The sequence below is a fragment of the Phyllopteryx taeniolatus genome, chromosome 6 (genome assembly GCF_024500385.1).
Source record: "Phyllopteryx taeniolatus isolate TA_2022b chromosome 6, UOR_Ptae_1.2, whole genome shotgun sequence".
Taxonomy (NCBI): Eukaryota; Metazoa; Chordata; class Actinopteri; order Syngnathiformes; family Syngnathidae; genus Phyllopteryx; species Phyllopteryx taeniolatus.
This window is the reverse complement of record NC_084507.1, coordinates 11979123-12251622: the sequence shown is the minus strand read 5'-3', so window position 1 is coordinate 12251622 and position 272500 is coordinate 11979123. Positions and strand designations below refer to the sequence as shown.

Below are 272500 nucleotides of genomic sequence, written 5' to 3'. Positions count from 1 at the left end.
GGAGCATACCCTAGCTATGTTCGGGCGATAGGCGAGTACACCCTGAACTGGTCGCCAGCCAATCGCAACATAGAAACAATCATTTGTACTCACATTCACACCTACAGGCAATTTAGAGTCTTCAATCAACCTACCAGGCATGTTTTTGGGATGTGGGAGGAAACCGGAGGACCTGGCGAAAACCCACGCAGGCACGGGGAGAACATGCAAACTCCACACAGGTGGGGCCGGGATTTGAATCCCAGTCCTCAGAACTGCGAGGCAGATGTGCTAACCAGTCGGTCACGGTGCCGCAAAGCAGAATACAATGCTTTTCAACCTATATTCCACTGAATACACTACAAAGACAAGATACTGTATTTAATGTTCAAAACGATAAACCTTGTTTTTTGTTTGTTTTGTTTTTTTGCAAATATTCACTCATTTTGAATTTGATGCCTGCAACACGTTCCAAAAAAGCTGGGACAGTGGCATGTTTACCATCTTTCCTTTAAACAACATTCAATAAGCGTTTGGGGACTGAGGATACTATTCGTTGAAGCTTTGTAGGTGGAATTCTTTCCCATTCTTGCTTGATGTACAACTTCAGTTGCTCAAGAGTCTCTGTTGTTGTATTTTGTGCTTTATATTGTGCCACACATTTTCAATGGGAGGCAGGTCTGGACTGCTGGCAGTCTAGTACTTGCACTTTTTTACGACAAAACCACACTTTTGTAACGCTGTTGCAGATGTGGCTTGACATTGTCTTCATGAAATAAGCAGGGACGTCCCTGAAAAATATGTTATTTGGATGGCAGCATATTCTATGTTGCTTCAAAATGCACCTTTTAGCATTAATGGGGATTTCACAGATGTGCATGTTACCCATGCCATGAGCACTAACACACCCCCATACCATCACAGATGCTGGCTTTTGAACATTGCACTGATAACAATCCAGATGGTCCTTTTCCTCTTTGGCCCTGAAGAAACGATGCCCATGATTTCCAAGAACAATTTGAAATGTGTCAGACCACAGCACACTTTTCCACTTTGTGTCAGCCCATCTCAGATGAGCTCAGGCCCAGAGAAGCCTGTGGCATTTCTGGGTGTTGTTGCTGATGTATGGCTTTTGCTTTGCATGGTAATTTAATTTGCATTTGTAGATGTAGCGACGAATTGTGTTAACGGGCCATGGTTTTCTGAAGTTCCACGTGGCAATATCCTTTACACAGCGATACTGGTTTTTGGCCTCTCTGCTTTTATGCAGGGATTTCTTTAGATTCTCTGAATCTTTTGATGATATTATAGACCAGGGGTGGGCAAACTTTTGGGCTCAGGGGCCACATTGACTTTTAAAATTTGACAGGCGGGCCAAGCCAGGACCAGATGCTTACATATAAAAAATAAACCCAAAAAAAGGCATTGTATTGTTAATACTTAGATTTACTTTTAATGGGAACAGTGTTGTTCTTTTATTTTTTGCCAGTGCATCAAAGTCTGATGTTAGTTTTGTTGTGGCAGTTCTCAGAACACATCTGAGGTGTTCATCACTCAGCTGGGATTTTTAGGATATTTTGCTGGTGTTCATCACACTAAAAGTCTGTTCAAACACATATGTAGAGCCAAACACCAACAGCATCCTCTGTGCCATCTTCCGGATTTTTGGAAATTTGTCTGCGCTTAATGAAGCATAAAACCCATCCACTTTAAGGGCCGTTGAACTTCTCTTTTAAGACAGTATCACATTGGAGATCAATCATTTCCAACTGCAGCTCCCGTGGCGCTGTTTCAGGGTCTTGTGTGAGGGGACGTGACACCAGCTGAAGTGACTGATCAATTTTTCCAAAATCAGAGCACCGATGGCAGAATTCTCCATGCAGGTCGTCTAGTGATTTCCAGTTTTTTTTTTTTCCATAAGTTGAGGAGCCTCTTTAAGTGTCGCCAGTGTGGGGAAAATGGAACAAATGACTTGTTTGACATTTGCTTTGAGAATAAAGCTAGCTTGGTTTTGAAGGCTCTGATGTTTGTATATATTTCATGCACAAACTGGTCTTTCCCTTGTAGCTTCACGTTCAGCTTATTTGTGTCCAATCTGTCAAAACCAATCTGTCACTCAGCTCAGGAAAATCGTCAATTTTCTCCAGTAATGCCCAAAAAAGAGATCCTGTTTAAGCTCCCACACTCGATGGCACACTTTCCCCGAACTTAACCAGCGGACATTTGAGTGGTAATGCCCTTGCACGAATAAAGTTAAGGACTTTTATAACTTTACTCCATGGTCAAGCTGCAGTAAATATTTACAAAGTGCTTCCTGGTGGATTATGCAGTGTAGGAAAATTACCTCCTGCTCAGGGTTGTCCTCTTTTTAGCAGCCCGATGTTCTTTCCAGTCAGATTTCGCGATCTATCTGTCCATCCATTCTCAACACCTCTTATCCAGTTCAGGATCGCTGGGTGCTGGAGCTTATCCCAGCTGACTTCGGCGAAAGCCGGACTACACCCTGAACTAGTCACCAGTCAGTCGCAGGGCACATATAGACACAGCCAACCATTTGCACTCACATTCAAATCGTCACTGAGTGGGAACTGAACCCACGCTGCCCGCACCAAAGTTAGGCAAGTGCACCACTACACCATCAGTGACTGATTTGGCGATCCATCTGTAGTAATGTTGGCAATCGTACTCCAAGGTAGCTAGTGCCTCGTAATGACACCCGACACGCTGTCAGACAAATCCTCTCCCTGCACCTTTTTGAGCTAATACAACCATGAGTCTTTTTGGGAATGATGAAACACGTTTTTCACACCTGGATTTGGGGATCATCTGCCATTCCTCCTTGCAGATCCTCTACAGTTCTGTCAGGTTGGATGGTGAACGTTGGTGGGCAGCTATTTTGAGGTCTTTCCAGAGATGCTCAATTGGATTTAAATCAGGGCTCTGGCTAGGCCATTCAAAAACAGTCACAGAGTTGTTCTGAAGCCATTCCTTCGGTATTTTAGCTGTGGGCTTAGGGTCATTGTCTTTTTTTAGGGTGAACCTTCTGCCCAGTCTGAGGTTCTGAGTACTATGGAGAAGGTTTTCGTCCAGGATATCCCTGTACTTGGCCGCATTCATCTTTTCTTCGATTGCAACCAGTCTCCCTCTCCCTGCAGCTGAGAAACACACCCACAGCATGATTCTGCCACCACCATGCTTCACTGTTGGGACTGTATTGGACAGGTGATGAGCAGTGCCTGGTTTTCTCCACACAAGCCACTTAGAATTAAGGCCAACAATTTTTGTCTTGGTCTCATCAGACCAGAGAATCTTATTTCTCACCATCTTGGAGTCCTTCAGGTGTTTTTTTAGCAAACTCCATGCGGGCTTTCATGTGTCTTGCACTGTGGAGAGGCTTCCGTCGGGCCACTCTGCCATAAAGCCTCGACTGGTGGAGGGCTGCAGTGATGGTTGACTTTCTAGAACGTTCGCCCATCTCCCGACTGCATCTCTGGAGCTCAGCCACAGTGATCTTTGTCTTCTTCTTTACCTCTCTCACCAAGGCTCAGGCAATTGCTCAGTTTGGCCGGACGGCCAGCTCGAGGAAGGGTTCTGATCGTCCCAAACGTCGTGTATTTCAGGATTATGGAGGCCACTGTGCTCTGAGGAACCTTAAGTGTAGCAGAATTTTTTTTGTAACCTTGGCCAGATCTGTGTCTTGCCACAATTCTGTCTCTGAGCTCTTCAGGCATTTCCTTTGACCTCATGATTCTCATTTTCTCTGACATGCACTGTCAGCTGTAAGGTCTTATATAGACAGGAGTGGTGCCTTCCTAATCAAGTCCAATCAGTAGAATTAAAGGGGGTCTGAAAACTTTCCGTACCCACTGTACTTGCCGTCTCTACCATGCATTCTTTCAGAAACTCTCCTTGGGAAAGACGCTTGCTGGTTTTTGCTAGTTTGAATGCCAGCAGCCGGTATGGTGGTCGACTGGTTAGCACATCTGCCTCACTGTTCTGGGGACAGGGGTTCAAATCCCAGCCCGGCCTGCGTGGAGTTTGCATGTTCATCCCGTGCCTGGGTGGGTTTTTTTACGGGCACTCCGGTTTCTTCCCACATCCCAAAAATATGCATGGTAGGTTGATTGAAGACTCTAAATTGCCCGTAGGTGTAAATGTGAGCGCGAATGGTTGTTTGTTTCTATGTGCCCTGCGATTGGCTGGCGACCTGTTCAGGGAGTACCCCCCCTCCCACCCAAAGATAGCTGGGATAGGCTCCAGTAGCCCGCGACCCTAGTGAGGATAAGCGGTGAGGAAAATGGATGGATGGATGGACGAATGCCAGCAAAAAAATAGTCTTGGTGACTGAATCTTGGATGGCAATTTGTCTGATAAAGGTGTTTTGCTGAGCCTGCGTGCTTGATTTTAACCGCTGAGCCATAGTCGTCAGTTCCTGTGTTGATTGGCTGTTAGCATAATCAGTATGCTTGGTAGAAAAGTGACGGCTGATGTTATATTCCTCTAGAACCGCAGTGGTTTCTTAACAAATTAGACATACAGCCTTTGACCGGACTTCAGTGAAAAAGTATTTTTAGTCGTCCATTCTATATTAAATACTCGGCACTCACTGTCGACTTTTCTTTTCTTTTCTTTGGCCCACTCATGTTTGAAGAAGGGTTCAGAGCAGTCGCAGAGTAAAAACAGAACAGCCAAAATCAAGTCAATGTATCATTGTACCTACTGTGCTACCTGGTGGAACCACTGGGCATTACAGCACAACCAGGTGGAACCACTGGGCATTACAGGACGAGGTCAAATGAATGTAGTCATGATTTTGATATGATTTCGGCGATTCTGTACCAATCTTAGCGGGGCGGATTGAAATGATCAACAGGCGGATGTGGCCCGCGGGCCATAGTTTGCCCACCCCTGTTATAGACCGTGGATGATGAAGTCCCTTCCTTGCAACTGTATGTTAAGAAACGTTCTTACACTGTTGGACTATTTGCTCATGCAGTTGTTCACAAAGTGGTGAACCTCACCCCATCCTTACTTGTGAACTGAGCCTTTCGGGAATGCTCATTTTATACACAATCATGACACTCACCTGTTTCCTATTAACCTGTTCACCTGTGAAATGTTGCAAACAGGTGTTTTTTGTTTATTTCTCAACTTTCCCAGTCTTTTGTTGCCCCTGTCATGTGTTGCAGGCATCAAATTTAAAATGAGAGAATATTTGCAAATAAACCCATCCATCCATCCATCCATTTTCTGAGCCGCTTATCCTCACAAGGGTCGCGGGAGTGCTGGAGCCTATACCAGCTATCTTCGGGCAGGAGGCGAGGTACACCCTGAACTGGTTGCCCAGGGCACATACAAACAAACAACCATCCGCACTCACATTCACACCTACGGGCAATTTTAGAGTCTTCAATTAACCTACCATGCATGTTTTTGGGATGTGGTAGGAAACCGGAGTGCCCGGAGAAAACCTACGCAGGCATGGGGAGAACATGCAAACTCCACACAGGCGGGGCCGGGGATTGAACCCCAGTCCTCAGAACTGTGAGGCAGACACGCTAACCAGTCGGTCACCGTGCCACTTTTCAAATAAACAATTAAGTTTATCAGTTTGAACATTAAATATCTTTGTCATGTATTCAGCTGTATATAGGCTGAAAAGGATTTACAAATCATTGTATTCTATTTTTATTCTCATTTTACACAACATCCCAACTTCATTGGAATTGGGTTTTGTAATATAAATAGACAGTCAAATCTTTTATAAGCATTAAATTAGAATCGGGCATGTGGACCTGCAGTGTTAATTCAGCCCAAGTATGCGCGCGTGCCCAATATGATGACATGAGGGCGAAATCCCGCAGTCATGTTCGTGCATATTGCCTATCCTCCTCATCTCTAGGCATACCCAGAGGTGTCGGACTTCATCCTCTACCGTACCGCCGGAGGTGATGTCTCCGGGTTTGATGCATGATGAACTCCTGAAGGATGGCCCGGAGTCAGTCAGTCAGTCAGCAGACAGAAAATAGCTTGCAGCTCACATGACGAATAGGCACCCCCCCCCCCCCCCCCCCCCCGCATCCGCTTTGACCCAGGGGTGGATGGAGGGCTCGTTGTGTCCCTCTATCCCTTTTAAACAAAACGCTCAGCTGTCACTAATGCTCACAATTACCATGTCCGCCCACCAGATGAGTACATTTGCAGGGGACATATTTAAATCCTTTAACATAAGGCTGAATTGATTGATACTTTCAGAATCATTAATTAAAGCACGGGACATTTCCTGGCAAGCTGCGCATTGATGGAGAGCAGATCATTAGAGGGCCTCTGGGTCCTTTTAATATACTCTGTCGACAATGTGCAATTGAGCAGTGACTTGAGTAGGAGGATCCGGACCGCAAATCAACACTGCTGACCTGTAACTTGTAATCAGCTCCACTAAAAAATAAGGAAACAGTCTCTGGTGACTTACAGCTATGGTTTGGTAGTAGCTTTTAAGACCATGGTGTCTCTAAGTCAAGGGTTCTTGTAATTTTTGTGTCCATGGACCCCTCAGAGGGGTGATTTTTTTTTTTTTCTTCAATAATATCTTACATATTGGAATGCAGCACCCCACCTTGATCCAGATACTGTGCATGTCAGCCTTTTAACCAAAGTCAATGGATAAAGTTTTGTACGCCCCCAGACCGGAAATACGACCTGAAATCAGACAGCAGAGACAGAACGGATCCTAATGCCAAATTAAACATGTGCCTCTAATTGCCATTCAAAATTAAAAGGTTGTTTTTTTTTTTTTTTGGAGAAAACAAAAAAAAGTTAAAATGTTACAATAATGATCATGAAAAAGCTGCTGTCAAAGTCGCATGTTGTCTGGATAAAGTCGAGATTAAAGTCAAAACTTTCATAAAAATAACTCAAAAATAAATTTGTCTTATGATGTTACAGTAAAAAGAACATTAATCTCATATTATTACACCTTTAATTCTAGAAAATACACCTTTGTTCTCTGAAAAATAGGACTATTTTTAAAAAAAATATTATTTTCGTTCTTGAAAAATAAATGGACTTTATTCCTGTAACAATATGCCTTTCGTTCTAAAATAAGTCACTCATGAGCACTGAAAGCCAGCACCCTGTTGCAGCATGTCCCACTCACGTTTGTTTCTCCTTTATTGTATTTATTTACTTTTTTGGGGGGGGGGAGAGATTTATTGCCGATTTGCTTAGAAAATCCATCCATCCATCCATTTTCTAAGCCGCTTCTCCCCACTAGGGTCGCGGGCGTGCTGGAGCCTATCTCAGCTGTCATCGGGCAGGAAGCAGGTAACACCCTGAACTGGTTGCCAGCCAATCGCAGGGCACATACAAACAAACAACCATTCGCACTCACAGTCACACCTACGGGCAATTTAGAGTCTCCAATTAATGCATGTTTTTGGGATGTGGGAGGAAACCGGAGTGCCCGGAGAAAACCCACGCAGGCACGGGGAGAACATGCAAACTCCACACAGGCTGGGCCGGGGATTGAACCCGGGTCCTCAGAACTGTGAGGCTGACGCTCTAACCAGTCGTCCACCGTGCCGTCTGCTTGGAAAATATTGATGCTATTTGACTTGTAAGGAACTACTGCCTTTTTCTTTAAGATGGAGCCAGCTGGTGTCCCCTCTGCGAAGAAGGCACCCCAGAGTTTGAGAAGTAAAATGAGAGAGAGTATTAAATAGGACAGGAACTTTGACCCATGTCTTCCGTCGATTATGCAGAGTGTGCGGTTACTTGCCAACGGACGAAAAATAGTGGAACTTCGATTTACAAACTTAATTGCTTCTTGGAAGGGAATTGAGAAGTTTGTAAATTGAACATAATTTTCCCATAAGAAATAATGTAAATATGAATTGCTTCCAGGCTCGACAAAAGTCTCTATTATAGTAAAGATTTGTACAGTTTGAACACAATATAAAGCTATAGATACAATACTGTATGTCAAACATGACATGGAGGGACTGACCAAAAATGTCTTTATTCACCAAATTAACAACAAAAAGCAGAACTGTCCTCCTCATTCATAAGCGGATGCCCTGCTGACACGCACCCAAACAGTGTCATGAGCCTCTCTGGTGCATTCACAGCCAGTCGGAAATCACAAAACCCCTTACCTTTAACAACGAGGTTGCTGCAATTACAGGAAGTCCTCGATTTACGAACGAGTTCCGTTCCTACGCTGGCGACGTAACACGAAATTCCGCGTAAAACGGATTTCCCCGTTAAAGTCGAAATTTACGTCGAAATACTTCTGTTACAGAAAACTCTGTGTGTGTGAGCGTCGATGTGTGAGTGAGACGGGACTGCGAAGGAGTGCGCGGACGTGCGACTGTGTACAGTGGCAAGTGTAGTGACGGCGACCGTGGAAGAGTAGCGATTAGCGGAGGACCCGTTGACGTTGAATGTGCAGAGGAGCTAATAAAGCCATTAAAGCAGCACATCGGTGCTTCGTGCCTTTATTGTTGCCGCCACCCAGCTCAGCCGTGCAACGAGTGAAGGGAGTTAACCCCTGCGTCTCCCGACCACGGTCAGGTGACCGTAGCAGGAAAGGTTAACACTTCGTATAAAGAAACTAAAATACATTAAAATAAAAAATAAGATGCTGTACTTACCATTACTGCTGAGAGTGTGAAAAATGAGGGCGAAAAAGGCAAAGATACTCCCGCCGCACAAACACAGACCAGCACTATGCACTAGCTAAGCAGAAACACTATGATGCTGGGACAAAATGGCGGACGAGGCACTGGCGTCGTAAAGTCGAAACGCCGTAGGTCGAGTGCGTCGTAACTCAAGGACTTCCTGTATTGGAAATAGATCAACATTGCGTCTGTATGAGGCACCCGTAAAATGTCTATATTTTCCTTGTGCACGGTAACTTGCATAACAGTCTAAAATTGTATTCAATTAAATATAATAATATAGGTTAAAATAGATATAACAAGCCAAAAGAATTAGCACATGGATTTATTAAGAATAGTTGATTATGTCCCACAATGAAGTCAGTTTTTCAGTAAGAGATATTGACAGAATCATATTACATCCATGTGAAGCACCCGCAAAATATCTGCTGTAAAGTTTTTACTGATTTTGTTCAAAGATAAATGGCAATGATGATGCATTTTATATAAATATATTTAAAAGTCATGAGTGTTTATATTGATTATTATATTTCAAAATATTATAAATTTAAAAAAAAAACAATAGAAAGTACAATGAAACCTAAACTGGCATTCAGTATAATAATGATAAAAGAGATGAGTAAATTTTTTTGTTTGGTCGTTTTTCAAAATTAAACGTGGTATGATAATTATTGCAGGCGGCACGGTGGCCGACTGGTTAGAGAGTCAGCCTCACAGTTCTGAGGACCAGGGTTCAATCCCGGGCCCCGCCTGTGTGTTGTTTGCATGTTCTCCCCGTGCCTGCGTGGGTTTTCTCCGGGCACTCCGGTTTCCTCCCACATCCCAAAAACATGCATTAATTGGAGACTCTAAATTGCCCGTAGGCATGACTGTGAGTGTGAATGGTTGTTTGTTTGTATGTGCCCTGCGATTGGCTGGCAACCAGTTCAGGGTGTGGCCCGCCTCCTGCCCGATGACAGCTGGGATAGGCTCCAGCACGCCCGCGACCCTAGTGAGGAGAAGCGACTCAGAAAATGGATGGATGGATAATTATTGCTTGGTATGAGGCATAAAATCAATTAATCGTCTATAAAAAGCTCTAGTGTTTGTAGGTGATGCCCCTTCTCTGTATTCAATCTTAAGTACAAAACATAGAGCTGTACGTGTTTGGAACATTAATATTACCGATAAATTCAGTGAATTTCATTTCAATATGATACTTTTTATCACGATAGACATGCCATAATTGTTCCTGTTGACTATGTTACAGTGTAGAAAACAATAGGTTTATGGTTGTTTAATTTTACAGGAAAGTTCAACATTTGTGCAAAATGGCCCGGGTCTGCTCACAACAGTTTTTTCGCTAAACTGGAAGTCAACAAAATGAAGAATTGTGAGATATATTGGTGCTGACCAGTGATTTCAACCACACGGTTAACTTTGACGGTGCCGTTAACTAACGACGTGACTAACCATGTTTTGAACAAAGCATATTTAGCGGCCGGTTAGCTAACGGCGGGTTAAGAATTTAATCGGTGGTAAGGGGTTAAGTGGGCAAGCTTTTTGGCTCAGGGGCCACGTTGACTTTAAAAATTTGACAGGCGGGCCAAGCCAGGACCAGATGCTTACAAATAAAATATAAACAAACAAACAAAAAAAGGCATTGTCGTGTTAATACTTAGATTTGCTTTTAATGGGAACAGTGTTGTTTGGTTGATCACCTTTTTTTTGCCAGTCTATCAAAGTCTGATGTTAGTTTTGTTGTGACAATTCTCAGAACACATCTGAGGTCTTCATCACTCAGCTGGGATCTGTAGGATGTTTTGTTGGTGTTCATCACACTAAAAGTCTGTTCACACACATATGTAGAGCCAAACACCAACAGCATCTTCTGTGCCATCGCCTGGATTTTGGGAAATTTGTCTGCACTTAATGAAGCATAAAACATTTGAGAGTTGAACTTCTCTTTTAAGACTCACATTGGAGATCTTGTGTGAGGGGACATGACACCATCTGAAGTGACTTGTCAATTTTTCCAAAATCAGAGAACCGATGGCAGAATTTGCCATGCAGGTCGTCTAGTGATTTCCTGTATTTCTTTCACGTTGAGGAGCCTCTTTAAGTGTCGCTAGTGGGGAAATGAACAAATGACTTGTTGGACATTTGCTTTGAGAGTAAAGCTAGCTTGGTTTTAAAGGCTCTGATGTTTGTATACATTTCATGTACAAACTGGTCTTTCCCTTGTAGCGTCACGTTCAACTCATTCATATGTAGGGTTGGGCATCGAGACTCGAGAACCGGGACTAATGTTCCGGTCCTCCCGGAACCCATTCATCCATCCATTTTCTGAGCCGCTTCTCCTCACTAGGGTCGCGGGCGTGCTGGAGCCTATCCCAGCTATCATCGGGCAGGAGGCGAGGTACACCCCGAACTGGTTGCCAGCCAATCGTAGGGCACATACAAACAAACAACCATTCGCAATCACATTCACACCTACGGGCAATTTAGAGTTGTCAATCAACCTACCATGCATGTTTTTGGGATGTGGGAGGAGTGCCCGGAGAAAACCCACGCAAGCACTGGGAGAACATGCAAACTCCACACAGGCGGGGCCGGGGATTGAACCTCGGTCCTCAGAACCATGAGGCAGACGCTCTAACCATTCGTCCACAGTGCCTCTCTCTCTCAGAACCGTTAAAATTTTAAAATTCAGTTCCCAGTTTTGATGCATAGTCCTCCAGCCGCGAAGAAGTGGCGAAAACCAACGACGAAGAACGGGCACGATGACGTGTTTGTGCCCAACGGCAGCAGGCGGCAAACAAAATTGTGTCTTAACTTTGTTAAAATGAATGACCAGTTGCCTCACTGCAACACTTGGAATAAGGTTATATTGTGAAAAGGAGTTGTTCCCGATGTGTAGCATCTGACACGCTCCGAGCCTACACCGCGCGGAGCTTCAGTGAAGTCAACTCTCAGTCAATTGGGTGAGTGAAACAATAAAATACGTCTATGCCAACATTGAGACAGCTAACAAGGTAAACGGTTGCTTGCACTTTTGCACTGATGGTATTTAGCATTTATTTTTGTCTTCAAGCCAACTTAAGCACCGATGACAAAAAAAAAAAAGAAAAGCTTAACATTGGGCTAAAACTTCACCATCACAACTTTACATCACAATGAATTGGGACAAAATTCACATAAACGTTGTCTCACAGTATCACAAACCCTAACCTTGTGCCTCATCGGTGGGTAAGGAAAGGAATCAGTGTTTTAGCATTTTCCACCCATTAAAAAAAAATAATAATAATCACCGGTGCTGTGTGAAGTTACTTTTCGTGCCAAAATGCTGAGTTCCGCTGCATAACCTTCAAAATAAAAGGCCACAAGCTTAAAACAAGAAGTCAAGTTAAAACTTGAACATAAACATTTGACATGAGGAAACAGAATACAGGGGGAGCTATATAGCTATATTGTTAAAATAACTATTTTAACAATGCTGTCAGTGTCAAGTCAACTCTCTGTCAACTGGGTGATTGGAACAATAAAATAAAATAGTTAAAACAAATAACTTTTAACAATGCTATATTTCACTTTTATCTGAAACATCCATCCATCCATTTTCTGAGCCGCTTCTCCTCACGAGGGTCGCGGGCGTGCTGGAGCCTATCCCAGCTGTCATCGGGCAGGAGGCGGGGTACACCCTGAACTGGTTGCCAGCCAATCGCAGGGCACATAGAAACAAACAACCATTCGCACTCACATTCACACCTACGGGCAATTTAGAGTCTCCAATGAATGAATGCATGTTTTTGGGATGTGGGAGGAAACCAGAGTGCCCGGAGAAAACCCACGCAGGCACGGGGAGAACATGCAAACTCCACACAGGCGGGGCCGGGGATTGAACCCGGGTCCTCAGAACTGTGAGGCTGACGCTCTAACCAGTCGGCCACCGTGCCACTATCTGAAACATTAATTAATGAATATTAAGTCAATTGGGTAGTTCCACACACATTGCCTTTTAGTTCATAGGTTTGATATTGATACTGGTTATCAAGAACCTTGAGTCAAATGTTCATTTTAGTCCATGCTCCAGGCTGCTAAGAAAATTGTTGTTCAAAATTTGGACATCCTTTATATAACCCATGCAAACTTTTTTGACCCCCTAAAAGAATCGGAATCGAGAATCGTTTGGAACCGGAATCACTCAAATTCAAACGATGCCCAACCCTATTCATATGTGTTAGCTAAAAGCTAAATCACAAAGCCAATCTGTGTCACTCAGCTCAGGAAAATTGTCAGTTTTCTCCAGTAACGCCAAAAAAGAGATCGTGTTTGAGCTCCCACACTCGATGGCACACTTTCCCCAAAGTTAACCAGCGGACGTTTGAGTGGTAGAGCAAGTCCTGGTGATCAGCATCAGTTTCTTCGGGAAACTTAATAAACTGACGATGCCGAAATGCCCTTGCACAAATAAAGTTTTATAACTGGCTTTACTACATGGTCAATCTGCATTATAAATTTACAAAGTGCTTTCTGGTGGATAATGCAGTGTAGAAAAATTATCTCCTGCTCAGGATTGTCCTCTTTTTAGTAGCCCAATGTTCTTTCCATTCAGATTTGGCGATCCATCTGTCCATCCATTGTCAACACCTCTTATCCAGTTCAGGATCGCGGTGCGCTGGAGCTTATCCCAGCTGACTTCTGGCGAAAGGCGGACTACACCCTGAACTTGTCGCAAGTCAGTCACAGGGCACATATAGACACGGACAACCATTCATACTACGGACACCGTCACTGAGTGGGAACTGAACCCACGCTGTCCGCACCAAAGTTAGACAAGTGCACCAATACACCATCAGTGACTGATTTAGCCATCCATCTGTGGTAATGTTGGCCCTCCAAGGTAGCTCGTGTCTCGACACCCGATGATCGTGGACTTCAGGAGGCATCCTTTGCCACAGCTGCCCCTCACGCTGTCCAGCTGCCTCGTGTCAACCGTCGAGATATTCAAGTTCCTGGGAATTACAGTCTCTCAGGACATGAAGTGGGCGATCAACATCAACTCCGTCCTCAAAAAGGCCCAGCAGAGGATATACTTCCTGCGGCTTCTGAGAAAGCACAGCCTGCCACGGGAGCTGCTGAGGCAGTTCTACACAGCGGTCATCGAATCAGTCTGGTTTGGTGCTGCTACAAAAAAGGACAAACTCCGACTGCAACGGACAATCAAAACTGCTGAAAGGATTGTCGGTACCCCCCTACCCACGCTTGAGGACTTGCACGCTGCCAGAACTAAGACAAGAGCGTGCAAAATCCTCTCGGACCCTCCACATACCGGTCACCGGCGCTCCGGCTCCTTCCCTCAGGTAGGCGCTACCGATCAATGCAAACTAGAACAAGCAGACATTCCAACAGCTTCTTCCCTCTTGCAATCAATTTCTTAAACAGCTAACTTACAATTCCATTGCAATATGCTACCAATTTATTTTGTCTGAGTTTGTTGTCACATTTCTGTCGGGCCAATTATATACTACTCGTGCACTCACTGTACTAGTCTCGCCACGCTGCACTATTTGCATATCTGTTGTTGACCAATACTGGCCACTCATGCCAGAGTAGCATCTGCCCCATTTGCACACTGACTGAGGAGTATCTGCAACGTTTGCACAATCAACATTGTCCCAGATTATCGCACTACTCGTCACTTTAAACTGCATACACTCCTTGAAGTCTCGGCGCCCTTTGCACAATGGTCATTGCACCGGATTATTGCGAGATTAGTCATTCGAACTGCTCTAAGTGCTAAGTCATCTTTTTGCTCAATTGTCAAAAAAAAAAACATAATAATTGTACCGGCATTACCAGATAACTAGCAACCCTTTATTGCCCAGTGACTGTTTTTATCAATGTCTCAAAAGTGTTCTCTGTCAATTGACTGTCTGTTGTCATACTAGAGCGGCTCCTACTACCGGAGACAAATTCCTTGTGTGTTTTTTGGACATACTTGGCAAATAAAGATGATTCTGATTCTGATAGCAAAAAACTCCTCCGTTATCTCAAAATTGTCATTAAAAATTAAAAGCTGAGCAGTATCCTTTATGTCATTACTTTTGCCCAGTACCAAGGAATAAATTGTAAATGACTCTGCTTTTTTGTTTAGCTTTTAAGTTCAGTCTTCATTAATTAGCTCAACACGGCGAGTCGCTGTCCTCCGTGATAAGCTGATCTCAAATTTGTTCTTGCTCTCAGGACACAAGATACTTGCGGTCTCTACCATGCATTCTTTCAGAAACACTCCTTGGGAAAGAGGCTTGCTGGTCTTTGCTAGTTTGAATGAGAGCAAAAAACTCGGCTTGGTGACTGAGTCTTGGATGGCAGTTTGTCTGATAAAGGTGTTTTGCTGAGCCTGCAAGCTTGATTTTAACCGCTGAGCCGTAGCCGTCAGTTCCTGCGTTGATTGGCTGTCAGCATAATCAGCATGCTTGGTAGAAAAGTGACAGCTGATGTTATATTCCTCTAGAACTGCAATGGTTTCTTAACAAATTAGACATACAGCCTTTGACCGGACTTCAGTTAAAAAGTATTTCGTAGTCCATTCTATATTAAACACATGGCACTCACTGTCGACTTTTCTTTTCTTTGGCCCACTCATGGTTGAAGAAGGGTTCAGAGCAGTAGCAGAGTAAAAACAGAACAGCCAAAGTTTATGTACGTACAGTGGGTACAGAAAGTATTCAGACCCCTTTAAATTTTTCACTCTTTTTTATATTGCAGCCATTTGCTAAAATCATTTAACCACTGGGCATTACAGGACCAGGTCAAATGAATGCAGTCATGATTATGATATGATTTGGGCGATTCTGTACCAATCTTTGGCGGGCTGGATTGAAATGATCAATGGGCCGGATGTGGCCCGCGGACCGTAGTTTGCACACCACTGGGTTATCCCAGTAGTTAAACTAACCGAGTTTTGAACAACCGGGCCCAGTTCTTAGCTGTGCGGTGATTTACTCAAACAATGCAAGTTATAATCTAAAGACTTCTTAAATCATGTCGATTTTAAGTTATAAAACACAACTGAATTAAAAATAAATAAAATAAATAAAAATGATACAGATATACTCAGTTTATATCTCTTTATCTGCTTGCTCATCTTCCGTAAGGTGCGTCGAGCTGTTATGCCTGCCGAGTCGCTCCCAGAGCCGTGTTAGCTCGGTAGCAATTATTACCCTTCTCCGAATCAATTGGGTCCCTATTTTCCCCCCACTTCTAAGTATTGACAGTTTGATAGATTGCATAACTTCAAGGTAGCGCTTGTAATTAAACAGAGTGAAAAGGAGCTCGGCCACATTACAAATGGCTTCATTTGCAGAGTTCACGTTGTTGAACAAACAGAAGATGACTTTACCTTTAAAACGCATGAATAAAAGGCAGCTCCTCATTGTAAATGTGAAAATAAGGCAGGCCGGTCTGAGTACAAACAAAAGAGGAAAGGATCAATAGATTTCATGGAATCCCTGAGGGGGAAACAGTTCCCTGAAAAAAACATTGAGATTTGCGATCGCAAATTGATCCCAGCTCAAACTGCATCTTCGACCAGCATTGATTTCCTGGGTAACTGGATGACCACGGTACAATGTCTGCACTCTGATTAAGCATCAGTAGCAGAGGTACTGCTTCCACAGAGAATCCACTGCTACTAGTTAAATTAACTACTTTCTCAGATCTTCTGATTTAATTATAACTGATTAACTCTGAATCAAGTACAAGTGTTATCAAGAAATCAACACTTTTACAAGGGAAAGAGCAATATAAGCAATGAACTGGTCCTCGCATCCTTTTTTTTCATGGCGAATCCTCAAAATCATCATAAAATGTTTCTGTCATGATAAACCCACCAAAATATGTGTTGATTGGCGAAACTGGTGTTGGGGGTTAATTTATTGTAACATTAGAGGACCCTTGTTCCTGGTGAATCTTTAAAATGATCATCCAACTTCGACACTATGCTCAGCTCACATTAGCTGGCAATCGCCCCTCTGTCTAGGATACTTGCTTCTGCTTGGGGGTCAATTGGGTGAAATCCTTTCCCCAAAATGGCTACTTTAAACCAAAAGGACCAACTTGCTGTTAAATTTTGGGTGACTTTTTTGTGCATCACTTAGGTGTGACCTATGAGTGGTTGTTTATCTGTATGTGTTTTGCGATTGGCTGATGACCAATGCAATGTTTACCTCACATGTCCACCAAATTTTGTGTTGATTTTACCGAATAAATGTTTGGTTTGGGATGTACATGTATTCAATTTGAGACATTTGGGGTGATAGCTCTGTGGTCCTCAATAGGGAGACTTCGTTCCAGATTGCGATCCAGATGTCTTCGTTTACATTATCTTTATTTCTATTTTTGATTATTTTGACAAATTTTTATATTTTAACTTGCATGGCCTCCTGGTGACCAGAAAACATTTCATCTAACTACAGTAAATTTCAGCAAGGGAAATACACAGAACAATCCTGTGCATTATAACGCCAACCAGCCAAGCGAAATGTTTTTTTTTTCAGGATTCACAGTAAGCAGTTAATGATGTGTTTAAAAAAAAAAAAAAATACAAGGAAAACAGAAAACTCTTTGGTTTAGCTGAACGGAAAAATATGATCAGAAAAAATTGACAATCAAACAATGGTTTGTACAGGGTCCACAAACAAATGAATAATCAAACAATTGGGTGGGAGGAAAGAGGAGAAACAGCAGTAAAACAGATGTTTGATTTTTGTATCAGGGGGTAAGGCAGGGCAAGAGTTTGCTTCACAGCTTTCACTGTTATGCCGACGATACCTATACATGGCATTAAACTAACTAACCCTTATGATTGGTGTAATATGGAAGCGTGACTCGACAATGGCTGTCCTGGAACCTTTTGCTTCTTAACCCTAAGAAAACTGAGCTGTTGATTATTGGCCCTGCGGGACACAGGCACTTGTTTATGGACACCATTCTGAGTTTTGACAAAAGTAACATCACCCAAAGTGACTCCATCTATCCATCCATTTTTCATAATGCTTATCCTCACTAGGGTCGCGTGCCAAAGTGACTCAACAAAAAAAAAATCTCCAAATTATATTTGACTGAACTCTCTCCTTTCAAATGCACATTAAGAATATGGCCAAAACTGTTTTTTGTTTTTTTTAATCTCTGCAATATTGCTAAGATACAGCCCATCCTATCCATTTGTGATCTAGAAATCATTGTCCATTTCCGTCTAGCCTCAACTATTGTAACCTGCTGGTTTCTGGTCTTCCCAAGTCTAGTATTAAAAGCCTGCAGTTAGTACAAAATGTTGCAGTAAGACTTCTGACAAGGACAAGAAAGTGTGATCATATTACTCTGATACTGGCCAACTTGCATTGGCTCCTGCTCTACTTGAGATGCGATTTTAAGGTTTTGTTACTTATAAAATATTACATGGCTTAGCACCCTCTTATCTCGCTGACTTATTGGTACTGTATGTTCCGTCCTGAAAATTGCATTCACAACATGCTGGTGTCTTGGTGACTTCAAGAGCCAGAAAGAAGTCCGCAGGCTCAACAGCATTAATTTCTATTCGGGCTCCAGTACTCTGAAATGTCATACCCACCAATATTGGAGCTGCTACATTAGAAATGTTTAAATCTCAATTTAAGATTTATTTTTACACTTTGGAATTTAGTTAAAGTACACATAGGCCTGTTTTACCTCAGTTTCTCCTATCTCCTTCCCACTTCTCTCCTGCTTGGAGAAGGGGATAGGTGGCGATGACGAAATCTGAGGCTGTTGCTTTATGGATTTTGCAGCGACCAACTGGAACAAGATCAGTTGGACCACTTCCCTGGAGGCATTGCTGTGGAGGATTCTGCTCTGACCAACCGGGCCAGGTCCTGAGGCAGAACCAATTTCCTCAAAGGATCTAGATGTGACGCTTCAGGTCTTTAAATTGACTCACTTGCCATTTTTAATTAACATTGTACAGCACCATATGTGATAAATATTGCCCACTCAACCGACATCCATTGCAGCCTGGTCCTCTTGAAAGGGGGATCTCCCCATCTGCGGTCCCTTCTCAAGGTTTCTTCTTTTCTTCCCAAATTGGATTTTAAGTTTTTCCTTGCTCGATTGCGGGTTTTGGATCAGGGGATCATGCCATGAATCTTTGTCAATTGTGGGCCTGTGATGCCTTTTGAGACTATTGTGATTAAGGGCTATACAAATAAACTACACATTTGACAACAGACTATTTGTATAGTAGGTGTGGTTTAACCAAATGTGAGAGTGTGAACATTTATTTTGTCGTGATTGAAACATTTCTACAGAGGTAGCTGCTGTAATTTCCGTGGGTAGGGCATTTCACAGCCCGAATACAGCTTACTATCTACTGCCATCCTATTTTGTGTCTGCACATTTGCTTCCGGTTTGCCTCCAAATATCTGTGAGGTCAATGCAACAGGCTCTAAAAAGATACCAAACACATTCTCCCCTTTTAAAGGACCCCATAGCACCAGAGCTATTATCTCTCAAGGGATCCTTCGATAGCAGAAAAAACGAGGTTTGCACCAGGCATTCATTTCCAGCTCAGGTCCTGTTCAGCATTATCTGGCAACTTGCTGAACACTCTGATAAAAAAAATAAAATAAAAAAAAAAACTGCAATAAGGAGGTGTTCACTTCCAGGAGGGTGTAAAAGCATAGTGGTGGTGGTGTCTGTGTGTGTGTGGGGTGGGGGGCAGGAGTGGATTTGGGGGGGGTCAAGGCAGCTGACTAATCAGACTCGGGAGAGTATTAAGACAGACGTGTTGAGGGGAAATGTGACACCTGGAAATTACACAATGTAATGGAATCAGCCAAGTGGTAAATGTAGCTTTTAAATAGGTTTTGTGTTCTCCATTAACTTTCCAGACACTGATTGGTCGTGACAGCGAGAGATGGTCAGCACGTTGCCCCCGCCGCCTTCTCAACAGTCGTGCCTCGACTGCAATTACACACGCACGTCCGCATTTCCACAACTTTAGAGGACTTTTACTGAACTTCCTTAACATTTGTCATCATTTCTTACCTTGCACCAAACGGCAGTTTTACCTTAAAATTATTTTACATGGGGGCACGGTGTATGACTGGTTAGCACGTCCGCCTTACAGTTCTGAGGACGTGGGTTCAAATCCGGCCTCGCCTGTGTGGAGTTTGCATGTGCTCCCCGTTCCTGCGTGGGTTTTCTCCGGGTACTCCGGTTTCCTCCCACATCCCAAAAATATGCACGGTAGGTTGATTGGAGACTCTAAATTGTCCATAGGTATGAATGTGAGAACGAATGTTTTTTTTTTTTTGGTGCCCTGTGATTGGCTGGCGACCAGTTCAGGGTGTGCTCCGCCTCCCGCCCGCAGTTAGCTGGGATAGGCTCCAGCATACCCGCGACCCTTGTGAGGATAAGCGGTACAGAAAATGGATGGACGGAATTATTTTACATTATAGTGATACATAGTGTTTGAATTTCTTATACGAGTGTCATTGTATACGACGATGAGATAACTGTAATGGCACTCTGGTATAGTAATGATTAGGGGTGTAACTGTACGTAAAATAATAATAATAATAATTTTAAAAAATCTTGGTAATGTTAAAGTAATGTTTGAGTTCCCACTGGTTATGTAAAGAACAAAAACGTATTTCCCTTCGTGTAAGCAGGAACACATTTAAAATTAAACTAGCTAGTCGTAAAATTCTAAATGGAAATCTGTCTGGAACTTGTTACAGGTAATCATTATCCTCCGCTCAATTTCAACTTTTTGTTAGTTCTACATACACAGTATAGCAAAATCAGTTTCACATCTCTCCATTGGATTAATTAGAGTCAGAAGTAGGCTGACAGGTAATGCAAAAGGTTATCTTATTGTTGTTTGTTTTGTTTGTAAAAACTACAAACAATTTTCAACAAAAAATTGAATTCATATCTATCATCCATCTTTCATAATGCAGGGCCTCATTAGGGTCACAAGTAAGCTGGAGCCTATTCCATCTGATTTAGGTTGAGAGGCAGGGTACACTGTGGACTGGTTCGCAGCCAATCGCAAGGCATAAATGGACAACCGACCATTCACACATCTCGGGCTGCAACTAACGATTAAAAATCCTTTTTTGATTTCCATCCCTTTATTCAAAATATTTGCTAAATGATAATTAAACATATATCCAGAACATAATACAAGTACGCTTAAACACAGAGACACTTACACTACAAACACACGCACACACACACACACACACACACACACACTCACACACACAAAATCACTCACACTTAATGCTCCCCTAAGCCTAGCCTCCCACTCACCGGCCAATGTTTCACAATGTACATGTACTTATAGATTATAGTAATACATACTATACATTGTGTACACAACATCAAGGCACAAGATAAAGCACAGTAAATACATCTAGATGTAAGGTATACAACTGCGAGCAGATGGAAAGTAAGTCCAGTTTCACCGAGTTCAGCAGAAAATAGAACTCAAAAACAAGAGAGGAATTTTTGACTATGAATAAGAAGAGATTATTTACAAATATGAAAAGAGGTGATAGATCTGAGTGAATGAGGTAGGTTATTCCAAACGAATGTGAAATCATAAATTGATTATGATTCAGTTACTGGTTTGGTCCGTTACATGTAATAGGCAAAAATGTCTTAATTTGCTCAAACACAGCAGATAATCAGTATGCTTTCATGGAGGAATCAGGAAATCTGAGAATATTTACTGATGAGAGGATTTGGACTATTAAAATTAAACAAGGTCTTTAAACGATGAATCGATTAACAAAAAAGTTGTTGATTAATTTGAGAATTCCACACTCCTTGATGGTACAACTGTTGAATGAATGAAGGCTATTGCACTCAGTGAGTCATTCAAGCAACATTATGCTGAACCCGAGCATGCATTTTCAAAAAACAAAACTCACTGTTGACATGAGTAGTCAATGTGCTGCTGAGAGACGACATCGGTTCACATTAACGATCATCGTGAGGCAGTGGACGTCGCCACCGCCACGGTTAAAGCAGCTTTGCTGAAGCAAGAGAGATGTCAGTCCACTTGGACCTCAAGTGGACGGAGCCAAATGGCTCTGACGTGACCATGTCAACTCGGGTTTGAAGAGGGCCGCGAACGGCTGAACTAAAATGGCGTCATAGTCAGTTCAGCAGGTGAGTGTGGAATAAAAAGATCTAATCCCAGCACCATATTGTCACTCACAGTAACCTTTTTTGATCACTTATTACCACTACTTACCTCTACTGTGTGGCAGTCGAATAGCGAATCGGAGAAGCAAAAAAATAATATGGTACACTAAAAGTAATGGCCTTGTTTGTTTTTGTTTTCTTCCAGCTCAACCATCAACGGTTCACATTTTATGTATTTTATTATAATATGGAGCAATGGGGCAGCACCATGGTCACAGCCCATCACCGCTCCCAATGCAGATGGCTCGCTCCAAAGAAAAACATGAACCAGTAATATTATCCTTAAAAAAAAAAAAAAAAAAAAAAAATCAAATCTGTGAAAACTACTATGATTGAAACATAAGTAATGGACCTAAAACTATAAAAACAGCTATAAAGACAAAATACAGGTATAATAAATACAAATAAAGCAATGGAAATAAAATTAAAGTTAAGTAACTGCAATGATTAAATATTACTTCAAAGCTAAATTAAAAAGCTGGGTCTTGAGCCTGTTCCTAAAAACATGAACACTGTCTACAGCTCTGAGGTTGACTGTTTCACACACAGGGGCCGGGCCGTAAAACTGGAAGGATGCCGTGCTGTGACTGTGTGTCCTGACTTTAGGAATGACTAAAAGGCCACATCTGGATATCTCTCGGGACACTTCTACATTATTTGTGCGCTCACTGTTTTATCACGCTGCACTATTTGCATACTATTGTTGATTACTACTGGACACTAATGTGTTTGAGAACTTTCTGCACCATTTGCACAATCGTCACTGTACCAGATCACCTCACAGGTCTGAGGTCCCGGGTTGAAATCCGGCCACATCTCTGTGGAGTTTTCCCCGTGCCTGCGTGGGTTTTCTCCGGGTATTCCAGTTTCCTGGAATGATTGAAGATGTTTAACGCTGACTAGGGCATGCTAAAGTTTACTTGAACAAGATGTACAATCCTTTTAAATGTAAATGAACCATGTGTACACACAAATAAAGACTAGATGAGTACCTAAATATAAATGTGTCTTTTTCTGATCATATGGGTTGTGTTGGTTTGAGCGACACACACCATTACAGCTGAAAACATTGGAATAATATAAAAAATAAAAGAGAGGACAATAAGGGTCATTTGATGTTACAATACTTTATTTCTGCCAAGTCATGTACCTGACTTGTTTTTATCTTCCTTGAGATAGTAAAAAATGTTTCATTAACAGGGTTTCGTGTATGTTGAGACACACCTTCAGAGTATAATCACTACTATTTAAAATATGGATTTAACTATTACAAGGAAGACATAACATAGCAAAATCCTACAAAAAAAATGCTGATTTAAAAGTTGTTTTATCTGTTATATTTAATATGTAAGTTGGTCATCAAGAGGGATAGATAAGAGAAAATGTTAGGAGATATTTGGGATTCACTTCTACTATAGCTGTTGTAACATTTTGTCTCACGACTGACAGGATTTACACAACAAGTGCATGTTTCTGTATTCGCATGGGTTATTTTAAATTTCAGAGGTTGGGTGGAAAATGTCCTCTAATTTTGGAATGGCACATGCGTTAACTTCCATCTTTATTTGATTTTCTTGTCTCTCTTTGCTTTGTTGGATGTAACCTTGATAGTTCACAACCTTTCTGCCTGCTTGAGTCTGAAATGTACAAAACAGATAATATTTGTCCAAGGAGTGGAGGCATGATGTTGGTTCTGGTTGGCAACAGTAACTAAGAAGGTGTGGGGTCTTAAGAAAAGGTCAACTGTAAGCCAAGAAAGTCACGAAATTGTTCCCTTGGTGGAGCCAATTATTGATGGGATGGTTGATCTCAGAGGGTGAGTCCCCACTTAGGCAAAAATCTCAATCCCACCATCTCTGTCTGTCAATCTGCGGCATCCCTCTGTGTCTGTGGCCTTTTGTTGCTTTGAAGATGCAGTCTGCCAGGCCTTGTGAAGTGATTGGAGATAAATCCCAAATTCGTTATCATCGTGTTTGTCGGCTATTGAAGCTCGCCATCTGTCTTCGCCGATAAGACTGACCTCGCACTGCAGCTTTGGAAATTGTTTACAGTCAGGCGGAGAATTCCGATAGGTGGGAAATGGGTGCAGGGTGCCATGATTAACCATGTCTCATTAAAGATTAACTGTGTTAAATGGAGAGCCTAATTGAATTTCTACTTCCGCAGTTCACTCAACAGAGCCGTTCATACAAGTGTTTTTGGAGCTAAATGGCAGCGGTCTCTGCTCATAGACCTCGAAACATGAATTCCAACCGAGCCCCCCAATAATCTACAGCAGGCTGCAACTTCCTGTTTTTGTTACATTGCAGTCAGCTTGATACGACTCTCAGTCCAAGCACCTTTTACGAACAAGGGTCTCATTTGGATATTACAACCCCAATTCCAATGAAGTTGGGATGTTGTGTTAAACATAAATAAAAACAGAATACAATGATTTTCAAATCATGTTCAACCTATATTTAATTGAATACACTACAAAGACAAGATATTTAATGTTCAAACTGATAAACTTGATTGTTTTTAGCAAATAATCGTTAACTTAGAATTTTATGGCTGCAACATTTGCCAGAAAAGTATCTGTACTTGTGTGAAAACATAAAAAAAATGAAGTGTAAGGTGGACCAGGTATCCCCCCTCATTCTTTATTTAAAGACTCTTGTATTGCTTTGAATTGATTCATATTGGACTGATTAACTTCTGGTTTTAAAATTATGGCAATTTTTTAATATGTTAAAAATGTGACTTTAAGGAGAAATATGTTTTTCACAATTTAAAACAGTTCCCAGATCTCATAATAAAAGTTACCTGGGATTCTTCCGTCAAAATACACACAGGGTAAAGAATCATAGCAGACTCAATATCTGCGTCAAACTACAAATCACTCAATTTTAGAGGGCAGTTCTCTCTTATTTCATTACCATGATGACCTGTGGCACAACTAGGGCATGGGACGGAGCAACCTCACTCGGTGTTGACAACTTAGTGACTTTATTGTTCCAATAATAAAAGTTAGTTGAAAATCTAGTGACTTTTTGTGGTGTTACAGGAGACTTCTGGAGAGGATGCTGTTCACCCTTCCACGTCCAGACTGCAAATTAATGTCGTGTATGTAAAGCTGCCACTAGCTAAATTAACCATATGCACCCCCCAGGTAAAACTCATAAATCTGTTAATAGGTTTACAGAAAGATTACTTAAATATATCTACCATATTTTCACGACCATAGGGCGCACCGTATTAAAAGGCGCAGTCTCAGTTACGGGGTCTATTTCTGTATTTAACACATACATGTGGCGCACCGCATTATTGGGCACAGGCATGGTAAAACATACGCTAGCTAAAAAACATACGGTAGCATGTATGCACGCTAAAACAATGTTTTTAAAAAGGCAGCGGGAGCAAAACTGAGTTCGGTTGTACTTTATTGAAGTATTTAACAATGTACTCACGTTATTTTTGATCAATCCTCATCCACAAATCCATCAAAGTCCTCATCTTCTATATCCGAAATGAACAGCTGGGCAAGTTCTCCATCAAACATGCGGGTTCCCTCTCCTCATTGTCGGAGTCAGTCTCGTTGCTGTGGGGCTGTTCAGCAATGATGCCGGCTTTCGCGAAAGCTCGGACAACAGTCAAAGCAGATACCTTAGCCCAAGCATCCACAATCCATTCACATATGGTGGCGTAACTCGCCCGGCGTTGCCTCCGAGTCTTAGTAAAGCTGTGTTCGCCATCTGTCATCCATCGCTCCCATGCCATCTTTTCCTTGTAATCCGCCGGAAGTTGCTGGGCCACGGTAGTCCTTGCCCGGATGGATAAATGGCGCCGTTTCATAAAACAAAAGCACCATGACGGACCTCCTTGAAAATGTTCAATTTTCATTTCTTCTGCAATCGTTATTGCCCTCAGTCAAATGGTGACTGAAGAGATGCTTCTCCCGGCTGTTCCTTGCTCATTAATCCATTGCTCGAGTTGGTCTTCCAACTCGGGCCACCTCGCCTTGTTTCCACGGAAACTCAGCTTTGTCTTCTTGGCTTGGCGAAGCTCGTTTTCCTGCTTCCTCCACTTGCGAACCATGGATTCGTTGATCTTGAATTCTCTCGCGGCTGCTCGATTCCCATGTTCCTCCGCGTAACTGACAGCTTGCAGTTTAAACTGTGCTTCGTAAGCGCGTCTCTTCGTAGGTGCCATTTTCAGGGGTTCTTAGCCAAACCGATGTTGTTTTGCACAATGCACACCCCGGCGCTATATACCTACTGGGGGCATGGCCTTAGTGTCCTCCGTCACGCACCCTTCCCCCTTTACGGCCGCATGCTGTCCTCAGCCACGTCCGCTTTTCCTGTATAAGCAGCGTGTCAGCAGGAAATGCTCCCAGTCAGTCAAGCGGTAAAAAAAAAGCGTGCACATCACATATCAACATTTATAGATGTTGGAACTCGGTGCACACATAAGGCGCGCCGCATTATAAGGCGCCCGTCCATTTTGGAGAAAATTTAAGACTTTTATGTGCACCTTATGGTCGTGAAAATACGGGACTTGGATTAACATGAACAAATATGTTCCTGCTACTGATCACTTGTCTGAATTGATAGATGATTTCTGCATTAAAAAAGCAGATAATGAAATGAGGAAAAAGCAGATAATGAAATCCCAAAAGCCTGGAAGCACACAATAAATAATTAATGATTGTCCCAGAATTTGGTGTTTGCAACAACTCTCTGCAGCCAAATTAAATATCTTGTATAGAAAGTCTCGGCACAATGTCCGTTTCTAGAAGTTTACCTTTCTTATTCAGTTTGTTCTTCTACCTTTACTGTATTCATTAGTTATGAAACTGCATTTGCGCAAGGGTACTGTAAAAAAGTACATTTACTCTCAATTCACTTCTTCTAAGTTGTTGAACAATAAACAACACTTGATATTCAGAGCAGGTATAATTTAATGTAAAGTTTTATCTGCATTGTGCAAAATATCACATTAACGACAGAATCTCTTGCAGCGGGGCTTCAGTGCCTACAGTGATTGGTGTTTGATATCGTTCGACTCAATTCCCACCCCCTCACTCCGTCAACAAAGGCTCCGTTTCAGCGCACCCTCCCACCGTCAAGGAATTGGGCGCTCAACTGTTCTCTGCCAGTAATGACCCATTATTTCATTTCAAGGCAGCGAAAAGCACAGAGGTCCAAACATTAGCAGACACATGGCGGAGAATTGCTGAGCTGAACATAGCTTTAACTTTAGGGGTGCAGAGCCTCTGGACACAGTTTTGACTATACAGCAACTTGCAATTAGCTACATTAATATAGCAACAATCCAGTAACATTGAAACAGGTAAAAGGAGTTGGAAACAATTTTAGGAAAAGGATTAGTGGAGTTTGCTGCATGCAAATATATTCAACCCTTTTCCACCTCTCCAAACAACAATTCAATTCGACACTGATGATGACTCATTACTTTTTCAATCAACATACAGTCATATTTGACTATATCAGTTCAGGGTGTACCCTGCCTCTCGCCCAGAGTCAGCTGAGATAGGCGCCAGCATGCCTGCGACCCTAGTGAGGATAAGTCGTACAGAAAATGGATGGATGGAGTGTGGTTTGATGAAAATGTGCATCAAAGACATCTTTCGATTTGCAGAGTTTTGGCAAGTGGATCTATTTCGACTTCATCGAGAGGCTGTGTGATGTCACACAGCAACAACAAATCCACACCCTCTGCCATGATCCGTGCGTTGCTTCTCCTGCTTCCCTGTATTTGAGACCGCCGCTTGTCTGCACTCACCACAACCAAACAGCACAAACCTGTGACACCCTAACCTAAGTTAATTCAGCACCCCTTACTCCTGACTCAGAGCACAATCCTACCCCTGACCCTAACTCTTTACCCCTGCCTTTAGTTTTCTTGCACTTACTGTACCCAGAATATATATCCAGTATACAGTCAATAACACTGTTTTAAAGCGATCACTCATTGAGGCAAACATCCATCCATCCATTTTCTTTAAGGCTTCTCCTCACTAGGGATGTGGGTGGGCTGGAGCCTATCCCAGCTTGCTTCGGGCAAGAGGCGGCATACACCCTGAACTGGTCGCCAGCCAATCGCAGGGTACATATAAACAAACAACCATTCACACTCACATTCATACCTACTGACAATTCAGGGTCTTCAATTAACCTACTGTGCATGTTTTTGGGTTGTGGGAAGAAAGCGGAGTACCCGGACAAAAACCCACGCGGGCATGGGGAGTACATGCAAACTCCACACAGGCGAGGCCGGATTTGAACCCGGGTCCTTAGAACTGTGAGGCGGACATGCTAACCAGTTGTCTACCGTGTAGTTTAGTAATGCTCCAGTCATGCTAACTCTAAACCTTAACACTGTCCCAAAAATGTATCACCAATCCCAAATCCTAACCCTGGCCCATTACTCTATGAATGGCTCCTGTTTTCGGTTGTTACGTTCCACCTGTCACTGTTATCTGAACCGTTGCAGTGGCAGGGATAGTGACAGCTCTGTTAGCGCTGTTGTTTTGACTCTACCTAGAAACAAGGCATACAACAGAACAATACAACCTGCCCCAGAAAATAACAGCCAGCTGGTGACGAGCAGCGGGGAACCTCAGGCTCAGTCCATGCACATCTGTCTGGGAGGTTCGAAGAAAAGCATGCTGCATTAATAATAACATGTCATGCCGGCAAAGAAGCTGGAAGCCAAGACTGTAGATGGCATCTGTCAAAGAGCAGGGAACTCATTTGATGTGCGTCCTGCGTCTAGGACACATATAAAATTAGCGGGGACGCATATAGTACGATCAATCTGCGTTTTAGGACATAGAGTCATGGCTTCCGGTGTATGATTTAAAACATTTTTTTTTTTTTGACAAGGCAGGACTGCTTAGGTGCATATGGTCTCTAATTTCTGAATGGTGCGGCAAAAAAAAAAAAAAAAAAAAAAGAGGGAGCGTATAGGTGCCCACTCATTTGAGGAAGAAAAATCATTTCATTCTGCGACTTGAAAGCACACACGTGAAACCCATTGTGGTCTCTAAACCAATTAGAGATAGTGAAGGGCGGGGAGCCTCTATCCAATTGGCCAGGTGCGTGTTTGTGTGAGTGTTTGCGCATGTCTGTGTGCATTCATGCGTGTGTGTGCTTTTGAAATGCGGGCGCTTGCTTACATGAAACTAACTTTTCTGACGGCGAGAATTAATGTAATTAGTTTCAAAGCCTAACGCCACCATGACTATTTGGGAACCTTTTGGATTGAAGCCAAATGAACACGGTCATCCCACTAACTCCAATGAGCTGGTATGTTGAATTTGTATGAAGTCGCAACAAAGACAACACAACTTAAAACCTCAATCTGACAAAATCCATTTTAAACACAACCATCCCACCCAATTTCTTCAGCTGGGAACAAAAAAGACGGGAGCACATTTCCTGTTCCCTGTCAGCTTCCAATTATGGAACCCTTTGCCCAACAATGCAAATACAAATGTGACAGCTTATATGGTGCACGTAAGCTCACATCATATACTGTATCGCGTTACTCATTATTGTAAGTGATGTAGCCATTCAACATGCGTACAAAACAGTGTTTAAAGAAAGGCGGGAGACTTGTGAAAAGTAGTACAAATCTTGAATTAAAACAGGTCGCTTTGATCTACTTGTGTTGTAATTAATGTTACTACGTGGCACTTTTTCTTAACCAACTGGAAACTTGATTGGCAGTGTATTGCCTGTCAAGGCATTAATCACTGTTTATACCGCTGTGCCAAATGTTTAATATATGCAATATATATATATATTTAAGTGCAATTTTTGTGACCAGAGCATGAGTCTGTTTTATTTATATTTTTTATCAAATATATTTTATTTATTGTTCTACAGTACAATGTCAATGTTCATTATTCATAGAATTAGAATTATAAGTGAATTGTTCTTAAAAAGGCTCTACTTGCATTATTATGCTCTCTCATCATATCAGTGCCATAAAAAACATCAACGATACTATCGTCTGTCGTGATAAATTTGGGGAAAATATATCGTCCTAAAAAAATTGCTATCGTGACAGGCTTAAACGCATATAATATACTGAGAGAGAGCAAGAGCAATGGATAAGACAAAAATATTGTACAAACAGTTAAAAAAAAATAGAGTAACAACTGTAATAAAAATCTGCAATATAGCAGGACTGCGAAGCAAAAACCATGATATAGCGGAGGATTACTGTATCTATATTCCGTGATGATAAATTCCAGGGACTATTTGTGTCAGGGTTAGGACTCATTGTTTCCATGTGCATCCCGGGACTCACATAGTCTCAAGTGTAAAATGAATTCTGAAAGAGCAACATACTGTAATTTCTCGTGTATAATGCATATCCCCCCCCAGAAATTCGTCAGAGGTCAATAGTGCGCATTATACGTGGGTATAGGGTCAAATGGAAAAAACTTTCACATTTTATAAATGTATGCCGCCATTTAGTGGGTATGGAAAAGCTGTACACTTTCATTCCAAAATGCCACCGCCACCTAGTGGTTATAAAATAAGTGTGGCCTCCACTTTCATTCCAATATGACAGCGGTACGTATGACTGCATATATGTAAAGTTGTGCTCATAAGTTTACATACCCTGGCAGAATTTGTGAAATGTTGTTGTTGTTGTTTTTTTTTAAAATATGACTGCTGACTGAACAACAGCCATCATTGATTTCTTTATGGTTATGTTTTGTTTAATGATAATGCTTTTCTGAAATGCTTGACCCTTTAATTTGAATCCCATTAAAATAAAATTAAATGTGTTTCGCCTCGTCCTTCATGTTTTCTTTAAAGAATTGTACCCATCTTACAAATTCTGCCTGGGTAATCAAACATATGAGCACAACTGTGTGTTTTGTAATTTAGTAAATAAAAGTAAGGCTGTGAATTTCAAAATAAGAGCAAGTAAATAAAAAAAAAGAACACGAGAAATTACGGTATATTTCTCATTGTCTGGACATTTCAGCGGAGACTGCAAGGAGGGACAAGGAAGTGTGCGCCTCGTAAACTCCTTCCAGGTTGACCTTCACTTACTTTGACATATATTCCTCGCTCATTTTTCCAGCTAGTCTTTTACTTTTGCACAGTACTGCTGTTTCGCTCGGAGCAGCTCTGTCAAGTAATGCACTTGAGGCTATTTCAGCGCTCATTAGTTTAATTGGCAATAAATTGCTATTATTTTTGCACCCGCAAACTAAACCTCGGAGCGATTCCCACCGCCGTTTCTGGGCGAGCAAATTAAAAGACTGTCAGCACCAGTTTTCCTGGATTTCCACCTCCACGTCCTGCCAAGCCGAATGGGAGGTGTTAATTACAGCTGAAGGGGCAAAGAAGTTCATCTTAAAAAGTTCTTGCACCGAAGGAGTCCGTATTTTCCCCTCTGCTCCTTATAATGAAACATTTGTTGTCTTTTTTTCCATGACTCGATGAAAGAAAATAAATAAATAATGAGCTCAAGTGGTCTTCACCTGCTTGTTTCCAGCTCACATGAATTATTTGTAGCCCTCAAAGGCAGTACTCACAAAACCGTTGAACCCTCAGTTCACTGGGGGAAAAAAACCCAAACCGATTGTCGTAGGAACGAGCCCTCAAAACGCTTCAGTAGGCACAGCGACTCGATCCCGTAGCGTCGAAGCGGCAGCCCGGTGGCGTTGAGCAGGCGGGACCCGTGGCGTTCAGCAGACAGGACCCGTGGCTTTTCAATAGTAAATCCGTTCGCGTCCAAAAACAGTCCAAGCATCCGTTCGTCCATCAAACAGTCCAATCATCCGTTCGTGTCCAAAAACCAGGTGCAGACCCCCGCCCAAAAAAAACTCTCTCCCTCTGGTCCCGCATCTCCCGCTCTTCCTCTCCACGACTCACCTCCTTCCCCCAATCCCATTGGACCACCACCCCTTCAATCAATCATTAAAACAAGAAAAAAAACCTGAAATGTTCACAGACCCCTCGGGACGCAGGACACCCCAGTATCCATCCACACAAAGAACCAAACAAACTTTTAACTAGTTTTCACAACAGCAATTCAAACAAATACAGTTTAACACATTTTAGTCAGTACACTACACTCTCCCCCCACAAAAAAAAAAATTTGTCATGCCCTCATGACATGTATAACAACATAAACTTTTATGAACAGGATAAACACTCCCCTCTCAAACCAATCCACTTATAAAAAATGCTCTTGTACCTCAAAGGTGGTGGAGATAAGCCATATGTCTTATCATCAACCTTAGCTAGAGAGACAGTATGAGTACTAACTGCCACAGAGCTTGGACTCCCTAACAAGTCATAGGTTAGTCGGGTAGGAACCCTTTTCAGTCTTTGAGGCCGTCGTGCCTCGTCTGAACTCTCTGTAACACTGTCTTGTCTCGCAGTCGTTACATCGAATGTCTGTGCTTCAGTGTCCCTTCCAGTATCAACAGTACTTTCAAAAGTCTCATCTTGCACTACGGATCCATCGTCATCTGTTGCCGCAGATGCCTCAACTGTAACCTCATCCATCTCTTGGTTAATTGGAGGGACAACTTGATCCAAATCCATGCTGACAGGTTCTGATTGAACAGTTTCCTGAGCTTCCGGTTGTCTTGACTCACATATGGAGTGATAATCATACCACACACCCATTTCATCCTCTTCTGAGTCAGATGCAGACTCAATCTTTTCAACATGATCAAGCGCTGGTACACCAGAAAGATTACAGTTTTCAGCCCTCTTTGCTTTGAGTCTTTTGCTGGCTCTCCGTTTGCGTTGAAGTGTATCTTCGTTCTTTTCCACATTCAATTTCACTTCCTGTCCAATGGGCAGAATGTGATTTCGGTGCAATACTTTGTTAGAGCCTTGTCCGTTCTCTGGCTTCAACTTGAACACAGGCAAACCAGGGAGTTGACTCTCCACAACGTATGGTGTAGCTTTCCAACGATCAGCTAGCTTGTGTTTTCCTTGCAGTCCAAGATTTCTGATTAACACCCTGTCACCAGAGACTAATGGACAGAAACGAACTCTCTGATCGTAGCGTTGTTTGTTCCCTTCATTTTTTTTTCTAGCCATGCTCTCGGCGAGCTGGTAGGCAGTCTGTAATTCTCGTTTCATGTTTTTGACGTATTTCAGATAGGACTTGGTGGATGTACCATCACTTGAGACTCCAAATGCCACATCTACTGGCAGTCTAGCCTCTCGACCGAACATGAGAAGATATGGCGAGTGGCCTGTTGACTCATTTAGCGTGCAGTTGTATGCATGCACCAGCTGACTGATGTATTTACTCCATTTACTTTTGTCCTGCGCATCAAGAGTACCGAGCATGTTGAGAAGAGTTCTATTGAAACGCTCAGGTTGCGGGTCACCCTGCGGGTGGTAGGGTGTGGTTCTAGACTTCTTTATACCAAGCATACTCAACAGTTCATGAATGAGGCGGCTCTCGAAATCTCTGCCTTGATCCGAGTGTACTCGCTTCGGTAGACCATAGTGGACAAAATATTGTTCCCACAGGACCTTAGCAACTGTTGACGCCTTTTGATCCTTAGTCGCAAAAGCTTGAGCATAACGTGTGTAGTGATCTGTAATTACAAGAACATTACAAATGTTTCTGGAGTCAGGCTCAATTGTCAAGAAATCCATACAGACAAGATCCATCGGCCCCTCACTGGTAAGATGTGACAACCCAGCAGCTCTCTTGGGCAGCGTTTTTCTCTGAATACACCTTGGACAATTTTTACAATACGTCTCAACCTGTGTTTTCATACGAGGCCAGTAAAATCTCTCTCGCACCAACCCATAGGTTTTGTCAAACCCAAGGTGACCTGACTGGTCATGCAAAGACTGAAGAACAGTTTCTCGGAACTTCTGTGGGAGTAAGAGTTGTTGTCGAACTGGTTTGTTGGGAGGCTTACTGATTCGGTACAGTACAGAGTCCTTGACCTTTAACTTTTCCCACTCTTTTAACAACAATGACACATCCGGATGTTTTCGTTTGTTAGCCCGGTCCGCAAAGTTCTGCACAACAGCACACCACACTTCTCCGATGCATGGGTCTTCCTGCTGAGAATGTGAGATGTCAGCTAAAGACATTTGGGGCAGTGGCTGAGTGCTTACAGATAACACACTACAATAAGCTCTAGGTACAGCATGCTTGGATGAGCCCAGGAGATCCACAGCTCTGCAACGGTGAGGATAAGGTGTTCTAATTGACGACATGTGACAGACAGCTTGGACGCTGGTAGGAGACATGGACACTTCCTCTTCACCAGACACATCGCTGTCAGCATGAGGACGCCGTGACAAGGCATCTGCATCAATGTTTTGTTTTCCAGAGCGATATTTCAGGCTGAAATCATACATTGATAGCTCCGCTAACCATCTATGTCCTGTTGCGTCCAACTTAGCAGTGGTTAAGACATATGTTAACGGGTTATTGTCTGTGTGAACCTCAAACTTGACTCCATAGAGATAATCATGCAGCTTGGTAGTGACAGCCCATTTTAAAGCCAGAAATTCAAGTTTATGCGTGGGATAATTTTTTTCTGACGGAGAGAGGCTCCTACTTACAAATGCAACCGGACGCAAACCTTCTCCTTGGTCCTGATAGAGGACACCTCCTAAACCTTCTCTACTTGCATCAACATGCAGAACATAAGCCAGATTTGGGTTTGCGATTGCTAGGACAGGTGATTCTGTAAGACTGACCTTTAATTTCTCAAAAGCTTTCTCACAGTCTTCATTCCACCTAGCCCCAAACGGCTCTGAGGGGTGGTACCACTCTGTTTTTGAGTTCTCTTTCTCTTTGTTGTTCTTTTCCATTTTAGTCTTTCCTCCTGGCCTTCCAGTCACAATGCAGCCCTGCAGTAGCTGATTGAGCGGATGACAGACTCTGGAAAAGTCTTTCACAAACCGTCGGTAGTATCCGCAAAACCCAAGAAATGAACGGAGAGCAGTGATGTTCTCTGGGCGTGGCCACGACTTCACAGCTTCGATCTTTGAAGGATCAGTAGCAATGCCATTGCTAGAAACGACATGCCCAAGATAGGTTACAGAGGGACAGCAGAACTGACATTTATCCAAAGATAATTTAAGTCCCTCTTCCTTTAATCTGTCAAGCACTTTAAGAAGGCGCTGCTCATGTTCCTCCATTGTTCTCCCGAAAACAATGACATCATCAAGGTACACTAACACTTCCAGCAGATTCATATCACCAACCGTCCTTTCCATGATACGCTGAAACGTGGCTGGTGCTCCGCAGATGCCTTGTGGCATTCTCTCAAATTGATAAAATCCTGCCGGACAGGTAAATGCCGTTTTTTCTTTGTCAGCATCACATAAAGGGATCTGATAGTAGCCACTTCGGAGATCAAGCACGCTGAACCATTTGCTACCACTCAGGCATGTCAGGGCATCCTCCACACGTGGGACTGTATACTGGTCAGGAATTGTTCTCCTGTTTAATGTCCTGTAATCCACGCACATACGTATGGTCCCATTTTTCTTTCGGACCACAACGATAGGTGACGCATAGGGGCTTCTAGACTCTGAAATTATTCCAGCTTCTTTCAAATCATTTAAATGTTTTCTCACATCCTCCAAATCCTTTGGAGGTAAGCGTCTAGAGCGTTCTCTGAATGGTTTGTCCTCCGTCACTCGAATGCTGTGTTGTGTGCTCTTTGCACAACCAATGTCAAACTCACTACAGGAGAAAACCTCTTTCCTTTCCATCATTCTTTGACACAGCCTCTCCTTCCACTCAGGAGGCACAGGAGAATCTGCGAAGTTGAAAGACGAGGGGGATAGTTGAGATGTGGACGGCTTAGAGGACTTCTTTTCAGGGACTGCATTTATTACATCCACCCTGTGCAAATGAGCAATTTGCATACCACGTTTCAATGTCACAGAATGATTTGATACATTTCTCAAAGTTACTGTGATACGACGACAATGAACAGCACTTGCTTTATCAACAACGGGCATCACTAACAGTTCTTCAGGGAAGTAACCCTCCTCTGGACGTTCTACAAGAACAGCCTGACCAGAAAACCCCCCCACAAATTTTGGCACGCCAACCACTTTTGCAACGCCCCCAGGAGACAGCACTAAGGGCTTCTCTCGAGTGAACCAGACTGTTCCTCTTTTTAGGTCAGCTGTGTCATCTGGGGTGCTCCGAAACTTCTCATAAGCCTCTTTTATTGAGGGGTGAACAGACATGTTATGTAAGAAATTATCTCCGTTTTGTGTCTTGCAGGAATGAAATAGGCTCCGAACTATGGAAGTGTTTGTGCCAACCACAATAGAAATCTCACCTTTCATGACTGGGTCTGGACACACAAGCACAATTGTTTCTATGGTCTTAGCTACACCCACTACATCTCCAGCAAACTCAAGTTTCAAACACATATAACCATCATATGGATATCGGTCTACACTGAGGCCCCAAATCTCCAAGCACTCAATAGGGGTCAAGGGCAGGTGTTTCAGATACTTGTCATAAAAGGAGCGGTACAGCAGGGTAACTTGGGACCCACTATCAAGCAAAGCTTTGGCGTAAATGCCCTCAACTTGTACAGGAACAACAGAACTAGGTCCAATTAAACCCTCTGGCAAATCAGCCTTGCTTTCTTTTAGCGTATCACACTTTGTGGAACGTGTTCTCTCCAGAGCATCAGGCCGTTCCTTTACTGAGCTCCTGGGAAGTTTCCCATCAGCTGTTTTGCTTTCAGGAGACGCTTATTTACTTTTCGGAGATTCTCTGGGTTTTCACACTCCCGCTGAAAATGACCATCTTCACCACATTTGTAGCAAAAAACATCTGCACCATATTGAAATCTGGGAGTTCTCTCTTTCCCACTTGCATATTTTACAGCAGCTTTTTGAGTGTGGTTCTGGATTGCATGCTGTGGTGGACTTTCTGATGTAGCGACAGAGACAGATAGCAGACGTGCAATATCACTTTTAAGCCCCTGAATTTCCTTCTTCAGACTCTCTATGGCATGGTTGGTCTCCACTCCAACAGCTACTGATGGTGCAGACTCTGGTTGTTTTGACACCACTGACGCCGTAGCACAACCTGCACACTTAACCGCAGATGAAGAAACAACATTCTTCACTCTTTCTCTTTCAAGAACCATCCCCTCTTCTTCTCTTACCTCACGAAGGAGCTCTGTGAAGCTTGGAGCGGGCTTTAGCTTGTAAGTCATCCTTATACGAAGTGCAGCAAAATCATGAGTGAGTGCACCTCTAGCAATTTGCTCGATGCGTGTCCTGTTCATGTCAGTGACGTCGATCCCACCTTTCCGATGAACAGCGTGCAGCAGTTTGTCTAACCTGAGTAAGTATCCTGACAACTTCTCAGTTTCTTGCTGGAGTGTGTTACGGAACTTTACCATGAGATCAGCTGCACTATCTGTGGTCCCAAAAGCTGTTTCTAGGGCCTTAAGATACTCGTTGGCAGTGGCACTGGGGTTAGTGGCTCTTAAACCCCGGACAATATCTGCTGCAGGCCCTTTGAGACTTTCAGCGATTCTCTGTTTCTTGACAACATCAGAACATTGCCACTCATCCAGCAGGTGGGTGGTCTGTTCCGCCCAAGAGTCATACTCCTCTTCTCCAGGTAGCGTTGGCTTTATGCCCGAGAAGAAGCGAAGTTTCCGATAGCATTGTCCGTCCATAGGCGGGGCTTGACATTTTTCCACAAGCAAAGAGATGGCATTGACAAGCTCTGTGTTCAAGTCAGGAACAGTGGGTGGGGCAGGCGTGGTCTTAAGCAAACCTGTCACATCATCTAAAGTCTTTCCTTCACTGGCTAAGAATGATACTAGCTTGGATTGGAAACCTCTTTTGTCACTAGTCACATGGAAAGTCTGAAAATCAGGGACACTTACTACCCACAAGTCTGACGGGTCCCCAGCAACCAACTGTTCAGGTAAGTCAGTTTTAGTCATGTCATCTGTGGTCTCAACTAATACGGACTGATTGTTGTTTGTGCGTGTTAGACACCGTCCTCTGATTTTAGTGCGACCAAAAATTTTAACTTCATCAAGTACCTTATAAATGTTCTCATCAGTAACATCAAGAGAAACCCCGCTAAGCACAATAGATTTCTTAACATCAATACCTTTGTCGTCACACCATTTGATTATTTGTTCGGACTCCATGTTTTGTTTTGAGTTTTTTTTTTTTTTTTCAAAACCAGTCACACAAAACACACTCAGTATTGTGATTACAGTACTATTACAACCCCGGTCAACATTGACCGAATTTCTTCCTTTTTTTTTTTTTTTCCTTTGCTCACCAATACACTAGTGAACAATAACGATCCCGGACGAGCCCCCACATGTAGCCCTCAAAGGCAGTACTCACAAAACCGTTGAACCCTCAGTTCACTGGGGGAAAAAACCCCAAACCGATTGTCGTAGGAACGAGCCCTCAAAACGCTTCAGTAGGCACAGCGACTCGATCCCGTAGCGTCGAAGCGGCAGCCCGGTGGCGTTGAGCAGGCGGGACCCGTGGCGTTCAGCAGACAGGACCCGTGGCTTTTCAATAGTAAATCCGTTCGCGTCCAAAAACAGTCCAAGCATCCGTTCGTCCATCAAACAGTCCAATCATCCGTTCGTGTCCAAAAACCAGGTGCAGACCCCCGCCCAAAAAAAACTCTCTCCCTCTGGTCCCGCATCTCCCGCTCTTCCTCTCCACGACTCACCTCCTTCCCCCAATCCCATTGGACCACCACCCCTTCAATCAATCATTAAAACAAGAAAAAAAACCTGAAATGTTCACAGACCCCTCGGGACGCAGGACACCCCAGTATCCATCCACACAAAGAACCAAACAAACTTTTAACTAGTTTTCACAACAGCAATTCAAACAAATACAGTTTAACACATTTTAGTCAGTACACTACATATTCATACATCTACAGGTTGCAGTACATGTGGCTGAAAAGCAGACTGATGATGAGCAGTGCTACACAAACAAGAACTGCAGTATGATGGACAGTCACCATACAGACACTTTTACGGGGCAATATTTGTGGTCTGTCTTGGGGACTTGAAATTCTGAGAAGCATATATACCTGTTTGTCTGGTGACCCGTTTAGGGTGTACCAAGCTTCTTGTCAAAGTCAGCTAGGATAGGCTCCTGCTTACCTGTGACCCTAAACTGGATGAAGTGGTAAACAATGCCATGGCAAAGCATTTGGCCTTCAATTTGTGTATAGCAGTCATGCTGGAACAGAAAAGGGCCTTCCCCTAACTGTGCCCACAAAGTTGCATGCCTATGTTGGTACAAAATTGGCCAGTTAGTTGGCTATTAGGATTACACAAATCATCCATTTATTTTCGATGACATCCTTAGTAGGGGTCGCTGGTAAGTGGAGCCTATTCCAGCTGACTTTGGGAGAGAGGCTGGGTAACCCCTGGACTCGTTGCCAAACAACCATTCACGATCACGTTCACACGAATGGACAATGTAGAGCCTTCATTCGGAAATTCCTTCATTCCCTCCTCACTAAACCCGATCAAAACTAATTTGAGACCAGATAATGAATGACATGACGGGACAGCAAGGTCTGGTTCAAGACCAACCTGTCAGAGGTTGTACATCAAAGACATCCATGATGTAGCAGGATTGGACTTCTCCACCACAAGCAGATTTCAGTGGCGAGACATAACAAAGTACAAACACAGCATTTAAGTACAGTAATCAAGTACAAATACTTTATTACTGACGTAAATAGAGAAAGGTCAAGTCACCAAGCTCTCTTGCAGATGTAGGAATTGTGATTTCCACCACTGGTGGATGTGGGAGTTGTGCTTGCACCAATATTTTGGATTGAGAACCCCGTCACCAAGCCAGATCAAAACTAATTTGAGACCACGGAATGGCCATGACAGCACCACAAGGTCTGGTTCAAGACAAACGTGTCAGAGGTTGTGCAGTTGGCCTGAATGAATGGGTTGTTTCTACACCACAGTTGGATGCTCGTGGATGTGTGTTTCCAGGCGCCCGAGCATGTGTGAGTGTATCTCAGAGGCAATGAGACCTTGGACAGAGGAGTAATTGATTCAGAGAATCTTCGAATCAATTGGTGGACAGCTGTGGCCGAGGAGATTAGAAGTGAAGCGCGGGCTGCCTGGAGTGTAGTCAGACGGGCCCCAGAGCAAAGAGTAATCTCAGGATTATAGACCTGGGGGAGATGTACCTGTTTTCTCTCATTTTGTTGCCCCCTTGCTCCGCCACCAGTGACAGTCTATCAAACACAAACCACTTTCCTTGCAAATCGCTGCAATCCTTTGTCCATCTTTAGGGGATTGAAAACAAAAAACCCTAAAAGCTCCTGCTGACATCAGGCTAAAATATCGACTCGGGTACAGCGGAAAACATCTGTGGAAAACGTATTTTTAATACATTGATTCGCTGCATTTTCGTTTCAATAACCGCCAATTGGAAAAGGAGCATCATCTGAGGCGTTGTAGCTCAAAAGGAACCACTTAACATAATGAAAAATACGTTGACATGTTCAAAGGTCATTTCTGTAATTGTTTCGCTCGGACTGATTGCAGACAAAAGCTGCCGAGCTCGGTCGACTCGGCTGAACTATATCTCATTGCCTTTTTGCCTTAATATGTTGATGCCTAAATCTGTCATATTAATGGAGCTAAAAGTGCCCCAAGAAGGACGAAAGGAGGAGTTTTCCCTTCATATTTTTTAAAGTGCTATATGGTTTAATAGAGCTAAATCATATGGGACACGGTCAAAAGTGGGGGTTTAAACAAAGTGCGGGGTTGCGATTGGTTTTATTTAGAGCAGGGAATCATTACCGTATAAGTTCAAACTGTGCGTAATGCTACACTGGCATAAACATTTGTTTTAATTCAGCACAGTGCATTTGGTAAGTACAGTTCATTTGGATTTAACGTTAAAGTTCAGTAAGTTTATTCTTCTTTAATAATCTTTCATCTTTAAGAACAGGTTTTTTTTCAGACAATTTACTTAGGTATAATTTGCATTTAACTTGTTTTTTTAGATGTTACTTGGTGTAAAAAGTTTGAGACCTACTGATTTAGAGCTGTTCTTGCTACGCAAAATCGAATTTTCAAAATATGTATTTATAACGCCCTGATGAATTGACGATAATTCAGTTTAAAAACTGAAAAATTCTTTAGTCCACTTTCTGTTCCTGTCAAGGTCCGATTTCTAGAACATCACACTATCTCACATCTCACTCATTTACTGTAAACTCTGCTCTAAAGAGTCCAATGTGAGGATGTACAGAAACAAATCCTAAATTACGTGTATTTGCCTTATCACCATCCATCCATCCATCCATCTTCTACCGCTTATCCGAGGTCGGGTCGCAGTGGCAGTAGCTTTAGCAGGGACGCCCAGACTTCCCTTTCCCCAGCCACTTCATCCATCTCTTCCGGGGGGATCCCGAGGTGTTCCCAGGCCAGCCGAAGGACGTAGTCTCTCCAGCGTGTCCTGGGTCGTCCCCGGGGTCTCCTCCCTCGCCTTATCACATTTAACAGAAAGCTGTGATGTATAATCTTTTGAATAAATAATACTGTATATAAAAAAGCGAGGCGGCACGGTGGACGACTGGTTAGAGCATCTGCCTCACAGTTCTGAGGGCTGGGGTTAAATTCCCGCACCCGGCTGTGTGGAGTTTGCATGTTCTCCCCGTGCGTGTGTGGGTTTTCTCTGGGCACTGCGGTTTCCTCCCACATCCCAAAAATATGCAAGGTAGGTTAATTGAAGACTCTAAATTTCCCGTAGGTGTGAATGTAAGTGTGACTGGTTGTTTGTTTATGTGTGCCCTGCGATTGGCTGGCAACCAGTTCAGGGTGTACACCGCCTCCTGCCCGATGATAGCTGGGATAGGGTCCAGCACTCCTGCGACCCTTGTGAGGATAAGCGGCTCAGAAAATGGATGGATGGATAAAAAAAAGCAATATATACCGTAATTTTCTGATGCTTGGTTTTGGCGCATTTAAGAAATTAAAGGTGAAGAATGTCAAAGTGGTGATTTCATCCTTCCTTCCTCTTCTGAAAATGTTTAGACACCCTTGGATAAATTAACTGATTTCACTCTGTTGAGCGTTCTCGGACAAGGTTTTATTGGATTTATGTCTTCCATGTTTGTGGAGTGTTTCTTACACATCAGCCATGGATGTGAAGTGTGCTGCCACATGACAACATTTACGTTTTTTTTTCTCGTTTAGATGATAATGCTGCTCTTTTGTCTATATGTAGTTGGATTGAAACAACATACAATGATAATCATAATAAAATTTTTATAACATCTACATCATGGGATCAAAAATTGAATTCTAATTAATTGAGTCAGCACTCCAATTCTCACCTGTCCAAAATGAGGCATTTCCAACTTTTTAGAAGATGTAAACAATCTGGCAACAAGTCCATTTTCATTATGAGCACTTTAACAGCTTGCCGAAAACCCGTTTACTTCCGTGAGAGAACAGCAGCTCTGGAATAAAGAGATAATGGCCTACAAAAAATAAGAGCAGGATGCAAAGCAGTACACCATTTAGTCGTGCAGGCGCAATCAAGCACTCATCAACATGTAGTAGGGATTGCAGATTGAAGGGGATTCACTTGTCTTAAAATAAGACAACAGACAGATAATGAAGGGTGAACAAGCCAGGAGTGCAAATTGTTCCCAAACCAGCAACACTAAAGTCACCTGTGTGAACTACTACAATACCAATTATTTCTGTTTTTTTCTGACATTTTTGTTTAGTGGTATGCCATGAGATGTTTCTAATACAAAATATACCTGTATGCCTTAGCACAATAAACGTTGGGGAACATTGGCCTAAAGGATTATTTTATACTTATTCATGTCCCTCAGTGGGAAATTCACCTCCCACTCAGATGTATACTTTGTCACTAGCTGCATTTGTTCCCCCTGTAGTTGGACTCGAACCAGCGTCCGGCTCCAAAGGCCAAGTCGTTACAGACTCAGCTATTACTGTAGTGTGTTTGTCGGGAAAAATTGTCAAAGTCCAACTCTAACAACTGGTGGTCTGAAGCAACGTCAAAGCTCCCTAATTTCTTTTCTAGTGACACGGTTTTCATTTCATGACTGAACATGTTCTGACCATGGAGATTAAAAATGCAACAATCGCTGAGGCAAAGATACAGTATCGCAGTCCCGCATATTACTGCTTTAGGGAAGTTGACAGGATAGTACTTGTATCAACCCTTCGCGGTCACATTGATGAGGGCAGCGGATTTGGCGGCAGCTCATCAAAGAGGCTCGACAGGCTCTAATGGTGATTACTGGCCCATTTGCATTAAGGGAATCACAAGGCGATTCCTTATACGCGAGCGACTGTTGCACCAAAGTTGATGACCTGGGAAAGCAAGCGTCATGCTAACCAGTCAAGTGCAATGAGGGTTGAGTATACCAGAGAAGACGCAGAAGGTTTAATCGGCATGGAAGTGCCGCCATAATGCTTGCTCCTCATTAGAGTCGATTAGACAACCAATCATGACAACTGCTATTACTGCCCATGCCAGCAGTAAGCTGATCTAAAGTATAGCTGTATAAAACATGACAGCCGCTAAGGAATATTACCTTTACAGTTATACTGTAATGCGTTATGGTGGTTACAATCAGGGGCGTAATCAACATTTCAGATGTGGGGGACGGGCGGACACATTTTTCAGGAGTAAACCAACTTTATTGTTATTATCTCGCATTCAACTGCACCTCTTTGTAGTGCCCAAAGAACTGTATAACCAAACTGTAAAAAACATGTTCACTACTATTGTTGTTTTTTTTTTTTACTGTTATTTTCACAATGGCACAGTGGCCGACTGGTTAGCACATCTGCTTCAGTTTTCTCTGGGTACTCTGGTTTATATGTGCCCTGCGATTGGCTGGCAACCAGTTCAGGGTGTACCCCGCCTTTCGCCTGAAACAGGGTCCGGCATTTATGAGTGGGAGAAAAACATACTGGTGGAAATGAGCTTCCTGCCTGGTAAATGTATTTTTTTATTTTGTTATGATTTTATTATTGTGAAAAATAATTCAACTACTGAAATTTTGAAAATAAAATCTAGGGATGCAAGGCAGAGTAAAAGTTGGAAACTGTGGCATCATTATTATTATTATTATTAACTATTAAGGTCACACAAAACATGGATACAAATTTTACAATAATGTTCTAATATTTTAGGAATCAAGTTCAAACATCAGATTGTTTTTTTTCGAGAAAAAAGCTGGTCAAATAGAATTTTTATGCACTCTTATGTTTTGACCTCTGTCTCGAAAAAACAACTTTATTCTCAGAAAATTATAACTTCCTCTGAAAAAATATTATTTTCATACTATTACAACTTTATTCTCATATTTTAATTAGTAAAATAAAGTCTTATGATATTACTCAAGGGTTGGACGTCTCCACGAATTTTATCGAGGCCCCATGGAGGGTTAACCATTGACAAAATGCAACTTGTGTTTACACCTTGACATTTCTGCCATAATCCAAGTGTGACGAGGGTTGATGAAACTGATATTTTCCACTATGGCCTGGAGGTAAAGGTAAGGAACGGTGGTTCAAATGAATATTTTAGATGCGGGAAAAGACAGCCGGGGTTTGTGAGTGGAGGTGTAAATGCACCAGTGTGTATGTACAGCGATCCAAACACGGGATTAGGATGAGACGTTGGAAAAGCTCCTTTTTCCCCGAGCTCGGCTTCCAACTGCAAGCCCCACTGATTCTTACACTTACATGCAAATTGAGGTGGTAACAAATGGAAAAAAAATAGAGCAAAGCAGCCAGTGTGCAAATAAAGAGGCAAGTAAGGTCGAAAGTTAACCCCTAAACATTCCAAAGGCATTTTTTTGCTGCTTCATTTTGGCGCGATGTTAATCTCCAGCTACACTTCTTTGTTTAACATTGCCCATGGGGTTTAAAAATAGATAAGACTGGAATAATATAACAGCACTATTTCTCCAAATCCTCCGCGATTACTTTTATATCACCTCATAACTGCAGCAGACGCAGACCTTCGATAATCCGATACAAAGTCAGAAATTACCTGAACTAGACTCTGTTTCATAGACATGTTGTTTCTCCCTGGATACCGTGCCATCTTGTAGTGGTAGCTTTTAATCAACTTGCTTGTCCAGAACTTTTCATTTGTATTTGTATTTCTAGAAAAAATAAAATATTTTTTATTTTGAGCATTTATTTACTCAACCGCAGAAGAGGGCACACTTTTATTATTTGTACATGGGCCATTCCGCCGGATCGGTGCCATTTGTGTCCTGAGGAAACAAATTGTATAGACGCATAATAAAATGAAGTGTAAAATCCATGTTTTTGGCGGCACGGTTGACAACTGGCGGCACATCTGCCTCACAATTCTGAGGACCGGGGTTCAAATTCCGGCCTCACCTGTGTGGAGTTTGCATGTTCTGCGTGGGGTTTCTCCTCCCACATCCCAAAAACGTGCATGGTAGGTTAATTGAAGACTCTAAATTGCCTGTAGGTGTGAATGTGAGTGCAAATGGTTGTTTGTTTATACTGTGTCCTGTGATTGCCCGGCAACCAGTTCAGGTACACTGTCTCTGCTTCCTAAAATTAGGCTTTACCATGAGATGTAATAATTTACATCCTTTAAAAATGTTATACTTGTTACATATTTGTGTTATTCCTTATCGTAACTACAAATTTCTGTCCTCAAAAATTTTTTTTAAAAATAAAATAAAATAATTTTGTTTTAATTCACACTTTAATCATGCCCGGCCCACTGCGCCTTGTATGGCAGCAGCCGCCCATTGGTGTATGAGTGTGTGTGTGTGTGTGTGTGAATGGGTGAATGTGTGAGCATCTGTAAAGCAGTTTGGCCACTGTGATGGTGTAGTTAAAGCGCTATATAAGTCCACTCCATATACCATTTACCATAACACATTAACCCCCTCGGAAAAAAAATTGTCACATGGTCTACAGGAAGTTGCATTATTCAGTTCTTCTGCAGGCAATGGGAAGGCCAAAAGTAAGTTCACTCATTTATTTTTTTCCATGATGTTTTAACCGTGATATAATAATAATATAATATAACAAATCTGTTTATCATTCGTTCTTTTCATTTTCAACTGGTAGTCGAAAAACAAAAAAGTGCATGGTTATGATTTTTTTTTTGGTTAATTCAACAGAAAAGATGAAAAAAACACAAGATTTTTCACATTTCAAATTTAGGTTTAGATTAAAATACAAAATGGAAGAACAGGCCACGGCTGGATTTTATTTTAATATTTAATTGGTCGGGTTTACATGACCATTAAGTTGAGTAATGAGCATTAGTAAAGATATGTTAGCTTTTTAGCCGCCACAATCAGTCAGGACCACGACCACCATTCATCAAATGATCCATCCAATGATTTGAGGTTAAAATTATAGTTACGAAAAATCATTTCTCCCCCCGCCTTTTTGTGTTTGAAAACAATACAAATAATAAGTCACTCTTTTGTTTTTGTTTTTTTATTTTCGATTGCTGATTGGAAATCGAAATAACAAATGATGTACGGACTGGAACACGGAGGCACAAAACTCATACAGGTATTCGATATGCTATTTGTGTATGTCATCAGGTGCTGCTGTTTTGGTTAGCAACAGAGTTCAAATGGGTTCTGCAGTCAACTATCAATTCTATGTGTGAACAATTGTGACTATAAACTGAAATAATAAGCATTACTATTTTTTTTATGGTTGTGGGTAAAGGGAGGTGTTCATTGGAGGGAGGCAATCATTTGTCTTAAGTGGATGAGTAAACTTACTGAGCTAATAATAGCTTGTCTTGTCCTTAATTCCCTATTTGTGTTAGCTTTATATTCTTGTGTCATATTCAGGATTAACTCCACTGCTGTTGCGATGTTGACTTTGTTTTTAGGGGTTATTGCGCCACGTATTACTATGGAATATATTTTCATACGGTTGTTACATAGAGTTGTCATGCTCGTGACATTTCAGTGACATTTAAATGAGGCGAGGGTATATTATATGTCATGAATTTCAAAGTCCTACTTTCCTCCTATTTTTTTATCTGCCTTGTATTCCAAATGTGTCTGTGGCCCACCTAAGTCAGACATTTTTTCATCCATTCGGACTTTAATTCAATTAACACGGACATCTACATTCGATCATGGGAATTATTCACTCCCCCTCTTCACATTTTTTCCACTTCTGTATAATTTATCAAATTAGGGTCATATTACCAGCTGGCTCCCAATGTTGATTAATGTGATTTGATAAAAAGAAGTAATTCTTATGCTGATTCACTGCTGATCATTGGAGAGACAGCTGACATTAATTATCATCACTGTTGCCAACGCTGCTGGCATGAAATGTTCTCATTACCTCCAATGCCAAATCATTTAACACCAAGATGAAGGAAACTGATGGATATTTGATGGGTAAAATCCAAATAAATGAGAATATTTACAAATGAGCTAGCTCAATCACTTGCTAGCTCACCAATACATCTGTTAGCTGATAAGCGCTAACTCGTAAAATTTCCAAAATATTTACCTCGATATCATCCACAACAGTCTCTGCGGGTTTTAAGTTGTGTATGAAAACTTGATATGAATAATGTAGTTTAGTCTTTTGTCTTCTAATGCGTAGAGACAGTTAAGTGTATTTGCCAGGCATGCTAATGTTAACAATTTATTATGCAGAACCACACTGGGTTTGACTCAAACCCTGATTGAAATGCAATTGTTGGTCTCTGCAGTGAACGTAGCATGCTGTGTCTGCATGTAGAATTGCCCCAGGCACGACAGACCCGCCAATGACACGGTTAAGCTACCTGCAACTGCTAGCTGAATAACGCCGGCTGTACTCAGCAAACTCTCAGTCCATTCAAGGGTTCATTGCTGCAAAGAAAAGTAAACCACGCTCATTTGATATGATGTCTTTACAAGGCTGGAAATAGAAAGGCCCAAGATTAAATTTGTTATCTGATTATTCTGCACGTTTCTAGCGGCCTCCACATTTCCCAGTATCACTGAAATATCCCAACAATGACATGGAACATGTCTTGTTCCATGTGAGGGCGGCAATTCAGCATTTGGTCTGTGCTAAAAGAAAAAAGGTTCCTCTTAGGTGTGGTGACTAATAAAGTAGAGCTTAGACGCCACGCTCTCCTGGAAATGATAGTCCTTCCGCTTTTCTACAGACCTTTCCTAATGTTTGTAAACACTAGGTGCCAGGGTACTTCCTGGTGCCAGAAAAGTGATTGACTACTGTTGACCTGAACTGAAACGATGACACTTGTTGTGTTTGGGGATGCACTGCCAGATGTAGCCCAAAGGTTTTTTTTTCTTTTTTTTTTCTCAATTTCCTTCAAAATAATCAAACTTAGAGATAAGCTTGCAAGACTGCCTAGTGGCCGTGCACTAGTCACTTCTAAAGGGACAAACTGGGAAGAAAACCTCCATCATCTGATTTGTGGAAAGCTTGATCTTTTGTAGTTTGAAGATGCGTCTCACATCCTGTTCATGAATGGTCAGCACAGAAGTCAGAGGTGCCATGGTGGTCAGTGGTATGGCTGGGTGGATGTGGGGTTTGAAAGTGTCCTTTTCAAATCTGCAGTAGAAGGTGTTGAAGTGGTCAGCTCGTCCTCGTTTGTTCGCCGCTTGGGGGGATGGTCGCTTGTAGTTGGTTAGCTATTTTAATCCTTGCCAGACTGACAGTCTTTGGCAGTGAACTGTTTTTCCATCTTTTCTGCATAATTTCTCTTTGCGATGTTAATTACTTTTGTCAGCTTGTGCAGGGCTGTGTCCCCACTACGATAGGTGTCCTCTTTAGTCTGGTGAAGTTGCTTAAGTTTGGCAGTGAACCACAGCTTGTTGTTATTGAATGTGCAAAATATCTTTCTTGGTACATCTTCAGAGAAACTGATATAGTATATAATATACTGTCTGTATATTCATCTAGGCTGCCAGTTGAAGTTTCAAAGACACTCCAGTCTGTGGACTCTAAACAGCTTTGAAGTTCTATCTTTCCTTCATTGGTCCACTTCTTCACTGTTTTCACCATAGGCTTTGCACATTTAAGTTTGTGTCTATATGTTGGTATTAAGTGAACTAAGCAGCGATCAGACGAGCCCGGAGCTGCACAGGTGATAGCACGGTATGTCTGTGACTCTGATCCAGTTGCCAAAACCTCCCCCACAAATTGATAAGCTCCATTCTTCCAAGCGGCCCTGCTGTTCAAGACAACCACTAGCCTACTGGACCTTAACCTAATTAGCAGCTTCACATCAAATCTTGATTCCCGACTCCTTTCCTTCTTTTGAAGATAACGACCAAAAGGTGGGACCCTCTCTCCAAAGGGACCAAGCTGGGACAGATCGACAACTGAACACAAATACAGCAATTAACTATTTGCTTAATATTCAAACATGCACGCAAGGCGCCATCCACTGGCGTTTGAGAGTACTGAAACCCGTGAACTTCCACAACCACAAGTTTTCTTCTCCCGCCTGTTTTTGTTTTAATCTTTTTGCATCCTTTTTCTTGTTCAACCAAACCTGTCTCCGTGCGTCCCAAGACGACTAAGACAGACAGCCCACAGACTAACGAACCTACCGTCGTGAGTACCACAACAAGTGCCTATTAATTTTGGCTATTAAAAATTCCTACCTTCACACAAAATCCCAACTTTGCTCTCGCTTTGACTCAATGCATTAAACACTCACATTCTCAACTTTAGCCCCACAACACACCATGTTATATTTCCCTTTTCGTACGCCTATTTTTCTTTGTTCCACCATTATTCGTGTTTCCTTTTTGTAGTAAAAAAAACTGAATTGTTGAAATTTTTGCAGATTTCTTAAAAAAGAAAAACTGAAATATCACACAGCCATAAGTATTCAGACCAACAATTTCTATCTTGGTCTCATCAGACTTCATCTTATTTCTCACCATCTTGGAGTCCTTCAGCTGTTTTTTTTTTTAGCAAATTCCATGCGGGCTTTCATGTGTCTTGCACTGAGGAGAGGCTTCCGTCGAGCTACTCTGCTACAAAGCCCCAACTGGTGGAGGGCTGCAGTGATGGTTGATTTTCTAGAACTTTTGCACATCTCCCAATTGCATCTCTGGAGCGCAACCACAGCCTCTTTGGGTTCTTCTTTACCTCTCTCACCAAGGCTCTTCTCCCTCAATTGCTCAGTTTGGCTGGACGGCCAGCCCTAGGAAGGGTTCCGGTCGTCCCACATGTCTTCCATTTAAGGATTATGGTGGCCACTGTGCTCTCAGGAACGTAAAGTGCAGCAGAATTTTTTTTGTAACCTTGGCCAGATCTGTGCCTTGCCACAATTCGGTTTCTGAGCTCTTCAGGCAGTTGCTTTGATCTCATGATTCTCATTTGCTCTGACATGCACTGTGAGCTGTAAGGTCTTATATAGACAGGGGTGTGGCTTTCCTAATCAAGTCCAATCAGTATAATCAGACACAGCTGGACTCCAATGAAGGTGTAGAACCATCTTAAGGATGATCAGAAGAAATGGACAGCACCCGAGTTAAATATATGAGTGTCACAGCAAAGGGTCTGAATACTTATGGCTGTGTGATATTTCAGAATTTCAACAATTTTCTGTTTTTTTTCCGTTTTTTAACTTTATCCCGGGGGAAATTAAAATGTGTCTGCTCATCTTTTGACAATGTTCCACAGTAATACATTGTAATGATGTTTAACATTGATATTTGTAAAGTTCTACTAAATTGTGTTACTTCGGACAGTGCTAGTGTTTCGATGCTAAAGCTAAAATGTAAATGCCACCCATCCATCCATTTTCTGTACAGCTTATCCGCATTAGGGTCGCGGAGCGCTGGAGCCTATCCCATCTGACTCTGGGCAAGAGGCGGCGTACATCCTGAACTGGTCGCCAGCCCATCGCAGGGCACATATAAGCAAACAACCATTCGCACTCACATTCACACCTATGGGCAGTTTAGAGTCTTCAATCAACCAACCACGCGTGTTTTTGGGATGGGGGAGGAAACCGGAGTACCCGGAGGAAACCCATGCAGGCACAGGGAGAACATGCAAACGAGCGAGGCCGTATTTGAACCTGGGTCCTCAGAACTGTGAGGCAGATGTGGTAACCAGTCGTCACCGTGCTGTCCTAAAATGTAAATGTTTTAACAATTTGATAGAAATCTTACCCTATCATCAAATCGTTTAAAAAAAACAACTAAAAATGTATACCTTATCTTAACTTAATGATTGCTGCTGTCTCTGTGTAAGGTAATACACCTTTTATGTCACAGGTGGTGAACATCTTGAGGTAGTTTAACAATTTCTGGACAAAGTGGAAAGAGCTTAGGCTAGTGTTTGGCCTCCAAAAATCAGATCTGGGAAGCAGAAGCTTTATCCTCAAAGTGGACTGCTCTTGTCTTCGACTCGCCTGGCTGCAATCCATGCTGAAGGAAAGAAGGACTGCCTTCACCGCTTTCATCTATGGAAGAGTACCAATATGCTGTGGCCTTTGGGAAACACAAAAGGTCCCACAAGTGAAGACAGAGCCTGATTGATGGTTTTCTCAGTAAGTATATTGCTTCTTAGATAGTTAACAATAGTGGAAATTGTGAAAATTAATCAGTTCAAATGTGGGGGACCCTAATATAGGCAAAGTTTATGAAGCTAAATTAGGGTCATAATTTTTTTTTTTTTTTTAATAAATAGAGTTGAAACTCACAGTTCATGTTTTGATATTGAAATTTGAAAAATAAAACAATGTAAGTAAAAAAAAAATAATTATTGTATTTTTAATAAGTTATCTACTTTCATCAAAATCTTAGTTCTTAGCATCTTCAGTTTCAAATCCTAGGGAGAGGGGTGTGGAATAATGATGGACAGCATGAAAGAGGCATCTCCTCTGCTTGCTCAAAGCTGCTGCTCCCTCAGGAGATGCTGCTCCTGTCTTCTGAGGAAGCAGCTAACACACTGTTTCACAGATCTTCTATCCACACCTCCGCCTTCATACCATTCCCCCAATGCAAAATCCCGGTCAAAAGTCAAAAGATTAGAAACTGTATAAATGATTATTGATGAGAATAAATAACATTCATAATAAAATAATTTAATTTTTAAATTTAAAAAAATAATATCAAAATAGAAGAAATCACACTTTTCCATCTATCTTTGCCACGACACTGCCACAGATATTGTGTAACATGAGACATTTAGTTTACTGACCGATTTCATTTATTTCACTATTTCCATACTTATTTTTGTCATAGTGCAACATTCTCTAGAGACTTAATACATTAACAAACGTGTCATGTGACACAATTCATGGGATCAGAAGAAAAAGTAGTCTATCGCTGTAGTGTACTTTGTTGTACCTATAGAGGTGTCACGATTGTCATACAGCGGCTGAAATAAGTATTTAACACGTCACCATTTTTCTCACTAAATATATTTCCAAAGGTGCTATTGACATGAAAATTTCACCAGATGTTGGCAACAACCCAAGTAATCCATACATTACATAAGAAAGAAAGAAATTATAAAAGTCTATATTATGAGAGTGTGTGAGAGGGGATACCCAAGCAATCTGCATATTCATGAGTTATTTGTCGCAATAAGTGAGTGGCCCTACACCCAGCGAAAAAGTCCCAGGGAGGTGTGCCTGCGGACACATACAAGTGAATTTACACCGTTTCGCATGCACAAAAACTGTGCCTGCACCGCGGTGGCTGAGGACCCCACCCAATTAATTGAGAGGCGGGATCGGGCCCATGAGTCCACCCGAGAGGAGCCCGGCGGACGGGACACGTCCCACACTGAGGGACCCAGGGCGGTCCGCTGGTCTCGGATTCGACTCCCAAAGTCTTAGTCTTGACTCGGTCTCGGACCGACCGGACTCGGTATTTTCCAGCACTGATCTGCTATTCGTCAACTTCATTAATGTGATAATAAGGATAAGTGTTTAGTACATTGAATTCATATGTTAATAACTCCCCACCAACCCCGTAATGACCACACAATTAACTGTATTGTGACTGACATGAATAGGAACTGTTTTTTTTTTTTTTTGGTTCTTCACAATAAAACATCACAGCTGGCCAAAATCCACCTAACAGCCACCAACTCAAACAGCAGTGTTACTTGGAAATATATTATAAAGTATATATATATATATATATATATATATATATATATATATATATCCATCCATCCATCCATTTTCTGAGCCGCTTCTCCTCACTAGGGTCGCGGGCGTGCTGGAGCCTATCCCAGCTGTCATCGGGCAGGAGGCGGGGTACACCCTGAACTGGTTGCCAGCCAATCGCAGGGCACATACAAACAAACAACCATTCACACTCACATTCATACCTACGGGCAATTTAGAGTTGTCAATTAACCTACCATGCATGTTTTTGGGATGTGGGAGGAAACTGGAGTGCCCGGAGAAAATCCACGCAGGCACGGGGAGAACATGCAAACTCCACACAGGCGGGGCCGGGGATTAAACCCGGGTCCTCAGAACTGTGAGGCAGACGTTCTAACCAGTCGTGCACCGTGCCGCCTATATATATATATATATATATATATATATATATATACTATATAATATATATTTAATCTATATATGTGTCGTATACTTATTATTGTGTTACAATATCGCTATTCCTCATTAACTTATTATCAATGCATTTTACCTGTAGGTAGTATATGATGTTTTGGTCAGCCAGTAAGAAGCTGCGTAGTGTATGACGCATCGCTAGGCTAGTCGACTTACTACAAAGCTGAACCCGAACATGAATGAATGCGTTATTTTTTCTGATCCAAGTTGCCCAATAAATATGCCTTTTGGGCAAAGCACACATCTTATCTGCGAATCTGACTGATATCTGCGGGGTCTTTTCCAGAATAAGTCAGACCCCTATGGAGATCAGGCATTTTTGATCCCTGTAATTACAAGGGACAGAAAGTTGGTCAAAGAAATATGGCACAAAAAAAAATAGAACTACAAACTTAGTGAGGATAAAATGTTAATCTATCATTGTCTCCAGTTATCTTTGCGAGACTAGCTCTTTTCAATATCAGGTCAGTGGGTAAGAAATCTATGTAATGACATCATTACAACCTATGATCTGGACGTTTTGTTGCTAAATGAAACGTGGTTAACAGAAAGTAGCTGTAATACCATTTTAAATAAGGCAACCCCAGCAAATTTTTATTTTATGAACAAGTGTCGAATAGGGAAAAAAGGCGGTGGTGTTGCTGTTATTTTTAAAATCATATTACATCTGAAGCCACCCAGGTAAAACATTACCATGTAATTACCATTTCAGAATTTGATAGCAGTTGACCATAAAAACTGTAGAGAAAACGGCTCGAACTCATGAAGCGTTCAGAAGATCCAGAAACTTCTAACACTTCATCTGCATGAGGGTGAGTCCATAATAGTTAAGTTTTCATTTTTGGTAAAGTATCCCTTTAAGTATCCCTGTAAGATTGTATTCGTAATAGAATTATAAAGCCTAATGACAGTGTGGACAAAGATCCTCTGTATATCTCAGTCGTACAGTGAAGAGAGAGGAGCCTCCAACACTGTTTCTTGGCTCCATCAAGATGTTATGAAGTGGATGATCAGTGTTGTTTAAAAAATGGTACTGTACATCCAGTCAGGTGAGAGGAAATGGTCACATGACTGAAGTCTTACATTATTTTAATTGCCTCAGAATCTTAAATCAGTCTCCTGGTAATAATTTAATGGAGAATCTCACATGCATCTTATTTGTTCCAACGTGTATGTCTGTGTGTGCGTATTGTTCAATAGGAGCTCCAGTACTGCTAATTTTCTTCTCAAAATGAGAAATAAAGGAGACATTAAAAGCACTTATTTTAGATTAGCAAGGTATCTCCATTAGGTCTCAAGTATGACTCCCTCTACTTACTTGGTCTTACTTATTTTTCCTAGTGAATTTTAGGAGAAACATGAGAAACATTGTTGATGAAAGAGAAAGTAAAATGAGGTTAAGGCGAGAATCTCAAATTTGTCTCCTGAACCATTGAAGAGCAAGCTCGGAGCAGTAAAATTTTCCTTTGGGACTCTAGTGCAGAGATTTGGCGTCAGAACCACATCAGCACTTTTGACTGCTAAAACAGCACATTTGAATTGAGTGAGCCTGGTTTATTAAATTCAATCAGTAAATGTTTCCTACCACATGGTTAGGTGCATACATTCTATATTTCACTTGTATCTACTCGAGGAACACATTTTTATAGAAGGAACACATTTTGACAAAGTTAGCCAATAAATAACAGCAACAAAACAACAACTATCACAAAACACATAACGGAACATTTGTAAAAAAATAAATACAAAAAAAGTCTCAAACAGAATAGTACTTTATTGTCACTGTCACGGCAACAATGAAAATCAGTTATAGGTATCTCACAATTTTCAGCGTAGATGTAAACAAATATAAGCACACCTACACTTATTTACAGAACATACAGTTATTCACGTTTCCATATTGTAAATTTCCATATCAGTATATGATGGTCGTGTGATTATTTACATATAGGTATTGAAGATTATTCTATTTGAAAAAGTTAAAATATGTAGAACAAATGAGAAATGTATCAAACATTCATGTGAAATAGATATAACAATAGAATGTTAAGAACATAAACAACACATTTAAAATACAATACAGATGGATGATGGATGGATGGATGGTATGAATAATGTTCCCTCCGAAACAAAGCTGAATCATTAATGCCAGTTTGTGTTTACATTTTTTTGATTGTCAATTCTACAGTCAAAATAAGGACAACTTACTCCAAAGCTCATTGTCAGAACATTGCATTGGCACAAAATGAAAGTGTAAACACACTGAAAAGCTCCTTACTTATTGCGGATGACTTGAAAGCAGAGCACATTGTATGAAGTCACTCCGTCAGGTAATCCGCTGTTAATTACTGCCTGGGTATCTATGTTTTGATTACCGTCTTCTCTTGACAATTTCAGGGTTCACAGACGTGTCAGCGCCGCACGTCAAAAGGTTCTCGATAATAAGGTCGGTAATTACATGCTCCTCTCAGGGTTGTAAACTCAGATGGAATATAAGCATGCGCGTTAATTAAATGATACGGCGTTTCTGGATTTACAAGGGGGCAGAGTTGAGCCGCCACTTTGTTCCTACATCAACCTCTCCCACGCGAGTAGAGAGCAAATAACATTTATCTCGCGGCTACCATGTCGTGAACTTTGGCGCCGTCAGCTTAGGTTAGCCTTACGGGGAATGAGAACCCTGTAAGTCCAAGTCAAACACATGATTGCGCTTAAACATTTGCTCTCCCGTGCGTGGGGCAAATGAATCAAACAGTTACTCTGTGGGCCACTGTTGTAGCACATCTCAAGGGCTAAGGTTCACACCATGTAGTGCAGGGATGTCAAATTAATTTTTATCACGGGCCACACCGTAGTTATGACTTCCCTCAGAGGGCTGTTATGACTGTGAACCCGTGTAAATGAATTTTCATTTTTTATAATTACAAAACACAACAAATTGATGGATAACTCGTTTTGAAATCAGAAGCTTTTAAAATGTTTTTCCAATTAATATTAGAAACATTTTAAAAGGGGGAGTGGCAACAACAAAAAAACGGTATTACAAGTGAAGACAATTAGCAATTTTGATATTTTCTCAAAAAACAGTCGACGCACATGATTTGCTATCGCAGGACACATAAAATTATGTGGCGGGCCAGATCTGGCCACCGGGACATCAGTTTGATACAGGCGATGTAGTGCAAAAAAAAAAAAAAAAACCTCCTCACAGAAGCAAGGATTGCAGAGTCACTGCTTTTCTTTTGTGGGAGCAAGCGGGTGTCACATACTACCAGTCCATAAACCAGTCAAGTAAAGGCCAAATTTACACTTTCCTGTGTGGGTTTTCATTGGGCAGTCTAGTCAGTTAGTAAAATGCTGCACATAATTTGTATTAATAATCAATCAAACAATTTCAATTTCTTCACTAAGTTCTTATATTTATATTAAAGTATAATACGTTTATGTCCAAGCTCAATACAAGATAGTCAAGGTAGCTGATCAGAACAGGATTCTAGGCAGTACTTGAGTACGTCATTTTTTTGTCAGCGCTCTTGTTCAACCCTTAAATAATAAAGGATAAGACAACACTGTAAAAGCAAAAAAACTTGATTTTGAATGGTAGCAGACACAAGCTAGCCATCGGAGATGACGTGAAAGATCATACAGGATTTTGGTGAGCATTTGAGCCATTTTTTTGTCAGCGCATCACTAGTTTTTATTTAAATTTTATTTTCTACCATTCCTGGACCATGCTTCTGTGTTGAAGTAAGAAAACTGTTAATATTAAATGGCATCTGACTTGGCCTGGACTGGTACCAGATTTTGACGGTATGATAAATGTGAGCAAAAGTATTGCGGTTTCACGGTATCTCAATTACATGTATTTACAAATGTTTGGGTAAATAACTTTTTTCCATTGAATGCACATCAGTAAATTACTAAAATAAATTGAATTTTTCTCAATAAAATGTAGTGCAACAGTAAAAGTACTTATTTATCAGAAATGAGAAGGTACTTCTCTGTTCCGCTTTGTGAAATAATGTCAGAGCAGAAACTGATGTTAGCCATGCTAGTTAGCAGTGTTGCCACAGTTACCTTGAAAAAGTAACATAGTTTCTTTACTAATTATTTTGTATTACAAGTAACTGAGTTACTTTACTGATTACTTGATTTCAAAAGTAACTATGTTAGATTACAAGTAACCATTTACTTTGTGGCAGGAATATCACTGATTCACAGTACAAAAAGAGCATTAGCTTGACCGTACCCATGACTTGGTAATATACGCGCCAAACAGGTTACAGAATGATGTCATCAACATGAACCTATAACTGAAATATTAGTGTAGTTGAAGCCAAATTAAATGAGCAACTTAGTGCAGACTTGACCGGAAAAATATAGTAAGTACCTAACAATGTAAACAAGCACACAATTCTCAAGTACACTTCTCTAAAGAATCTTAACAGATAGATAGATAGATAGATAGATAGATAGATAGATAGATAGATAGATAGATAGATAGATAGATAGATAGATAGATATTGAACTCGCAAAGCTGTGGGTGATTGACAGAGGGAGAAGCACTTACTTACGTGAACGTCAACGATGCAGCGCGTAAAACCAGCTCACTAGCAGTCCCAACTCCAGACGAAGTTTAAGGCTCTCACTTTTCATTGTAAATATTATTTAAGCCGAGTAGTATTGTCAGTCCTTCAGTGAGCCAGTCCTTACCTCCACGCTGCTAAAGTGGCTAGTGCGACTGAGTCTGGTGTGAGTATATTGTGTGTGTGTGTGCATCTATGTCAAACTGGCAAAAGCAAATAAAAATTGCTCATTGTGTTCTGGTGTAATACCATTGAGATATTTGCAAGCATTTTTTTGTTACCAATCCCCCTTTGAAAAGAAATGTAATACATGTTTTTATAGCCTTCTGATTTCAAAACTGGCTATTCATCAATGTGTTGTGTCTACTGTATGTAATTACACTATAGGAGGTAATCTTTCATTTATATGGATTCACAGTTGTAGCGGCCCTCCGAGGGAAGTCATAACTATGATGTGGCTCGTGACAAAAATGAGTTTGACACCCCTGATCTACATGTTTGCGGGGCGTCAGAGTTCAGAGTACAGGTGGGCAGAGGACAAAGAGGTAGAGGGGGCAGAGTGGGGAGAGAGTTCAGATTCCTGACAGTCTGATGAATACAACTGTCTTTGTATCAGCTAGTCCTGGCCCGCAGACTCCACAATCTCCTGCCTGATGGCAGCAGACTGAAGAAGCTGTGTGACGGATGGGTAGCATCCCCTGCTATGCGCAGGGCTTTGCGGATGAGGCGGGTACTTGTGAAATCCATCCATCCATTTTCCATAACATTTATCCTCACTTGGGTCGCGGGCGTGCTGCCGCCTATCTCAGCTAACTCTGGGCGAGAGGCAGAGTACACCCTGAATTGGTCACCTGCCAAATGCAGGGCACACATAGACAAACAATTATTCTCACATTCACACCTACTGGCAATTTAGAGTTTTCAATTAACCTAACATGCATGTTTTTGGAATGTGGGAGAAAACCAGAGTACCTGGAGAAAACCCACGCAGGAACAGGGAGAACATGCAAAGTACACACAGGTGATGCCTGGATTTGAACCCGAGTCCTCAGAACTGTGAGGCAGACGTGCTAACCAGTCGGTCACTGTGCCGCTAGCTTGTAAAATAATAAAAAAAAAAAAACATTCAGCCTGCCTCACAAGGCTTTTTTCAATTTGCGACGGTTTCATTGAGGTGCTGATTGAAATTACAGTAACTCTGCCCCGGCCACTAACCCCCATAATTACGGCATATTGTATTGTCATTATCCACTCGGTGGCTGGTAAATATAAATCCCTTCACCTTTCACATTGCGGCCCCCGTGGATTATTGCTGTATCCACTCCTCAGAAGCTTTCCCGTGGGGACGACAAAGCAGAGCCAGCTCACAGGAAACCAGCACAGTCATGTTTGACAGTTTAATATGGAGCTTCACCGGTGTACTCAAGCTCTTCTAGCCTTGTACACATCAGCTATCAATGACAGGACAGAGTGCCTAATTGGACCTTTGCAACCTCACACCGGTGAAACACTTTCACGTGTGGTCTAGGAGATGGAGCTCTAATCTTGAAGGAAAAAAGAAGCAAAGACAACATTCTGGAAATTAAACCTATAGCATTTTGTCAACAAAAAACAACCTGGTCACTCCGAGAGCGAACCTCAACATCTTCATTTCCGCCACCTCCAGCTCTGCTTCCTGTTGTCCTGATGTTTTGCCGAATGCAGAAGTAGGTTTTGCATGTACCGGATTAGCCACTGCATCAGGAGAGAAGCAGAAACGCTTTCAGTTTCACTTTTGACAATACACGAGGAGCATTCAAGGACCACCACCATCTCAAACGTAAGGTGAAAAAAGCACCGATAATAATTAAATCTAACAATGAAACAAAGATTCCACCAGATGGTGCCAAACTTTTGCGAATGTCAATCTGCGAATATGCGGGGGTTTACGGCATAGTTAAAGCTGCAATAATAAAAGAACGTATTGTGTGTGTTTATTGTATTTAGTATAACTGTGACTCGCCTCAGAGTCACAGACTGTACAGTGTTACATGACATTTGTCTTCAGATTTAATGGTGAATGCATAATACATGGCAGGGGTGGGCAATATGGGCAAAAAAAACCAACAATTTAAAATTTTTATTTTACAAAAACAATAACGATATACTTTAAAAAAAAAGTGTAAATCTCTACTTACTTTCCACGGCATTTATAGATAGACACAGCATTCCAGAACAACAGCACTTGTTTATTTTGTAAAGTGCTTTATACATCAAATGCAAAACATTGCACAAGAATATTGTATGGCAATATTTAACTTCAATTAATAACGTCAAGTTATGTACAGGCTGTATACAGGAGAATATGCCAAATCAGGTTTGCGCAATTGTATTTTAGTTAAGCAAATGTAACAAAACCAAACAAAAACAATTAAGATATGAAAATGTAAATGATGCCCGCCTAGTCTGGTGGGTACCAGGGAGAGGTGTGTTCCGAACCCTGCAGCTCTGCATGTTGGAACAAAGAGGCAGAAAACTTAGCTTGTGCTCAGCTCAACTGCAGGATTTATTCTCTCCTTAACAAAAAGACATATTAGACAATTGACTTCCTGAGGTGTTAAACAAAATACTTTTGATTGCATCAGGTGAACTGCAGTACTTTCAAGTATAGCAGATATTGCAATGTCTTCCGAAAACATACATTTATCCAGAGTATGTTAGTGCATGGCGGACAACTGGTTAGTACATCTGCCTCACACGTCTGAGGACAGGGGTTCAAATACTGGCCCCGCCTGTGTGGAGTTTGCATGTTCTCCCCGTGCCTGCGTGGGCTTTCTCCGGGTACTCCGATTTCCTCCCACATCCCCAAAACACGCAAGTTAGGTTGATTGAAGACTCTAAATTGCCTGTAGGTGTGAATGTGAGTGTTTGTTTATATGTGCCCTGCGATTGGCTGGCGACCAGTTCAGGGTGTACCCCGCCTCTCGCCCGAAGATAGCTGGGATAGGCTCCAGCACTCCCGCGACCCGAGTGAGGAGAAGCGGCTCAGAAAATGGATGGATGGATGTAAACTGTACAGAAAATATATGTATGTTTGTATGTATGTATGTTAGTGCATTCAAAAAAACAGCACCATGAAATAAACAAAATGAATGTCCCTATACACTGAACAATACAAAATCAATTATCTTTCACTTGGTTACCATCATGTTTTTTTCACAGTTTAACTCTTACCAAATTACATAAAACTACAATATTTCTGACGATGAGCAACTTTTCAACCTTTAGCTTTCAGCATTACTCTGGTTACATCATAACAAATTAATGTGCTTCTGTCTCTCTTAAATCACATATTCATGCAACCACTCACATATCTGTTAACTCAGTAACAAACAAAACAGACCCCCTTTACATGTCTCATGGCACTTCAATTGTACTGCATATTGTTAACGAGGGCGGCACGGTGGGCGACTGGTTAGTGCGTCAGCCTCACAGTTCTGAGGACCCGGGTTCAATCCCCGGCCCCGCCTGTGTGGGGTTTGCATGTTCTCCCCGTGCCTGCGTGGGTTTTCTCCGGGCACTCCGGTTTCCTCCCACATCCCACATCCCAAAAACATGCATTAATTGGAGACTCTAAATTGCCCGTAGGCATGACTGTGAGTGTGAATGGTTGTTTGTTTCTATGTGCCCTGCGATTGGCTGGCAACCAGTTCAGGGTGTACCCCTCCTCCTGCCCGATGACAGCTGGGATAGGCTCCAGCATGCCCGCGACCCTAGTGAGGAGAAGCGGCTCAGAAAATGGATGGATGGATTGTTAACGAGCTCATTAGCAAAAGGTCCGCTAGCCGAGCATGGCAGTATAGAGCGAACATTTCTATTTCCACATTTTACTGCACAAAAAGTCAACTCTCAACATTATATGCTCGCACTTAGGATTCACAATGCAGTTGTCCCTGGTACTGGGTGGGGTACATGCTTATAGTTTTGAGGAATATTAACCCACCTGTATTTTGGAACAAAGAGGCAGAAAACTTAGCTTGCGTTCAGCTTAACTGCACGATTTATTCTGCAGAATATGCCTCTAAAGCACAGGTGTCAAACTGGTGGCCCGGGGGCCAGATCCGACCCGCCACATCATTTTATGTGGCCCACGTAAGCAAATCATGTGCGTCAACTTCTTGCGAAAATATCAAAATTGGAAATTGTCTTCACTTGTAATTGCATTGAAATGTTACAAGCATTTTTTTGGTTACCAATCCCCCTTTTTAAAAGAAAATTAATAATAGTTGAAATGTTTTTGACATGTTTTTAGAGGCTTTTGATTTGAAAACAAGTTATCCATCAATTTGTTGTGTATATGTAATTATATGAGATGGTAATTTTTTATGGGTTCACAGTTGTAACGGCCCTCAGAGGGAAGTCATAACTACAATGTGACCCGTGACAAAAATGAGTTTGACACCCCTGCAAGGGTTTCAAGTTCCTCCCGAGCGCTATGCGCCACCTAGTGAGCACAATGAAATGTGCATTTAATTACTATTTGAAACATTAAAGAAAGGTTTCCAGCCGAAGCCATCGTTAAGGCCAATCAAATGGGCTGGATGGACGAGGAGAAAATGAGAAAGTGGCTGAGTGAGGTGTACGTAAAGAGAGTTTTTTTTTTCCACACGTCACCGTCCCTGTTGATCTGTGACTCCATACACGCCCATCTCACAGCCGCTGTGAAAAACCAAGTGCAACTAAGACTGGGAGGCAACCCCAAAAAAATTATTTAACCTTATAGCATAATAGCAAAAGTCATTTCTAACTTACTGTCACAATCACAGATATTTATTGGTAGATACGACACGCCCATTTTGAGCTCCGTGCCGACTGCGACGCTAAGCGAGGGAGGTTGAAGTCATCAGCGCAATCACCCCCGTCCTAAGAAAGCCCCATATACCGGCTCATATACCTCCCCATATACTGCCCCATATACGGCTGGGCAAATGGTGAGTACGTATTTTGTTACCATGACGACCAGGACATTGGACACACAAATACCGCCCACCTCATTGTCAACTTTATCGAGCAATCAAGTATGTGCTTCTTATCAGAAGCTAACGGTATTCGCTATGTTTTATTAGGAATGTCACACGCGTTCCTGGCAGGAAACGCCCTGCTCCAATGATATTGGCGCCAGGATGCGCTGCACTATGATTGGCTGCTGTATCTTGGTAGAACACACCCTACTGCTTCCAGACGGGAAAAGAAGTATGTGACTTAAGTGAGGGGAGAGAAAAACAAGACAAAGCACTAATTGTAAAGACGATGAGAAAAGTGAGTCATTACATTATCTACAACAATGAAACATTAAATATGAGTGTTGCATGGGGCTGTAGTGCTACACCCTGAGGGAAGGACAGGACAAGCTAGAACAGGACAAGGACAGGAGGAGAAGCATGCAGGACAAGGGTTGTGAACCCGGCTGTACAAGTAAAGTCTGGTGGGATTTACTATGTATATTATAAAAGTCTATAGGACAAGAGTATGAGTGAGAGGATACCCAAGCAATTCACATATTCATGAGTTATTTGTCGCAATAAGTGAGTGGCCCCACACCCAGTAAGAGAGTGCCAGGGGTGTGTGCCTGCGGACACATGCAAGTGAATTGACATCATTTTACATGCACAAAGACTGACAGAAGTGTCCTGTAATTGCTGTGCCCGCACCACGGAGACTGAGGACCCTACCCAATCAATCGAAGGGCGGGATCAGGCCCAGGGGTCCACCCGAGAGCAGTCCGATGGACAGGACACGTCCCACACTGAGGGACCCAAGTCGGTCCGCCGGCCCCACCGAGGCGCCCCGACAAGTGGCCACCCAGTGGGGGCCACAGGGACCCAATGCCACCCTCCCAGCCAACACCCCGCCCCCACCCCACCGCCCCACATGCCATGCCACCCCCCCCCCCCCCCCCCGACCCCCAGGAGAGCCAGACACCCCCCCCCCCAACCTGCAGGGCCCGCGATGCAGCCAGTCCCCGCCCAGTCCGAGGGCGGGAGAGTGTCCCTTGTTTGTTGGAAAGGTGGGCGGATAGGGGCACCCGACAAGGGAACGCTAAGGGGTGGGGTGGGGGGTTGGGGTTGATTTTACTCACAGTCACAGTGTGAGAAATAGGCATTTGTATTACAATTTATTGGGTTGTATTCAGTAATTTCACACTTTATGGGTGGGCAGGCATTCCAGACCTAACTATTTTCATGCAAGCTAATAAAAAGCCAACTTAAAATTAAATAGATTCCCTTTAAGGTTTCACTCAATATTATAAAGAAATAATGGAAAATGTAGCAGTCGGAGGAGTTCATCATAATCTTCTATATTGAGTGTTCGAAACAATGTTACCTTCAGGGTACGAGATACAAAATCATTGTTGTGCTTCTGTAAATGATGCATCTAATTAAAATTTACATTCTCGTCGGGTCACTCCTCTACATTGACTACACAAATAAGTAAAGCAGGCATTCTCAGTCACATTGTTTCCCGTAGGACCTTTACAGGATGCCACCAGCAGCATTATAGGTTAATTAATTCCCTGGAGACCGGTGCATACTGAGTATCTTCTGTCATATTTATGTAGCACCGGAGCAGAATGAATCAATTCCAAAGTTATAAAGCATCTGTGGAGGCCCAAAAAATACGAAACGAAATTACTCTCCATCTGTCGCACGGAATTATCCCTGCAATAATAACAAACCAGCATTGTTATAGTCCCGGTCAATAGCCCTACACCCTATACACAACAATTCATTTTCAATGTTGTTTTACTAAAAAGATAAAGTGCTGAATAATTTCTCATCGCAGCCACATTAACGCATGCACTGTTTAGCCAGCTGGTATTGTTTGAATATCCACTCTGATTCGGAAGAGCTACAATCAATGCAAAACACTGACCCCGTTGATGAAAGTGCTCTGAGGTGAGCTAACAGTGAGATAAAATCGCACGCCGTGATCCCCCGGATTGACTCTCGCGAGTCGATATATGCAAATGTCACTTGTAGCTTCCATGCAGGAACAAGATCTCTGATTAGGACAGTAGGAGTGATTAAAAGAGAGGCTGACCCTTGTCTTTCAGGGAGTAGAAACATACAATATTTTACTACTATCACTAGAGTATGCCACAGATTTGTAGTTCATTTGGCATATAGGGAAAATGAAAGAAGAGTTAATACTTATGACAAATGCGACAGAGATGTGGACAAAGGCTACATAGTCAAAACAATGCATTTATCCTCCAATGGGAACTTGTAACATGAAACAAAAACAAAAAAATTCAAGCCACACTAAAAAATCCAGTAAGTTGGGGCACTTGTAAGTCGAGGTACCACTGTATAGACAGTTTGGGTATTACAGACGAGGGGTTAACGACTAAGATTTTTTTGTAGACGACTATAATGTAACAAAAGTCAAGTCAATTAATCGATGATTTCATTGATTTTTTTTTTACAGTACAGTACAGCGGTCCCCAACCTTTTTTGCGCCACAGAGAGGTTTCACGTAAAGACATACAGTATTTCAACAGAACAGCATAGAAACAAATGATTAACAGTACAACTGACCGTTACGCTGAGTAGTTTTTAATATTAATCCTGTGCATGCTTTTCTACTCAACAAGTCGGACGGTCTCATCTTGTGTTCCATAGGATAGTGTATTGTAAGACGTGACATCGTAGCCTGGCTCAAGAGAATTAAGCCTTACTCTGCTTTACTCTTTCTATTTCACCTGTGCTTATATTGTATTTGAGGATGGACTTACATATTTTGCAAGTAATAAGGCTAAAATATTTCCAGTGTCAGTGACACTTTCAGTGACACGACACGAGTGTTGCAATGTTTGTGCATGTTGTATCGTACAACTTCTATTATGAATAAAGTTCTCGTTAGCACACACTTGTTGTCTGTGTATTATTGGACAAAACATTTTGGCGTCAAAGATGGCGCTTTGTAATAGCCAAAGCTAGTAGGGCTAAACATAGATATGAAGAGTAGATACGACAACGCGCTGTAGGCAATGCATGGGCTTTGAAATTAATTGAAGTAACTTGCTCAATTCTCTACTGATTTTCACGAGGTTTACTTTTTTGTCAACGTCAAAGCATGTGGTATTAATGCAGAACATTAAAAGAAAATTACCTGTGAAATATTATTCCCAGTTCCCTTGTTGTGATTGTACAGCGTTGTGTGCACCCGTATGCAACACAATGTACTGGCAACCTTGTTGTTTTGGTTTTCTTGCCATCCACACACATGGAATGCGCTGACAACTTTGACCTCCCTAGCTTAGCGTTGGCGGAGGCATGCAGCTCAAAGGTGCATGTCGTATCTACCTATTCATGTCTGTGGGGCTAACCACTAATCATTTTCACAACCATCTTATTTTCGGACTCTCTGACCTGCACAGATGTAGGAAGACTGTTTCATCTTTTTATCCTGACATTTTGCTGCTCCACAGAGTGTTATAGTCGGGCGATGCCAGCAGACAAATGTCAAAAGTCATCTGTAAAATTGGCCAATAGGAAGACAAGATGCCAAAAACACGATAAGCGATTATTCGACTTCAATTGTTAAACGTCGATACACAGTCGTAAAGTTGACTAGTCAACCTGTAGTACAGACTAGTCGATTTCTCGACTTTAATGCTCCACAATGACTTTTAGAGCTTGTCGTTGACTAGTTGCTCATCACGTCTTTTTTGTTGAAGGAGGAGGCAGAGTCACATGCAGAACCAGATGAGTGAGCTAAATAGAAGTAGCCTCTCACCTTAATTGGTTTAAATTGTCTTCTATTTCTAAATGTTCAGCTTTGATAAGTGAGGGTGAACCAGGAAAGGGGAAAAAAAAGCCAGGCTGGAGCAAGATTTTGAAAAACTTTACGGACCTCACTATCAAAGTGGAATTTTTCTGCTGCACATAAAGAGGTGCTTGATTATTTGCAATTACTGCAAAATACCCACCATGCTAAACCCGCTGTGATGGTGAGCTCAGAATCAGGACATGTTTCCCTGTTAGGCCAAGTTGTGAAAACATTATCTGGGTCTCCCAGCGGCAAGCACACCAAGTTGAGAGGATTTATTTCTCTGGTTTGAAATACCATCACATGACAGCAATCAAGCCATTCATTGTCTAGTGTTCTAACGTGTATGTTCTGCGCAAATTCGGTGTATGAGCTGTCGATTGTCAGTGTATATAGATGATTGCAAAGCATTCCCTCCTCCTATAATTATTTTTTTTAATTGAAAAAATTTCAATGACATTATTGGCGACTAGTCGATATTCCCTCAACTTTCAACAGATTAGGTCCAATTTAAAAAATGTCTGAAGCCATGCAACCCCTAATAGGCAATTACAGTGTTCCCTCGCCACTTCACGCTTCACGTTTTGCGGCTTCAGTGCTTCGCGGGTTTTTCCAAAATATTCATTAAAAAAATATATAAATAAATAAAAAATACAGCCATATCGGTAGCCATATTGCGGAAAGACGCGTTGTTTCATGTTGATGCGCGCGAGAGAAGGTTTCCCTGCATGCCAAACAAAGAGATGAGTTGACTCAGAGGCTTTGTACATGCCTGTACTGTACGGACACTCATACAAGGCGTGTGATTGGTTCCCAGCGCGACATCAACCAATGAGAGCACGAGTGGATTTATCCCGTGAGCTGATTGGCTGCGCATCATCGCAGCCTCACCCAGCATCTTCCCTTGTTGTGTCTCGCCAGTCTCGTCCACGCTGTTGTGTTCGCAATAACTTTTTTTGTTTAAGCGTGAATTTTTTGTATTAGTTAAGCAAGCCCTTACAATCGAAGCGCTGTGCCCCTGCGAAAGCTTCCTCCGGGGCGCCCAAGAGGAAAAAGAAGATGACCTTAAGCGAAAAATTGAAACAAATCTTACTTCGCGGTTTTTCACCTTTCGCGGGGAGTTCTGGTCCCCATTAACCGCGAAAAACGAGGGAACACTGTATTAACATTTTCAGAGGGACTGCATTGTTGCTGAATTTTTGCTATCCGCATTGGGGATTGGTCCCTAACGCTTGTGAAAGTGAGGTTTTCACCGTATTTACGTCTTTTTTCTTTAATATAGTTCACCTCTTCTGAAGATTTTTTTTTTTTGCAGCAAAACTGTGAGGCAAACAAGCCTCTGGATTAGATTTTTTGTTTTTTGACTGAAGGGAGATGCTCAGGGGGATTTTTGCCCCAACACACCTGCCAGAGACTTGCTGCAGGTTGGTTTCCGCTCTGCTTCACACTCATCTGCTTCTATGATGATGGACAGCGCACACACATTTATCTCCACAGGGTGCGCCAATGCGGGGCACAGGGCATACGAGACATAAATGAGCTGAGGTGCCCGAGGAATACGTTAAACCAGGCTTGTTCATTCATGTTTGTCGGCGCGCGAGCTCCGTTCGACTCTTGTCTTCGGAAGCTGCCTGGAACAAAGCCACGGCTTCGACAAACTCAACACTCAAGTTAATCTCGGATTGATAAACATGTTTTGAGCATTTAGAGATGCAGGCCCTCATTGGTCAGGGCTTAAGTGGAGGCATTCATTCTAGACCGCATGGCTACAATGTAATTAAAGGTTTTTTCAGAGGTAAGGACTGCTGAGGAGTGCAATTACTCCACAGTGGCAATATGATAACGCAAATGTCTGCTCAACGCTGCTTAGGGCACCAATTCCTACAAATTTGCAATTAGCGATGCGCTATCAGGGTGGAAAGCACAATATTGCTGTCATATCGGAAGGATTTTAGTCAACACTTGCCATTTTTTGTCAGGGGTCTACCGTTTATGCTTCATATTCAGTCTTCTTCAAATAGTAATGGATAATACATCACTGTCAAATTGAAAGAAACTTATGGTTTTAATAATAATTGTTTGGATTTGAATGGTATCCAACATCAAATGATGTCAAGGCTCAGATCTGTATAGGATTTTTAGTCAGCGCTTTAGACATTTTTAACCAATGCGATACCAGTTGAGCTTCATGTTCAATTTTCTTCAAACAATAATTGATGTCAGAGTCAAGCCTGTTGATTTTCAACATCTACCACAAGAAGCCAATGTAAATCATGTGAAAGGTCAGCTTGTTAAAGGATTTTAGTCAGCACTTTAACCATTTTTCATCAGCACTCTACTAGGTAAAATTTGGATTTGATATTTAAAGTCTCAGGGATGATGCCGCTATGTCAAAGTGACAATGTTGTTTATTTTCAATGGCATCGGACACAAGCTCTATGTTAGCTTACAGTATGTCAAAGATCGTTGTAGGAATTTAGTCAGCACTCTAGCCATTTTTCAACAGAACTCTGCCAATTGTAATTCTGACTCTATATTGTGACAACATAGGTAGTTTATTTTTTAAAAAGTAACACTTTTAGAGTAATTTAGTTAATACGCGAGCCATTTTTCATCAGCATTCTGCCAGTTATGATTTAGATTCAATCGTCAACACTAAGGGATGATACTTAAATATTGAAGCATACTGCTGATTTGGAAGGGTTTCTGACACAAGCCTATTTAGTCTATGTCAAGGGTCATTATAGTATTTTAGTCAGCACCTGAGTAATTTTTTTATATTTTTTAATTTTTTGAACTCTGCCAGTTGTACTTCAGATTCATTCTTCATGAAACATTCAGGGACACATGTCTAAGGAAGAACTGTGGATATTGAAGTGAATGAATCTAAATGTGAAATGCTGAGCACTTTTTGGGGGGCACAAATCCTTCCAGATTTGCCTGACTGCGTCGGGCCAGAACGTACAAGCGCTTTCAACTGCAAGTCAGTGCGACCTGTCTGAAATGCAAGAGTGCCAAACATGAATTATGAAGTTGACACCAAAAGCAGCAAACCTCAAGGTCCCTTCCAACACCCAAAATAAACAACCCAGACTTCATTTTCAGTCCTGTCTGCTAACAGTTTGACAAGAGCATGGAGTGAAATCAATGAGGTAGCCATAAGAAGCTGATCATACACAATAAAGTGTGACAGACAGGGGTAAAAACACCCCACTAACACCTGCGCTTTCATGCTACTCACATAATGTTTCTGGGGATATTTTAATGGGCCATTGATTTGAGCAGAAGCCCATGAAAACATGATGGAAATGCACCACACACTATTTATAACCAGGCTTGTCTGGATATAATTAATTTCGCATTGTTTGTTTTCGACAAGGTCGACGAGGTTAATTGAGTCTTACCACAAGATACTGGCTGGGAGCCATGCATGGGAACTTTACTGTATATTAATTTTAATTAATATAAAAGGAGCAAGCAGCTAGCCTCGCCAAGCTTAATGACAGGCAAATGCTGTGTAAACAACAACAAAAGGCGAACCAGTATCTACTCATACCGCTGCCCCCTTTCCATCACTGACAGATGGACCACTGAGTACGAAAAACAAATATCCTGTCATAAAGGTCCCATATTTTGGCTATTTAGACCTCCATAGTGACTCTGTAACAAGGACTTAGTATAAAAGTGTCAATTTCATTTAAAAAAAACACCTTGGTTTTGTCATACGAGTGTCCAGAAAAGTCCCCTCTGACAGCTACTTCTGTTTGACCTAGTTTTGTATCCGCTTTGTCCATATTTGGCGAAGACAAAAAAAAGATAAATCTGATCTTTTTCAGATGATACCAATCATCTGAAAATTATGTGATGGGCCCCAATTTCCAATCACGTGATTGCATCGGGACAACTCTGGTCGTGTTTGTTTTCAGTATTACTTGAAAGCAGTTACCAATCTTGAATTTAAAAGTTTTTAAGGACATCCAAGAACACTTATCAGCAATCATCAATTTGGTTCTGATCCAGATTAGGATGGGTCAGCCTTGGCGGAGGCCCACCCTCTCGAGTGCCAAGCTCCTTCATCGTATATGATGATAAACTTGGAATTGACAGGTTAGTTTTACTTAAATCTTAGATGCTTTGTCTTCATACTTTTTATTTAATCCCGCCACCACCTACCCCCAGGCATACATCACCATCAAAACAAATGATTGATGTGAATAAATCCTTGATGAATGTATTCATACATAAATACATCAACACACCAAGGGAACCTGGGGATACAACAATAATCAATGGTCAAATAAATAATGAAAATAAATGCTAGTTGAGGCCATGGAGAGGTCCATCGCTCATTTGTTCATCCTGTCATGTTTGTGTCAAGAGCTAATTAGGAATTCCCCTTTCTTTCAAGAGCCTTTAGTTCACCTTTGAATTATTGAATTATCTTCTGGAGTGCACAGGCTTCTATGTTGGAAGAGTTGGCGATCCAACAAGGGGTTCCAGTTGGGCTCAAATCATGGATATTGCATTCACAGCACCAGAGGTCACTTGATAATCGGCATGCACTAGTTAATGTATAATCTTGACGCTCATCGTGAACAAATATTGATTTTAAACAACCAGGACCTGGCTGCTTAGTGGGGAGGTCGTGACCACTGATGCGTGTGTGGTGCACCATGGATAAGGTATAATCGCAAGGGTTTATGAGGAAAATTAGTAGGAGTCTAAAGGAGCAGTCACTTCTGAGCAATTGTAGGTTTTTTTTTTTCAAAAACCAAATCACGTGTAAGCCATTTAGAGCAATGCTGTAAAATGAGTTTTAAATGATTTGAAACTGTTTTGGGATCAGTTTGTGGTATATCTGTAGTTTAAACATTTTTAGGTGGTGTATGAAAATGACCGAGTGGGAGTTGCTGAAACTGTGGCTGTAGGATTATTATTTTTTTGAACATGTATGAAAATAAACAGATACAATACTTAGAAAAGTACAATACAGTCAATTTTAAAGAAAAAAAAACACAATTGAAAAGATCAGCAAATACCAAAAAAATGTAAAATAATAGAAATAACCCACACATGGGTAATAATTTGCCCGTATACACATATCTGATCATTTACATGTTCGAAAAGGAGTAGGAAGAAGTGTACTGTCAACTCATAATTAATATAATCAGTATTTAGGAATATTCATATTTACCATATATACATAAAATAATATATTATACCAGATACTTTATTCCAATTTGTAATACACTTTACCATACTTAAATACCGATATGTAGTTATCCTTAATATTCTATTGACATGCCGCACATCACTGACCTATTAGTGTGATATAGTTTATACACTAGTTATAATAAAAAAATACACTTTATGCCATAATTTCATAACAATAAACTGTTTGTACCGCAATTATAGTTAGCAATAATATAACATCATCATACTACAACAAATATAGAAATATATAGTAGCATTACAATTACCTAAGCAGAAAGCCTGTGTTTAACTAAACCTTGATATTTATTTTTGAGCTGGTTTATCCATCCATCCATTTTCTGAGCCGCTTCTCCTCACTAGGGTCGCAGGCGTGCTGGAGCCTATCCCAGCTGTCATCGGGCAGGAGGCGGGGTACACCCTGAACTGGTTGCCAGCCAATCGCAGGGCACATAGGAACAAACAACCATTCGCACTCACAGTCATGCCTACGGGCAATTTAGAGTCTCCAATTCATGCATGTTTTTGGGATGTGGGAGGAAACCGGAGTACCCGGAGAAAACCCACGCAGGCACGGGGAGAACATGCAAACTCCACACAGGCGGGGCCGGGGATTGAACCCGGGTCCTCAGAACTGTGAGGCTGACGCTCTAACCAGTCGGCCACCGTGCCGCCCTTGAGCTGGTTTATGCTTGGACATAAGATCCACATTTAGTCTTTTGCCCCCCATGTGTACAAAATGCTCACCAATTTTAAGCTGCCTTCCTGTAGTTACCAAAGATATATGACAGGGATGATATGGATGATAGCGCTAATAATTCAATTGATAAATCAGGTCGTGGGGAATCAGCTTTGGTCTCTATCCAGTGGCTGCGGCCTGCTAGCAGTTGTTTCCCATCTCACAGACTGTCTGGATGACTGATCAGCATTGTGATTGTCTCCATCGCCTGTGAACACACCACCGCCAAATACCGGACATCAGCGGCCTCACATACATCTTCAGCAGCATCCCAAGCCTGCGCGGAGCCCCATTAAACGTCGCAATCAGCACCCGATTCGGGCCACTTCCTCATTACTTTGTCTGCATGTGGCACCTCACCTTGAATCATAAGGCCATCCGGGCTGTGGCGATCGGATCAATCTGTCAGCACTAGTGGCGAAATGGCCGCCCAGTGCGACTAAAGAGGTAGAATTGACATTTAATTATGGGCACGCACCCACCAATAAAGCTGCGCGGACATTGTGGAGCCGAGAATGGAGCAGCCACAAAAGCCTGCCGTGTATGGGTGAGCGGCAATTACGCGACACCGCCAGGTGTGAAATTTTTTCATTCCAGGAAAGTGTCGTAGTGAAGGAACAGAGAAAAAAGCACCGACTCGCATGTATTTCATTGAACTCGACAAATACGGAAGATTGGTTTTGAACCATTGTCACCTTCTTGCAGATGAACACGCGTCAAGCTTTTTTGAAAAGTTGACTTCTTGTGCGGTGTCACAGAGACGGACCAATAGAAGGAGCAGTAGTGTCATTTATGAAATGTGTTAGTGTTCCATGCTTTTTTTTGTTTTGTTTTTTTGCTGAATTTGAAATATTTTACTCATTGAGATCTGAGTAACGCAAGCTGTGATGCATGCATCCCTGGGTGGAAAAAAGTGTAATGACAGCAGGGGCGGACTTACCATCAGTAAAACACAGGAAATTGGCTTGGGACCAAATTTCCAGGGTCCAAAATATCTTTAAAAAAATTAATAATAAAGTTTTCTTTGATTTAAAGCAATTATTATTGTTTTAGTTTTAATTCACACACTTAAAAACATCAAAATTCTGAATATATAATGGGTTTTTTTTCGACTGCTCCCCCTTCCCTTCTCATGCAATGACTTGCCTTGAGCCACCAAATGAGAAAATACAGTAGAATGCTGAATTGACACTGTACACTAATAATTACTAAGTGTGTAATGGTACATGTATGCACATGCTCAGATTTTTTTATTTTGTTTTTTTGCAATGAAAACGTACCTACGGTAGGCTGGAAGTGCAAAACAATATAACAAATTGTGAAACACTTTTACATTTCACAAAAAAAATGAACAAAAGCAGAACCACTTTTACAAAAGACGAAACACCCGGAAAGGGAACGTCCCATTTCACAGACATTCTTAGAAATCCCATGCCCCTTCTCGGCAAGACCCGCCCCGCTTCAACATGATTGGCTCCTGCATCGCGGGAAGCGTAGGCTACGCACATGAAACTTGATGCCCATCCCAAATACCGATTGTATATATGGATGCCCTGAACAGCAAGCCTGTATAGGCTGTTTATATAATATATTGTACTTTTACATTTCTTAAACCATAAAAAGATTGATTACGATTTAAGGAAGAAGCAGGTTGTTAAAGAGAGAGGATGCTGGTCATTTTAAAGGTGAAGTGTGGATATTTGAAAGGAAGCTGCCGGCTCCATTCATTTTAACGTACATTCTGGTCACAAACTTTGCTTTTTTTATGTACAGGCACATTATACATTATGAATATAGGTTAGTATTGATTTAAAACAACATTTGATGCTTTACATACTATTTAGATGGCTTGAGCCGAGGCAACACGAAGGCACGGCTCGCAAACCCGGGAACGTATTTTCACTGTAGGGAAAAGCTTTTATGCATTTTGATTGAATGTAAACTGGGACGTTAAAATGCTGTGCAACGGAAATTAGAATTTTGAATCGCGTCAAAACCTGTGGCCGACCCATCGGCCGCTCAAGGAAACCAAACCAAACCACGCACACTTCACCATAGTTCAGTCAGGTTCGGCGGTGGTGCTCGGTGTGCGCCAGCCTTAACCACCTAAATTTAACTCATCCTAAACTGCCTTAACCCCAATCCTAGTCCTAACCTAATTTATTTATTTTTGTAATTATATTTGGGATGGACATCTCGTTATATCTCCATAGCCTACCCTTCCCGCGATGCAGCAGTCAATCATGTTGAAGCTGGGCGGGTCTTGCCGAGAAAGGGTGTGGGATTTCTAAGAATATCTGTGAAATGGGACGTTCCCTTTTCTCTCTCTCTATTGTAATTTGTTTCGTCTTAAATGTGTTTCTGCTTTTCTTAATGTTTTTTCTGATGTGTAAAAGTGTTTCGGTTTTTATTAATGTGTTTTATGAAATGTATAAGTGTTTTGGCTTTTGTTAATTTGTTTTCTGAAATGTAAGTGTTTCACAATTTGTTATATAGTTTTGCACTTCCAGGCCACCGTACGTACCCACACATGCAACATATTAGCTTAGATACAAATAGAGTCTACTCCGTAAACAAATAGAGTGCAGCTCAGTCTCTTGCTAGTGAAATTGTTAACTTGGTCTAAATTTACTCTAAACTCTAAACTTACTCTAAACTCTAAATTTATATCTGCCCTGCAATTGGCTGGTGACCAGTTCAGGTTGTACCCGGCCTCTCGCCCGAAGATAGCTGGGGTAGGCTCCAGCATGCCCGCGACCCTAGTGAGGAGAAGCGGTACAGAAAATGGATGGATGGATGGAGCTGCAGCCCTACTCTCTGTAAATCACAGATTTTTACCTATCGTCTGTGGGTCTGGAATTTAGTCTTTCAGAAGAATTTGCATTGACCCACCAATTTCCGTCTCTTCTATTCAGACTTCTTTGGACTTCTCTTGACAACTGTGGCTAAATCAATGAAGAAAATGCTTTGGGTTTCATCTTTTCATCACCAGACTGAATAGCAGCAATTTTGCCCTTCGAATAATTACAAAACCTGGCGCTGCATCTTCGTGGCGGCCGCCGTACATTCAAGTGAGCTCTGAAAGGCGCCGCGTAGAAATTGATCGACTTCTATTCTCCCCACACAAAAATAAACACAATGTGCCGATTGATCCAGTCGACTAAGTACTCGTCATATCAGCATCTCCAGCTCACACAATCGAGAGGCCATGTTTCTGGGGCCATTAGTGATGACCACCTTGCCAGACGAGGCATCGATCGACGGCTCCCTTTTGTAAATGTGACAGCAATCATTTCAGAGAAAGCAAGGTGGTGATCTATGTTGATTCTGCCTGTGTATGACGAGCGCATCCTACATTCAGTCGAAACTTCAGACAACAGACGTCATCTTGTTTTAGTTGTTGCTTCTGTCCCATCCATCAGAGGTGAGATTGTCCAATTGTTAAACAGATCACAACTCAAAAGAGCCAGATCGATCAGAGGTGTCAAACTCGTCTTAGTTCAGGGGCCACATTCACCCCAATTGGACTCATGTATTTGTGCCCGAATAATGCTACAAATAACGCCAATTCAAAAATGTTTGCATTGTTTTGGTGCAAATAATTACGAGTACTTCTGGAAAATATTCACATTTACTGTGTTGATTATTACCTTGTTGCAAATCATCAAAATCAGAAATGTTGTAACAAAAATAATGTAATTTCAACAATATTATGAACCAGTGTTTTAATTTACACATGTGCCACTTAAAACTCACAGTGGATCTATATATGTACCGTTTATAAAACAACTTAAGATTTAGAAATCATTTTAAATGTACATAAATTTTCGCATCCATCTGTGAACGTTAACAACCTTAACTGACTCATCACATCAGTAGGAACTTTCCCTTTGCCTTGTAAATGTGTACAGTACATAAAAATACAAGTTGTGGCCATCTGTGTGGCCTCACGTGCACATAAATAGCAACAACAGTTACTTTTATTTAAAAAATGCAGATAATGTGTTCTCTATCCCCATTGGCCAGATTGAAAGTGTTTCTGGTTCTGGCCTGCGGGCCATACGTTCAACACCCCTGAGATAGACAGTATGTTTCGTCTCTCCCAATAGTATCTGCTGTAAAGCGGAACGCCCCAAAAGTTGTTTAATTTTGGAATTCAAAAATTAAGTTTAAGTAAATTTAATTCTCAAATTGAGTAGCATAGTAGGTCTAAATCTTCATCTAAAACAAGTACAGGATATTTAATATTATCGTAAGCCACTGTAACATTATGCACCTTTGGAAACCTAACACTGCACATAAAAGCAGGAAAATTAAAAAATGCACTTCATTAATCCTCATTAATCACAAATAAAAGTTAAATAAAATGGAACCTAAATGAATGCTTAAAGACAAACAGTTCTTGAAGAATAAATGTAATGTAATTAAAACTTAAAATACAGCACAACTGTTCTTAGGCAGTGATTCTTTGTCATGTGATTTTTTTTTATTCTTACTTTAAAATTGTAACAAAAGTTGAAAAGCGGTGGAGAATATGGATGGATGGAAGTTGAATGTTACAAGATCAATTTTTATCACAAAAAATAAATAATAAATAAATAAATAAAGTTGAATGAAAATGTGTCACTTTTTAAAAAAATTGTAAATCAATTTGCATGTGACAAGATATCGCACATTTTTTCAATAAAAACTGGTTTAGATATCACACTAGTGCCAATCATCATCATCATCATCATTTAAATTAAACTAAAAACATTTCATGGATCAGTGTATGAATATGGAGCCAAACAAGCACTCGTAGATATTTATTTTTACATACTGCACTTGTTGGTTGTTTAATATAAAATTGTATTTCATATGAATATACACTATATTGTTGATATAGATTGTATGTGGCATGTATGGAATTTTGTGATTTTATTTCATCATCACTGGGAAAATTTCTATTGTTGTAATATTTGTAAAAAAAAAAAAAAAAAAAAAAAAGGGGGGGCTATTATAAGCTATGCTATTTTGATCCTTTTTATTTTAGTATTTTACTTAATTCAAGGTATGTTCTATCACTTTAGTATTTATGGTTGCTCAGTTGATGTAAATAAACATGTTAAATAACATTTTGCTTTTGTCACCAGTCATGTCAAGATGAGATTTATTTATTGACCTACAGACCCCACCTACCCCCATCCCCCTTCCATCTTTCTGTATGTGTCTTGGAAATGTTATCTTACTTTTGCTCCAAACAAAGACAAAATAAATTCCCTTCCCTTCCTCCGTCCGAGTGTGTCTGCCTGCCAGCACAGTCCACAATCCCTCCATAGAGGGCACCCACAGACCCCATCACCACCCCAGAATGTCTGCTCTGCTCCAGCTGTGTACATTTTTGTGTCAGAAAGAGCAGCAAGTCAATGAATCTCGATAATGCGAGAGCGGGGCCACATAACTCACGTTGATAGTCCTTACATTGTGCCAAGAGGCAATAAATCTGCTCCCGGGTTGGGGTGGGGGCTGCTGAGGATTTGGGGGGCGGGTATGACTATGCAATTGCAGTCAGTCTGGCTCGTTCCCGCTTGCATGATTCTCACTTTAGTACCCCCCCGCCCTCCACACACACACACACACACACACACACACACACCTCCGCATTCCAAATAGAGGAGGAAAGGTAATGAGGCGCAACGCTATCTCATCAATGATGTTCTGCTAAGCGCAGAGATTGAATTGTGACATTGTTTTGTCAGACTGTGCGACATAATTGCAAATCATAACCTACAGAAAATATCAATAGCGGCATTAGGTGTCATATGAAGTGAGTTCATCAAGTTTATTCACTCTACTGCTTTATCGATGGGAGAATGGATGGATGGATCGATGGATGGATGGATGGATGGACGGGCGGACGGATGGATAATAGGATAAGTGGATGGATGGATGGATGGATGGATCGATAAGTGGATGGATGGATAATGATATAGATGGTGGGGGGGACAGATCAACGTGCGATGATAACCATAGAGCAGCAAATGGAATTTAGTATTGCAAAGTGTCTGACAGCTGTACAGTACAACTAATGACTTGCGTGAAAATACCTGTTGAAATGTAAATTCCTGCTGGCATTCCGTCTCTCTTGGAAGCGATTTACCTCACATAACATTTTTCTTTTCCACTGACACATCACACATTCAAATGACGGTGATAACCAAATTGGCTAAAATCATCATTGAAGCCATTTACCGTTTTTTACAATCGCTCTGACTTTCTCAAATGATGTGTCATGGTTTGTATAAGAATGCTTGAGCTTTTGCCACCCGTGTGACATCATGTTGAAAAGGGTTAGCAGGAGTTTATTGTAAATCAACTGACATTGTTTTACATTGTTTCCCATTGTTATTATTTTTTTAATCCCAAGGAAATCAACCAGTGTCACTAGATTGACACCAATTATGAGATTTTTTACATACGAGCCATCGCCTGGACAATATTTTGGTTCATGTTGTGAGCAATGAGTTGCGTTACAAGTGCACTTCGGACCATCCACCGCTAGATGGCGGCAGCGAACTACACAACATGAACCAGTAGTTTGGCAGATATGGAACGGTTCTTTAAAAAAGATGCCTAGTGCGCTTGCTTCAAGATTTTCATTTCCGCACAGCTGTAGTTTCCTGTAACACTAAACATAAAACAAAGAGAATTACACATTGTACATTTAACCAAAACACAAAAAGTTGCCTTACAGCAGCCCGCTAGCCTAATGGTAAGACGTAACGCAAAATGCAATAGATGGGCTAGCAGAACTTGCATTGATGTCGCAGTAGTTATAAACCTTTCCTGATATTTGAACACAAAATAGTGCACCAACATATGCAGACAGAGCATATAAAAATATTCACACTCACGTATTATTTATGCCCTGTGAAAAATAGCTAATACTGCCCTCGAGTGGTCAAGGTACACACAAAAGAAGGAGCAGCACAATGTCCAGTGAATTAAAGCATGAAATCATGATGCAAAACCTGTTAAATTCTTTATATTATGTTATTATTATTAGTGTATGTTCTTCGAAACAGTTTAAGGAGATTTCCATTCCCTTCAATGGGGATGATTTGAGATACGTGTGACTTGAGTTACGAGCTTGCTCACAGAACAGATTAAACTCGTAAATCAAGGTGTCGCTGTACAGTGGGCCCCCGTTATTTGTGGGGAATAGGGACCGGGCCGAACCGTGAATAATGAAAATCCCCGGATAATTAAATCCCATTGCAATTGCATTAAAAAAAAAAAAAAAACATTAACCAACAAGAAAATTCTTTAGTAAGCAGGCGTTTTCGGGGTTGGTTCCTCCCTCCTAAATATAAAAAAATACAATTAAAAACAAACACACAAAAAATGAAAATATATTTAAAAAACAAGAAAAAAACATTAGGTTGGTAAATCCACGGGTACCGAACCGTGAGTATACAGGGTATTTACTGTATTAGAAAAACAACACCATCTGGTGGGGCAATGATCAACCAGCCCCTAAGTGCAGAGAAGGCTCAGTAGAGTACATGATTGGAGATGATTTTTAATATGATGTTTCTTGATTTATTTTTGTTGAAAGAAACTACGCAAGGTGCACCATCTGTCACTCCCCACTTCACGCAACCACGGCTGAGCGGACTTGTCGCTCTCTCTCTCTCGCTCTCTGCGCGCGCATTAATCACGCGCGCGTGCACGTTGGCCGGACCACCTGCAGCCTCACGCCCGCGCATCCGTGCGCGCGCAAACCGACCCGAAGAGGAGGCGCTTTTTTTTTTTTTTTTTATGTGTCCTCGTCCACCTGCGTGTCGCGGAACACCACTTAAGACCTTGACGAGCGCTGCACCTGGCTGGATCACTTTCGCTCGTCCGTGTACGGTGCTTCTGTGTGTGCGTGTGCGTGTGCGTGTGTGGTTAAGTTCCACAGGGGGCGCAAAGCAAGCGGTTCACAATTGGCTCGGAAGTGGACGCAGACGCCGTGCACCAGTCGGTGGAGTGAGGCTTTTATTTCGTCCCTCTCCCTGATTTGAATCCAATCGAAGCTGGTTTGACACGAGAAAGAAACAAACCCAAACATATCAGGATGCTGCAACAGCGAGTATGAGAGGAGACTTTTATCGCGATGCCACTTGGGTCCTGATGCGCAATTCCTAAGTGCTCTTTTTTGGGGGTGGATTTTGTTTTTCTGCCCGCACTTAAAAAAGAAAAAGAAAAACAAGAAAGAAAAAGGAAAAAGTGGCTCGGGTGACTTTACAAGCATGCGGCACACTTGGCGGTTTGGGACTACTTTGGAATACTGGACGTGGCTGCAGGTTGCGTGTCTCATGTGGATTCAATACTCGAGCGGGATGCCTCACGTCATCCGAATCGGTGAGTTGGTCTTTTTATTTAAGATCCAGCGCGTGTCTGTACCAGTGTTTCCCAACCTTTACTCAGCCAAGCCATATATATTTTACATTCGAAAAATCACAAAGCACAAAAAGTTCATACAATGGTTAATTGAGTACCTTCTGCCATCTAATAGAAGAGCATATCACTATTGTGCCTGTCACTCGCTGGCATAGACAGATGAATGGTGCGCAATCACCGGTCATATGAAGCAACAGGATGTGCAATGTGACCTCCAAAATGAAGTTTCCCCCATCACAAGAGTTCCGATGGTGGAATTAAATCCGACTAAATCAAGCGCTCATCTGCCCACCTCCCAACATCCAAGCGAGTCAGCTTTGCGCGCCCCTGCAATCACTCACCGACGCACACAATGTGACCATTACTGTGACAGCAGCGATCAATACGTGTTGTTTTCTGGGTCCCTCTGGTGCAAAATCGACGTTGACGTTTTTTTTTTTTTTTTTGGGCCGTGAAGCATTCTTTTGGACAAATGACAATGGAAGCATCGCAATGCTTATTTTGTCCGTAATCCTGTCCCAGAGGGCATTCAGTTTTATTGTGCAAGCAGATACTGCATATAAGCAGTAAGATGCATGCGTGCATTGGTAAACGAGAAAAGGGGTTAAAGATTTTATTGATCTCGCTATCTATCTTTATTTATTTTTAAATATCAAGAAAACATTCTGGATGCGTGATTCGCCCCTTTAAAAACACTACAAAAAAACACAATTATACATTTCGTCATAAATATACAATTGTGAATTACTGTGTGCGCAAAAATGATGTCAGTCACACAGATGCAGTAATACTGATCCTACTTTGATTGGGTTTTGCACATCATTTCAATTAAAAGTTGAGTTTGAACTGTAAATATGTCATAGTAATTGCCATATACAAAAAAAAAAAAAAGCACACTGCACGATGAGCATCATGTCGCCGTCAAGCAGCGACGATAATTGACTGCCAATCTCTGCAGAGAGCCTCGACTTTTCTGACATTGCCTTCAAGCTCAAATTCTTTTTTTGTCTGGGGGGGGGGGGGGGGGGGAGAGACTTAACAGACGAGTTGTTTTTTAGGAAAAAAAAAGAAGAACAATGTCAAGGTGCTGAGACAAATGTCCCTTGAAGTGCCACAGTCACACGATTGCTTTTTATAGACTGCCATCATTGCATCAGTGTAGTCGGAGAGACTGTGTTTGTGTGTGTGTGTGTGTGTGTGTGTGTGCGCGCGCATATGTGTGTGTACTAGAGAAGCGAGAAGGTTGTGGAATGTGCTCAATGTCAAATTTGGGCTTAAAAAAACAAAACACAAAAAAACAGTCCAAAACAGAACAAAATGGATTTATCGTGCCATATTTTGAGAGACTACAGTTTACAGTTAATGGAACACTTGGCGACCTGGTATATTCATGATAAAATACACTAGCAAGGATCCAGCCAAAATATTAGGTACACAGAAATTACCCCCCAATAATCCCAGATAGCGATTATTAGCTATTTTTGCAGTTGAAGTAGTTTAGAACTGCACTGCAGCACACTGGAATTTTTTTTATGTCTCTAAATGTGCCTTGTGATTGACTGGCGACCAGTCCGGGGTCAGTTGGGATTGGCTCTAGTTCCCCATGACCCTGACTTGTGGTATCAAAAATTGAGTTGAATTTATTCCAATAGTTTGATTACCTCACATGAAAGCACCACAATATTAGGAACTGTAATTAATGTCAGTCACAATATACTGTTAAATCAATGGCCAGGCGTGATACAGTTCCCTTATGTTACTAAAAAACAGCAGAGGGCGCTTGTTTTATCCAGTCAAGGTTGCTGCCATGGTGGTGCCCATCCGTACCTCCACCCCCACACCCAAGTGCCATCTGGGTAATGGTGGGCATCCAAGGTGGAGTTGTCGCCTTTGATTCGGCCGCTTTTTACAGTACATTGATTGAAGTCGAGACCAGATGGCGGCTAGCTCTCCTATTGCCGATTCTATTTGCCGGAGAGCAATAGTAATAGCAATAGTATGCAATTAAAAAAGGGCACTCGAACTGTGTTTTTCCTCTTTGCATGCTGAGCTTTTTATTTTTTATTTTTATTTTCATTCGTTCCTCAACAGTCACTCGTACAAGGGGAAAATGGCCCAAAATATGAGGCCTATTAAAGTAGTGGGCGAATCATTTCCATTAATTTACACCTTGTTCGCTGAGCAGCGCTAATGACACATCACGGCGGACTTTTATCTCTATTGATGAAAGCTGTTCATCACTTTGTTGTCTCGTCGGCCCGTCGCGCAGGCCCGGGATTTATTGAAGGATCAATTTACTTTATCAGCGTTGTACTGTAAAGCACTTCATCAGTGTCGCTTGTTCAACATGAAGTTCACTTCATTTCCTCTTTCGGGAACACCTGGCCGGTGAGTATTCTTCATCTGTTTTGTACAGACACCACACGTCGCTTTGTTAGCAGGCATCATTATGGCACAACTCAGGCTGGGTTTACACTGCAGGTCTACATGCTCTATTCCGTTTTAATGCCTACAAATTTGTATTCACATAAAGTTTCAAGTTACAGTGGTACTTTGACTTATGAGTTTTTATAATACTAACATTTTTGATATCGCTTTGTGTTGTGAGCAAAAAATTTACTTATGAGTGAGCTTTGAGATAAAGCGAACAATATCTATTCTGCCCTCCCTGAGCGTGTCATGCGCACTTTGGCAGATAGCGAACAAAATAATAATAATAAAAAAAGAGACCTAACGTGCTTGCTTCAAGCTGTTTATTGCCACTCCCAGTTGAAGTTTACTGTCAAATTAAACAGAAAACAAAGAGAATTACACGTGTATTTAAAGAGACCACATGAGTTTTTTTCGAACAAACGTCTGCTAGCTTGATGCTAACAATGCGAAACAGAACTAACAGGCTAACAGAACATAACATTGATATCGCTGTAATTAGAAAACTTGACATCATTTTAAAAGGGTTAATGGCATTTTCAATCCTTTTAATAGGAGATGTTGATTTGAGATACAAGTGATTTGAGTTCTACGCGTGGTCACGGAAAGATTTAAACTCGTAAGTCAAGGTACCACTGTGTATCCAATACCACTGTGTTTACATTTATTGAACACCTACAACAAAACGACGTAAAGGACGACACAAATGCCAACATTGGGTATCGATGACAATGCAGAAGAATAATAACCCATAATTGCTTTTGTGCACAGCTCCTCCTTGTAGCTCCTCTCACAAGCACAATGAATACATATTTAACACATACCGTCATACTGGAAGAAAGACAACAATGGCTGTAGGTTTTCTGACCAATGATTCAGCCACTTGTTCCCGTTCCAACAAAAGGCTGTAATGATTTCTAGACAGACTACCATGATAACAATTTGAACGGTTCTGAATTATTACACTGGGTTACAAAAATGTTTTCAAGTTGTCCCTGTTTTTTTTTTTTTTTTTTTTTTTTTTTTTTAAACTTATTTAGGACAATTTTGCATCGCTGAATCCGAAAATGACATCCATTTCTCTTGCTCAGATCACGTATATATATATACTTGCTTGTGTGGAGTTTGCATGTTCTCCCCGTGCCTGTGCGGGTTTTCTCCGGGTACTCCGGTTTCGTCCCACATCCCCAAAATATTCGCGGTAGGTTAATTGAAGACTCTAAATTGGCCGTAATTGTGAATGTGAGTGCGAATGGTTGTTTGTTTATATGTGCCCTGCTATTGGCTGGGGACCAGTTTAGGGTGTACCTCGCCTCCCGCCCAAAAGGTAGCTGCGATAGGCTCCAGCATGCCTGCGACCCTAGTGAGGATAAGTGGTACAGAAAATGGATATATATATATATATAATGTATAAATAATTTCCACAACCGTCCAACAGTTAGTGTATTTCATTTCTTACAAGGAAGGACTCACAACCCCGAGGTTGAGAACCCCTGATATAATACGAAAATACCTGTACATGCAAAGAAAACAAACAAACAAAAATATTTAGCCATAGTTAAAAATGTTGACCTCAAAGCAATGAGATATTTGGATTAAGCACATCAAAATGGTCCTAAATCAAGTAAAAAAAAATGTTAAAATAAATTTGCTGTTGACCAGTGTTATGCTATAAAAACACTCATGGCATTTTTTTGCTTGAAGTTGCTTTTACACTCCGCTGTTTGTTTTTTCCATGCTGCACTCTTATTCATGTTCACATGATGTCATTCATTTAAAATGAGTAATCACATTTTTACTTCCACAACCAAAACTGTTAAATGCCATATTTGTATCTTCATGTGTGGGGTCTGGAACAGATAAATAATATTTTAAGATTTGAAAAATCTTTATGTGGATACCAGGCCCAATATGTTCCACGTGGACAAACAGGAGATGTGTATACATGTACTGTTACACTCCTTGTAATTACATTAATTTCACAATGGAATCACTTCTCTGTATTACACTACAGTTTAAGGCTAACACACTCCTCTCATCCACTCAAACATATATGGGAGGGCCGTATAGCCACCCTGCCATCTTTTTAGGAACGTCATAACTCCTCGTCCACGTCGCTCCCTAAAACAAACGAGCAGTCTCGCTGGGGCACTTGCATCCAATCCAATCCCATTTTCTGTCTGTTCCTTAGCCTGAGAAACGACAGATTTACTCTGAAGATGTTGGATTTGCATCTTCTGTAATCATCTGTTCTCCAGGGCAAAATAAGATGCTACAAACAAGCTTTGTCTACCAGAAGAAGCACAGAGGCTTTCCTTTTCTTAAATTAATCTAAACCACGATGCCCAAGTTTCTGATCATTTAATCAAACGAGGCTTAAGTAAAAGTGCAGGTACTTAGCGGCTCGCTCACTCAGACATAATGATGATTAACCAATAAGACGATCCACTGGGGGCTAATCAAGAGGATCTAACCCACCACTAAAATAATCCCGGGACACAGCGGGGCCCTATCCGGGCCCCGGCTAACGTAGCCTAGCCACTAGCTTGAGCACCAGATGGTGTTTTCATATCATAGCGCAAAGTGGCAGGCCAAACGGCTGCTGCGAGCATATGCCTCGTGAAATGCACACCATGCTGATTGCTAACGGTACTACTTTTACTTTTTTTTCATCGTATGAGTTGTTAGACTGAGGTGGTATATTGCCATTCAGAAGAGAAAAAAAGTGAAATGTTTCTAATTATGAAACAGTTAAATCCTCCCTATAAATAGATTTGCATTAGAGCATTTAAATAAGTGGTAAAAGGACAAGAGGCTCATACTCCAAGGTGAAATGGCCGTAAAGTCGCACTATTCCAAATTGTAAAGTCGTATAACAATTTTACACAAGGCCTTAGCCTACCTTAAGCCTGGTACACACAAAATAGTTTTTTCAATCTGAAAAGATTGTTTATCTGTTACAGACCCCACACAAAGAAAACACAAAACCTAACATAAAACATAAACATCAAAAACAAGAAGTTATATAAGCACTCTCGGGCTTCCCACAGCTCCACGAGCTGGTCCTCCATTTCTGAGGTCCACTGGACTTTTTGTTTCGGGTGTGTGAACCGTGTTACTTTACTGGTATTCGGGGTGCGTATCTCTCCAATAAAAGACGGTTCGATATGTATCTCGATAGATGGGGTGCGATACGATTTAAAGACAGTACATTTTAACGTGGAATGATTCCATTCAGTTTGATTTAGTGGGATTATGATTCAATTCAATATAGCACAGCTCAGTTCGAGAGGGTATGTTGCAATGAGTGCTTTGTTGAAAGTAGACAATCATTTTACAATAAGAATGAACATGTCAGTACTATAAATGTGGCATTTCCTTCAAAGAGATTTATCAAAGACTAGAGAAGAAGCGCATTTGTAACTTTAGTCATTTTTATTATTTTTTTTATTTGGATAAAATGTAATTAATTTGGGAACAGATACGAAGGAAGGTAAATGCCTGCGTTCACATCCGGGTTAGTCGATTTACATTTTTACTGTTAAAATCCAACTAATTTTGTCTCGTAAAAATTTTAATTTTATCAGTCTCGTAATCTAAAGGTTGCTACATTCTATGAAATACGAGTTCTAGATTACAGAGGTTTACTTAAATTCAAAACACACGCAAAACACAACCAAGAGTGAAATTTTATAGAATATTTAATGACATCTACAAGGGATCTAGAGGGAAGCACACAAAGGGGTCTAACTATCCATCCATTATCTGAGCCGCTGCTCTTCACTAGGGTCGCGGGCGTGCTGGAGCCTATCCCAGCTGTCATCGAGCAGGAGGCGGGGTACACCCTGAACTGGTTGCCAGCCAATCGCAGGGCACATACAAACAAACAACCATGCGTACTCACATTCACACCTATGGGCAATTTAGAGTCCTCAATCAATCTACCATGCATGTTTTTGGGATGTGGGAAGAAAACGGAGTGCCCGGAGAAAACCCACGCAGGCACGGGGAGAAAATGCAAACTCCACACAGGCGGGGCCGGGGATTGAACCCCAGTCCTCAGAACTGTGAGGCAGACGGTCTAACCAAGAAAATAAAACAAAAAGAAAATAACACTAATAATGGTAAAAAGAAGAAAAATAGGCATGTGAAAAGGGAAATAGGACATCGTGTGCTGCTGGGCTAAAAATGTGAATGAGTGTTTAATGCGTTGAGTGCGCACGAGAGAGAGAGAGAGGACAAAGTTGAGATTTTGTGTGAAGAGAGTAATTTTTAATACATATTCTATACATAGATGTCATATTGTACATATTGTACGAAAAGCAATGACAGCCGCATTTTTACAACTGCATTTTGAGATTCACGGCCCATCAATGTTGGCTATTTTCCCTGAAAACGTTTCGAGATTTTAATGCAATAAATCACATTTTACCCAATATAAGCACGGGAAAAACTTTGAACCCAGAACTTCTCAACTGTGAGGTAGACATGCTAACCACTTGCTCACTGTGCTGCCTATGAGCTTTATATTTCAAATATTTATGTACAGAGCGTGTTTAAGTTTTCTTCAGGTAAATAACTTTCCTGCTTCTCTTATCCTCACTTCCCTGCTACCAGTTGACTTATATTGTCTTCTCTCATAAATATAGACATCTTTTACATACTGCTGCTATGCACTTGCCCTGTTAACACCCAAATGTCCCTACTGTCGTCTCAATAGAGTCTTTCTGTTTGATTGTTTTTCATTAAATTGATTTTCGGGGTGTACAGTTGATATCAAGTCGTGGAGCCGCTCTGCGAGACAGATAATTCATCCCGTGAGGGAAATGAGATTGTCACAGCAATAATATTCACCATTACAACAACAACAAAAATAGGAGCAACCAACAAAGTAAAACGAGAAACAAACAATACAAAAACAGCATTTGTGGGACACCCAATGAATATTACGTGCCCTTGTATGTCAGCCTTCTGACTGGAATGCACAACTTGGCTGCAACAGATGACATTTTAATGGTGAAACATCAATAAACCCTTTCAGTAGTGTGGAAATGATATTCACACATAGCAACTCACAATTTGTGCTCTATTTACTAATAGTGTAACACACTTTTGTCAACATTTTTATCGCCGTGATCGTAATGCAAAGTAATCCCATACAGCAGACCTATAACGCACCTGGCGTCTTCCAGCGTCGGTTCTTTCGTCATGCCCGCAAACGTCTTCGCAAGTTTTTTGTTTTTCTTTTTTCTTTAATCTCCACAACGCCACTTCATTTCTTCTGCATTCTACAATGGGCCTTATATTTTTGGGGCTACTTTCTGCTCTAAAGTGCATGAAACAGAGAGTCTCTTGAGCTTTGTGTGCTATGAACCGAAATGAAAGGTTTGGACAATTATCATAAACCATCCCACCCCTAGTTACGTTACTTAGCTGTACTAAAACATTCACAATCACATCATTTTAATTTTTAATCATCCCGAGCTAGTCGATGAAACTTAATGTTTGACCAGCTAGCTAAACTGTTAAATTAGCTTACCTGCATTTGTGAGTTTTGTTGTGACGGATGAAGTACCACGTCATTGTTGTTGTGTCTTTAATGCATGAGTTGCAAGCCATGCAGGTTGCCATCCTCTTTTTGCAGACTTTATCGACAAGATAATCCTTGAATCCAAAATGTATTATCTTTGGAGCTCCTTCCATCGTCGTTCATGCAGGTGGTTACGTCACACTGGCAAGTGCAAAATAATGCAGAGTGTGTTGCCAGGTTGGGATAGATTGACCCCCCCTCCCCCCAAACATGTATTTCTTTCCCAAAATGAAATAAATACAAAATAAAGGGAAAGCCCTCTGACGTCACAAAACGGCCACAAAATCAGCAAAATTTAGGTGAAAAAGAGTTTTAAGCCATCTGACGTCACAAAACGGCCACAAAATCAGCAAAATTTAGGTGAAAAAGAGTTTTAAGCCATATCGTAACAATTCAGTACTATATTGTTCTCACTCTTTGCACGTTTTCCGCCTTTATCTCCAAACATACTTAATGTACTAATGTACATACTTAATTTAGAAGAAAAAAAACATGAAAATGAGCTTGGTTGCTCATTAATTTCAATGTCCATGCGCTCATTGCCTTTGATGGTAACGTTGACTTCCCAACATGGCCACCATGTAGGCACGTCGGTTAGCTACAGCGTGCTGGCGTATCTAGTCTAGTTGATATCTATGGTAATACCATACAATGTATGCATGTGAAGTGTATGTATTATTTTTGTTCTCTTGGGGACGCCATCCTTACGCTCTGTGACTTTAAAAATTGTACCTGCCTTTAAAAGGCGGACCTGGCATGTTCAGTGACATGGAAGTGAGTGAATGAGGACGTACAGATGGCCGGCTGTTTCCTGGCTTCAGCGTTAGCCTCTGTGAGGTCGTCGGCAGGTTGGTGAAAAGCGTGCCTGTGTTTACTGTATTTTGTTACCATTTGTTTAATAAAGCAATTGAAAGAGCACCATTTTCCATAATCCCTCCATCCAAACCACCTGTGGAGGGATTCAAATTCATTCTAACTAGTGGTAGTATACTATATTCAGTTGACGAATGTTGTTGACTTTACTGTAGACGTTCAGTTGTGTAACTTAAGACAGGTGTACTTTGTAATCGATGCATTGCTCTTTGGTTTCTTTTATCAAGTATGAAATGATCCCAAACTTTGGACATTCTCTGTCTTTAAAGCACTCTTTCTTCCTGGCTTGCACTTTTTTGCTCTGCAGTAACAGTTCGTGCGGAAAAATAATTGCAAAAAGACAAGCACAAAATCCTGCAAATAATCTGCGATGCTCTGAACCCGCAAAAAGCGAACTGTGATATAGCGAGGGACCGTAGATAATTGTATAATGTGTACATGGAATATGATTGAAAGAGCAATGATTTCTACTTTCCAAACTCTACGTTTTCAAACAGTTTAGCAACTCGTATTTAGCCTATTAATTAGCCTCAACCATTTGATCCCAATTTGAAAACCCGCCAAGTCGCACAGCACTAGCGCTGCCTGCGCCTCCGCCGCCGTTTTTTGTGCGTTGCCTCCGAGCCCAGATAAAACCCGGCTTCACTTCCAAGCGCCCTTCAAACACTTGAAAATTCACCGGAGCAGCAGCCGCAGCTTCAGCTCCGATTTATTTCCCCCTCCCCGCCCCCCCCTCGTGCCCCCGCTTTAGCGCCGTCCTCATCTATTCCCAAATGTTGCGCGTAACCTCTGATGGCTCCGTGCAAGAGAGTCGCAATTTGATAGTTGGAGGTGTCGCCTCCTAAATCCTATTTAACTCGGGGCTGAGGACAAAAGAACAAAGGCTGCCTCTGTTTCCATTCCGCCTTTTTAATCAAGCCCTCATTGTTGTAGGTGCGGTGCAAACGTCAGGTTGTGTGAATCCCTTAAAATTGCATGTCTGCAGGGAGCCGCGTGTGTGAGGGAGTGTATGTTTGGGAGGGGTGTGTGCGTGCATGACAAGGGGGGTGCATAAGAGGAGCTGGCATTGAATCCCCGGAGGGTCGGGCCAGAGCGGGAGTTACTAATGAACTGTGAGAGTGTCTGCTCAAGAAGACTCGCCCCCCCCTTTCCCCCCCCAAGAGAGACAAAGAGGAGGAGTGGAAAAGACAACCTCTTCAGCCCCCCCTCCCCCAAAATAAAAAAACACTCTGAAACCACAAACATCACATAGGGCAACCGGGATCCTTTGCTCCGCGTTCACCCTCACACTTTTTTTTTTTTTTAATCCCGGTGGGCACAACAAACGCACCCTTGAGTGCAGGAAGTGCCCTGGGTGCCTCATCTGATGGATAGCCGGGAGGTGAGAAGTCAATGTCAATTTAGAGCCAGAAGCTTCCACTCACTCCCAATTTGTGCTCTGGCCTGGTTTTGCGCAGGTTTTGAAAGGCTGCTGATCGACCAACCAGGTTGGCTCCGTACGTTTAACTGTTACTGACTGCATGTACGCAACAAGATGGACGCGGAGTAAGATGAGGGATGTCGTGCGAGTTTTCCAACCAGGATTATGGTTTCAAATTAGGTTTTTGAAGCTTTGATTATGCTTTCAAAATAAGGTTAGGATTTCAAATTGTTGGTAAAGTTGTAGGTTACGATTGGGGTTTTAAAAAGGGCTATGGTTCCAAATTAGGATTTTTAAAACAGAGTTAGGGTTTTAAACAATGGTTACAGTTTCCAATAAGATTTTCAAATTAGTGTTTCAAGCCGGGGTTAAAATTTCAGTTCTCGTTTCAAATTTGACTTCTAACCGGAGTTAGGGTTTCAAATTAGTTTTTCATACATTGGTTAGCGTTTCAAAATGGGTTACGGTTTCAAATTACAGTTCTCAGTAGCGTTTATGGTTTCAGATGGGGATTTCAAGCCAGACTTCGGGTTTCAAACTAGGGTTACACATTCCAGTGAGATTTTCATGCCAGAGTTAAAGTTTAAAATAAGAGTTAGTGTTGCAAATTAGGGTTTCAAGCCAAGGTTAGAATTCAGTTTGGGTTTCAAACACAGTTTAGGGTTTCAGATTCAGATTTGGTTTCAAATTATGATTAAGATTTCACTAGAGGTTCAAACTAGGTTACTGTTTCCAACTAAGGTTTCAAAATGGAAGGGTGTACCCACATCTTCAAAAAATCTTGTTTTGAATCCCACTAATTAAGGCATTAATTATCCTAAAAAAAATAGCACCATCCTGAAATGAGCACCAAGGTTTCACGAAAAAGTTAGTTTTTCAAATCTTCGTTTCAAGCTTGCGTTAGGGATGACAAAGGGGGTTTAAGCCTGGGGTTTCAAACAAGGTTTAGGGTTCCAAATGAGGGTTTTGCCAGGGTTGGGGTTTCAAATTAGGATTTCACGACAGGGTTAGTTTCAAATCAGGATTGGGGTTGTTAAAATTTCAAATTAGGGTTTCAACAACAGCTCTGGTTTTAAATTAGGGTTGAACACAAGGATTGAGGTTTAAAATTAGGGGTTCAATATAGGGTTATGGTTATAAGACAGCATTAGGTTTTGAAATTAGGGTTTCACGCCTGGTTTACAGACTCAGGGCATAGTTAAGGTTTCAAATTATGGTTTCAAGACAGGGTTAGGGTTTCCAATTGTGGTTTCAAGGTACAGATAGGGTTTGAAATTAGGGTGTCAAGCCTGGGTTAAGGTCTCAAGATATAGTTAAGAGTTTAAATTGGGTTTTAAGGACAGGGTTACGGTTCCAACTCTGCATTAGGGTTTCAAATCTGGGTTGCAGCCATAGTTGGCGTTTCAAATGTGGGTTTCAAGCAAACCTGGGTTAGGGTTTTTAAATTACGGATTCAAACATGGGTTAGGGTTTCGGGCTACGGTTAAGATTTCAAGGGATTAGGGATTTTAATTCTGAGTTAGGGTTTCAAACAATGATTAGGGATATCAAATTATGATGACAAGGAAGGGTTCAGTTTTCTTGTTAAAGTTTCAAGATGGTGTTAGGGTTTAATTTCAAGATAGGGTTTTAAAATTCGGGTTTGAAGCCTAGGTTACAGTCTGAAGCCGTAGTTAAGGTTTCAAAGTAGAATTTAAGGACATGATTAGGGTTCCAACACAGGGTTAGACTTTCAAGTTAGGGTTTCAAGCTATGGTTAGGGTTTCAAATCTGGTAAGTGCTTCAATGGAGGGGCAAGATTTTAAATCATGGTTTCAAGCCACGGTTAGGGCTTCAGTTTAGGGTTACAAGCCTGGTTAGGGTTTCAAATCAGGTTTACAAATGACAATTTGCTGACACTTCTACAAATTTTTCAAATATTTGTCAAAAATGAATGTATTGCAAGTGAAAGTTGTCCAGGTGCAGCACAAAAAGAAATTCCGCTTTTACTTTTGAGTTGGCCGTTTCTTAAAGCCCCTAATCTCTCTCTGACTGCCTCTCATAGAATCAACATCAATCCAGAAGCGAGGGCCCGCTAATTGCATTTCATTAAGAGTGCGCCCAAGAATTTTGCATGCGCCGGAAAAGTCTGCAATCAGCGAGTATTATCTCTGCTGATGAAAAGGATCAATTGATGTAATGCCGCCGTAATTGGATGCAAATGTAATGAGACATCTGCGCTATGTTAAGAGCGCCCGTTATGCTTGTCGCTAATGCAAACAATGTACATGTCACTCTGGCGCCTTGCCAATCAACGCTCTTCCAAATGTTACATATCATTCAGTGTAGTAGATGATGAATAAAAGCTCATTTCTAGCACATTGAGCTCAAATAATGAGTGTTCATTTCAACATGCTGCAATTTCTTCGCTTTTATACAATCTTTTTCTCTCCTTATGATACGTTTTTGCTTCAGATATGCTGTTTTTCCCCAACTCGCTTGTTGAATGGTGCAATGCATAAAGATACTGGCATCACTGAGTTAATCCTCCGTTAATGTCCTACACAGCCTCCCAGCACGCTGACCACGTAAGCCATGGGGCTAATTCCATCAAATCGGCCCATGCGCTTTTTCTCCTATGAAAGGGAAATGTGTTCAGAAACAACAAGCACTGGGTTCTAAAATGTCCTTGCCTGGAAAATATTAAAATATACACTCGTAGCACAACATCAATAATGCCGATTGGTAGTAAATTACAGTCAGAGGAACATTTTAATTTATTTTATAGTTTTGTCTGAGAAGTATTACGAGTTTTAACTTTAACTCTTTGTAGTCAGAAGTGGTGATATCTTTTTTTCCTCTAAGAAAAAAAAATCTGTATTTTCATATTTTATCAAGAAAACTGTTAACTGGAAAAATCACCTTGAGCTAAAAGTTGTGGCATCTTTTTATTATGAGTTTCTAAATATTTCTAATATTAGTGTTAATATATATATTTTTAAATAGTTTAAACAGTTTTAATATGCATACATTATATTATTTTAGCCCCCCCAAAAATAGGTTTATAAAATGTTAATGAGAATTCCGCACAAAATCACATTTATAACTTCAGACATTATTTTTGCTGTATTCTATCATTGAAAGGAGTTGGGGTTGGGGTATATTATAACATCCTTTTCTTTAAAGGGGAGATATTTTACCAAGCCAACTTTTTCTAGTATGTGGGATGTAATATTGTCTCTATGGTGTCTCAGTAAGCATGTGAAATATGAATTAAAATCATCCAGGCATTCCTGAGTTCCAGACGTTTTTCTGCCGAGAGGCCTGAAATCAGGTCATTCGAATTTCTCGAGCTTATCTACGTCACTAGTGAAGATCTCCGCCTTCCCTTTCCGCTTCCGAGCCAGCGCTGTCATCATAACAAACACGCGTGCTCTTAAAGTGGATCTTCTACACGGAGGCAACCAATCAGAGGAAAGGGGGCGGTCTTAGCCACATATGGACAAAGCGGATACAGAACTGGGTCAAACAGAGGGAGCTGTCAGAGGGGTCTTTTCTGGACACTCGTATGACAAAACCAATGTATTTTTTTAAAATGAAATTCACATTTTTATACTAAGTCCATGTTAGAGAGTCACTCTATGGTACTATAAATAGCCAAAATATGGGACCTTTAATGCTCTCATAGAAAATCCCACGAAATACGAACGTTGTGGCCAACACGAATGATCAAGTCCAATGACTTCCTGCAGCTTAGTGTACAAGCAACACACAATTCACAAAAGGGTGCTCCATTCCCTTTTTATTCCATTTGCATCTGTCTGTGACTAGCATTGAAAATCAGAAGGGAAGACGATGCATTAAAAGAGAGATGTTTTTGTTCTCCATCAGGGCTCTTAGCTGACCGGGGAGGCGGGGAGGGCAATCAGTGTTTGCTGAGGGCGACCCCGTCTCAAGCATTGGATACATCAGAGACTTTCCATTGCTTTATATTCTGCGTTAGAGAGGACATGATGAGATGATGATCCTGGTGTGTGTGCTTTTGTAAGTAGAGCCCATTAGTGGTCTCTCTGTGTCTGTGTGTGCGTGCGTGTGTGTGTGCGTGCGTGCGTGTGCGTGGACAGGCAGTCGCCCTGGAAAAAATAGCATCGGCAGTGGTTCTCAAACTCTTTACATCAAGAACTGTACCACAAAAAATACTTGGCTCTCCAAAAGTACCACCATAACATTAAAATAGAGTAGTTTAATAGGCCCAAGTAAATGTAATGGTATTTTAAGTGACTGTAACATTATGCATAGTTTAAACATTAACATTGCACTTAAATATAGGAAAATAAAATACTGTACTTAATGATTCAATTAAGATGTACTGGACAAAAAAAGTAAAACAAAAATATATATATGGTATATATATTCTTTTTAATTTATATAAATGTTTGAAAACAAGCAGTTAAAAAGATAAAATGCAAAAACTAAAAAGTTAAATACAACTAAACTGTACTGAATACTGTACGGTACTGGATTAAGAAAAAATGTTTAAGCCACTGTAACATTTTGCATAGTTTAAACATTGAGTTGGAGGTACCCACACTTTGAGAATCACTGATGCTTGCTCAGCTATTTGTGGATCCCCGATCCCTAACCAAATTAGCGAAAAAACGAAAGTAATTGAATCCTTTAAAATGGTCATAATTGCCTATTTATGAGTGTAAAATGTTTTTTTTTTTCTTCCCAAGCACCGCATAGAGAAAAATGGAAGGATGCAAGAGCCACTTTGACATTCTTCATCTTTAAAATGCTAAAACCAATCTATGTGATATGTGAAGCATCCATCCATCCATTTTCTGAGCCGCTTCTCCTCACTAGGGTCGCGGGCGGGCTGGAGCCTATCCCAGCTGTCATCGGGCAGGAGGCGGGGTACACCCTGAACTGGTTGCCAGCCAATTGCAGGGCACATAGTAACAAACAACCATTCGCACTCACAGTCATGCCTACGGGCAATTTAGAGTCTCCAATTAATGCATGTTTTTTGGGATGTGGGAGGAAACCGGAGTGCCCGGAGAAAACCCACGCAGGCACGGGGAGAACATGCAAACTCCACACAGGCGGGGCCGGGGATATGTGAAGCATCCATCCATCAATCCATTTTCTTTACCGCTTATCCTCACGAGGGTCACGGGCTGCTGGAGCCTATCCCAGCTATCTTCGGGCGGGAGGCGGGGTACACTCTGAACCGGTCGCAAGCCAATCGCAGGGCACATAGAAACAAACAACCATTCGTACTCTCATTCACCCCTACAGGCAATTTAGAGTCTTCAATCGACCTACCCGCATGTTTTGGGGATGTGGGAGGAAATCAGAGTGCCTGGAGAAAACCCACGCAGGCACGGAGAGAACATGCAGACTCCACACAGGCGGGGCCGGGATTTCCGAGCCGCGTCTCCTCACTAGGGTCGCGGGCGTGCTGGAGCCTATCCCAGCTATCATCGGGCAGGAGGCGGGGTACACCCTGAACTGGTTGCCAGCCAATCGCAGGGCACATACAAACAAACAACCATTCGCACTCACATTCACACCTATGGGCAATTTAGAGTCTCCAATTCATGCATGTTTTTGGGATGTGGGAGGAAACCGGAGTGCCCGGAGAAAACCCACGCAAGCACGGGGAGAACATGCAAACTCCACACAGGCGGGGGCGGGGATTGAACCCCGGTCCTCAGAACTGTGAGGCTGACGCTCTAACCAGTTGTCCACCGTGCCGCTTGATTAGGACAATTCACATTAATCAACACATCAGGAAAAAAAGGCATTCATGTAAGTATGCCAGAGTGAATGCGGTGATTAAATATCACCCTTTGTCTTAAAGTGGTTATCAGAAAACCCATGCAATAAAAATACTATATTTAAGTATATTTTCACAAGGTCTGGAACTTATTGGGCTATTCTGGGACCTCAGGTATCAAATTTCGTGCCATACCATGTGTAATTGTGTGTTGGTATGACAATAAAATTCCTTGTATCCCTTTGGCCACCTCATTAGGTACACCATCGCAGGGGAGCTTATATGCGACCATCCGGCCATCCTGTCTGCAACAAAGTGTATACATTTCAGATTGTAATGCAGCAGTGTTGAAACTGTCTTAAGTTCAGGAGAAAACACACGTCCATTTGCGCTTTAGCCCCAAAGGCACATTTATTCGGCAGCACCCATGTTCGGTTAATAGCGTCTCGCTCTGGGTAGACGAGCCTAGCCCTGCGTCATACACGACAGCTTCTGATTGGCCGACCTATGCGTTATACCCTACACCACTAACAAATTAAAAGCAACCATATTAAGTCAATGGGGAAAAGCGTTATTGGAACGCAATAATCAACAATCAATCAATCAAGTATATGACATATATACATTATAAATATATATGTGTATATACTATTGCGATTGGCTGGCGACCAGTACAGGGTGTACCCCGCCTCTCGACCAAAGATAGCTGGGATAGGCTGCGGCATGCCCGCGACCCTAGTGAGGATAAGCGGTACAGAAAAAGGATGGATGGGTGTATATACTATACAGTACAATGCTACATAACGCTGCTCCTAGAGTTAGGTTTACTATACTTTACTTTAAGGCTGTTGGTCAATGCCATATTTTGTTTTGACATACCCAAAAAGCAGTTCCTTTTCAAATGGTATAAAGAGCTGCTGACACGTAAATTGCCTTCTCATACATACACGTCAAATGCCGTGCACACATCCAGGCTGTATAAGCTTGCACACATATATCACATCCATTCACACACCATACTGAAATCCACTCAAAAAATTATCCTCAAATCCTTTCACACATCAATCTCAAATGCTCTTATACATGCTACTGAAAACATTTTTGGGGAGATTTATTTTAAGATAGATAGATAGATAGATAGATAGGTGGTACCAATTGTGAGTTTCAGTATAGTTTATGCTAAAAAAATTGGATGGTGGGCCATAGATTAGATGCCATTAATTCAAAACGTAAATATGCCACAAACTATAATCTCAAAACTACTGTATTTAATATTGTTTAAAACTCATTTTACAACACTACTCTTAAAAATAAATGGTTTGCAGATGGTTTGTTTTTGAAAGAAAAAAATGCACCTGAAGTACACGTGTACGTGTCGCAGACTCTCCTAAATTCCACTAACTACCCAGGCTAAACTTGGCTCCTTGCTGACATACAAATCTTGTCTTTCGGTTGAGATGTCTCACTTCAACTCCCGTACAATCATTTTAATGCAGTAATAATACTAATAATGTCACAGCAGGCGGCACGGTGGCCCGACTGGTTAGAGCGTCAGCCTCACAGTTCTAAGGACCCGGGTTCAATCCCCAGCCCCGCCTGTGTGGAGTTTGCATGTTCTCCCTGTGCCTGCGTGGGTTTTCTCCGGGCACTCCGGTTTCCTCCCACATCCCAAAAACATGCATTAATTGGAGACTCATGACTGTGAGTGCAAATGGTTGTTTGTTTCTATGTGCCCTGTGATTGGCTGGCAACCAGTTCAGGGTGTACCCCGCCTCCTGCCTGATGACAGCTGGGATAGGCTCCAGCACGCCCGCGACCCTAGTGAGGAGAAGCGGCTCAGAGAATGGATGGATGGATGTCGCAGCACAGACATTAGATTATCTCGTGGGGCAAAAAAATTTTTGAGGCAAAAAGTTTAATTCTTTGGGAAAATGGTAATTATTGGCGGTTTAGCCCAGTGTATTCAAGAACCTTTTGGGTTTAAAAATTAAAATAGGCCTCAATTATCCGCAGATTTTTGCTTTTCATGGTCCGGTCCCTATCCCCTGCGAATAGCAGGGTTCCACTGTAATAAGTTTGTCCCAGTAACTGCCATTTCGAGTTACAGTATTTTTAGATGGACAGCTGACAAATTGTGACTTTTATAGTCAACATTATCCACAATAACTTCCTTTCTAGTGGTCTTATTTGACTTGCGAGTCTTTGAAGAGTCTTCACCATTTTAGTCCTCCTCCGAACGTTCTAACTTATTACACGGAGCACTCCATTGTCTGGCTGACCTTTCCGAGACAGCAGCCGTTCTGTCTTCGCGACAAAGCCAAATTACAAGACGTCAGTCTTAATTTACAAGATGGACATTGTTAAGATCTCGACGCTGCTGGCGGCACCTTAATGCAACACTTTTCTGCTGTCATTCCCATCTCACATGTTTACCCCTCCCCCCTGGCACCTCATTTGATTGCACCCAGTGGCAACCCGACTTCTGCCCAGCAGTATCTCCCCGGTCATCTTTGCAACTTGATTTGAGAGTGGAAGGCGGGTGCCGGGCGGGCTAAATGGCACATGGAAATGGGCTGGTGATTGCCTTCGTACTCCCGCGAGGCGATGAAGGGCTCGAGTAGTTGATTAGCCGTACGACCCTGATGCTGGCTCTGGGTCGAGTGACATGCTGGCTCATCAGACCCCCATTCAGGTGTCCGGGGTTTGGGAGGTGCACCCCAGTGATTGCACAATGCTACATAATCGTACCTCATGCTGTACCCAAGTGTCCAGCATGCTCACACGTTTGAAGATGTACAGCGGTGCTCACTTTTGGTGAACTTTTTTGTTTCGAAGCCGGGAAAATGTGGAGTCCAACCCAACAATGTGGAGAAAATAGCCTTTGCGTTGAAGAAATGTTGACATGTAATATCATAATGTAATATCTTGTTCAACTGTATTGTACTGTAGTTACGAAAAAGTTAACTTGCCAAGTAACGACAGGGCATTTGGGCTAGTTAGCTAGCTAGTACTCTCTGTTAACCGTAGCCACCATTTGTGCTGTAATTTATGTTAGCAATGCTAAAGCGACAGCAAAAGACTTCACATTATTGATAGACTGTTTAATGCCTGATGACATTTGGTGAGGTTTTCCACTGAGGTGCTAAGGCATAGTAAGAGTTAAAATGCAAATTGTTGTAGTTATTCATACAGAGAGGCTGTTTGCAGGTTGATATTTATTTTATTCTTGAGAATTGGAGGCTACTGTGTTAAATAGGTCAATGTTTGTTGGCTTCTTGCTCTGCATGGATTTGCTTATGTAAATTGTTGAATAAAAGTGGAATGTAGATAAATGTTTTGTGTTTTTGTTAAAGTGGAATGCAGATAAGTTTTTATTTTATTATTGAATGCTAGTACTACCAACTAACACAACACTAATTGGACAAGCTGTACAGGTAGTTCAGGTGGCTGACTGGTGAGCATGGCCACCAGTTCACAGGTTGTGGGTTCGTAACCTGGCTCCTGCCTTCCTATGTGGGGTTTGTATGTTTGTATGCAAACTCCTGAAGTTTGCAGATGACACCACTGTCATCGGCCTCATCAAGGACGGTGACGAGTCTGCATATCGACAGGAAGCGGAGCGGCTGGAGCTGTGGTGCGGCCGACACAACCTGGAGCTGAACACGCTCAAGACTGTAGAGATGATCGTGGACTTCAGGAGGCATCCTTCGCCACAGCTGCCCCTCACGTTGTCCAGCTGCCTTGTGTCAACCGTCGAGACCTTCAAGTTCCTGGGAATTACAATCTCCCAGGACCTGAAGTGGGCGACCAACATCAACTCCGTCCTCAAAAAGGCCCAGCAGAGGATGTACTTCCTGCGGCTTCTGAGAAAGCATGGCCTGCCACTGGAGCTGCTGAGACAGTTCTACACAGCGGTCATCGAATCAGTCCTGTGTTCTTCCATCACAGTCTGGTTTGGTGCTGCTACAAAAAAGGACAAACTCCGACTGCAACGGACAATCAAAACTGCTGAAAGGATTGTCGGTACCCCCCTACCCACCCTTGAGGACTTGCACGGTGCCAGAACTAAGACAAGGGCGTGCAAAATCCTCTCGGACCCTCCCCACCCCGGTCACCAGCTCTTCCAGCTCCTTCCCTCAGGTAGGCGCTACCGATCAATGCAAACTAGAACTAGTAGACATTCCAACAGCTTCTTCCCTCTTGCAATCAACTTCTTAAACAGCTAACTTACAATTCCATTACAACAAGCTGGCAATTTCTTGACTTGAGTTCGTTGTCACATTTCTGTATTATGTATTACTCGTGCACTCACTGTAGTTGTCTCGCCGTGCTGCACTATTTGCATATAGTGGCCACTCATGCCAGAGTAGCATCTGCTCCATTTGCACACTGATTGAGGAGTATCTGTAACATTTGCACAACCATTGTCCCAGATTATCGCACTACTCGTCACTTTAAACCGCATACACTCCTTGAAGTCTCAGTGCCCTTTGCACAATGGTCATTGCACTGGACTATTGCGATATTAGCCATTCGAACTGAGGACTCTGCATCTTTTTGCACAATTGTTGTTTGTTGTCAATGTCTTTATGTCTCCAAAGTGTTCTGTAAATTGACTGTCTGTTGTACTAGAGCGGCTCCAACTACCGGAGACAGATTCCTTGTGTGTTTTAGACATACTTGGCAAATAAAGATGATTCTGATTCTGATGATTCTGATTCTGATTGTCCGTGTACTTGCAAAAGAACTGAATAAAAATATTAAGATTATGTTGCGCCTACTTAAGTGCACTTTTTTTTTTTTTTTAAATAACATAATGAAAACATTACATTTACATGCTTTGTTTGGATGGAATTTGGGTACAAAGTCATGTTCCTCGTATGAATTCCTTTTTTGAGCATTACATGGCTGCAGTTGCTACACTTCTTCAGCCTCACTCAACCAAATCGGGCCAAAATGACAAAAGTGTGCAGTTTGGGTTCCTTCGAAGCAATTCCAAAGCAGCTTGCTGCTTCAAATACAGCATGCGAGTACCCTAGCGTTTTGTAGAGTTAGTTGCTTCCTGTTCGTGTGCAATTAAATTGAACGTTTGGTGCTTTAATCTCCACTTCTAAGGGCAAGCAACAACAGCTGGAGTGGCTGGCTGCAGGCTTCCTTGTGTGTACTTTTTAACTCACTAAATAGTCGTCGTTGTCAAGCTGGCTATAAAATTACTCTCGAGTCTTGTTTTCTTCTCTTTGCCGCATTGAAACATGATCTATGATGTGGCGTTTGTTGTTTGTGTCAGGACGTTGCTTTATTCATCGCTCCGATTCCTATTTACCGAACTAAAGCAGAAAGTGTTTTTTTTTTCTTCTGGTGCTACCGTTCATGAAGGTAAATAGGTTTTTGCGTCAGCCTTGTGCTGCAAGGGTTGTGGGTTATTTATTTTTAAATCTGCCATCGTCTACATAAGTCAAACATTTGTGTGCAGTGAGTTCAGTCAAGAGAGACGTTAAGTAAAGTGTTGTTAAAGTGGAGGCCTCGGAGAAACAAAATCTTGTCCACGTATAATCCTTTCAGAAAAAGAGACACTTTTCTGCCTGTGCTTGGTAAGATAATGATGCTACTATAAGCGATACAACATCTTCAGGAGTCACGTTCTCCATTTGATGTTTGGTACCCCTTTCTCTCATCAGCATCTTTTTATATGCACGAGCGCCTTTTAATTGGCACCCGAGATGTCACGACGGCACATATTTCTTTTAAAGTTCGGGCTCCACTAATGATTTTAGCGTGAATATCGTGACAGCAGAGTGCTTTTTTTTCTCTGGCTGAACAAACTACAGCGTCTCTTATTTTGGACGGAAGTTCATTATTTTAAGCTTGGGAAGAAAAACAACCAAAAAACAGACGTGTGTCAGGGCAGCGAGTTTCATTATAAGTGTTCCCGCTGGCATATCCAATGCACTGTCTTGGCTGAAGTAATGACTAATTAGGAAAGTAATGCATGTGACAAGGGTCAGCATTTGTCACAGTGGCCAATAAGGGACATTTCCAAATAGAGATGATTAGTATGAGGGCTGCACTGGATAGGGACAAAGTAATTTATTTAGGGGTGAAATGTTATGTTTATTGGGGTGGCATGGCTGTGAGACGGTACAGTTGTGGTTTCCCAACGCAAAGGTTGTGGGTTCGATCCCCAGCCATTGTGTGTTGTGATTTGCAACAGGTTGGACCCAAAGCAGCAAGGCAGACTGGATCTAAAAAGAGGCTTTATTTGCTCAAAACACAAAAGGGGCAAACAAGGCCCACAGAGAAACCTCAATGCAAAATCCACAAAAGTCTCAAAAAACAAGGTTCAAAGTAACTAAGAAACACTAGGGGTAAACGCACCACAACATAAACCCTAACATATAGAGGGAAACGAGACATACAGCAATAATGATCTGACAAAGAGTGAAAGAAACCAGAGAAGTAAATACAAACAAACTGATGAGACAACAAGGAACACCTGGACAAGACGCGAGTTGCTGGAGGGAGCTGATTGGTTGACACAAGGTAGAGGGCTGACGAGAACAGGTGGAGACGAAAACCAAATGAGCAGACGAGACATGAACGTGAAACAGGAAAACTTGACAAAGAGAAATATAGTCAAGTCTACAAAAATACACATCATCACACTGTGATCCAAGTATCCTTGAGCAAGATACTCAACACCAAGTTGCTCCTGATGCTGCGTCATCAGTAGGTGAATGAGGAGACAGTTTTATAGCACTTTGAGTTAGGCTTGGGCATAGTTTGAATTTGAGCTATTCCGGTTCCAATTCTGGTTCCTTTGTTCGATTCCGGTTCCAAACGATTCTCGATTCCGATTATTTTAGGGGGCTGGGTCAAAAACGTTTGCATGGTTTAAATAAAGGGTGTCCAAATTTTGAACATCCACTAAAATGAACATTTGACTCGAGGTTCTTTATAATTAGTATCAATATCAAACCTATGAACTAAAAGGGAAAGTTTGTGGAACTAACCCAATTGACTTAATATTCATTAATTAATGTTTCAGCTAAAGGTTAAATATTTTAATCAATATATAATAATCAATATAAATTGTTAAAATAGTTATTTTAACTGTTTTAACTTTTATTTTATTGTTTCACTCACCCAGTTGACTGAGAGTTGACTTCACTGTATTCTGTTTCATCATGTCAAATGGTTTATGGAGAGTTTTAACTTGACTTCTTGTTTTAAGCTTGTAGCCTTTATTTTGTTTTTTGTTTTTTTAGGGGTACGCACGGGAACTCAGCAAAGTAATTTCACACGGCACTGGTGATTGTTTTTGATTTTGATTTTTATTTTTTTTAATGGATGGAACCAAATGCTATGAAATGCTGGTTCCTTTCCCTACCCACCGATGAGGCACAAGCTTACTGTTTGTGATACTGTGAGACAACTATGTGAATTTTTGTCCCAATTCATTGTGATGTAAAGTTGCTACCGTGAAGTTTTAGCCGAATGTTAAAAGTGATCTCCGATTGAAATGACAAATACATTAAATTTTTCCAACTACTGACCTCTACCACTGAAATACAGTGGTATATATTTATAATTTACTCCTATAAGTTTAAAAAAAAGTTTTGTTTTTTTTAGATGATGATTTTATACACTAACGCTGCCATGTTTTAGCGTGGGCAAAGCATTCCGGGAATGATGGTGTAGAATGGCTGTTGTAAAATTGTTACGTTGCTGCTCTCTACGGAGGTAAGCTAGCCATTTGTGAACAACTTATCGTCAGCGAAAAGAGTTAAAAAGGGCATACTGCGCCGCTTTTGGATGCAATTTCCAATCAGGACAGAAGGCAAAAAAGGAGGTAATCATTCATAGCTTTCCCAAAGAGAGAAAGTTGAGGAAACGGTGGGAGGATGTGGTCGGAAGTGTTGAGCTGCCGAAAGATCCGTGGCTGTGTTCTCGTCACTTCAGCCCAGATTCTTTCTTTTTATCCTTTCCTCACAAGGAGCCTAAACGGCCTCCTGTGACAAGCGAAAGCCGAGCAAAAAGACGCAAAAGACAGGAGGCGCTGGCCACGTACCTTCATCAGCCCACTTTAGCAGTAGCTACAAATACACCACTGAATATGATGACTGAACAGTGTTCATTGCTGCTGGGGGCTGCTAATGTGGCTACTGCTAAAAACTCCGGGCGTCGGGCACATCCTCATTTGACGTCACTACACAGAATGCACTGCGACGAAAAATCTATGGCGGCCTATGTTGAAATTACAATTTGTAAAAATATATAAACCTGGAAATGATTAACGAAAGTTGTATCTTATTGTTATGTTACTCAAGTCGAAAGAGAGCATATATACCAAACATGTCATTGCAATCGGAGTTCACTTTAAGCTTTTATTTTTTTATCTTTATTTTTTTTTTGTCATTGGTGCTTACGTTGGTTTGAAGACTAAAATTAATGCTAAAAACCATCAGTGCAAAAGTGCAAGCAACCGTTTACCTTGTTAGCTGTCTCAATGTTGGCATATATGTATTTTATTGTTTGATTCGCCCAATTGACTGAGAGTTGACTTCACTGAAGCTCCGCGCGGTGTAGGCTGAGGCTCGGAGCGCGTCAGACTCTACACATCAGGAAAAACTGCTTTGCACAATATAATCTAATTCCAAGTGTTGCACTGAGGCGACTGGTCATTCATTTTAACAAAGTTAACACACACTTTTGTTCGCCGTTCGCTGTTTTGGGGTTAAAGTAATTTTAGGGGGGATAGTCATATTTTTTAGGGGGGAAAAAAGAGAGTTTAAAACAAGAGCAACTGTATTTTCTATACAACAATAACAATTATTAGTGTGGGATATATATATATATATATATATATTGGGGGGAAGTCATATTTTAGAGGAAAACATGTTTAGGAGGGAAAAATCCTAGTTTTACTTTTTAAGAAGATCTAAAACAATTACAAATCTCAACACTATTCTCTAATTTTGGTTTAAAATTCTGATTTTATGGGGTCAGTCCTATGTTGGGGTAAGAAGTCATATTTTGGTGGGAAAAAAAGAATTTTGTTGGGATAAAAGTCAGATTTTGGGGTCAAAGTCTTAATTTGACATTTTAACAAAGTGTCCAAAACAATTACAACTCCATTCTGTATACCGACGAATACTATTTAGACAACTGCAGAAGGAAGCAGGTATCTATTAGGAGTAAGGCGTTTCGTGGGGGATGAGGTGGTAGATATTGCAATATGTTGAAGGGAAAATTGAGTTTATTCAAACAAAAATACAATTTCACTTATCAGAGAGACTGTTTACGTGCCTCTAGGTGCTGCTATTTTGGCAAGCAACAGAGTCTGTGGGTTCCCACCTGCTTTCTTTCCTGATTTGGGGGGATAAATCAGCACTATTTCTTCCAAAATTTGAGGAAATATGTTATATAATTACTGATAATTTATCTTCTCCAGCGGCACGGTGGACGACTGGTTAGAGCATCTGCTTCACAGTTCTGAGGGCTCTTGTTCAATGTGTGGAGTTTGCATGTTCTCCCTGTGCCTGCGTGGGTTTTCTCTGGGCACTACAGTTTCCTCCCACATCCGAAAAACCTGCATGGTAGGTTAATTGAAGACTCTAAATTTCCCATAGGTGTGAATGAGAGTGGGAATGGTTGGTTGTTTGTTTATATGTGCCCTGCGATCGGCTGGCAACCAGTTCAGGGTGTACCCCGTCTCCTGCCCGATGATAGCTGGGATAGGCTCCAGCACTCTCGCGACCCTTGTGAGTATAAGCGGCTCAGAAAATGGATGGATGGATGGATGGATGGATGATCTTCTCCAGACATATTACAGTACATTTTAGTCTGGCAATGACATCTACTGGCAAATACACAAAGTAAAGCCATAAAAATTATTATGTCATTTCCCCCTTCAATGTAGTTAAAGTGATTAAGCCGTTTAACATGCAAGTGTCATGCATATAGAAATAAAGCATTCTGGCCGTTAGCTGCTAATTAGGCAATAAAAGTCACATTGTTAAACACGCTTGTAAAAGTGCATATTAATGTTTGCAAAAGTTACAACGCGATTAATTATGGAATATCTGAGATGAGAAATCCTTTTAATGATTTATACTATTCATGAAAGCAATCCGAACAGATTAGAAACAATTATACATTAAAGAAATAGCAGAATCGGCTATTGATTACATTGTTTCAAGGCATGTATAAATATAGAATTAGGGGGCATAAAAATAGATGTATGCATATTTTAATGAGGATTTAAAGGTTTATTTTCACTATTTTATTAATTACATAATGACAGTGCTTTTAATGTTAGAATGCAGGGGCCTCCAACTTTTTCCTCCGAGGGCTGCATACAGCACATACTGTAATTTCTGTACATATTTTTCACAAAAAATTGTCGAAAGTCAATAGTGCACATTGTACATAGGTCAAGGGGAATGGGGAAAAAACATCTAGAGCATAGGTCATAGAAAACTCAAGGCCACATCATTTTATGTGACCCGCGAAAGTATATCATGCTCGTCAATTTCCGTGATTTTTGCTAAAATCTGTACTCAAATTCCATATAATTCCAAATAATAATAAACAATATTGTTGAGATATTGCATTTTTCTGTGACCAAACCCTTCTTCTACAGTAACGTAAACGATACTTGAACAAACTATTATCCTTCTCTTCTGATTTCAAAACAAGTTATCTCTCAATTTGTTGTGTAATGGTAATAATATGATTTGGTGAATAAGCATTTCACTGTTCTAACAGCCCTCTGAGGGAAATCATAACTATAATGCAGCCCGAGACAAAATTTAGTTTGACACCCCTGATCTGGAGGTTATGAAAAAGCTGTACACTTTATTTCCAATATGCCACCGCCACCCAGAGGTTATGAAAAAGTTGTTATGTACAGTTGTGCTCATAAGTTTACATACCCAGGCAGAATTTGTAAAATATTGTTTTTTTTTAAAAATACGAATAATGACTGAAAAACAACCATCATTAATTTCATTATGGTTAAGTTTTGGTTAATTATAATGCTTTTCTGAAATGTTTGACAGTTTAATTTGAATCCCATTAAAATAAAATTAAGTGTTTCGCCTGGCCCTTCATGTTTTCTTTAAAGAATTGTACACGTTTTACAAATTATGCCTGGGTAATCAAACATATGAGCACAACTGTGTGTTTTCTCATCTAGTAAATAAAAGTAGGGCTGTGAATTTCAAAATAAGTGCAAATAAAAAGAAAGTATTACATGTTCAAGTGTTTAACTTCAGAATAATTCTTTGAAAAAACTAACAAAATACAGATAATACTTCATGTTTTGATTATATGGGTAGAAGCAAAATCACGCATTGTAAAAATTCATTATACATAGGTAGAAGGGTTTTCCAGAATTTTGAGGTCAACTTTGGGGGTGCGCATTCATCCACCCATCCATTTTCTTCACCGCTTATCCTCACTAGGGTCGCGGGCGTGCTGGAGCCTATCCCAGCTATCTTCGGGCGTGAGGCGGGGTACACCCTGAACTGGTCTCCAGCCAATCGCAGGGTACACATAAACAAACAACCATTCGTACTCACATTCACACATACGGACAATTTAGAGACTTCTATCAACTTACCATGCATGTTTTTGGGATGGGGGAGGAAACCGGAGTACCCAGAGAAAACTGGGTGTGCATTATACAAGAGAAATTACGGCAATAGGAATTCTTCGCCTTTATCTTAATAAACATGCTTTCTGTGAAGGTGAAATAGTTTAGGATTTTTCAGGATTTTGGGGTGGTCCACAGCCCTGTATTCCCCATTAGAATAGATCTGCTCCTGCAGTGCATCAATAATCCCATCTTGACATTTAGTAGCAAAATCTATTGTAAAATGACAATTTTTCTATTTTAAGATGGAAACTTGAAGATCACTAATGTGATATGTTCACAAATCAGACCTTGACACAGAGCAGAAGATATTTTTGCTTCTGAAACAAGCATCCTTAAGAGAAAGTGTGTCTATAGTTTCTTTGTGGATTTAAAAAAGCTCTATATAAAACCAACTTATTAGTAGTAGTAGTACAGTCATCCCTTGCTATATTGTAGTTCACTTTTTGTCACAGACATTTTTATTGTATTTATATCACAGATTATTGACTGTATCGCGGGATTTTGTGGTGATTATTTTTCCACACAGACTGTTACTGCTGACTCACATGACAGTAAGTGTGAGCCAGGAGGAAAGAGTGTAAAAAGACAGAGTCCTAAGCTTGGAAATATTTCCCCCCTAATAAAAGAAGCTATAGTCCAATGTGCGTATTGCACAGTACAACCGGCACAAGTTTTCAACTGCACATCTACAGTTAAGTAAACATTGTCAGCTAATTGAATATACCAATACTAGTTAGAACAAACTGTAATCAATAACAGGTAGTTTGGATAGAGGGGGGCTGAAAACAGCCGTTGGTGCTCTTTAAATCGCTTTGTTGAACAAACCATGACAAAATACAGTAAACTCCAGCACAGTCTCCAGGTAGCCTCAACTGACGCTATCGCTGATCACCGGAGTGGCTAAAGTTTGACCAGTTAACAGCCATTGAATTTTACATTGGCATTTGCTGACATTCACGTCACTGAACAGTAGGGATGTAGTGATATCTATATCTCACGGTTAATTTTTTTTCATATTCATCTTATCGTATAATAATTATTGCACTATTGTGGGAAAGCTCACAGTATTGCAGTAAGACACATGGTACAGGTGGGGCGAAGAAGGCGAATGGTGCAGAACCGATAGACCTCTCAGACAAAAAAGATTAGCTCCTGTTTCGGTTTAACTCTCATTGTACATCATATATTTAAAATGTAACTCCGTCAAAGCTGACATTTTTTGACATCTGAGAAAGGTGTCTCTCGTTTTAATTTTGAAGTCATCACTTCATGGTACAAAGAAAAGTGCATTTTGGAAAAAAATCTGCGAGTAACTTCAGTCATTATTTTGCTTATATACCGCATACATTTATGGCCTAAATCTACATACAAATTTATCAGTTAATGCTTTTTTGCATGTTTTTGTACTTGAAATTCCTCTCAGTTGTAAAATTGAACAAATACTAAAGGACTAAGTATTGATCAACAGTCAGATGTTCTCCCTGTAATTCATATCTTTGTTGTTTTAAGTGGACTGAAAAAAAAATTCTTTCATTTTTTATATATTTTTTTAAATTAATCATCCGATGAATAAGTTATCTGCCAAATATCAGAATCGGCATCGGCCTTAAAAAAAATCCATATTGGTCAAGCCCTAATAAAAAGATTTTATCTGTTTACTTGGTTTGAAGCACTGCAGCACTACACTTATCGCCATACAAATAGGTATCATGTCGTGATAGCTTTATTCAAATAAATAAAAACTAAGAAAGTTGAGACAATTTGAATGCACTATCCTTTTTTTTCTAGTTACAGCATTGTCGAGGTATCAGATCGGACTCGGCAGATACTCGAAATCAAGTGACTCAGCCTCGGAGGCAAACATTTTTTATGTGTGAGTAGGAGTCGGAGAGGTTATTAGGGGCGTCCCACACATTTCACGGTGCGCCACCACTCTTTTTGTTTGGTGTTTGATTTGAGTCATTTGACTTTGTATGGTTGGAAAATTAGTTCAAATGATTGCGATTGGATGACAATTAACATTGCAAGTAGATAGGTCCCCTATGGTAGCTGTCGAAGACCTCATCTCAGTTTATGCATGAAGAATGAAAGGTGTATCAATTATCAATTGCTTATTTATGTTTGAGTCACAACGCCACTGCGGTGATTATTGCCGACACAATGGATGAATGCGCACCCCCAAAGTTGACCTCCAAAGTACAGTGTTGATACACTGCATTTCTCTGCAGTACTGCAAAACAAACTGCTCAACAATCCGCAGTGGGCTACCGGCGTTACGTGGCTACTCTATGCCGTGTGAGTGTTTTGATTAACTCGTCCACATGGGCTGGAGATAAAGTGCTACGCGCTGACGTCGGGTCAAGAGAAAATATGGTGGTGATTTGTTTTCTGCGGGACCCGACTGGTCGTTTGGTAGATGGACCTGCAGGCTGCAGGTTATTAACTCTGCTGGAGATGCTTTTTTTGTTTTCTGTCACCTTCATGTATGGTTTGCTGTGGTCAAACAATGTCAGTCTGTCTGAACTAGCACTTAGAGCAGTTCGAATGACTAATCTCGCAATAGTCCGGTGCAATGACCATTGTGCAAAGGGCGCCGAGACTTCAAGGAGTGTATGCAGTTTAAAGTGACGAGTAGTGCGATAATCTGGGACAATGTTGATTGTGAAAATGTTGCAGATATTCCTCAGTCAGTGTGCAAATGGAGCAGATGCTACTCTGGCATGAGTGGCCAGTATTGGTCAACAACAGATATGCAAATAGTGCAGCGTGGTGAGACTACTACAGTGAGTGCACGAGTAATATATAATTGGCCCGACAGAAATGTGACAACAAACTCAGACAAAAAAATTGGCAGCATGTTGCAATGAAATTGTAGGTTAGCTGTTTAAGAAGTTGATTGCAAGAGGAAAGAAGCTGTTGGAATGTCTGCTAGTTCTAGTTTGCATCAGCAGCGCCTACCTGAGGGAAGGAGCTGGAAGAGCCGGTGACCGGGATGTGGAGGGTCCGAGAGGATTTTGCACGTTCTTGTCTTAGTTCTGGCAGCGTGAAAGTCCTCAAGGGTGGGTAGGGGGGTACCGACAATCCTTTCAGCAGTTTTGATTGTCCGTTGAAATCGGAGTTTGTCCTTTTTTGTAGCAGCACCAAACCAGACTGTGATGGAAGAACACAGGACTGATTCGATGACCGCTGTGTAGAACTGCCTCAGCAGGCCGTGCTTTCTCAGAAGCCGCAGGAAGTACATCTTCTGCTGGGCCTTTTTGAGGACGGAGTTGTGTTGATCGCCCACTTCAGGTCCTGAGAGACTGTAATTCCCAGGAACTTGAAGGTCTCGAAGGTTGACACAAGGCAGCTGGACAGCATGAGGGGCAGCTGTGGCGAAGGATGCCTCCTGAAGTCCACGATCATCTCTCCAGTCAGCGTGTTCAGCTCCAGGTTGCGTCGGCCGCACCACAGCTCCAGCCGCGCCACTTCCTGTCGCTATGCAGACTCGTCACCGTCCTTGATGAGGCCGATGACAGTGGTGTCATCTGCAAACTTCAGGAGTTTGACAGCCGGGTGCGTTGAGGTGCAGTCGTTCGTGTAGAGAGAGAAGAGCAGCGGAGAGAGGACACAACCTTGGGGTGCCCCAGTGCTGATGCTGCGTGTGGATGAGGTGGTCTCTCCCAGCCTCACCTGCTGTGTCCTGCCCGTCAGGAAGCTGCAAATCCACTGGCCGATGGCAGGCGAGACGCAGAGCTGGAGAAGCTTAGGAGGTAAGGAGTTCAGGGATGATGGTGTTGAACGCTGAGCTGAAGTCCACGAACAGGATCCTCGCATAGGTCCCTGCACTGTCAAGCTGTTCTAGGATGAAGTTCAGTTTCCTCCCACATCCCAAACACATGCGTGGTGGGTTGATTGAAGACTCTAAATTGCCCGTAGGTGTGAATGTGAGTGTGAATGGTTGTTTGTTTATATGTGCCCTGCGATTGGCTGGCGACCCGTTCAGGGTGTACCCCTCCTCCCGCTCGAAGATAGCTGGGATAGGCTCCAGCAGCCCGCGATCCTAGTGAGGATAAGCGGTAAAGAAAATGGATGGATGGATGGATATAATTTACCACCATTCTTTGATGCATTCTTCACACAAAAGGATTACTGCTGAGCCATTCGAAATCTGTTGCTAATCAAAAAGACAGCACCATCCCAATCAACAACTACCCATGTCAGGGTTTTTAAAGTGTGCTGTAGCAAATAATGACGTGTAACCTCTTGATAGAAACATGGCTTTAACATACCTGCACAATTAGAATTTGGTTGTTATCCAAAAAAGCAGCACCATCACCATCAACAAAACATCCCAATTTTGCAAAATCTTTGATCTGTTATTATTGATACAATTGAATATGTTCATGAGTAAAAAATAAACCATTGCATGAAAACTAGCATGGGTTTAGGGAAAACCGGACCACTACTTGCGCAGCAATGAAAATGGTGGAGAAAATAATGATTTGAAGAACAAAATAGATCACAGATGATTAGTGAGGGATATGAGGGGGCGCTTACTCATGGGTAAAAGGCTACATAGAAAATAGACAGCAATGTGTAAAAATGAATGACACTTTTCAAATGTCATTTTTGCAGATGACGCATTTTGTTTGGAGGGGTTCTTGTGAAAAATTTAAAGAACTTTTGTGTGGCCTATGACTCCATTAAAATTCTGTTGCCCGCCAAAACAGCTGCACTATCACCATTAACAATGTGCCTTGCAGGGGAAACACTACTCAGGGCAGTGTTTCAAACCGTCATTGAGCGAACGAAACTATACCCACTTGGTGGAAACATGCCTTTAACATAACCTTACTTTTTGGCTGATTGCACCATTATAATTTTGTAGCTAACCAAAACAACAGTACCTAATGTAGCACATAAACAGTCCGTCAAAAAAATGTGTCGCTCGAAACATGTTCCCTGTGGAGACGGTGTCTTTAATGACAATTAATGTTGCCGTAGATTCTATCTTGTGGCCACGTCACAATGTTGTGTGCATGCATGTTTATGTCCTCTGTGCAGCTCCGTGACCTATTAATTCTGCCCAGTTTGCATCAATTGTTCCTGCTTTGGTGCATTTCTCTATTTGTTTAGTTTTATACTCCAACTTCACTGAACATAAGATGAATATTTACCATATTTACCCCAAATTGCATTCATATAATTAAAAGCCTCAACCATTTGCAGATGAGTAAATAAACTCCACTATTTGCAGCAAAGCAGCATGTCCTCTCACACGTGACCAGATGGTTGTCATGCCCTCCGAGTGTGTTAATTAACAATGACAATGGCACTCGGTGAAGCGTAGGCCTCCGCCAAAGCTGAATAATAATGTCAAGATAGTGTTGGATTCCTCTCTCCTGCAGGTTTTTTTCATTCCAACTCACTCCTCTTTCTGACTAGCTTCCTTTTATGCGCAAACAAGACAGAGTAAACAGTGGACAGATTTGAGCGGTTTCCCCATAATGGAGCAATCACCCATCGGGGTTTAGGCTGAAGGATGGCACATTGCTTGCTGCATACCAACGCTCAGATTTAAAAGAATCAAAAGGAATCCCAAAACAAGTCATCAAATTTTAATTGCGGGCATCCGTTGGGCTCCGAAGTTTGTTTGAGCATTTTAACGGCAACTTCCCCCACAGTCTAGCGCACGAGAAAGTGTGCACATAAAGCCTCTCAGCTGAGCCTATCCTCCCAACAATGCCAATATTGTATGTCGTGGATGACTAGATGGCTCCATTAAGATCTTATAAAATCTTTTCTACTGAACCCAGGGTATTTATACATGGTCACAACAGTTTCTTAGAAGCCACTACCATTCTTGGAACTGTCTGGACAATCGAAACAATGAGTAAACATGTTTTTGTACAAGTGAAGTCAATTTGACCTGGCTCTATCAGATTTTGAATGACATGCAATAGATTCTGCAAGTCTTCAGAACTCTTCTGGATTGACAGAACATCAATCTTACTGAATAAAATCTCTTGTTTGGGGTTGGTGTTGCAAAGCAGCACCATCACCATGATCACCTCACCTTGTAGGGGATGCAAATAACTGTTTTACAGGTCAGGGGGGTTATCAACCAAATGTAGATGATCTTTTTGTGGCCTCGAAGCCCAATAGGAAAAATGATAGACACCAGTCATGCTTGCTACACTGTTTCCATGGCAACTTAGGGTAGCTGACGGCTCCCCAACCTCACATAACATACAAAGAACAGGAAGAAGTGGTAGAAATACAGGCAGACATACACCCTAAAACAAAAAAAAAACAAAAAAATACTATAAAGATTGAGAGAGGTTTATTTATCAATACCAATTTGGGAATTTAATTACTACTAAAAAGAGATTTGAAAGAAGCCTTTTTTTTTCCACCACAGCTCCTTCTGCTGGATGTGGAGGGACACTGACCTGCTTAATGCTAATCCAAATTTTATAACTGTGCAGCACAAAACAACAAAATATATCACCATGTTTTACTGAAAAAAAGGAAAAGGAGAACTAGTAGAAATGCAAAGACAGATACATATTAAATTCCTGAAACACCACTAAATACATTATGAGAGAAGTTCATTTTTACATATTAATTTTGTAATTTAACCTCGACTAAAATATGTTTTTTAAATTTCACCACAGCTTCAGCTGCTGGATATAGAGGCACACTGCCCCACTTGGTGCTAATGCAAAATCAACGGTTTAGCACGTAACGACAAAAACAAACAAACAAACAAACAAAAAAATAACATCTTGTAAAATTAACAATAGTTAAGTTGTTTTTATCCTTGTATGTCAGTTCTGTAAATGTTTCATGATGGTGGTGGTTTGACAGATTATTTTATATTATTGCCAATGGGAAAAATACTGTAAAAAAACAATAATTACTTGTCCCCTGCGACTTACTGGCGACCAGTTCAGAGTGTAGTTCGCCTTTCGCCCGAAGCCAGCTGGGAGAGGCTCCAGCGTCCCGCGACCCTAACCAGGATAAGCAGTGTTGAGAATGGATGGATGGATGAAAAATAATGAGCAATTTGGAGGTTGTACCGAAATGGAATGGATTCGATATTGGACCTTACTCTATATGTATTATTTAAAGCTAAAAGTTTCAAATATGTTGTATCGTATGTGTGTGTGTGTTTGTGTAGGTGTGTGTCTGTGTGTGACATGAAACGACAGTCTGAAAAAAAAAAAAAAAGCAGTTGTCTGGCAGTACAGAATTTTGGTTTGTTAACCAACCGGCAGATTTACATGCGAGTTTTCATTGGAGAAACACGTGAATGGGAATCGCACTGTTCACAGCTTGTGGCGGGCGCCATACAAAAAAAGCTGAATTGTTCCATGTGATAGTATGTAGGTGAAAGAAAAGCAATGAATAAATAAGAGGTTATGCAGTGGCAAAATTGAAATCAGCCTTGGATTCAATTTGTTGACGGCACGCTACTGTAAAGGCGGAAAATGTCTTCCAGCGTCATATCGTGCTAATTTGCATTCATGCACAGCAACACGATGCAAACTGCAATATCCTCCCCATTGTTCCCCGATACATCTTTGAGTCCTTAATGCATCTAATCACTTATTTTAATTCATTCAATGCAGGATTTGCGAATAATTCTAAGAGTTGAACAGATGCTCAAAAGACTTGAACAATGCCTTTTTTCCCCTTTTCATTTTCATGACGTCTGTGCAATCTTGTGCTTCTTCCCTTTTGAAAAAGAAAAGCGTCATATAAATGGCTTTCCTAATGACTCTCAGCAGGACTGCTCACTTCCATCTTTTATGAAGCAGGAAGAAAGGCATGCATCATTATACTGCGCCCATCTGAAATCCACAAGCAGCGTGATGCTTTACAGAAAGAATCCCCTCCTGGCAAATCGGGCGTAATGGGCCACATTAGCACGTCGTTAGCCTGTTAGCGAGCCTGGAGGTCAGACGCCGGCTGCCAAATTCCTGCTGCTGTTTAAAAAGGAAGCGCTGGCTCCTGATAAAAGACCAATGCGGAGTACATTTCCATACGGTTTGAACACTTTGGGGATTCAAATGCTGCTGTATTTTAAGAGCCACCCATTGGAAACCTTGTTCAAAAACCTCAATCGAGGAAAGAATTGTGGAGTTCCAAGCCCCACACTGTCCTCATTGATCACCCTGTCACAAGCGCCGAGACAGATGGAATGACAGTGCAGTGAGGCTGAAGCAAAACCGAGAGTGACAGGCAGGGGAGGAATATAGTCTGTTCCTCAATGTCAAAAACAACCCAAAACAGTCCATCAAGTTAAAGTATACGACTGAAATGTGACGCAGGGGATCCAAAAGAGACAAATGGGCTCAGGTCGAATATCCAAAAGACAAAGTGACAGGTAGAGAGTTGGCCACAATTCAACTACGTCCTTGAATAAAATGTTATGATCTTAGCATCATTGTAACGCTGATTTCCTCATTTGCACTCTATTCGGCTCTATCTAGTTCTGTGAGTTAGATAAAATGAACAAAAATTTATCAGTGTTGTATGATTTCAAAGAAAAAAGTAGCACTACTCCTGATTTCGTGACTGGAATACAATACATACTTCAGCGTCCTTAGAAATTCCTGTTGCGCGTTCAAGCAGTCACAATAGTTCAAATTGAAAATATCATTACCAAGTCCATGGCGGCACGGTTGACGACTGGTTAGCACATCCGCCTGACAGTTCTGAGGACCCGGGTTCAAATCCGGCCTCCGCCTGTGTGGAGTTTGCAAGTTCTCCCCGTGCCTGTGTGGGTTTACTCCAGTTTCCTCCCACATCCCCAAAACATGCGTGGTTGGTTGATTGTAGACTCTAAATTGGCCCTGTGTAAATGTGAGTCTGAATGGTTGTTTGTTTATACGTGCCCTGCGATTGGCTGGCGACTAGTTCGGGGTGTACCACGCCTCTCGCCAGAAGATACCTGGAATAGGCTCCAGCACGCCTGGGACCCTAGTGAGGATAAGCGGAAAGGAAAATGGATGGATGGATTACCAAATCCATAGATTTTGAAAGAAATTACACAAAAAGGTAGCCAAGGTCAAATATGTCCATCTTTGTCAGTGTTCTATCAGTCTGAATGTTTATGGATTGTTATTTTATTAAAAAAAGTATCAGTATTACCACACTACTGGATATCACATTACTTGACGACTCTGCATCATTTGGACTACTGGTCACCTTACATCGCTTAATGAGTCTCTGTCCTTATGTGTTTATGTCCTAAATGTATATTTGTTGTAGTGGCTTATTTGTTGTTGTACAAGAGTGGCTCCAACTACCAGAGACAAATTCCTTGCATGTTTTTAACATACTTGGCCAACGAAGTGGATTCTGATTCTGAATTAAAGAAGAAAATATAGCATTATCACGTGATCGGAAATTGGGACTGATCACGTTATTTATTCCATTTTTTTACAAAACCGGCTTCACATTGCCAAATATGTATTTGTAGAGCCACGAAAGACTCACACATTAGCCTGTCACAGTGGTCATTTGCCCAACGTCTCGCACAATGGCCCGCGTGTACTTCCTCTTTGGGGTTCGTCTCCCATCTTCTTATTCAGAGGTTAATGTCAGTTGGCAAACCAGTTTACTTGTGTGTTATCGCCAACAACCGGGCTGAAGCGTGTAGCGGATGCTTGCCCACAACCAAAAAAAAATTAATGGGAAAAAAAAAGAATCCTCAAATTTACTGGTAACACATTTGTGAATAGGGCAAAATGTAGGGCAAAAAGTGACCATTAGGGGCAGGCTGAAGCCCTGCACTATCCATTTTGAATGAAATGACAAAATAGCAACCATGGTCAAATCAGTCTGTTGTTATCTACCAGTTTAAATGTCAATGAAGGATTATTTTACTTAAAAAATAAAAATGTAAAAGGTATTTGCTCTATGTTGAAAAAAGAAGCCTTTATATTCTTAATAAAATGACACATGGTAACTGAGGTCAAATCACTGAGAACATTTTTTGATTAGAATACAAAACTCATCAAATGTGGAGTGAATATGGCAAAGCTTACTTGAATTTCAGTAAATGTACTGATTGTACAGCAAATACTTTTTAGCATTTTCTGTACCGCTTATCCTAACTAGGGTCGCGGGCGTGTTGGAGCCTATCATAGCTAGAGGTGGGGTACACCGTGAACTGGTGGCCAGTGGGCACGTATAAATAAACAACCATTCACACTCATATTCACACCTACGGGAAATTTAGAGTCTTCAATCAACGTACCACGCATGCTTTTGGCATGCAGAGTCCACACAGGCGGAGCCGGGATTTGAATCCCGGTCCTCAGAACTGTGAGGCATAACCAGTCGTGCACCGTGCCGCCCAGACTGATTATATTTCTCTTTAATCAAAATAAGACTTTGCAAACATCTACTTTTACTTTGGAAAAGGGTCAACATTTTTGCTGATTTTCTGACAGATGTGGCAGACCAAACTAGCAACTGAATCGTAATCAATTTATGTTTGTGCATTGTCTGCACTGTCAACTTGAACAAAGAGATTGAAATAAAAAAATAAATAATTTCTGATTCATCAATTAATCAAAATTATAATCAACAGATTTATCAATTATTAAAACAATCATTAGTTGCAGACCCAGTGTCAAAGGCTAAAGCTCATTTGCGGAAGGGACGTCTGAGACAGGACAACTTGGCAGGGAAATGGACGCACTGACCACAGTCAAAGATGACGTAGATGATGGAAAGGGATCAATACTTGTGGTCAGGGAGGAGGTTAATATGGGGAAGGAGAGTAAAAAAAAAAGTGATGAGGTTACCCAATAGAATCTGTCACTCAGTATCATCTAATTTGACTCACCTTCAAAACAATTTTCGATCGTAGGCCGCATTATGTGGCAATGCGTTTATGGAAAATGAGTTGCCCCCACTCGCGGGATAAGTCGTTGATGCGACAATTGGCAAGAAATGCTGTGAGACGCTTCCACGTGTCCATCAGTGTGCAATCTATTCAAGGCTAAAAAGGTGCACCGGTGAGGCTAACAAGTGCGAGGTCTCGTCGGCAAATAATGGGAAAGTCGTCTGTGAGAAATGGCCGTCAATTAACGGCACTTACGGGACTAATGCTGAGCAAAGAGTAATCGTAATGAGGATATGTGAAGGTGGAATCACATCTCTGGAAGTCAAGTGGCACGTTTAAAGATTCCTGCCGAATGCTAAAAGCTGACACACCATCCCGGCAGCCACACACACTCATCACACCATCAAGGTCGTTTGGAAGGTGTAATCAACTCGACAAGCGGATGGAAATGGAGAGTCGCTTAAAAGCAGTGATGGGGGAATTATGCGTGACGGTCCGGCAGGTGATTACGCTAATTAGTTGCCACTGTCTGCAAGGAGGTGTGCTAATCAAGCCAAATCAGCCCGTGTGGTTTGTTTGGGATGAAAACGCGCAGCCTTGCCTCATCACAATGTCTGATAATATGGAATTGGACACGGTGAATGAGACGATTTCCCTATTGCCTGCTTCATTATGTGTTGATGGGGTATGAAAGCCTGTGTTAATGTGGCTCTTTCCCATCATTTGTGTTTAAAGCAAGAACGGTGCATTCAAGTTGTGCATTTTAGATTGGGATTTTAGCCATAAGGTTAAGGCTTTAGAAATTTCGATTTATACCTTTTACCAAACAGAGGCCAAATGAGGGCAACTTCATTCAGGAAGAACTCAGAATTTAGGATGATGACGATGCAGGATTTAGTCTCTCACAGTTGTATCATCAAATGTCTTTGGTGGCACGGTGACCGACTGGTTAGCACATCTGCCTCACAGTTCTGAGGACCGAGGTTCAAATCCAGCCTCGCCTGTGTGGAGTTTGCATGTTCTCCCCGTAACTGTGTGTGTTTTCGCCGGGTACTCTGGTTTCCTCCCACATCCCAAAAGCATGCACGGTAGGTGAATTGCAGCCTCTAAATTGCCCCTAGTTGTGAATGTGAGTGAGAATGGTTGTTTGTTTATGTGCCCTCCGATTGGCTGGCGACCAGTTCAGGGTGTACCCCGCCTCTCGACCGAAGATAGCTGGGATAGGCTCCAGCACGCCCACGACCCTAGTGAGGATAGGCGGAAAGGAAAATGGATGGATGTATGTTTCTCAATGGACACGATGGACATTTTACAATGATCAAATGTCTTGCCTAGTGGCGCTTCCTCTGCATTTCAATAACTGGTTATACAAGCCCCTTCAAACTTTTTAGTTGTTGTTTTTGAGAAAAAAAACCACACACACAAACAACTAAAAACCTCTGCAAAAAAGGACATTAGAGCAGCTTACTGAGTCTCTTAGTGGTGAAACTCTTTGTTTGTGTCTTCATGACTGTTTTATACTGCCCCCCAGTGTCACACACACCAGGAGTCGTACCGAATTATTTATGCTGCACCAACTGTTTTCTACTGTTCTCTATTCTACAGTATTTAAGTATGCTATTACTATATGTTTTATAAAGTAACTATTATAGAGTCCTTATTAATGAAAAAAAAACATTCTACATTTTGGGGGGGGGGGGGGGGGTTGGAATGGATTCATAGTATTTAAATTAATTTCAATGGGGAAAGATGGTTTGAGATACAAGGTTTTTGAGTCACGAGCGTGGTCGCAGAACGAATGAAACTAGTATGTCAAGGCACCAGTGCATTTTCCACATATTAAATTCATACAAACAACTAAGCTTTAGTTGGTCACTTTTATCCAGTCTTGCAACACTAGAAAAAAAACATGAAACATTTTTTTGACAGGTACTGTGAAAGGGGTTTAAGTTACCCCAAAATATATGGGCTCCTAAAAAATCAGCGCATTCATTTTTGTTCAAAGTCCTACTTTCAACATTCCGACCGAATGTGCACCTTCTTCACACAAATCGTAGCCATTAATAGCCATTCTGTTCAGTCACACAATTTTCACTATAGTGCTAAAAAGAAGAATTGAGTTCAAACAAATATATTTTATGGAGGAAATACCCCCAAGCATGCACACAGTTTGGGAATGCCAACATTATACCAATTCACAGTAGCAAAGCAGTTGTGGAACATACCGTATGCGGGACGTAAAATCATGCAAATACCTCTGGGCAGTGCCATGCAAAGCTTAGTATGAACAATGTTAATTAGACGCGGTTTATTCATAGGGCTCGGCTACTCTGTGTTGCTATGGCTGTTGGGGACAATCGGCTGTAGGCATTTACCTAATTAAAGGGATGATTGTGTGTCATTTATTTATTTTAATTTAATCCTCATAGCTCCAATGAGGGGTTCAGGCTCATATTGGGTCAAACAGAACTTCAACCACATTGTCAGGAAGTACAGTATAAGAGCGGAGAAGCTGCAAGAGGTGTCATCTGTGTGGAAGGGAGTTATGGGCTTTTAAAATGCACCCATTTGTGCTTCAGATCTTTGAAAGTGTTGATTTTGCGAATACTAAACCAACCGTGCTGAATTTCCATAATCAATGTACTGGATATGAAAACAAGTCTACGTAGAAACTCTGGCATTGTTGGAAGTAAGACCATTAATGAGAGTAACAAGAGCCTTGATTATGAGTCTGAGTGTTATTTGTACATGGTGGTGTTCTGGAATACTGGAATGTAGTTTAACCAATACAAGTGGCAAATCAAACAGCCCTGGAAGACAGAATGCAGAAAAGGTTTCGACAGAAAGGAGCTGAATAATTCAATAAATCTCCATAGGGTAGACTAACAATCTACAGATTACCAAATACATTTCCACCGATTTCTGTCAAACCTTTTCCGCATTTTATGTCTTCTGGTATTGTTTGATTAGCCACTTTTGTGGCTTGGTTGCGGCGGGCGTTTGCGCACGTGGTGGCACCCGGAGGTGTCCGAGGACAAAAAGAGAACAAAAGAAGAGAGGGGGGGGGGGGGGGGGGGGTGGCTGGCTGGCCGGAGTTTTAGTTAAATACCCCAGGGGTGGGGCGTAGGAAGAGGGAATGCCGACCTAGAGAAGACCACGCCCACCAGCCTGAATCTTGTCTGCAAATTTGAGTAAATGGGTTTTTAAAATAATATGAATCTCAAACACTCCCAACTTTGTACTCTCACGCGTAGAATCATTGTTTAAACTTTGGTCGTGGCAGATGGGTTGCTTATTGTTCAATACAACATTTCGTACCGTTTGATTTCAAATCATGAACAGCTTTCAAAATCTTGCAGAGGACCTGTCAAAGTGAGAATGGGGACACAGACACCAAGGCATACATTTGGAATATTTCTGCAGAGTTTGCAAGATATAAAAAACGGACATTTTATCTTCAGTTAACAAACATCAAAGGCACGTCCACAAGTTCTGCTTGCAGTTCCTCTCAATGCCAGTGGGTGGCGGCTGGGCGAATATTAACCACATAGTCTGCCCCAACAATTTGGTCCGGGAAGGGGTCTTTCGAAGACAGGAATCAAGATTTGACGTGAAGCTGCTAATTAGGTTAAGGTCCACTTGACGTACACCAGGCACTGTCCTAGTCGCCGTCTCACAGCAGGGCAGCGTGGAGGAGTCGGTTTCTCGTGTGGTCGCGAGTCTCTGTGGCGCCTCAACGTTGTGGCGCGCATGTCCGCGACAAAGACATTTGGAAACATCTGCTTTTACTTTGGAAAACTACGATCAACTATTTTCTGACATGTTATGGACCAAACCAAGTAACTGAATCATAACCACTTTGTGGAAAAAAATAGTCAGTTTAATCTCTTACAAAATAATAGTAATTGGCCGCCATATTATGAAAATCCTGTAAATGACATGTACTGTAGTTGAACCTGAATTAGCCTCAGATGCGGATATCAAACTAGTGGCCCATAACATTATATAGACATATTTTGTTGTGAGATCCTCAAGCGAGGCATCCCACCACCCTCTCACACCTGCCAAAGACACCCTACTTCCTTCCTTAGCCTCTCCACTTCCTTCATTTTCCCAGCAGCAGCCGGGTGGGCAGGCGGTAATTAATTGCCACATTTTAACCGGGAGGCAAAACGCTGGCGTCCTGGGATTGGCGATGCACACCAGCCTACTCTCTGGATTCTAGGGATTAGGCTAATTAGCCCCCGGAAGAGTGGTCCAACAGATGGAAAGAGGGGATGGCGGCACCTCTTGGTCAGAGGCGCTGTTTCCTCGACAAGTTTATGGGAAAAAAAAAGTTGCTGTAAACAAATCTAAATGAGAAACTCTGAGCGCAAACAGATTGCCAAACACTTTTGCCTCAGGATAATACATCTAATTTGCCTTGCCTCCCCTCCCCTCCCCGCCCCACCTCCTCATAATGCCCCTGGTTTTGGTTCCCATTGTTACGCTTCCAGTTAATTTTGGTAACTTGTTGCCCACATGCGGAGCAAGAATAAACGCACTGTGACTGTTTATGCGCACAAAGGTAGCAGAAAAAAAAGCACCCAGCGGCTCTTGCAGCCTCCCCCCGCCGTCACTTCATGAAAGAGTGTGGACTTGTCGCAGGAAGGAGATTAACTCAACGGGGCGACTCTGGGCCAATATCATGCGCAAGGAGGGGTGAGGGATTGATGCCAGGAGGTTAATGGCCAAACATCCAGTTTGATATTAGAGTTGATCGTAAACCCAGCAGGAGGTTCCGTTTTCATGAGGCCGGGGGTTGTCAGCTTTGTTTTGTTTTTAGCACATTTTATCACACATTTGTGGATCTTTGAGTTCTATGATGCTTACGTTAAGTTTCCGAAGGAAAACATGGCTGATATGCGATAAATAAAATGATGAGCAGTTTAATAGGCAAATTTACCTTTGATACTGACACAGTTGCAGTTCCTACCTAAGTCTTCAAGCAATCCATTTTTACTCAAATGTATCTAACTTGGCGGCACGGTGGGCGACTCGTTAGAGCGTCAGCCTCACAGTTCTGAGGTGCGGGGTTCAATCCCCGTCCCCGCCTGTGTGGAGTTTGCATGTTCTCCCCGTGCCTGCGTGGGTTTTCTCCGGGCACTCCGGTTTCCTCCCACATCCCAAAAACATGCATTAATTGGAGACTCTAAATTGCCCGTAGGCATGACTGTGAGTGCGAATGGTTGTTTGTTTCTATGTGCCCTGCGATTGGCTGGCAACCAGTTCAGGGTGTACCCCGCCTCCTGCCCGATGACAGCTGGGATAGGCTCCAGCACACCCGCGACCCTACTGAGGAGAAGCGGCTCAGAAAATGGATGGATGGATGGATGTATCTAACTTAATTACTTGTTAATGATCGGAAGAAAATCTAGACTTTCAATCACGAGGTACACTGCCTGACACAGTTCAATTGAGCTGTGGCAGAAGGAAAGCCTCTACTGTCATTTCGGCATCACTACATGACTGCAGCTGATAACGATTTTGCCAAACATAAGTGCCCCCTTACTCTGACTAATTACCATTCTTATTCCAGAAACGCGGTATTAATCAGAGTACCATGTTTTGACTAGTGCTGGCATTTGCAATGTATTGCTATTTTAAAAATGGTTGGCTTTAGTTTCCTTTTAAAACACTCTAACGTGGAAAGCACGTGTATGTCCTATAGCTTTTTCCCTTAAACTTTGCTGAAAATAATAAAATGATGCTGAGTACCCCATTAATTCCTGTTAATTCCAAAGAAAGGTTTCCGACTTTGAACATTTCCCCGAGTTTCGCAAAACCTATTCAGTTGACGGGTGATTCTGGTTCAATAGAAAACCTGTGTAGCTAGTCACTAAAATCAACCTGCGTATTTTCCTGCACAAACTCAGTTTTGTGTAACACATTGATGCAAAAAAGATTCATGCAGCTTTCAACTCAAAGTCATCCTCCAGCACCATCACTTGACAACACTAAAGTTACTCGCCTCCCAGCATGTGTACGCCTTAATGATGTCTAACGCATGTTGACAGTGCGAGCCGTATCTCTCCCCTCCGAAGGGGGCTTCCTTTGCCGCTGACTCTCCACCCCTCACGAGATGCGCACGGTGGTGGGGGGGCAAGCAACAGTTAGCTGTGGAGACTTCAGTGCGGTGCTGCAGTGTTTGTCTTAAACTGGCATGTGACAGAACGCAACACACGGCCCTCCAGTCATGCGTTGTCTTGACTGGTGAAGTAAGCAGGGGGCGCTATAACAGCTTTTGACAGTTACAAACGCGAGAGTAAAACAGACAGAGGTTGTCCTGAAGCATCATTCGACCCTTGTAATTTGCACTTAACCTTTGTGCAACATGCTATTTATTGAATTTTGGCTGTGTCTCTTCAAAAAATACAGTCAGTGACGCTGCATGTAGTGATTGGCAGAGGAGGGGGACTCGAGTCAGACCTAAGTCACCAATTACAGGTGTTGGGACAGGCTTAGCTATTTTTCCACTCTTAATTACACACATAAAGTTCAACAAATCATCCATTTAACAATTTTGGTTCTCGTGTGTTGTGTGCTCAGAGAATGTCAGCACAGCACACCGCACAAATAAAGATCCTGTTCCACCAGCGATCTAGAACTCTCGCATGATCACACATAGGGTTGGGCATCAAGAATCGAGAAATGATTGGAACCGGGACTAACGTTCCGGTTCTCCTGGAATCGCTCAAATTAAAAAATGTAAGTTCCCAGTTTCGATGCCTAGTCCGCCGGCCCTGAAGAAGTGGTGAAAAGCCGATGACAGAAAAAAAAAAGCTTACCATTGAGCTAAAACGTCACCGTAGCAACTTTACATCACAATGAATTGGGATAAAATTCACATAATCGTTGTCTCACAGTATCACAAACACTAACCTTGTGCCTCATTGGTGGGTAAGGAACGGAATCAATGTTTTATAGCATTTGGTTCCATCCATTAAAAAAAATACAAAAAATCAGCGGTGCCGTGTGAAGTTACTTTTGGTGCCAAAATGATGAGTTTGCTACATTCTGTTCCACATCACCATTCTCTGCTTCATGACTCAGGAGAAGTCGGCGTTGCCCACACACATGAATAGTTTTGGTCGTAAATATTGAACACGTACATTAAGATTGTCGGACCCAATCTGTTTCTGACCCTAAAATCGAGACAAAGCCACTCTTAAAAAGACTGCAGAACAATCTTATAGGATAACCTTATAAGACATAAGATTGTCTGGAGTTTGACGTGTCTGGTGAACCCACTGAAGCAAAATATGACATTGGGTAGGAAATGTTTGCTGTCGCTTCCTTGTTCCTCAGTCAAGTCGCCTCTTGACTGGCTACATTCCATTTCATGTCACAGTTCACAGAGTTATGACTCGGGAGTCGTGGGCTTTCCCCACACACGTGCAGATTTTTGGTCCTAAATATTGAACACGTTTAAGATTTTTAAGATTGTCGGCCCCAACCCATTTTGGATCCTATTTTCTGGACAAATTCAATCTTAACACACCTCAGACCGAAGGCTAATCTTATATGATAATCTTACAAGACACAAAATACTATGTTGTCCTTGGTCGGGAAGGGTCAACATCAGGACAAAAACAGACCGATTATCTTTATGAGCGTATGACACCACCCAGTGATTTGCAGAAACATAAGGCAGAGTACAGTGGATGAATGCATGCCAAGATCCTGGTTTGCCACTTTTTGTGAATAGTGGACATGTGTGAAAGACGGAGAAATCACATCTACATGTAGTCACAAATAAAATCAACTATGCAAAGAGTGTCATCTTACAAAAATGCCGTCCAAGTTGTTTCTTTCAGCTGCAAACTTTACTCAAAGCGAGGTAGCTTGAAAGAGGGACAATTACGTCCAAATTACCCAGTTAGCTGTCATTTAATTCTCCCTGTCACATTGAATAATGATTAGTTTGCAAGCAAAATATTGCACAATGAATTATTGAATAACTCATTTCCCAAGCCAAATTAATCTTGAGGAGCAATGGTGTGGATGTAAACTGCGATAGGAGGAACATATTTCACGAGTCGTTGGTGGTGGTCTACGCCGAAGCTACTGATCTACTTGATCGCCTCGGAGAGAAGCTGTGATGTCAAACTAAACTAATGTAAATATTAGCATAATAAATGGGCGTGTTTGACTGTTTTCAAGCATCTACGGGGGAGATGGGGTTTGCCAGCTCAGTTGTGATCATGAAGTGTCAAGGTTTTGATGTGTTGTTAAAAAGTTTGGGACAGACTATTGAGGGTGCACCAACTGTCGCATTGTTAAGGGGGTGGGCATCTTAAAAACTTTGGTAAAGATTTTTAAGGGTGTATGCTGGGTAAGGGGAGTGCAGCATCTCTTTCGAGATGTTGACGGGGGTACATTGTTTCCAATTTGATTAGAGGTGGAACAGTACAGGCAACCCACAGTACGGCCTGTACCTCGGTTTTTGGACCAGAGTTTGGTGCATTTTCATTTAAAGGTAAAACAATTCTCACTCAAAATCATCTTTAACGGTTCAACAGCTGAACCCATCAATGAGCTGTCTTGACTCAATACCATCTGACTTTTTCAAAACTATGGCAAAGTCTGTGCTAGCTGATCTGCAGGAAATAATCAATTGCTCACTTCAGTCAGGCGAATTTCCTAAAGCTCTTAAAGTAGCTGCCATTAATCCTCTTCTAAAAAATAGAACGCTGGACGCTTCCATGTTAGCAAGCAATAGACCCATCTCAAATCTCAACCTTCAGAGTAAAGAAATTGCTGAGTTTTTTTTTTTATCAACTCAGCAATTTTTTTAATTTAAATGGACTTTTTAACAAATTTCAATCAGGTTTACGAACTCATCAGAGTAAAGAATCAACTTTCATCAAAGTGCAAAATTATATTAGGTTGAACACTGACTCGGGAAAAGTGTCAATTCTGGTCTTGTTGGATCTCAGTGCGGCTTTTTATATGGCAGATCATCATATATTGCTGAACAGGTTGTAAACATGGGTAGGACTAAATGGAACATCCTTACATGGTTCAGTTCCTACCTGGAGGAAAGGAGTTATTTCATTTTCATTGAATGGCAATGACCTATGCGGTCTCTGAAGGGTCAGTTCTTTGAACCCTCCTGTTCAGCCTGTATATGCTACCCATGGGTCAAATTCTTCAGAACCTAATGTTGACTATCATAGCTATGCAGATGACACACAGTTATATCCAGCAGTGTCTCCAGATGACAACAGTTCAATTGAGGTGTTGTGTCACTGTCTGAAACAGATAAATAACTGAGCCAAAACCTTTTTCAATTAAACCACAAGAAAACTAAGAACAAAAAGATTGCTATTAGCAAATACTTGCAGTCACTCTCTTTAAAAAATAAAGAACACGTCTGAAACCTTGGTGTACTAATAGATTTCGACCTGATTTCAACAGTCATACCAAATCAATTACTAAAGCAGCCTTCTAAAACAGCTGAAGAACATATCCAGAGTGAAGGCTTGCATGTGGCAAGCAGAGCAGGAGAAGCTCATCCATGCTTTTATCTCAAGTAGACTTCATGACTGTAATGGTCTTCTGACTGGACTCCCTCAGAAAAGCATTAAACAGCTGCAGCTCATTCAGAACGCTGCAACTCCGGTTCTGTTCGGAACCAAGTGGTCAGGACATATTACTCCAATTCTAAAGTCTCTCCACTGACTCCCAGTCAGCTTTAGAATAGATTTTAAAGTCTGCTACTGGTCTATAAAAGACTGAATGGTTTAGGTCCTAAATACATGAAGGAAATGCTAATGAAATTTAAACCCAGTAGGGCTCTGAGATCTACAGACTCGGGGCAAATAGTGGAGCACACACACACACAGTCCAAAGCAGCATTTAGCGGTGAAGCAGCATTTAGCTATTATGCTGCACACAAATGGAATAAGTTGCCAACAGAAGTGACGTCAGCCCCAAGTGTGAATGTTTTTAAATCCAGGTTAAAAACTCTTCTTTTTTTCCTCATGCTTTTTAGAGCAATTCCACTTTTAAATGAGCTTTTTTTGCACTGTACGCCGTTTTCATTGTATTTTTTATTTTTCTCTTAGTTTTAAATGTTTACAAGCTGTTTTTTTTCTTTGTTTTTAAATGCTTTTAATCATGTCAAGCACATTGAGTTATGAAACTGAAACTTTGTAGAAAACTTTACTGTTATTGTGCAAATTATGTGAAAATGACCCAGCTGCATTGCTTGAGAAGTTTCCAAAAGACTATTGAAGGTGTGTGCAGGGATAAGACGAGGAGGAAAATGTTGGGGAGAGACTATTTAGGATGTTTGCATAGGAGAGGGGGTGCACCAACTCTTTTGGGATGAAGAAGGGGGTGTGTGACTTTACAAGGAATATGCAAGCGTTTACATTCGAGTGAAATAGCCAAAAAAGGGAGCCTAGAGACCAACTTTCTCTCCATTAATTGGATTAACTGCTACAGAGGTGAAAAGTCATCATCTACTAACCTCATCACTCCCACCGAGAGTATTTCTATATTCCTTCTAATCATGAAGAAGGCCTCTCGTGTTACCCTCAAACTGCATTTTTGATGAACTGGCCATACTGCACGCCGTGCATGAACTAAAAGAAGCATATTTGCTTTACAGCAGCAGCATTGGGGAAAAACTGTGGATTTTAAAACATGACCTTGATTTGACACTAGGGCCTCGGAACTATGGCGGCCCGATGGAAAAATGCAGCGTGTGCACTGTGCAGGTATTTGAAAGTGGCAAAAAAACAAAAACACTCCAAAGAAAAGCTGTTAGCCAGGTGGTTTGTGTGGATAATGAATTTGTCAGCTCTGAGCTTTGCAGCGTTATTGTTCCATTCAGCAAATTGTTCCCCGACAGACTCCCACGGTCGTGTTTGGCACAGAGAGCTTTTTAGCTCCTCCCGTCGGGCCCCCGAGTTATGGAATTGCCACTCGATCAAAATAAAACAGTTACTCACGCATTGCCTCTACTTTATGCTCTCATAAACCCTGAGTGAGGCGATTTTCAGTCCTATTGAGACAGAAGTTCCACCAAGTCCAAACTGGCACATTGTTTTTTTGGCTTGAGCTGCCACTGCAGGGTATATAGATAGTTTTCCATCACATGATCAGTATTTGTTTGTCAGGAGGATTTTCTATTCAAACACTCACAAGCACTGAAACAAAACAATCAACCAACAACATGGCAGTGCCTAATGTCATGGGAAAACTACATATAGGAGCCAAGGAGGTATGGCGACAGAGTAATACAGAGAGCTTCCACCTATTTGTGGTTTTCACAAACCACAAATTTACCTATTCGCATGTTTTTTTTTCTTTCTGTGGATCCTATCATCAGGTCTTCGCCTATTCAGATTTTTTGTGCCCGCTATTTTCTTCAGACTTAGGGTTGCCATCTTTGCAAGAAGTAGTCACTCACCTCGTCACAACCTGCTAGCGTGGTAGCGAAAGCTGCAGTTGGCGTAGGCCCCTGAGGGGGAGAGGGGAGGCCTGGCTCATTTACATGGAATAGGACTGCTCCGTTCAAAACAGGGCTTGAAAAAGAACATCTTATACAATTATTTCAGAAAAAAATAAGTAGTGTTCATGATCTAAGTGGTTTAAGTACACCTCTAAATTTGGTAAATGCGGAGGAGTCAAACTAATTGGCATCACAGTTTAGGTAAATAATCACCTCATCATATTATTACAGATAAATAATTGCGCCTTCATGTCATTCAAAATTTTCTTTTTTTTTACAACAATTTATAACTGAAATCAGAAGCCATGGAAAACAGTGATGTTTGGAAGGGATTTGGCAAAATCAAAAAAATGCTAGGAATAGCTGTAAAAACTGCAGCAAAATTACAATTTTTATACAGATTTTCTGCCAAAATGAAAAGAACAAATCCATTTAGCCAGAAACAGGAAATAGACACACTCGATTGCTTTAGTGGGGCACAAAAAGTGATTTGGTGGGCATTGAATTTCACACATGCATTTGGGAAACTAAATTGGGAATGGACATAACAATCAATTAATTGATCATTAATTGGTAATTGTTGATTACTGAGTCAAAATACTTGGCTGCTCTACATGCACTTTATTAGTTTGCTGTCGAAAGAAGGGGAAAACATGACCTCAGTTAGATCGACTGGCAACAACTGGAAACAAGAATTCAGAACATTCAGTGTAATTCTGCATAAAAACGATTACTTGACCATCACTTTTCCTCAAATTGATATTACTAATCCAATAATTCTGCCGAAATGTATTATTGCTTTAATTTGAAGATTTTTATCAAAAACAAAAAAACTGCATCGAATTTCAATATATTCCTTTTTTCAGCATGCCGAGGGTTTTTCTGTGCATGAGCAGGAAAAAAAATAATAATTTGGAAGCTGCCATATCATACAGTAAACCGTGACAGTTTCAAGGACAACTGCTTTGCATATTCATTCATTTGTCTTCCCTCACAATGTTGTCATTGGACTTTATTAGCATGTGTACAATGCAATGAAACACTGATGACAGATTTTTTTCAAAGCATCCTAATGGAGTTCTTGGTCTGTTTCCAAACGTACTCAGCGCCTCCATACCTGAATAATTTGAATGTTGAACTTTGGGTTGCGTATTTTGGATCTCCTGAGAATGAATCTTTCTAGTCTCTCATGTCGCCATCAGAGTTGACCAAAATCACGTAATGAGGAGAGTTCTTCAGAATGTTAATGAAGCTATTAAGCGCTCGGGTGAGACGGCTTGTTAAAACCATCAAAATTCTGTTATATTTTTAGGGTAAGGGGGTAAGATTTATTTCATGGCATACCAAAGCTAAATCGTGGTTGATAATTGTATGTAAAAATTGAGTTGTGGCCAGGTTGTACATCATTTGGGCACTGTGGAGACCTCGAACTGCCAAATCAGTCTACAATGCACAATTTGAGCCAAATATAATACTATACCAGTACCTCAGTAGTAATAGCAGTAGTACTGTACTAATTGATAATATTGGATCCAAGAGAAGATAAGGTAACTAAAGGCCACACAACCTGATCTGACACTATTTGTTGTACTATATATCGTTTTTGTAATTGTATATGTATTTACCTAAGAATATTTTATCTTAATCTATGAGTGGAGGTGTAGGTGACTATCCATTAATCCATTTGATTGTCTGTTCATCCAGCTGCCCATCCATCCATCCATCCACATAACAACTCACTCACCCATCCATCTATCCATCATCCATCCATCCTACTATGCACCTACCCATCCCTGCTGTCTGAAATATCACTATCCTGATATGGAAACCCCTAGTCAGGGAGTTCCACAAACTAATAAATAAACAAATTCCAAACTCATTAAACACACCGACCCCTAATTTTGAAAAAGAGAAAAAAAAGTAATTCCTTTGTTTAATCATCTTATCTTTGCATTGTTATCCTGCATAGGAAAATGATAATGTGACAACCATCTGGAAGTGTAATATTCGTGAGATGGTAAAACACACAAGTGAGCTGTTACTACCCGCTGTCAATGGCGAGGACATACTCTTTTATTAGAGTGGCTTTTTTAATGCCACAGATTTTTACAGCCGTCTGTGAACGTCGAAAACGTCCACCTTTAGTACCTTTAATGTCCAATTGTGTTCATCGGGCGTATGTTAATGTTTCTCGGCTGGCTGGTCCTTCCCATCCTAGCGCCGCCAGCACTCTCGCTAATCCTCATGAGTGCACTGTACCGCACCCCCTGCCCCCTCTTGGAGGCTCCTCTGGGGGAATAATCTCCGCTCTCGTGCCACCAGAAAGTTGAAGGAAGAGATTGAGTGCCTTCAGCTTCAATTCCAACATGCTAGGATTTTTTTTCCAGGGGATGTGGACACTGGAAGTTCCTTTCCGTTTGAGCGCCTCATGTCCCAGAAACTAGCCAAAGGTGTCCCGAATGGTCTGACCCGCACCTCCCCCCTCATTTGTCCATGTTAATGTTGTGTGTGTCTGTGTGTGGAGTCCATTGGAATAATAAGTAGGTCAGCTTTATATTTAGCAGTGACTTTGGAGAAGGGGAAAAAAAGAGGGTGACTCTTGTCATTGGACGATCTCTGTCCTGGTCTGTTCACTGCCATTTGTTTATATGAAAGAATTGTTATGGACTGTTGGCAATTTTGCACCTTGCCCTTCATGATAACAGTCACGGTGCACAATGGAAATCAATGGAACAATAGATATAAGCCAGTGAAAATGTCCAACTCCTCTCAATAGAAATAAAGAACGTGTCACGAACGGATTGAGACTGGACCGAAGAGCAGGCGGAGGCTGAGAGGTTGTGATGAACAGTTTATTGAAAAGGGAAATGGAAATGGTCCTTGAGATGCGCTGGTGGGTTGTTGGGGCAGAGAATGCGTGGCAGGTAGTGACGAGGACTGGCGGCTGGCTTGTCGGCGAGGTGGCATAAATCCACTTGGCGAAGGACACGGAGGAAACACTGAGGACAAGGAAAGACACGGAGGTCAGAACGATGACAAGGAATTGCGTAGTTTACTTGGAGACTGGGGAGCCGTTGTACCACTGGAGAAGCTGCAATACTCTGGCAAGGATTTCCGGGATCAGGCAGGCTTAAATGCAGGTGGTAATGAGGGCTGATTGGTGACAGGTGCGCGGCCGAGGAAGGTGCTGGAAAGAGAGAGGGGAGGGGAGAGAGAGAGGGCGAGAGGGCGCAAAGTGCCACCCAGGCTCCAACAATAGTACTGCAAGGCAGCTCATGACAGTACGAATAATTCAGACTAAAAAATGGACTCCATTTTGTGTAAGTCATGTCAATGTGACCAGTCCTCTCGCAAGTTATTCACGACAACACCAAGTAGAAATAAAGAGAAGGGATCATTGTATTATGAAGCGCATACATCTGTTTGTTTGAAAAATCTAATCTCAGCATTGAGCAGAAAAGCTTGCCCACTCCTGGTCTAGATGGTCTCCTGGTGTTGAAGCCCCAATAGGCAGAGGCATCATCATGTCCAAAATGTAGACTTGTAATTTTATTCTTGATTGGTTTGGAAGTGCCGGCACGGTGGACGACTGGTTAGCATATCTGCCTCACAGTTCTGGGGACCATGGTTCAAATCCCGGCCCCGCCTGTGTGGAGCTTGCATGTTCTCCCCGTGCCTGGGTGGGTTTTCTCCGGGCACTCTGGTTTCCTCCCACATCCCCAAAACAATGTGAATGTGTGAGTGCGAATGGTTGTTTGTTTCTATGTGCTCTGCGATTGGCTGGTGACCGGTTCAGGGTCCCCCCCGCCTCCCGCCCGAAGATGGCTGGGATAGGCTCCAGCAGCCCACGAGCCTTGTGAGGAGAAGCGGTAAAGAAAATCGATGGATGGATGGATGGATGGTTTGGAAGTATTAGCAGTTTTTCAGTTATTTCATTTTGTCTTTTTGGAATGTTTTCAAAATAAACTGAGCACCAGGGCAGACTGGTAATCGAATCTTCCTTCTGTTCAATGATTCTGACCGTTTGCATATTCGGTCCCGAGTCAATTAGTATTCACACCGGCGTCTGCATAAAGTCGCAATCCAATTAGATAGTAAATGTGATTGTAATATGGACCTTTCCCTGCTGTGATTAGCGGGGGGGGGGAACAACAAATAAAAACAGATGTCCTTGACCCTTAAAATGTGTTATAATTGCCTATGTTAATACTGTAGTTTAAACCATCAAATACCACATACTAGGATCAAAACGCTTTATCATTTCAAACACATATTAAAGTATTATCCTTAAATATGCATGACGAACAGATAATTTAATTGCGAAAAAATGTAGAGCAAAATCATACACATGCGGGGAAGACTCTTTGTAACTTCAGGCTAACCATCGCTCCTCCACAACGTACAAAGATCTTACAACCATCAAGATGTATCGCTTCAACCTAATTCTTTGACAATAATTACTACTTTCCTGTTAGCTAGGGCTTTGGCACCATCTTGTGGTATTTCAAGGCACTACAGAGAGAGCCCCAAAATGTAACTATTTAAATCTTGAGGTGATGTAATGTTACAAGGCTCTTGCAGGATCGAGAAGAGGTGGAGTTATGACACTTGTCAGACAGTTGTAATATCCAAGAGAGTTAATAGATTGGTTCTCAAGCTATTTTTAACACTTCAGATTGGTTAATAAATTGTAAAAAAAAGAAAAAAACAGACCAAGTGGGGACTGATTATTAGTAGGAAATTGACCATATGTGGCCATACAAGGTTTCTGCCCAACAGCGACAATATACTGTATAATAATACATTTCAATGATCCAATAAATGTAGTATATGATGTTCACAGTCCTAACGGCAAACCATAACTATGATGTGGCCTGTGACAAAAATGAGTTTGACAGGCAAACCTCTCAAGTGTGTGAACGCACCCTTATAGGAAGATGAATTAACTTAAACAATGTGTTTCTATTGTGTTTTAGATGCAAGAAAAATCAATAACAATTAGGCTATACACTTTTTATTTAGTTGCCTAACCTTGTGATTTCCACTTCAGAGAGAGACCAACCATGCATCCGAAGTGCACCGCGTTCACCCCAGGGATGAGTCTATTGGGCTCCTGCCCGTCAAATTAAAAGGTCTTCTAAAGTGCGTGGAATCAAAATTAAACCCCACAGCCCCTCCCAAGTGACCCATCACCAAGAATTCGAACATAAAACTCTCTGCTGAAGCCTTGAGGTGGAAAGGCTATTACGCTGAGCCGGAGTTCAGCGCTGGGGAGTTCTCTGCCCAGGCGGGAGCAGTACCATTCAAATGAATAACCTGTGTACTTAGCGCTGTAGGAACACACTTTTATAGCGCTGCACCAGGCGGGCCTGCACAAATGACTCGATTTGACCTTCCTGGCAGATATTTGCTTCACTGCTTACACATGCTTCTGATGTAGCAAACTCCAAACCTGATATGTTTGACTTTGTTTTGAACTTTGAGAAAGCGTGAGGCTACGGCTACAGCTTCAAAAAAAAATTGAAAAAACACATTCATGAATAATATTCTGTGCACTGAATTCTGTCATCATTTTAAGCACGGAAAGGTTTGCCCGTTCAAAAATATATTGCTTAGATTTGCACAGATTTATGTTGGGGACGTCTGTCTCTGTTTTGTTCTGGAGGCATTTCAGTTGAGTTGCACAGTATGGATGAAAGTAATGATTCACTTGAAGGTTAGCTATACCCCTGAGATTAGTGTTTCTTCACCTTTATTGAGCCAAGGAACATATATTAGTTTACATTTAAAAAAATCTCTAAACTCGGGTTGCAACACACAATTGTTTTAATAATGGAATAATCTGTTGATTTTTTTTTATATATAAAAAATAAAATAAAATAAAACATTTTAAAATTTCCATCCCCTTATGAAAAAAACAAGACAATATTTCAAATTGACAGTGCAGAAAATGAACAAACATTGTTTATGATTCAGTGACTGGTTTGATCCGTAAAAACTGTCAGAATAATCCCAAATCTTTTGATCATTGTTTTCCAAACTAAAAGCAGATGTTTGCAAATGTCTTGTTTTGATTAAACACAAAGTTAATTAGTCTGCTTTCATGGAGGACTACAGAAATATAGTAGAAATAAAAAAATATTTACTGTTCAGAGGCTGAAATCAGAGGATTTGGACAATTTTAAGTTGAACAATATCTCTAAATGATTAATCGATTCTCAAAATAGTTGTTGATTAACTTGACAATCCGTAAAGTTCCTGGTACATTTCCATGGGACAATAAGACAGGGAATTTTAGAAATACTATTGCAAATTGGAAACTTCCATCCATCCATCCATTTTCTACCGCTTATCCGGGTCGGGTCGCGGGGGCAGTAGCTTCAGCAGGGACACCCAGACTTCCCTCTCCCCAGCCACTTCATCCAGCTCTTCCGGGGGGGATCCCGAAGTGTTCCCAGGCCAGCCGAAGGATGTAGTCTCTCCAGCGTGTCCTGGGTCGTCCCCGGGGTCTCCTCCCGGTGGGACATGCCCGGAACACCTCACCAGGGAGGCGTCCGGGAGGCATCCGAATCAGATGCCCCAGCCACCTCATCTGGCTCCTCTCAATGCGGAGGAGCAGCGGCTCTACCCTGAGATCCTCCCGGATGATCGAGCTTCTCACCCTATCTCTAAGGGAGAGCCCGGACACCCTGCGGAGGAAACTCATTTCGGCCGCTTGTATCCGGGATCTTGTTCTTTCGGTCACGACCCACAGCTCATGACCATAGGTGAGGGTAGGAACGAAGATCGACCGGTAAATTGAGAGCGTCGCCTTTCGGCTTAGCTCTTTCTTTACCACAACGGACCGATACAAAGTCCGCATCACTGCAGACGCTGCACCGATCCGCCTGTCGATCTCCCGTTCCATTCTTCCCTCACTTGTGAACAAGACCCCAAGATACTTGAACTCCTCCACTTGGGGCAGGATCTCATCCCCGACCTGGAGAGGGCATGCCACCCTTTTCCGACTGAGGACCATGGTCTCAGATTTGGAGGTGCTGATTCTCATCCCAGCCACTTCACACTCGGCTGCGAACTGCTCCAGTGAGAGTTGGAGCTCATGGCTTGATGAAGCCAACAGAACCACATCATCAGCAAAAAGCAGAGATGTAATACTGAGGCCACCAAACCGGACCCCTTCTACGCCTCGGCTGCGCCTAGAAATTCTGTCCATAAAAGTTATGAACAGAATCAGCGACAAAGGGCAGCCTTGGCGGAGTCCAACCCTCACCGGGAACGAGTCCGACTTACTGCCGGATATGCGGACCAAACTCTGACTCCGGTCGTACAGGGACCGAACAGCCCGTATCAGGGGGTTCGGTACCCCACACTCCCGAAGCACTCTCCACAGGACTCCCCGAGGGACACGGTCGAATGCCTTCTCCAAGTCCACAAAACACATGTAGACTGGTTGGGCGAACTCCCATGCACCCTCGAGGACCCTGCCGAGGTTGTAGAGCTGGTCCACTGTTCCACGGCCAGGACGAAAACCACACTGCTCCTCCTGAATCTGAGATTCGACTTCCTGACGGACCCTCCTCTCCAGCACCCCTGAATAGACCTTACCAGGGAGGCTGAGCAGTGTGATCCCCCTGTAGTTGGAACACACCCTCCGGTCCCCCTTCTTAAAAAGGGGGACCACCACCCCAGTCTGCCAATCCAGAGGCACTGTCCCCGATGTCCACGCGATGTTGCAGAGGCGTGTCAACCAGGACAGCCCCACAACATCCAGAGCCTTTAGGAACTCCGGGCGAATCTCATCCACCCCCGGGGCCCTGCCACCGAGGAGCTTTTTAACTACCTCGGTGACCTCAAACCCAGAGATAGGAGAGCCCGCCTCAGAGAACCCACACTCTGCTTCCTCATGGGAAGGCGTGTCGGTGGAATTGAGGAGGTCTTCGAAGTATTCTCCCCACCGACTCACAACGTCCCGAGTCGAACTAAGCAGCGCCCCATCCCCACTATACACAGTGTTGGTGGTGCACTGCTTTCCTCTCCTGAGACGTCGGATGGTGGACCAGAATTTCCTCGAAGCCGTCCGGAAGTCTTTCTCCATGGCCTCACCGAACTCCTCCCATGCCCGGGTTTTTGCTTCAGCGACCACCAGAGCTGCATTCCGCTTGGCCAGCTGCCTCAGGAGTCCCACAGGCCAAAAAGGCCCGATAGAACTCCTTCTTCAGCTTGACGGCATCCCTCACCGTTGGTGTCCACCAACGGGTTCGGGGATTGCCGCCACGACAGGCACCGACCACCTTACGGCTACAGCTCCGGTCGGCCGCCTCAGCAATGGAGGCGCGGAACATGGTCCACTCGGACTCGATGTCCCCCGCTTCCCCCGGAACATGAGCAAAGTTCTGTCGGAGGTGGGAGTTGAAAGTCCTTTTGACAGGGGATTCTGCCAGACGTTCCCAGCAGACCCTCACAATACGTTTGGGCCTGCCACGTCGGACCGGCATCTTCCCCCACCATCGGAGCCAACTCACCACCAGGTGGTGATCAGTTGACAGCTCCGCCCCTCTCTTCACCCGAGTGTCCAAGACATGCGGCCGCAAGTCCGATGACACGACCACAAAGTCGATCATCGAACTGCGACCTAGGGTGTCCAGGTGCCAAGTGCACGTGTGGACACCCTTATGCTTGAACATGGTGTTCATTATGGACAATCCGTGACGAGCACAGAAGTCCAATAACAGAAGACCGCTCGGGTTCTGATCGGGGGGGCCGTTCCTCCCAATCACTCCCTTCCAGCACCCCCTCCAAGGACTCCAAAAAGGGTGGGTACTCTGAACTGCTGTTTGTTGCATAGGCACAAACAACAACCCGTCCCCCCACCCGAAGGCGGAGGGAGGCTACCCTCTCGTCCACCGGGGTGAACCCCAACGTACAGGCGCCGAGCCGGGGGGCAATAAGTATACCCACACCTGCTCGGCGCCTCTCACCATGGGCAACTCCAGAGTGGAAGAGAGTCCAACCCCTCTCGAGAGGACTGGTACCAGAGCCCAAGGTGTGTGTGGAGGCGAGTCCGACTATATCGAGTCGGAACTTCTCGACCTCACACACCAGCTCGGGCTCCTTCCCTGCCAGAGAGGTGACATTCCACGTCCCTAGAGCCAGCTTCTGTAGCCGGGGATCGGATCGCCAAGGTCCCCGTCCTTCGGCCACCGCCCAGCTCACACTGCACCCGACCCCTATGGCCCCTCACTAGGTGGTGAGCCCATGGGAAGGGGGACCCACGTTACCCTTTCGGGCTGTGCCCGGCCGGGCCCCATGGATGCAGGCCCGGCCACCAGGCGCTCGCCTTCGAGCCCCACCACCAGGCCTGGCTCCAGTGGGGGGCCCCGGTGACCCGCGTCCGGGCAAGGGAAAACGAAGTCCATTGTTTGTCGTCATCATTAGGGGTCTTTGAAATTGGAAACTTTCTATGGGAAATACATGAATTTATGTGAAGTTTGTTTTTTCCTCGACATCCATTCAAAATAATACTATGATTTTGAATTGTCAGCTATTTTATTGAACAATCAATGCTTTCACTGAAGAACACAAACATGAATGTTGAGTTAAATATTACTCACCTCCCAACCTAACCCATTCAAAAATGAAGAAAAAAATGCACCATCCAATCCAGAAATACCAACAAAGACCCATTCAAAATGTTAAATGAAAAGAGCCACTCTCCATCTAAAAAGGTCTCATTCAATATAAATAAAAAAGCATCTTCCCTCAAGCTTCACAAGCCAAGCCTTCATATGGGCTTTTCGCATTCAACTGAATGTGCAAAATATCCTTTTTTAGTTACGGCTATGCTAAAATGTATTTTCTCAAACACCTTTGGAATAGATTTTGGGATGTAGCTACAGAAACATTTATTTATTTTACATTTTGACTTTTAAACTTACTGTATTCTAGACATGACACATTACATTACACTGCACACAGTTACTCTGGCAGTAATTTCTTTCCTGCAGTAACTCCACTTCACCCCATATGTAATATGCTTTTTTTGTGTTCCCACTTTCTGCAGTTGTGTCTTCAGGAAATTGCTTTCTGTGGACTTGTGATTGGCTGAAATGGCTATATGCTTAGAGATATAGTGTATGGAGGCAGTAGGTGCTTGAATTTTGCATCTTCAGTCTAGTGGTATCGGTACTCGGTATTGGTATAGGTGAGTACTCAAGAGTAAATACATCGGTCATCGGTCTAAAAAAAAGTGGTATTGAACATCCCTCAGATGTATGAAAGCTATGCTTTATTCCAGTGATTCTCAAATTGTGGTACGATAACCCGTAGTGGTACACAGGCTTTCTCTAATGATATGAAAAGTGATATTAATTTAATAAGTTAATTTAGTAAGTTAAATAATCAAAGTAACAAAGAAACACTTGACTAAACCTGAAATTGGAAACAAGACATGACTGAGCAACACTACTGGTGACAACAGCGTGACAAAGACACAGACAATGAACCAACAAGAACTGAAAGAAACAAGGGAACTAAATACAAACAAATTGACGAGACAACGAGGAACACCTGGACAAGACACGAAGCGCTGGAGGGAGCTGATTGGTCGACACAAGGTAGGTTGACGAGAACAGGTGGACACAATAACTAAGTGAGCACACAAGACATGAAAAACATGGGACACAGGAAAACATGAAACAAAATCAAACACAATCCAAACCAAAACTCAGACCATGACAAAGAACTGTTTGTTTCTAAACTTTTGTTTCGGTAATGTTTTTATTTAACTTTTATGGACAATTTGCCTGTACATGTACAATGTATGAACAGTTTACAGTGTTATTTCATTTTCCTATATTTAGGCGCAGTGTTAATGTTCCTGCCATCTTCCGTACCGCTTCATCCTAACAAGGGTCGCGGGCGTGCTGGAGCCTATCCCAGTCATCTTTGGGCGAGAGGCGGGGTACACCCTGAACTGGTCGCCAGCCAATCGCAGGTGTTAATGTTCAAACTGTGTATAAAGTAACGGTGGCCTACAATAACACAAGACATACTTTTTAGGAATAAAACCTTGGCAGTGTTGTTAATGAACACTAAAGCCTACTATTAGGATTCTCTATTTTACTGTTGGTCATGATGGTGGTACTTGGAGAGCTAAGAATTATTTTAGGTGGTACTTGGTATCAAAACTTTGAGAACCACTGCTTGATCCTCTTTGCAAAGGCCAGTACAATTCCTGAACTGACTCTCATAAGCTTGTGGAGGTGTTCCTAATCTTGTGCCCAGTGAGCGTATACATTGCACACTCATTAAAATCAGCGAAAGGAGGAGGCATTTTCTATTCGTAGCATGCCCGGCAACCCTAATCATGACCGGGGTGCCCTGCACACTTCCTACCCTGACAGATTATCCCGTGTGACTGTTTGGGAATGATAATGAGATCAAAACATCTCACTAAACTGGGACGAGTGGGTGGAGAACGGAGAGTGTGGGGGTGGGGAAGCTTCGGGGGGTGGCGAGCAGCGAACACGAGAGGCTGAGCGATAGCTGCGATAAATTGCCCAAGCAAAACCGCTTGAGCATAAAATGAGATTTTACAAATGTGTTGTTAACTGACAGGACTCTGACAGAGGAGCGACAGCGAGCGACATTATAGCGCGTCGCGATGAGTGCTACTCATCGTATCAAATAAATAAGGCCCTCGATGGAAAGTCCACATGGAGCATAATTAAAACGGCTAGGCCCTGTGTTCAATTTATATGATAATAAACGAGCCTGTGTAAAAGGTGCCGACATTCACGTTGCAGTTTTTGACATGATGTATCGCTTTGGACCATAAAAGAACGTACTCTTTAATAAATTTCTTTCATTTCCATCATAATAACTTCAAAGCATCCGGTTATATTTAAACTCACATCTATTCCCCTCTCGCTCTCAGTCTTCTGTTGCGCTACATGGCGTATGTGCAATGACAACATGCTGTCATTTGTGCATCATAAACAACAATTTCTCCCCTGTGGTCAATGCCACTCTTTATAAGATGCAAGAAACCAAAATAAAAAAAAATTCTCAAAAAGAAAGAAATATACACCAATCATGAAAGAATTTGTACTGTATTTCTTCAAAGCCTCCACTCAAACAGTATAAAAAGTATAAAATAATAATAACTTAGCAGGAAAAAGAAAATAATGGGCTTGCGCCGCTGAAAAAAAAAGAGCATTTCCTCAAGGCCTCGACTTGATAAGATGTCCTGCCTCAGTTAATTGCCGGGGGAAATATAATGATAAGTAATTATAAGTTAGGTCATAGACAAGCCGGCATGGTGACGGACTGGTTAGCACATCTGCCTCACAGTTCTGAGGACCGGGGTTCAAATCCCGGGCCCGCCTGTGTGGAGTTTGCATGTTCTACCCGTGCCCGGGTGGGTTTTCTCCGGGCACTCCGGTTTCCTCCCACATCCCAAAAACATGCATGGTATGTTAGTCTCTAAATTGCCCCCAGGTGTGAATGTGAGTGCAAATGGTTGTTTGTTTCTGTGTGCCCTGCGATTGGCTGGCAACCAGTTCAAGGTGTACCCCGCCTCCTGACCAAAGATAGCTGGGATAGGCTCCAGCTCGCCCGCGACCCTTGTGAGGATAAGTGGCTTGGAAAATGGATGGATGGAAACAATTTTGAATGAATGATGCTCTGAGCCCATTTGAAACCTGTTGCTAACTAAAACAGCAGCAATAAAGCACACGAACAGTCTTTCAGATGAATACAAGTGTGGAATCTTGTCAAATGTTTTAAAATATGTACCTGCGCATTGTTAAAGCTGATCGTACATTATGTGGAGAGGATTTTAACTTCTTTACGACTCCACAATGTCGTGTCCATGTTTACACACTGTTGAGCTAAGGCACTTTTCTTTTTCAGCACAGTTCCTTGCTCTTGCCATTTATCCACATCGTCAGTCCAGAATCACTTGACTTGGAGTCAACTTTGTCAAATTGTTTTATATTCTTCCAAAACTGTGTACAATACAAATAAAGGCCACAGCAGTAGTGAACATCTCAATGAGTAAATAAATGCCCCGGGCTATTCTTTCTGGGACAAAATACAGTATGTTAATACATTCTACTGTAGGTGTGTGTTCTATACGTATATTTCATCCAAGACAAACATTTGCCAAAATTTGAGTCGGTGACATTGATATGGTCACACACAATCACACAAAGTTCCATAATTATAATTCTCCCACCATCTTGTAAAACATTAATCCTCATTTGTGGCATTTTGCTGCACCCTGGCCTGTCAGCGCTTTCCTGTCATCACTGTCAAACGTTCGCTTTGAACACCACACGCCAAGATTGGCCAATGCTGTTTTGCTTCAAAGCAGGGGGCTTTATTTACTCAACTGGAGATGAAGGATGGCATTGATGCTGGTATATTGCAATTTATGTCCAGTGTAAGTGGAATTAATAAAGGTTATATTTCAAAATGTCAAGAACCAAGTCAGAGTAAGCAGATCAAAGGAGTTGCGGAGAACCCTGGAACATAATCATGAACATAAAGTTGTACCTCGACTTAAAAGTGACCCAACTTGCAAGTTCTTTGACATACAAGCTGTCGCTCGTTATTGCTTTGATTTGCGAGCTAAAATTTGGCATGGGAATGCTAGATGGTTGCAGTAAACTTGACTAGCAACTAACTACTAGCATCGATGTTGCAGTGATATCACCCTTAATGCAATGAATTTTTGAATACAAGCGGTGCAGCAACAATTGTTGACAGAAAAAATAACAATACTCACAGTCATATATCCTTTACTCTCTGTGAAAAACGCCTTACTGCCTGTGAATATTGTCACTCATTGAGATCATTTCATTCTCAGGAAATTGAATCAATTGCAACTGTTTTGTTTGACTTAGAAGACATTTTGCCTCTCATCTAAGCAGACTTAGTTAGGACACACTATCCCGATTTGAGTTTCTCCACTCCAAATCAGGCTCATGCGTCCTCAGCCTTGTTGCATGAACTGTTGAAGCCTGCTCAGATGAGAGGCGAAACATCTTCTAAGACAAACAGAAGAGTCCAGTTGTGATCAATTCAATGCCCTGAGAATTAATATTACTGCAGCTTACTGAGCAGTTGTTACTGTGTTCTGCATGTACTGTATATCCGTATGCATCTATATCATATAACCCCCGCATAATTGATCAATCATGATGCTCAAACTGTTTAATTCTTTACATTCTATTTCATTATGTTGTTACTTTATGCTTCTACAAAGTACTATACTGTAGAGTTCTATTTATTTAACAACATTACATTGTGTGTTTTATCCGGGGTGCTAGTCCAGATGAATGTCATTTCTATTCATTTCAATGGGGGAAGATGATTTGAGATATGTGTTTTGAGTTACGAGCGTGGTCACCGAACAGATTAAATGTGTAACTCAAGGCAACACTGCACACACCGTTGCAGAGTGACAACATGTCAACATCTACTGGAACGCTAATTGTCTCCACATTGTCTTTGGTTCTGCACGCCAAACTTGTTTACAAACTGTAGCAAGACTCCACTTTAATTCATGTGAGAAATTGACATGCTTCACTAAATGCTGCTTTCTGGTCAGCAACAGTGTAAAACCAAACATTCAAACAACAGTGAAAACATCCATAATGTTGTTTTTGCTAATGCTAATGTAAGTGCTAACTTATCAGCTTTCTAGCTTCATATCTGACAGGTTTTAGCACCGCAAAAAGAGCGAAAGCTAGAAGCGAGAACATTATCGTCCGAGTTGATGAACAAGCTAGCCTTTTAAGCGTAGCAGCATTTTTTAATTTCCTGTCACGATAGCAATCGTTGATTAAAGCTGACAAATTGACTCACGCGGGCTGTCGACATTATTGTTGTTGCGTCGTTACAAATTACGGATGACTGAATTCTTGATGAAAGGGCCTGTAAAAGCCGGCCCGGGTGACGCTTTGTCTTTTTTTGCGGCGGTTATTATGAAAACCAACATGGCCTGAGTTCGAGGGTGATTGGAAGTGATTCAAGGGGAGAGTCCAGGAAATTCCAAACACAAACACAAGCATCACGAGATAGTAGCACTGGCAGTTCGCTCTAAACAAGCTCCATGGATACTGCAGTACATACCGTGTGTGAACCTTATGGGCATCAACCAACAATATGACCAAATATCCCATATCTTTTTCTATAGATCAGGGTTGTCAAACATCCGAGTTGCGAGTGCAAGATTGCCTGTAGGGATAGAGAACACATTAACTGCAATTTTTCTATATAAGTACCTGTTGTTAGTAATTTTGTCTACTTGATGTTATACCGACGACCACTTAAATTCTGAAATGGGCTGCTAATCGAGATTTGACACCTGATATTGTTGAATTTGTGGCGCAGAAAGATGTTTCAGGAACAGGATTACAAAATAGCTTCAGGTCAAAAGAGGTTTGTTTGGTGGATCCCTTTTTTTTATTTTTGTCATGCACTGCCACGACTTGTATGTATTTTCTATGTATACATTGACAAGGTTGGCAGAGAACAGCTCTTTAATGTTCCCGCTTCATTTTGCATTGTGTGATGGGTCAGTTGAGGTTGTCAAGTTCGAGATGGACGCAGAAATGTATGTAAAAATTTCTAGATCTTAAGTTGTTTTATAATCGGTACATATATATAGATCCACACTGATCTGTAAGTAGCACGTGTAAATGATTATATATATATATATATATATATACACAGTGGGTACGGAAAGTATTCAAAGTATTAAATTATCACTGTATTATATTGCAGCCATTTGCTAAAATAATTAAAGTTTTTTTTCCTCATTAATGTACACACAGCACCCCATATTGACAGAAAAAAATGGATTTGTTGAAGTTTTTGCAGCTATATAAAAAAAGAAAACCTGAAATATCACACAGCCATAAGTATTGAGACAGTTTGCTCAGAATTTAGTAGAAGCACCCTTTTGAGCTAATACAGCCATGAGTCTTTCTGGGAATGATGCAACATGTTTTTCACACCTGGATTTGGGGATTCTCCGCCATTCTTCCTTGCAGACCCTCTCCAGTTCTGTCACGTTGGATGGTGAATGTTGGTGGGCAGCCATTTTCAGGTCTTTCCAGAGATGCTCAATTGGGTTTAAGTCAGGGCTCTGGCTGGCTCATTCAAGAACAGTCACGGAGTTGTTCTGAAGCCACTCCTTCGTTATTTTAACTGTATGCTTAGGGTCATTGTCTTGTTGGAAGGTGAACCTTCGGCCCAGTCTGAGGTTCTGAGCACTCTGGAGAAGGTTTTTGTCCACGATATCACTGTACTTTGCTGCATTAATTTTTTCTTCGATTGCAACCAGTCTCCCTGTCCTTGCAGCTGAAAAACACCCCCACAGCATGATTCTGCCACCACCATGCTTCACTGTTGGGACTGTATTGGACAGGTGATGAGCAGTGCCTGGTTTTCTCCACAAATACTGTTTAGAATTAAGGCCAAAATGTTCTATCTTGGTCTCACCAGAGAATCATATTTCTCACCATCTTGGAGTCGTTCAGGTGTTTTTTTTTTTTTTTTTTTTTTTTTTTTAGCAAACACCATGCGGGCTTTCATGTGTCTTGCACTGAGGAGAGGCTTCCCCAACTGCCTCAACGCCCCAACTGGTGGAGGGCTGCAGTGATGGTTGACTTTATAGAACTTTCTCCCATCTCCCGACTGCATCTCTGGAGTTCAGTCATGGTGATCTTTGGGTTCTTCTTTACCTCTCTCACCAAGGTTCTTCTCCCCCAATTGCTCAGTTTGGCCGGACAGCCAGCTCTTGGAAGGGTTCTGGTCATCCCAAACGTCTTCCATTTAAAGATTATGGAGGCCACTGTGCTCTTAGGAACTTTAAGTGCAGCAGAATTTTTTTTGTAACCTTGGTCCGATCTGTGCCTTGCCACAATTCTGTCTCTGAGCTCTTCAGACAGTTCCTTTGACCTCATGATTCTCATTTGCTCTGACATGCACTGTGAGCTGTAAGGTCTTATATAGACAGGTGTGTGGCTTTCCTAATCAAGTCCAATCAGTATAATCAAACACAGCTGGACTCCAATGAAGGTGTAGAACCATTTTAAGGATGATCAGAAGAAATGGACAGCACCCGAGTTAGATATATGAGTGTCACAGCAAAGGGTCTGAATACTTATGACTGTGTGATATTTCAGTTTTTCTTTTTTAATAAATCAGCAAACATTTCAACAATTATTATTTTTTCTGTCAATATGTAATGTGTGTACATTAATGAGGAAAAAAATGAACTTAAATTATTTTAACAAATAGCTGCAATATAAAAAAGAGTGAGGTCACTGATGGTGTAGTGGTGCACTCGCCTGACTTTGGTGCAGGCAGCGTGGGTTCAGTTCCCACTCAGTGACTGTGTGAATGTGAGTGCGAATGGTTGTCCGTGTCTATATGTGCCCTGCGACAGACTGGCGACCAGTTCAGGGTGTAGTCCGCCTTTCGCCCGAAGTCAGCTGGGATAGGCTCCAGCGCCCCGCGACCCTGACCAGGATAAGCGGTGTTGAAAATGGATGGATAAAAAAAGAGTGAAAATTTTAAGCGTGTCTGGATACTTTCCAGACAAAATCTGTGATCTAGCCAGTAATGACTGGATATACAGTATAATGACCGTGGTGACACTCCCAAACAATGCCATATAGCAAATATGGAATATGAAAGACGAATACATATAGATGTACACTATATCTGTTCTGTTGCATAGTACATGAAAAGTGCCTTGTATTTTGAGAGAAACTCCATGTGATATTTTTCCTGTTCCGCCTACTTAAGTAAAATTATAAGACACAAAGTTATTGCAGTAAACATTATGAAAGAAAATCAGCAGGCAGCATGAAAGTGAAAAGCAAAACAACCCGCGGCGGCGTCGTTCCGTTTGGCATGCTGTCATTCCGTCACTCACATCTCACTCTGTGAAGCCAGTCACCGCATGTTAAAAATAAGCGTTTCAATCGGGACCCGGCGCCGTCGAGAGCGAGCCGACTTAAGCTGGCTCGCGGGCACAACAACGGAGCGTGCACGGCTTCACGCAACACACCGACCGGTTTGTCTTTTTGTTTATTTCCATTCGTATCTTGAGGCGAAAATGTCACATTTTGACGTCGGACCACATGTCATCGTTATTCCCTTTAGGCCTGCACCGTTCACAGAGTTTGGGTCACAAGTGTAGCCATTTCTCATTACGAAAATGCAAATCATGCACAAACCCTAATTCCAATGAAGTCGTGACGTGTAAAATGTAAATAAAAACAGAATACAATGATTTGTGAATCCTTTTCAACCTATATTCAATTGAATTCACTACAAAGACAAGCTATTTAATGTTCAAAGTAATGAATGTTATTGTTTGTTTTTGTTTTTTGCAAATATTTTCTCATTTTGAATTTGATGCCTACAACACACACCAAAAAATCTGGGACAGGGGAAACAAAAGACTGGGAAAGTTGAGGAATGCTCAAAAAACACCTGTTTGGAACATTCCACAGGTGAACAGGATAATTGGAAACAGGTAAGTGTCATGACTGGGTATAAAAGGAGCCACGTCGAATGGCTCATTTGTTCACAAAGTAAGAATGGGACGAGGTTCACCACTTTGTGAACAACTGCGTGAGCAAATAGTCCAACAGTTTAAGAACAACATTTCTCAATGCACAATTGCAAGGAGTTTAGGGATTAAATCATCATACAAATCCAATTTAATATTTTTTAAATATCTGACCCAGGCTTCTTTTGTTTGTGGATATAAATCAGATATGTATCTTATGTGTGTGCAGTATGGACGTGCAGGTTGCACTTATCTGATCAAAAGGCGACAAACGTCACAATTGTTCGACAAAACAGATGCGGAAGAAGGAGCAGAAAACAGTCAGTGGTGAAAAGAACATGCTTTCCAACTGATAAATATAAGAAAATGTTGGCTCCGGTTGCACGAAATCCTGGAAATTGCCACAAATGCCTAATGATGAGATCTACGCGGCCACATTTACTTCTGTCAACACAGCACCTCGTATTTGTACGCATGTTTGTGTTGTCATGGAGTCATTCCATCCGCAGTAAAAGCTACATTTGTTTTGGGAATGTGAACGACTACATGAGATGATCGGATTTAACAAAAAATCCGAATTGAGTATCATGCCCTGCAGTGTGAACGTAGCCTTAGTGTTAGTGTTGGGGATAATGATTTCATTGTAAATTTTTCTTTTGACTATATTTTCATTTATTTTTAAACCCTCTGTGTGGATATAATAAAATAACTCACTAAACAAATTAATTTAGAAATAATTTTAATCAAATTATTAGAATTGTTTTTATTTAGAATTAGTGAGATTATTTGTAGATATTTTTCTAACTTTCGACTTTATTATCCCATCACCTAAAATAATAACAATAATAATAATCGTAACAATAATAATAATAATAATTTTACTTTTAGATATAGTTTGTATTTAATTAATATATATTTTTTCACAAACAATTTTGAAGTTTTGGTCCAAAATTAATGTTTGTGTTTATAATAAATATTAATGAGTGCAGTATTATATGAATATCTGTGTTGTTCTTTTTGTAGTATTATTTTTTTTATTCTTCTACTTAACATACAATACCGTTGGAGAGTCGGGCTCAAATTAGCAATTTCTCTTCATAAGTATTTATTTACTAGTCCATTTATTCTTACTATTTACCACTCGTAGATGCTGGACTAATCAATGTTAATAGCTTTACTCTCCTGTCGAACATGGAGTTTAGATATTCCATTAGTAGAAATGTGTGCATCAAAGTAAAATTCGCTCAATGCACAATGCTACTGAACAATGTGCTGCACTAATGGCAGCTCACTAAAAGCAAATTATCCAAAGCATTTTCCTTTTCCGAGGAGCTGATCAAATTTGTTAAAGTGCTTCTGAGAAATGTGCATTCTGCCCTCTTTAACTGTCAAATTAGTGTATAGTCAAGCAATTACTTAATGTACACTAAGGAGATTTAGCCCTGTGCTGTGCAAAATGGAAAGGATTCATTTCATCCAGTGCGAGGCGTTCCCACGGGTTATGTGTGCATCGTGTTGTGATGCCACAATTCAACGGACAATTTGAACTAAGTGGCTACAAAACCAACATATTGGAAAAAAATTGCACAACATATTGTACAGTGGCAGCTTGACTTATGAGTTTAATTTCATTCCGTGATCACGCTTGCAACACAAATAACTTGGATCTCAAATCAAGTTGGAAATGTCATTTATCTTTTACACCCCCCCCCAAAAATAAAAAAAAACATTGTAATTTGTTTTTAAATAATAAAAAATGGCACCCTGCAATATTATCCGTATCAAAACATACAGTAATAACATCATTAAAATGTAAAAAAAAAATTAACGTTTTTGCAACAGGCTTTATTTCAATGGACATTGTGCTGCTCCTTCTGGTGTGCGCGCTTTGCCCACCAGCGCTGGGGGGCAGTATAATACATTCATACATACATACATAAATATATACATGCATACATACATACATGTTTGATGATGAAACGCGAAGACCGTTGCAACTAGGCTAAGTCCTTTTACTGTCATACTGCATTTTGATTTTATTTAGAAAAACTTCAATTGTTTATTTTGATTTAACGTTTACTAGTTTACCAAATACTATGCTATATGTATGCTATTTAAAAATAAAATAGATTACAATCAGCGGAAAGTTGCTGTTATTTACCCAAAGAGCTGCAATACCGTGAAACCAAGATCAAGCTCAAAGTTATCATAACATAAATATATATGATATTCTCATAATAGTGTTTTTTTTTTTTTTTTTTTTTGCAAAGGATAATATAGCAACTGTATGCCTGTTTTATTTATTTATTGTTATATGTGTATGTGTTGATGCCTGTTATATTTATTTATTGTTATATTAGTATGTGTTGCTGCACCGTCTGTGTTCAAATCTCAGTTGTTTAAAGGTTTATAAGTGCCACGCTCCATGCTAGTTTCATTATCCTGTCTGTAGTGTTTTGCATTCACATGTGCCATAGTGTGGATCTTGCTCACCTACCAATGCAGTTGCTGACATTAAGTTTTACTTCTTGAGACAGCAAACTAGTTAGGACTGAATCAACAGCAACAACCTCCCCCCCCCCCCCAAAAAAAAAACAAAAAAAACACAAGGATAGTCCACAACAGTCAATCACATATCAGTATCTAGTTTTCCACAAACCAGCCCGTGGTGAACGCATTGCAGTATGTGGTTGAGAAGTGAATATTTACCGCAGAAAGACACTTGCATGTAATGCGCATGTAGAAATGTTAGTTTTCCTCTTTTGCATTGAAATAAAAAGACTCGTCAATGGAGAGTGAGGTGGGCGAGCGACTTGGATGTTTGGCATGTCTGATGGAACACAACAGGCTCCTTCTATCCATTAAGGCTTCAGACTTCAAAGAGTCACTGCGTATTTATCTGTATTTTCCCTCCATTTAGTCACACGAAGGCCCGGCATCTTTTGTTGAAGATGATCGATGCTAATGTGTTTGTTTTTTTTCTCCAATATGCTTTTATCCAGGCGGGATTTTCGAGCAAATGGACGGACCCGTCTCCCTGGTCAGCGCTGAGGAGCTGGCCTTCAAATTTGCCGTCAACAACATCAACAGAAACAGGACCTTACTGCCCAACACCACGCTGACGTATGACATACAGAGGATTAACATCTACGACAGCTTCGAGGCATCCAGGAAAGGTGGGTCAATGTCTCTCTGATGTCCACTTTCGGAGAAGTTTCATAAGCGTAAAATTTGGATCGCCATACTCCAGCACGCCCACGACCCTAGTGACTTTAAGCGGGATAGAAAATGGATGGATGGATGGATATTTCAAAGTAAAATATCCAAATGGAACATAGACTAGTAGAATTTGACCAAAAATAAGCTATTCTATTTTGACAAAACTAGCAAAATCTGATTAGAAAACTCTTAAAATATGACCCCCCCCCAAAAAATAAAAAAAAATAAAATAAAAAATCTGAATTTTACAAAACATTCTTTTGATAAAAACATTTGGATACAAAAAATAATTAACAAATAGAATCAACAGAACAAACACAAAAATTGACAAAAAATAAGTACTTGACAAGGAAACTACCAAAATATGACCCCCAAAAAGAAATCTAAATTGTATGAAATTATTTTAATCGACAAATATATTCTATTTTGAATAAAAACTAAAAATATGACGAGAAAACGATCAAAACAGGATTTTACAACAACAACAAAAAATGGATCGCAAACAGACTTGAAATTGACAGGAAACAAATTTTGACGGGAAGAGTAAAATCCCAACAACGAAAACTATAAGAAAATACACAAAAATAGCAAAAGTCAAAATAGGACTTTCTTCTTTTCCTTTCGGCTTGTCCCTCAGAGGTCGCCACAGCGCGTCATCCTTTTCCATGTAAGCCTATCTCCTGCATCCTCCTCTCGAACACCAACTGCCCTCATGTCTTCCCTCACGACATCCATCAACCTTCTCTTTGGTCTTCCTCTAGCTCTCTTGCCTGGCAGCTCCATCCTCATCATCCTTCTACCAATATACTCACTATTTCTCCTCTGGACGTGTCCAAACCATCGAAGTCTGCTCTCTCTAACTTTGTCTCCAAAACATCGAACCTTGGCCGTCCCTCTGATGAGCTCCTTTCTAATTTTATCCAACCTGGTCACTCCGAGAGCAAACCTCAACATCTTCATTTCTGCCACCTCCAGCCCTGCTTCCTGTTGTCTCTTCAGTGCCACTGTCTCTAATCCGTACATCATGGCTGGCCTAACCACTGTTTTATAAACTTTGCCTTTCATCCTAGCAGAGACTCTTCTGTCCCATAACACACATGACACCTTCCTCCACCCGTTCCAACCTGCTTGGACCTGTTTCTTCACTTCCTGACCACACTCACCATTGCTCTGGACGGTTGACCCCAAGTATCTAAAGTCCTCCACCCTTGCTATCTCTTCTCCCTGTAGCCTCACTCTTCCCCCACCACCCCTCTCATTCATGCACATATATTCTGTTACTTTGGCTAATCTTCATTCCTCTGCTTTCCAGTGCATGCCTCCATCTTTCTAACTGTTCCTCCACCTGCTCCCTGCTTTCACTGCAGATCACAATGTCATCTGCAAACATCATGGTCCACGGGGATTCCACTCTAACCTCATCTGTCAGCCTATCCATCACCACTGCAAACAGGAAGGGGCTCAGGGCTGATCCCTGATGCAGTCCCACTTCCACCTTAAATTCGTCTGTCACACCTACAGCACACCTCCCCGTTATGCTGCTGCCCTCGTACATGTCCTGTATTATTCTAACATACTTCTCTGCCACTCCAGACTTCTGCATGCAGTACCACAGTTCCTCTCTGGGTACTCTGTCATAGGCTCTCTCTAGATCTACAAAGACACAATGTAGCTCCTTCTGACCTTCTCTGTACTTTTCCATCAACATCCTCAAGGCAAAGAATGCATCTGTGGTACTCTTTCTAGGCATGAAACCATTCTGTTGCTCACAAATACTCACTTCTGTCCTGAGTCTAGCCTCCACTACTCTTTCCCATAACTTCATTGTTTGCCTCATCAATTTTATTCACCCTTGTTCTTAAAAATGGGCACCAGCACACTTTTCCTCCATTCCTCAGGCATCTTCTCACGCGCTAGAATTCTATTGAACAAGCTGGTCAAAAACTCCACAGCCACCTCTCCTAGATGCTTCCATACCTCCACAGGAATGTCATCAGGACCAACTGCCGTTCCATTTTTCATCCTCTTTAATGCCTTTCTAACTTCCCCCTTACTAATCATTGCCACTTCCTGGTCCACCACACTTGCCTCTACTACTCTCCGTTCTCTCTCATTTTCCTCGTTCATCAACTCCTTGAAGTATTCTTTCCATCGAGCTAGCACACTGCTGGCACCAGTCAACATTTCTATCACACTAACCTGATGCACATCCTTCCCATCTCTATCCCTCTGTCTGGCCAACCTGTATAGATCTTTTTCTCCTTCCTTAGTGTCCAACCTGCCATACATGTCATCATATGCCTCTTGTTTGGCCTTTGCCACCTCTACCTTTGCCCTGTGTCGCATCTCAATGTATTCCTTTTGCCTCTCCTCGGTCCTCTCAGTGTCCCACTGAGCTAACCTTTTTCCTTGTATGATTTCCTGTACTGTGAGGTTCCACCACCAAGTCTCCTTCTCTCCTTTCCTGCCAGAAGATACACCAAGTACTCTCCTGCCTGCCTCTCTGATCACCTTGGCTGTAGTGGTCCAGTCTTCTGGAAGCTCCTCCTGTCCACCGAGAACCTGTCTCACCTCTTCCCAAAAAGCTGCACAACACTCATCCTGTCTCAGCTTCCACCACATGGTTCTCTGCTCTGCCTTTGTCTTCCTAATCTTCCTCCCCACCACCAGAGTCTTCTTACACACTGCCATCCTATGCTGTCTAGCCACACTCTCCCCTACCACTGCCTTACAGTCTGTAACCTCGTTCAGATTACATCATCTGCACAAGATGTAATCCACCTGCGAGCTTCTACCTCCGCTCTTATATTCACCCTATATTCCTGCCTCTTCTGGAAAAAAGTGTTCACTGCAGCCATTTGCATCCTATTTGCAAAGTCTACCACCATCTGTCCCTCCAAGTTCCTTTCCTAGATGCCAGACTTACCCATCACTTCTTCATCACCCCTCTTTCCTTCACCAACATGTCCATTACAATCTGCACCAATCACGACTCTCTCTCTGTCTGGGATGCTCAGAACTACTTCGTCTAGCTCCTTCCAGAATTTATATTTCACCTCTAGGTCATATCCTACCTGTGGGGCATAGCCACTAATCACATTATACATAACACCCTCAATTTCAAGTTTCAGCCTCATCACTCGATCTGATACTCTTTTCAGCTTCAAGACATTCTTAGCCAACTCTTCTTTTAAAATAACCCCGACTCCATTTCTCTTCCCATCTACACCAATAAAATAAAATTAGAATAAAAAAATAAAATAATTTAAACCCTGTCGTGACGGAAAGAACGAGATCCCGGATACAAGCGGCCGAAATGAGTTTCCTCCGCAGGGTGTCCGGGCTCTCCCTTAGAGATAGGGTGAGAAGCTCGGTCATCCGGGAGGATCTCAGAGTAGAGCCGTTACTCCTTCACATCGAGAGGAGCCAGATGAGGTGGCTGGGGCATCTGATTTGGATGCCTCCCGGACGCGTCCCTGGTGAGGTGTTCCGGGCACGTCCCACCGGGAGGAGACCCCGGGGACGACCCAGGACACGCTGGAGAGACTACATCCTTCGGCTGGCCTGGGAACGCCTCGGGATCCCCCCGGAAGAGATGGATGAAGTGGCTGGGGAAAGGGAAGTCTGGGCGTCCCTGCTGAAGCTACTGCCCCCACGACCCGACCTCGGATAAGCGGTAAAAGATGGATGGATGGAATTTAAACCCTGCCCCTAAACCTCTAGCCTTACTGCCTTTCCATCTGCTCTCCTCGACACACAATATATCAAAACTTTCTCCTCATCATCATGTCAACCAACTCCCGAGATTTTCCTGTCATAGTCCCAACATTCAAAGTCCCCACATTCAGTTCGAGGCTCTGTGCTTTCCTCTTCTCTTTCTGCCGAAGAACCCGCTTTCCACCTCTTCTTCTTCTTCAACTTCAACCCATAGTAGCTGAATCTACATCGGTGCCCTGCAGGTTGACGGCGCCGACGTTGTTAACCCGGGCCACGACCGATCCGGAATTCTTTGGATGAACGCTCATATTTGTTTGGCAAAGTTTTAAGCCGGATGCACTTCCTGACGCAACCCTCTGCATTTATCCGGGCTTGGGACCGGCCTACAGTTTGCACTGGCTTGTGCCCCCCATAGGGCTGCATTTATAAAAATATGACTTTAAAAACCTCATTTGTACCAAGAACAATAAAACTAATCCAAAGTGAAACTTTTTTCATGTGGTATTTAAAATGCTTTGACAAATTGTCACAACTCTCCAATTTTGACAAAAATATAAATTTGACAAGAAAACGCAATATTTTCCAAAATCAATTTAAAAAATGATGAGGAAACTATTAACCTTTTGCTGCAAAATTGACTGTTAAACTACCAAAAATGAAACAAAAATCACAAACATGAAAATTAATCAAAATAAAAAACATCAACATTGGACCCCCCAAAACAAAACAAATCAAAATACGACCCCCCCCCCAAAAAAAGATAAAAATATGTTGAAAGAAAACAAACAAATGTATTAGACATTATGAATTTCATAATATAAAATCAATTTTCACCTTAGCTGAGCTGTATTGTGCTGAGCAGGCAGAACCTTTACTGTGTGACAATTAAGTACGCTGGTCTCACATTCATGCTCTCTCTTTCTGTCTGTGGCAGCGTGCGACCAGCTGTCCCTGGGAGTGGTGGCCATCTTCGGGCCGTCGCACAGCTCGTCGTCCAACGCCGTGCAGTCCATCTGCAACGCGCTGGAGGTGCCCCACGTGCAGGTGCGCTGGAAGCACCACCCCATGGACAACAGGGACACTTTCTACGCCAACCTGTACCCCGATTACTCGTCACTCAGCTCCGCCATCCTCGACCTGGTGCAATTCCTCAAGTGGAAAACGGCCACCGTGGTCTATGACGACAGTACGGGTGAGCGCCGTTTGACAGATAAAACATTAGGGACACATCCACAAGCCAACAATTTCTTTCATATAAATTATTATATATATATATATATATATTTGATTAAATCAATTATTAAAAAAAAGTAAAAATATTATGCAGACTTTTTGCTTGTACCAATCATACTCTTATATGAATGAATATATATATATATATATATATATATATATATATATATATATATATATTTGATTAAATCAATTATTAAAAAAAAGTAAAAATATTATGCAGACTTTTTGCTTGTACCAATCATACTCTTATATGAATGAATATATATATATATATATATATATATATATATATATATATATATATATATTTGATTAAATCAATTATTAAAAAAAAGTAAAAATATTATGCAGACTTTTTGCTTGTACCAATCATACTCTTATATGAATGAATATATATATATATATATATATATATATGTGTGTGTTGTTATATCCATTTTCTTTACCGCTTATCCTCACTAGGGTTGCAGACTGCTGGAGCCTATCCCAGCAAACTTTGGGCGAGAGGCGGGGTATACCCTGAACCGGTCGCCAGCCAATCACAGGGCACATAGAAACAAACAACCATTCGCACTCACATTCACACATACGGGAAATTTAGAATCTTCAATCAACCTACCACGCATGTTTTTGGCACGTGGGAGGAAACTGGAGTGCTCGGAGAAAACCCACTTTGGCACGGGGAGAACATGCAAACCCCACACAGGCGGGGCCGGGATTTGAACCCCGGTCCTGAGAACTGTGAGGCAGATGTGATAACTAGTTGTCCACCCTGCCGGCGATGTATTTTCTCCATTTTTCATCCATTTTCTTTACCGCTTATACTCAAACCCAGTTCCCAGAACTGTGACGCAGATGTGCTAACGCACAATGTGAAACGCCTCAGTTGGGCTAACGGAGCAAGCATTGAAATCGTGCTCGTTGTAAACCTTTAAACAACAAATATTTAATCACAAATGGTGTAAGACACATACAGACCACATACAATATTACTCACTGGCATATATCAAATAAAAATCTATACAATTAAAATACCATTGAAATAATCATTGAATGTATTATGATTATTATTTTTTTTCTTTTTGGATTCAGGAGAAATGCGCTTTTTTTTAAGTTACTCTTTTATGATGCAATCCAACAAAAATTATAATAATAAAAGAGATACAATAATCCATGGTATGTTTCTGTAAAAAATGACAGATTTAGATTTATTCAGGAGGAATTTGCTCACTTTTCGATATAGATTTCAAATTCTCTTAAATGAATATCTTGAGATTTTCTGACGAAGACATTTTACTGCAACAATAACCATGTTCTCTGTCAAATGAAAACCTCCGTCATTGTCAAACAAAATCATCTTTTTGATACTGCTCATTTATTGAATGTCATGATACTGTGCAAGTGTACCTAATGAAGTGTCCACTTTACGTTCTCCCAGGCTTGATAAGACTGCAGGAACTGATCATGGCGCCTTCCAGGTACAACATCCGGCTGAAGATCCGACAACTGCCGGTGGACACGCAGGACACGCGGCCCCTCCTCAAGGAGATGAAGAAGAGCCGCGAGTTCCGCATCATCTTTGACTGCAGCCACCACATGGCCGCGCAGATCCTCAAGCAGGTGAGTGGCAACGTCCAAGGATGTCCAACGGGGAATCCTGACCACTTGGTTGAGGAGTTCCATGAAAAATATATGAGTTTAGTTCACATAAAGTACAAAATAAGACAATCGCCAATATAAAATAACAAAGAGTTGGAAAAAGTACAAAAATATAAGACGAATAAAGCACTACTGATCAATAGAAAGTTAGTCATTTACTAACCACAAAGAAAAAAAATTACAAAACAGAAAGCTTAAATTAAATGTAAGAAAAAAAGCAGCACAGATATTACACAATTCCAAAATTTGACTGAAAACTAAACAATAATTTGACTTAATAAAATGACGAGAATCAAAATTGTCAAATAAACTTATTTGGACAAATTAAAATGCTTGTAATAATTTGAGAAAGAATGATGTGAAAAAAATGGATATGAAAAAAAATAAACATTTACCCAAAACTCTAAATTTGCTAAGAAAACTCAAAAAATATGACAAAAACCTACATTTGATTGAGAGAATCAAAAAGAAATAAAAATTGACAAAAAAAATTATCATTACTTTAACAAACCTTAATTTTTAAAAATGTCTTAAAAATGTGACAAAACGATACAAATTTAATTTTAAAAAAATGACAAAAATCTAAATTTCACCAAAAGGAAACGATCAAAATGTGACCATGATTTTTTTTTAACAAATGTGAATATGAATGTTGTAAAAACATTGGGTAACAAAAAAGTTATGAATTAAAAGTTTGAAGAAACTATTAAAATTTGTCCAAAAAATTACAAAAATCTAAATTTGACCAGAAAATTACAAATTTGAAAGAAAATAAAAACTTAAGGATAACTACCAATATTTGACCCAAACAATAAACATTACAAGAAACATTTTTGAGGAAATCATGAAGATTTGTCCAAAAAAAAAAATTTGATGGAAAACCAAAAAAAGAAATTATAATTTGACAAAAAGTAATAAGATTTAAAAAAAAAAAAAAAGAGTACCCCAAAATTTAAAATTTTGACAATCCAAATTTAAGAATTAAAGATCATTTAAAATTTGACCAGAAAACTCAATTTGACAAAAAATAAATAAAATGTGTAGTATTAAAATATGGCACAAAAGAAAATCTACAAAAAATATGACCTAAACAACAAATCTGGAATAAAACCAAAGAATGAATTATAATTTGACAAAAGGTATTAAAATTTTAAAAAAGAATACCCCAAAATATAATATTTTGACAAAATAATCCAAATTTATGAATAAAAGAAAATTTTATTTGACAAAAAAATAAAATGTTTAGTATTGAAATATGGCACAAAAAGTAAAGATTTCACGAAACATGTTTTTGACACAGAAATTTTGACTTAAAAAAAAAACTATTTACAAGAAAACACAATGGAAATAAACACAAGGAAAAGTTTGTGAAAGCAACTCTTGTAAGTGAACAGCACTCAAATCCTCCACCCATATTTCATGTCTCAGAAAAACAAGGCACACGATATCACAAGAAGGCTTTGTGAGAAAAATATTGCAAAAAATCAGTTGAGAAGAAAGTATTTGAGGAATAAGTTTAAAATAGTATGAGAAAAATATAATTTTGCAATGAAAAAATATTGTTGATAATTGCTAATTTTATGAGAAGAAAATTTCAATATGAGGATGAAACTTTTATCTTGTGGTTAAAAGGCTAAATATATTACAATTGAAACAAATACATCATATAGAAAACAATATTTTGTGCACAAAATACAGAATATTGCAAGAATTATTTTCTAATATTACAATAGAAATGCAACAAAAATAGGGCCATAAAAACAGGGGAAGAGAGTATTTATTTTGTGGGGGGGAACTAAAAATACTTAAATCCAGGTTAAAAACTCTTCTTTTCCCCCACGCTTTTGAGAGCATTTCCACTTTTAAATGATATTTCTTGCACTGTACGTTGTTTTAATTATATTTTCATTTTTATTTTTTCCTCTTTGTTTTAAATGTTTATAAGCCTTTTTTTTCCCCTTTTGATTTTAAAAGCTTTTAATTACAGCACATTTAAAGCACATTGAGTTACTTTATGTATGAAATGCGCTATATAAATAAATTTACTTTGCCTTGAATAATAAAATCAAAATATTACGAGTGCAAAGAATTGAATGTATGCCTGTGAGTATTGTTATATTAGCTGAATACATGTGTTGTTTCACCATATGTGTTCAGATATCCTTTGCTTCAAAGGTTGAAAAATCGCGACTATCGATGCTAACCTTAGCAGGTTAATGGCATTTTCCATTGATGTTAGCATTAAGCCGGTCTCAAGGCAACATAGTTTGTTTTAAATACATAAGGTGTACTTTGTTTTATGTTTCGTTTGACAGTAAGCTTCAAACGGGAGTGGCTTTAAAGAACTTGAAACCTCTTTTTTGATGAATTATTCAAATCATTATTTGCCACCTTGCTGCTTATTGTGAAGTGAGATGAGTCGAGTTCACGGCCCACACAAAGCGCTTGTATCTCAAGTTCGCGCTCGCAAGTTAAAGCAAAAAATCGACTGAATGACGGCTCGTATCTCAACGAACCACTGTAAATCGTATGATATACTTCCGTGATTCTCAAAGTGTGGTACGCGTATTGATAGTGGTACACGGGCTTCCTCTAGTGGTACGTAAAAGAAGCATTGCCTGAGTTTAGTTGTTTTCAACTTTCAATACAGAGGCATTTAAATATTTAAGGGCTATCTGTTTTATTTAGGTACAATTTCTATTTAACTTTGTATACCTGTATTACAATAATGCCCTGTGACTGACTGGTGACCAGTTCAGGGTGTAGTCCGCCACAGTTCAGTTTATGGATTAAAATTCAGGCTTCAGCCTTCCTGTGTGGAGTTTGCATGTTCTAGCCGTGCCTGCGTGGGTTTTCTCCGGGTACTCCGGTTTCCTCCCACATCCCAAAGACATGCATGGGAGGTTGATTGAAGTCGCTAAATTGGTTGCTTGTCTATATGTGCCCTACGATTGGCTGGCAACCAGTTTGAGGTGTGCCACACCTCTCGCCCAGAGTCAGCTGGGATAGGCTCCAGCACGCCCTCGTGAGGATAAGCGGTACATAAAATGGATGGCTGGATGGATGTTACAGTAATGTTAAATATCCTAATTAGGAATAAAGTATGTTTTATTTCGGATGAACACTTAGGCCTACTACGCTTCTGCATTTTAATGTCGGCCATGATGATGGTACTACTTATGTCATAGTACTATTTTTAATTTTTTTTAGGTGGTACTTGGTGTGAAAGATTGGAGAATGACTGATCTCGTTTTTAGTCCATTTGTTGAGAATGAGCTGCGGTATAGAAAGTGGATGGATAGATGAATGGAAGGATATAAGCAATCATGTAGTGAGTCTGTAGACCTCCTCTTCCCCTCTTCCATTAAGTTTGCTGTCACTTTGTGTTAACGTTTCACAAAAATGCATCGTCTCCTCCCTCCCCAAGTTATTGAGATGGAAGTTGACGCAAATCCGCTTGTGGCCCGTCTACAAAGAAAGGAGCCACAGGAGGTTTTGAGGCACGTTTCTCCTTCATGGATAAACTGTCCGTGTGCGATCATCTCTGAAATGAAAGGGAAATCAAGAGTGATTTGAATGTTTTGCCAGTCGCTGATGTTTGATTACAAACTTGTTTAAGCACATAATTATCATCTGATTATTTTAATGTGATGAAAAAGTTTGTGAAAGCGGCTCACGCAGGTCAAAAGGACTCAAATCCTCCACACATATTTAGTGTGTCAGAAAAACAGGTCTTGTATAATCATAAGAAAGCTTGGCGATAGAAATATTGCAAAATTAAGTCCAGAAGAAAGTATTTTGGCGGGGGAGATACAAAACATGTTTGAGTAATAAAGTTATAAAACTATGAGAAAAAATTTTGCAAGGAAAAATAAATGTCAAAATACTTTTAAAATTAAGTGGCAATCCTATATGAAAAAAAGTTTGATAATTATCTCACGAGGATAAAGACACAATATTACGAGAAAATAAGTAGTAATCTTGCAGGGAAAAAGTCAAAATATTACATAATTTAGGTTGAAAGATTACAATAAAAATTGTAACAATTTAATTTCAAATATTACAATATAGGTTGTAATATTTCAGGCAAAAACATCAGAATATTACATTGAATTAAATTGTAATATGAAAATAAATTTGATGAAAAATATAAAAAATTACAATGACAAAAAATACATAAGAAAACATTCATCATTTTGGGGGATTGAAAAAATACAGACTACTGCAAGAATGAAGTTCTAATATTAGAGTAAACACAAAGGCCATAGAAATAGGTGAAGGTATCTTTGTGGGGAAAACAAAAAATAATTGAATATCCATCCATCCATCCATTTTCTGAGCCGCTTCTCCTCACTAGGGTCGCGGGCGTGCTGGAGCCTATCCCAGCTGTCATCGGGCAGGAGGCGGGGTACACCCTGAACTGGTTGCCAGCCAATCGCAGGGCACATAGGAACAAACAACCATTCGCACTCACAGTCATGCCTACGGGCAATTTAGAGTCTCCAATTGATGCATGTTTTTGGGATGTGGGAGGAAACCGGAGTGCCCGGAGAAAAGTGGTTGCCACAGCGTGTCATCCTTTTCCATGTAATCATCCTTTTCCATGTAATGTAATAATATTATGGGAAAAATATTATTTTGTAGGGAAAAAGCTAAAAATATAACACTCATGAAATCCTAATTTAAGAAAAAAAATATAGTTTTGCAGTCAAAAAAAAGACTAAATATTGCAGGGATTTAAATGCATTGTTAGAAGTTTAAAAAGGAGAATATTTACAAGAATGCATCTGCAATATTATGAAAATGTCTATTTTAATTAATTTAATTAAAATGTAATTCTTTTAATTTTATTTGCAATTTATTATACTCAATACGTTTTCACTAAACTGTTAACATAATAATAGTATGAGATTTTTTTATTTTGTAGGAGAAAAATCACAATGAAAAAATGTATATTTTCAAAATAAAGTGTCAATATTACGAGGAGAAATGTGTTATGTTGCAGGAAAAAACAAACTATTTTACAATAATAATAATAATTATTAATAATAATAATAATGATAATTTATTTTGCAAGGCAAAGTCAAAGTAGCACATTAATTCCATTGGAATAATCCAATAAAAAAGTCATAATTTTATTACGATACAGTCTCAAAATTGCACGAAGAAACTGGGATGATATTTCGGGAATAATTCTGCTTAAAAGGTGCTTCAATAACTCATCTCGGTAACTGAACATTTGGATACACAATGAATCACCTCTTGAGGAAATGAATCTCGTGCACTTTTGACAGCCACTGCCCGCCCTTATCCAAGATAATGAGTGCAATGTGGGACTTCATCCATGGCCAGGCACAACAGATGTGACAAAGTGCCTTTTATGCCATTACAGGCTTTCAAAATCTCAACACGAGCAGTGTACTACATGTACAGTATATACTGTACATACTGCATACACACACCGTTTTTTTGTCATGCCACAATGCGAGCAAGTTGTCTGCATGCGCTCACATCAACGTGCATCTGTCAGCTCGCGTTCCGTCCGGCGCTTGGACGGGAGAAAATGGGAAAGTGTGTCCCCGGTGATTTAAAACAAGAAAACTTTTCACTGGCCTTTGTTGTCAAGTGTAAGTTGAGTCTTTTACTATCAGAAACACATCTGTCGGTTAAGGTGTCCTCGCACCCCCCTTTTCCATGGCGAATCCTCAAAATGATCAACTTTTATTGTATGCTGCTTCAACCCAAAATGGCTGACTTCTTGCTCAATTTCAGGCATGGGTCCTTGACACTTTTTTGTGCATTCTGTTATGATAGACGATTTCCACCCGATTTCATGTCAATCAGTGTAACTGTGGGCTTATTTTCTTTCTCCCAGGGGGCGCTACTGAGTGAATTTTGGGTAGTGATGTTCATGACCCTTAAAACAGAAAATTTCACATACTCACAATACACATCCTCATCAAAATTAGTGAGTTTTGGGGCATGCCAAAAAGGCGATTCATTTGTCAGAATAATATTAAACAACAATTGAAAAACAGGATTGCTTTACTGCACAGAAACAACGTAAACATGTACAAACTCAGTGTTTCAGTGTATTCTAGTTAGTAACAATATAAAAGAAAGAAGCGAAGAGGAATTTGCCTTCAGGTCCATATGCCTTAAAGCGTGTAACCTTGATTTTTCTTGACAGCAGATGGAGCAATTAAATGCGACGCACATCCATTGAGGGACTGGGCCGCCTTTGAATGCCACTAGAAAAAAAAACAAAAAAACCAAGTGGCAGTGATGGAGTGCTGGGCTGTAAAAAAAAATAATAATAATTTGCGAGCTATTTTGATTGAAACACGAAAAGCAACGTTGCTATTGTGGTATGCATTGGAGCTTACAGTATATATCGTGCTACTCCCATTGCGTTTTATATGACTGTCAGATCAAGTGGGATCCATCTGGACCAGTGTTTTCCCATCCTTTATTGAGCCAAGGCTCATATTTTACGAGGGCTGCAATTAAGAATTTTAAAGGGACTATAAAGTCATTTCATTTATTTCATTAAATATGTACAGAAAATGGATGGATGGATGTTGGAAGAGAAGTGCTGAAAACCTGTGAAAAGACTCAGATCAATTTAGTACTGAATTGTTGCGATATTGTGTGAAACTCTTTTTTCACCTTCTGAGTTGTCTGGATTTTTTTTGGGTTGGGCTAAAAACGGGGTCTGCTGACGCTCCCAGGCCTCCCAGAATGAGTCAGCCCTCCCCACTATATGAGTAATGAGCGCCCTCATTTTATGTGTAGCTATTACTTAGTAATAAAACCTTGGCCCATTTCTACCCCTACATTGTGCAGTTAGCCATCAAGCTATGCCTACAACCCCCACGAAAAAAATGTGTTTTCCTTGAAGTGTTACACGCGTGGTGCATAGAGCAAACCGATGAAGATTTGGAGGGCCCGACTGCCAATTGGCCTGCTATTATTGGCTAGTAGCTATTAGCCGCTAGTGGACTAGCGTAAGGGCGGACCGGCTTTGGCTACATTCAATACGTCACAGCCTCACTCCATGCGCCAGCCGTAGAGCCACAGAACAGAAACACTTAATGGAAAATTAACTATTACATTCGCTAGCCCACAAACTAATGAGATAGTGAGCTAATGAGGTAGCGAGCTAACGAGGTAGCAAGTTCGCTAGACCGGTGACGAGTCCGTCCAATACGTCAGTGTCTCACTCAGTGTTGTCTGTGCGTCCCCACATAACAAGGACAGTTAAGGAAAAGTTAACTGTTAATTATGTTCTCTAGCGAGCTAACGAGCTAACAAGCTTGCTTGACCGCAGTGGGGTTGTTTAATACATCAGCGCCTCTCTCCGTGTTATTGTGTGCCCACATAACGGAGACACTTAAGGCAAGTGAACTGTTTATTGAACACAGCAGCACAATTTTGCAGCCTGAAACTGACTCCAGACACTTGTCACACAGGGTACAAATGAACATATTTGATTGACAGGTGCGTTCAGTGGACTCTCCCACAGTGTCCTGCAGCTAGAGGCAGGCCTTTTATTTTATTTGTATTTAATTCATTTTATATAGCTTGTGTTTTTTTTTATTCATTCAAATTTGGCAGACATTTTTTGTCCCTTTAAAGTCGCTTTAATAATTGATACATCTGTCGATTATTTTTCAATTAATTGATGAATGATGAACCTTTTCTGATCATACGAGTAACAGGATTGCATTAGTTCGACATTATAGTTGAAAATGTTAAACATAAAAATAGAAGACAGGACTTAACTTACTACGCATGCTCAGCGCAATTAGCTTGAGGATATAATTTCTGCTGAGTCATGTAGCTCCCTTTTATTCTCTTCCTCTAGACAGCTTAAAAGGTTTTTGGAACAGCAGTGCATGTATGTTGAGAGACACACCTTCAGAGCATAATTGCTACCATATGAAATATGTCTATGATTTAAAAAATGTTGTAATGTATGTAAAACATAGCAACAAAATCACATTAAAAAAAAAGCTGATTTAAAACAAAATTGTATTTTTTTATATTTGATGCAAGTTGGTCATCATAATATACATAAATAAATACAAAAATTCGGATCGAATTGTGTGAAATTTTTGCGGTACACATGATCATCTCTAACAGCAAACTGGTTGGGAGTCACCGATCTTTTCCTTCCTTTCTCATTTTGTCTCCATTGTCGGTCTCCAGGCCCAGACCATGGGGATGATGACAGAGTACTACCACTACATCTTCACCACTCTGGTAATGTACCATGCTCATTAATGCAAATTGTTCTCGTTTTTTATGATGAATAGCGGGGAATTGTGAACGGGCTTCGATATTCAGTCTGTTACAGAGCCATTTTCTTTGACGACCTGGAAGGCATAATATAGCTTGCCGTGGTGAACACGCCTCTTTTATGTGACAAGTCAACGTGTGTTCTTTTGAGGTGGCGCCATAAAACACATCATCGAAAATTAAACGTGGCTTCCCGAGTTTGAAAAAACAACAATGTGAGCCTTTATGTGGCAAATAATCCTGTAAATGCTTTGTGTAAAAACAAATAAATGTGTGCAAATGCAAAACAGAGCACACACAAAAAAACAAAAAAACATAATGGCACGTTTGTAAAAGGATTATCAGTAAATCCTGCACACAATTTAGTTGTAAGGTATATGTCATCCATTTTCAATTATGATTGCTGTCCTTAGCTAATAACCATTAACCTGTTATGGACTAATATGAATGTTATCACTCATCAACAAAAAGCATGTATCACCAAATTGTGTTTTTTTTTAAATTTTATTTTACATTTAGCATGTGGGAGGCACGGTGGAGACTGGTTAGCACATCTGCCGGTGGACTGGGGTTCAAATCCAGGCCCCGCCTATGTTCTCCCCGTGCCTGCGTGGGTTTTCTCGAGGTACTCCAGTTTCCTCCCACATCCCAAAAACATGCATGGAAAGTTGATTGAAGTCTTATTGTCCATAGGTGTTAAGGTGAGTGCGAATGCTTGTTTGTCTATATGTGCCCTGCGATTGGTTGGCGACTAGTTCAGGGTGTACTCTGGGTTTCGCCCAGTCAGCTGGGGTAGGTGCCAGCATACCCGTGACCCGCATGAGGAGAAGCGGTACAGAAAATGAATGAATGAAGAAAGCATATGACTCCAAATTTTGTGATTTGTATTCAAATCTTTTAAAAAAAAAAAAAAAGCTTGGAGCTCCAATTTTTGTCTTTTGCTCTAATGTGAAACAACAACAAACATTTCTTCCAATAAAAATAAAAGAAAACTCACACAACGGATGAATATCCAGATTTTAAAAGCTTACGGTATTTTCAAAGGCAGCCTATGACGTCAACTTCTTGATGTTAACAGTGCGGCGCATACATGCGGAGCTCAAGGATCCTATTGCTCCAACAATTTAGTTTTAGACATCATTTTAATCCCCTTTGTGCCCCCCGCCACCTCTCTCAACGACAAGCGCAGACACATCAGGAAGCTATTGCTGTCCCTTGACACCATGACAAACACACTGACCGGGAATGAATAGCAGCATGTTCTGTGCTGTTGCTATCGCCCTCTGTGATTGTCTCTTTCTCTCTCACACACACACACACACACTGAGTGTGTGTCTCTGTGGACGCGGCCAGTCAGTGGTGATAATACATTGATGTGTGTCATCTTTCATGCACCGGATCGTGTCAAATGTCATGTCTTTGGAGCTGCTACTAGTTTAATGGGTGGCAAACTCCCAAAAAAAAAAAAAAAAAAAAAGGTTACACTTTGTTTTTCCTCTCTTCATTCAGGAATATCATTGCAGGAACAATAGCTTTGATCAGGTAAAGTTGCATCACCATGTCACACTGTGCCGCCTTGATTTGATCCAGAATGTCAACATACAAAGCAGCGTGAGAAGTGACGCATTTTCCCACAATGCACCTCATGGATGTTTGCGTGATCTTGTTGACTGGTGCAAAGGCTGACATATTGCAGTCTTAAAAGTTTAGCTTTTAAAAGCTTATGTGCATATACACGATTATGGTTACAAAATTCCTTGGATTTTCAAAGTTGGAAAATTTACATGGGAATGAATGAAAAATTATGAAAATAAACAGGAATAAACCATTCACAAAATTTACTGAAATAGAGTTGAGGAATTTTTGTTAGCATAATCCTGACGAAACCAACTGAATTTCATGCAAGTACAGTTGTACCTTGACTTAAAAGTTTTTTTCAAGTTACAAGCTGTCTCGAAATAATGTTTTTGCTTTGTGTTGCAAACCAAAATTGAAGATACAAGCAAGCTTCAGATATGCAGTCGCTCAAGTAAAAAACCAAAAACAAATGGAGCAATAAAGGTACTGTAATGCGCTCGGATGTGGGCAAGGAGAGCAAATCTATTTTCCATGGGTGTCTGCTCATGAGAAAAAGGTCATGTTTATACAGTATTCCCTTGCTATGTCACGGTTCACCTATTGCGGATTTACTGCATTTATATAATGCATAATTTGCCATTTCGCATGAGCTAGTGTAAGCTGTAATTTTTTTTTTCTTTTTTTTGTGGTAAACTACGGCACGGTGATTGACTGGTTAGCACATCCTCCTCACAGTTCTGGGGACCGGGGTTCAAATCCCGGCCCCGCCTGTGTGGAGTTTGCATGTTCTCCCCGTGCCTGGGTGGGTTTTCTTCGGGCACTCCGGTTTCCTCCCACATCCCCAAAACATGCATGGTAGGTTGATTGGAGACTCTAAATTGCCCGTGGGTGTGAATGGTTGTTTGTTTCGTGTGCCCTGCGATTGGCTGGCGACAGGTTCAGGGTGTACCCTGCCTCCCGCCTGAAGATAGCTGGGATAGGCTCCAGCACGCCTGCAACCCTAGTGAGGATAAACGGTAAAGGAAATGGATGGATGGATGGATGGTCAAATAAACAGTTCTTACCTCCAAAAGAACTTCGCCCACATCCGGTGAGCCCAAGTAGACTATGTTCTGTGCCTCCATTGTTGAGGCGGCCGAACGGCGCTGTAACCATAAGGTTGTCCATGCCCGTCGTGGCGGCATTCCCCTAACCCGTTGGTGGACACGAGCCAACACATCGGATTAAATTAATTAAAATTAGCAATTCACAGCAGTTATATCTCTCAAAGTAATGAATATTGTTACACAAACGCTGTATAAACATACAAACAGGCAATATAATAATACTCTTTGGTATATATTCTTCAAACTCTGCGAAAAAAAGTTATAATAACAATGTTCGATCATGAATTCTTATACTTTTCTTTGTCATTGTGTGTATCTCATTGCATGCACCACACTGCCCCTCAGAGGTCAAGACGTGCACAACAGTTACTTTATGTAACCCATTGTTTATTAATAAAGGGGTCAGTTTTTGCATACCTGCTGTTGATGCCTATTGGTCTCTGAGTAATATCACTTGATCAAGCCTTGACTAACATTCCTTACTACAAATTAAGTAAAGTATATGTATGATTGTTGCTAAAATTGGATTGGACCTATACCTGTATCAGCCAAAACTCAAGGCTACAATATTGATATCGTATCGGAAGTGAAAGAGTTGGATTGGGACATCACTAATATTGTAAAAGTAAGTAACAAAACTTCAAAAGCACATCGCAGGTGGACTGGGAGCCAATGCAATTTTGCCGGCATAGCGATAATATGATCGACTTTCTTGTCCTTCTTAAGACGGTTTTGTACTAACTGGAGGCTTTTAATACTAAACATGGGAAGACCAGAAAGCAACATTGTGTGTGTGTGTGTGTGTGTGTGAATATATATATATATATATATATATATATATATATATATATATATATATATATTTATATATATAGAAACTCTCAACGGAGACAGCAACACTGCCGCCTTGCGGATGGGGGGAGGACATTCCCACGTGTCATTTTTTTTCAACTTGAAACTGCGTTACGTTTGTCTACAAAATAAATGCGCGTGCCCACTGATCCACAAACGTACCTTCAACAATTCACAAGCAAAATTTCATATTTTCAAATGATAAGTCATGATAAATGCACACACAACATTGAAAAACGTGTAAATCGCGGATATATTTGTGGATTTGAAAAACACGTGCAAATAATTTTGAGACCTATCTCTCCCCATATAAAGACATTGTTCAATTTGTACCACTCGTACGTGTCAATCAAGCCCGAGTATTATTATGTGTGTAGGACAGCAGAATTTCACTCATTCAATTGTGCAGGTGTACCTAATTTTGTGCGTGCAGACTTCTAGGATGGCATGGATTCTGTGCAACGTCGCTGGTTAAAAGGTACCGGTGCTGCCAATGTGAACTTATAATTGGAACAAGATGCTTTTGTGACACCCTAAAAAGGTTCTAATAGACACGTGGATGTCACAAGAAATGAATTGTACGTCTGCCAACATTTCTGTCCCACTTAGTTTGTATTCTTAGCTTCAAAAGCTCGCAGAGCGACCTGATCTACTTTACCAAGCATTTCGGAATGTCACAAAGAACAATCGTGATATACTTTGATCCGTGCTCATAAAAAGCCGCCGTCGTATTGCAAGGCAGAGGAGATGGAGAGAAGAGGAGAAATAATTCAGCGGCTGGCGGCGTTTTCTTTTTTAGTAAGTGTCTAAGGCGCTCCCGTTAGCCCGGCACTAAACCTACAGGGTGCTAATGAAATATCTATGTTGATCCAAATGTCTTTTTCCAAACCCCCTGGCCCATTACACCGTGACATGTGTCTACATGTGACTTCGCACTTTGCCTGCAATGGTTGCCCCAGAAATAACAACATCTTAAATTTAATTCATTTGGCTTTAACAAGGGAATGTGGATGAATGAATTATTAATGACCCAACAATGAGCATTTTTTTCCGTGTACTTGGAACAGCAAAAATACCACCTGTAGAGGTTATGTGGACACATTCATTGCAACTTTTTGTTTTCCCACTAATATGAAAATAGTAAGATTTTTTGCAGAGAGTGAACCTTTAAATTATTTTATGGGTATATACATTAGCCCCTGATGTGATACAGTATGATGCAGTGCAGCTGTAGTTTAGCCCCGAGGAAATAGCGCAAAGAGCATGATTGGCACATACAATTTTCTCAAAATTGGGCTTCGGGGCAGAAATGATTGTGTCCCAAGAATTCTGCCCAACAGGTGACCACACCAATGTGATGTTACCAACATATTAGAAATTAAACCCATATATCCTGATCTGATGCAACACAGTTTTAGTTTTTGCATTTGGGGCAAGTGGGACAATTTTTACATTATTAAAAATAAACAAGCACAACTTTCTTAAAATTGGGCTCAGGGGCATCAACGATCATGACACACAGACTCTGCCCAGCAACAAGTAATCAGATTAAGGTAACATAACCCGGCAAACAAATCTAAGTAATTCTGCTGCTCCCAAAAATATTAGCAAAATCTCTCAGTTTGATACGTTTCAGGAGCGGCGCAAAATTAGCCATGTTTAAATGCAGACTTTTTTGTCATTCTGATTAAAGATTTCTGGACAACTGTTTATATGTGATGGGATGTATTCCGATCTGGCGTTTACATGGGTCACTACATTTAGTCAGAACAGCCGTTTTACAGACATGTGACGTGCAGATCAATGTAAACAAACATCATGTGATTAATCAAGATAGAGGTCAGTTGTCTGTCTCCATCGTAGACCAGGTCTGGTAGGAAGCTGCCGTGTTTTCAAGTCCGTAAACGATGACATCATCATTTACATCAACACAAAGCATGCAGAGACGGAGCGCAGCCCGACACCATTCCGATTCACGGTTTACATAAGAAAAAATTACTTTTGATCGGTTTGGCAAAAGGAATCTTCCACCCCTCTGAATCCGAATGAAATTCAATTCTATTCATTCCACTTGATGTGTTTATATGGAGCATTTTTATTCAGTTTGGGACCGATTATAATCGGAACATGAGGCTCCATGTAAACCCAGCTAATTAATCGATTATTTGACAACTAATATATTATCAAATTAATCGGCAACTGTTTTGATTATCGATGAATCGTTTTGAGACATTGTTTTACTCAAAATTCTACAAATCATCAGAGAATCAGTCTCTTAACTGTAAATATTCTCAGATTTCTGTCATCCTGTTATCTTTTGTGCTGAATCAACATAAGACATTTGCAAACATGTGGTTTTGCTTTTGAAAAGATGGGGAATGAAATGATCATTTGTTCCTATTTTCTGACGTTACGGACCATACTAATAACTCAATCATAATCAATTTATGTTCATGCATTTTCTGCGCTGTCAATTTGAAACCATTTTTGATTATTCGGATGGAAATTTAAAAAAAAACTTTTTTTTTTTATCCAATTCATCCAATAATCAAAAAATAATAATCATTAGTTGGAGCCCTGCAGTGCAGTTGTATTTTTTGCATCAGGGGTAAGTAGCACAGTGTTTACAGTGTTCCTGCCGCCGGGCCCTGTCCTTTTTCCGCAATATGGAGCAGCTTAGTCCCAAGTTGTCAACCTTCTCGCATAATGGGCATGATTTGTAAAAGTCATTTTCTTAAAAAATGCAATCAGTGACATAAAACAATTGTGCCCCATGAATTCTACCTAGCAACAAGTTATATATATATAGACAGACAGACCGACCCAGGTTCAAATCCGGCCCCGCCTGTGTGGAGTTTGTATGTTCTCCCCGTGCCTGCATGGGTTTTCTCCGGGTACTCCGGTTTCCTCCCACATCCCCAAAACATGCATGGTAGGTTAATTGAAGACTCTAAATTGCCCATGGGTGTGAATGTGAGTGAGAATGGCTTTGTGTATATGTGCCCTATGATTGGCTGGCGACGAGTTCAGGGTGTACAACACCTCTCGCTCAGAGTCAGCTGGGATAGCCTCCAGCACACCCGCGACCCCAGTGAGGATAAGTGGTAAGGAAAATAAAATAAAATAAACTAAATGAAAGAAGCGGCACGGTGGACGACTGGTTAGAGCGTCAGCCTCACAGTTCTGAGGACCCGGGTTCAATCCCCGGTCCCGCCTGTGTGGAGTTTGCATGTTCTCCCCGTGCCTGCGTGGGCTTTCTCCGGGCACTCCGGTTTCCTCCCACATCCCAAAAACATGCATTAATTGGAGACTCTAAATTGCCCGTAGGTGTGAATGTGAGTGCGAATGGTTGTTTGTTTGTATGTGCCCTGCAATTGGCTGGCAACCAGTTCAGGGTGTACCCCGCCTCCTGCCCGATGACAGCGGGGATAGGCTCCAGCACGCCCGCGACCCAAGTGAGGAGAAGCGGCTCAGAAAATGGATGGATGGATGGATGGATGGATAAATGAAAGAAAGAAAAAGAACGAACGAACAAAAGAAACGTGATCTGGCAAAAGAATCAGAACAATTATTTTGAAAGTAGAAATGACACCATTTTCAATTTAATTCCTTTTCCTTGCCAAGTAAATGGGAGTAATGAACCAGTGATCCAAGACTACAATTTCCTATTTTTTGGTGTAACTGTAACAGAAAACACGACACCTTTCAAGCTTAACTAGACACACATGGTAAGTTTGAGTTTTTCCACTATTCTGAATGTACTATGTTTTTTCGCAGGTAGAGAAACCTTTTTACATACCATCTATCGGTCATAAATTTCCTGGCATGGCATTAAAAATCCCTCCTTACTTTGGCTTTATTTTGATCTTAATATAGAACCTCTCTAATCAGAAGCTGCATCATTTTGTTTTTCGTGTGAGGAGAAAAAGTATGTGGGATGAATACTTAAAAGGTAGATGTCGAGCATGGTGAGACTAAATGAGACTCTCTCCTCTTTTCCCGGTGTCTCTCAAAAGGATCTGATGGCCATTGATCTGGAGCCGTATCGCTTTTGTGGCGTCAACATGACAGGCTTCCGCATCCTCAACGTGGACAACCCCCTGGTCTCCTCCATTGTGGACAAGTGGTCCACGGAAAGGCAGATACCGCTGAAACCTGACTCGGGCCTCCTGGAGGGCATCATGACGGTATGTTTTAGTACTTCTACACACAGTCGTCATAGCGTCTGATCGTAAACTATGGTGTGACCATCAATGCCACCAAGAGCCGTGTAGTACCCAATAAACCCTTATTTGTCCATCCATCCATCCATTTTCCTCCGTTTATCTGAGGTCGGGTTGCGGGGCCAGCAGCCTCAACAGGAAAGCCCAGACTTCCCTGTCCCCAGCCACTTCCCCCAGCTCTTACGAGGGGATCCCGAAGCGTTCCCAGGCCAGGAGAGAGCCATATACTCTCCAGCGTGTCAAGGGTCGTCCCCGGGGTCTCCTCCCGGTGAGACGTGCCCGGAACACCTCACCGGGGAGGTGAGGCATCCTAATCAGATGCCCGAGCCACCTCATATGGCTCCTCTCAATGCAGAGGAGCAGCGGCTTTACCTGAGCCCCTCCCGGATGACCGAGCTACTCACCCTATCTCTAAGGGAGAGCCCGGACACCCTGCGGAGGAAACTCATTTCTGTCATGGTCTGTGTTTTGGTTTGGGTTGTGTTTAGTTTTGTTCCATGTTTTCCTGTGTTTCATGTTTGTCGTGTGCTCATTAGGTTGTTGTGTCCACCTGGTCTCGTCTACTTTGTGTCGACCAATCAGCTCTCTCCAGCCACTCGTGTCTTGTCCAGGTGTTCCTCGTTGTCTCGTCAATTTGTTTGTATTTAGTTCCCAGGTTTCTTTCAGTTCTTGTCGGTTCATTGTCGTTGTCACATCTCTTTGCCATGTCATAGTCGTCAGTTGTCTTTATCATTGTGGTATGTCATTGTCAGGTGTCATTTTCCCTATCTATTCCACGTCTTACTCACAGGTCATAGTTTGTTTCCAGTTTTAGATATTCAAGTGTTTCTTTGTTACTTTGGTTTGATTATTTGTTGTGGGACTTCGTTCAGTTTTGCTTTAGCCAATATCCTTGTTTTCCCTTTTTGAAGATTAAATATTATTATTTTGAGACTCCCGCACTCCTGCCTTGCCTCCCTGCTTCCCTGCAATTGGGTCCACCATGTTCTTGCCTTGCGTTACTCGCCTTCGCCCTAACCACGTACGTGACAATTTCGGCCGCTTGTATCCAGGATATTGTTCTTTCGGTCACAACCCACAGCTCATGACCATAGCTGAGGGTAGGAACGTAGATCGACCGGTAAATTGAGAGCTTTGCCTTTCGGCTTGGCTCCTTCTTTACCACAACGGACCGATAGAAAGTCCGCATCACTGCAGACGCTGCACCGATGCGCCTGTCGATGTCCCGTTCCATTCTTCCCTCACTGGTGAACAAGACCCCATGATACATGGACTCCTCCGCTTGGGGCAAGATCTCATCCCTAACCCAGAAAGGGCACTCCACCCTTTTCTGACTGAGGACCATGGTCTCAGATTTGGAGGTGCTGATTCTCATCCCAGCTGCTTCACACTCAGCTGCGAACTGCTCCAGTGAGAGTTGAAGATCACGGCTTGATGAAGCCAACAGAACCGCATCATCTGCAAAAAGCAGAGATGCAATACTGAGGCCACCAAACCGGGCCCCCTCTATGCCTCGGCTGCGCCTAGAAGTTCTGCCGGAGGTGGGTTAAAACTCCTTCTGACAGGGGATTCTGTCAGACGTTCCCAGCAGACCCTCACAATACGTTTGGGCCTGCCAGGTCGGACCGGCATCTTCCCCCACCATCGGAGCCTACTCACCACCAGGTGGTGATCAGTTGACAGCTCCGCCCCTCTCTTCACCAGAGTGTCCAAGACATGCAGCCGCAAGTCAGATGACAGGACCACAAAGTCGATCATCGAACGGCGACCTAGGGTGTCCTGGTGCCAATTGCACGTGTGGACACCCTTATGCTTGACCATGATGTTCGTTATGGACAATCCGTGGTGAGCACAGAAGTCCAATAACAGGACACCACTTGGGTTCTGATCGGGGGGCCGTTCCTCCCAATCACGCCCCTCCAGGTCTCACTGTCATTGCCCATGTGAGCATTGAAGTCCCCCAGCAGAACAATGGCGTCCCCAGCGGGAGCGCTCTACAGCACCCCCTCCAAGGACTCCAAAAAGGGTGGGTACTCTGAACTGCTGTTTGGTGCAACAACAAAAAAAGCTCCAAAAATGCTGCGACAGGGTCATGTTTACCACTGTGTTACATCACCTTTTCTTTTAAGAACATTTAATAAATGTTTGGGAACTGAGGACACTAATTGTTGTAGCTTTGTAGGTGGAATTCTTTCCCATTCTTGCTTGATGTACAGCTTCAGCTGTTCAACAGTCCGGGGCCTCGTATTTTACGCTTCATAATGCGCCACACATTTTCAATGAGAGACAGGTCTGGACTGCATGCAGGCCAGTCTAGTACCCGTACTCTTATACTACGAAGCCACGCTGTTGTAACACGTGCAGAATGTGGTTTGGCATTGTCTTGCTGAAATAAGCAGGGGCGTCCATGAAAAAGACGTTGCTTGGATGGCAGCATATGTTTCTCCAAAACCTGTATGTACCTTTCAGCATTAATGGTGCCTTCACAGATGTGTAAGTTACCCATGCCATTGGCACTAACACAGCCCCATACGATCACAGATGCAGGGTTTTGAACTTTGCGTTTATCAGTTTGAACATTAAATATCTTGTCTTTGTCGTGTATTCAATTAAATATAGGTTGAACGTGATTTGCAAATCATTGTATTCTGTTTTTATTTGTTTTAAACAACATCCCAACTTCATTGCAATTGGAGTTGTATGTTTGTATCTGTCACTCCATTTGCGCAACCGGGACAGCGATTGTACCGCTCCCATTTCCTAGTTAATCCAAGCCTTCAGTTATTCTCTCAAATCCCTACGATAATCTCAATTATATTTTTCTGTGATTCTGGTAAATTGATCAATTCACACACACGCCGTTGCTGACGTGGTTGCTTGTGACATAACTCCCATTGGCATATGGCATGAATTTTCTGCTGCTTGTAACGCTAATTTCATGGATTCTATCAAGTCCAAATGCCTCTTTGCTGCGCTATATTTATTCCTCACTATGTATTTGAACAATTTATGCAGTATTAGTTCATTCTTGGCTTTTAATTATTTTTTTCTATATGTGTTATGAAAGTTCTGGGGCCATTTTTCTATCATTTTAAACCGCCGCGCACTGGTTAAGATGCATCAAATGGATGCCCTTCTACAGGAAAATAGGGGTGTGCCTTGTGCAGATAGCAGATCACGGGCACACACTCGGCATTTAGAATGAATTATGATTCACTAACATACGCACTGTGGTGAGAAGAAAATTGGCCTGTATGCACGTGTCATGCATATTTGCGTATATTCTCAACTTGCACACAGAGTATGAACATTTCTATGCATTAATTAGTGAATGGGGCTCATTGTCATGGGGGACAAAATATTATAATTTATGATGTACAAAATACACACTATATCCTGATAGAGAAATGTGACGATACCCATCGTGGACCAATCTAACTGTCTTTTGTTCTGTCATTGACTGGTTGGGTGGTGTCACTGATTATCCCGTTGGCGGTCCTGATGAGGCCCAAAAATTGGCCCAATTTGTGTCATCCTGCCAGAAATTATTGGTTAGCAGCGAATGCGGGTACTAAATCTGTGAGTTTGTTCATCACATATCTTAAACTGCATGAATAGCTTTCACCAAAGTGGTTTTGTGTTCTGTCTCTGAGCAGAAATGCATTTTCATAGAGCACCTGAGAGACAAAAGATAATCTTTCATACTTCAGGTGCAGAGATGGACATTTTAAAATAATATCGCACTTTGTCCTTGAAAAGGATCTGTAATGTCTGAAGGCTCTGTAATTAAAAAATAAATAAAAGTAGTCGGAGGATAACAGCATAGCGTTCAGTGTAGAAAAGATTGTAGTATCGCTATTATCCGTTTTAATCTGTAATTAAAATGCTGAACATAGCCCGACCATATCATTCAAAAACACCTTTGTGGTGCTCTTGAAGGGACTGAGCTTTTTCTACCACACAGACTGAGAGTCTTCAGCAAATAAATTCAAATTTAGAGCATTTTATTTTATTAGACACACTGTTATCATTAGAGAAACACAAGGTGCTCATTTGCCTTATGAAATTGTGATTGTAGTTTACCATTTAGAATTTGTTGAGTCTGATCAAACTTGGCAAATGAGATGATTAATATCTGCTACAGCAGGGACTCCAAACTGGTGCATGGGGGTCCATGTGAGTGTCCTCCAAGGGGGTGCACAGGATTAAAAGTATAAAGGTGATCTGGTATAATACACAACATGAGAATTTCCCCAACTGTAAACCCCCGCTATTTGTGCGGGATAGGGACTGAGCCCTGCTATAAAATGAGAAGGAAAAAAAAAGAGTAATTGACAGATTTTTTTTTTAATTTACCTATATTAATAGTCTAAACCATAATTATATGACAAAACACTTTAATATCACCTCAAATTAATCTCACAACATTACCCTAAAAATAAACAGCTTTGATTTTGAAATAATGCAGTAGAGAGTTGTAAAGTATACATGCTTATATGACGAAAACGCTGTGTGACTTCCACTAACAACCAAACATAGCTCCTCCCCGACATGATGTTAGTCTCTCGCGTGAGATGTATGACTTCAACATACATCCCTGACAGTAAATACTACTTTCCTATAAGCGGCACTGTCTCGTGGTGTTAAAGAAAGAGCACAAAACGGGTTCCTCAGAGAAAAAAACAAGAACAGAAAAAGGCGAATAGGCGGGGTTCACTGTATAAGATTTCATTTTTAGTTTAACAATAATACATTGATCGATAGATGGTACGCCGAATGTACCCTAAGAGTTTTGATCATACCTTAATGTTTATGAATGGGCTTTGTTTAGACGGCTTAAGACTTTTGGGAACGGCTACTAAAGACTACAGTATTCGCCTTGGTTTTTGGCAGTCATCAGCTGAAACAATGTTCACCCCATTATTCCAGACAGATGCGGCTCTGACATACGACGCCGTCCACATCGTGTCGGTCTCCTACCAACACGCGCCGCAGATGACCGTCAACTCGCTGCAGTGCCACCGCCACAAACCCTGGCGATTTGGCGGCCGCTTCATGAGTTTCATCAAAGAGGTAACTGTCTTCTCTATTTGCTGTTCATATTAGAGCCGAGTGGCAAAGCAAAAGGAGGAGGAGTTGCGTGGACTCGCATGTGTACTCACCAAATCAATCACAGCCGCAAACAAAGTGGGCCGAGCCTTGATGGACACATTAAAGCGGAGTTGTTGTCTGCTGTGTAAAATTCCCTCCAGTCGCTGTTTTATCTCCCGAATGTTGCAACCTTTTGAAAGGACAATTTGTGAAACTTGCCTCGAGTTTATCAAACATGAGAGTGTGTTGTTGTACACAAAATAAAAACATGAAAAGGCTGGCTGGCGATGCTAATATTTGTAACTTATGATAAGATGCAAGAATTGCCACTTGTTTATCCCATGCACACGTCCAATGCAATGAGTTCAGCAACTGTCATGCGTTTCCATAGGTTAGAACAGGTACTATGAGGGATTATTTTTAGTACAGAGTAGGGGTTGAACGACTGAAGATTTTTTGTAGTCCACTATAATATGATGAAAGTCGAGCCGAAGTCAATTAATCAGTGACGCCATTGATAGTTTTTCAGCACAGTACTGCGGTCCCCAAGCTTATTTATGCCACCGATTGGTTTCATGAATGGGACCTCGGTTTTCGTGTGACCTAGTTTTCGATAAATCCAGTATTTGAGAATTTTTTTTTTGTTCCGTTTTTTTGTTTTCTGGTTTGCGTGAATGCGCTACACTTTTGTATAAAAATAGCCATTCTTTTTCTGGAATCAATGCGTGTTCACAGGGGGAGTTTGTGATATGGGCGACCGGGGCAGCTGCATACTGGGGGGGGGGGGGCACTCCGCCCCACGCCCCATTGACGATCGGCCATCCCTCCGCCGATGTAATGAATTACAATGTGTAGGCCTACTGTATTCCCTGGCAACCAGTCCATGCTGTGTAGTCCGCTTTTCTCTCAAAGTCCGCTGGGATAGGCTCCAGCTCCACACCATCCTGAACACGATAAGAAAATAGACTGCTTATCAGAATTTTGTTGTCAGACAGTGAGAGAAAAGCCGGGATTGTGAAGTGCTTGAAATCAGTCTCAGTTTATCTTGTCCGTCAGGCCTCATATTGTCAAATGTGCCTCCCGATGTATTCCAGACACATGATTGAGGTTTAGCTCGAGGTCATGGTATGATAGCAGCACCCGCTCTCCTGCATTAAGGAGCCAGGTATGATGTAAGGCTACGAAATAGGCCAGAAATAAGACCCAGACTTAGTGAAGGTATAAATGTGGGCAAATGAGGAGTCGGGACCACTCAGCCACACCCGTTTCCTCCGAGGTTCTCATTTACAACCATCAGAGAGGATCATGTTCCATTTTAGCACAAGTAAACTCCCTACGCATTTATTTTTAATTCCCAATGAGGTCGAAGAATGGCCATTATTTCTCAGAGTACTGAAAAAAAAGGTGTGAGGCTGAATTTTTTTAGGTTTCTCACATGTCCTAAGAAAGAATATAAGCCGATGTACTTTAAGACCTGTCTTGAGGTGTTTGGGACAAACATGATTGTATTTACAGTGTGTTACACAAAGACCCGAAAGGAACTGACAGTTTGTGAGCTGCTATGGAGTCTCATCATATTTTTTTTTTTTCCTGTTTTTTTTTTTTTTTTGTGTGTGTCTTCTCTCATCTCACCTTGTGCTGAAGCGGCCTCGCTTGATCAATCTGCACAGACAGCCTGCACATTGCAACAATCACAGTGGGTGATTCGCTTGTTGTGATTCACTCCTTGAGAACACAGAGGCTTGGTAAATAGAGTAGGATGTGTTATTACTATAAAATATATATATATATATATATATATATATATTACCACCATATATATAGTTATTACCACCAACCTTTTTTAATTGACGGGATTATGCTCTTGTCTCTTTGTATTGGTGCAAGATAAGACTTTTTTTTTTCTCTTTCTCGGTGAGTAATCCATTCATCTATTGGATAAAATTCAGGTGTATGCAGGAGGTGTTCCATCTTGGTGAAAGTCTGCTCTCTACTTTGTGTCATTGTAGTTATTGTAGTTTGTCCTAGGAGGACTTCTGGTTGTATTTAAACTACTCAGTTGAAGTTATGTGGATTTACACTACTCAGTTCAAGAGTTCAATTCCGATATGGATCACAGCAAGAGAAAGAGAGAAGACATCAAATTTCTGAATCAAACCTCTTTTGGATGAAAATCTAATTATGTATCGTGGCAGTACAGTAAAACAGTAGTTAATAGCACATCTGCCGCACAATTAGCAGTATTTGTTCGAATCTCAGAGTGGACCATCGCTGTGTGGAGTTTGCATGTTCTATTCTGCTTGAAATGTATATTCTCTGGGTAGTATAGCTTCTTCCCACATCCTCAAAACATGCTTCTTAGGTAAACTGAAGACTGAAAATTGTCCATTGGTGTGAATGTGAATGTGATGTGCCCTGTTGTTGACTGGCAACCAGTCCAAGATATATCTCACTGATTGCCCAAAATCAGCGGGGATAGGCTCCAGCTCACCCGAGACCCCAGCGAGGTGAGGGCAAGTGGGATAGAAAATGGATGGATGGATGAATATAGCCAATATCTGCCAATATCGGACCTACCCTTTGGATGTAACCTGATGTCCTCAAAAGCTGCATTTCCACGACATGGTTCAGATTTTTTTGTTCATATTCAGATTGTTTTGCTCACAAGTGACACCATTTAGATATGTGCCATGACAGCATAAAGAGAAAAAAACACACATATCAGATGGCCTCAGAGCAGAATCGGGCTTCTTCCATATGTGGATACAAATCCAGGAGTTTGCGTGTTTTCCCTGTATACTCAGGTTTACTTACACAATCCAGAAAATGTGTTAACCCTCATCCTGCTGAGCAGGGTCAATTTGGACCCCAGGTGGTTTCTGTGACGTGCCACACAAATATTAAAAACACTACAGCACCTGTGTTTAAGGGGTTTGTTTTTCTATATTAGCTTTTTTTAAAAAATATGTATTATTTTCAGGTATGTCTGACATATGAGACAGCGGCAGTTTTCTTATTGAGGTCAAAACAACACCAGGTGAAAGTATCAATTTTCAAAAATGTTGATAGCAAATAACTAATAAATTAATTCTCTTTCTTTGGAAATTCATGATTTTTTTTTTAAAGATAATAAACATATTTCTAAACAATAAGAGCTGGTGTCTTGTCCACTTCTTGTAAATATAAGCTAGTTCTCAATGGGGTCCAAATGGACATCGCTTGGCCTGATTTGTATGTAAAATATGTCAGTAGGATGAAAGTTAATGAAAGTCTCTAAATTGCCATTGGGTCTGCTGGTGTGATTGCAGTGTAAATAGACAGATCGGATATACCCCATTGATGCAATTCTGACATCATAAAATGCTCGAATTTCACGGCGGCGTAAAGAGAAAAAAAACAGACATGGAATCGGATATCCTTAGATCAGAATCGGGCCTCTTCCGAATGCTGTATGGATAAAAATCCAATTCGAATCGGATAGCTGCGACTGCGACTTGTGCACAAACGGACCGATCAGATATATTTGGTATACCTTAAAGAATTAATTGGCTCCTTTGTTTGTGTTCATGCTGTAATAGCCCTTTCGAAGGCCTGTGGTCTTCTGTACTCATTTGGAAATTATTCAAACACTCTTCAATCTGTCCTTCAGATGACACGGCAAACGCCCATTCCAAAATACGTGGGATTTATTTTTTACTATCTTCTAATAAGAAGCCACCATAACAACCTCTGGTGATCAAGGCAAAAGCCAATGAAATATTATTACATTGTTGTCCTTACGCCAGACTCCCGTTTGAGGACAACACCGCGGCGTTGGGTTGTAAAAACACTTACTCTGCTCTGATTTACGCTCGCTACAAAGACAGTCAGTCAAAAATGTTGTCAAGGTCGAATCGGCTCTTTTGGATTGGACGCATCCAAGTCGGAATCATTTGAACATACTGAGGCCAGATAGACTCCAGTCGGTTGGAGGAAGCAATTTCTCCTTGAAGCTTGCATATTCTGAGACGATAAAGTATGGTTGTGCAGGATAATGGCATGGAACTGACTACCCAACTTAGGGTGACATCTACACTATCAATACAGTACATCAGTATTTACAGGGAAAAAGGGAATGGTGGATTGGAGTATTGGCAAAACATCACGCTACGCACACTAGATCATACAACTATTGTGACTAAATTAAACGGCACCAAGAAACGGGCAGATAATCAGAAGCTCATAAGTATTAAAATATAACATCTGCAAGCGTGTGCGTGCTGCAACAAACAGCGTGCGCGCACATCTTTTCAGGTTGCGCTCATCAGGAAATAGTAATAGAGAGCAGTTATGTGTTTTCCCTCCTCAAGGGGAATCAAGCAAAAGATGGTTGTTAATTAACTCAGCGGTCCTCTGGTGGTAGCCGCATCGGATGTCGATTGTAATTAACAAAAAGACGCAAATGCAGCCTGAATGGTATCCATGGCTGTGCGCGTTTTGCTCGGCGAGTGCGGCGCCGGTGTGAATTAACTATTAGATACACGGCATGTGCTAAATGCATGGTTTGTTGGTAGTGGCAGTTCTTATATATTGAATGTTAGTACAAAGGTTGTCACATTTTACCAGTTTAATTACGTGTACATAAAAGTAACAAGATCACGTGACCTCATGATGTTTAAGGAGGAAGAAATGTCCGACCCTGTGTCATAACTTGATATTTTTGGCTCTTTCTGAGCATATTTTTCAACTTGATGTTGTACACTTTTTTCAATGTTACACTCGCGAATGTGTTAGCACGAATAGTATTCAATTGTGTGCGTGACATTAACTTTTAAAAAGCATTTGAAACCCTAACCCTCAGACTGACTTGAAACCCTAACCCTTCTTAGAAACTGTTACCCGGGCTTCAATCCCTTGATTAAAACCTTAACTCATTATAAACCCTAAACTTGCCACAAAGCACGATTTTTAAAACCTAACCCTGCCTAGAATCCCTATTTTGAAACCCCTAACTCATTCTTGAAACCCTAATGTGAAATCCTGACTTACAACTCTAACGCCGGCTTGAAAACCAATTTTGATATCCTAACATTTGTTTGAAACCCTAACCCTGGCTATAGACCCTAATTTGAAACCCTAACACTGGCTTGAAACTCTAACACATCTTAGAAACTGTAAGCCATGCTTGAAACCCTTATTTGAAACCATAACCCATGCTTGAATCTGTCATTTAAAACCCTCCCCCTTGTTTTCAAACCATATCTCAGGCTTGAAACCCTAATTTGAAATTCTAAACTTGGACTGAAACCCGCCACATCAATGTTTCACTATCTTGGAAATCAGACACACATTAAAGCTGCGGTGGAACTTTTTCTAGGTCATAGAAGACATTGGAAATAGCATGAAGTTGTGTTTTTAATGAAAACATTTTTTTTGGGTGAATGTTTTTTAACACACACCACAATTTGGGAATACCTATATTAGACAGAAGAAAACTGTTGGTCAGCATGGTTGTAAAGGGCATGTATCTTATTTTTCAGTCTCACTGGGATGGATTGACTGGGAGACTCTCGTTCAACAAGACAACTGGATTGCGTACAGATTTTGACCTGGACATCATAAGTCTGAAGGAGGATGGACTAGAAAAGGTAAAAACCACCACACCCCAAAAGCCTGTATGAACTTTACTGATGTACCTACCAACTTAGAGAGATCTAAGTTCTTCTTCTAACTCTGGTTCAAACCAGGTTTTCTCAGGGTTCACGCTCAGTAGTTGTCATGGCACACCTTACAGTAGAGGAGGGTGGGATTAGCAGGGGCTCATTTGCATGAGACAGGACAAGCAACCCAAAATGTTCTGCTTTGAAAAGGGCTGTTTAGAGAGGGTGACAAATGTTGTGTACTTCTTGCTTTTTGCCCAAAGCACAAAGTTGTCAAAATTATTAACTCTCTGTACTTAAGTAGAAGTATGTACAAACTCTGAAATGTACTAAAAAGTCCCCTTCCATCATTTTTCAATTTTTCATAATCCTGTCCTTTTATCAGGTTTGCAAGATAATTGGGGTTGGAAATGTTCCGAATGTCCTTTTTCAAGCTTTTCTAGTTGGTCTTTTACACCTGACAGTTGAAGCAGCCAGATTTCTCATTAATATGTAACATGTAAATAACCTTTGCTCTGATTGGATTGCTCAACTTCCCCAATTTAAATATGGACAACAGCTTGGCTCTGATTTGTCCATAACACAGCATCTACTGGTGTCCATAAACTTGGGCTCGGCCAAGCCTTCATAGCGACATTGCGTCCTTCATATCTTACTATCATTGTGAAGCAATTTTCGGCCCACTAATAGGAAACGTGATTTGAAAGGGGACCTTGGTGAAAATTAAAAGAGACTGGGATATTTTGAAGTTGGCCTCGTCATCCTCTCCGATTCATTGGAATTGAACCAGCCGTGACGAGCATCGCTGGCGACAATGAATGCAAGTTTCGCTATTTCATCCACAGTTATATAAAAAATGATAAATATAGTGAAGTATTTTTGTAAAACACAACCTATGTATACCTGTATTTGTATGGCTGAGATTGGCTCCATTAAAACCCGTAAATGCCGTGTTGGTGTTCAGCTGAGTCGAATAGGTGGGTACCCACCAATTGTCAAACCTACGTCAATACCACGGCGATTTCAAATCATTATCGTTTACGCTCCCTGGTTCACCTTCTTCCATCTCGCTGCTGTCCACAACAACTCAATCAATCAAGAGCTAAACTGCAGTTGACTTTACCTCTATAGCAATTGCACTATACAGAATTAACATGACCAGTCTTGATTAGATTTTGAATAGTTGGAATTTTCATTCAACATATCCGTGACAAAATTGTGATTGTGAGCCAAAACGACAGGCAGAGATATCTGTAATTCTGTTTGCCCAGACAAATCTGAATTACAGATATCTGCAATGTCATTTTTCCCAGTTAAAACCTAATGCAAGATATCTGAAAAGAGACATGCAGATATCTCAAACTGAGGTGAATTAAATATATTTTGAACTGGAATTATGACTAAATTAAAACAACGTTGTCCAAATCTTAATCTCACACATCTGTAATTTCAGTTGCAGAGATCCGTAACTCACATAGCGGATAATCTTCTGAATTGAAGAAACCCCATACACATAAACAGCAAACGTGACATAATTTGTCCGAGGCAAAACGACAGATATCAGAAATGAAAATTGTGGATAGGAAGAATGTATTTGCGGATATCTGAAATGTTCTTTTTTACTTCTCTAAACAAAAGTTTGAAAAAAAATATCATGCCTATTTTGACAAAGTAATGAACAGAAAGTACAGATATAGATTTTCAAATGTCATAAAAGTAAATACTGAAGTCAAGTACAGCGCTCTGAAAAATCTACTAAACTATTTGGACTTTGGGACTTCCCACCACTGTATGTCACTGACATTGTATCAAGACACCTGCGGTATGTTTTAATTTGTGGGGAAAAATGGCATGATGTTGTTTTCACAAACTATCAGAAAAAGCCAGTTTCCCTCTTGGTGGGCAACAAATAATGCTAAGTTGACACTTATAATTTACTTCCGTAACAAGGAACTAAATTGGCGCTTCCTCGAAATGCAAGTGGATCATAAAGCAAATTGGATTTAGGCACATTAGGGTGTTAATTGCCGCCTCGCTTATTGATAATTTGAGGTGATGCCCAAAATGCAGTTTGGTGCTAATGGGCTGTATAAACACAATACATGGAACAAAAAATGTGTCTGTGTTGAAGTAAAAGCTTCTTATGTTCTTTTATCATTCGTGAAGGCAAAGCACCCTCCGGACTGTAACAGCCTCAAACTACTAGAAAGGCTTTCATACATTATGAATATATGAAATAGGGATAAGTCCCATTATGATCTGCTCAAGTAGTCCCTAAAGGCTCAAGACGATATAATAGCGGAAGCTTTTCATCAAGGGCTTTTCATCAGGGCGGGGGGTTGGGGAAATACCGGCTTTGAACCGATTCTCGTCAGCATCTTCATCTCGCGTACGGTCATCTGAATAGAAGCAAGTCCTGTCATTATTTGATGAAGCATCAACATCTCCGCCAGCATGTTTCCGTTTCCCCTTCCATCTTGTTCCTGCCGTGGAATCGGCTTTAGCCTGTTAGGGTGTGGACTTTTCTCAGCTAATCCCTTGTAATTGAATATTACCCCGAGTTTGAGCTCACGCCGGAATTACGATCAGGTCTTAGCAGCAGGGCCTCGTCATTTTCACTCAAGACCGGATTTTCAGGTTTTGGGGGGGGAAGATAAACGCAGTCTTGTTGCTAATCATGTGAAATGATGAAATAGTAATTTGGCACAATGACAAAATAATTTCCATAAAGCTATTTGCAGTTTCTTTCTCTCATGTAGTTCTCTTTTGTCAGGAGCCTTTTCATAATAGTTGTTAACAGCAGGTGCCAGGGTACTTCTGGCTGTCAGAAAGTGAATGACTTCTGCTGACTTGAACTGAAGACTATGAAAAATAATTGTTGTGTTTGGGGGTTGCACCACCAGATATACCCCAAAAGACTTAAATTATTCTTAAATGTATTTCCCCAAGCATCTAAATTAATCCAAGAACCTGTGGGTGAGGAGCATAAATTGAGTGGAATCGTAAATACAGTAGTTGTACGGAGAAGATCACAAGACTGTCTAGTGTCAGTGTCGTAGCCAATTCTAAATGGACAGACTGAGAACCAATAGCCATATGCATTTTTCTCATAACATGAGTAACGATGTTACATTCTGTTGAGTGACTCACTTGCTTATGGCTAAAAACATTGAATTAAAAAATATGTTACGTTAGGTCTACCCATGGTCAGAGCAATTCGCTTGATGATGCCATTTCTGCTGAGTCATGTAGTTCTTCCTATTGATGGCTGAAAAGGTTGAAGTAACAGTGTTGCTTACATCTATGTTGAGAGACAAGATAATAATGATAATTAAGATAATTAAAAAGCATAACTAAAGTGGAACCTTGGGTTACGAATTTAATTTGTTCCGAGACTCCGTTGTTAAATTGGCTGACAAAATGTCCTCCAATTCTGGAATTAGTTGTTATAAACCAATACAAGTTTAATATTTGTATTCATGAATTTGATCACAACATAACTACACTGTTCTTTTCAATACAGCACACTGTTATAAATTAAGATAGGCAATCATCTCATGATGCTGCTAATGGTGGACTTAGTTGCACTGAGGTTGCGGTGCACGGCGAGGACGCTCCACGCCTCACGCTTTTCATTTGCCGCAGGTCGGCAAGTGGAGTGTATCGGGAGGGCTCAACATCACAGAAGTGCCCAAGCGAAAAGGGATGAACATCACAGAGTCGCTGGCCAACCGCTCACTGGTCATCACCACCATCCTCGTAAGTGGCACCTTTACACAACATTTTTGGTCAAAAACTCATTGCGCGCCATGGATATGTTGACATTTGTTTATCTTGCTTGAGCAAAAGTCACAACCAAATTTTGCAAAATTTCTGTAAATGTATGCATTTTTCAGTTAACTTAGCTGCGGCAACATATTTTATGGTTTTATTCTAGTTCAGTGATTCTTAATGTGTGGCTTCAAAAAAAAGAAACTGCCAAAGTTAAACACGTTTTTTTTTTAATTCGTATACATAAGCGCAGTGTTAATATTCCAACTGTGCATAATGTTACAGTGGCTTACAATAATATAAAATATACTTTTTTAAGAAGAAAATCTTTGTCTACTGTATTTTAGTCTTGGTCATGATGGGGTACTTGGAGTGCTAAACATTATTTTAGGTATTACTTGGTATAAAAAGTTTGACAGCCATTGTTCTAGTCATGGGTAAGCATCATGTTTGGAGCCTGCATAAAGGCAAAAGAACACTCACAATAATAATAATAATAATAATAATAATAATAATAATTATTATTATTATTATTATACATTTTTAGGCACCTTTCTGGGAACTCAAGGGCACCGGATAAAGCATAAAAACAGAGACGCAACAACAACAAAACAAATAAATATAAATACACATTGCAAACTGTTCTTTGTATTACCAATATGTTGTCTAAATGTTTCCATAACCAGCGTCTAAAAAGAAGTACTTTACTAAAGTTAACTAGCAAAGGCTAACTAGCGTTACAGTTACTTTATGTTCTTGTTCTGTGAATTTTCGTGTGGAATAGCCTTATGGAACATGACAAATACATAAATGGAAAAGCTTTCCAGCTGTAATTTTGTTAGACTAGCAATGCATGTCATAACAGGAATTTCTTAGAAAACTAGGCAGTATTGTTACAGTTTGTGGTACAGATAAAAAAAAAAAGTCTAGCTTGCTAACACACATTAAAATAAAATAGTCGCAGCTCCTAGGTTGCATAATATCGAGCAAATAGTACGTTATTGAGCATGATCTAACAAGTCAAATTTTCCAATTCAATCTCAATCTTTATTTATATCGTACTTTTCATACATGCAATGCAATCCCCAAAAATGACTTAAAATCAACCCCTCCAACCATTTATCCGCAGGGACACAGACACACACAGAGATGCACACACAAACAGGTGAAAAGAACTTGTAATGACATTCAACATACATGCTCACACACATACAAGTAAAAACACCATACCTACTGTAAATGACCTAAGAAACCTGAGGTTGGGCACAAAGCATTCAGGTGGGGAAACGCCATCTCAAGGAGCCATCTGCACTAAGGCACTATATAGGCCGCGGACACGGACCACCGGCATGGAGCCCCAAGTGCAGCAGCGCAGAAAGTACCCGCACACACAGCAGACGGGGGACCCCATGAGAAGAAACCACGGCCATGTCCCACTGCAGCTCCCAGCGCAGAGGGCTTCCTCTGGGGAAACACTGAAAGTAGTAAAATATTATAAAACAGTACAATCAATGTAAGAGAAATGATCAAAAAGAAAAGGACTAAAATGATTTGGCTAAAATGACATAAATAATAGACCAGGAAATATAAAAAATGATCAAAAACATAACAGACCTAAAAATATAAAATCTGAACTAAATAAAGCATAAATAACAGACCTAAGAATACAAAAACAGGAAGTAAAAATTAAAGCCAAGATAATCAAAAAATAAATATTTAGTTAAAAGGTAAATTCAAAAGGTAGGTCTTGAGCCTATTCTTAAAAACAAGTATTCTCTGCAGCTCTGAGGTTCTCTCGCATGCTGTTCCACCGAGGGGGGCCATAAAACTGAAACGATGCCTCACCATGAGTGTGTGTCCTGACATTTGGAATGGTTAAAAGGTCACTACCACATGATCTCAGTGCTCGTGAGGGTTCATACGGTAAAAGGACTTCTGAGAGATAAAAAGGCCCAAGACCATTAAGACGTTTAAAAACCAATAAAGAACCTTCGAATCGATCCTGAAACACATGGGGAGCCGATGCAGTGATTTTAAAATCAGTGTAATATGTTCCCGCTTTTCGGTCTTCGTCAGCACACGTGCCGCAGAATTCTGTAGTAATTGTAAACATGCAATGCTTTTTGACCAGACCGAGAGAGACAGGGGCGGACTCTGGCTATATTCTTGAAGTGATAAAAACATATTTTTGTCAAATTTTTAATGTGTGGGATAAAAGTGAGCTCAGAGTGGAAAATAACTCCCAGATTTTTCACTTGGATGAGGGATTCAAGGATAATGTTCGTACTTTAGTTCAAAGTTTCTCTCTCTGGGCCTCAGATCGAATGACTAAAACATCAGTTTTGTCCTGGTTAAGCTGGAGAAAGTTCTCTCCCCACCAGGATTTGTTGTAAAAAAATACAGTTAAAAAGAGTATCCATTGGACTGGTGTCATCCGGAGACACAGAGATGTACAGCTGCGTGTCATCAGCATAACTGTTGAAGCTCACTCCGTGTCTCCTGATGACGCTGACAAAGGGGAGCATATACTGACCTAAAATTTAACCCTGAGGCACACCACATGGTACTTTGTAGACTTTCAAACAGCATGTATCTCAACTTAAAATTTTATGTAGAGTACCAGAGAAGCCAACCAGATGTTTTATTCTATTTAAAAGAACAGATTACTACTGTATCAAAGGAGGTGCTTAGATCCAGCAGAACCAACATAGTTATTTTTTGGCAATCAAGATTGTTTCTATCCATCCATCCACCCATTTTCTGAACCGCTTCTCCTAACAAGGGTCGCGGGCGTGCTGGAGCCTATCCCAGCTATCATTGGGCAGGAGACTGGGTACACCCTGAACTGGTGGCCAGCCAATCGCAGGGCACATACAAACAAACAACCATTCACACTCACATTCAAAACCTACGGGCAATTTAGAGTTGTCAATTAACCTACTATGCATGTTCTTGGGATGTGGGAGGAAACCGGAGTGCCCGGAGAAAGCCCACGCAGGCACGGGGAGAGCATGCAAACTCCACACAGGCGGGGCTGGAGATTGAACCCCGGTCCTCAGGACTGTGAGGCAGACGCTCTAACCAGTCGGCCACCGTGCCGCCGATTGTTTCTAAAATGATTTCAAATCTTGACAAGGACAGTGGTGTGGTTAACCCTGAAACCAGACTGATACTTTTCAAAAATATTACAATTAGCTAAAAAGTTAACTATTTGAATAAAAATAAGTCTTTCTAAGATTTTGCTTAAAAATGGCAAGTTTGATAATGATCGGTAGTTATTGATATTGGTAAAATCCAAATTGCTCTTCTACAGAATGGGACTTACCACTCAGTGCTGCTTTAAAAGCCACAGGGAAGGCACCCGTCTGAAAAGAGCCATTCGTAATGCTTAAAAGGTGATCGTGGGACTGTTCGTAAAATGTTAAAATGTTCAATGTTAAAAACTGGCATTGGGATACTCTCCTGAAAACTTGGTGGGCCTCACTGTGGAGAAAACTTTGTCAAGTGTCTCAGCATTTACCAGGGCAAAACTGTCCAGTGTTTCCTCAGGTCAAGACAGACACTCAGATATAGTTAAAACCATCTCATGATTACATAAAATATTGCATCTGATAATGTCAATCTCGCCTCTGAATTGGACAGGAAAAGTCTCATAAAGGGAGTTTGTCGGTGTTAAGGGAAAACTGTTAAAAATTGAGTAATACATTAATTAATAGTTGCATTTGACTGTAACGTTTGTATACCGAGCAAATGTAATCACATTTGATTGGGTTTGATGTACAATATAACAAACCTAGTGTCATGATAACGCCAACAAGTCGTACATTAAGTATGCTCTTGTCTGTTCCCAATGTGGGAGGGGAGATAAGTCCGCCGGTGGGCAGAGGGAGGTACATGTTCCGAGGCGGGCGCTGGCGGTAGTCAGCTTCAAACCGGCCATGGCTCGATAACGATCCTATAGCTCATTATTTTATACTATGACATGACAATGACGATATTGAGGCACTTTTAATCCCACAATAGTGATATTGTGAATACAGTGTCATCCCTATTGGTGACTCAGCCCCGCACATTGAGCAATTGGATATATGGACAGCCTGAACAGCGAATCTGTTTTGGCTTTTGATGCTGCACATACAGTATATTTTATCTTTGCTGTTAAAAATGACAACGGAATGGAAAAAAAAAAACATTGATATCAAAGTCTGAAGTTAACAAACCTGCTATACTGATTTCAACCAAAATTAGTCAAGGCTCATTTGAGTTGTTAACATTTACCCGTGACAAGCAGAGAGAGTTACTGGGGCTCCATGAACTCTTTGTAAGACTCCATAATAACATGTTCTTGCAGAAAAGAACAAGACGATCCCTCCCCCGGCTTAATGTTGCATTCCTTTTGTCCATCTTTTATTGTGCTTTTGCTTCACGCGACTGTATGTTCTGCCTGAAATAGACCTATCAGGGAGGTGCTGGCACAGATGTCCCAGTGAACCTCTTTAGGACGCATCTATGTACCATGATAAATACATCATCATGCCCCGCCCGAATACGGTCATTACAACAAGCAGCGTGATCATGGCGCAATGGAATTAGCGCCTACCAGTTACAATGCGCGGGAGGGGATATGTGTTATGAATAGTTCGAAAATCATTTCTAATGAAGCAGATGTGTCTCCCAGAAATGTGCACTAGTAATTCGGTAAATATAAAGATTTTCCTGATATACTTATACAAAGGAGAAAACAGCAACTTATTGTTATTTGTATAATTGATTGATGATTTTACTAGTTCAGACAGAGTTTTTCCTAGAAAAGAGATGATTAATTGGTGCTAGAACTATGAAGGGGACCTTGGAAAAAAATTTCCACTGTCAGGAATCCCTGGCTGGGCCCAAAGTTTGGAAATCCTTCTTTGAAACAGTCAAATACTAATGGCTGATAATGAAGCACTGTGAGGTTTCCACAAGGAACAGCTTTTAACAATTGTGTTAAAGGTCTTGTATTTTTGCTATTTCAACCTCCATAGAGTGACAGTCTAACATGGACTTAGTATAAAAGTGTCAATTTCATAAAAAAAAAAAAAACACACAAAAAAACACCTTGGTTTTTTCATACGATTGTCCAGAAAAGGCCCCTCTGACAGCTACTTCTGTTTGACCCAGTTTTGTATCTACTCTGTCCATATTTGGCTAGGACCGCCTCCTTTCGTCTGATTGGTTGCTTCTGTGTAGAAGACCCACTTGTGAGAGCACGTCTCTATTATGTTGACAGGGCTCGGGAGCGGAAAGGGAAGGCAGAGATCTTCGCTAGATAAGCTCGAGAAATTCGAATGACCTGATTTCAGGCCTCTCGGCAGAAAAACGTCTGGGACCCAGGAATGCGTGCGCGATATTAATTCATATTTCACATGATGACTGAGGAACCACAGAAACAATATTACATCCCAAATAATAGAAAAGGTTGGTTTGGAAAAATATGGCCCCTTTAATATTACGTCATGAGCTATTAAACAAGTAACAAACCTGCTCTTTGTAACACATCGAAGTGAGGGTTGAAAACAACGTCCAGTGGTTGACGTTGATCATTCTCCTCTTTTGTTGGACCAAGTTCTTCCTCGTACTCTTCATTCTTTTAAAAACTACAAATATTTATTTGACGGCCGTACTTGGTCATTCGGCAAAACTCTCAGCATTTCTACTGTACACAATTTCACACAAAAATCACATCCACAACATTTTACAATCACACTTGATATCTGCTGAGCGATGTGTTGATCACAAATGCATCTCTATGTTAGAAAATGAGCTTGAAAGGCTTCAACGTGCACCAAGGCAAGTGCTGCAAGTCACACACATGTATTCTTATTGATAATATCTCACTCGCCGCCTTCTCATTGGCCATCCACCAGACAGGCCAACGTATTTATCAATAAAAGTGCTTAAAAACACGCACACAAATACTGTGGTGTCTCGTCCAATCACTTGGGACCCTACGGAGAAGAATGTCTCAATGGGGTTCATAGTGAGGATGTGAGGATGAAAAGCGATGAAGAGGAAGGTAGCGTTGTGTTAACTGAAAAATAAAGCAAACTACAAGGATTTATAAACAGGGTTCTTGGAAATACTACACATACCACCAACATATAAAGTCTGCCCTGCGTAAATCCAATGCGTTAGTATCGATACAATCAATTGATTACCTTTTAAAACCATTTAAATTGATATATTTTGGTCCGGAAGGCTAAGTTGGAGATCACAGATCGATTCAGTTGGATCGTAGCTATTTTTTTAAGGATTAAACCACACACACAAAAATACAAAATTGCAAAAAAAAATTATGCGATAATAAAAAAAAAAGTTTTACAAATATGTGGAAAAAAAGTTTGGAATATAACGAGTAAAAAGTCAGAATTATCATTTGAGTCAATGTAAACACTTCCACACAAAGATCACTGTCACTCATTCTTTCTAGGGGCCTGCTATTAATTAACTGCATGGGTCATATAAATTAGAAAGAAATCACTAATGTTGCAAGAATAAAGTCCATAGAATTAGTAGACAAATGTCGTAATGCTCAAAAATAAGGAATATACTACAATAAAATGTAATATTTTTACAAACAAGTCTGTTATCAGACTAAACCAAATTACAATTAAAAAAAGACAGAATTTGCGAGAATGTCTTCATTTTAACAAGCAAAAATTGTACCCTTACAAAATGAATACATTTTTAAAAAAGACGTATTACACAACTCTCAAATAAAAAGTATAACATTAGTAAATTACGAGAAAAATGTTGGAGTGAAATGTTTTATAAAAGGGTAAAAATTGGTCTAAACTGAAGCTGATATTTAGAGAACAAAGTTATAATGTTACAAGGAGGTCTGTTACGAGAATAAAAAATGATGGTAGGAAAACCCCTAACCTTACGACAATAAAGTGTCAATTTCGAAGAAGTATAACACAAAACTCAAGTGAATAGTACACAATTAGCAAAATTACAAGAAAAATGTCTGGGGTGTATGTGTTATGAATGTGTCAAAATTATAGTAATAAAGCAAATGTTTCCCTGCATTTTCAATACTTCCAACAAGTCATTAGTTCAAGGTCGTGAAACAATCTAGTTTCAATTTGCAGAGGAAAATCTTCGACTTTAATATCAATCTCCCATCTTTGCATAATGACATTGCTGCAAACCGCCGCCGCTGATGCGTGAACGAGTCGGCTGACAGTTTTATAGCAATAACTTTGTCGATGAGATTAAGCTACTTAATACGTTTTCTCCCCTTACATTAATTGTTTGCACTCCATTGCCTGTAATGTCTCCGCATGGGCCCACCTCCCTCCTCTCGGCCCGCCGTGTGCGCCCATGCTGTGTGCCGAGACGGCGACTGCTACAAACGGTTTGATTTGAGTCCAAACCATGGGGGAATAACAAGAATTGGAAGGCGCCGAAGCAGATGGTAATGACTTCCCTCAACATCCCAAAAACTTTTTTGATCAACTTAATTGGACAACTTGGGCGAAGTTTGCGGCAAAAAGCGCTGGCTGCCGCCCACTCTCTAAATGCATTGTCATCAAGTATTCACACCTTATTTGTTTTAGAGCGAGGCCCTAATTGCAGTGCCCCAACGGCTTTAGATTTTGATGGCTAACATAACATAAAGGTGGTATGCTTTTCGAAGCAAAACTCTCTACTTAAGGAATAAATACTGAGAGGCATGCATTTACAGTACAGGTAGGAAAAATGCCCCAAGCAACAACAAGCAGGAAACAGCGCATAACCAGGGATTAAATCCAACATCTGCTGATGCTGTTGCATTCCACACTTCAGGCCGTATGCAACTGCAGAAGATTTCCAATCAAGTATTCAAAAGTGAAAGTTTGATTTATGATTGTTAAAGTGTCTCATTACGTCTGGTCCATTTAAAAAATGAGAGGCACATATACCAACTGTTGTAATTCCTCCACCTTTCATTTGGATGTAAATACGCTCAATTTAAAGCAAAAAGTCTGTACATCTTGTTCATTTTATTTAAAGTTTGTTTTGGTGGTGTTTAGAGCCAAAATGATGAGAATCGTTTCCATGTTCCAGTATTTATGGACCTGATTGTATGTTTTGTGGGAAACCATAATCTATTGTTTAAAAAAACTTTACCTTTGAGACCCACTTCCAAATGTTGTCATTTTCAGGCTCCAATAATGTCAATGTCATGCAAATGGCAAAAAGAACACATTTTGTATCTTTGTTTTCACCTTCATGACAGAAGGACTCATTTGTCTTTTGAGGTCAGTTTCTAAATTATATATGCATATGCTGTATACTGTAACTATTGCAGGAAACATTTTCCATTATAGTTTAATTTGCATGTCTCTGTCATCAACATAGGCATGTTCCATTTAATTGCCGCATTCTGTTCCTAATCAACCTGTTCTTTCACTGCCCAAATTATGAGCAGCCATGCACGATATTACAGGCTAGTAAAGAGTGTCAGAGAGTACCTGACCATAAAATGAACCAGGTACAGTATATAGGTCAAGGCATAGCAGTGTGACAGGAGGCTGAGTTAGTAGCAAAAACTCACAACTAGAGAACACAAGGCATCGCATTGCAATTCAAATGAGTTTTATTGGCATCCGCTAATCCATCACTGTTAAAAACGCCTGAACGATTTTTCCATATTCAAATTCCCAACTCGATTCCACTGTCGCTACCTGTTAAGTGCAACAGCGACACGTGCTCGGATCCTTTGGCGTCAATTAGGCGAATGTGCTGAACTGAATTGTAAAGGGCAACCTCGCCAATCGCCATGGCTTCTTTTCTTCTGATGTGCAGGAGGAGCCATACGTCATGCTTAAGAAGTCTGACAAGGCACTCGTCGGGAACGACCGCTTTGAAGGCTTCTGTGTCGACTTGCTCAAGGAGCTCGCCTCCGTGCTGGGCTTCTCGTATGAGATCCGATTGGTGCTCGACGGAAAGTACGGCTCCCAGGACGACAAGGGCCAGTGGAACGGCATGATACGCGAACTCATTGAACACGTAAGTGCTACATCCATGTTGTCCTTCAACTTTTTCCATCAAAGACAACAATCCTATAGAAAGAGCATTTGCTCTCTATAATGCTCTAAGTGGCCACCTGATGGCGCCAAAGCCCTGTCAAATAGGAAAGTAGTAACTGGTGTCAAGGGATTATGGTAAAGTGTAGAGGTGCAACACAAAACGATTAAGCGACAATTAACCAGCTTGTTGTACAAAAATGTATTACTTGAAGCACATAACATAATAACTGCCCATAAGATAGTAACAGCCCATAACGTAATAAATCTGCCCTTTTTAAATGTAATAGGCCCATAACGTAATACATAAGCTTTTTTAAGTCTGACATGAAATTAGAGTTATCTTGTCCTGTTTTAGGTCAACTGGGATTACCAAATGTACTTATGTTTGCTAAATGCCGGAATAATGAGAGAATTGATTTTCTAGACAATTGTTCATTACTTTCTTCAAAGTCAGAAATGTACATACGATAACATTACTATGCCTTCAAACATCTATCAATGCAAAACCCAGATGATGTCATGTATTTGGAAGCCCCTGATAGGGTTTATTGAGCAATTTTAAGTTAATTAGAGACACGACTGTGGCTGTATTTGAAGGCACATGTAAACATGCAGCTTCTTTGTGTAAAATCGTGGAAATAAAGTCAAAAAGAAATAGCTAAGACATCAGGAAGAGAATTGTGGGCTTGCACAAGCCTGGTTCATCCTTTAGTGGAATTTCCAAATGCGTAAAGGTGCCACGTTCACCTGGTCAAACAATTATATGCAAGTATAAACACCATGGGAATGTCCAGGCATCATACTGCCCAGAAAGGAGACGGGTTCTGTGTCCCAGAGATGAACGTACTTTGATCCTAGATGTGCATGTCTACCCGAGAACAAAAGCAAAAGACCTTGTGAAGATGCTGGCTGAAGCTGGTAAGAGTGTGTCATTATCCACAGTGAAACAAGTACTGTACCGACATGGGTTGATAGCCACTCTGCCAGGAAGAAGCCATGACTCCAAAAGAAACTTCAAAAAGTCAGATTACACTTTCCACATGCACACAGGGACAAAGACCTTCATTTTTGGAGACATGTCCTGTGGTCTGACAAAACTTTGGATTGGATTGTTTGACTATAATGAACATCGTTATGTTTGGAGGACAAAGAGGGAAGTTTGCAAGCCTGAGAAACACAATCCTAACTTTGAAATACAGACGTGGCAGGATCATTTTGTGAGATTGTTTTGCTACAGGAGGGACTTGTGCACTTCACAAAATAGAAGGCATCATGAGGAAAGAACATTATGTGGAACTACTGAAGCAACATCTTACGACATCAGCCAGGAAGTTAAAGCTTGGCCACAAATGGTTATTCCAAATGGACAATGACCTGAAGCATATGGCCAAACTGGTTACAAAATTGCTTAAAGGTGACAAAGTCAGTGTTTTAGAGTGACCATCGCAAAGCCCTGATCTCAATCTTATTGAACATTTATGGGCAGACCTGAAAAGGCATCTGCAAGCAAGGTGGCCTACAAACTTGGCTCAGTTACACCAGTTCTGTCAAGAGGAAGGGGCCAAAATTCTTGCCAACTATTGTGAGAAGCTTGTGGAAGGATATTAAAAGTTAAAGGCAGTGGTACCAAACACAAATGACATGTATGTAAACTTCTGACTTAGTAAGTAATGACAAATTGTCTTTGTTTGATTATTCTGGCATTTAGCAAATATAAATAATTTTGGTAATCCTAATGGACCTAAAACAGGAAAGGTTTAGTCTGATTCCATGTCAGACAGTGAATAAAAAAAATCATATCTATCTTTTTATTTAGTGTATGTAACCATCTGGTTTTGGAGTAGAGATTATGCTAATCATCAATTTGTATAGACAAATACATGGAGAGAGGGAGAGTGATAGAGACAGACACAGACAGAGAGAGTATGAACTTTCACTACTATATCCAAAAATAAAAAGTTAAATAAAGTGATATTAGTATATTCTTACGGTATAGGCTCAGTTATCCATCCATCCATCCATTATCTGAGCCGCTTCTCCTCACTCGGGTCGCGGGCGTGCTGGAGCCTATCCCAGCTGTCATCGGGCAGGAGGCGGGGTACACCCTGAACTGGTTGCCAGCCAATCGCAGGGCACATACAAACAAACAACCATTCACACTCACAGTCATGCCTACGGGCAATTTAGAGTCTCCAATTAATGCATGTTTTTGGGATGTGGGAGGAAACCGGAGTGCCCGGAGAAAACCCACGCAGGCACAGGGAGAACATGCAAACTCCACACAGGCGGGGACGGGGATTGAACCCCGCACCTCAGAACTGTGAGGCTGACGCTCTAAAGGCTCAGTTATAACATTTGCAAATAATGTTTTTTTTACCAGGCCAATAATGTAATAGCCAAAAGTTATTACGTTATAGTGTAGGTCCAGGACTTTTATTACGTTATCGGCCAGGAATTACGTTACGGGTCTATTATATTTTAAAAAGAGCAAATTTATTTTGTTATGGGCCGTTATTAAGTTACGGGCTTCTTCAGGGTGCTTTAGCTGCACCGTTTAAATGTCAACAGTGCTTTGGTAGTAGTCATTTGTGAACGAGACTAGTTGCTTGTTTCCAAACATCTCAATACTCGAGGTGCAACAACAACTAATTTAGTATCAAATTTTATCAACAGCTATTTTGATTAATCGTTTAGAGACCTTATTTGACTTATAGTTGTCCAAATCCTTTGACTGTCAGCCTCTCAGATAAATATCCTCAGATTTCTGTAGTCGTCCATGAAAGCAATCCAATGAATGTTTAATAAAAAAATTAAAAAAAGACATTTGCAAACATCTGCTTCTACAACGTAATTTGGAAAACAATGCTAAAAAAGTTTCCCCATTTTCTGTTTTTTTTTTTTTTTTTTTTTTTACAGACCAAACCAGAAAGTGAATCATAATCAGTCTACCTTTATGTATTTTCTGCACTGTCAATTTGAAATAATGGCCTGTTTTTTAAAATAAAAGTATGGAAATAAATATATATTTTTTGTAAGATTCATCGATTACTTGAAAAATAATCAACCGATTAATCGATTATTAAAATTATTGCTAATTGCATCTCTAGTGGTGTGATAAATCTCGACTGAAAGATTAACGTCTTTGTATATCGGGGAGTAGTTCAATTTAATCTGGGTTGTTGATGGAAGTTAATAAATCTTTCACACTTCTAGTGCATTTCTTTGAAATTAAATAATCTGTAAACCCTTTATTTCTAAGAGTAATTACATAAAATGAGTTTGAAATTATATTAAAGGGTTTGTGTGTGTATAGTGTCCATACACCACTTATCCTCATTAGGGTCACGTGTATGTTTTGCACTCACCTTCATACCTATGGACAACATGGAGTCTTCAATCAACCTCCCACACATCTTTCTGAGATGTGGGAGGAAACTGGAGTGCCCGGAAAAAACCCACGCAGGCACGGGGAGAAAATGCAAACTCCACAGAGGCGAGGCCGGATTTGAACCCGGTCCTCAGAACTGTGAAGTGGATGTGCCCAAGTCCACCTTTCCACCTCACATCTGTTTTACACTTGCAAATTATTTTATGTTCAAATACATTTATAATATGTTTTAAAAGTATGTTTTAATTGGGTTGAATGTGTTTACAGGTTTAGGGTTAAGTATTTTTTCTTCAAATACGTTTGCAATGTGTTTATTGCTGCGTAGTATTGCATGACCCACATAATAGATGGCATCCATCATCTTGTTGACAATGTGGTCAGCGTCGCAGCTGCCTGTGTCAAAACGAGACTTTCTTTGCATTTAAAAAACAAAAAAAAGCCTCCATTCCAAAGTGATGTAGGCAATTCTCTGCTGCCATTTCCTAAGTGTCCCCGTCATCAGTGCTCCGTCTTTGTGCTCGGTAGCCCCACTGGGTCAGCACTGTACTCAGCTGAAAACTTGTAATAGCTCAAATGTGAATTAGTGCCTGGAATGGTGTGGCAGGAGTCAATGGCTTTCTCACTGAAAAGGTTGAAGGAAGGTGGGCTACCTATCGCTGCAGCACTTTTTTCCACGTCAGTTTTTATTTATTTATTTATTTATTTTTGCTACACTCCCATGTTGATAACAGTAACCTTGAGGGGGAACAAATGGATGAGAAAAAGGCTGCAAATGCTGGTAAGGAATGAGTAAGCATGACACCATCATTTAACAGCACACAAGCTCTTTGTGTTAAAGCTAGCCACTATTTTTCTTGGTATATTATTTTAAAATAGAAAAAAATATATTTGTTCTCACAAAACCCACACAGGTTCGGGGAGAACATGCGAACAAACAAAAAAAAATAGTTTGTGTAATTTCACACCCGAGGAATTTCAGATACCCAATTATGTGCAGCCGATGTTTAAATAGGAATTTCTGGAATTTATACCCACAATAAAATTGTGTCACTGCAGTGCAATAGAAGGTGAATTATAGTGCTTAGTTATTGCTTTTCCCTGCACCTTTTCCACATGACCAAGAGTGCGTGGGATTTTTTTTTAGTCTGATCTATTTTGTGGTCTAGTGCTTTCTCCACCACCAGCACCAGGACCAGCACCCTTGTCTCTACGAACTAAGGCGAACAGAAACAAAAAGCCAAATATCTCACCACTAGTGAGTGGCAAAAATGGTAATAAACCTCCTCTACAATAAATCCTTCTTAGTCAAACACCTCAAAATGGTTTGATTTGGAATAGGCTGCAACAAATGATTGTTTTGATAATCAAATAAAGTTTAGATGATTTTAATCATTTAGATGAAATTAATCAGTGAATCAGATTTAAAAAAAAAAAAAAAAAAAAAAAAAAAAAATTCCATCATTCTATTCAAAATTAGGACTTTTCAAAATGCCAATGCAGAAAACATAAATTGATTATGATTCAGTTATTGGTTTGGTCCTTAACATCTGCAAAAATGTTGATTGTTGTTTTCCAAAGTGAAAGCAAATGTGTACAAATGTCTTCATTTGATGAACACACAGAGAAACAGTCTGCTTTCATGGAAGACTACAGGAAGATGAGAATATTTACTATTGAGAGGCTGAAATTCCGAGGATTTGGACAATTTTAAGTCAAACAAAGTCTCCAAATGATTAATTGATGATCAAAATACTTAATTAAATAAGTTAATTAATTATATACTTAATTAATTAAATACTTAACTCAATTAATTTGATAAATGATGAGTTGTCGATTACTCAAATTTGGAATTCAAGCAAAACTTGGAGCTCAAGCTATCATCATGTGTGACTTCACTACAAAAAATAAATAAATACACCAAAGAAAAAACTGATCTCAAGGTTAGATGCGTAGATCTCCAGAAAAGTCCGGTAAAATTCCTGTACTCCACTCTCCATTAACTACAATCCCTTTGTTGTAATGTAGCTAGATAAGCTACACGAACATTTTACAGTATAAAAAGATCACAGCTGTAGATACGAGACGAGGGGGTGCAACAGGGCAATATCATTCCTCCTTCCTGTCGGAGCGCACACATGCCGTACACTCATCAATCAGTTTCGGAATTATACAACACCGTTCAACTGACTGACAGCTTTTGAAGGGAGCAAGACTATTAGACTCAGATGTACAGTACGCCTTTATTCCTTACAAGAGCTGATCAACATTTGACAGAGGAAGACAGAGAGATGACAGCAACATTGAGATCGACGAAACGGCGGAGTGTTTATGAGACGTCAAGGCCGACGATTAGCATTGCACAGAAACTTTTTGCGTTGCCACAAAGAACAATGTGAAGAAAAAATATATATATTCGTATTTAATGATCATTAATGTTGCAAATCATATGAGCAATCTGAAATTCCATCGATCCATCCATTTTCTGAACCGCTTATCATCAACAAATCATCATCATCATCATCGTGGTTGAGCAAGCTCCTTAGCTCGTTAGCTTGCAGCTGTAATAAACAGTTAACTTTTCCTTAAGTGTCTCTGTTGTGTGGATCTACGCGCGGCACATAATGCAAGGCTGTGGAGTATTGGACGGAGCAAACGCCAGTCCACGAGTCCACTAGCGGCTAATACATACTAGCCAAGTCGCGAGTAGCAGGCCACTTGGCAGCGGAGCTGTCCAACCCGTGCATGGGGCCACAACAGCGATACTATCCCAAATAACACAAAACACTTGAGGGAAGATGCATTTTTCGGGTTGTAGGAAGAGCTTAATGGCTAAGTGTAGTGGTGCGAGAAATGGCTAAGCTATTATTAATAGGTAAGTCGCAATTCCAGCGAACAACCATCGACGGTGCTCGTTATTTATATAGAAGGGTGGGGCCTCATGTCAGAAAGTACTGAATACACACCAACCCATTGTCATCACAGAGCTAGTTTTTAGGCCCACCCAAAAAACCTAGCCAACTGAGTTGTTGAGTTTCACACTACAGCTCAACAATTCAGTAAAAAAAAAATTTCAGTTTTTGCACGTTTTCGGGAGTTAGCTTCAAACTTATTATCAACCTCTTTTTAACTGAAACTGTTGACTGACATTTTGCAATATTCAGTATCTTAAAATATTTCTACAGGAGGTATTCATTTTCACAGAACTAAAATCTAGCTGTTGCTTTTATTTTAAAAAAATTTAGTTAATGTCTTTTCTAAGTTCACACTTTGCAAAAATCATCCCCACAGGCCAGATTGGACCCCATGACGGGCCGGTTTTGGCCCGCGAGCCGTCCGTTAGACACGTCTGTGCTAAGCGATGCAGCGGGCCTCATTATACAGTATGTGATCCAGTCACAAAAGATGATGACCTCAATCATGCCATGATGCAAAAGCTAATAGTGCACTTGGCACGTCATTTGTTGTTTCCATGGCAATTAATCACGTTGTAGGAAGACACTGGAATTGGATCAGTGAACAGAGACGCCCTTGATTGAAGCCTGAACGGTGAGCTTGAGCAGGACCTCAAAAGTGGGGCAATTAAGGGAAATCAGTATTTTTACTTGTACAGGAAACCATGACGCAACATTCTTCCATTCTTAAATTCACTGCCATTGACAGCTTTAGAAGTCAAATATCCATGTTAACTGGGAAGGCTGGCAGTGAATGAGTTAACTCTAATAAGCTACCTAGTAACTTCATTCAATAAACCTTAATCAGATAAAATGCGGGACCACAATACTGAAGAGATGCATGGCACTTTTTAATCTTGAGTCACATTAACACGAAACTGAGCGTGACTGTGGGGTGTCCTTTAATCTACTTATTTTATTGTTTTATTTATTTTATCAAGTATACTGTATATTAACATATACAGTCGGTGATACAGTGGTCCGCACGCCTGCCTTTTAGTTCCGACATTCTGGGCTCAAATCTCGGCTGCGGCCTTCCTAAGTGGGGGTTGCATGTTCTTCCTCACACGTTCCAAAAACCTGCTTCTTGGGTAATTAAAGACTTTATATTGTCCATCAGTGTAAATATGAGTTTGAACGCTTGTTTGTCTACATGTGTGATAGACTGATGACGATTTATTAAGCCTGTAACGATGCGGTATCGAAACAGAAAATCGCAATAATCTAAGACATGAACCTGTCGCCTTTGAAATGGCACAACTGCGACACGCCTCTACCAAGTCCGAGAGTTTGTGTCTCCAGTCCAGATAGCCATATGAGCTCACAGTGCTACCAAAGTTAATGTAATATTATTCTAATGAATTAAAAATTTTATTAGAACAAAACGTAAGCATAGACTGAAGATATTTTTTTTTGCAGCAAGCCAATGTGACAAAATTTTCCAGTGATGGTCATCTGAGTGCCTTTTGAGCAGTACATTTCCTACAATATTTCACTGAAGTAACAATTGCATGACTCGAGAGACGTTTGACTCCAGATTTGGTCCTAAAACCACACATTTGTAAGCGTTGCTAGACATTTTTCATGTTTTTGCTCATGAGGTCACACAGTTGCCGCAAGCGTTAAGATGTGTCAGTTTGATCCTCATCGGAGGCGGCGGCAAGACGGCCTGACCCGCAGCCGGAGGGCCACGGGTTCAAGCGCCGTACTGGCAAACATGACTGTCCAGCCAAGCCAAAGCTGCCCTTCGGTAAATTACCACCGCACCTCAGCTCTGACACTCATTGCACTCCGTCATTAGCCCCGTGCGGTGCGTGGCCATATCGTCGTGTAGAGACAAATGTCACTCGTTGGCATTCTTGTGCCAGTAAGAGTGGCTCATCAAATGAATTAAATGTTAAGTGTACATGCGGCGGATTAAAAATGCATGAATCACTGTAACTCCATGATGGTGCGAGGGAGGGAGGTGATCCACAAGGACAACACCGCAAAGCTCGCCATCTGCAATCCCAGATAACGCCAAGCCATGTGGCACGCGACGGGACAGCGTCAGGTTATTTGGCTCATGCTGCATTGGAGCAGTGAGCAGTACAAGTACGTGCATGCATGTGTATTAGTCTATTGGGACGTCTGGAACCGGTCCGGTCCGGTCCAAACCGCATTTTGGCAGAGGAGTACCCACAGATGGACCCGGACACGATGTACAAATTTGAATAGTTTAAGAGAGACAGCAGAGGCTCAGCAGGACCACACTGCCACCTTTCAACCTTCTTGGATGCCACTGTGTCGCCATGACGATGGCCTTAGGCGCAAACAGGTCACAGGACAGAGCATACACAAAAAAATGTACAGCGTCCATATACGTTTTAATGAGGTCAGGTACTTTTCAAGTTTTTCCATAGCTATATAAAATTTAAAAAAACATCTATACCCATTCAGTTGGGTGACTAGCTTTCACAACAGCCTCAGCTGTACCAAAGCATAAAATAATAACAATAATACAATCATAAATAACCAAACAAAATGTTCTTTTCCATTCAAAATACACTATCACTCGCTTCTCATTGGCAGTTCCCATAGCAGAGGTGCAGAGTTTTATTGCACATGAGGGTTTCTGTATCTTTAGTAGCCACTTGGAAAAAAAAAAAATAAATATATATATATATATATATATATTGTGTATTTTCTAAGTGGATTCAAATTGCAATGTTCGAATTTTATAGTTATTTGGACGCTCAGCATTACATAACAACTTACTTTAAATTACTCACATTAATTTCAAAATTTCTCTTTTTGTAGCATACCTAATGCAATTTCAATAGTCCTTTAAAGTACCCAAAATCATTTAATCTATGTTCCCCCCCAAAAAAATTTGTTTACACATTATGGACAACAAAATTCATATCAGTGTGACAGAGTGACAGATTGATTGCTCATGAAGTGTATCTTAGACGCTATTCAAGGTTGTAGGAAGCATTATATTACAGCTGCTGATTAGTGTTTGAAGAACACAATTTACTGGTAAAAGACTGCCTATTCAATTACTGAATGGGTTATCTCAGACCCTAATTCTCAAAAGCATTGTGGTGGGATACGCTACAGAGTGATATTTTATAAAGAAAGTATTATTTCTAAGCTTTGTAGCAGCCTGAAAAACAATTGTAGGGGAAAAGACCTTATGGGAAGTGTAAAGAATGACTGTCATTGAATGCTAAATTAACAAAGGTATGATTTATTTTATAAAAGGTAAAGACCTGAGACACCTCTGGCGACTAAAAATATGAAAACCATCATGTTGTTTGAAGCATACACTGTAGCTGTTAGTAGATGAGAGAAGAGAGAATGAAGTCTCCTTTGACCAGTATGAGGGCGCCGGGCTCATGGATTTCATGATCACAACGTGCATGACATCACTCGCGTTTGCTACAGGCTAAATTTGAAAGTAAACAAGAAACTGGAGTTGAGTAACAGCTGGAAGTTCCTCTGTTGCTGAGTAACTCACAAACAGGAAGAGTAGTTCAATTTTCCAGTTCCATTTAGTCATCTCTCTCGCTTCACTTTGCTTTAAGGCGCCAACTCTCATTCCTTTCCACATTTCTTTCAGGATGGACTCGGCTACACGTTGATGATGCTCCTCACGTCGCAGCTCCTCTTATAGAAAACTGATTTTTCAATTGTTTGTAGACAAATAGCTGCATCGCTGGAGAGCCTGCCCACCCCTTAAGTTTGAAATTAAACAACCAAGTAAATATTATTGTATCTATCTATTTTTGAAAATATGTCTGTAAGTGAGACCTTCTGAATCTTGCTGAATTGTTACATCACAGTGGGGCTATTTATCATAATTACCACGCTCACAACAAGTTTCTCATCCAATAACTTGGCAGCTAGGCCGGGCAACGATTCAGAACAAATGAGCCAATTTTATGTCAAAGGGTAAGCAGAGCTGCAGTGCGAGCACAAATTCCTGTTAGCTAACAGTGTTACCAGCGTGAGCTTCTGATAACTGGCACATAAATGTGACCCTGTATGAAATCTGCATTTTCCTTCCGTAGCTGCTTCCAAGAGTGTCCCTTCTCGCTTGCTGTAGTGTGAGTGTGCTTGGGAGTGAGCTCCATCATAAACTAGACTACAGTCAACAGAAGCGTACTCATTCAGCCCTCATTTGCATTTACAAATAAAAAAAATGTTACAGACATAATACCTTAAAACAATAGAAAAGCATTTTACGCAGCAAATTTTTAAAAAGGTTTTGGGTCACGCTACCGCCCCTGCTTCCCCACAGCCATGACACCCTGTGGGCCGCACATATTGCCCATGCCAGAATCAGCCACTGGATACAAACAAAAAGTCCATCCAAAGGCAATCGGGAACTATGATGATCTAATGATGTTTTTATGTTCCACAGAGGGCTGACTTGGCGGTGGCTCCCCTCACTATCACCTACATGCGTGAGAAGGTGGTGGACTTCACAAAGCCCTTCATGAGCATGGGCATCAGCATCCTGTACCGCAAGCCAAACGCCACCAACAACGGCTTCTTCTCCTTCCTCAACCCCATGACGCCTGACATTTGGATCTACATCCTGCTGGCCTACCTGGGTGTCAGCTGCGTCCTTTTTGTCATTGCCAGGCAAGTGAGAAAGCCTCGGGCCCCCGCAACCCCCACCTCCATCCTCCCAGTCCTTCAAAACATCTCCATGAGGTCTTTGGCCAGACAAAGCCATTTGGTCTGTCATCACCGCAGCTAGTGAAAACGAGTACGCAGGCCGGTCTCACACGCCGCGCTTAGCTGCAGTATGCTGTATGGCGCAGGAGGCGGTTATGCGCACACGGCCCAGTGGTGCTCCGAGAAGCAGAGGAAAAAGCTTGAGTCGGCTTGGAAAAAAAATCCTTTGAATTAGAAGCTTGCAGGGGAAAAAAGGTTTCAAACTCAAGCTGGATGATTAAATACATACCTGATGATGAAATGATCTCAGTGACGGCTATTTACAGTCATCGTCGGCTTTTTATGAATGTTTTTGATTGGCTAAGCCAAATCTCATTTGTAAATGTGTTGGTTTTTTTTTCTTGCGTTTCCTGCTGCTTTTCATGCAAAGTGGTGCTTTTGCGAAAAAAGCAGGCAATGTGATGAGGATGCTCAAGTGCAAACAGCTGCACTCCCCAGCCGCTCGTTTTGTCGGGAATCATGGAGGAGACTTCACACACCAACGCAGATAAAAAGAAATAATCGCAAATTGGGATATCAGGTGGCTGCCCGAGTTAGCTAAAAGGTTGTCAAAGTGCATCGTGGGAGTCAATAAGAAGGGGTGAGTGCACTTTGGCTCGAGGCTGACACGACTTATTTATAAAGCTAAGGGGGATTCATAGGATGGAAGACAATACAAAACATAACCTCAAATTTTCTGAACAGAGATTTGCATCTGCATCATATTATGAAACAATTATTCCACACTAACTGTCTCCTGACAAGAGAAAAAGCTACAAAACATTACAACAAGTAGATTCATATTTTTTGTTGTTATTGTAACCATGACAACAAAAGCACAGTTATTCTGAGTGTTAGCAAAAGAACATTTTTAAAGTATACTCAACAGATATTTGTGTGCTGCTTGCAGTCATTAAATATAAAAATAGCAATAATATTGAGTTCTAGTAGTGTTTTTGTTTTTTTGGGGTTAAAGTGAACCTAAAGTCAACAAAACCATTTCTAATTGTGGTACATAGGAATGTGTTAGGCATTCATAACACTGTTACATACACCCTACAATGTCCCCAATGTCTAAATGGGTACAGTATCAATAATCAGGGGTGCACATAACAATTTTGCTTGTTGCTAATTTTTTTCATGATCCACTGACCTCACTGGATGTATTTAAAGAGTTACAAAATGGAACCGCACACTCAGCTGATTTGTGCAGTTCTCTCGGGCAGCGGTCCCCAATCTTTTTTGCAACATGGTTTCACGTCAAGACAAATTTTGATGGACCGTCATAGCTGATGGCAGTAAACGCAATACAACTCACTTCACAACAAGCTGCAGTTTGACAAATAGTGAACATTTCAGCCAAAAAGAGGTTTCAAGCTGTTTAATGCCAATCCCAGTCTATGTTTACTGTAAAGGTAAACAATAAAAGAGAATTACACGTTGTGTATTTAAAACAAGCAAACTACATTGTCTTAAGAACGCCCCGCTAGCTTAATGCTGAAATTAATGGAAAATACCATTGAGATGCTAACGTTAGCATTGTTATGATTTTACAACCCTTTAAGCAATGGATATTTAAACACAAATTGCAAAAACACATAGACAAATAATGTAACAATACTTACAGGCATATATTCTTTATCGTCTACGAAAAACAAATGATATTACTGCATCTTACTGAGTCACTTACAGTAGAAGAACTACTATTTTTCGTTTGTGTCTGCATGACTACCAGAAGGAGCAACAGATGGAATTTGATTGTAGCATTAAATCATGATGCCCAAACAGTTTAATGCTTTACATTTAATTATGTTATTACTCTATGTTTTCATAAATTACAATATAATAGAGTGTTATTTTCCTCATTAAAAAACAAAAACAAAAATATTTGGTTTTTGGTCGGGGGGAAGGATGGAACGGATTAATGGCATTTTCATTCATTACAATGGGGAAAGTTTATTTGAGATAAGAGTGTTTTGAGTTACTAGTGTGGCCATGGAACAAATTAAACTTGTGTCTCAAGGCACCACTGTACTTATATTAGGAATGACACAAAACTGCTCTAGTTACTTTATTTTATTTTTAGTTTTCATTGTGTTCTTCTTTCATCGTCTTTCATTCAATGTCAGCTCTTGGTTGCACTTTTCACCTCCCAAATGCTCTGGTAACTTAGCAATTACACACATATTTAATGTGTGTAATTAATATTGTAAATTGTAAATAATAAGTGTTGTATTTGTACTCTTAAGGCCATTGAATATGCATTCAACGGCTCGTGAAACTAACATCAGTGTCTATGTGATAAAACAGTCTGCTAACCTATTCGACTGCCGGGCATGTCAATAGATTGACATTTAATGGATCATGTGGATAATACACTTTTTCAGTCAGCTCAAGCTCTCCCAAATGAGAACTGACGTGATCTACTTGAGCTTTCGCCGTATTCGCCCTGATCACATGAAGCGTTATACTGTAGTTATTATTTATCAAAAGGACAAAGAGGGCATTCACTACATTTCGCGGGAGATGTCTAGCGATTCTTCATATTTATCCAAATAACTTTCAAAAGGGTAAAAAGCGTGACATTTTAGATGTTTTATCTCAGCAGCTGCCGCCAAGAATGACTTAGACGGTAAAAACAAAAAAAGGTAATATTTACAGCCAGTAAATGGCAGCGGACTGCGCGACACATGCTTTATTTATTTATGCATTTGTTTTTCAAATGTGACATTTTACGCCCTTGTCAAAAAGTAGAACAAAACAAGTTTTATTGCATTGCAGGGACAAAGTCAATTCTCTCTCCTTAAACAATCCACAAAAACTATATGAATTATAATTTAACTTGGATTATTATTATTATATAAATCACAAGTTAAATAATAAAGCTTACTATCTATCTATCTATCTATCTATCTATCTATCTATCTATCTATCTATCTATCTATCTATCTATCTATCTATCTATCTATATATATACATGTTTTGATTGAGTTTTATTAATTTAACATGAAAAGGTTTAAAATGTCAATTCTAAAAATGACTGGTTACTAAAACTGATTTCCTTTTTGAATATGGTTTTATTTATGAGTACTCATTTGGATTTATTCAACTTGTTCATTACGTTAATTTGGAATGTGTTTATTGTAAATTATTTATAATATTAAGCAACTCCACAGTACACGACAATAATAAACCTATTGTGTAATTTGTGTCAATCAAAGCTGAGTGTTTTTTTTGTAGAATCATAGAACTCTTGCATTATATAGTGCAGGTGTACCTAATATTGTGACTAGCAAGTAAGAACTGATGTTTTAGTCAGACAGTTCTTTCCAAAAGTGATATGCGGTAAGTTTGCAAATGCAACTGCTCTCCTACTTTTACAGACTTCCTGTCGCAATAGATTTGTTACTCTTCTGTTCAAACATGACATGACTGAACAAAGTAGCTCATGAAGTCTCAGCACAGACCCGAGGAGGGTGATGATGTTCAAAAAGTAAAAACTTGTGCTTTGGATATTAATAAAAAAAAAAAAAACTTCCTTCCTTTCCAACTTCAGGTTCAGCCCATACGAGTGGTATGACGCCCACCCTTGCAACCCAGGATCTGACGTGGTGGAGAACAACTTCACGCTGCTGAACAGCTTCTGGTTCGGAGTGGGCTCCTTGATGCAACAAGGTACAGCATCAGACATGGCATCGCGCACACCGTTGCGCATGCCATTGTGCCCTTTGCTGTCAAAAACAATCCCATCACTCCACCGTCCCACCCTTTGTCTCCAACCTGGTAGCTTGCACTTCCTGCCTCTCTAACTGTCAGGCTGCAGATTTATTTTTTCTCACCCACCCCATTCGTCGATTGTTTTTTGGCGAGATGTTCATCCGCCAAGAACGAGCGGCGTGGTGCTCCGTCTTACATGACATAGCAGGGTGCTTGTCACCCACCTGCTGTTTAAAAAAAAAAAAAAAAAAAAAAAAAAAGATACAGGAGGAAGGGGGAGCCTTGTGAGGCATTGTCAGGCATGGCTAGATAGTGTTGCAGCGTTTATTTCCTGTCATAAAGCCTGTCTCTGACCCTGAGCGAGTGCCTTCAGGGTGCCGGGGACAAGAAAAAAGGGGACGTTAAGGAAGATGTTTGACAAATGCCGGCTGTGAGCCATGCTGCAACTGGCAGGTGTGATGGATTCAGAGAGGTTTAATTGCACTTAGAGTTACCCGCTGCAGAATGTCCATATGTCTCACTTGTATTTAAAATGTCTGACAATCAGTGATGCCGGTAACACGTTACAAAGTAACACATTACTCCAAAATACCGCCATTTTGAGTAACGAGTAAATTAACACTTTTCCCAGGAAAGTAATTAGACTGCAGTTACTTAATTACTTTTGCATCAACATCGCTCACAGGTACTAATTTGTAGTTGGTGATTCAAACAAAGAGGAGTCCAGCTGTGCAGAAGGATTTCACAAAGACTGCTCTCTTCTCTTCTCTTCTCTTCTCTTCTCTTCTCTTCTCTTCTCTTCTCTTCTCTTCTCTTCTCTTCTCTTTTCTTTCTTTTTTTTTTTTTTTTTTTTTTCTCAACAATTTGAAGAAAGCGATTGGGAAGTGATTGTTTCTTACACAATGCACAGTGACGGTGCAGTACCATATAAGTCCAAAGAAATGCACGATTTCACTTTCGCTACACTGTTTTGTTTTGTTTTTCCTTAGTAAAAAGTGTATTTGATTGTCGTTACCTTTTTTATTTGCACATTAAGAACACAGTTTTACTAGCATGTTAAACGAGCAATGCATTGTGGGTTAATTATTCATACCGAAGTGTGCGGTCATAAATTGCTCATGGAGGTAAGGACTGACCCACTGAAGGACTTTCTTTACTTAATAAGGGGAAGAGAAAGAGAGAAAGAGAGAGAGAGAGCTGCCCGATGACAGCTGGGATGGGCTCCAGCACGCCCGCGACCCTAGTGAGGAGAAGCGGCTCAGAAAATGGATGGATGGATGGGTGGAGTTATAGCCTTTCTCGACCTCTTTGGCTTCATTTATAGTTCATATGGTAGAAGCACTACACTCGTACTGCGTCGCGAAGTCGACTACACGTGACTAGGTGATTTCGTTAAAAGCAAAACACAAATAGTGGGAAGTTCACTCTAAATAATACAGAATGTCCGTAAAACCTGTTTACAATTCAACAAATGTATTACAAACACAACTGAATGGACAAACCTGTGGAGGGGGTAGAGTTTTGCTTTTTAAAATTTCTTTTAACAGATTAAAGTTTTAAGTGGGTGCTCAGTCCCTACTACAAATACTGCATTTACTTTTTGTAACAATATGTTTGGTGGTGTGCCGTGAGATCTTTCTTATGTCAAGTATGTGCTTTGGTGAGATCTTTATGTCAAATATGTGATTTGGCTCAATAAAGATCAGGAAATACTGCTATAACATACAAGTATATCAATGAGTGGCTTTTAAAGGGATCAGGTTGGAGTAAATTAAAACCTTTTCTGTAGATGTCTTAAATGAGGAAAGGGACAAGGAATTCAAGGTATCATTTAAACAGAAAGGTAAGCAAATGGAGGGATTGTAAAATCAATACCAGAGCGACAAAAATAAACAAGGAATGTCAAACCTTAGAGTAACAAAACAAATAAAGGAGGTTTTTATCAGACTCTGCAGTGGCTCTTTTCCCTGTCAGGACGGCAAACACATTCGGCAATTCATTAGGCATGTCGACTCGGTGGTGAAACAGCACAGCGGTTCTGCCAATTTGCTGGTGCAAGGCACCAGGAAGGCTTTGAGTGCACTGCCGAAGAGAATCACAGCCAAATGAGCTTGTTAGATGCCAGTATTATTAAACTAAGCATGCCTGAAATCTCCACTATGATTTGCAGTATAGGCACAATGCCTCCAGATGCGATTAATCTCATACTGATACCGGAGCTGTGATAAATGATAGATACAGTATAGACATTTTCAATGCATGTACTGTAATTTCTCATGTATAATGCGCACTTTTTTTCCTCAAAAAATTGTCAAACGTAAATAGTGCGCATTATACATAAGTATAGGGGAAAATGGGAAATAAACTCACATTTTATAAATGTATGCAGCCATCGAGAGGTTATGAAAAAGCTGTACACTTTGATTCCAATATGCCATCGCCACCAAGAGGTTATGAAAAAAAGTGTACACTTTCATTCTAGTATGCCACCGCGACCTAGAGGTTATGAAAAAGGTGTAACATACACTTTCATTCCAATATGACAGAGGTACATATGACTGCATATATGTACAGTGGTGCTCATAAGGTTACAAACCCTGGCAGAATTTGTGAAATATTGTTTTTTTTAAATATGACTGAACAACAATCATAATTAATTTCTTTATGTTTTGTTTAATGATATAATGGCGGGGTATACCCTGAACTGGTTGCCAGCCAATCGCAGCGCACATACAAACAAACAACCATTCGCACTCACATTCACACCTACGGGCAAATTAGAGTTGCCAATTAACCTACCATGCATGTTTTTGGGATGTGGGAGGAAACCGGAGTGCCCGAAGAAAACCCGCGCAGGCAAAGGGAGAACATGCAAACTCCACACAGGCGGGGCCAGGGATTGAACCCCAGTCCTCAGAACTGTGAGGCAGACGCTCTAACCAGTCGTCCACCGTGCCTAATTTGAATCCCATTAAAATAAAATAAAATGTGTTTTGACTGGTCCTTCATGTTTTCTTTAAAGAATTGTATATATCTTACAAATTCTGCCTGGGTAATCAAACATATGAGCACAACTGTGTGTTTTCTCATTTACTAAATAAAAGTAGAGCTGTGAATTTAAAAATAAGAGCAATTAACTAAAAAGAAAGTATTACGTGTTCAAATAAAGTGCTTAACTTCAGAATAATTCTTTGAAAAAACAAACAAAATACAGATAATCATGTTTTGATCATATGGGTTGAAGCAAAATCATGTATTGTGAAAATGCACTATACATAGGTAGAAGGGTTTTCCAGAATTTTGAGGTCAACTTTGGGGGTGCGTATAATTCATGGGTATACCACTAGTATACAACCAAGGCAGAGCGATGGAGAAAATATGGTAAATGGCTTAAAAGGCTAGCCTTCTTCTCTACCGTGATAGTTTGATTGTGTGAAGTGTCAGTCAAACAGTTGTCACTTGAGGTAAGTCGCTTGGAGGGGAGATAGAAAACGCTGACCTTAATTTACATTTCAACGGGTAATTTAATTAAAAATTAACGTGATGGAAATTCAGACATAGTTAACATGATCATTAAGGGTTTGGCTAATTAACTGACTTTTCTGTTTATCAGATTAATGGCCACACACTTGCGCTTTTGGTGCTAAATAGATAGCCCACTGTAGAGTTGACATCTGCTAGCAGGCTAGCCATTATATTTTGCTAAACTACAGACAACCCATTAAGACAACCCAACCAAACAATTTATACATAGAGTATCTGCGAGAAAATTAAAGGTTTGTTCCCAGTCTCTCCATTTAGAAGACTACCTCGCTAGGTAGTCTTTTTGTCTCCTCTGTAGGCCATGCAACTATTTAGGACATCAACTTGGTTTTTCTTCCTTACCCACAGATTTCGCTGGATGAACGGTGATTTTTTAAAATAAAAAATAAAAAAATTTATATATGTCTGTCGGCGCAACCCCAAACATCAAGTTTTTGTCATCGTCTTCAGTTCAGGTTAGTGGTAGTAAATTGCTTCCTGCCATCCGGAAATACTCTGGTATCTATATCAGAAACATTCAAAGGTCTATATGATACAGTATACAATGGCATGTACCACATGGTGTACGCTGGTATTCACTGCAAAGTGTAGTTTGTTGTCACATTCTCACTGCGCTCGTCTGCCAACCTTGGCGACAGGAGCTGATATGGAAGCCATTTCCTTGACGTGTTTAAAATGCAAATGGCTTTGAGTGGAAGAAAAGTAAAAAAACAAAACAAAAAAAAGACTAAACTAGCAGCTTGTCTGTGGGAGTGAGGTGTCACAGATAACAAAGAACAGAAGACGATGAGGTGCAAACACAACAAAGCACTCAATGTGGTCTGCATTTGACAACAAACAAATGTCTGATGTCTGTTTCCTGCTACCTTGACTCGTTGAAAAATGCATTTCAAAATATGCTTGTTTTGGTTGTTACTTAAGCTAAATTGTTTAAAATTGAGGCATTAAGATTCACTTCCAGTTGGGTTTCATTCACAAAAGTCATGAAGAACAGGTAACAAGAAAGATAAACTGCGCTAAAAAGCAACGTTCCCGCTAATACATGGGGGTAGCTTTGTTTGTAGTGTTAGCATTTCAAGTCCACAGATACCATTTCTTTTAACAGTCAAAGCTAACACCACACCAGCAGGACTTAGGTGGAACAGCAACGAGGTTAAAGGGAAGTAAAATTTTTACCTTTGACATTTCTAAAATTGTATAGTCTTTGCCAAACTTTTCATACATGAACTTGTTTTTATTCTAAAAAATTGTTTTGCTTTTAACATGCTATGTAAGAAATGTTCACCTTTTTATTCTGAGACAATCCACACTAGTTACTAAATTAATACTTAAAAATGTGCACAAACACTGGGCACCTCTCTTTTAATACCTCTTTGTTTTTCTTTCCAACAAATTTAGCTATGGAGATCATGGCTAACAATCTTTCCAAGACAATCCATGCTAGTTACTAAGCTAATACTAGAAAATTAACCTAGCTTATCATAACATTTGCACACTTCTCTTTTATAAAAGGGACACTGGCCAAATTGATATGTAAGACTCGATTGGGAGTAATTAATTAATTCAGCTGGGAAAAGCACCTAAAATACCCCTTCATTTAATTTGTTACACTTTTACAGCTAAATTTTGCATCGAATGGGCGCGTTCATATTGGCCACTGATCACGGAAGTGATATTACGAAATTGTCCACTTGCCGGGGTCGTCATAGACAATGCTTGTTTGAACAATGAAAAGGAGTCAAAAAGCAAAGAATTCCATACCATATAGCAAGATTTGGTACAGTGTTGGACAAAAATAACTTTTGGCATGCACACTGGTGTTGTCTGCCATGAAAAGGATATTTACACAGACCTCGGGGCAAGGATATGCAAGCCGATGTGTGTAGTCATGTTACACACAGGTCAATTTATTCTTGGCAATTGTTTACAATCATGAATGCAGGTTCCAAGTAAAGAGAGACCAAAATGAAGACGAAGGTAGGCACAGGAAGGCCACATTCACAATTACATTGCACAGACCATATTTATTCATTTAACTTCGCAATTAATTAGCAAGTTAAGCCAGCCGCCATGATTGTTCATACTATGCATTACGGTAACACGCCGCCAATGTGCTGCAAGGACCAACTTCAAAATAAAAGACTAACAAAAGCCTAAAGGTCTCTTTAAAGGCGCATTGGGCCACGTGGCCCCTATGCGTCACTTGACGTGCACACGGCAAAAATTGTTGCTGCACGTAGAATGCTGCGAAGATCATCACTCGTGATTGGTCCGTTTTAGTCACATGCTGTGATGACGTACTCAGCGTTCCCTTTGGTTCTACATGCCACCTATGCCGACGCCTTCTTGATCGATTTTGCAGCATAATTAAACATATCATCTGGTCATCAAGGTCCATTTGTTCAAGCAGACACTGTTCCACGGTCGCCATTGTTGTTGCTTTGTTCCTTGTTGCGTAAAGGAAAGTAAAAACAGCTACCGGAAATGGCGCAAAAATGCAGAGGAAACTGCACCCTGTGGTGTCCTAGCCAATACTAGCCGTAGCGACACCCCCGACTTGGAGAACTGCAGTATATTTTCAAAACAGCGTGCGTGGGTTGCGCGCGAGTATAAAGGCAAACTGCATGCGGGGTAGCCGCAGTGATGTCAGTGCGGTCGCCGCCCGCACGAGTATAAAGAAGCCTTAACAGGGTGTTGACGTCCATGTATTATTTATTAGGCTTTTATTTTGAAATTGTCCCTTGTGGCATGTTGCCAGCATGTTACCATTAATGCATAGTATGAACGATCGTTCTGGAGGCTGGCATGACAAAGTATTTAATGCCTGAAAACACGACATACAACACTGCATCTTCCTCATTCGAAGTACAATAGCTATGGGCCAAGTGTGTGTGTGTGTGTGTGGGGGGGGTGCATACACAAGTCTTTCCTGATTGAAATACAATCCGCCAAAGTGGCTAGTGGGAGTGGCAGTGTTACCCAGCACTGCTTAAATTCACCCCCATTTTGGTTAAATGTTAAACCCTGCTTGTTACTAAGCTAATATTACAAAAATGTGCCTAGTTTAACAATGGCCTGCTAGAATATACCCAGCTTTTGCTTCACACTATCTCGTTTTTCCTCTCTAACAATTTAGCTTTAAACACAATCTTTCCAAGTCCACAATAGTTAATAAGCTAATACCAGCAAATTATCAGCAATTACCAGCTATTATTAATTATTAAATAATCATATCATAACCATTGGGCACCTCTTATTCATTAACTAGAAGCAGTAGTGTTCTGCTCAAGACCACACTATCCGAGACCAGAACTCACCGAGACCAAAACAAAGACCGAGACTTTTGGGAGATGGGACGGAGTCAAATCCAAGGCCGAGACCGAGACCAAGACCAGGACAAGCTGAGACTGTGATAAGACCAAAACCATATAAATCAATTTTAAAAATCATGACAAATTTGAACAGTTAAAGAGCATTACAATGCGGTACAATTTGAAAACAAAATTCTGTTGAGTTAGATTTTTATGCTGATCAAAACTAAAATTGGCATCCTGATTCCAAAACTGCAGTCAGCTTTTTTCTAGCACGTCACGTTTCCCCTTCAGATACCCTCCAGATAAGCAAAATTCCACTGATTAGCTGTTGTAAGACTTGCCAGTTGATAACGATTGGACTCATCTATAGCTACGTGGCAACTTGTTTGTGCAGTTACAATTGAGAGAGTACGATGAGAGGTGTGTGCAGCTCGCAATAGGTCAGTACAAACTATAGCAAAAGCTAGCATAGTAGGAATTAAGTGGATTTGTGCTGGCTTTTCGGGCATACCATTGTGAGTTCTATTTCGTTTTATGCTGTTTTTCTTAGTTTTCAAAGCTTGTAATTATTCCATCTTAGTGTTTATTGACGTAGATACGTACATTGTACATATTTTATTAAGAAACCGGGGATCCTATAGTTCAAAATTTGACATGATAGAGAAAAACTGAGACCCCTTTTGGATTCTGCACCCAAAAATTTGTTAAAAAGAGCTGTCAGAAATTGTGTTCCCCAGTGTTATCTATCATTTGAATTTTCTTCACCCAAAAAGACTGTCTGCAACTCTTTCAACACACATGAAAAATCTCAAATCCTAAGAATGTTTTTTCAACTAAATTGTTCCAAAAATATACATCTTGGCGGCACGGTGACCGACTGGTTAGAGCGTCAGCCTCACAGTTCTGAGGACCCGGGTTCAATCCCCGGCCCCGCCTGTGTGGAGTTTGCATGTTCTCCCCGTGCCTGCGTGAGTTTTCTCCCGGCACTCCGGTTTCCTCCCACATCTTAAAAACATGCATTAATTGGAGACTCTAAATTGCCCGTAGGTGTGACTGTGAGTGTGAATGGTTGTTTGTTTGTTTGTGCCCTGCGATTGGCTGGCAACCAGTTCAGGGTGTACCCCGCTTCCTGCCCGATGATAGCTGGGATAGGCTCCAGCACACTCGCGACCCTTGTGAGGAAAAGCGGCTTAGAAAATGGATGCATAGATGGATATACATCTTTGTATGTATTTAAAGATGATCTGTGAGTAAAGAAAGTTTACGAGTGCTGCTAAAACTACAAAGAGTGAAAAAAATAGCTAATTTAGTTGATTTGGCATAAGCTAAAACCAAAGTAAAATACTGTTAAATAAAGACAATTTAAAATGGAATTAAAACCGCTTTCCACAAATATTTATCTGAGAAAGGCAAAATTTGATTCGCTGGTGTTACTTAACGTTAGCTTACCTGTGCTTAACACCTGTGTTAGTAGTTAATAACGTACTTGTTGTTAGTAACGTACTTGTTGTTTTATCCAGTGCTTGTCCATATTATCACAATCGTAAAGTTGAACTATCAGTTCTGGTCTCGCCGGAAAATCCAGAGTCCGGCTAGTCCAAGACCGAGACAAGACCAAGTCTTTTGGGAGTCGAGTCCGAGACAAGACCTTCAAAATAGTGTTACAACAATACAAAGCACGCTTTAGGTATCACAGCTTGTTTTTATAAAATGTAGCTTTTGGACACAGTAGATAACAAACTTGCTTTCTACAGGCATTCCTGTGAGGGCAGCACTCATAGCATATTGCATATACTGAAACAGTTCCTCTTGGAAAAACAAACATATTGACGTTTTTTTATAACCCTGCCACCACATGACAGATCCACTTTTTGCATTTGTTCCAGAGTTCCAATGCACCTCTAAACACTCTGTATACCTTCCCCCCATTGCTGACAGCAGCTTTTTACGGCGTGGAATTTAATCCTGTCGCTTCTTGCGGTTTTCAGCACAACCGCGCAAAGGCACGCGGCTCGTCACTCCCTGCAGTCACAGTGAATTAAGGGATGACAGCGTCTGTCCCTTGTTTGTAACCACATCGAGCCTCTGTCAAGTCACAAAGGACGAATGCAATCAAATTTGGTGGAAGAGGTTAAAGAGCGGAGCACTCCGCCCACCTCCTTCACTTTCCATCCCTCCCACCCCCACCCCACCTACATGGGCTTGTTACTCTTCAGAATTGCTGTCATAAATCTTCGCGGGAAAGTAACACAGTGTACACAGACCGCAAGGGTATTTTAAAGGTTGTCAGAGATGAGATATAAAGTAACTTTAGCATCAGTCAGTGGGCCATTGGTGAGGGTGAATTGCTCTGTGGAGGAGATACTTGGGTTTACGGTCCAATGACGATATACTGTACACAGTACTGTAATCCTGGAATACTACTCATGGAAGAACATAGAATGATACCTGAATAAATGGTCCGGGTTTTATTTGACATATGGTATGTTGTATCTAATGTTTTCACAGATCAGTCCAACAATAACTGACATAAAATTTACTGAAGAATAGTAAGGGCTGGACTTCAATTCGTTTTGTATTATTGTCCTCATGAGAGTCACGGGTGAGTTGAGCCAATCTCGGCTAAATTTGGCCGAGAGGACTGGCAGCCAGTCAATCGCAGGGCACATATCGACAAACCATTCATTCATGCTCACATTAACACCTATAGACCATTTAGCTTATTTTTTTCCTTATCGAATCCACTCATTAGAATCACTAATTAATTGCACACAATGTTCAAGAACCCAGCGTATAGACTTAAGGTGTCAATGATGCACACTTACTGTATTGACTGTCACTGAGTTTTACAGGTTTTCCGAGAACTGCATAAAGACTTTTATATTTCTGGTGTAAATCTCTAAGTGTGATAAAGTTATACAACCCTGATCTGCTTGCTCTGTTGCAAAATGTTTCCCTCTTATTCGTTTTACTTGTAACACTGCAAAATTATTTCCACCGACTAATTAACAAACATGGGGGTGATTGTCCTTGGTCAGGTAAATATTTTTAGAGATGAAAAGGCTCGAACAGCATCTGGCTTGTGCGCAGGCTCAGAACTGATGCCCAAGGCCCTGTCGACCAGGATCATCGGTGGAATCTGGTGGTTCTTCACGCTCATCATCATATCGTCCTACACGGCCAACCTGGCGGCGTTCCTCACCGTGGAGAGGATGGACTCCCCCATGGATTCCGCCGACGACATCGCCAAGCAGACCAAGATCGAGTATGGCGTGGTCCGTGATGGTGCCACCATGACTTTCCTCAAGGTAAGCTACAAATGATGGTCATATTAACCGTGTCGTACTATATAAACCAATCAATTTGTTTCAGTATAAGATCTTAACTACCATTGTAAACACACAAAACACAGAATCCAGCGTAAAGCACTGGCTTACAAACTGGGGTCCCCTGAGCCATAGCTTGGGGTTCCGCAAAATAAGTTGCGATAAATGATTATATCATATCATATATCATATAAGTGAAAGGGACTAGATATAGTCGGACTCGCCTCCTCGCACAGCTTGGGCTCTGGTACCAGTCCTCTAGAGAGGGGTTGGACTCTCTTTCACTCTGGAGTTACCCACGGTGAGAGGCGCCAAGCAGGTGTGGGTTTACTTATTGCTCCCCGGCTCGCCGCCTGTACGTTGGGGTTTACCCCGGTGGACGAGAGGGTAGCCTCCCTCCGCCTTCGGGTGGGGGGACGGGTCCTGACTGATGTTTGTGCCTATGCACCAAACAGCAGTTCAGAGTATCCACCCTTTTGGGAGTCCTTGGAGGGGGTTCTGGAGAGCGTTCCCGCTGGGGACTCCATCGTTCTGCTGGGGGACTTCAATGCTCACGTGGGCAATGACAGTGAAACCTGGAAGGGAGTGATTGGGAGGAACGGCCCCCCCGATCAAAACCCAAGCGGGGTTCTGTTATTGGACTTCTGTGACATCACAGATTGTCCATGACATCACGGATTGTCCATAACGAACACCATGTTCAAGCATAAGGGTGTCCACACGTGCACTTCGCAACAGGACACCCTATGTCGCAGTTCGATGATTGACTTTGTGGTCGTGTCATCGGACTTGCGGCTGCATGTCTTGGACACTAGGGTGAAGAGAGGGGCGGAGCTGTCAACTGATCACCACCTGGTGATGAGTTGGCTCCGCCGTAAGGGGGTTGGATGAGATTTGCCCGGAGTTCCTCAAGGCTCTGGATGTTGTAGGGCTGTCCTGGTTACCACGCCTCTGCAACATCGCGTGGACATTGAGGACAGTGCCTCTGGATTGGCAGACAAGGGTGGTGGTCTTTTTAAGAAGGGGGACCAGAGGGTGTGTTCCAACTACAGGGGGATCACACTCCTCAGCCTCCCTGGTAAGGTCTATTCAGGGGTGCTGGAGAGAAGGGTCCGTCGGGAAGTTGAATCGCAAATTCAGGAGGAGCAGTGTGGTTTTCGTCCTGGCCGTGGAACAGTGGACCAGCTCTACACCCTCGGCAGGGTCCTCGAGGGTGCATGGGAGTTCGCCCAACCAGTCTACATGTGTTTTGTGGACTTGGAGAAGGCATTCGACCGTGTCCCTCGTGGAGTCCTGTGGTGGGTGCTTCGGGAATATAGGGTACCGAACCCCCTGATACGGGCTGTTCGGTCCCTGTACGACCGGAGTCAGAGTTTGGTCCGCATATCCGGCAGTAAGTCGGACTCGTTTCCGGTGAGGGTTGGACTCCGCCAAGGCTGCCCTTTGTCACCGATTCTGTTCATAACTTTTATGGACAGAATTTCTAGGCGCAGCCGAGGCGTAGAGGGGGTCCGGTTTGGTGGCCTCAGTATTGCATCTCTGCTTTTTGCAGATGATGTTGTTCTGTTGGCTTCATCAAGCCGTGACCTCCAACTCTCACTGGAGCAGTTCGCAGTTGAGTGTGAAGCGGCTGGGATGAGAATCAGCACATCCAAATCTGAGACCATGGTCCTCGGATAAGCGGTAGAAAATGGATGGATGTTGTAAAAGTGATCATTTGAAAATGTAAACACTTGCAAAGAGAGAAATGTTGCATATTGATATTTTGCTTGCTTCCTCCTTTGTTAAATATTTTTTTATCATTTTTGGGGAGAAAACATTCACGATTTGACATAGATGAATAGCATTAATTATTCATAAGACGCAATCAAAGATAATTGAAACAAATGTGTTATTGCAGAGGTGTCTTTTCCAGAATAAAAGATGATATTATGAGAATGACATTTTGTGAAATTAACTTGTTAAAATATGACTTTCTTCACTGCTTAAACTTTGACTTTCACATTAGAGTATAATACTATGACTTTATCTTGGACTACAACAACTATTGTTTTTTTTTTTTGACAAATGTATCATTGTTCCTGTCAAGTATTTGTTGTGGTTTTTCCTTAAACATACAGTATATGACGTTGCTCTCATATAATTAGTGTTGTTTTTTTTTTTAAACCTATGAATTTCTTATAGTAACATTTTGACCTTTCACCCCTTTGGCGTGGAAAATAGCAATTGTATTTATTTTTGAGGATGACACTTTTAAACATAGACATCAAATTTTTAAAAAATATCTTTCTTCATCTTTTTTGGTTCATTTATTTTCAAACATTTTTACGCCAAGTACCACCTAAAAAAATATTTGGCTCTCCAAGTAACACCATCAAAGGATCAACAAAATTGTATTCACAAAATGTATATTTTAATATTAATGAAAGTCACTGTAACATTATGCATAGTTTGAATTTCAAACTGTGCTTAAATATAGTAAAATCAAAAAATGATGATACTGTAAAATATGTTTCAGATAAAAGTTACATAAAAACTGTAAATAAACCTAAATACATGTAAAAACAAACGTAACTGTATCGTACTTAAAACATGAAATACAACTGAACTGTACTTGGGCAGTGATTCTTTCCACACTGTCACACATGTTGACAATCACTGCTTGAGGGCCTTTGTCTGTCATTTGAGTTTTTCAGTGGTATTTCACAGTCCTCACCAATTTTCTGCTGGAACATGGTATGAAAGCAAGACCACTGTTGATTTTAAAAGGCAGCTGTGGAATAAGCTAGCGTACTTGTCACCTGACTGTAAGGTCCCCATTGGCAAGCGTTCTTCGAGCTTTCAGGGATGATTGCCAAAGTCACTTTACTGCAAACTTGCTTCGTCTATGCCAAGTTTGTCTTTCTAACCTCTCGAACGAACGCGTCCCATTAAAAACTCATTAAACTTTGCGCCTCAGCTGCCACTTGGCATCGCTCACCGTATCTCCAAACTGTCACTTTTATATCCAAATATCAACATTCTCGTTTGACGCAAAAAGGAGGGCTCCTTAAAACACCCATCTCTCGAAATTTGAGATGGCTCTCAGTCTTTAAGATGACAATTATCCGGGATTAGACATGGCATAAATGTGACCCCCGTACAAAACGCTGTGAAATATAACAGGACTGCAGCTTGGCAGGATGCGAGACTAATGGAGTGGCTGCTTATTGCTGCTCAAGTAGCACTTATGAGGATAAACGTGCGCGCTGCTTCAGTGCAATGTCCCCTATAATCCTGTCACAAAGCGAATAGAATCGTGTCCATTGGTGGCTTTACAGGATAAGGAACGAGATGGCGGTCAGGCTCCAAAAATACACTCAACACAATCTTATGCTTGGAGGGAAAAAGAGGGACTTCAACCGGGACTAGTCGGCAGTATATCACAGGACACAGGCAACCATTCACATACAGTGGTGCAAAAAAGTATTTCGTCAGCCTCCAATTTTGCAAGTTCTCCGACTTACAGGCCTCTCTCATCTTTTTAAGTGGGAGAACTTGCAGAATTGGTGGCCGACGAAATACTTTTTTGCCCCACTCACCGTCACGAGGTGGTAACTGAACCCACACACTTATTACTACTCTGAGGTCAGGCGAGTGAAACACTACACCTGTGATGTCAAACGCACGACCCGCGGGCCAGAACCGGCCCAGCAGGAAGGTCCGATTTGGCTTGCGAGGATAGACAACAGATTAACTGCAACTTTTCAATAAAAGTAACTTTTGTTGCCTTTTTTTTTTGGTCCACTGGGGGCTGCACTGATGGCCACTTAAGTGACGTTCTGAAATTGGAAAAAAAATATGACATCTGAAATTGATGCACTTGTAAAGATGCCAAATTTCAGAAGCAAAGTAAGCCTACTTCATATAAAATATTTTGCCACCTTTGCACTTTGAAGAATACAGTTCTGTTAAAATGAATACCTACTGTAGAAATGTTTTAAGACACTGAATATTGCAAATTGTCAACAATTTTTGCTCAAAAGAGGTTGGTTTGGTGGAACCCTTTTTGTTTTTTTTCCATGCACAGCCGCAACATCCATCCATCCATCCATTTTCTTAGCCGCTTCTCCTCACTAGGGTCGCGGGCGTGCTGGAGCCTAACCCAGCTGTCATCGGGCAGGAGGCAGGGTACACCCTGAACTGGTTGCCAGCCAATCGCAGGGCACATAGAAACAAACAACCATTCGCACTCACAGTCATGCCTTCGGGCAATTTAGAGTCTCAAATTAATGCATGTTTTTGGGATGTGGGAGGAAACCGGAGTGCCCGGAGAAAACCCACACAGGCACGGGGAGAACATGCAAACTCCACACAGGCGGGGTCGGGGATTGAACCCGGGTCCTCAGAACTGTGAGGCTGACGCTCTAACCAGTCGCCCACCGTGCCGCCCAGCCGCAACATGTACTGTATTTTTCTGTACTTTTTACATTTACCACCCTCTTTCTGAAAAGTTTACACTTTAGTTTGTATGGTGTAATGATTCAGTTGAGGTTGTCTAGACTTCAAGATGGATGTGGAAATTTATGTAAATTTAAAATGATTTCTAGATCTCAAGTTATTTTACAAAGGGTACATATATAGATCGACTGTGATCTTTAGGTTGCACATGTTTCAATGAAAACACTGGCTAATAATACTGTTGACCACAGTTCTGAGGTTGCGGCTTCAAATCTGGCCCCGCCTGTGTGGACTTTGCATATTCTCCCCGTGCCTGCGTAGGTTTTTTCTGGGTAATCCGGCTTCCTCCTACATACCAAAAACATGCATGGTAGGTTGATTGAAGACTCTAAATTGCCCGTAGGTGTGAATGTGAGTGCGAATAGTTGTTTGTTTATTTGTGCCCTGCAATTGGCTGGCAACTAGTTCAGGGTGTACCCCGCCTCTTGCCCAGAGTCAGCTGGGATAGGCTCCAGCACGCCCGCGACCCTAGTGAGGAGAAGCGGTAGATGAAGATTGCACTTATTTTTATTATGCTTTTCCAGATGCTGTACACATATAATTCAACAAACATGTTTTTATTATGTTTAATTTTTTTCATGTTTAGTTATCAGTTTATTATTTGTGTAAAGAAAAAAATATGTGGTTAATTCCAAAATAATGATTTATGGTTTTGATCCACTTTTCTTGAGGAAACATCCAAGGGTAGTAAGGGTTTGAACGACTTTGGACTTTTTGTAGTCAATCCTCACGTGATGACAGTCTAGTGGACATTGATTCATCGATTACACAATTCACATTTCCTCAGTTGTCATGTCGCTGTTTAACACCAATTCACGTAACACAACTGTCGGGTTGCTACTTGCTACAGTACTTTTTTTTTTTTTACCCCTTTCAATGTTCTCTACTGAGCGTCTTTCTAGTCATCTTTGTAAAGGCAGAATTTTGGATACAGCTCATAGGTTACAAGCTGTTCTGCTCATAAAAAAGACATTAAGCATCTGTGTTCATTAAAAAAAAACAATGTATGTATATTTTTCCTAACGTGTTGCCACACTTGGTTGTCATAATTTCTGCTTGTATCAGAAATCAAAGGTTTCCACTTTTGAGAAGATGTGGGCCTTCATGAGCAGCAAGCCGAGCACGTCGCTGGTCAAGTCCATCGAGGACGGCATCCAGCGGGTGCTGAAGTCCGACTACGCCCTCATTATGGAGTCCACCACCATCGATTACATCACCAGACACAACTGCAACCTTACGCAGATGGGGGGCCTCATCGACAGCAAAGGCTACGGAATCGGCACTCCCCTCGGTAAGACCCGCAAATGACCAGAAAAAACATGTATGTCCAGTTACTCGTTTTAAGCAAGAGAAACATGATATCGAAACATACTATAAGCAACTGTTATCAGACAGATTTAGCACCAAATCTATCTTTAAGTTATTGCTATAGCTTGTATGTTTTAAAATGATGAATGGGACTCTTTGCGAGAGAGCACACATACTGTACAGTATATGTTTGTTTCTTTTCTACAATGACTTACAGGTTGTTGTATGGCCATGAATCTCCTGTTTTTGTGTTGGTTAGCAAAGTAACGGTCCTCGGTTGAGAACAGGGGCGAGTGGAAAAGACAATTTGGTGGATGACCCAGAATAGGGCCAACCACGCCACTAACAGATAATAAGAATAATAATAAAAATAATAATAATAATAATAATGTTGGGTGGGCTTGAGCGTGCCATAGTCTATCACTAGCCTACGCAAATTCAGTAGTAAAGTCATAATTACAGTAAATATTTGTACAGTATGAAAAACACTACCAAGGCATAAGTATAGAGCTATCAAGTGAAAAATAGTACGGTGATAACTGAGTGTCTCTTTTTGTGATAATGTTCAGAGCCTCAAAATGGACATGAAGCTAGGACCCCTGTAAATGTTTCCACAATGTCATCAAAGCATTGCATCGAGATTGTTTCCATTTGTATCAGTGTAATGCAAAGGCTAGTGGCTAATTTAACCACCCTTTATTGACTTATCCAAGATTCTCTGCACTCGGTTTATTAAAAAAAACAAAAAAAACGACGACGCATCCTAAGCAATTGTGTTTGCTTGTGTTTATCATGTCCTCAAATTTTGTTACATTACATGGAGTATTTGGACGAAGTCAAAATGAGTTAAAATTGTCCATACTTGGGGCCCTCGGTTTACGACGATCCCGACATGATGTATCGAGGTTCCAAACGACGTGCAATTAACTACTTTGTGCAGGAGTAGGAATATGTGGTCACGTGGCATAAGAAGCCACGCTCAGTTACTGCCGTACTTAACTGTTTTTCTTCTGATTGTTTTGTATATATGACCTACAATTGTTTTTCACCCAAATATTGAGTGTAATTATGCCTTTACTACTGCGTTAGTGTAGGTAAGTGACAAACTACACCACGCTCCCCGTAGTAATAGAACTTGACATAAACCCATGTACATGATTTTCATTGGACAGTGGCAATGCAAAAATTATGAAAATTATGAAATGCAATTCTATGGAAGTCTTTCCTTTTTGAGAATAATGAACAGTTTCTTCGCTGCATGAGCCCCTTTTTTAGCCACCGCATATTTACGGAGCTCATTATCACACAATCCAGCTGGCATTCCATGCAAAGAGATTTCAAAGCGGCCTTTTGTGTGTGTGTGTGTGTGTGTGTGCGTGTTTGTGTGTGTGTGGCTTCCAGGCTCGCCATACAGGGACAAAATCTCCATAGCCATCCTGAACATCATGGAGGACGGTCGCCTACACATGCTGAAGGAGAAGTGGTGGAGTGGGAGCAGCTGCTTGGACGACGAGCGTCGAGAGACGGGCGCCATGGGGATCCAGAACCTGGGCGGCATATTCATTGTACTGGCATCTGGCCTGGTGCTGTCGGTCTTTGTGGCCATCGCCGAGTTTGTCTACAAACTGAGGAAGACGGCGGAGAGGGAGCAGGTATGTGTCCTCATCAAGCCTGCGCAGAAAAAAGAAGACTGTTTGGTAGATCAGTTCATTCGCACCACTTCATTTAAGCAAAGGCTGTTTTGTTGTAATACTGAAGCGCACATGGCTAAAAGCGGCGGGCTTGTCACAGCTTTTAGTTCAAACATCATATAAAAGGCTTTGCATGCCCCCGGCTAATCTAATTCCTGCTTGACCACAATATTTACTTATTTTAATAGGCATGAATGCAAATTGGAGCAAAGAGAATTAATCCATTACTCGATCCCGCAGATGACCCCTTTACTGTTGTAAGGCACTCATTTGAGTTTAAGCTAAATGGGCTGCATGCTCGAGTACACAATTTGTTCACAGCAGCACTAATGACTTGGGGTGTCACTTGACACATACTCGCACACACACGCTGCAGACGCTATGCACTTTTTATACACATTAGCTGCATGCTGCATATTGATGATCCACATGCAGGCATGCGAGACATGCATACTGACCCACACAAACACATTGTTCTGACACTTGTCTTTTGTTCTTTTTCTTTCTTTCTCCATTTATTTTTACAGTGCATCATCAAACTTCACCGCCATGATACTCCTAGACACAATGAGAAAAATTCAAATTCTTCGTAACCCGTCTGTCTAGTATAATTAGTTCAAATTTGGTAGGAATGGGGAAAAAAAACTCTCACTTTTTTGTGGGTCTACTCATGATAGACACGCCTACCAAATTTCATGTTGCTAAGTGAAAGTGCCTCTGACCTTGTGGAGCTGGTATAATGAAGTGGCCAAAATGACATTGAAATAGCTGTTTCAACCAAAATGGCTGACTTCCTGTGTCTTTTCAGGCATTGGTTCTAAACTTTCCTGTGGGTCTAGTGATGATAGACACACCTACGAAATTTCATGTTGCTAAGTGAAATGGTCCTCTAAGGGTTGAATTTTTAAAAGTTCAGGTTGGTGATGTTGGAGTAAAAAACATGCTGTAAACACATTGTAAGCAGTATGCACATGCAAGATGCATGACACAGACACATGCTAGGCACAACATGAATGTGACATTTGAATGCATTCTGTGGACACTCTGTGCTGTCAGAACAAATTAAAGCTAAGGCCTTTACCCGCCTGTCCCTTCCTCCACTTTCGCCTCCCCCTCGCGCTCCTCCTCCCTTTTTGCCCAGAGGTCTTTGTGCAGCGCCATGGTGGACGAGATCAGACTGTCGTTCACCTGCGAGAGGCGGGTGAAACACAAGTGGCAGCCCCCGGCCGCGGCGGCAGTTGTGAAGACGGATGCGGTGATCAACATGCATGCTTACAACGACCGCCGTCTCCCCGGAAAGGACAACCTGAGCTGCAGCGCTGGGATGACCCCCGTGTTCCCGTAAGTCTGCGCTCTCCGCAGGTCAAGAGCCTCCTGAGCAATGTGTCAGGGGCGCTGCCCGAGACCAGAGACAACAGCATCGACGGGATCCTCCGGTTCGCCATGAACCACAGCGACATGGGGACGCTTACCAAACACGGACAACTCAAAATGGCGGCATCAGCCACGCAGGTATGACAACGCAGATCTGAAAAAAAGACATTATGTTGAAGAAAGTATCTTTCATTCTGTTCCTCGGAGAAGAAGTCATCGGGCCGACGGTTACGTGCGCCACACAAATACACACAACAAATCAGCTGAAAGACTGGACTGGAAAAAAAGAAGGCAATAAATAACAATTCTGGTTATTGTAATGTTACCTCAAAGAGACTGTGTTGCATAACGAACCACAGGATGGAAAAACGTTTCCTCCAGTAGACGCAGTTAAAAACACACATTTTGAGGTTGTCTAATTTCACAACGACGTAAGCAATTAAAATACCGGTGCAAGATAAAGCCGCCTTTGTCCCTGTGTCGTTCACGGGATTTCCATATATTTAAGCCCAAGTAGGCCTCACGCAAGCATGACTTTGTACACAAGTGGACTGTTCATCTCTTAAAGGAAAAAAAAAAAAAAGTTCCTTGCCAAAGATGTGACCCTTCAACAGACGACCAGCGCGCAATCTCGAGTTCAATGTCAATGGATTGTTAACTTGCAGTGGCTGGAAACTGATCGAATGGAAAATTGTCTGACGACCTGAAACGGTTGGATTTACACTGCAGGTTCAAGTGTCCAATGTCAAGTTAATGCCTGTTTCATTTGGGAAAAATTATTTGCGATACAAGCATCTTGAGTTGAGTGTGGTCACCGAACGAATTAAACACGTATCTCAAGGCATCACTTTATTTAATTGTCTACTCTTTCGCAGTAGTTTAGATTCATGTTTATTTGGACAGACGCGGGTGTGTGTATACATCACCGATGTGTGTATTTCACTGACATCAAGCTGGCATCGATATCCAATCTGCACGCCTACGCTGCACTCGCATTGGTATAATATGTTTTCATGCGTTTTGTTGTTGTTGTTTTTAATGCTGCCATGACACACATCCTAATTGTGACACTCGGGAGCATTAAAAAAAAAACGTAGCTGAGTCACTTGAACCATGCAGTGTGAATCCAGTTTAAAAATTCTCTTTTACTTTTTGAGCTAAACTCTCGATAGGATCAAAATCCTATCAATCTGTCACAGAAAGGAAAAAAAATGGGACTATTAATACAAAAGAGAGACGTTTGTTATATAGCCATCAAACTGGACTATCGAGACAACGCCCGACTGCAGAACTCACTCGAGATCGGCGTAACAATCAATGAAACAATCGTCCGGATTTGATTGTTGATTGCGGTTGAGGCGAAATGGAGCACACGATTTGGTCACAACCAGCAGAGGTGCTGAGGAGTCATCGTTTGCTGGGGGTCCTTGGTTTATTACGGAGTTCCATTCCTAACACAAATTTGTACTTAAGTCTTAACCTGCTGTAGTGTAAATCTGAATTACAGTCAATATTTGTGTTTAAAAATAATCAAGGCCATAAATACTGTATAAAACAATCAAATCAAAAACGTAAAAAACGGAGGAAACTAAACGCCCTGACATATTCTTATGCCACTGCGCTAAGTATCGTTAAAAAAACATTGAATCATTGTAACCCGACAACCCCGTGTAACGTTTTGCACCAAACGAGAAGATGCCAATCTTCACGTCCGATCCATCCTCGCATGTGTTCAAGTGGACCTATTGACCGTGTGTTCAGCAAGTGTTGCCTGAACACCAGGGTGAGCAATCCTCTGTGAGGTTTGCAAAATACATCAGTATAAATTCAAAAAATAAATACAAATTAAAAAATCTATCCAATGACTGTGTAAACCTTAGCATCGGTCGAATTAGAGAGACGTTGTACAATTGTTTAGCCGATCCCTTCTGCAAAGTAAAGTGTGTAGATAAAATGAGCAGGAGACAAATGTATTTTGCTAAAATTTATACTTGTTATAAAGGAAGTCACAGTCAAAGTGTCATAGATGCTATTTATTTCAATAGAGAGCTCACGTTAACCCACTTCCTCACTTTGTCCCACATCTACCTAGGCCCAAATCGTATTTATTATTTCATGTAAATGCATTATATTACGGTTATATTATGGTTTACCTTCAGTCACATGGGAAAATAATCTAATTAAATGTTCTTTTATGATGGTTGGTGTATTTCAATGAGCTAAAATGTGAGATGGAAACACTGAGCTTCCCTGTCAGAGTAGAATTTAATTAATTTAGAATTTATGTATTCCCCTTAGCAACACAATGAGGGCCCGGGTCTGATATTTATCCTTTGTTTCATATGGATTTTCAGTAAACAAAACAAAACACTGTCAGAATAATTGCCTCCACCAAGGACTTTGTTTTAGTCATGGATAGTTAGCAAAATTACCTTAAAAATATTTTTATTTTATGGGAGTTAAGGAAAAAATTGTAACTCTACCCCCATTTGTTAACATTACGGAATAGTACATTTTTCAAATCAGAGTTTTCAATTGGTGTTACAGTGAACCTTCCCTCTTTAAAAAAACAAAACAAAACAAAAAAACATTAAATGACTGTCAAAATAGTCTAATTTTAACAAAATTCTCATATCTTGGTGAAATTTCAAGTCTGTGAGTTTTTGAAAAATAAAAAATGACTCTGGGTCTGAAACCAAACACACTTTCCAGTCATTTTTCACCCACCCAGGGAACTAAAATTTAATCAGTTTTTGCCTTTAACATAACTGAATTTTGCAGTTTTTAAAATGTTTGTAATGTGCCCAACCTGACACACTGTGGTGACCCATTTCTGTCTCTTAGAGAATAATACATGGATAAATTCAGGCATCTACATATTAAATACTTTCTTAGTTTCCTTGGTGGAAGTAATTCACTCACTTATTTGAAGTTTTTTAATTTATTTTTTTAAATCAATGTGAAAAATAATAACGCCACCCTACAGTAGACTGTATGACGTGAAGGGAGTTTAAATGCTACATAGGCAGAGTGTTATATGATTTTTTTTTTATTTATTTTTTTTGCGGGGTGTCCAGGAGGGACAGTCATGATGCCTTTCCTCTTTGAGTTGTGCTGCTTCTATCATTTGTCAGAAGAAAAAATAAATAAATACCGTAGGAAAAAAAATAAAATAAATAAACTTAAACGTTGGTGCCAACCAGGGTTTTCTTTGTGGAGGTTGAGAATTTCTATGACTATAGTTTTTGTAAGGTTTTGTACAAATGAAATAGATACAAAATAATGGAAGGAAAGGATTTACTAGTAACTGTATGTGTTAAGAGAAGATTAGAATAATCGACATGCGAGTAAAACACGGGGATGTTTAGCTAAATAGCATCAAAATAAAGTTATTGAAATATTTTCCTTTTAACACACTGTGAATTATTCAATTGTACAGTTTGCTTTATGGGTTATATGAAGTTTTAAATAAAAAAATTATCAACTGTATTTTTGTTGTTGAAATGTTGTTTACATGGTGTTGGGACAAATTACTCAAGTTTTATGTAGTTCGAGAAGCTTGTGAGTAGCCATAGCGATGAGTTCAACTGTTGCCTTAACAATGTTGCTATGACTAAATCTGCCAAAATGAAAACAAGGTGTGCTTCTCTACAAATAGTTTGGATCCATCCTGGATGCCCAAAATGCCATGGCAATCGGCATCACAAAACTACTGTGCTGCTTCACCCATCAGTGAGCACCAGAATTTTTGTTTTCTTCAATATCCCAAAAATCCAATCTTAACTGAGCTCTCATAAGATGTGTCAAAGTCTCACATATTGTAATCTTTCATGGCTGTGTTACAACAAATGCTACAAAAACACATAAAAAGGCAAATGGCAGTTAAACGTTTGCCCGTTTGAAATTTTTAGACATTTTGTGCATAGTAGTACCGTAATTTCTCGGGTATAATACTCACCCCCAAAGTTGACCTCAAAATTCTGGAAGACCCTTCTACCAATGTATAATGCATTTTTATAATGCATGATTTTGCTTCTCCCCATATGATCAAAACATGAAGTAGTATCTGTATTTTTATTTTTTTTTTCAGAGAATTATTCTGAAGTTAAACACTTTATTTGAACACGTAATCCTTTTTTAAATTTGCTTGCTCTTAACTTAAAATTCACAGCCCTACTTTTATTTTTGTAAATTAGAAATCACACAGTTGTCCTCATATGTTTGATTACCCCAGCAGAATTTGTAAGATGGGTACAATTCTTTAAAGAAAACCTGAAGGACCAGGCGAAACACATTGAATTTTATTTTAATGGGATTCAAATTACACGGTCAAGCATTTCAGAAAAGCATTATCATTAACCAAAACATAACCATGAAGAAATTAATGATGGTTGTTTTTCAGTCATCAGTCATATTTAAACAAAAAAAAAGAAGCAATATTTCACAAATTCTGCCAGGGTATGTAAACTTATGAGCACAACTGTACATATATGCAGTCATATGTACCCCTGTCATATTGGAATGAAAGTGTAGGCTGCACCTTTTTTATAACCACTAGGTGGCGGTGGCATTTTGGAATGAAAGTGTCCAGCTTTTTCATAACCACTAAATGGCGGCATACATTTATTAAAATCCATCCATTTTCTGTACCGCTTTTCCTCACTAGGGCGTTGTTGGAGCCTATCCCAGCTGACTCTGGGCGAGGTGCGGGGTACACCCTGAACTGTTCGCCAGCCAATCGCAGGTCACAGAAACAAACAACCATTCGCACTCACATTCACACGATGGGCAATTTAGAGTCTTCAATTAACCCACAACGCATGGTTTTGGCATGTGGGAGGAAACCCGAGTACCCGGAGAAAACCCACGCAGGCACGGGGAGAACATGCAAACTTCACACAGGCGAGGTCGGGATTTGAACCCCGGTCCTCAGAACTGTGATGCAGATGTGCTAACCAGCTGGTCACCGTGCCGCCCATTTATAAAACGTGAAAGTTTTTTTTTCATTTGCCCCTATACCTATGTATAATGCGCACTATTGACTTGACAATTTGTTGGGGAGAAAAATGTGCATTATACACGAGAAATTACGGTATATTCTTTCAAATGTTATAACAAAATGTCACCAACTGCAGCGGTTCCTTTGTGGCTGACTAATAAATGAGTATTATGGAAAGGGGATTCTTAAGGAAAGGTCTCGTTTAAAAAAAAAACCAAAAAAGAATGAATAAACAATACAAAAGTAACTGTTGCATCACATGCAACATTTGAAAAAATAATCTTGAATTAGTTGAAGCCATAAAAAAAAGTAATAAAAAGAATTGTACAAAAATAACCTTTGTGTGATACAGGGAATTCCTAAAAAAAAAAAAGAATCCTAGATAAGTAAAGTAAAGGTAAAGTCAATACAAACACAAAATTAATTGCTGCCTCACATGGGACATTTCTAAAAATAATACTGAATAAAGTGTAGCAAAAATAAAAAGTCATAAACACATTACAAATATAACTTTTCTTTCACGTGGGAATTAAAAAAAAAAAATCATGAAATAAGTAAAGCAAAAAAAGATGTGATAAAAGTAATCAATAAAAAATAACTGTTGAAACACAAGGGACAGTTGTAAAAAGCGCTTTGAGTACTTCAAAGGTAGAAGAACACTATCCAAGTAAATGCCCATTTACCTTCATTTTAAAAAAAAAAGCATTAATTGATGCAAAAAAGGGTTTAAAAAATGTAAAATTAACTGTTGCCACACATAAGGCATTTCTAAAAAATAATAATTAAGTAAAACAAAAAGAGAGAAACAAAATGGAAATTTCAAAATAGAACACTGAATTAAGTTAAGCAAAAAATTCTTATTAGGATAAATTAATTAAAATAAATGTTTTGAATCACATGGCAAATTTCACCCAAAATAATCCAGAATTTAGTGGATAAAAAAACAAAGCCATTAAAAAAGTAACAACCATAAATGTTGCATCCCATGGGAAATTAAAAAAAATAAAATACGATCCTAAATTACCTGTGACAAAATGTTCTATAAAACAATAATAACTATAATAATAATAATAATAATAACTTGCAACATAAGGGAATCTTCTTTAAAACAAAACAAAAACTGAGTTAAGCAATAAAAATACACTGGATACAAAAACAACTGTGCATCAGATGTGAAAATTTCTAATTTAAGCAACAAAAAACAACAACAACAAAAAAACGCATGGTCACAGATGAATGATGCCCAATGGCTGATTATGAGGACGGATTAACCTTGCTGCTGTCTAATGTTTAATATGGACAGGAAGAAAAAAAAATTGTTATTATGAAGGCAGGAATATGCCAGGATGTGTGGTGCGCTGTCGAGGAGCAGCAGCAGCAGGCGCAAAACGAGCAATTATTTATTATCTTTTCACTATCAATTAATCCCCTCGGACAGAACAGGTGGCCAGCGGGAGTGCATCAGGAGTACTGTATGTAAAAAGATCACCGGGGTCGGCAGAGGAATAACAAGCGAGCGCTAGTGGGAGAAGAATAAAACAGAAGAACAGTCCATTTGACCACAGAGTGGGTTATGATTATGTCCACAATTAGGTCTATCCAATACCCTTGAGATTGGGGTTGAAAAATGGAGCAATGAAACAAACGAGTCCCTCCTTACATATTATTATGAGTGAAATTTGACCCATTTTGACATTAGACGGCAATTTTAAAAAATTCATTACTTTTGTTAATGTGACCCAAAATATACAAAAGTGAAAATATTTAAAGGGGAACTAAACCACCCTTTTTCTGTTTGTTTGAAAGAATACATTGCATGTCCCAGCTCTAGTCAAATCACAGTACTCTGACTAATATTGTAATAGTGAAATAAGAATTAAACGGGATGATTCATCAACATAAGGGGGCCTCCATGTTGGCCGAAATCGTTATCAGCTCTGGACCGGAAGTGTCGTTGAAGCGCAAATAGCGCCTAGCCTGCTAATGTAGCCCACTATCAGACATGCAAACACCAAAGGCATGAAAAAGGTGCACGCAGAAAAACCTATTTACAATACTCAGCTACATGTTGATGTACAAATTTAAGATTAAAATGAATTTTTCCTCATTTCTTTGCTTTTTTGTTCTTTCCTCCAACTTGAGCCAGGCTCATCTCCACCTGCACCTGATACCTGCTTCAAGCTGTGCCACATGAATAGCATCCTCCTCTTTAAGCACTCATTCTGAAAAAGAATTGACTAAAATCATTGTCTGTATCACTTCATTTTTCACTATTACCAACTTCAAAGGCGAATCCCAAATGCATCCTTCAGGAAAATAAGTATAAAGTACAATAAAAAAGTACAATATGTTTGTGTTTTTGTCCATTTCTGAATTTGAAGTTAGTTCATTCTGTGTTGTGACATAATCCCTAACATCGCTCCGACGCTTAATACATTGAACATTAACATCCGTAAACTAATTAGATAATTGTAGGCGTGTTTCCTAATTAATAAAAGATGTACTAGCGGATCAACTTGTCGCTCAAGTTACGTGTGCTTACCGGTTCCGCTGAGACCACAACCAGGGCCACGACCCGCAGCACCTCAACGCGAAAATACAAAAGACCAGTGCAACAAATATGACACTGGCTGATCTGATGAGCAAAAATGTTGCTTAAAAGTAAGAGTAGCAATAGAGGATGTCTGCTCCAGAGGTGGGTACAGTAGCCAAATATATTACTCATGTAAGGGTGCTGTTACTTGACTCAAGTAAAAGTAAAAAGTAGTCCTTCAAAAAATTACTTGAGTTAGAGTAAAAAGTACACAGTTAAATAATTACTCAAGTACTGAATAAATAGTGAGTAACCTAACAATTTTTTTTCTTCCTGTCCATATTAAACATTAGACAGTTTTTTTTAAACTTCAGTATAATCGTAATCGTTAATAAATGATGGCTTCAATATTATTTTTATTTATTGTTTTTATTGTCTCAACCTTGCAATGGCGGATGCAGTTTCAGCATGAATCAAACTATATGAGATTTTGACGTGCCATCATCAAAAATATCTGTCTACCCATGCATGGTTTTGGGATGTGGGAGGAAACCGGAGTACCTGGAGAAAACCCACGCAGGTACGGGGAGAACATGCATACTCCACACAGGTGAGGCCTCCGAAATGTGAGGCGGATGTGCCAACCAGTCATCCACTGTGCTGCCCAATATCCATCTATCCAACCATTGTAAATACCGCTTATCCTATTCAGGAAGGCGGGCTGCATGACTCTATTCCAGCCGACTTCGGGCGAAAGGCAGACTACTCCCTGAGCTGGTCGCCCGTCAGCCGCAGGGCACATATAGACATGGACAACCACATGCGCTCACATTCACACCCATCACTGAGTGGGAACTGAACCCACGCTGCCTGCACTGAAATCAGGCGAATGCACCACTACACCATCAGTGACTCTTCAAAGGCAATGCATGGAAATTAAGTCATTGAATACATTAAAATGAAGTCATTATTTCTCAACCGATTTTCATGAACTTTACTTTTTTTGTCAATGCCAAAGCGTGTTCTATCAAAAATAGAATAAATAAATTTTATTAATTTGAGGACGAATTAATAGGGTGGGCTCAGGCAAATTTTGTGTGGGTTTGAACCCACCCAAAACGGCTGGCCTTGCCACTGTTTGTAAATGTGTTTGCATGTGTTGTATCTGCTGGGAAAGTGTTTTATTTTTTTTCCCCCCACGATTGTCTGGATTGGACCATCAGCGTCCCCACCAGCTCAGGCTCGTCTTCTCTGGCCCGGCCGACAAAGACGCACACGCCCGCTTGGGCGCACACCTCCACTCCTTGGCGGGACCCAGTCGGCTAGCGGATCTCGCCGCTGAGCCCGTGGCGGCGCCGGACCTCCCCGCGGTGGACTTTGCCAACGAAGTCCGCCTTCGGCCGGCGACGTAAGCTCGGCGAGCACAGAGTTAGTCTAGCCTGCTCCTTGTCCACCAAATGCTGCTCAGTGGGAAAACGTAAAGATGGCATTTGGAAGTTTTGCTTTTCAATGTATCTTAATCTTATTTCGAGCCTTGCGTAGCGCCGCTTCTAGTAATGGCGGCTCTGTGAATGAGGTGAAAGGATGTCTGTTAAACAATCAACGCACTGCACCCGTATACAATATAACTAAGAATGTTTAGTCCAGAGCTCATACCAAAAATACATATTTTCAACCAAGTATTGCAAAAAGTGCAATGTGTCGATGTGCAACTAAGTAATCGTAGTGCCATGAGAACATGACTTCTCGAAGGTTTTGACATCTTGGATTTAGTTCCCTTTCAAAAATGGAATTCTTCTGTACAGAAGCTAAAAGGTTTGTGTAAACGGAAGCTGTTTTGAGTCAAATTTGACATCTATTAAAATTGATTTTCTATTTACCATTTTGTGTTCGAGTATGGTCACTGATGGTGTAGTGGTACACTTACCTGACTTTGGTGCAGGCAGCGTGGGTTCAGTTCCCACTCAGTGACGGCGTGAATGTGAGTGCGAATCGTTTTCCGTGTCTATATGTGCCGTGCGACTGACTGGCGACCATTTCAGGGTGTAGTCCGCCTTTTGTCCGAAGTCCGCTGGGATAGGCTCCAGCGCCCCGCGTCCCTGAACAGGATAGGCGGTTACGAAAATGGATGGATGGATGGATGTTTGAGTATATTAGAGCTGCTGCTCCTCTGTATGGAGAAGAGCCAGAAGAGGTTTCTTGGGCATCTGTTTAGGATGGCCCCTGGACACCTCCCTGGTAGTGAAGTCTTCTGGGCACGGGAAGACCCAGAACACCCTGGACAGTGGCTGTGGGGGTAGATGTCTGGGTTTACCTGCTTCGGCTGCTGCCCCTGCGACCTGACCGTGGATAAGCGCGGGAAAATGGATGGAAGGTTGGACATCAGAATAAGAATTAGAATCATCTTTATTTGGCAAATATGTCAAAAGCACACAAGGAATTTGTCTCCGGTAGTTGGAGCCGCTCTAGTACGACAACAGACAGTCAATTGACAGAGAATACTTTTGAGACATAAAGACATTGAGAAACACAGTCACTGACCAATAAAAGGTTGCTAGTAATCTGGTAATGCCGGGACAATTTATTCTTTTTTTTTTTTTTTTTTGGAAGAATTGTGCAGAAAGATGCAGAGTCCTCGAGCAATTGGAGCTGTTTGAAATGACTAATAGAACAATAGTCCGGTGCAATGACCATTGTGCAAAGGGCACAGAGACTTCAAGAAATGTATGCAGTTTAAAGTGATGAGTAGTGCATTGTCCCAGTAATCTGGGACAATGTCGATTGTGCAAATGTTGCAGATGCTACTCAGGCATATGAGTGGCCAGTATTGGTCAACAACAGATATGCAAATAGTGCAGTAATGTCAATGGGATGCAGGTTAATGTAAAATGGCACAAAGTATTTATCAAGAGCAGATTGGGCAAGTATTTTAATAAAAGATTTAGGCCATGAGTATTTTGAAACGGTATTAATTATTTTTATGCACATAAAAACTGCTTTTCGGGTCACTTTGGAAAACGGAGTTGGAAAACTCCAAGAATTTGCTTGTGTTTTTTTGGCATCTCATTATGTAAAAATTGTTTTAATTGTGTTGTTAAAATGTTGTAATTGTGTTGTTAACTTGACATGCAAAAAAACTATTGCGAGGAAGAGGAGCAATCACTTTTAATCCACATGTATGATTCCCCTTTTTCTTGAGTTACCATTTGATGAGATTAAACCTTTTCCTGGAATGACTTTTTTCAGGTTTCTTAGCTTTTGGCTATTTTTCCCATGGTCAGTTTTAGATGACTGAAAACTGACTTTTTGAGAAAATCCAGCCAGTTTTGGCCTTTGCCCCAAGCTCTCGGCCAATTTTTTTTCCTTTTTGTATTATACTTACAAGAGACATTTCTTTTCAATTATAGTCATACTTTTATATTAAAAATGATGTTAAGGAGTAATCAAAAATGCACGATCATTCTATATGTACAATTCTCCTTTTTTGGAGTCACTATTGTTTTGATTGTGCATTTTCCAGAAGTGATTTTCATCAGTGAGTGGCGGGCAGTGCATTTTGGACACGGGCCTTCGCTCAGCAGTCAGATTTTCTGATTGGCTAAAGCAGCGGTAAAGTTTAACAGGCACTAGCTAATTTTCTACACATTTGGACTTTTGTCCACACTCTGTTTAAGAAGACTAAAAATGTACTTTCAGTCATGTTAAGTATTTTCCATGAGTCCAAAAAAAATAATCATGGGAAAACTGGTATATTTTTGGCTTTTCATTTGACGTCTTATATGAGGTAAATTATTTGGTTCAGGTTTGTTAATTGTGTGGTTGACTTAAATTCAAATATTACATTCAGAAGAAGTCAATTTTCACCAAGAGCCCACATGGACTGTATAATTCCTTCTTTCCCCTCCAATTTAGCATTGTTGTTATTGCTCGTTTTCCTCAAAATGACTTTCTCCAGGCTTTTGATTGGTTAAAATAACAGTACATGGTAATAGCCAATGGTATAAAATTTTTACACATTTGGCCTTTTGTCTGAGTATTAGATGGCTACAAAAATTATTTCATTTGTTTTTGTTGTTGCGCATTTCCCGGAAAAGCCTTTTTCGGAATTCTGATAGGCTAAAATAGCAGTAAGGAGTTAAAGTCTACATTTTTGACACATTTAGGTGACTGAAAGCCTTTTAGAAAACTCCATCCGGGTTGAACAATTTCCAATTTTTAACAGTTGTGTGAATTAGGGAAATTCTGTGTGGTTAGTGGTCACACAAAACTTTTTTTTTTAAAATAGTGTATTAATGTTATATTCAAGTGTGATAATCAGGAGAAACTCCACTGTGCCTTTTCCATTTAAGACTTTTCGTTTGCTGATTAGATGGGAAAGTATTATTTTAGCTCTTGCTGGTGTGCTGCCATGCACCTGACAGCCTGCAAATTTATTTTCAAACAACTTTACGTTACCATGTAAGCAATGGTGTGAGCAAATCTGACTTTGTGTCCAGTGATTTTATTTATTTATTTATTTTGTTTTGTCTTTAGAGCTACAGCTCCCAAGTTGGAACATGTCCGCTTCGCTCTGAAGAACACCTCATTGTTGTCCTACTCAGCCTGCTCGTGTACGGACTGCTGTTTGTTTTGATGACCTTGACAAGGCCTTCAAGTGGTGATGTTTTACTCTGCGATCACAGGCGACGCGATAGAGCCTGAAGGCTGTGCTTCACTACCCACACCTGAGGATTGGGAAGAGGATGGATGGGTGGATGGATGGATGAATCCCTCCCCTCCTTCCCTGAAGCTGGAGAGACAACTCACAGGATTGGTTTGATAGTCGAGCCGGTACGTTTCAGATCTTATAAAAGTCAACATGTTGGCATCTAGGAAAATGGGTTATGCAGTTGGAAAATACAGCTCATCAAAAAGATTTTGGAAAGTGAAGGTTAATTTCTGAAAAGAGGATGTTTTGAACCACAGGTGGGCTCGTAGGCTACACAAGGCCCACTTTGTTCTCTAGTCAACCGACAATTTACATTATCAAGAATCCTGTAATACAGTGGGTAGCGTGATTTACGTGTAGACGTGGGCAGGAATCAGATTATGACGGTATGATAACCGTGAGCAAATATATACCGGTTTGAAGGTATTGCAATTACAGCTCTAAAATACATATATTTTTTAAATGATTTTGAATTTTGATTTGCTTAAATAACAGTCAGGAGTTACACCATATAACATTTTCCACACATTTAGAAGACTCCTTCCAGTTTGAATAATTTCTAATCTGTCTCTTTTGAAAAAAATCCCAAAAAGCCTTCGAGCACAAAAGGTTGCCCACCCCAGTTTAAACACGGCGACTCAACTGCAATACGAACTGCTGCAGTGTGATGGATGGAATACTGGTGAGTGCCAAGGACAGTAGTAACATATCCTCAAAAATGAAAAAATCCTCTGGAGCCCGGGGGTAATGCAATCCCCGAATTTGGACACTCAAGCGCTCAGCTCATGTTTGCGTGCACGTGATCCAACAATTACGCATTGTTGACCTTTAAAAACAAAGCGTGTACACTACCACGGCTTGACACTTGAGAATCTTGACTCAAAAGCATGCTAGGAACCTCTCTGTATCTCACGCAAGAGCTGTACCACAAGCTAACATAGAGGTTAAAAAGTAAGAAGCATGGTGCTACAGCTGTAGTTTTTCACAAGGGCATCACATGAGCACAAATATTGAGCCTTCCCGCAGAGTGAAGTGCAAGCGTTAAAGCAGCTTAAAGCTACATCCCGCTCAAAGGCTGATAGGGGAGTGGCAGGGGGACGTGAGGCTTGGGCTGACAAATCCCGGCTCATGCTGCAGCATGTTGATGAGCAAAGGTGTGAGTCAAACAATACACGATTCTGCCTGTTGACTATTGTTTAGTTGAACAGCTTACAATGTCCTCATTGGACGCTTGCCATGAGGTTTTCCATCTTTTGTACTGATTCCCAAAACAGACCAGTGCAAACACTGAGTGTGGTGGTTGCAGTTTTCCATAATACCGTAATAACCGCTAGAAAATACCAGCATTCTGTGCATGGAAGAGGAGAGGTTTGATAGAGCAGCTTTCAAGGTGTACTATACAAGGCCTGGTCTCTTGATTGGCAGAGTGGCTAAAGGGGAACTGGAGGTTGATTGTTGTGAATGACATTTGGTTGGATGTTTGGTTGATTGAAGGATTGACAGGATAACAAAACAATATGTGGGTGGGTGCAAGGTCCAGCACAAGAAAATTAGTCTTCTAGTAAATGTTCTGAATTACATTCGATCAGATGGTTGATTGGCAGGATAATGAAACTTCGTGGAGAGGGTCAAGAAAGAACAGAAGATGGGATACAGATTTTCCATTCTGCTTGACCTAACAGCTGAACACAACAACAACAACAAAAACGGGGGAAAAAAGAAAGAACAGAAGAAATTTGGACTCCACAAGGTTTGTTTTGAATGACATTTGGTCGTTTGGTTGGTCGGTCGGTCGGATAACTAAACGTACATGAAGATGTTTTGAATGACATTTGGTTGGTTGGTGAGTTGGTCGGTTAGCAGGATAATGAAACTTTGTGGAGGGGACACAGAAAGAAGCCAAGAAATTTGGACTTCACAAACGCAGCGATCTGCATAGTCGTTAGTTATGCTGTTGTTGTTGAAGTCACGATGGGATCAATGCAACATTCCAACCCTTTCACGTTGAAGCCATCAGTCGAAACAAGACAACAACAACACGGGTCTCCTGTGTTTACTTCTTGGGATGTTGCTGGTCCTGAAGAAACCTTTTCGGAAGGAGATATCATTTAAGGGCAGCAGGGTAGACTAGGGGCTAGCAGGGCTGCCTCGTAGTGATGAGACTGAAGATGAAAGTTTAACTCACGGCTCTGGGTTTTATGTGTGGACTTCCAAGTATTTTGGCTTCCTCGCACATTCCACAAACATTTTAGGTTCATTGCAGACAAAAATTCTGTCCTTGGTTGTGAATGTGAGTGTGAATCCCTTTTCACCCGAAGTTAGCTGGGATAAAGTCCAACTCACCGGGGACCCTGAACAGGATATGTGGTATAGAAAATGGATGGATTTATCGGATGAAGTCATAGCGTTAAGTTTCATGTGTGAGTGTGAATGGCTGTTTGTCCATTTGGGGCTTGCGATTTGCTGGTGACCAGTCAACTCTTGCTCAAAGGCAATTGGGCTATGCTCCAGCTCACCCACGACCCCAATGAGGATAAGCGGTATAGAAAATGGATGAATGAATTTTATTCGAGAAGAGACTGAGGGCAGCAAAAAATCAGAAATGGACGCTGCAGCAAAGCGGAGACTGTGAAGCAGAATACCGCAACATCCAGTGCTGAGTCACAAGCTAAGCATTTATTTCTAGCCGTGTATCCTCAGATAAACTGAACCGTCAGTCTATTGTCATTGTCCATTATTCGGTAATCAGTGCTAACTAAAAAACACAAACACAGCGCACTGGCGTTTTTCTGTCCACTTTTTTTAAGAGTTTGGCCGTGGTGAAGGTCCACAGTTAAGTGGTTTTCTGATGACCGAGTGAAATCCAGAGTGCTTTTCATCTCCTAAAAAGGAACCTGTCATTGACCTTGGTGAAAATCTCTGAACTCAAAGGAGTTGTGGCCTGGTTCCAATGCTTATCGCATTGATGTGGTGATGTGATATATGATCAAGAGTGTTCATCTTGAAAAGCGCATTAATGATATGCACTTCCTGGCTTGTTTGAGCTGCTCTTTGTGGGATAGCTTCTTTGTATAACATGAAGGAAAGACACTTGGGAGCTTTTGTTTGCAATGTGCATTCTAAAAGTCACACTTGTCGTACAGTAATGCAAAGCACTTTTGGATCGCACGCTCCATCCCAGTTCAGTTAGCGTTCATATTATCACTGTGACCAAAAGTTTTCCCCAAAAATTATTTGGAAATTGTTTGTGACATATTATAGGATGCTTTGTGGTGCACTCATGTTCACTATCTCCATTCCGAATCATATGATGCGTTTGTAAAGAATCTGGTTTCTACAGTATATGTGCTGTGACTCACTGTTGACCAGTTAGGGGTTTACCACACCTCTTTACAAAAGTTCGCTGGGATAGACACCGGTTATCCACAACCCTGATGAGGACAAGAGGTACAGTAATCCCCTGCTATTTACAAGGGATAGATTAAGATTAAAATACATGTCTCAGCAAACCCGCCACGGCAGCAGGCACCTGCCTCGTGCACTGCCATCCGCCGCAGAAACCCGCACTGTGCCTTTATGCAGCGGCAGTACAAACAGAATGAATGGGTTTGTCAACACTGCTCTAAGTGCAATGTGAAAAGGCCTTAAATCCTCAAGATTGCAATCAATCAAGATCTCAACCATGATTTTTTTTGCTTTGTGCTATCCGCAGACGTTGAAAAAAGAAACTACCTTATTCATACAAAGGAAGGAGTAGAAAGTACAGATATCTGTTTTTAAACGTAAGGAGTAAAAGTAAGAAGTTGCCAGAAAAATAAATACTCAAATAAAGTACAGATACCAAAATAATCTACTCAAGTAAATTAACAAAGTATCATATATGTACAACGAAAAGGCAGCATCTGTGGCTCAGTATGAAGAGAGCAGCCTCGGGTTGATTAAATGAATGGTGGATGGAAAGATTCCTCAAAAGCACAACCGTTAGCAAGAGTCGCTTGGCACCAGGCGACTGGTGCGTTGGCAGTTTGTGCCATCGCATACGAGGAAGTCCTTCAAAAAGCAGGGCCCCGCGAGGAGCCGAGGGCCGCATTCTAATGAGGTCATCAATAACTGCCGACCACCGCCACCAGAAAGAGAGCTCATCTGTTGAGTCGTGGTCCGCCATTGGCTACGCCACTGACCGGAAAATAATGACGGTATTGTGGGTTAATGGTGCAAACTACTCTGGACGTGCACACATTAGCGCAACAGAGTGGGTATTTCAATATGAAACAAACATCTGGAATGAAAGGAAGCTGGCTAACCAAAACACAAAAAGACAGAACGACACAACAATTAAGAATTGAGAGATATTTCCCATCCATGGCTTTATTTAAGAGAAAGATTTGAAGTTGTTGCTCCAAAAATGATTCATTCAGCCTAAAAATCGCCAGCTTCTGCCGTTAAAAAAATCAGGCATGTTTGATGGCACTTTTCAGAACGATACCAGTATGAGTATTCACTCTTGAGTACTCACTGATACCGATACCACTCGTACTTTTAATACAAAAAAATTCAATTAACACAATGACAGATAATTGTCAACAAAGAACTTTCTTTGTTTCTGACAAACTGGATGACTCACCAATGTGTCAAACATGGCAAAGATTTACTTGATGTCAGATTTTTTTGGGGCCTTAAGTATTGGTGGCTGGTCTCGGCAGCCTTCACAACTGACGGAAGCGGGCACAACGCGCCCGTTCCGAACGTCTTGTGAGCTGAGACACCCGGGCTCCGGCCGTCCTGCCTGATAACTTTTTGGGTTCCTTTTTTTCATTTTTATTTTTCCTTTCCGCCAAATCCACCTGTTCCCCATGCGGACCGGGCCGGACGAACACTCGGAAGCTCGACCCGCCTGCCTCAAACGTGTTCAAGACACGTAAATCCGGCATTGCGGTCTACTAAAAGTACAGATTAATGCATATTTGGGTTGGGAGGATGGAATTGTCCAAAACTCTATTGGTATGCTGAAGCATTCAGAGTTCCTTTCACTGGAACGAAGGGGCCAAGCCCAACTCCTGGAGAACAACTCCACACCATAATCCCCCCTCTACCAAACTTAACTTTCTCCTGGCAACCGCCAAACCCAGACTCATCCATCAGATTGCCAGATGGAGAAGTGTGATTATCACTCCAAAGAACACGTCTCCACTGCTCTAGAGTCCAATGGCGGCACTAGCCAGTTCGCTAACTGAGCACAGGCTAATGAAGTCAGCTTAGTTATTTTTCAGTGACAGCCTTTGAATCCAGCCATGCCCTTAAAACATCCATCCATCCATCCATTTTCTTTACTGCTTCTCCTCACAAGGGTCGCGGGCTGCTGGAGCCTATCCCAGCTATCTTCGGACGGGAGGCGGAGTACAACCTGAACCGGTCGCCAGCCAATCGCATGGCACACAGAAACAAACAACAATTCACACTCACATTCACACCTACGGGCAATTTAGAGTCTTCAATAAACCTACCACGCATGTTTTTGGGATGTGGGAGGAAACCGGAATGCCCAGAGAAAACCCACCCAGGCACAGGGAGAATATGCAAACTCCACACAGGCGGGGCCGGGATTTGAACCCCCGCTCCCCAGAACTTTGAGGCTAACCAGTCGACTACCGTGCCGGCGCCTTAAAACATACATGATAATATTTTAATGTTAATTCAATATGAAGCATTCACTTAAGTCAAAGGTTTGCAGTTAAGTTATTAAATAATTCGGCGGTAGGCCTACATCGATCAGCCGGACCGTTGACAGCTTTAGTAGTGCTTATAAAACAGCAGCGGTGCAATAAATCCTCTGTTCATGAAGATCAGAATGTTTTACTTTTATTAAATATCTCCCTGGGAGAGGTGTTTTCATTTATTTTTAACGCTCAGCCCAGAGGTTGTAATTTAGCGTCCTTAATCACCCCCCCCCCCCCCACTAAAATATTAGACTTTTATTAATATTATTAATATGAGAGAACTGCATCTTCTCAGGAAGATGCAGTTCTTATTTACAAGCACAACAATAAACAGCAATTAGTTTCCCAAAGGAAAAAATGGACACAGCCATTATTATTCTTATTACATTTTAACAGTCTCACTGTCATAGAAGTGTACAATCAAGTTAATCACTGTCAATAGTGAAACCAAACAAAAAACTATACAAGTGTAAAAATTACTTAACCACTATGAACAGTAAAGCATTTAAAAAATAATAATAAAACACTGCCCACAAATGAATATGTTCCTGGGTTAAACTTAACTATCACCATCATTAAACATTAAAAAGATTTCCTTAAAGTAACATTTTAGTATTCTTGATTATCATACAAGTATAACATAATTTAATCATTCTTGACAGTAAAATAAAAAATAAAATATAACGGTGACTATAATTTGTTTCCATTCCTGTGTCAAAACTATGAGCATCATAAAACTGTGCAGCCAATTAGCTTTTCACCATTCTTAACTGTCATGTGTGATTTAAAAAAAAAAACACAACCATTGTTATCAGTTAAACGTAAATAAAACCACAATAAAACGGCATTCACAAAATAATTTGTTCCTGGGTCAATCACCCCTGAGAATTTAATTATTTTTCTAATGGCCTTATTGTTCATACAGCTCTTGTATTGGATCCCACAAAATTGTGTAGATGTACCTAATGAAGTGTCCATAATTTTACTAGTGTGCCATTTGAAGGCTAAACAACACGTGATTTGTATACCATAAACGTCTAAAGTATATCTCATGCGTTCATCTTCGCTTTCATCCTGTGACTTTGATGTCGCGACTTTAGCTTTCTCCTTGAACGCCGAGCGGGGGACAATGCGAGTGAAACTTGTGATAAGCCGTTTTTTCTTTGTACTGCAGCCAAGATGGCTGACACGCAGCGAGCGAGGTGCGAAGCTGGCGGAGGGATTATATCGGGAGGTTAGAAGTGAGGCGGGCGCACCGAAGGTGTTCCAGGACCTGGTTGAGCAGATGCTGCTGGAGTATAGGAGATAAGCCAGGCCCAAATTGAACCCTTACATATTGAATACTCAGTTGGGAATATGTTTGTTCTCCATGTGCTGTACCACCAGATCAACTCTACACTCAATACAGCTTAAATATAGGCAAAAAAAAAATAATTCAAATAATAATGTCATTAAATTGTATTGCACATAAAATTTAGATTTAAAAAAATATACCTCATTAAATAATTGAAATCAAACAGTTCTAAATGAATGAATTCATGTATTGTACTTAAAAGTTTAAAACAGTATTTACCAGAAATCCCACCCCCCAAAAAACATAAATACTTACAATAGGTCAACATCAAGTGATACACACTTATCATTTTGGTAGCCAAGGCACCCTTTTTTCTCACGCCTTTAAAAAAAAAAAAAAAAGACATACACTATCAGCTTTTATGATCAGTGTTACAGCCCATAATATTTTCTGGCTGTCAAATTATATTGCCATTGTGTTTGTAGTATGATAACCTGTGTGTGCTGCAGACTAGCTAAACCAATTGGAATTTTCTTTGGGTTGCACAGACGGGATTAGTATAAATTTTTACGCTTGTTTTGAGGTATGCATATAATTGTGCTACGCCCTTGTCCCCAAAAGTGTGGGCACTTGTTGGCCTTTATAGCCTGTGGTGTTTCTAGGCCACTCGTGTATTTACAGTATTTTCTTTGTAAACTTGTTCAAGGACAGACATCATCTGTATTATTTTTTGTTATAGCATCAACTTTGTTTGATTTTATGACATTGTTTGTATTTTTTTATGCATGTCATCTGATCTCTATGTATGTCTTTGGTTAAATGACCACCTGTTTTCACCTTCAACTGTTATTTCTATGTCAATCGCTTTCTGCTGTGAATCATCCAAAAGTCATAACAAGCAGCTTTTCAATTCAGCGTTTTTACATATCTTTAATGTACAAAAACATGTTTTGATGTTTATTGCACAAAATTGCAGCACATATCATTTCATTGTAAAAAAAATAATAATAATATATATCCATCCATCCATTTTCTGAGCCGCTTCTCCTCACTAGGGTCGCGGGCGTGCTGGAGCCTATCCCAGCTGTCATCGGGCAGGAGGCGGGGTACACCCTGAACTGGTTGCCAGCCAATCGCAGGGCACATAGAAACAAACAACCATTCGCACTCACAGTCATGCCTACGGGCAATTTAGAGTCACCAATTAATGCATGTTTTTGGGATGTGGGAGGAAACCGGAGTGCCCGGAGAAAACCCACACAGGCACGGGGAGAACATGCAAACTCCACACAGGCGGGGTCGGGGATTGAACCCGGGTCCTCAGAACTGTGAGGCTGACGCTCTAACCAGTCGGCCAGTTGATCTGATTTCTTGTTTGGTTTCCCCGATGTATCAATAACAGCAAAATAAAATATCTCCTGAAAAAATATTCAAGTAAGGCATGGCCCTATGGTAGTTGAAATTATCCATTGTTTTTTTAAGTCTTACGCTCTTTGATTGATTTTCATCTGTCAAATAATAAACTTGATTATGCATTGATTTCCCAGATGAATCACCTTTATCGATGTGATTTGATCATGTGCACCACTGTTAGGTTGGCAGTCTGAATTAAAGTTGAGCTAACTGTTGGGTTTAAAAATCAAAGGGACATTCTGGCTGTGATGAATGAATACAGGTTGAATTTGCCACAGGATATTCTTTTTTTTATTTATTGTTTAATACAATACAATACAAAAATGACACATAATGCTGTAACAAAAATGTCCTGTCACAAATGTCATCTTTCATTCCACATTTATCTCAATTTTGACTTATATACTGTATGTCCACTAGATTCTGTGGATTTCTGCCCATTCAAAGCATGCAGCAAAATTTCACACCTTTTTTGTTTCCTGCAAAAGGGTGCCTTGCTACTGAAATTAAAAGTTTCTATAATTGATAATTAATATATTTGTGTGTGTGTCTATGGATGTTTTTAAATAAAAAAATTAGTTATGCAAAACCACCAGTCTACAGGGTTGAAAATCCAGATGACAAGACGCCACTGCTTAATATTTCATACCTTTAACTGTGTGTAACTTTCATGGCCGCCTTAATGACTCTTTATCCATCCATCCATCCATTCATCCATTCTCAATACCGCTTATCCAGTTCAGGGTCACGAATCCTGGAGCCTATCCCAGCTGACTTCGGGCAAAAGGCTACACCCTGAACTGTTCGCCAGTTCGTCACAGGGCACTAATAAACACGGGCAACCATTTGCAATCACATTTACAATGTCACTGCGTGGTAACTGAAGCTAAGCTGCCTGCACCGAAGTCAGGCGAATGCACCACGACACCACCAGCGACTGACTCTTTGTTATAAACAATTTGAATAATAAATACATTGTTAAAATCGCCCCAATATAAGGTACTAGATGTGTATACGTCAGGCTGGAGTAGTTTTAAAATATTAACTGCTTAAAGTTGGGAAAAATGGAACATACAGTGGTACCTTGAGATACAAGCGCTGTATGGTGGCAGTTACATCAACTGACATCTACTGACTTCACAACAAGTGGCTGTTTGGCAGATAGTGAGCACTTCTTAAAAAAATAAAAAATAAAGAGAGAGCAGCTGCAAATTGCCTCTCCCAATTGAAGACTACTGTCAAAATACACAGAAATCAAACAGAATTACACGTGTTTTTAAAAGAACCACATGGCTTTGCCTTATGACAGTGCATTCATTAATGCTAACAAAAAATGCATAACATCATCGACAAGCTAACGATTAGCATTGCTGTTGCGTTGTTATAACCTTTTAAGTAATGGATACTTGCATACAAACGGTGGAGCAACACATGTAGACATTCAATATAGCAAAACTCACAGGCTTTGCGAAAAAACAAGTAATACTACTGCAACTTACTGAGCCAGTGGTAAAACTTATCTTCATTTGTGTCTATGGCTGTATTAAACTGCCCCCAGGTGGCCAAGACGCACACACCAGAAGGAGCGGTACAATATCCATTGAATTGAAGCAAAAAATGTGGCAAAAACTGTTTAATACTTTACATTCTATTTAATTATGTCATGACTATGTTTTTTTAAAAAAGTACATTATTATTGAGTTATATTTTCCTTATTAAAACAACTTTTAATTCTTTTTTTGGGAGGTTGCAACGGATGAATGTTTTGAGTTACGAGAGTGGTCACAGAACAACTTTAACTCGTATCTCAAAGCAGCACCAGATAAAAAAAATTCCCAGCCATTTCTGTGTTGTGTGCCGGATGAGACGGAAGTGAACAGAACAGGAAGGATGACGACCTTCTCGTCCTCGCTGCAACTTCGCCAATAGCTCATAATGCCGCTATTTATGGCGTGCCGTTAAATAAGGCAATTTCTCACCATCGATTTTGCAGCCGTTCTGTCCCCCCTTTGGCAATTTCTTCCCAAGACACGTAGGATTTGATAACTCAAGCCCCATTGATTTCGCCATAAGCAAAAAATAGTCTCCGCAGAAGCATAAACAAAAAATATCGAACATGTCTACGTGTTTTCTTTTCTTATTGATCAATATTTGAAAGGCATTTGGTTGGACTGGATTTTGTCATGGCGGCACGGTGGGCGACCGGTTAGCACATCTGCGTCACAGTTCTGAGATCCTGGGTTCAAATCTGGCCACGCCTGTGTGGAGTTTGCATGTTCTCCCCGTGCCTGTGTGGGTTTTCACCAGTTTGCTCCCACATTCCAAGAACATGCATGGTAGGTTCATTGAAGACTCTAAATTGCCCATAGGTGTGAATGCGAGTGTAAATGGGTGTTTGTCTATATGTGCCTTGCGATTGGTTGGCGACCAGTTCAAAGTGTACTCCGCCTCTCGCCCAGAGTCAGCTGGGATAGGCTCCAACACATCCACAACCCTAGTGAGGATGAGTGGTACGGAAAATGGATGGATGGATTTTGCCATTTTGTGAGAGTAATACATTTTTAACAGAGAAATGCAGGGAAAAGCCATCGCTTGATCGATTGATTTATTTTGTGTTGTGAGGCAAAATTGTGGCGAACTTCACATACATTAGAGTGAAGTGGAAAAAAATGGAGCAATTGCATGTGGGCAATGAGAGCCACAGTTGCCGATGCACTTTCAGCCGTTAAACAGTCAAACACACTAATCCAAAATGAGAACACTCGCAAAGAGTGACTCCGACTTCAGCTCCTGACATCACTAACAAAGGCCACTCACCTTAAAGGCACACATCCATAAAACAGTATGTAGAGTACACTTTATAAAACCAGTTTATTTTAATTTTTTTGTTATGCTATTTTTGTTATGTCTTATGTTTTTATACAGTATAATGCTATTTTAAGTCAAAGTACCACTGTATCTATTAAATGTCACATTAACGCTTTTCCCGCCATTTTAGTTTTTTCAGGAACAACAAAAAAGGATTCCTTGCTACTCGAATGATAAGTGTGTGTCGCTAATGATCAATATATGTTTTTTTTTTCAAGGAGGGAGGAAATAAATAGGTTTAGCATCAGAAATGTAGGAACCCAAATTCCAATGAAGTTGGGACATGTAAAATGTAAATAAAAACAGACTACAATGATTTGCAAATCTTTTGCAACCTTTCCAATATTCAATTGAATGCACTACAAAGACAAGAAACAGCATTTATTGTTCAAACTGATAAACTTTTTATTGTGTGCAAATATTCACACATTTTGAGTTTGATGCCTCCAAGAGGTTCCAAAAATGCTGGAACAGGGACACCTTTCCTTTTAACAACACAATAAGCATTTGGGAACTGAAAACACTAATTATCGAAGCTTTGTAGGTGGAATTCTTTCCCATTCTTGCTTGACGTACAAACTTAAGTTGCTCAACAAACAGTCCAGGATCTCCGTTGTCGTATTTTGCGCTTCATAATGTGTCAGACATTTTCAGTGGGAGACTGGACTGCTCGCAGACCATTCTAGTACTCACACTCTTTTACTACCAAACCACTATGTTGTAACATATGCAGAATGTGGCTTGGCATTGTCTTGCTGAAATAAGCAGGGATGTCCCTGAAAAAGATGTTGCTTGGATGGCACCATATGTTGCTCCAAAACCTGCATGTACCTTTCAGCTTTTTAATGGTGCCTTTACAGATTTGCGAGTTACCCATGGCATGGGCACTAACACATCCCCATACAATCACAGATGCTAGCTTTTGAACTTTGCGCTGATAACAATCCGGATGGTCCTTTTCTTTTTTGGCCCGGAGAACACAATGTCCATGATTTCCACAAACAATTTGAAATGTGGACTCGTTAGACCACAGCACACTTTTCTACTTTGCGCCAGTCCATCTCAGATGCAGTCGGGATGTTGCGATATGGCTTTCCATTTGCATGGGAGTGTTTTAACTTGCATTTGCAGATGTAGTGAAGAACTGTGTTGACTGACAATGATTTCCTGAATTGTTCCTGAACCGCGGCACGGTGGCCGACTGGTTAGAGCGTCAGCCTCACAGTTCTGAGGTGCGGGGTTCAATCCCCGTCCCCGCCTGTGTGGAGTTTGCATGTTCTCCCCGTGCCTGCGTGGGTTTTCTCCGGGCACTCCGGTTTCCTCCCACATCCCAAAAAACATGCATGAATTGGAGACTCTAAATTGCCCGTAGGCATGACTGTGAGTGCGAATGGTTGTTTGTTCCTATGTGCCCTGCGATTGGCTGGCAACCAGTTCAGGGTGTACCCCGCCTCCTGCCCGATGACAGCTGGGATAGGCTCCAGCACCCCCGCGACCCTAGTGAGGAGAAGCGGCTCAGAAAATGGATGGATGGATGGATGTTCCTGAACCCACGTGACAATATTCCTTTGATGATGAAATCGGAAAATTTCTTGCAATTGTACATTGAGAAATGTTGTTCTTAAACTGTTGGACTATTTGATCACGCAGTTGTTCACAAAGTGTTGAACCTCGCCCCATCCTTGCTCGTGAACAAATGAGCCATTTCAGGGATGTCCTTTTATACCCAATCAATGTAGTATATTCAACTGAACATTGATTGAAAAGGATTTGCAAGTCATTGTATTGATTTTAATTTACATTTTACAAAATGTCCCAACTTCAATGGAATTGGGATTTGTACATAGGGGGAACCGAGAAAAAAAAAGAAAAGAAAAATCAACCACACAAGACACTGTTCGCGGTACATCCATCCATCCATTTTTGAAGAAGAAGAATCACCTTTTATTGTCATGAACATGCATGCATGCGCACGAAATTTGTTCTCTGCATTTTACCCCTCACAGTGAACATACACGTTAGTGGAACCGCTTATCCTCGCTCGGGTCGCGGGCATGCTGTAGCCTATCCCAGCGATCTTTGGACGAGAGGCGGAGTACACCCTGAACTGGTCGCCAGCTAATCACGGTGCACATACAAACCCTTCACACTCACATTCACACCCATGGGCAATTTAGAGTCTTCAATATACCTACCCATGCATGGTTTTGGGATGTGGGAGGAAATTGGAGTACCCGGAGAAAACCCACGCAGGCACGGGGAGAACATGCAAACTCCACACAGGCGAGGCCAGATTAGAACCCAGGTCCTCAGAACTGTGAGGCAGATGTGCTAACCAGTCTTTCACCATGTCGCCGGTTCACAGTACAATGCTTCTTTTATTTATTTTTTTTTTTTTTCTGGAGTGAACAGGGAGAGATGGAGCCTGAAAAATTATTGTGCGATGCGATTAAGATCTTGCTTCTTGAGCCGTGGAGGAAAAAAGTGACAGAGACTAATGGGTTTGAGTGGCTGCTGTGATTAAGAGGCTGTGCTAAACCTGAGATAATAGGCCTGATATCCGTTGGGAGCCGCTTGAAGCTGGCTGATGGCAATCAGTAGATGACGGTGGAGAAAACCAGCCATCACCTCTGCGACGCGCTCAGGGTACGACTGATGAAAGACACTCGTCTCTGCCATTTCTCCCCCCAATTTTAAAGTCAATAGGGTTTTCAAACTTTGACTCAAGAAGAACACATACAGATTTAGATTTCAACAATGGACGAAATGATTGTGTAAAATATTCCTATTGACAGTTCGCAATTCACAGTCACTTTGTAATGTTTTTTTTTTCCTCTCTATTTTATAAGCTGTCACAAAATGCCCGTCAAAGCACCTGTATTGGTGTCAAGGAAGTACGCTGAAGTGTTAGCTCGCACTTGCCTTCGAATGATCATTATGGATAGTCGGAGGCTACTCGCCAACAAAATCAACAAACTAAAGGCTTTTAGAAAATTGCAGTTTGTTTACATTCAGCCGTTAGTTCCTGCGCCCAAACTAAGTAACATCATGCGCTGTGATTGCGAGTTTCAACATCACAGGGTCATGTTGCTCTCTCTCATTTACTAATAACTTAACACAAAATGTAGAATGTGCAACGAGACGAAATAAAAATCGGAACCTCCTCAATGCCAATGTGAAGGAAGCATACGGCTCTTTTTCTCTCCCTCCTCTGGGGAATCTGACCTCCACTTGATACACCTTGAGACCACCAACAGGCTACTGGTGGAGTAGCAATTGGCCAACATGTCCTTATGACAATTTGATCCAAACACACAGTGGAGGCGCTGCAGGAGTGTTTCCATGTGAAATATTTTAATTAAAAACTAGTATTTGATTTCTTCTTATTATTATTATTGTTATTATTAATTATATTATATTTACTGCTGTAATATGTGAATTTGCAAATTGTGCCCGCTCCGTGCTAAGACAGAAACGGCGAGTCTGGCATCACCTGTTTGATGAAGCCGAAGCACTGCTTATAAGAGCGAAACTAAAACTACTGTATCGATATTTGCACACCAGTATCGATCCGATACCGATCCTGACTTGGTATCGATATTATTGATATTTGGATCAATCCGCCCACCGCTGTTAGTTGAAGTTACACAGTTTTCAGCACATGTGCACGTGCATGCAAATGAGAAAGCCATGTACCTTTTAAGGTTAATGTTGTAAGATTAGTTTAAAACTATATGAAACTGTTTTGAAATCATAGTTTGTGGTATATTCACGGTTTAAAGTATAAATATACGCAAAGTCTAATCTTTATTGGGAGGGGTGTCAATTCTTCACGTTTCTTCACTATTTGCAGTTGGGCTTGGTCCCTTTGTCATTCAAACAGTCAAGTGCGTTTGACGGGCATATACCCATTTTTTCATTGGTTGCTGGGGCATTTATGATTTTTCTCCATGAATTCTGACGAGCAACAGGTGGCCAACCCAATTTGTTGTTGGGGCGTTTTTATGCTGTTGCCCCATTCTGAAATATATGTAAAATAAATTTTGTCATTGTTTAATAAAATGTTTTTGCTGTTGTTAGATTACCTTTTTTTTTTTTTTTTTTTTTTTTACAGTGGTCTAAATTATAGGGACACAAATAAAGATAATAATACATATAATAAATATACAGTCATGGAAAAAAATATTAGACCACCCTTGTTTCTTCAATTTCTTGTTCATTTTATTGCCTGGTACCACTTAAGGTATGTTATCTGTTGAATACAATGAACCCGACAAAAATGGAGCTGAATCCATAATAATAATAATAATGTTCTATTTGATATGTTTAAATTTAATTTTATTCCTAGTGATTTTGGTTTGGAACAAGAAAACCATGTTAAAATTGCTAGATATCAGGTCTGAAATTAAACTCTTATGAGCTAATTTTGTTGTCAGTATTTGTCCAAACAAATGTACCTTTCCTTCTATCAGGCATAAAAATGAACAAGAAACTTAAGAAACAAGGGTGGTCAGATACATTTTTCAATGACTGAATATATTGTGGCGGATGTTCTCAATTTCATGGCATCATTCATGGTTAAGTGCAGTTCATTCTTTAAGATAAAACCTGTCCAACGTTCAATGGTTGTCCCTGCTTTTATTGCTCTCTATTACTGACGTGTTTGACGTCCTTGAAGGTCAATGTTTTTTTCATAAATAATTAACATTTTTTGCAGCAACAAAGGACAGGTAGCCATCTATCTGTGCATACATCCTTCCACTCGTTTACCCACCTATAAAAATGTCTATAAAAGTTGTTGTTTTGACATAGTGGTGCAGTCTGTTGGTGGAAAAGTGGGCGAGAGAAACACCATGAAGTTTCTTCGAGTAAACACAAGCGTTGGTGCATTAAATATTGACGGCGGTCTCGGGCATCCTCCGGCCTGGCCTCACTGTACTCTCCGTTGCGCCTTTTAATTTTAATCAAATGTTCTGCGGCCTAATGAGAACACTGGTTCTTACACGCTTGTTGACCTGCCAGATGAGGATGTAGCAAATGTGATCAGAGCCTCATTAGCCGCGGGGAGGGACCGCCTGCCTCCGACGCAGTAGCGGCCAACCCCCCAACGGCGCAGCTCCCGCCAAGCCAGCACTCGCTGTGCCCTCTTTGATGAGCCAGGATGTGAAATTAAGAAGGCTACAAAAGCCGCAAGTGGGCCTCCGGAGGGGCATCTGCGGAAACGCAACGCTCGTCAATTCATTCCGCGCCATTCTTACTGCTTCAACTGGTCCGACGGGAATGTGTTTACTGCGGAATAACACGTCGGTGTTTTGCAGCAAGCTTATGTGGTGGGGTCTCCCCTGGGGAAGATGCCTCCAGCTTTCCACATGTTGTTTCCTCTCTGTCAGTCACAGATTGAAGCAACCTGACAGCTACGGGTTGGCTCTACCAAGACTGATCGGAACGAGGTTGCACGCCTTCGATAAGTGTCTGTCTCATCAGCCCCGTCTTAGCATCGACTCAAGTTATGTTTACGACAGCGAACCTTGGAATTTGAACATAATTCCAGAACATTTTTTAGACATCACATTTACAGGAAAAGAAGGGATTGCAAAAAGCAGCTTTTTTTTAATGGTAAATCCTCAAATTGATCATTAAACTTTGGCGTCATGCTGCGCCCACAATAGATGACGCAGGTAAAAAAGCATAATTTTCGCATCCCCCATTTGTCTAGGATACATGCCTCTGACTGGGGTTGAATTCCCTACTAGGGGCGTTAGATTTTGACCAAAATAGCTCCTTCAAATTAACGTGGCTACTTCTTGTTCAACTTCTGGCAAGGGTTCTTGAGACTTTTATATGCATCCTGTTTTGACAGACACATCCGTCCAATTTTGTGTGAATAGATGAAACTGATGAAACTTTACGAGAATCTTTGAAGAGATAGTGAAACTTTGATGCTATGCTCTGAGAAAATGAAATGGCATAGGTAAAAAATGTAATTTCGTGTCACCCATCTGTCTTGGATACCCACTTCTGATCAGTGTCAAATTCCCTTCGTAGGAGTTCACCAAAGTATGAGCCCTGGATTTCATCCAAAATGGAAGCTTTCATCCAAAATTACCTACTTCATGTTGAATTTCAGGGACGGGTCTTTGAGACTTTTTTTCTTTTGTCACGTTATGATAGACAGATTCAACCCAGTTCATTTTGATTGGGGAAACGGGTTTTGGGCGCTATTTTTTTTTTAAACTTTCCAAGGGCGCTCAAACACCAGTTTGAATCCTTTAAATGATTATTTGAGGCCACACACTGCCTACATTTGACGATGCAGGTAAAAAAACTTTTCAATTGAGATTCGCCCATCAATCTGTGGTACCAGCTTCTCATTGGGGCTCATTTGGACGAGTTTCCTAGTCAGTGTTCATCAAAGTATGAGCTGTGGAAATCATTAAAAAAAGAACCTTCAAACTTAAAATGACTAACTCCCTGTTCAGTTTTGGCCATGGGTCCTTGACACTTTTTTGGGCATCGTGTAATGATAGCTATCCATCCATCCATTTTCTTTACCGCTTATCCTCACTGGGGTCGCGGGCGTGCTGGAGCCTATCCCAGCTATCTTCGGGCGAGAAGCGGGGTACACCCTGAACTGGTTGTCAGCCAATCGCAGGGTACATATAAACAACCAACCATTCGCACTCACATTCACACCTACGGGCAGTTTAGAGTCTTCATGTAATGATAGATATGTCCCCCCAATTTCAGTGGATCAGTGAAACACAAACATTTTATAATGTATGTATCCTACATGAGGTTGAAAAATGTTCCCGCTATTGGACTATTATCTTATCATTAGACTTTTCTATAATGTAATAAAAATAATGTCCAAATAAACAATCCAATAAGGTTTGTGTTTTTGAATACAGTTCAATATTAAATATTTCATAATTCATAATCACATTATATATGCATTGATGCAAAATTCCATTTCAGCCTTTAAGGATGAGTGCCACTGCGAATGACCTATTATTCACCGACGTGTCACACGCGTGTGTTAATCCAACTTCCATTCCCGCTCATTTAAAAGATTTAGATTGAAGGTTTGTATGTGTCGGCTGTTCAATAATGTCCTGATTAGACTCAATATGGCCACAGTCACCGCCGTTATTGGTGTCATACGTTACATTATACTGGCGGCGGATTGTCGGCATGGCAAATGTTTGAACAGGGGTGACCTCAATCTGGAACGAACACTTTACTCATCTTGGGACACGCATCTCTAGGATAATCCTCATCTTAAAACATCCAGCCATTTTCAACACCGCTTATCCTGGTTAGGGTCGCGGGGCGCCGGAGCCTATCCCAGCTGAATTCGGGCGAAAGGCGGACTACACCCTGAACTGGTCGCCAGTCAGTCACAGGGCACACATAGACACGGACAACCATTCGCACTCGCATTCACACTGTCACTGAGCGGGAACCGAACCCAGGCTGCCTGCACCAAAGTCAGGTAAGTGTACCACTACACCATCAGTGACCATCTTAGAACAGTGTTTCCCAAACTTCATTGTGCCAAGGCACAGCTTTCACATTGGGAAAGTCTCAATGCACACCACCCAAGAAAAATGGCTAAAAAAATGGATGAACAGCTTAATTATGTACAGTCGAAAGCAGAGGTGTGGACTAGACTTTGACTGACTTTAAACTCAACTTGACAATATGTTAAAAGACTTGCAACTCAACTTAACTCATTCACTGCCAGCCGTTTCCTGAGCAGGGAACCCATAGACTGCCAGGCATTTTTGAGCAATTTCATCTATCCATCCATCCATTTTCTGAGCCGCTTCTCCTCACTAGGGTCGTGGGCGTGCTGGAGCCTATCCCAGCTGTCATTGGGCAGGAGGCCGGGTACACCCTGAACTGGTTGCCAGCCAATCGCAGGGCACATAGGAACAAACAACCATTCACACCTACGGGCAATTTAGAGTTGTCAATTAACATGTTTTTGGGATGTGGGACAAAACCGGAGTGCCCGGAGAAAACCCACACAGGTACAGGGAGAGCATGCAAACTCCACACAGGCGGGGCCGGGGATTGAACCCAGGTCCTCAGAACTGTGAGCCTGACGCTCTAACCAGTCGCCCACCGTGCCGCCTGAGCAATTTCACTCATTTTTCAAGCCCCACAGAATATTGTGTACTATGTAAACGCCAAAACCACCAAAAGAAAGATCAGTCTCTCTTCTTTCATCAGAAAAAAAGCTTATACCAAGCTCTCTAGCTTATACCATTCCTTAGTAATCAGCAGTCAAATATAGACTACTTTAAGCCAAATCTGTTTGTGGAGGAAAAAAACTGAGAAAACAGCCTTTTTGTGAAAGCAGACTGATCAAGCAGAACAGTGAAAATCTCAAACATCTGAACATAAAACAACACTGAGAAAGTACTTTTGACAGAAAAACAATTTATTTACAAGTATAACTATATACAGAATTTACACGGGGCTCCCACACTTGCACTCTTTTCCTCCAAATTCTCCTCCTCTACGTTTGCTCAGTAGTCCAGGTTTTTATTAGCTTTTTACGTTTTATCCACATCTGGATTTTATTCTTTGGTGGTGGTGAATGGGATGTTGTGTGGTTGTCATTGTTCTTGAAACCAGTCCCTACTTCTGCTCGAAGCACAACCTGTGCAGCTTAGAAACATAACTATTATTAAAAAATACATTGTTGAAATTGATGTGGTGGAGAAAAAAAGCTTTCAATTACCGTTTTTTTGTCTGCACTGTGTACTGGAATGGTGGTCGAACGTCTGCTGGATGCATAACCTGTAAGTTTTTAAAAATACGTACCCTTACTAGAGAATATTTTTTATTGATGATGTCTTTTGCAAGGGTTAAAAAAAAACATTACTTTTCTTCGTCGCAATCCTAAAAGACATTCGACTCGCGGGTGTTGAATTACTGCAAAATGGACGAGCTGGAAATGGAAAATTTAAATCAGTACTGGCAACAGATGTTACATTGTAATGTGAACTAGTGGGACTAAGTTATGTTTGTATGTAACAAGGATTGAAGGAGCGTGTTTGCTCGCTAAATGGACTTAACGTGAGCTGTAAACGAGTTACATTCGTCTACGTTATCATCCGGAGGAAGCGCCGAATTAAGCTTGGCTGCAGTCTCCTCCCTAATGGCAGCAGACTGAAGAGGCTGTGTGATGGATGGGTGGCATCCCCCACTATTGTGGACGGCTTTGCGGGTGAGGCGGGTGCTGTAAATTTCCTGCAGGGTGGGAAGAGCGGTTCCAATGATCTTCTCATCTGCCCTCACTGTGCAATGGAGAGTCTTGCGGCAGGATGCGGTGCAGGCTCCGTACCAGACAGTGACCACGCAGTTGGTCAAGATGCTCTCTATGGTCCGTTTGTAGAACGAGCACATGATGGGGGTCGGGGCTCTGGCTCTTCTCAGCTTGCGCAGGATTTAGAGATGTTGGTGAGCTTTCTAAGCCAGTGATGAGTTGTTGCTGGTCCAGGAAAGGTCCTCGGTGATGTGCACTCCCAGGAACTTGGTGCCGGGCATTCTCTCCACAGCAGTACCGTTGATGTTCAGGGGAGCATGCTGGGAGTGTGCTCTCCTGAAGTCCACAACAATCACCTTGGTTTTTTTTTTTCCACATTTAGGGAGAGATTGTTGTCCATGCACCCCCCGGCCAGGCGGCTCTCCTCACTCCTGTAGTCTGTCTCGTCACCGTTGCTGATGAGACCCACCACAGTTGTGTCGTCTGCAAACTTGATGAAGAGGTTGGAGCCGTATGTCGGTGTGCAGTCGTAGCTCAGAGGAGGGGGCTCAACACACAACCTTGAGGGGCCCCCATGTTCAGACCGCCGCCGTCAGTCATGACTTCTGATTAGCATCAACTTAGTGGTGGTGACATCATCCATGCACTTGCTGATGTAGCTCCTAAAGGTCTGTGATGGAGTTGTGGCAGCCTGTTTGAACATGGTCCAGTCTGTGGTGGCGAAACAGTCTTGAAGTGCCTCAAGGGACCCTTCTGGCCACACTTGTGCCTATTTAGTAGCTGGTTGGGCGACTTTAACCAGTGGTCTGTAAGCTGGCATTAGCATAACAGTGAAATGGTCTGAGGCGCCGAGGTGGGGGAGGGGAAGGGCCTTGTAGTCCCCTCTCAGCGGGGTAAAGACATTGTCCAGAGTGTTATTTCCCCGTGTTGGAAAGTCAATGTTTGAGTAGAGTTTTGGAAACACAGCCTTGGGGTCAGCATTGTTGAAGTCCCCAGCTAGGATGAGGAAAGCATCTGGGTGGGCCGTCAGCTGTTCACTGATATGATGGTATAGCTAATTTAGCCCCTCACTCCTGTTATTGCTGGAGTTTGGAGGAATATAGACTGCCACAAGCAGTATGGCAGTGAATTCCCTCGGTAAATAAAACGGCCGGCACTTTAGAGCCATAAACTCTAGTTCTGTAGCTCCTCAGTGAGAGTAGTCTTTAACGCCGTAAATGTTCTGCCAATGTCGAGCAGAAGCTTACTGTATCTGTGTCTTGGAACATGTAGACATGACGAAGACGGACTAAAACACTCTGATGTATAAGACGAAAAACACAACAAACATGTTTGTTACTTTAACCAACTCAAAAAACAAACAAACTGAAAACTATTAGACACTGGACAAAAATATAAACGCAACACTTTTGTTTTTGCTCCCATTTTTCGTGAGCTGGACTCCAAGATCTAAAACCTTTTCTACATACACAAAAGGCCATTTCCCTCAAATATTGTTCACAAATCTGTCTGTTGATTGTGGCCTGCAAATGGTGATCACACCAGATACTGACTGGTTTTCAGACGCCCAAAACCTCCACAATAAAGCAAAACTGCACATTTCAGAGCGGCCTTTTATTGTGGCCAGCCTATGGCACACCTTTGCGATAATCATGCTGTCTAATCAGCATCTTGATTTGCCACACCTGTGAGGTGAGATGGATTAGATTCAGGAGGAGCAGTGTGGTTTTCGTCCTGGCCATGGAACAATGGACCAGCTCTTCACCCTCGGCAGGGTCCTCGAGGGTGCATGGGAGTTCGCCCAACCAGTCTACATGTGTTTTGTGGATTTGGAGAAGGCGTTCGACCGTGTCCCTCGGGGAGTCCTGTGGGGGGTGCTTCGGGAGTATGGGGTACCGAACCCCCTGATACGGGCTGTTCGGTCCCTGTACGACCGGTGTCAGAGTTTGGTCTGCATTGCCGGCAGTAAGTCGGACTCTGGATCCCCTCGGAAGAGCTGGAGGAAGTGGCTGGGGAGAGGGAAGTCTGGGCTTCCCTGCTAAAGCTACTGCCCCCGCGACCCGACCTCAGATAAGCGGAAGAAAATGGACGGATAAAATTGTACCTTGATAACAAGATGACAAACGTGTTCCTCTTTTTTTTTTTAATTAATGTCTTATGTTTTTGATACAAACAAGAAACGCCAAGTTTAAACTGAAATCTACTTATATTTGTGTTTGAAATTGCCTCACTAGAAGTGTTTGTAGAGTTTTCTGCTATATGCACAATGTGAATTTAAGAAAAATACTGTTGAATATCTAAAGGAGGAAACCAATTGGTCGTTCATTATTAAGTGAAATGTCTTGTTTTCTCATGTGTACTCAATTTATCTTTAACCAAGCAAAAATATATTTTATCCTAATAGTTGATTATTCTGACAGAATTGTCAGTAGAATACTCCATTACTAATTGCAACAGTACTGGATGCAAATTTGTGAAAGGTCTCTTTAATGTCACTTCAGAAGTAAAGTGAGAAAAAGTAAGTCATAGCATAGCATTTTCATAGAATAACTGAAAACTTACTATCAAGGGGCAATAAACAAGGTCCCCCCCTGGACGATTGGCTTTGTAGATGTAAAGATTTTGATCAGCCCTCTAGTTTTCTTATAAAGGTTCAATGCACGTAATCAAATTAGTTTGCATCAATAAATATGGATTTTAAAATATATTAAATACATAAACGCAGTATATAACCTCATCTTCATCTTCCTTTCTACTAGGGTCGCGGACGTGCTGGACTTGAGACTTGTGACTTGCAAAGCAATGACTTGGTCCCCTGAGATAATGTGGTTGCACAATTGTGCAAACCCTCTTATAAATTCAGAATTAATCAATTACTTTCAAACTCATTTGCCACCCTTTGCAGTGCCTCAGATTAACCACAAATAAAGTACAGCCATTCTTTTCCTTTCTCTTGTATGTTTTGTTGGGTTTTTATTATACAATACAGTGCTATTTGTCTATATTATCATCTTTATTGGGGAGACTAGAACAGGTTAACAACATTTCAATTCATTTCAAAGAGGAAAACTGATTTGATTAGAAAGTAATTTGATTTTAGTCCTAAATCAACTGGACATGGGTGTCATTTAATTATCTGTTTGCGGAATGCCGTGAGGCTGTGGGAATCTCACTTGGCTTGGCAAATCCGATCTCTAGGTAAAGAGGCTATTGTTGTCTTCAGGGGAGTAAACTCACTAAATCTAAATTAACTCAGTTCAGAAACTTGAAATAATTGCTTCTAGCAAACAGCACTGGAAAAAAAGCAAGCCTTTTGTCTATTACTCAAAGGAAAAGTAGCTTTTAGTTGTACAAGTACTCCATATTCCCGATAAGAGTTCTCGGGGCCTCCCATTACCGTATGCTCGACAGTGGTAGCTATTTATCTTGTGATGGCGTCTTAATTGAACAGAGCGCTCTGTAGTGTTCTTAACTACTCCACTCAGACGACTTGAACAATGCTTTTTGGGCGTAAATATGAGCAGACACTGACGCTTTGTCAAAAGAGACATCTGCAGAGGGGGACAGTGTGCTATCGTTTGCAGTAGTCACAAAAAAATAGAAATAAATACGTACAAGCGGCAGCCGGTGCTTAATGGACGTCGTCACTGTATCAGTCACTGCTGAGCCCCCCCCGGCTGGGAAAGATTGAAGACACCATATGTTCTCTTCCCCTTGGATGTGTCACATGCTTTTTTTTTTTTTTGGCACTACTCATTTTCTGTCACCTTTAAATATGGTGTTATGTCACTGCTACCAGCCAAGTTGTGTATATAATGTATATCGTTTTTGTATGTTTTAAGTTCTAAGAGGCATATCTATAAAAGTTACGTTGACTATAAATAGTTTTTTTTCCTGCCCCCAGGAGGCCAAGGTGCACACACAAGAAGGAGCAGCACAATGTCCATTGAATTAATGCAAAAAATGTGGCAAAAACTATTAAATTCTTTATATTCTATGTATTTACTTAACTACACTTTTATGGAGTCCAATATTATAAAGTGCTATTTTGTCTTGTTTTTTGTCGTTGTTGGTTTTGGGAAGTGGCCGACTAGTTAGCACATCTGCCTCACAGTTCTGAGGACTGGGGTTCAAATCCCGGCCCCGCCTGTGTGGTGTGTGCACGTTTTCCCCGTGCCTGCTTGGGTTTTCTCCGGGTACTCCGGTTTCCTCCCACATTCCCAAAACATGCATTGTAGGTTGACTCTAAATTGCCCATAGGTGTGAATGTGAGTGCGAATGGTTTTTTGTTTATGTGCCCTCCGATTGGCTGGCGACCGGTCCAGGCTGTACCCCGCCTCTCGCCCGAAGATAGGTGGGATAGGCTTTGTATTCAATCAAAAATAATAATAATAAAAAAAAGAAGTCCATTTATAATACATTTTAAAACTAAAGTCACTTCTTAACAAGTCTAACAAACTGATTTTTGAATTTACCTATTGTGGCAGAACATTAATTTCCACCTTAATTTTAACAGAAAACGTAAAGCTGTACAAGAAGAAAAATATTTATCATAGTTTAAGGTTAATTTTAGTACATATGTAATGTCTGCTTTACAACTGTTTTAATCATATGCAGTACATTTGTGAATCGCTGCTAAACCTGCAATGGTTGTCCCTTGTCCTGCCTCAGCGGCTCCCCCCGACCCCCTCGACCATTTTTCGCACTGGTAATTCCCTCCGCAGCGAGCTTGGTCAGGGATAAAGACTTCTATTAAGCGCAATGTTGTACAAGGAGAGAATTGCGCAGCCATAAAGCACCGTCTTGTCAGTCTGCCAGGTGAGCTGGACCATGAAGAGCACAGAGCCTAAATTCCTCCCAACAGATTTGCACCAAAAGTTTCGCCGCTTGTGGAGGAAGCGAACAATTTCTTTGGGGAGGAGAACTTCATTTTCAGCACCACTTCCTCAGTCACTATGTTGAAACTGCTGTCAAATGAGTTTGTAATAGCTTCTTAGTATTAGGACAAATGGAAAATCTCATTTTAGGGGAGTAATGAGCAGACTTTCACCCTTTTGTGCGTGGTTTTATAATTTTTACTGTTACTAAAAAAAAAAATGGTAGTGAATGGGGAAAGAATCATAGAAAATGGGGAAACAATTTGTGTACTTGTAATTGTGTATGTGTTAATTTTTCTTATCCTATTTTTACAGTGTTTATACTTGAAATGTTACGTCAACCTGCCAAGGGACTACAAATGGCAGAACCAGGGGCGTGCACTGATAGAGATTCTGGAGGTCATGTACTTGATGCCCAAAAAGCTGCTACCGAAATAGTTTTTGTTAATGGAGGAATGGGGGAGGTAATGCAGGACAACGTTTCCCGCCAGCTAAAATTACTTGTTGACAGGAAAATTGTCCTTGCCAAAAGGGCCGGTGCTGGATAAAAAGGGCACTTTTTTTGCCAAAGGCAAAAGGGCTGGTGCTTGGGCACCACTTCGGGTCCATCTGTGCTTGCCCCCGGGGAGAACAATCGTAGTAAATGGCAGAGGTGGGAAGTAACGATTTTTCAGGTATCTGTACTTTTCTGCTGAATTTTTACTTTTACTCCTTATTTTATAGACACAAATATTTGTGCTTTCTACTCCTTACATTTTAAAAAGGTAAGAATGGAGAATGCCGAAAACTCGGAAACCGGAAGTAAGTGAATCGAGTGCATTGATCATAGACATCATAGATATGACACTCTTTGAGCCGCGTGCCTACGGAGACGCTAAGCTACTGGGTGCAAACTGTTCGCTCATTCCATGTAGCAGAGCTAGTGATGGCAATGTGTCGGTGCATTCCTTGTTTGTGGCTGGCACAGTCGGAAACCAAAATAATTGAAGTAAATAGCCAAAATGCTAGTAATTAGTAGGTGAAAGTGATAGCAGCTTGGTAAAATGGCAGTATATGGAGAAATTGAAATAAATTCCACTAAAACATTTTTTTTTTGTAAATTGGGAACAATTGCAAAAAACATGGGACATAATTGTATAAAATAGGGGAACATTACAGCAAGTGGGGAAAGGGGTAGTAAAGTAAATGGGGCAAATTGTAGTACATGGGAGAAAATGGAAGTAAATGAGGGAAAATCGTTGTACATTGGGAAACAACAAAAAAAAATGATAAAATTGTAGAGAATGGGGGAAATTGTAGTCAATGTGAAAATGGTAATAAAATGGAAAAATGTAGTAAATAGGGAAAAAATTGTAGAAAATGGAGAAAAGTGCAATAAATGAAGAACAATAGTGGGAGATGGGAGAAATAGTAGTGAAAATGAAAAAGGTTAATAATTGGGTAATTTATTAAATTTATGGGGATGAGTCGTGTTTAAAACTAATTTAAATTTAAATTTCTATTACATTTGTAATGAGCTTACACATTAGCTTTGCAACATGACAGACAAACGGG

General features: G+C 41.1%; 1 protein-coding gene across 2 annotated transcripts; it reads left to right on the top strand.

The window, feature by feature from the left end:
- Nucleotides 1-80651: 80651 nt before the first annotated feature.
- Nucleotides 80652-233863, top strand: grik3 (glutamate ionotropic receptor kainate type subunit 3). Of its 2 annotated transcripts, none has more exons than XM_061777100.1 (16): nucleotides 80652-81277; nucleotides 152996-153169; nucleotides 157864-158121; nucleotides 159604-159785; nucleotides 168036-168089; nucleotides 175678-175848; nucleotides 180814-180957; nucleotides 186495-186602; nucleotides 190260-190373; nucleotides 199218-199421; nucleotides 210189-210412; nucleotides 214044-214162; nucleotides 224152-224369; nucleotides 229953-230178; nucleotides 231597-231847; nucleotides 233028-233308. In XM_061777100.1, exons 1-16 carry the CDS (start codon nucleotides 81166-81168, stop codon nucleotides 233229-233231), a joined length of 2763 nt encoding a protein of 920 aa, XP_061633084.1. In that variant the 5' UTR covers nucleotides 80652-81165; the 3' UTR covers nucleotides 233232-233308. The 2 variants fall into 2 exon arrangements, with proteins under 2 accessions (XP_061633084.1, XP_061633083.1); XM_061777099.1 differs by lacking the exon at nucleotides 80652-81277 and adding an exon at nucleotides 90040-90184 and having other exon boundaries at nucleotides 233030-233863.
- The last annotated feature ends 38637 nt before the right edge of the window (nucleotides 233864-272500 follow it).

Excerpts from the sequence above, each read along its gene's own strand:
- grik3 (XM_061777099.1), top strand. The coding sequence starts at position 90,133 with ATGGCCGGCTGTTTCCTGGCTTCAGCGTTAGCCTCTGTGAGGTCGTCG. Across the intron at positions 153,170-157,863 it reads CTTCGAGGCATCCAGGAAAG|CGTGCGACCAGCTGTCCCTG; the intron begins GTGGGTCAATGT and ends TGTCTGTGGCAG. Across the intron at positions 158,122-159,603 it reads GGTCTATGACGACAGTACGG|GCTTGATAAGACTGCAGGAA; the intron begins GTGAGCGCCGTT and ends ACGTTCTCCCAG.